Below are 249,406 nucleotides of genomic sequence, written 5' to 3'. Positions count from 1 at the left end.
AGGAAGGCAAAATGTTTGGGATGACCCTGCAGAAAGGCCATTTTCAACACACAAGTACAGATTTTTGTGAGCAGAAAAGCTGCCCCGTATTTTAATTTGCCAGTGGTAAATTACACAGTGCTTTGTGTTTGCACTATATCCCCCAAAATATCATGTTTCATCGTTCACATTGGTGTTTCAATCAATAAAAGTTTTTGTCCCTTACGACCACTTTCTGCTTTTAGTGATGACAAATTCAAATACCACTGACACCTGTGGTGGAAACATAGCTGTGAACTGTTTACGTGATACAGATCCCGGAATATAAATAAGGCCCAGCAGCAAATGTTCTCTTTGAGTCAGCTCTTCTGCTCTAAATGAAGGTCACCCACAAAGCGACTGCATTTGTTCTAAAACTGCTTTCTGTTTTTGCAAATATAGTCCATTTTTTTTATTGTACATTTCTTGGCACTGGACAGTGGGTTGCGTGAAACAGTGTGGAGATCTTTACAAAAACATCAATGTCTTTCATTAGACAATATTTGAGCGTTTATTGAACAATTTGGAAGATTTCCTTTTCGGTTTATTTCAGAAAAATAGACGAACGTATTTTTGCAGAGAGCCCTGACTTATCAAGTTACTGCAAACAAAAAGGTTAAGTGCGAGTGGGAATATGTTTTCTGAGCTATCTGCATCCGTGTGGTTTGTCTTGGTTTCAGCAGGAGATCCAATCTTGAGGTTGCTTCTGCCACTTGAGCTGAGAAAGATGATTTTATCCGCCATTTCTTTCTGGGTGACAAGCCACTGTACCTGGCCCATGTCAGCAACCTTCCTTTTCTGCCACAATCTAAAATGACATCTGCTTTGCAGTATTCGTGAAGAAAGTAAGCAAAAGACAGGACAGTTTTTAGAAAAGGAGTGCTTTCTTTCGGATATGTCAGAAGCACTCTAACCGGTGGATGCAGTTCTGTCTCGTTAATCAGAAATGGCATAATGGCACCTGTTGAAAGTAAAAACCAAAAACGTTAAAATCGTATTTAAAAAGTCATTAAAACCACTTTATCTTTGAAAGACATAAAATAAATTCATTTTAGCAAACTGTTTTATATCTCTACTTTAAAAACAACTACCAAACGAATGCTAAAATAATGTAAAAGACTTGTTGAATTACACCAGACCTCATAGTATATGTTTGAAGATTGTACATGAAAGGATGGCTGTGGGGTTCTAGTAACCAAAGTTATTTTATTCATTTGCATACATCAGGAAAGCACATGGGCAAGACTTGAAGGTGATAAGTTCTTCGATTATTTTAGGTTTTGTGGTTTTTAGGCATAATTTCAGTAACTGCTGTCCCCAATATGATGAAGTCAACAGAGTTTGGAAGTTGCAGGAACAAACCAGGGCAATCGCATGCCCTAAAATCAGGACATGGGTAGCTTACAAAAATTAGTATTTGTTGAAGCAACAATGATCATGCTGTAAGTGAAAACTCTTTACCACTGGTAAGTGACTATATAGTACAACAATACAAAATTACCCCAGTGATGTTGGTTTGACTAACTGGGTGCCATCAATCGTGCTATTATGGTTCCAAACATTTGTGGTTGTGAGAAGTTTTGAAAGATTTTATTTGACTTCTTGATATTAAAGAAACTTTAGTCCCTTTATACAGAGCCATGTCATTATATAGGCTCACTATTCAGCAGTACCACCAAATTTCCGTTTGTTCTTTTTAACAGAATGAGTTCATATCTTAACTAATAGCAAGGTGGAACAATTGCATGTAACCCTCTATACGTAGGGCCACTGGAACTATGCAGCTGGGGTTCCCTATATTATGCGGCTAAAAAGTCAAATTTTGCGGTACAATGCAGCATATTTTGTGATAGTAATACTTCACTATTTTCATATTCTTTCACTGTCTGGGAAAATGACTATCTAATTGCAGCAATTTTCAACTGAACTGTCACTAGTTAACCATTGCAAAGGAGCTGCCAATATATGGTAATGTGTGGCTGCGTTTTTCATAACTTGGTCTGTTGTGCAAGAACCTTTTTTAGTTAGAATTTGTAAAGTATGCAGTAGAGGATGGATTATGTGACAAGTAGGACTAATCCATAACTATGCAGGATACAGCAAGACCGCAGAATCCCATAATTCCAGGAGCCCTGCATATAGACAGAAGCTTTGCTGGATTGTTTGTCTTTTTCCTCTAGGAAGCAGCCGGCGGCAACCATGGGAAAGAGAAGGATTACCAAAACCAGTAATGGTGTTATTAGCATACATCATTCCAGTGGGACACCAGGCCATAATCACACTGCTCAGCAGCGGTGGGAGGCGTGTGTCCCACCCAGTTCTCCTCTCTTGGGGTGTGAATGGTATCCCACAACATCTTAGAAGGTGTTAGAGATAATATAATGGTGATCTAAAAAAAATAGCTAAAAATTAGTCCAGCAAGACATTGAGCTTCACTTTGTAGACTGTCAGTGGATGGGAAACTATGGTTGATGGCTGATTGCCATTGCAGCCCAAACTCAACAGAATATTAGGAAAAACAGTAATACAGGACTTGAGAGTGGTACATATTATGAACACTGTTGAAGAAAGATGGTCAATGAGGTATGACTGATGCTACCAGAAGAGAAAATACACATTTTTTTAAAAAAGAAGGCAAACGTTGCAAGAGGCAAGCACATTATTTATGTAAGAAGAGTAAAAGAAGACCAGGACAAGGATGGAAGATAACGGATGTTGGCAATGAGCTAATCAGCAACAACAGAGATGTAGAGGCAGAGTTACTAAATATCATGCAACGTAGTAAGGCAACTTGCTGCATTGCATGAAAAAGACAGCAGAAATGTGCCATAACTACTAAGACATGGCACACTTCTGCTCCCTCCTAACACTGGCGCACTGTGTGCCGCCTAGCACCAAGCCTGCACCCTTGCACCATGCTGCAAGGGAGCCTGTGATACAGGCAGGATTGTTTTTGGAAGGAAGGTGATACTTTCATGCACACAAACAAGCCCAATAAGCATATGTTCGATGGCATCTGTCGCTGTAGATACGCATGTTCTGCAATAGCTCGCCATCTGGTGTTGGGCCGGAGTGTTACAAGTTGTTTTTCTTCGAAGAAGTCTTTCGAGTCACGGGACCGAGTGACTCCTCCTTTTGTCTCCATTGCGCATGGGCGTCGACTCCATCCTCGATTGTTTTTTTTCCGCCATCGGGTTCGGACGTGTTCCTGTCGCTCCGAGTTTCGGAACGGAAAATTAGCTAATTTCGGAAGATTTTCGTCGGTATTGTTGCGTTCGGGATCGGCGTACTTAGATTCCACACCGCATCGAAGATCGAAGAGCTCCGGTGCCCTTCAGGGTAGTTTTTCGATCCCCCGTCGGGGCCTGGTCGGCCCGACCGCGTGCTGAAGAACGCCGATGGAACGGACCCCGTTCCGTTTCCGCCCCAAATGCCACAATAAATACCCCTTCACAGACCAACTCTTGGTCTGCAACCTGTGCCTGTCACCTGAGCACAGCGAAGACACCTGCGAGGCCTGTCGTGCGTTCCGGTCCCGAAAAACACTCCGAGACCGTCGAGCCAGAAGACTTCAGATGGCGTCCGCACCGACAGCCCAACAGGAGTTCGAGGAACAGGAAGAGGAAGGTACCTTCTCGATCCAAGACTCAGACTCCGAAGGATTCGACGATACACAAACCGTGAGTAAGACGTCGAAAACCACACAGAGACACATTTACAAGGCCCAGGGGACGCCACTGCCATCCGGCCATGGCTCCACCCATAAATTCGGTGACCGACCGTCGGCACCGAAAAAGGCCCAAACAGTGCCGAGGTCGTCCGACTCCGGTCGAGACACCGGCACGCAGCCTTCTCGGGACCGAGAAAGTGCTGGAGACAAGCCTCGACACCGAGATGCCGGTGTGGACACGGCTCGACGCCGAGACAGCGGCACCGAAGCAGATCGACGCCGAGAGGTTTCGGCCCCGAAAAAGAAAAAAGTCACCTCGGAGCCGAAAAAACACGCAGACAGGGTTTCGATGCCGAAACAAACTGCAAGCGACCCAGCTCCAGGCTCTTATACAGAAGAGCACTCGCTAACCTCCCAAATGCAAAAGCATAGGTTTGAGGAAGAGCTACAAGCAACTGATGTGGACCTTACGCAAAAGCATATCTTCATACAGCAGGGGACAGGAAAAATAAGCACCCTTCCCCCTATTAGGAGAAAGAGAAGGTTGGAGTTCCAGACTGAACAGACTCCACAACCAAAAGTGGTGAAAAGAGTTACCCCACCACCCTCTCCTCAGCCCGTGATTAACGTCTCACCAGCACAAACTCCATCACTCTCCCCAGCTCACACCACCATGAGCCAGGGTGACCAAGATCAGGACGCATGGGACCTATACGACGCCCCAGTGTCAGATAATAGTCCGGAGGCATACCCTACGAAGCCATCTCCACCAGAGGACAGTACCGCGTATTCTCAAGTGGTGGCTAGAGCAGCACAATTTCACAACGTAAGCCTCCACTCAGAACAGGTCGAGGATGATTTTTTATTCAACACACTCTCCTCCACCCACAGCTCGTACCAAAGCCTGCCTATGCTCCCTGGTATGCTCCGGCACGCAAAAGACATCTTTAAGGAGCCGGTCAAAAGTAGGGCAATCACACCAAGGGTGGAAAAAAAGTATAAGGCGCCTCCTACAGACCCGGTTTTCATCACTACACAGCTGCCACCAGACTCTGTCGTTGTAGGAGCAGCTAGGAAGAGGGCCAACTCTCACACATCTGGAGATGCACCACCCCCAGATAAAGAAAGCCGCAAGTTCGATGCAGCTGGTAAAAGAGTCGCAGCACAAGCTGCAAACCAGTGGCGCATCGCGAACTCCCAGGCACTACTTGCGCGCTATGACAGAGCCCACTGGGACGAGATGCAACATCTCATTGAACATCTGCCCAAGGACTTACAAAATAGGGCAAAACAAGTGGTTGAGGAGGGACAGGCCATTTCCAACAACCAGATCCGCTCCTCCATGGACGCTGCAGATACAGCTGCACGGACAATTAATACATCTGTAACTATCAGAAGGCATGCATGGCTCCGAACGTCTGGATTTAAACCAGAGATTCAACAAGCAGTTCTCAATATGCCTTTTAATGAAAAAGAACTGTTCGGTCCACAAGTGGACACAGCGATTGAGAAACTCAAAAAGATACGGACACTGCCAAAGCCATGGGCGCACTCTACTCCCCGCAGAGCAGAGGGAATTACAGCACATTCCGTAAAACGCCCTTTCGAGGAGGGTTTCGGGGTCAGAGCACACAAGCCAGCACCTCACAAGCAACACCGTCCAGTTACCAGGGACAGTATAGAGGAGGTTTTCGGGGACAATATAGAGGAGGGCAATTCCCTAGAAATAGAGGAAGATTTCAAAGCCCCAAAACCCCTACTACTAAACAGTGACTCACATGTCACTCACCCCCTCCACACAACACCAGTGGGGGGAAGAATAGGTCATTATTACAAAGCATGGGAGGAAATCACTACAGACACTTGGGTTCTAGCAATTATCCAGCATGGTTATTGCATAGAATTTCTACAATTCCCTCCAAACATACCACCAAAAGCACAAAATCTAACAACACACCATTCCAATCTCCTGGAGATAGAAGTGCAGGCACTATTGCAAAAGAATGCAATCGAATTAGTGCCAAACACACAAATAAACACAGGAGTTTACTCACTGTACTTTCTGATACCAAAGAAGGACAAAACGCTGAGACCAATCCTAGACCTCAGAGTAGTGAACACTTTCATCAAATCGGACCACTTCCACATGGTCACACTACAAGAAGTATTGCCATTGCTAAAACTACACGACTACATGGCAACTTTAGACCTCAAGGACGCTTATTTCCATATACCAATACACCCATCGCACAGGAAATACCTAAGGTTTGTATTCAAAGGAATACATTACCAATTCAAGGAACTGCCTTTCGGATTAACAACCGCACCAAGAGTCTTTACCAAATGCCTAGCGGTAGTCGCTGCACACATAAGAAGGCAGCAAATACATGTGTTCCCATATTTGGACGACTGGCTAATCAAGGCCCATTCGTTCATAGAGTGCTCAAATCACACAAATCAGATCATACAAACCCTCTTCAAACTCGGGTTCACCGTCAACTTTACAAAATCCAACATTCTGCCGCGCAAGGTACAACAATACCTAGGAGCCATAATAGACACATCAAAGGGAGTAGCCACTCCAAGTCCACAAAGAATTCTAAATTTCAACACCATCATACAACGCATGTATCCAACACAAAAGATACAAGCAAAGATGGTATTACAACTCCTAGGCATGATGTCTTCATGCATAGCCATTGTCCCAAACGCAAGACTGCACATGAGGCCCTTACAACAATGCCTAGCATCACAGTGGTCTCAAGCACAGGGTCACCTTCTAGATCTGGTGTTAATAGACCGCCAAACTTACCTCTCGCTTCTGTGGTGGAACAACATAAATTTAAACAAGGGGCGGCCTTTCCAAGACCCAGTGCCACAATACGTAATAACAACAGATGCTTCCATGACAGGGTGGGGAGCACACCTCGATCAACACAGCATACAAGGACAATGGAACGTACATCAATCAAAACTGCATATCAATCACCTAGAACTTCTAGCAGTTTTTCAAGCACTAAAAGCTTTCCATCCAATAATAGTTCACAAATACATTCTCGTCAAAACAGACAACATGACAACAATGTATTATCTAAACAAACAGGGGGGGACGCACTCCACGCAGTTAAGCCTGCTAGCACAAAAGATTTGGCGTTGGGCAATTCACAACCAAATTCGCCTAATAGCACAATTTATACCAGGGATCCAAAATCAACTCGCAGACAATCTCTCTCGAGATCACCAACAGGTCCACGAATGGGAGATTCACCCCCAAATTCTGAACACTTATTTCAAACTCTGGGGAACACCTCAGATAGACTTGTTTGCGACAAGGGAGAACGCAAAATGCCAAAACTTCGCATCCAGATACCCACACGAACAATCCCAAGGCAATGCCCTATGGATGAACTGGTCAGGGATATTTGCTTACGCTTTTCCTCCTCTCCCTCTCCTTCCTTACCTGGTAAACAAACTCAGTCAAAGCAAACTCAAACTCATTTTGATAGCACCAACTTGGGCAAGGCAACCCTGGTACACAACGCTGCTAGACCTATCAGTGGTACCCTGCATCAAATTGCCCAACAGGCCAGATCTGTTGACACAGCACAACCAAAAGATCAGACACCCAGATCCAGCATCGCTGAATCTAGCAATCTGGCTCCTGAAATCCTAGAATTCGGGCACTTACAACTTACCCAAGAATGTATGGAAGTCATGAAACAAGCTAGAAGGCCATCCACCAGGCACTGCTATGCAAGTAAATGGAAGAGGTTTGTTTGCTACTGCCATATTAATCAAATACAACCATTACACACAACTCCAGAACATGTAGTGGGTTACTTGCTTCACTTACAAAAATCTAACCTGGCTTTCTCTTCCATTAAAATACACCTTGCAGCAATATCTGCATACCTGCAGACTACCTATTCAACTTCCCTATATAAGATACCAGTCATTAAAGCATTCATGGAGGGCCTTAGGAGAATTATACCACCAAGAACACCACCTGTTCCTTCATGGAACCTAAATGTTGTCCTAACTAGACTTATGGGTCCACCTTTTGAACCCATGCACTCCTGCAACATACAGTTCCTAACCTGGAAGGTGGCATTTCTCATCGCCATTACTTCCCTAAGAAGAGTAAGCGAGATTCAGGCGTTTACAATACAGGAACCTTTTATACAACTACACAAGAATAAGGTCGTCCTAAGGACCAATCCTAAATTTTTGCCAAAGGTTATTTCACCGTTCCATCTAAATCAAACAGTGGAACTTCCAGTGTTCTTTCCACAACCAGATACCGTAGCTGAAAGGGAACTACATACATTAGACGTCAAAAGAGCATTGATGTATTACATTGACAGAACAAAAAACATCAGAAAGACTAAACAACTATTTATTGCATTTCAAAAACCTCATGCAGGAAACCCAATATCAAAACAAGGTATAGCCAGATGGATAGTTAAATGCATCCAAATCTGCTACCTTAAAGCTAAACGACAGCTGCCCATTACACCAAGGGCACACTCAACCAGAAAGAAAGGTGCTACCATGGCCTTTCTAGGAAACATCCCAATGCAACAAATATGTAAGGCAGCCACATGGTCTACGCCTCACACATTCACCAAGCACTACTGTGTAAACGTGTTATCCGCACAACAAGCCACAGTAGGTCAAGCCGTATTAAGAACATTATTTCACACTACTTCCACTCCTACAGGCTGATCCACCGCTTTTGGGGAAATAACTGCTTACTAGTCTATGCAGAACATGCGTATCTACAGCGACAGATGCCATCGAACTGAAAATGTCACTTACCCAGTGTACATCTGTTCGTGGCATCAGTCGCAGTAGATTCGCATGTGCCCACCCGCCTCCCCGGGAGCCTGTAGCAGTTTGGAAGTTACCTTCAATTATTTATATATGTATCATCTCAACCTTAAATAGGTGCATACTTAGTCACTCCATTGCATGGGCACTATTACTACAATTCAACTCCTACCTCACCCTCTGCGGGGAAAAACAATCGAGGATGGAGTCGACGCCCATGCGCAATGGAGACAAAAGGAGGAGTCAATCGGTCCCGTGACTCGAAAGACTTCTTCGAAGAAAAACAACTTGTAACACTCCGGCCCAACACCAGATGGCGAGCTATTGCAGAACATGCGAATCTACTGCGACTGATGCCACGAACAGATGTACACTGGGTAAGTGACATTTTCATTCTCTTTCTATGTGTGCTACAGAATGCAGTCACACATGGAAAGAGGAAGTAACAAGGAGAAACAACAAGCATTGGCAAAGCCAATAGGTCTCGCCTATGTAGGGTTAGATTGGAGTGGGTTAGATTGGAATGGGGAGTTGGATAGATTAGCATGGTAGATTGGAGTGAGGTAGATTGAATTGGGGTAGATTAGGGTGGCAGATTGGGGTGGAGTGGGGGAATTGGAGTGGAGTAGATAGAAGAAGGGTAGTTTGGGGTAGAATGGAGTGGGAAATATTGCAGTATATTGGAGTGGAGAGGGGTAAATTGAGGAAGAGTGGCATCGGATGGATTGGGGTAGATGGTGTGGAGTGGGGTAGACTGGAGTGGAGTCAGGTAGATTGGAGTCGGGTGGAGTAGATTGGAGTGGAGTACATTGGGTGGATTATAGTAGGGTAGAATTGAATGGGGTAGATTGGGGTGGTTTGGAGTGAGGTAGGATGGGGTAGATTAGTGAGAATGGGATAGATTAGAATGGTGTAGGGCAGATTAGGATGGGGTGGGGTAGAATAAAGTGGAGTAGATTGGAGGGGAGTTGATTAGAGTGGAGTAAATCATGCTAGATTGAAGTGGGGGTGGAGTAGATTGAATTGGGGCAGATTGGGCTGAAGTGGAGTGGGGTAGATTGGAGTGGGATATATTGGGTAGATTGGTGTTGAGGGGGGTAAATTGGGGAATAGTTGCGTGCAGTGAACTGAGGGAGGACTGGAGTGGAGGCAGATAGATTGGAGTGGGGTAGATTTGCGTAGCATGGGGTAGAGTGGAGTGGGGTAGATTGGGTGTATTATGGTAGGGTAGATTGAAGTGAAGTGGAGTAACGTGGGGTAGATTGGAGTGAGTTAGACTGGAGTGGGGTAGACAGGAGTAGAGTGGGGTAGATTGGAGTGGAGTTGGATAGAGTGGTGTGGGGTAGATTGGGATGGAGTAGACTGAGGTAGAATGGAATAGGATAGTTTTGGGGGAGTGGGATAGGGTATATTGCAGTGGGGTGGGTTGGAGTGAAGTGGGTTAGATTGGCCTGGAGGGGGTAGATTTGGGTGGCATGTGGTAGATTGGTGTGAAGTGGAGTAAGGTAGATTGGGTAGAGTGGAACAGAATGTATGGCAAATTGGAGTAGATTGGCATGGGGTAGATTGGTGTAGAGTGGACTGGAGTAGAGTTGGATAGATTGGAGTTGAGATTGGGGTGAAGTGCGACTGGCTGGGGAAGAGTGGCATGGGGAAGATTTGGTGGATTAGAGTAGGGTAGATTGCAATGGGTGGGTTAGGCTGGGTGGATTAGAGAAGGGTAGATTGGAATCGAGTGGGGTCAATCATTTGTAAAGCGCGCTACTCACCCGCTAGGGTTTCAAGGCGGCGGGGGGGGGGGGGCTGGAAGAAGAATTGCTACTGCTTGAACAGCAAGGTCTTGAGGTGTTTTCCTAAAGGTCAGCAGGTCCTGGGTCTGTCGTAGGTGGATGGGGAGGGAGTTCCAGGTCTTGGCGCCGAGGTAGGAGAAAGATCTGCCGCGAGTTGTAGTTTGGTGGATGCGAGGGACGGTGGCGAGGTTGGCAGAGCGGAGTTGTCGGTTGGGAGTGTGGAAGATGAGTCGCTCGTTGAGGTAGGCAGGGCCAGCGTTGTGGAGTGCTTTGTGAGCATGGATGAGGAGTTTAAAGGGTATCCTCTTGTTGATGGGGAGCCAGTGTAGGTCTCTTAGGTGGGATGAGATGTGGTTGCGTCGTGGGATGTCGAGGATGAGGCGTGGGGAGGTGTTCTGTATACGCTGCAGTTTTTTCTGGAGCTTGGTCGTGGTTCCTGCGTAGAGTGTGTTGGCGTAGTCCAGTCTGCTGCTGACGAGGGCGTGGGTGATCGTCCTTCTTGTTTCGGTGGGGATCCATCTGAAAATCTTGCGGAGCATGCAGAGGGTGTTAAAGCGGGAGGATGAGACGGCGTTGACTTGCTGGGTCATGGTGAGCGCTGAGTCTAGGATGAAACCTAAGTTCTGTGCGTTGTTGGTGGGCACTGGTTCAGTTCCAAGGGCGGCTGGCCACCAGGAGTCGTCCCATGCGGAGCGGTTGGAGCCGAGGATGAGGATCTCCGTCTTGTCTGAGTTCAGTTTTTGTCGGCTCCACTCCATCCAGTTGGCGACAGCCTTTATTCCGTCGTGGAGGTTGGTTATGGCGGTGGCTGGGTCCTTGGTGAGTGAGAGTTGGCGTAGGAGATGATGTTGAGGTTGTGGGATCGGACGATGTTGGCGAGCAGTGCCATGTAGATGTTAAAAAGGGTAGGGGTGAGCGAGGATCCATGGGGAATGCCGCAGATGGTCTTGGTTGCTTCAGAGAGGAAGGGAGGGAGGCGGAGACTCTGGGTTCTGCTGGAGAGGAAGGGTGTGATCCAGTCCAGGGCTTTGTGGCGGATTCCTGTGTCGTGGAGGCGTGTACGGAGGGTGTGGTGACAGATGGTGTCGAAAGCGGGGTAGGGTAGAGTGCAATGGAGTAAGGTAGATTGGGATAGAGTCGGGTAGATTGGAGTGGGATAAATTAAAATGTAATGAATTGATGAGGGGTAAATTGTAGTGGGGTAATTGGGGTGATGTAGATTTGAGTGAAGTAGTTTGGAGAGGAGTAGATTGGAGTGGGGTGGGGTAGATTGGAGTGGGGCGGATTGGGGTGATGTCGGTTAGAGTGGATTGGGGTAGATTTGTGTGGAGTGTGGTAGATTGGAGTGGGGTAGACTGACTGAAGTAGAGTGGGGTGGAGTGGGATAGATTTGGTGGATTCGGGTGTGGTAGATTGAACTAGAGTGGGATCGAATGTGATGGAGTGGGACAGATTAGAGAGGAGATGGATGGATTGCAGTGGAAATTGGAGTGGAGTGGGGATAAATAAGAATGAAGTGGGGTAAACTGGATCTGAATGGAGTGGGATTGTTTGGAGTGGAGTGGGTTGGATTAGATAAAAGTGGGGTCAATTGGAGTGGAATAGGGTAGACTGGGTAGATTGGGGCAATTCAAGATTTGTCTAGAGTACGGTAGATTGGGGTGGAATGGGGCAGATTGGAGTGGGGTGGGGTTGATTGAGTTAGAATGAGTTGAGTGGGGTAGATTGAAATGGAGTAGATTGGAGTGGATTGGGGTTGATTAGAGAAGAGTGAGGTGGATTGGAATCGGCTAGATTGGAGTGGAGTGAGTTACATTAGATCGTACCAGAGTGGATTGGGGTAGGTTAGGTTAGAGTGATGTAAATTGAAGTGGGGTAGATTGGAATGGATTTGGGTACATTGGGATGGGAATGAGTGGGCAGTAAATTAGGGGTAGGGTAGATTGGAGTGGGGTGGATTGGAATAGATTGTATTGAAGTAGAATGGGGTGGGGTAGAATGGCATACATTGGAGTAGAGTGGAGTGGGGTAGATTGGAGTGGGGTAGATTGGAGTGGGGTAGATTGGAGTGGAATAGATTGGAGTGGAATAGATTGGGGTAGATTGTCTTGAAGTAGAATGGGGTGGGGTAGAATGGCATATATTGGAGTGGAGTGGGATAGATTGTAGTGGGGTAGATTGGAGTCAGGTAGAGTGGAGTGTGTTGTGTTGTGTTGTGGAATGAATGGTAAAGATTGGAGCGGCGTGGAGTTGAGTGGTGTGTTGTAGGGTGTCTGAGATTGGAGGGGCGTAAAGTGGAGTGGCATGTCATAGAGTGGAGAGTCATAAAAAGGGGTGGCGTGGCATAGAGTGAGTGAGGTTGCATAGTGTGGAGTATGTATGGTGTGCTAGTGCACTGCCATTACAGACAACACATTTTCAATTGAAATGACCAGTACATCTGTACCGAAATATGTTTTTATTGCACACAAACATTGACTGTAAATGTCACCTAGTATATTGATGGGTTTCCATTGTATTCAAATTGTATACACCACACTTCAGAATTACACAAAAATGTGCTTCATTTGTACTAATTCTGATATATTCTGAAAGATCAGCACAGTTAGGCCCATATTTATACTTTTTTAGCACCGCATTTGCGTCATTTTTTTACGCAAAAGCGGCGCAAACTGCCAGAATACAATTGTATTTTGCAAGTTTACGTAGTTTTTGCGTCAAAAAGCGGCGCAAAAAAAGTATAAATATGGGCCTTAATGTTTTTGGTTTTGTGTGCTAGAAAAAAACATTCTACATCCTCACACATGGATACTCAGCAGATTTTTTACATAAATGCTCTCACTTTGAAGTCGGAGAAAGAAAAGTAAACATCAAGCTTCCTTGGAAGAGAGAACTTGACATTTGATCTGTCTTTGAATGCACAGCAAATATGAAAAGATAAGAACACTGTTTATAAGCCTGCTTACAGAAAGCTTGCACGCGGAAGAATACAATCAAGATTTGGATAGCAGGAGGGCCAAACTCAAGCTGGACAGCCTAAAGCAAATAAAGCCAGCGAATGGGAAGCCTGAAAATGTGAGTTTACAAACCACACAGCCAATGGGCGGAATGCATTCCTGGGTCAGCTTTTTGAATGTCCCCAAGATGTTTTTAGAAAACAAGACACCTGTGCTGTCTAGTAGGCCTCAACCTAAAAATATGTCTCCTGGTTATACTTCTGCTGGGTAGCCTCACCCATTTAGAGCAATCCCAGATTTCCAAGTGTTTGTAAATTCGAGATTGCATTAAAATACATGGGTAGTTGCACCTTAATGCCCATGCTCCACCCATGTAATGCCTACAGGATGCAAAGTAATGCTGCCATGTTTTACTCTGAATGTACTAAACCAATAGAAGCCACACAAATCAAAAGTGACAGAATAGCCAACAGAAACTCTTAGTAAATCTAGGCCTTAATCTGTATTGCATTGGGAGGAACAAGTCACAGGAGGGGTAAAAAAAATGACTCAGGTGCCCTTAAAGTGGAAGTATAGAAAGGCAAAGTTGAATGTTCAAGGTGGTTCTAATAATATAGAGCAACAGACTCCGAGAAGACAGGTGAAAGGTAAGATCTCAAGATCAGAAAAATGGGTTGAAAAAAATAGGGTAACTTCAACATTGAAGGGTATATTAGTTACGGCAGACATTGTTCAAAAGAAGATACATGAGGATGTTTTTACATAAAAAGATTTTAATGCAGAAAGTAATAAGGTGAGTTATTAGTGTAGTCTTCAAAACTGAATATGTATAGATAGAGAAGATACTCTGTTGTGAACACAAAGACAGAAGATGGAGTAGGAGAAATGACTGAACTCTAAGTGCAGAACAGTGAGGTATGGGGTGAAAGCAAGATATGCTGTTCAAAAGCCCGGAAAATGAAGATTTGATCACAAGGTAAAGGAAGATTGGAGAAAAAGGTGGAGAAAGAGAAGCATAAGGGAGGAAAAAAAGAAACCGGTTATGAGATCCACAGAATAGAACAAAGGTATGGCGGGGAGGACTACCTACTGGGGCAGGACTTGGGAAATAGTTTGTCTGAAATAAATCAAGTGACATTTAGGCCCATATTTATGGGAAAATGACAGAGTGTGACGCTGCGCCAAAATTGGCAGCGCCGTGCTCCATCATTTTCACAACACACAGATGTGCTGTTTTTAAGTGAATACAGCACACCTCTGTGTTGTCCCTTCACTGGCGCTAAATTTAGCTGCCAGCGCAAACGCAGGCATCTTTGCACCTACTTGAAAGGATGTTTGTGTTGAGGGGTGTGATTCTTTATGTGCGGGAAGGTGTCCCTTCCTGCTCAAGAGCAATCACTAATGGTGTTTTGGCACTTCTATGTGTGCTGCAGGATGCAGCACACACACAAGTGCCTTAGCGTAATTTTCAAATGATTGTTTATGTGCGGGAAGGGACACCTTGCAATGGGTGTTGCTGTGGCATGCCCACAACCACACCAATTGCACACCCCTCTGATGCAGATAACTGCGTCTGAGGGGCCCATATTTACAAGGAGGTGAAACACCACAAAAAGTTCAGTTACACCTCCTTTTAAATATGGAGCAGAGGTTAGCGCCACTGGAGCGTCATGTCAAGTGATGCTCCAGTGGTGCTAGGGGCTCATAAATATGCTCCTTAGTTTTGTGGATTGGAGGGTAAGCAGCACAGGTGGAAGAAGAGATCCAGGATAGACTGAAAACTTCTATTTCCAGAACAATCAACCTGCTATAGGTATATAATTTTTTAGTTTTGATATATTTTCCAAATGTGACTTTCTATAGATATGCACAGGTATTTTTGAATTGTTGGCAGTAATTACTAAAACAAGAATAGTCTTATATTTGTAGATAGATTGTTCATACCATATTTACAAATACAATACATGGCTACAAACAATTCACGAAGCAAAATGATGAGAAGTTTGGTCCTGGCATCTGGCTTTGGGGCTAAAGAGAACATAAAACTTTTGAATGCATTCTTCTTTTTCAAGTGGTTTGTTCAATCAATATACTAATATTGAAACATGTTTGAGACTGATATCAAATACAAATGCTTTGTGACTTTTGTGGAAGGGATTACACAACACACTTTAAATTGTGCCCACAAAAATGTACTGAAGAGAGGATACAGCAGGATTCTAATAAAAAAAAAACTGTTATACCCAAAACAGTGTCAGGGTGCATTGGAAACAGCTAAAAGAGAATCCGAACTACTCTTATATTCCATCATATATATATATATATTATATGTATTGGGTGAGCACTGAAGACATATAATGAAAATGAAATAATTATCACCATTGCCTATAATCTATATTGGTACAACCCAACCTTGACTGACTTCTTAGACACATTTATTCCCATATTGTGTTTAGCAAAGTAGTTCTCAAGATCCTAAAAGTTTGGTGCAGCATTTCAATTGTTATTCCTTTAAACCAGGTGTCTCCAACCAATCAATTGCGAGCTACCAGTAGCTCCCAGATCCTTTCAGAGTAGCTCACAGCCTGGAGTTCATTTTTAAATAACCACAGGGTCATATTTTTAGTTTTAAAGTTAAAGGAATGCTGTGTTTATTTTATATTATTATCATCAGGCTGCAGATAGCAGGGCCTGATAAGGAGCAATGCTGAAGTCAGATTTATGACCCAGGGCACAGAGGTGAAGAACTGAAGTATTTAAATGTTAACTAAAAGTCATTGTCAACTCAGTATTGGAGCATGAGAAAAAAATTGTTTCTCAATACTTTTAAATTGGAGAAAAATGAAATGAAACGTTACCGTAAATATTAAGTTGAATATTCACATTAATGTTTCTCAGTGTTTTTTTCAAAGTGTTGCATTTACAAACAGCAGGTCTATTGCTCCCAGTAGAACACTGTGCCATGTTTGTAACTGAAAAATAGTAATTTTTTTTATATAGGAGCAATTTAAAGCGCAGAAAAATGTTCCACATTATGAACATTTTTGCGCTTTAAATTTCCCCCATTTAAAAAAACAAAATGGTTGTATGTTTGTGTTATAGATGTAACAGTGCCACACATGACGAAAGGTATGTCCTGTGCCACAAGTACATACAACACAGGCTCTGTTACCCATACACATATAGCCCATTTATATGCACACATGTTTATACATCCCCAAAGACCACGCTCTCACTGACACACACACACACACAAACACAGACACACAGGGCAGCCCTGTCATAGTACCCCTAGTCAATGTATATTGTTCAAATCATAGTATCTAGCTTTATGAACATGGCTTAAAGTCAAGGAAGCTGGGCATGGGGTGTCTGGTAATTGGTAGTTCACAATGATATTCACTAATCAGAAGTATCTCTCTACAGAAAAGGTTGGAGACCCCTGCTTTAAACAATCTAAAGTATCAAATAGGACAGTCGACAATCTGCAAAGCCACCTACATTAACAGCCAAAGCCTTCACGCAATAAATGCCAAGATGCAATGCACATTGGTTTCAGTGGTTGGCACACTGTTTATATTGGAAACATGGTGAAGAAAATCTTCAAAAAAAGACTAAGTCCGAAGGTAAAACTTTGACCGAGGCCTCCTGCTAACTGTAGCCGAGCAGGGCTCGATTGCAGTCGGCCTCAAATATTGACTTTGCCATGGTCGAGTGCGACCAGATGTCCAGAAAACGCTTTTAGTCTCTGTGCCCTAAAAAACATTTATTATGAAAAATTCATTTCTCCAGTTCCCTTTTTTGGATTTTTTTCATTTTAGTGATAAAATATAATCTATTTTTATAAATTTGTGTATGATTTTTATTGTGTTTTGTGTTTTACTTATTTACTGTTTTGCGATTTTTTTTAATGCTTTTCACACTTGTCTCCTAATTTAAGCCTAACTGCTCGTTGCCAAGCCACCAAGGCTTGAGATGGGATTAATTTATTGAGACCCGACTGGACCTAGTGGGGGTTAGTGGCCTATTGCTAAGTGGAGCAATGCCTGCCCTTACCAATAATCCACTTTCCAACACTAATGACCCAGGCTTGGCTAATTCTCATATCTGTCCCTCATACAGATTCCTCTCAAAATCAAAACTGCCTTGTGGTTTACCTAGACCTTTCCTTCATAGAAAGGGACATTTTAAGATTACCATTCAGAGGGATGGCAGTGGACTTTACTGTGCAATGATGGAGGGAGCAAGAGGATCATCATCCCTCTGTGGCGATGAGCTCTGGGGTATCAATGACATGCCATTTTAGAGTAAATGAAAACTATTTTAAATTTAAATTTAAGTTAAGCCTGATTGCTTTTGTGCCTAGCTACCAGAGGGTTAAGCACAGGTTAATTTAGTGACTTTAGTGGTTCACCCTGACAAGGTTTGTGTCTGCTGCTTGAGAAGGGTGTCCACCCCACTCAACCAAAAACTCAATTTCTCACATTGGTAATCAGTGGTGGGGTCTAGTACTTGTGTTTGTGCAGTACCATACAATGTTTTCAGTAACACAAAATACTGTAAAAATAAAGTGTCACCAGAATTGACCTCTTTTTAGATTCTCCTCAGTTGCTGGTTGGCCATATGTTTTCTTTTTCTAAATTTGAGGGCTGAGATGCAGATGGTCTGCAAGGAAAGGGGGGTGAATACATGCAAGAGGGCCACAAAGCTGGACCTTCAGATCACGTGGAGGTTAAAAGGCTTCAGTCCAAACCAAAGGAGTTAGAGGATGATAACCCCGAAGAGGCAAATGTAGACTTCAATGAGCCACAGGAGGAGTACAACTCACTTCCACGGGAGGAGCCTAATAGGAGGGCACAAAGCACTGTGTCTGCTTGGGTCTATCCCCAAAGTCACTGGAGGACTGAAAAGCATAGAGGAGCTCAAACTATAGTTGGCCAAGATGAAACTGAAAGCAGAGGAAAGAAGAATTGAGGCACAGAGAGCCCTAGAGGAGAAAAAACCAGAGAAGGCCTTGGCTGAAAAGAAACTTTTGTTAGAGTATGAGAAGAGCACAAAGGAGCTGTAGCTCAAAGCCAGACAAACCTCAGAGTCCAGAGGCAATCTAGTGTCCCCTCAAAAGATGATGTTCTGCATGCTACAAGACCTGGTGCCCAGTTATGTGGTGGGAGTTGATATTGAAAAGTGGTTTTCTGCCTCTGAGGTGGCACTGATAATGTACAGGTTCCCAGAAAAGTATTGGGTGGGGGGGGGCTGTCTTACAGAAATACATGTCCACAGTGGCAAGGGGTACACTTGTTACACTTGAGGTACAACCCCATGGAGTCCATACTTGCCTCTAAATTTGGATTGACCCCCTGAGAAGTACAGCCAGAAGTTCAGGGACGGGCCCACGGCTCTAACCCATTTTTGGGTGGATTTCCTGGATAATGCCAGCAATGCAGTGAATGGCTGGGTGAGGGGCAGACAAGTTCATTATTATATTGGGCTGTCCAACTTGATCCTGAGGGAGCACATGGTCAATACTTGTTTTAGAGAGCTGCACAAGCGCCTAGTGGATAGTAAGCTCACTGACCCCAGGGGGGCATCTGGGTCAGTACAAGTGTGTCCAAAAAGGTATCTGGGGGCGTGGGACTCCTAAACGGTTGGCCAGGGTTCCCACCAGAAAAAAGATAAAAATAGGAACGGGGTTCTCTCAAGGCCCCCAAAATATTTCACAGGGGAAATGGACCTTACCCCAATCCTCCCAAAAGACAAATGGGTTTGTAGACACTCGTAAATTTGTCCCTAAATGTTGTAAGTGAGGTTAGTTTGGGCATACCAAGGGGTGCCACGTGCCCTAAGAGGAAACAGCCCCCCACTGGTGGGCATACTCATGAGTTGGCCAGTGTACTGAATGGGGAGGAGATGACCCCAGTTGATGAGAAGGAGGAAGCTAAGTTTACCCTAGTGTCCCTAGGTGACGGAGAGACAGTGCCCAAAGCCCACATGCCTTCTATTACTTCTAAATATAGGCATTGAGTCACCATTAATGGGGAGGGCAGAGGCTCTGCGCGACACAGAAGCCAGTGTGACTACTGTCACTTGCCATCTGGTATTCTTTGAGCAGATTTACCTGATATATTTTACCAGGTTGTAGTAGCGGACAACAGCGAGAGCCACTATCCCGTGACCCTGGTTTCCTTAGAATGGCGGTTCTCAGGGTCTCTTAGGGTAGCTGTGAGCCCTGCCATGCTTGTGGATTGTTTGCTTGTGTTCCAGTTCAGGGAAGATCTGACTTGGCATTTGGAGCTTGACTACTCCCACTGGAGCAGGATAAAGACTGATTTGCTTATAGCTGACTGGAAACAGGTGAGCAGGGCAATAGGTACGAAGCCAAACAAGGGCGTACACTCACGCCTCCTTAAATATTCAAATGTGCGCATGTGCCTTTTGGCAGTTGATTGCTTGTTAAGGAATTGAGCAATGATCCTGATTGTGGAAGATGTTCAATACAGATCACATTGTGAAGAGCACATGTTTTGGCAGTTACAGTTGGAGCAGGTGGAAATGCAGTTGGTTGCTTGTTAAGGAAATGAGCAATCATCCTCCTGATTGTGACACATGTTCAATACAGATCACATTGTGAAGAGTATGTGTTTTGTCAGTTGCAGATGGCTCAAGTTTAGCAGGTGGGATACAATGTGCATAATCAACATGCATTGCTTATAATAAATGAAACGTTTAACAAGCATTGGTTATTGCAAACTTGATATTCAAGGATGTAGTGAATATACCTAAATAAGTCTGAATGTTGCAAGCAACAGCACCTTTCTGTAATCAAGCTCTTGGATGTGCTAGTGTACTCTCAACACCGAAGGACCCAAGGAAAGGTCAGCATTCTCTACTCCAGCGGGCCACTGCCAATTTAAAGTGATATCCTTTAGACTTTAGAATGCCCCTACCACCTTCCAGCGGTTGATGAACCAAGTCTTGGCTGGCATGGAGGCCTTGAGTGCTGCTTACTTGGATGACATAGCTGGCTTCAGTAGCAGCTGGAAGGACCACCTGTTTCACCTGCAGGAAATTCTTCATACTCTGTGAAATGAAGGCCTGACTATCAAAGCCAGTAACTGGCAGATAGGACAGGAGTCTGTGGTGTACTTGGGACACATGGTCGGTGGGAGCACTGTGCTGCACCTCCGGACCAAGACTGTCATGCCCTGAGATCTCCCCAAAACTCAAACTGAGGTGAGGACCTTTCAGGGCCTATAGGACGTTTGTCAAGGGATATGGCAACACTGTTGCCCCCTTGACTGAGCTGACTTACAAGAAACATCTCAGACATATGATTTGGAGGCATGCCAGAAAGAATGACTCCTTAAAACAGGCCATGTACACAGCCTGCCCCTGTGCTCAAGGCCCCTGACTTTTCCAAGGAATTCATTCTCCAAACTGATGCATCATATCATGGCATTGGGGCAGTACTGTCACATCTAAATGATGAAGGCCTAGACCAACCTGTAGCTTCCATCTCTAGGAAGTTACTTCTCAGGAAACAGAGGGAGAGTGATATTGAAAGGGAAGCCTTTGTTGTGGTCTTGGCACTGAAACATTGAGGCCATACCTATTTGGGACTCAACTCCAGATTCAGACAGTCCCCAGGCCCCTCAGGTGGCTAATACAAATAAGGAATAAGAATCCAAAATTGTTCAGGTGATCTATCTCCCGATAGGGGTGAATTTTAGAGTGGAAAACATGTTAGACCTGACAGCCTTAGAGTGGTCTTCACCCAAACCTTTTGCCTGCTTGCCTCACATTTTTGCTGAATTCTTTTTGTTGGCCTCAGGACTCCGAGCACGCTACCTGAACCATGGTTTTATTGGTGTATACGTAAATGGCATATTTAATTTACTGATGCGTCCCTAGTAAAGTGTACTACATGGACCCAGGGACTGTAAATTAAATGCTACTAGTAGACCTGCAGCACTGCTTGTGTCACCCACTTAAGTAGCACATGTCCCAGGCCCACATTGCAGCCTGAATGCAGTGTTACACTGCCATGTTGACTAGGCATTTAACACCTTTTGCCAAGCTGTAAACTCCCCTTTTATTACATATAAGTCACTCCCTAAGGTGTGCCCTGCGTGGTCCAAAAGGCAGGGTGCTATGTAATTAAAAGGCACAACATGTACTTTTATGTTTTACATGTCCTAGTAGTGAAAGACCCCTCCCTTAGGATAACATTGGGGTTTCCTTATTACACTATAATTCCTGATTGGGACAGGGTAGACCTGTCATTTCTGATGGATACAACTACCTGTGGATTCCTCACCTGATGAATACTCCCATGGCGCCAGCATTTGACGGAAATCTTCTTACTAGTCTCTGCACGTCGACGAGGACGTCACTCTAGCCCACGCGACGCCGTCTGACGTCATACAGGCAATAAGAAGTCCTCGCCGACGTGCCGATGACAGTTCCCTTTTTTCCGTGCATTCGAAACGGTTATCTTCGAGGGAGTTACTGTTACCTTCGTGGTTACAGTGTATTGTCTGCTGCGTAGTCTTCTCTGCGGTAACAATGTCTCAGAGGAAGTCGGGTTTCAAGCCCTGTCGAGAGTGTGGGGGCAAGATGTCAGTTACAGATCCTCACTCCGACTGTCTATGGTGTTTGAGCTCCGACCACGACGTCTCGACTTGCGATTCATGTCAACACATGAATCCGAAGGCCCTCAAAGAGCGCGAGGCCAAGTTATTCATGGCAAAGTCAAAGAAGAAACATCATAAGAAGTCTTCTTCGCCAAGGTCTCACCGGCGTCATCGAGACTCCCGGCGCCGTAGAGACTCACGACGTCACTCCAGCAAGGAGTCTCATTCGAGGTCACCTTCGGCTCGGCGTCGGAGGACTTGGGAGGTCAGCCCCACGGTCACGCCGCATCCATCGACGCCGTTGCCCTCTCCGGCGTCACCGACTTCACCTGGTCAGGCGTCAGTGATTGAGGTGGTGCAGCCTCTTGTGTTTTCTCCGGCGTCGCAGACGTCGAGGCCGGCGTCGGGGTCGCCTTCGATCCAGGCACCCCAGTATCCGGCTTTTCCCACTCCTGGAGCCGATAGTACCGCGTTTCTTAATGCGATGTATACCATCTTTCAGCAGATGGCTCCAGGAGCTGCTCCGGCTGGTCCTTCGGGGCCCTTGGCCTTTTCGTTGGGTGATCCTGCGCCTCTTCGGCCGGCACCCTTTATGCCCTTTCTCCCTTTTGGGAATGTGGGCTCGGCGCCGGTGCCGGCGTCGGTGGCCGCTCCGGTGGCTTCGGATGTTTCGGCCCCGGAGGTTGCCCCTCCGTCGAAGTCAGGATTTTGCCCTGTGACTCCGGTTGGTCCATCGGCTCCAAGACCTCGTCCTCCGGCTCCTGCCTCGGCGCCGAAGCTGCCTGTGGCGCCGGACGCGGCGTCAGATGCTTCTGGAGATCGGCGCCGTTCTTCGACGTCGGCGGAGGCCATGTCGACTCCGCGTATCGAGGAGAGACTTCATTCGAGGAGGCGTGCTCTCCGTCTTTTAGAAGAGCAAGAGTACCAGCGAGTCCTAGAGGAGGGAGAGATTGAGGACTCTGGAGACGGACTGCATGGTCTGGATACAGCCAGTGGGCTGGACACTTCCCCTGAGTGGGACCTTTCATCTCCAGGGGAATATACGGAGGAGGCTGCTTCCTTTCATGCTGTGGTGAGGAAGGCAGCGAGCTTTTTGGACCTGCCTTTGCCGGTGGCAGAGGCAAAGCAGAATTTGCTGACAGAGGTATTGCATCCGGCCTCTGCTGCAGCTGAGCCTCTCTTGCCATTTAATGAGGCTTTGCTGGATCCGGTGTTGGAGGTGTGGAAGAAGCCGGTGTCTTCCTCGGCCGTTCATAGGGCTGTGGCCAGGAGGTATCGAGCTGCACCATCTGACCCTGGCTTTCTCTCTAGACACCCTACGCCGGAGAGCTTGGTGGTGCAAGCCTCCTGTTCCTCAAAGTCAGCGCCTGGTTCCTTCCCGACGGTGCCTGGAGACAGAGACTCCAAGAAACTGGATGCGCAGTCCAAGAAAATATTTTCGTCATGCAGTTTGGCGTTGAAGGCCACCAACGCCACGTGCATTCTGGGGAGGTACATCCATGCGCTGATGGATGATATTTCGTCTTCATTCACGGAGCTTCCCCAGGGTCTTTTGGATGTGGTCTCGGACGCCCAGGCTGCCGCGACCCAGATTATCCAGTCTGGGCTGGACACGACCGACTCGGTGGCCAGGGCGATGGGCACGGCTGTGGTGGCAAGAAGACAGGCCTGGCTCCGAGACTCAGGGTTCTCTGCGGATGTGCAGTCGACCCTGCTGGACCTCCCGTTTGATGGGGACAGACTGTTTGGAGCCAAGGCAGATTCGGCCTTGGAACGATTTAAGGAGAGCAGAGCCACAGCCAAATCGTTAGGACTGCAAGCTCCTTCTTCCTCTGCCTCTTCTAGAATTTTCAGGAGGTTTCGGGGATTTGGGCGTGGCTCTTATTCCTCTTCCTTTCGGGGGAGGTTCCAGCAACCCGCCTCTTCCCTCCCCTATAGGTCATTTAGAGGGAGGGGGAGGGGTGGGGTCCGTACCAGAGGAGCCTCTCAACAGCACTCTGCCTCTTCCTCTTCCTCTGGAGGGGTGCAGCAGGGGAAGCAGCCTTAGGCTTCCACCGTTTCCCACTCACTCCTCTCCTGTAGGGGGAAGATTACAGCGTTTTCTCCACAAGTGGAGGTCTATCACAACGGACACTTGGGTTCTCGGCATTGTGGGAAAAGGCTACGCCCTTCCCTTTCGGGAGTTCCCGCCCCTCATCCCGCCCCGCCCATCTTATTGTTCAGAAGAACACCTCCTGTTGCTAGAACAGGAGGTTCAAGTCCTCCTTTCAAAGGGCGCGGTAGAGTTGGTCCCAGAGCAGGAAAAGGGTCGAGGTTGTTACTCAAGATACTTCCTGATTCCCAAAAAGGATGGTCAGTTGAGACCAATCCTGGATCTGAGGATCTTGAATTGGTTCCTCAAACAGGAAAAGTTCAAGATGCTGACCCTAGCACAGGTGCTTTTGGCGTTGAACAAGGAAGATTGGATGGTGTCTGTCGACTTGCAGGATGCTTACTTTCATATCCCGATACTCAAGTCGCACAGGAAGTATCTCCGGTTTGTGGTAGGGTCGCAGCACTATCAGTTTGCGGTCCTCCCGTTTGGTCTTACTTCAGCACCTCGAGTCTTCACAAAGGTGATGTCAGTGGTTGCGGCGGAGCTCAGAAGGAAGGGGATAGCAGTATTCCCTTACTTGGACGACTGGTTGATCAAAGCCAAGTCCCCGGAGCTTGTGTCGCATCATCTGCAGTCAACAACCCAGTTGTTGTTCGACCTGGGCTTTTCGGTGAACGTGCCCAAATCTCACCTGGAGCCCTCTCAGCGCCTCCTGTTCATAGGGGCAGTACTGGATACAACATTGAGTCGAGCCTTTCCTCCGCCTCAGCGGATTCAAGATATTCAGGAATTGGTTCCAATGTTTCGAAATGGAGCGGTAGTTCCAGTCCTCAAGGTCCTTCGTCTGCTCGGTCTGTTCGCCTCCTGCATTCTGTTGGTCACGCATGCTCGCTGGCACATGAGGGCTCTTCAGTGGTGCCTCCGAAGGCAGTGGTCTCAACACAAGGGAGATTTAGAAGGTACTGTCAAGATCTCCAGAGATGCTGCTGTGGAATTGAAGTGGTGGATTGCGGGCAACAATCTTTCACAGGGGAAGCCGTTCGCGCAGTCGCCACCAGTGGCCACGGTAATAACGGATGCCTCCACCCTAGGATGGGGAGCTCATCTGGGGGATCTGGAGATCAAAGGGCTTTGGTCTCCAGAGGAACAGGTGTTTCATATCAATCTGTTGGAGTTACGGGCTGTACGTTTGGCTCTCAAGGCCTTCCTCCCATCCCTTCGTGGTCAGTCGGTACAGGTCCTGACGGACAATACTACCACGATGTGGTACATAAACAAACAGGGAGGAGTAGGGTCGTACCTTCTCTGCAGAGAAGCTCTTCGGCTATGGTCCTGGGCAAAGGACCATCAGATTTGCTTGGTGGCAAATCATCTGGCCGGGGTCTTGAATGTACGTGCGGACAGTCTCAGTCGCCAATTCTCGGCAGACCACGAGTGGCGTCTCCATCCAGATCAAGTCTGTTTAATCTTCCAGATGTGGGGGTTTCCTCGGATAGATCTGTTTGCCACTCGGGAGAACGCGCATTGCCCGTTATTCTGCAGCCTCCAGTATCCGATGCAGGGAGCGTTGGGGGACGCGTTTCAGATAACCTGGTGCGACCAGTTGCTTTACGCGTTTCCCCCCATACCCTTGATTCCTCGAGTGTTGAGGAAAATTCGCCAAGACTGGGCCCAAGTCATCTTAATAGCTCCGGATTGGCCAAGGAGGGTATGGTACTCCGACCTTCTCCAACTCTCACTGTGCCCTCCGCTCCGTCTCCCTCTCAGGGCAGACCTCCTCTCGCAGTCGCAGGGGCAGGTTTTACACCCCAACCTCCAGAGTCTGCACCTACATGCTTGGAGATTGAACGGGGCAACCTGAGTTCCTTCTCTCTCCCGCCTGATGTAGTGGATGTTATCTTAGCGGCCAGGCGACACTCCACTAAATCTATCTACGCTAATAGGTGGTCTAAATTTGTTATGTGGTGTGGAGAGAGACAGATTGATCCCTTACATGCTCATCTGTCACATGTTTTGTCTTTTGCACTGTCTCTAGCGCAGAAAGGTTGTGCAGTAGCTACCATTAAGGGTTATTTGTCGGCCTTGTCAGCCTTCATTTGTCTTCCAGACCAACCATCGTTATTTAAATCCCCTATTGTTCTCAGATTCTTGAAAGGTCTTCTGAATCAATATCCTCCAAAACCATTCGTTATGCCTCAATGGGATTTGTCCTTGGTCCTGACTTTCCTTATGGGGTCCCCTTTTGAGCCTATGCATTCTTGCCCCTTAAGGTATTTGGTTATTAAAACAGTATTCCTGGTAGCTATAACATCTGCAAGGAGAGTGAGTGAGTTGCAGGCCTTATCGGTTAAACCCCCTTATATAACGTTTTATGGGGATAAGGTGGTGTTGAGGACCAAGGCTGCTTTCCTTCCGAAGGTTGTTTCACCCTTCCATTTGGCTCAGACAATCACTTTGTCCACGTTTTATCCTCCGCCTCATCCTTCAAAGGAGGAAGAAAGACTACATCGCCTGGACCCAAAAAGGGCGTTGAGCTTCTATATCGACAGAATGAAGGATATCAGGCTGGAGGATCAGCTGTTTGTCGGATACGTGGGCAAGAGGAGAGGAAAGGCAGTCCACAAGAGAACACTCTCCAGGTGGGTTGTTCTTTGCATTAAAATCTGTTACTCTTTGGCAAAGAAGGATCCGCCTGAGGGCATTAGAGCTCACTCCACCAGAGCTAAGTCGGCCTCTTCGGCCTTGGCCAGGGGTGTTCCTGTGGTTGACATCTGCAAGGCCGCAACTTGGTCGTCCCTTCACACTTTTGTGAAACATTACTGTTTGGACTCTGAGGTCAGAAGGGACGGTCATTTTGCACGGTCAGTGCTGCAGGATTTCTTGGTTTGACCATTTAGGCACCCACCGCCGGGCGTGGTACTGCTTTGGGACTCTATTCATCAGGTGAGGAATCCACAGGTAGTTGTATCCATCAGAAGAACGAGTTACTTACCTTCGGTAACGACTTTTCTGGTGGATACATTAGCTACCTGTGGATTCCTCACGGTCCCACCCGCCTCCCCGTTGCCTTTTTGGTCTCTCCAAGCAATCCTTGAGTGTGCTCCTTTTGGTCTTCAAAGTTGCAATACATTTTGCATGTATGATATTTGTATATATGTGTATATGTATATATAAATCTATATATATATTGGGTATATACATGATTCGTATGTATAAATATATTTATTTGTTTAAAAAAAAAAAAAAAAAAAGGTTATATTAAATCTACAGCTATTTTATTGCAATGTTGTGTGATTTACAATATTAAGAGATGTTGCTTTGCTCTTTCATTGCATTGGGTTATTATTATTATTCTCATGCACGTAAAAAATGTTGGTACTGTCATCGGCACGTCGGCGAGGACTTCTTATTGCCTGTATGACGTCAGACGGCGTCGCGTGGGCTAGAGTGACGTCCTCGTCGACGTGCAGAGACTAGTAAGAAGATTTCCGTCAAATGCTGGCGCCATGGGAGTATTCATCAGGTGAGGAATCCACAGGTAGCTAATGTATCCACCAGAAAAGTCGTTACCGAAGGTAAGTAACTCGTTCGTTTAGTACTTATTGAATTGTAGTTAAAAATCCTCTTTAATTGTAAAGTTGGATTTATTGTTACAATTTTGAAAAGGCCACTTTTAGTAAGTTGGCATTTTGTTGCTCTTAGCCCTGTGTGCCTGTAGCTTGTCTAATCCACGTCTGAGATGGGGTAACAGCTGGGCTTGCGCATTCCCTCTAGACAGTCACACACAAACACAGCTTAACTGTGAATGATGGGCCATCAACATCCTTTTAGGCCATTCCGGGCAGGATGGGAGGGAGGAGTTGGCCACACCTTCACACATACACCTGAATAAGCTGTGTCCTGACCCCACACAAAGGACTGCATATCCTCCTGTAGTGAGTCTAGAGCCAGAAGAGGAAAGGAGGTCCTCTGTGCACTTCAAAGCCCTCCTTTGAAGTCTCTCCCACTTCGAGGGTGCCACTGGATATAAGAACTGGACTTCTGACCTTACCAACACAGTACATGTCTAGACCTGAAGATTCTCTGCTAGGAAGATGGACTGGTGTGCTGCTATAAGGACTGCTACACTGCTGGACTGCTGCTCTGGAAGGCCTGCTTTCTTGTTGTGCTGACTTGCTGCCCTTCTTGCCTGGGTGAGAAGGACTGAACACTTGAACCTAGGTCCAGAGTAACTCCTAGGGCTTCTGGTTTGCTTCCTGTTCTTCTGAAGTCTCAGGGACACAAAAGACTTCCAACCCATCACCTACAGCACCTGGACTCTGCCCTCTGAGTGTCTTGCTTTGCTAAGTGGTGTCAATCCAGTCCTGGGCCCTTAGAAGTGGGTTTAAGGAGCTGCTTCAGTCCAAAATGGATGCATCAACGTTTTTGCATAGCTCGGAACTGGTGCTTCTCCATCAATGCCAACGCATCGCCACTGCTGTGAAGATCCAGGACACCGCATTGCTGCTGGTGCATCACCAAAGCTGCGAGGATTGGGAACACCGCGTTGCAAAATTTGTGACTCATCACCTCCATTCCCGATGCAACCCTGACTTTGCGCGGCTCTGAGCCTACGCATCGCCTACATCTTCGGTATGAACGCCAATGCATAGCCTCCTCTGCTCCTCGCATCTTGTTCTTCATGTCGATGCAACTCCGAACCAAGGTACTATTTCAGTGTGCCAAGGCGCTCCATCACAGTCAGCCTGACCTTTCAAATTTGATCGAATCTAGTGCGAACAGATAGCCCTGGTTAGAGCTTTATGCTTTTAAACACTAAAACTAAGTTTATTCTTTAAAAATTTATATCTTGACTTCTACGTTTTGGATCTTTGTTGTGTTGGTCTTGTTTTGTTCATTAACTTAAATATCTATTTTTCGAACCAGGTGTGGTTTCTTTTTGTGTGGTGTTTTCGCTGTTTTACTATTAGAAGTGTTGCATTCAACACATTGCTTCTTAAGCTAAGCCTGACTGCTCTGTGCCAAGCTATGAGGGGGTGAGCACAGGTTACTTTATGGTGTGTTGGTGACTTACCCTGACTAGGATTGTGGTTCCTGCTTGGACAGGGCGCATACCTCTGCCAACCAGAAACCCAATTTCTAACATCTCTTCTTTCTATCTCTCTTTAATTTCACTCCATCTCTCACAGTCTCCTATTTGTCCTTCTCCCGTCACTCTCACTCACTCCTCTCTCTCTGTATCTAGGGCCCTGGTCCTCTCAAGTGCCCTCTCTCTTCATCTTTCTCTTCCATCTTCCATCCTTTCCAAGTACTCTCCTTCCATCTTTGTCGCTTTCGCTCTCTCTTTCTACAGACTTAAAGGTAAGTCACACCTATTGGCTTTGCCAGTGCTTGTCTCTGTAAGTAAGTGATTGGGCTATAACATCTCTTAGAAGCTGCTACTAGCTCCTCCCAAACTCCCCACATTCATCTTGAATTGGAGTGATACCTGTGAATAGCAAATTAGAAATATCTTAGACTTCCCAACTTATGACCAGTAGTAAGTGCTTGGTCTTTTACAGGGTTTGAGAAAAAGGACTAGTTTTTTCAACACTTTCTGCAATACAAAGCCAGCAAAGCGTTGCAAGCCAGTGCAAAGTGTTGAGTCATTTTCCATTGGAAATCTGTTTTGCACTGGAAAATAGCCTAAAAGTTACACAAAGTGGTGCTTTGCATTGCTATGCGTACTTTGCATCAAGGGGTGTCCCATGGGTGGTACCTGGGCGTTCTCATGCTACCACCTTTTGTTTTTTGTGCAAAGCCTTATCTAGTAACGAAGCTAGACAGTAATTTTCACTAACAAAATTACTCCTCCTCAAGGCTGGTGCAAAGTAGGATAAATATTTTGTTTTACTTTTCCAAAATTTTCAATCAATCAATCATAGTATTTATAGAGCGTGCTACGTACCCGTTAGGGTTTCAAGGCGCTGGGGGGGGCTGCTGCTACTGGTCGAAGAGCCAGGTCTTGAGGAGTCTCCTAAAGGTGAGAAGATCCTGGGTCTGTCGCAGGGTGGTCGGGAGGGCGTTCCAGGTCTTGGTGGCGAGATAGGAGAAGGATCTGCCGCCGGAGGTCTTGCGTTGGAAGCGGGGGACGAGGGCGAGGTTGGTGGAGTGGAGTTGGCGGGAGGGGACGTAGAAGTTGAGTCTGTTGTTCAGGTAGACAGGTCCTGCGTTGTGGAGCGCCCTGTGTGCGTGGGTGAGGAGTTTGAAGGTGATCCTCTTGTCCACGGGGAGCCAGTGGAGGTCTTTCAGGTGGTGGGAGATGTGGCATCGGTGGGATACGTTTAGGACCAGTCGGGCGGAGGCGTTTTGGATGCGTTGGAGGCGTTGGATGTCTTTTGCTGAGATGCCTGTGTAGAGTGCGTTGCTGTAGTCCAGTCTGCTGCTGATGAGGGCCTGGGTCACCGTTTTTCTGGTTTCCGTCGGGATCCATTTGTAGATTCTACGGAGTATGCGGAGGGTGTTGTAGCAGGAGGAGGAAACTGCATTGACCTGCTTGGACATGGTGAGGGCGGAGTCGAGGACGAAGCCCAGGTTGCGTGCGTGGTTGGTTGGAGTTGGAGGGGGTCCCAGCGCAGTGGGCCACCAGGAGTTGTCCCAGGCCGAGGGGGTGCGTCCAAGGATGAGGACCTCCGTTTTGTCGGAGTTCAGCTTCAGGCGGCTTTTCCTCATCCATTCGGCGATGGACTTCATTCCCTCGTGGAGGTTAGCTTTGGCGGTGTGTGGGTCTTTGGTGAGGGAGAGGATGAGCTCGGTGTCGTCGGCGTAGGAGAGAATGTTGAGGTTGTGCTGACGGGCCAGTTGTGCGAGGGGGTCCATGTAGACGTTGAACAGCGTCGGGCTGAGGGATGAGCCTTGGGGTACGCCGCAGATGATGTTGGTTGCTTCGGAGCGGAAGGGAGGGAGTTGGACTCTCTGGGTTCTGCCGGAGAGGAAAGAGGAGAACCAGTTAAGGGCTTTCTCTTGTATTCCGGCTTCGTGGAGGCGAGTTAGTAGGGTGTGGTGGCAGACCGTGTCGAAGGCTGCGGAGAGATCCAGGAGGATGAGGGCTGATGTTTCGCCGTTGTCCATTTGCTGTCTGATGTCGTCTGTGGCGGCGAGGAGAGCGGTCTCGGTGCTGTGGTTGCATCTGAAACCGGATTGGGAGGGGTCCAGGATGTAGTTGTCCTCGAGGTGGTGGGTGAGTTGAGCATTGACGATCTTCTCGATGACCTTCGCCGGGAAGGGGAGGAGGGAGATCGGGCGGAAGTTTTTGAGGTCGTTGGGGTCTAACTTGGGTTTCTTGAGGAGGGCGTGGATTTCAGCGTGCTTCCAGTTTTCTGGGAAGGTTGCGGTTTCGAATGATAAGTTGATGATCTTACGAAGTTGGGGGGTGATGGTGGAGTCGGCTTTGTTGTAGACCTGGTGGGGGCATGGTTCTGAAGGGGATCCTGAGAGGATGGAGTTCATGATCTTGCAAGTTTCCGAGTCATCTACGTGGGTCCAGGTGGTCAGGCGGTTGTTGTAGGTGGAGCAGTCGGAGGTGGGGTCTGGCGGAGGCGTGGTGTTGAGGCTGTCGTGGATGTCGGCGATCTTCTGGTAGAAGAAGGTGGACAGGGCGTTGCAGAGTTCTTGGGAGGGTGGGATGTCGTTGGGGTTGGATAGCTCTTTCACGATGCAGAAGAGTTCTTTGCTGTCGTGTGCGTTGTTGTTCAGGCGTTCTGTGAAGTGGGAACGTTTGGTGAGTCGTATTAGTTTGTGGTGCTTGTGGGTGGCTTTCTTGTGGGCTGCCAGGCTGTCTGGTGTGCGTTCGAGGAGCCATTTCTTCTTTAGTTTCTGGCAGGTGCGTTTGGAGGTGATGAGTTTGTCTGTGAACCAGGCGGCTTTTTTCTTTTGCTGGTTGTCGGTGGGCCTATTGAGTGGTGCGAGGGTGTTGGCGCAGTCGTTGATCCACCGTCGTAGGTTGATGGCGGCGGTGTCCGGGTCGGTGGGCTCGGTTGGTGGGTTCTGGGCAAGGGTGCTGGTCAGTTGGTCTTTGGTGACTTTGCTCCAGCGGCGGTGAGGAGGTAGTGGGGTGCGGTGGTGTTCGGTGTGTTTCTTGAATGTGAAGTGGACGCAGTGGTGGGCGGTGACGTGGTTGCTTGTGGAGAAGATTGGATCGAGCGTGTGGCCGGCGATGTGGGTGAGTGTGTTGACCAGGTTGTCGGTCAGTGATGTGGTGTTGGCGTCGTTGTTGTTCTCCAGGTGGAAATTGAGGTCTCCAAGGAGGATGTAGTCCGTAGAGGTGAGGGCGTGGGTGCTCGTGAGGTCGGCAATGGAGTCTCTGAAGGGGGCTCGTGATCCTGGGGGTCGGTAGATGAGCGTTCCCCTGAGGGTGGTGTTGGGGTCAGTGTGGATCCGGAAGTGCAGGTGTTCGGCTGTCTTGAGGGTGTCGTCCGTGTGGGTGTGGATTTTGAGGGTGGATTTGTGGGCGATGGCTATTCCTCCTCCGATTCCGTTGGGGCGATCTCTTCTGGTGATCTTGTAGCTGTCCGGGATGGCTATGGCGATGTCGGGTGCTGAGGAGTCGTTCCACCAGGTTTCGGTCAGGAAGGCTACGTCTGGGGCGGTGGTGTCGAGCAGGTCCCAGAGCTCGATGGCGTGCTTTCGTGCGGAGCGTGTGTTGAGGAGTATGCAGTGGATGTGGTTAGTGCTGGTTGTTGCAGGTTTCCTTGTTCTGTTGCAGGTGAAGTTGCAGGCGCGGCAGGAGAAGGGTCCTTTGGTGTGCTTCGGTGTGGCCTAGTAGCAAGCTGTGGAAGGGCCTGGTTTGAGGGCGATGAGTTCGCTAGCCGAGTAGCGACGTCTGGTGGTGCGGGGGCGTGCGGACCAGGGCGGGTGGCGCTGGGCGCGGTCCAGGTGCGGACGGGCGCAGACGGGCTTGCCTCTGGCGCGCCAGCCATTAAGAAGGGAGGAGGGAGGGAGGAGCAGCTGGGAGGCGGGATGGAGCGGCGAATGGGGGCGCGAGGGGGACGGGCCGCAGGGAGGCAGCGGCAGGGAAAAGCGGCAAGGGGGAGCGCCCAAGGGGCGAAAAAAGCAGAAAACAGCAAAAGGCACAAATTGGAAGAAAAAGCACAAAGGCACAAAAGGCAAATCACAGAATACGGAATACAGTCACAAATACGGTAAACGGCACAATGCACAAGCGGAAGACAGCAATCTAAGAAAGGCACAAATGGGGGCAAAAGCGCAAGGAAGCAAGGCGCAGAGAGGCAGAGTACAGTCACAAATACGGCGAAAGCGGCACAATGTAAAAGGATATTAAAGCAATCTGAAAAAGGCACAAATGGGGGCAAGAGCGCAGGGAGGCAAGGCGCAGAAAAACAAATTACAGTCACAAATACGGCAAAAACGGCGCAGTGCACACGGGTCTAGCGACGCTTACCAGAAGCCCACTAGACACCAGGGATGAAGCGCAGGAGGATGCCTGCGGGTGGAGGAGGACCTCGAACACACTAGCAGCAGCGTGGGCGGGGGTCAGGGACACGGAGACAGCAAGGTGGTGCTGCGGACTTGGGGGGGCGAGCTCTTGACCGAAAACAGGTCAGAGGTCGCTCACCCTCGACGCGCAGTGCCAGCCATTAAGAAGGGAGGGGGAAGGGAGGAGCAGCTGGGAGGCGGGAGGGAGCGGTGAATGGGGGCGCGAGGGGGGCGGGCCGCAGGGAGGCAGCGGCAGGGAAAAGCGGCAAGGGGGAGCGCCCAAGGGGCGATAAAAGCGGAAAACAGCAAAAGGCACAAATTGGAAGAAAAAGCACAAAGGCACAAAAGGCAAATTACGGAATACAGTCACAAGTACGGTAAACGGCACAATGCACAAGCGGAATACAGCAATCTAAGAAAGGCACAAATGGGGGCAAAAGCGCAAGGAAGCAAGGCGCAGAGAGGCAGAGTACAGTCACAAATTCGGCGAAAGCGGCACAATGTAAAAGCGTATTACAGCAATCTGAAAAAGAATCAAATGGGGGCAAGAGCGCAGGGACGCAAGGCGCAGAAAAACAAATTACAGTCACAAATACAGCGAAAACGGCACAGTGCACACGGGTCTAGCGACGCTTACCAGAAGCCCACTAGACACCAGGGATGAGGCGCAGGAGGATGCCTGCGGGTGGAGGAGGGCCTCGAACACGCTAGCAGCAGCGTGGGCGGGGGTCAGGGACACGGAGACAGCAAGGTGGTGCTGCGGACTTGGGGGGGCGAGCTCTTGACTGAAAACAGGTTTGCATGTATGCTGTGCACTGGAGCACACATGCAAAGTGGGAAACATTTTAAAACTAGTCTAAGCAAAGTGTTTTGTGCTGGAAGGATACCCTTACAGGACAAAACCTATACTAAACTCGTGTACACAACATTGCACTTTAGTGTGAAGGTGTGCTCATGGCACAGGGCAGCCTCATTGCAAAGCGCTTAGGAAGGTAGCAGCAGCACCATATCTTTGTTGAGAAGGCACTGTTCGTCTCTCTCCCTTCATGCAACACTCTACAGCAATTTGTGTTGGTCGACATGATGGTAAATTAGGTTCTTTGAATTGTGCACAGTGACTATACTGCACTTTTTTCTGGAGTGACTTAGGACAAAATGGAAAGTCAGTGAAAGAAATAACTGAGAAAAGTGTGTGTGCTTCCTTAAAAGGGAGGGTGAAGTGGTTCTACTGTTTTGTGGTGTAAATCCACATTGTTAAGGTATTTAAAAAAGTTTTTTTAACGTATGCGGCAAATACCCTTCAAGAGATTGGAAGAAGCAGGTCACCCGTTTTTTTGCTCAGGTTCTATAAACTCCGGTCTGCTTTTTATCTATGCAGACATAATAAGACATTAGGTGCACATTAGCTTTCAGGTTCTAATTAGGAGGATGGGGAAAAGCTAGGGTAGTTCAAGAGAATAAACATTGATTTTGGGAGCCATGAAAGTGTTTCCATACAGGTTTCATACTGAGATCAGTCATACGAATTTTGAGCTAGTAAATCAGACGTTTTTTGAAACTGGCAAGGATTATGGTTTTAAGCTGATATCAGACTGTCGTTTGTAAAACTATCAAAATAATTATATTTTTTTCATCTTGAATCTGACACTAGATTCTCACCATCGTTTTAGTTCAAGGCCCTCAATCCTAGGTGCGGGGTAGTTCTGATCTGTGCCCAAACTGGATTTTCCGCTTGAATCTGAAACTTTTCTGTGTAAATTATATTCAGCTGCCGCTGGCACCTATGGGCATATTTTACATTTTTGGCGCAGGACAAGCCCTCAAGCCTTCTTGCTGCGCTGTCCTGCGTCAAAAGAATAGAGCAGGAAAGCACCATATCTATAAAATAAGGCGCATTCCTGTCCTTTTCCTCTGTGCTGATGTACAGGGGGATGCCATGCGCCAACATAGGCCCCCTTGCACCATGGTACAAGGGTGTCTGCGTTGCAGTGATACTTTTTTGTGCAGAAGGGACACCTTCCAGCACAAGAACAATCACAAGAGGCATTTTCCTCTTTCTATGTGTGCTGCAGAATTCAGAGACAGACTTTGGCCCAGATTGATACTTTTTGCTGCAAAACCGCGCAAATGCAGTTTTGCTGTAAAAAGTATAGCGCTGGCTCCCGCCATTCCACAGCACCAGCCGGGCGCCATATTAATGGAATGGCTCAAGCCGCTGCTAATCTTGGGCTAGCGTCTTAAGGGTGGGGTGGCGGTAGGGAAGGAGGGGGTTGTGCACCAGAAAATGACGCTAGCCTGGTTAGAGGCAAAAAAAATGCCTCTAACCAAACTAGTGCCATTTCCTGGCGCACAACCATCAAAAACATGACTCCTGTCTTGGGAAAGACAGGAGTCATGCCCACCACCCCAATGGCCAGCACAGGGGACAAGTGCCCCCTGGGTATGGCGATTGCCCCTGTGCCATGCAGGGAGCCCGAGTTAGGGCCCCAGATGGCACTTTGAAAAAAAATAAACAATACATACCCTACTTACCTGGGATGGTGTCCCCCATCCTCTGATGTCCCTCTGGTGTGGGTGGGGGTGTTCTTGGGGCTTGGGGAGGGCACCTGTGGACCCATTCCAGGGTGTTTAACCATGGAAATGGGTCCATAGGTTCCCTAAAGCCTGGTCCGGGCCAGGCGTTAAATAATGGTGCAAAGCAAGCTTTGCACCATTATTTAGCCCCTCCTCCTACCCGTGTGTCATTTTAGCATGGGGGGGGATGAATATGGGGTATGCGAATAGCACAATTTTTTAGATGAGAGCGCCTACCTTGCATCTCATTGATGCAAGGTAGGTGCACGCATCCAAAAAATGAAAATTCCTATATTTTGACATTGGACGTGTTTAACGTCAAAATATAAATATGGAGTTAGGTTTGTGCCGAATTTGCATTTTAAAAAAATGGCGCAAATTCAGCGCAGAGTATAAACATGCCCCTCTGTTTACTCTGTGCAGGGCTGGCCTTTAGTGTGGGCAAGCTGGGACTAGGACCAGGGCGCCAATATTCTGAGGGGCTGATGGAGCTGTGTGCATTAAGATTCTGATAACTGAGGGCCGTTCTCATTTTGCTCCAACCTTGTCCCTGCCTGTTCGTTTCTGTTTGATTTACCAGTTTAAACTGGTTTCAGTCCTTCATTATCATGTTTTTAACACCCTTTTACCCCCTTCCTTGCTTCACCCTCTCACGCCTGCTGACACACATCAATAAAAACATCATCTGCATGAGGCAACTAAGCTATAGGTAATTTAGAAGAGCTGGGCAAGATCCAGGGGTGTTTATGTTCAGGGACCAGTTGCTGCTCATTCAGGTACTGACCAGTGAACACAAAAGGAACCCCCTTCTGCCTCATTTAATTCACTACCATCAGCAAGGGCACTACATTTCTTTCCCCCCACAACCAGGGCTCTATCTTAGCAAAGACCAGCTCTGACCCCATGCGCATTACTCAATAGCCTTCTTGTTTGTCTCAGTTGCCTGCTCCTGATTCAATGTTTTTTCCTCCCTATTCCTCAGTTTGTCCTGCCTGAGGAGCATTTCAGTCTTAACCTATTTTGATTGCATGAGTTGTATTCTGCTGATGTTGGAATTGTGCACTGTAGTGCACAAGGGACTGTTTTCTCTCTGTCAGTGTCTCTCTCCCTGCCCCCCCTGTCTCTTTGGGCTCCTGCAACTTTTAGGAATAGTTGCCCACCAACACATATTTTCCCCCTCCACCCTTGTTCTTTTACTACACCCCACCACTGAATCGGCAGGTGGCCATCTTTAAATTGACTTAAAATTGTTCCTAGATGGCCACTTGTGTGTGCATGTCCTGTGCCAATCTTTCAATGATTTTGATTAATAAAAAGAAAAGACACTCCAAGACAGTTGCTTTGAGTGCACAGTAGCCATTTTGAAATGCATTTTCTTTTTAGGAAAAATGTTTCAAAGATTGTGCATGCCCAGGTGCAGCGGCCGTCTTTCAATTGAACCTCGTGTGCGTGCCCAGGTGCAGCGGCTGTCTTTCAATTCATTTTCATAAAACAAAAAAACAAAAAGTAAGATGGCTGCTTACATGTGTGCGCACACAATGTAGCCATCTTGGAAAAGAGAACAAACTTTGGCAGAGCCAAGAAATGTCGCTGGTAAAGACATATTTGCTGTGCCAGAGCTTGTTTAAAGTGTTTCAGAAATCACTGAACTTTGTAATTGCTGTTAGTTTACTTGCAGTTTTGCACTTTTATTTGAAAAAGGGTTCAAATTATTTATTTTCTAACAGGCAGCAATTGACTGACAACTTGAATACCATTGAGTTTGGTTTTGCAACAGCTGTTGTTTTCATTAAGCAATTGAAAAAACAGTGTAAAACGCAGAAATAAATTTGTACTTAACAGAAGAAGCAAAGAACATCAGATTCCGAGAGATAATTGAAACAAACAGCAAAATGAGCAGTAGAATGATATAACAGAATCACGGCGAAGAGTATCAGCAAATACACCGACTTTCTATGCCTTGCGTGAACTGTAATAGCTGGTTCAGTTTTATTTTCTGCCTCTTTGCTTTATTACTTTTAGTGTATGTCTAACAAGTATCGCCATACTTTAGCTAATAAAACCAGACCAGTTTTTGGACAAAATCAGTCCGAATACTTTGTTTAAGCACTTGCAAATGGTACAAAATAAACATCATAAGGAGTGGTAAAATGTAAGATTCGTAGTTTTCAGACCCATCTTGATCCAGAATTTCAGGCTAATGCTTGCATTTGTAACTTACAGTGCTGCAACTCCTCAATACTATGGCAGTGAGTGGTATATTACAAAAAAAAGCATTGACAAGCTTTGCACCATTATTTAGCCCCTCTTCCCATCCGTGCATCATTTTAGCACAAGAGGATAAATATGGGGATAGCACAGTTTTTTAGATGGGAATGCCTACATTGCATCTCATTGACGCCGGGTAGGTTCACGCATCCAAAAATTGGTGCAAACTCCTATATTTTGACGTTAGACGTGTCTAACGTCAAAATATAAATATGGAGTTACGCTTGCGCCGAAATTGTATTTAAAAAAATTACGCAAGTTTGGGGCAAACAGAGCATAAATATGCCCCTTGGTGTTTAGAGGAGTTCTAGGAACTTTTGGGCTGCTGCACCACTCAAATCATGGCCCTAGTACCTACAAGATAATTGCAGTTGTGACTGTCTAGTAGTAAAATATAGCAATATTTGTTGTTTAGAGGAGTTATGACAACCTTTGGCCCTGGTGCCACTGCACTTGCTGCACCATTCAAATCGTGACCGTAGTGCCAGCAAGAGAACTGCACTTGTGACTGTCATTTTAGTTGTTAAATTTAACAATAATCAGTGTTTAGTGGAGTGCCTAGAGCTTTTGTTCCTGGTGCCACTGCACCTGCTGCACCATTGAGATCATGCTAGATCACTGCACTTATGACTGCCTGTTTAGAAGTGAAATGTAGCAATAATCTGAGTTTATTGGGGTTCCTAGAGCTTTTGAACCAGGTGCCACTGCACCTGCTGCACCATTGAAATCATTCCCCTTTTAGCTGCAAGGTAACTGCAATTGTCACTGCCTTTTTTGTAGTAAAATATAGCAATATCAAGGGGCTGATTTAAGAGCCCCTAGCGCCTCCTTGTGCCACATTGGCGTTTTTTTTTTTTTTTTTTTTACGCTAATGTGGCCCAACGAGGCCAAAATCGCTGTGCCATATTTACAAAGTGACGCAATGCACGCATTGTGCCACTTTGTAACCCTTTGCGTTACATTATGACTTTGCTAGGCATAATGTATGCAAAAAGGGTGCTCTCCCGTTGGGGGCGGGGGGAAATGGCGCAAAGAAATCTAAGGGATTTCTTTGCAACATTTTTATCAGCTTTTATAATGCCTGCTCAGAGTAGGTGTTAAAAGGAGGTACACCCTTGTTTACAACGGCCCACAAAGGGCTTTGCAGGATTAGCGTAAAAAAATCCTGCAAAGCTCTGAACTAGTATCAAAAGTTATGGCGCTAGTTTCCTAACTACCGCCATGGTGCGCTATATCTTAGATACGCACATGGTGGCGTGAGGGGGGCGCTAAAGAGCGCAAGAAAAGTGGCGCTGCACTGGGCGCAGTGCCACTGTTCTTAAATCTGGCCCTGTATGTTTAGAGGAGTTCTGACAACTTTTGGGCCCAGCGCCACTGAACTTGTTGAAACATTCAAATAATGTGCAAACTAATTGTACTTGTGGCTGTCTGTTTAGTAGTAAAATATAGAAATATTTGGTGTTTAGAGGGGTTCCTAAAGCTTTTGGCCTTGGTGTCCTGCACCTGCTGCACCACTAAAATCATGACCCTAGTGCCTGCAGGATAACTTTACTTGTCACTGCCTATCTAGTTATAAACTTTAGCAATAATCTGTGTTTAGCAAGGTTCTGACACCTCGTGGCCCCGGTGCCTCTGCACCTACTGCACAATAAAAATTGTGCCCTTAGTCCCTGTAAGATAACTGCACTTGTGACCTCTTGTGTATTAACAAAGTTTAGTAACATTTTGTGTTTAGAGGAGTTCTGACAACTTTTGGGCCCAGTGCCACTGCACCTACTGCACTATTCAAATCATGACCATATTGTCTTTCAAGGTAACCGCACTTGTGACTTGTCCATTTAGTAGAAAAATATAGCAATTTTCGGTGTTTAGAGGATTTATGACAACTTTTGGGCCTGGTGCCACTGCACCTGCTGCACCATTCAAATCATGACCCTAGTGCCTGCAAGGTATCTGCACTTGTGACTGCCTGTTTAGGAGTAATATATAGCACAATTTGACGTTTAAAGGGGTACATAGAGGATTTGGCTTCTGTGTCACTACACCTGCTGCACCACTAAAATCATGACCCTAGTGCCTGCATGATAACTGCACTTGTGATTGCCTATTTAGTAGTAAAAGTTAGCAATAACCGGTGTTTTGAGGGGTGGCTCCAGTGCCACTGCACCTCCTGCATTATTAAAATCAAAATTAAAAATTAATAATGAAACTGCTAAATATGTATGTCTAAAAATGATTAAACCCAAAGCAATTCCATATGCGTAGCAACAACTTGATTGAAAGGCTTAAGGGCATTAGGATGTAATGACATGTTAACAGCTACATGTAGGGCATTCGTGTTTTGTCTGAATCTGAGTGATTCTTTTAAACGTTATTGTTTTTACTTTCCTGGGCAAGATCACGCAAAGCCAGCATGTTAAACACATCCAAATGTTGCAAAAAATAATATTGGATAGGAAAAGGTTGAAATGCGAGTGAAATACAGCTGAAACAGGGTGACAGCCTGGGTGGCTGGCTCTTTGATCTGCATAGATCTCATCATGCGTCAGAACAGCTTCAGAAGAGTGAATTAGCTGTAAATACTTTAAATTAATGCAGAATACCGTATGCTAAAGTGACACATGCATTCCAAAAGGTGCTTTCCGATTTTGTTATTTGCTATTTAATAAATATTCACTCATGCTGCGTCCAGGAAAAAAAAAGAAAAAAAAGTTCAATTACTAGTTCTGCCGCTTCCCAACACACAAGTAGTAGACAAACGAGCTGCATGAGAAAGAACAAAGATGAGTTACCGGAGGAAGGACACTAACAAGCAACCAATCACCAAAAACTGGAAGGTGTATTTCGCCCACATTCCATGCAATGTAAAAAGCAGAACAGAAAAGCAGAAGAGCAGGAAGTGACCTGCTAGCCAATAGAAAGCAAGTATATTCAAGCGACGTTGGAGAGACATTGGAATGAACAAATGGGAATTTCAGGTAAGTAAGTGGTGAAGTAGGGGAGGGTTTTAATCCCTTTAAATAATTATATTAGCAAGCATAGTGCAAGTGCTGTGCAGGTGAAACCTAAAAAGGACAAAAAGAAAAAGCACAATTGTACAGTTGCTGCATGGTTCCTTCTTTATACAAGCATGTGTAATGAGGGACAAGTGGACATGCGTTATTACCTATGTGCATGCCTATGGAGTGAAGTGGGTGCCATTTTTTAAATATACCAATCCTACATTACGAACTCAACTTGGATCTGTAAAGATTGCACAAAAGTGCTTATAATAACGGGAAACACCCTGGTCTCAAATTACAGTTTCAGGGCACTCTGAAAAAATATAAAATGAAAAAAGATCCCCAGGGCATGTGAGAAGCATGCGGGCAGGAAAGCAACATCAAGTTAGTGGCGGTGGGCGATGGAGTACTGGAGATCTGCAAAAACATGTTTGTAGTGCAGAGTGGCCAAGCAGCAGTAAACTAAAAGGAAGCAAAACACAGCAGGCTCAGAGACCGTGCACCAATCCCTATGTATCTCCAACTGTATGGTCAACTGGGCGTTGAAGTGTCCTTAGTGTGCAACTCCACCAATGCACCTGCTGCGAAGGTGCTAACCTTTTTTATGAAAAAAGGTTAAAAAACAAGGATACAAAACACAAAGGTGGTGCACCACTCATCAGGTAATTAGCTCAAAAAGTCCAGTCCTCTTGTCATAAAGATGTGATAATTTTTATTTTTATTTTCTTATTCTTCCATTTATTCTTGACAGTACATCATGTTGGTGGTAAGAACAGCCCAACAGCCTTCCATTTATTCTTAACAATACATCATGTTAGTGGTAAAAGCAGCCAACGCATTTCGTCCTGTAACATAGGACTTCTTCAGGGCTGTAACATAACATATGAAAAAAATTATGATGGAACAAACAACACACACACAACCGAAGATGGTACATTGTTTGCATGAAGAATAAAAATGAGATAAAGAGTAAGAAGTAAATATGAAAATAGAGGTGTCTACATATATATAAGCATAAGACATTAAACAGATGTCAGTAACTCCAAGGTGGTGTGAAGAAAGGAACTGACAAGGGAATGTAATAGTAAATGTAAAATATTAGAAATGCCGAGAGTGCATCTAATTATGAGGAGATACCCTGTGTAAACAACTATTCAGAAAAAATATAAAAATAGCTGAAATATAGGTCCCGAGAGTAGTCATCACACATGCATGATCCTGTAATAACCCGTGAGTTTACAACGTGAACGTACCTAGTCCATTTGTAGCTGACCCGTAACTATTTATGTCCTCCCGTGCGTATTCAGAGTACATCTAATAGAGGAAAAAAGACCTGTATACGACAGGTCAAAGAGACATATCATGCCTATATGTCAAACAAAGGTCCTTCACGATTGAATATCAGGTCTACGCTTAGGTCGTACTGTATTATGTCTTTATTGAAAAATATATATATATGTGTTGTCTATCTGTAAATATCAAAGTAAGAGAGCATTATGCCATCAACGACCCCATGATGGGTGTTAGATCTTATTAGTTAATGTTGTCAGTCTTATAAATAATGTCGCAGACCGGCCGGAGAAGTTGAAACGCATACTGATAAAACACACAGACAAAAGGGTCAGTAAACTTCAGGTAGACATAGACAAATTGGAAAAGGAAATCGATAGTGTTCCCCAAAAAGACCTGATAAAAAAGAACTACGAGATCCTGGATAGAATAGTGGAGGACTATCAAATCTACTTACGAGACAAAAAACTACGTAAGGTTAAACTAGATGACCTGGACTATATATTAGGCAGAGTCTGTAACTTTGCTCGTAAATATGATATCGTGAAGGTGCAGGACACAGGGAAAAGAGCAGGTGGGGACCGAAGCGACACTGACCTATCCGATGGAGGCTCTGCAACTTCACTAGACAGTATGACATTGAGTGTTAGTGGTCCACCTAAGCCTATCCCACACGGTGCCTCAAATTTTTTAGTCAAGATGGAGAGATTATGACTAGGTACGAAACTGAATCTAAAAGAACAAAAACCAGAAGGTGTGGGAAACAATGGAGACAGAGGATCCGGAAAACAGGGAGTGCGAACTCAGTCCAAGAAAGATTAGTCCCCACACGATCACATACAGCAACTAACAATGGGGGCGAGTTGGTAATAGTCAACCTATCCAACCGTCCTCTCAATGAGGCTGAATCCAATGTACTTAGCAAAGGTTTGGGATTCTGCCCCACACAAACCAATGACCTTTTAGATATCTTTGTAGATTTGTTCAAATTTACGTGTCAGCTAAAACTGAAGGATTACTTCAACTCATCACAAGGAGGGCTTGCATCTAGGGAAGTGTCACCACAGCACCAGGACCACACACACCTATTGATGACACACAAACATCCACACAACTAGTTTCAGATCTATATGATCTTCAACTCATGATGTCCTTTCAAGATGACAATGAAACAGACATTGAGGATCTTAGGACCCACCTAGGCATCAAAGAAGATCTAGAAATGAATAGTGGACTCAAATTACGTTCAAAATTAATATCGGCCAAAACTCACAATAACATTGACATCTTTTTCAATAAGGTCACACATGACCTATATAGCTGTCTTGATACGAAAACTAAAAAGTGGCAAAAGAATGGTAATTTATCGCAACTAGAAAGAAAGGCCCTGGCCTGCCTAAGAGATGACCAATCAATAGTGATCCGTGAGGCAGACAAAGGAGGAAATGTGGTCATAATGAACAAGTGTGACTACATGGGGGAAATAGACAGGCAGTTGTCTGATTCTACATGTTATAAGATGATCAAGGATAATCCTACAGATAGACTGACCGAATTTATCAACTTAAAATTTACAAACTGGTATGAATCCGGTCTTATCACAAATGACGAATATAAATGTCTTACTGCAAAAAATCCTAGGTACCCCTGTATCTATATCCTCCCAAAAATACATGAAGGAGGGGACTTCCCGCCAGGCAGGCCTATCATATCAGGTATCACCTCTCCCACCGAGAGACTATCTGAATTTGTCGACTCTCACAAAAATTTGTATGCAACTTGCCCTCGTTCATTCAAGACAGTAAGGATATTCTTAATAAATGTGAAGACTTTACTTGGTCAGATGACCTTATATTTGTCACTTTGGATGTGAATGGCCTATACACTTGCATTCAAAAACAATTTGGAATCCAAGCGATCACTTCCTTTTTGAATACTAGAACAGCTGACCACTATGAACACAACCTCATGATCTTAGATATGATTGACATTATCTTGTCGAATAATTATTTTCTACACAACACTAGATGGTTCCAACAGGTACAAGGGACCGCGATGGGTTCAAAATTCGCTCCATCGTACACATGCCTTTTTATGGGCTGGTACGAGAAACAACATGCATGGGGCAAACATGCCTCTCCTTGGACAGAATTCATTGAGTTCTGGGGAAGATATATAGATGACATTATTCTATTATGGAATGGGATGGTTGAGCAGTTAAATATGTACCATGCTTTTCTTAATAACAATCCATACAATGTTAGATTAAGCATGCATTACAGCAAGGACACAACTGACTTTTTGGACATTAGATTATATGTGTCACACAATCACATACACAGTTCACTGTATAGAAAACCAACTGCCTGCAATAGCATCTTACATGCGACAAGCGCCTACCCCAAATCAGTCATCCACAATATCCCCTTTGGTGAGATGGTACATGTGAGACGTAACTGTAGCACTGATAACATCTTTCTCACACAAATTGAGAACATGAAACAGAGTTTCACCAAGAGAGGATATGATAACGAGATCTTGTCCAATGCAGAAAAACAGATCATAAGAAAACCGAGGAAGGAGACTTTGAACGTGAAATCTCAAAAAGACAAAAAGCAATGTTCAGATAAAGTGTCCTTTGTGACCCAAATATCAGCTCGTAGCTAGGATGTTTTTAAGGCCTTAAAATGCCATTGGCACCTACTCATAGACATACCGGGGCTAAAAGGGAACATAGCCAAAAATCCAAAGGTCATTTATCGTAGAGGCAGGACACTAAGGGATCAACTATGCCCCAGTTACATTACTACACCTGGCAATACCACATGGCTCTCCACCAAACCAACGGGGTTTTATGTATGTCATGAATGCAATATGTGGATCTTTGGCTTGGACAAGTCCAAGGACTTTTGTTATAACACTACTAGCAAGCATACCATCAAGCATTTTATTAAATGCAGGACGAAATATGTGATCTATATTTTGGGCTGTGCCTGCAACAAAATTTATGTCGGGAGTACTGTAAGGCCTCTCAAGTTAAGGATAAAGGAACATATACATGCGATTAAAAACAAGGATACCAGGTATCCACTAGCATCCCACATGATGATAACCCACCCAGATAATGCATGTGTCTGGTTTCAAGGGATTGATCACATACCACTCCACCCAAGAGGATGAAACAGAGAGCTTACCTTGCGCCAAAAGGAGGCATCATGGATATGCCGCCTGCGAGCGGTGGAGTTGGGTCACAATACTGATAATGAATTCCATTACCTATTGTAACTATGTTGCCTCCTATCAGATTTTGTGGGATGGGTGAATGTGCTGCAAGTATTTTGCATATTAACCTGTCACAAGACAATTTCTGCTAGACATACCAGCTATCCAAGAATGGGTGCATTTTGTCAAGGTTCAGGGGAAGGGTCAATGTGTTACCAGTGTTTGTGTACGAACTCGTCAATTGACAATATTCGTTCGATATATCAACCACCTGTAAATGTGTGAATCAGATAACAGTGTCTTCCTCTTTTACTGCATTAAATAATACATCAATAGTACGAATAGTGAAATGTGCTCGGTTCCCTCATTACACTTTAGAATGACTAATATTCGATATGTTTATAACTTGTACACAATTCTTATGCACATCTTACAGAGCCACAAATAAAAAACTATTCTCTGACAAAGCATGCATTATGCATGATAACACCTTTTCCTGCTTTTATGGTGATTTGTAAATGGATCATAGTCCGGTTCATATCCTAATAAGGTATTTGGCTTGACCATATTCCACGTATTCATGGTAGATTAGCCCACTATCATATGGCCGTCACACTCTGCGCTATGTCCGTTCGACATACACCACGACAATCTTCAATCCTACCCATAGCCTGCACTAAGATGGCTGCCACTTTTTTGACAGTAGTCCGTTTTCTGTGCTTACTCATGGGTCCCCTCTTCCAGAGTAAGGGGAATAAAATGAGCCATACTTTAGGCACTTATTACTTAGGATGCCGACTGTGGCGGAAGGTCTACAACTGTGCCGACCGCTGCAGACTAATGTCGCGGGGAGGACGGGCCGCACTACTAGCGCCGTCAACTCGGGACTCCCACTTTGGCTGCAAATTTGAAAAGCGCACTGTTTACTGCGGATTATAAAACTTTTGCCGTTCCACATGACATGGGCCTTGGAAGCACTTAGCCGCTGCCACGACCGATACTTCTTCAACAACACGGGTAAGACACTTTTCTAGCTGTGGTCTTATATACGTACGCGGCTGCTCCGTTTCAACTTCTCCGGCCGGTCCGCAAAGTTATTTATAAGACTGATGACATTAACTAATAAGATCTAACACCCATCATGGGATCGTTGATGCCATAATGCTCTCTTATTTTGATATTTACAGATAGACAACACATATATATATTTTTTTCAATAAAGACATAATACAATATGACCTAGGCGTAGACCTGATATTCAGTCGTGAAGGAACTTTATTTGACATATAGGCATGATATTCCTCTTTGACCTGTCGTATACGGGTCTATTTTCCTCTACTAGATGTACTATGAATACGCACGGGAGGACATAAATAGTTACGGGTCAGCTACAAATGGACTAGGTACGTTCACGTTGTAAACTCACAGGTTATTACAGGATCATGCATGTGTGATGACTATTCTCCGGACCTATATTTCAGCTATTTTTATATTTTTTCTGAATAGTTGTTTACACGGGGTATCTCCTCATAATTATATGCACTCTCGGCATTTCTAATATTTTACATTTACTATTACATTCCCTTGTCAGTTCCTTTCTTCACACCACCTTGGAGTTACTGACATCTGCTTAATGTCTTATGTTTATATATATGTAGACACCTCTATTCTCATATTTACTTCTTACTCTTTATCTCATTTTTATTCTTCATGCAAACAATGTACCATCTTTGGTTGTGTGTGTGTTGTTTGTTCCATCATAATTTTTTTCACATGTTATATTACAGCCCTGAAGAAGTCCTATGTTACAGGACGAAATGTGTTGGCTGTTGGCTGCTTTTACCACTAACATGATGTATTGTTAAGAATAAATGGAAGGCTGTTGGCTGTTCTTACCACCAACGTGATGTACTGTCAAGAATAAATGAAAGAATAAGAAAATAAAAAGAAAAATTATCACATCTCTATGACAAGAGGACTGGACTTTTTGAACTAATTACCTGATGAGTGGTGCACCACCTTTCTGTTTTGTGGCCCAGCAGCAGTGGCAGTTGCTGGGCCCTTTGATTAAAAATTAAAATGGAAGGGCTGCAAGGGGGTAATAGAGCAACATAGGAGTGAATTGCAGGACAGTTGAAGAGGATGCGGAGCAGCACAAGAGAGAGCACTCTTATGGCGTGTGTAATGAAAATGAAAAAAAAGTGGGCCTATTTACAAGCAACTTGCATCACCAGAGCATCACTTTCAGCAACACTCCAGTGGCGCAAAGCCCTGCGCCAAATTTACAAGGCAGTGTTACGCCACTTCTTGTGACTAATGCTGCTTTGTAAATATGCCCCTGATGAAGTTTTATGCTGCAGAGGGGTGTGCAATGTGTGTTGCTGTGGGCATGCCACCCGAAACACCCATTGCATTTTGATGCTGCCCCAGATTTACATGTATTTGTAAACCTGAGGCAGTGCCAAAAACTAATGCCACCCCAGGGGTCGCGTTAGCATGACTCAACGAGGAGAAATACTTTTATTTCTCCTCATTTTTGTTTTTTCTATGTATGCTGCATTCTGTAGCACACATAGAAAGAGCAAAACGTTGTGAATGATTGCTTATGTGAAGGAAAGTGTTCCTTCCTGCACATGAACAATCATTAAATAATGACGATTTGCTACTTCATTGTGTACGAATACATGTATTAATGACAACAAGGAAAAGCAGAGCATTCTGGGGCTATGTCAACACCCTGCTATATACATCTACCAGCAAGGACAGTGGTTTCTGCTTGCGACTGGGAAAGTCATGTGAAAAAACTCTGAGGCAGATTTAAGAAAAGTGGCACTGCACCTAGTGCAGTGTCACTTTCCTTGTGCCCCTTAACGTAAAATACGGCGCACCATGGTGCAGGGTAGGGGGCAATAGCATCATTTCTTTTTATGCTATTGATGTACTCTGCAGGAGTAGTGCCAAACATGTTGGCACTACTCCTGCAGAGTATATAGGGTCCCATTATAAATAAAGGAACCCGCCTTCAACGCCTATTCTAAGCAGGCTTCAAAAGTGCCAAACAAAATAGCGCAAGGATATATCTTAGATTTCCTTGTGCCATTTTTTCAGCACCCCTAATGGGGGAATGACCCCCTTGCATACATTATGCCTGGTGCAGGCATAATGTGGTGCAGGGGTTTACAAAGTGGCCCATGGCATGCATTGCACCACTTTGTAAATATGGCACAAGGAAAATGCCACTTTAGCGCTGCCTTAGCTTAAGAAACATTAAGCTATGGCAGCATAAGATGGAGCTAGGGGCTCTTAAATCTGCCCCTGTTTGTGGATCCAGACTACGAAGACGGTGAAAGCACCATAGGGTTGCAACATGTTTTAGATGGCCTTGACAACAGGTTGCTAAATGTTTGCCAAGTCAGTGCTAGCCACCCTTAGCACTATTTGGTGTGATGCAGCTCCAGGACCAAATGGCCTTCCAGGGAGCATCTCCAGGGACGACTACGACATTTGGGTTGAGCCTATGACTATTTTATTCAATGACTGTCTATATTTTTCTGTGGTCCCGGAAGCCTGGAAAGGGTCAATACTGCATCCAATCCATAGAAAAAGGGATATTACTCGACCCAAAAATTATAGATTGATAGCACTATTGGATATGGACGGTAAGGCCTTTGCAAAGGTGCTCTTACAAGAGCTCAAAAACTGGATCACGGAAAACAATATTATACCCATGTATCAGACGGTGTTCAGAGCCAGTTCTTTCACTGTAGATAATGTACTTGCTCTTTCATATATGGGTGCCGAGGCACAGAAGACCCCATCCCATACGCTCTTTGCTTCCTTCATTGAATATAGTGTGGCTTTTGATGGTGTTGAACGCCACATTCTGTGGAAGAAACTAGCTGCTTGGGGGATACCCATAAATGTTGCTGACATCTAGAACTGCGCTATATTCTGACACATGGGTGCAAATTAAGATATCTCAAATGCATCCAACAAAGAAAACCTATACTAATAGAGGCTTAAACCAAGGCTGTTATCGTCCCCACTCTTTTCAGTCTTTACACGGCCGACCTGGGTGCAGTGTTGCTTAAAGGGAACACGTTCCCCTCCGAAACTGGGTCAGACTTTGCTCCCTATAATCCAGTATACTGACGACCTAGATTCGGAAAGGACTGAAAAGGGGCCTGAATATGTTGCATTGCTACAACCTAAAAAATGCTTTATGGGCAAATGCAGCCAAAACTAAAGTTCAGGTTTTTCGCCTCCAAACCAAAAAACATCAGATAGAATGGAATTGTGGCCCGCTAAAAATAGATGCGGAAACTAAGCATCACTATCTTGGATTTTGGATATCAGGATTTGGTAAAATCTCACATCAGGCAGCATTGTTGGCAGCAAAAGCAGAGAGAACTACCTATGCCCTATCTAAACTTTACTATCGGCTCGGATCTTCGACTGCAGAGGCAATTAAGAAAGTCAGGCCAATTTATTATCAACAATCACCTATGGCCATCTTGCATATCCTGGTAGGCTCACCGCATTGCTTGAGAACTGCTACGTAAAAGCCTACAAGAAAATATTTCAGATTCCTAGATTCACTAGGCACGCAGGGATACATCTGGAATTTGACCTGGTAAGGATGGATTTAGAATGCAAAAAGGATGCAATCAAGTTCTATCACCGAGTTTGCAGGGCTAACACTGATATCTTGTGCAGGTCCTTGAAAGCAATCTTTACAGATAATTCCAGCAACTGGGCCAAGTACCTAAGGAGCGCTGAGGAATTCTTCGATCTGGCTACTTCCTATGCACAAGATCCTCTTATAACTAACGATGGCCCTGCTACAAAGGACTCTGAAAGAGCATGCGGTGTAAGCCTCAACAGAAAGTGATTTTGGTTGTATTAGGGATATCAGTGGCGCTGATGGTCTGGTGGAGCCTTATGTGGACATAGGTGGCCAACCATACTTATAAACAGCATTGGGTGCTTGTGCTTTCCAGTGTTTTGAAGATGCAACTCCTAACTCTTCCTTCCTGGGAGTACAAAATCCATTGGAAGTTTTCACATGGTTTCCAGCAACAATGTACCTTGTGTAAATATCATACTGAATCAGTACTCCATCTTGTATGCTGCTGCCCGGGACTGGCCTCAGAAAGACGCTTATTATTAAAGCCTCTATTTTTTAAATATGGGTTGAGAACATGTAAAGAGGCCCTAAAGTATATGTTTACAGCAGTGGTCCCAATGGAGCTTGCCTGCTTTGTGAAATGTTTTGCTGAAGCCGGCAGAGCCCTTCGGGAAGTGCGGGATCAGCAAAAGATAGTGTCTGGAGGGTCAGACCTGCCTGAAAAGTAACCTCATCATTAAAATGCCTGTTCTTTCCACGCTAATGCCTATTTTACCTAGGACTGCACTGAACACTTTAACCTTCTTGTTGTGATTTTATGGCATATAAGTAAAATATATGAGCATTGGTTAAGTAGATGACCTGTATAGAGGACATGTGTGGGGGTTTTGTGTCTTCAACATTATCTCCCCTACCACCGCTTGTAAGACTACATCAAGACCCTCTTGTATCTCTTTATCCTAAGAGGATGATTTTAAAAGATGGGATGCACTATTTATGCACTTTAACATTCTCATCTATCTCCGGCTCCTTTGTTAATATTGCAATAAGATAGTGCCTGATATAGTGCACTTTTATATTATCTCACTGCTGTGGGTGATTTGTAATGTGGTACACATTTCAAAGTAGGCAGCTGTTTCACTATGATGAAATGTAGCATTTCTCACTTACATTGTAGTGCGTTAACTCTTGATAGTAGCACACTTCTTAATATTTCTCCATCTATTGTTAGTAGGTGAGTTGTACTGAGAGTGGGAATCCTATAATATTTTATATATAGGTAGATGACGATTTGTGATGTAAGAATGCACTTTTGGTTGCATATTTTACTTCTACAACTTTCTGATTTTTATTGTTTTATCTATGCAATGATTTTAAGTAATCATGCAATAAAGTTATTCATTCATTCATACTTCTATGTGTGCTGCATTCTGCAGCACACATAGAAGCAAAAAATCACCCTTATTTATTGTTTATGTGCAGGACAGGACACCTTCCTCACATAAACAATCATTCCCTGCAATGCAGGCACCCTTGCCAGGGTGTCTGCTTTGGTGCTAGGCAGCTAAATTTGGCACCAGCGCTAGGTGAAACCCAGTAGTGTGCCGTATTTTTGTAAATACAGTGCATTCCAGCTTTTCTGAAGGGAAGCAGCGCGGCGCTGTCAATTTTAGCATAGCGCTGTACCACTTTCTTGTAAATCTGGCCTGTAGTTTCGTATTTGTGAGAAGTGGAAGGTTATAGGTTAGCAAATCAAAATGGTGGTAAAAAGGATATGCTCCTGAGAAGAAATGAAACGCAAGAAGTTGAAGGGAAGCCATCAAATAATAAGTAAACAAATTATAATGACAATGAACCCATCCAATGAAAAGCAATGAGCGGCTCTAAGCAGAACATAACTTTATACTGTTGTCCACTAGAGGGTTTTTGCCTGGAGACAGCTGAAAGCTATCTCATAGATTAGACCTACAAAAGTTAGTAATTATACCTGCTGTATTCTTCCCTAAAGTCATTTGAAGAAACAGAGAAAAAAGTCATAATGCGGAGAGTAGCACTAATTTAAAGTCTTCCTTTATTTAGCTTTATTGTCAAGGCTTTGCAAGTGTTAGCCCCAGCAGTGATTGTGTAGTTTACATGCAAAGAGCGTTGCACAAATGTAATTTAAGAAACAAATGTCACTGAAAAAAAATACGATACATTAGAGATGACTGCTTTCCCTCCACCACTGTTACCCCTGAGTTTTCCCCATCACTATTTAGCCAAGCACATCTCTAGAAAGTCCTAAGCAAATAAAACAAACTTCATTAATGCAGAGTATGGAATTCAGAAGCTGTCTGGGAAATTGACATTTGGTATATTCTGCATTTTCTTTCATTTGGTTTTCGGGCCCTTTCTGTGTTATTGCCGGTATCACAGGTACAGATTTGTGTGAGCAATAAAAGCTGCACCCGTAATTAAATTTGTCAGTGGTAAATTACACAGTGCTTTGTGTTAACACCATACCCTTAAATATCACATTGGTTTTTCAATCAATAACATTTTTATCCGATATGAAAATACCACTTTCTGCCTTTAGTGGTGACAAATTCAAATACCACTGACACCTGTGGTGCAACCATTATCGCAGATAGCTGCTTAGGTGATAGAGACCCCAGAGTTTAAATAAAGCCGCTCAGCAAATGTTCTCTTTGAGTCAGCTCTTCTCCTCTAAATGAAGGACACCCATGTAGCCACTGCTTATGTTCTAAAATTGCTTTCTGAAGTTTTTGCAGATATATTCCATTTTTCTTATTGTTAGGTGCAAGCGTCTTGGAAATGGGCAATGGGTTGTGTGAAATAGTGCGGAGATCTTTACAAAAAACATCAATGTCTTTCATTAGACAATACTTTGAGCACGTTTGTAGAACACTTGGAAGATTTCCTTTTGGGTTTATTTCAGAAAAATAGACGACCATATATTTTTGCAAACTGCTCTGACTTATCAGGTCGCTGCAAAAAAGGTTAAGTGCGAGTGGGAACATGTTTTCTGAAGTATCCGCATCCGTGTGGTTTCTCTTGGTTTCAGCAGGAGATCCAATCTTGAGGTTGCTTCTGCCACTTGAGCTGAGAAAGATGATTTTATCCGCCATTTCTTTCTGGGTGACAAGCCACTGTACCTGGCCCACGTCAGCAACCTTCCTTTTCTGCCACAAATCTAAAAAGACATCTGCTTTGCAGTATTCGTGAAGAAAGTCAGCAAAAGACAGGACAGTTTTTAGAAAAGGAGCGCTTTCTTTCGGGTATGTCAGAAGCACTCTAACCGGTGGATGCAGTCCTGTCTCATTAACAAGAAATGGCATAATACCACCTGTTGAAAATAAAAACCAAAAACGGTTCAAGTCGTACTTATGTTTGCAGTCAGTAATACGTTCTTTCTTTAAAGAAACATTAAAATAATTTTATGTTTGAAAGACATCAAATAAATTCAATTTAGCAAGCTGTTTTTTATCTCTATTTTTAAAACAATTACTAAACCAATACTAAAAGAAAATGTAGAAGACGTCTTAAATTACACATGACATCAAGGAATATTTTGAAGATTATACATGATAAGATGACTGTGGCGTTCTAGAAGGCAAAATTATGTAATTTCTTTGCATATATCCGGAAACCACGTTGGCAAGACTTGAATGTGAAAAGCTCCTTGATTGTTTTTTATCAGGCATAATTACAGTAACTGCTGTCGCAAATATGATGAAGTCAACAGTTTACATGGAAGTTGTAGGAACAAACAAGGGTAATCGCTCGGCCTAAAGTCAGGACATGGGTAGCTTACGAACATTTGTATTTGTTGAGGCAACAGTGGTCATGCGGTAAGTGAAAACTCATTACCACTGGAAAGTGACTACATAGTACAACAATAAAAACGTACCCACTGATGTTGGTTTTCACTAAATGGGTGCCATCAACCGTGTTATTATGGCTCCAAACATTCGTGGTTGTGAGGAGAACTGAAAGATTGTTTTTTAGACTTCTTGATATTAAAAAAACTTTAGTCCATTTATATAGTGCCCTATCATTATATGGGATCAGTCGCTCACTGTTCAACAGTACCAACAAATGTCCCTTTGAAATTAGGAACATGATGATTTCATATCTTAACTATCAGCATGGTGGAAGGGCTGCATGTAACCTTCAATACTTAAGGCCACTTAGATTATGCAGCAGGGTTCCATCAACTATGCAACAAAAAAGGCAAGTTTTACACTGTCAGCTAAAAGGTTTTGTCTAATTATAATCAGTTTACTATCTAAATGCGGCACTCCTCAACTGATCTATGACTAGCTGGCCATTGCAAAGGCGCTACCACTGCAAAGTAATATGTGTGGCTGCGTTTTAAGTAACTTTGATCTGTTTGTGCAAGAACCAATGTTTTAGTTAGATTCTGCAAATTATGCAGTAGATGGTGGATTATGTGGAAAATACGACAAATCCATGATCCTGTGGAATACAGCATGGCTGCAGAATCCCATAATTCCAGGGGGCCCTGCATGTAGACAGCAGTTTGACTGGACACTTGTATTTTTCCTCTGACATGCAGCATGTGTCAACCATGGGAAAGAGAGAGATTACCAAAACCAGTAATGGTGTGATTAGCACACAGCATTCCAGTGGGACACAGGGTCATGATCACACTGCTCAGCAGCAGTGGGAGGCTTGTGTGACCCTCCTAGTTCTCCTCTCTGAGTATGAATAGTATTCCACAAAATCCTGGAATGTGTTAATATAAAGCTTATCTAAAAATAGCTTAAAATGAGTCCAGTAAGACACTGGTCTTCACTTTGTAGATTTTCAGTGGACGGGAAAATATGGTTGATGTCCCCAATAGAATGTTAAGAAAAACAGTAGTACATGACACAAGACTGGTACAGATGGGGTAGATTGGAGCAGGGGAGTTAGGTGGATTAGCATGGTAGATTAGAGATGGGTATATTGAATTAGGGGAGATTGGGGTGGAGTGGGGTAGAGAGAAGTAGATAAAAGTAGGGTAGATTGAGTAGAATGGAGTGGGGCATATTGGGATAGATTAGAGTGGCGTGGGGTGGGTTGGGGAAGCCTGGAGTGAGTGGTCTGGGGTAGATTGAGTGGGGAGACTAGAGTGGATTTGGGTAGATTGGAGTGGGGTTGAGTGGCTGGATTACAATAAGGTAGATTGGAATGAAGTGGAGTAGATTGGGTAGTTTGGAGTAAGGTAGATTGCGGAAGTGTGGAGTAGATTGGCGTGATTGGGGTAGATTGGTTACAGTGCGATAGATTGGAGTGGAGTGGGGTAGATTGGGATGTGTGGGATAGATTGGAATGGGGTAGATTGGGGAAGAGTAGGGTAGATTGAAGTAGAGTTGATTTAGAGTGGAGAAGATTATGGTAGTTTGGAGTATGGTAGATTGGAGTGGGGTAGATTGAACTGGGGTAGATTGGGGTGAAGTGGAGTAGATTGGGGTGAAGTGGAGTAGATTGGGGTGGAGTGGTGTAGGCTGGACTGGGGTAGATTGAAGTGGGGTAGAGGGGGTAGAGTGGAGTGGAATATATTGGGGTAGATTGGAGTGAAGTGGGGTAGACTGAAGGGGGGTAGATTGAAGTGGATTATAGTAGGGTAGATGGAGTGAAGTGGGTGGAGTGGGATAGACTGGAGTTCAATAGATATGAGTGGGGTAGATTGGAGTGGATTTAGAGTGGTGTGGGGTAGATTGGAGTAGGGTAGATTGGTCTAGGGTGGGATAGATTGGAGGGGAGTGGATTGGAATGGAGTAGTTTGGGGTAGATTGGAGTGGGGTAAATTGGACGGGGTACATTTGAGTAGAGTAGTTTGGGGCGGAGTGGGATAGGGTATATTACAGTGGGGTGAGTTAGGATGGAGTGGGTTAGATTAGAATGGAGTGGGGTAGATTTGGGGGGCATGTGGTACAGTGGAGTGGGGTAGATTGGGTAGAGTGGGATGGTGTGTGGTAGAGTGAGGTAGAGTGGAGTGGGGTAGATTGGGTGGATTGTAGTGGGCTCGATTGTGGTACAGTAGAGTGAGGTAGATTGGAGATGGATAGATTTGAGTTGAGTCCAGATTCGAGTGGAGTGAGATAGATTGGGTGGGTTGGAGTGGGACAGATTAGGATTGAGTGGTGTGGGGTAGATCAAGTGGATTAGAGTGGGGTAGATTGGAATGGGGTAGGGTACACTGGGTGGATTAGTGTATGGTAGGTTGGAATAGAGTGGGAGTAGATTGGCATGGGGTGGGGTGGGGTAGAGTAGATTGGAGTATACTGCAGTAGATTGCAGCTGGGTAGATTGGAGAGGAGTAGACAGAAGAAGGGTAGACTGGAGTAGAATGGAATGGGATATATTCAGGTAGATTGGAGTGGGGTAGATTGGGGAAGAGTTGAGGGGGTTGGATTGGGGTAGATGGAGTGGAGTTGGGTAGACTGGAGTGCAGTGGGGTAGATTAGGTGGATTATAGTAGGGTAGAATGGAATGGAGTGGCAGTAGACTTGGATAGTTTGGTGGGTGTGGGGTAGATTGGTGGAAAGGGGTAAATTGGAGTGGTATGAGATAGATTAGGATGGGGTGGGGTAGATTGTAGTGGGGTAGATTGGGGTAAAGTGAGGTGGATTGGAGTGAAGTTGATTGGGGTGGAGTAGATCACGGTAGATTGGAGTGAAGTAGACTGGAGTGGGGAAGTAGGATAGATTGAATTGGGTGAATTGCAGTAGATTGAGGGTGAAGTGGAGTAGTTTGGGGGTGGAATGAGGTAAAATGGTGTGGAGTGGGGTAGGTGACTGGAGTGGGGAAGACTGGAGTAGGGTAGATTGGAGTGAGGTAGATCAGGAAGAAGGAGTGGGATACATTGGGGTAGATTGGAATATGGTAGAGTGGGGTGGGGTAGACTGAAGTGGAGTGGGTGGATTGGAGGGAGCAGATAGGAGTGGAGAGGAATAGACTGGAGTAGAGTAGATTGGTGGGGAGTAGACTGGAGTGGAGTTGACTGGATTGGAGTTGGATAGAGTGGTGTGGGGTAGATTGGGAAGGGGTGTGGTAACTTGGAGTGGGGTAGATTGAGTTAGGAAGGGGTAAATTGGAGTGGAGTAGATTGGCATGGGGGAGATTGGAGTAGGATATAATTTGAGGTACAGTGGGGTAGGGTAGATTGCGGTGGGTTGGGGTGGAGTTGGTTAGACTGGACTGGAGTGGGGTAGATTTGGATGGCACGTAGTAGATTGCAGTGAAGTGGAGTGGGGTAGGTTGGGTAGAGTGGAGTGTAGTGGGGTAGATTGGGGTAGAGTGGAGTGGGGTAGATTGGGTAGATTGGATTGGGGTAGATTGGAGTAGAGTGTACTTGGTTAGACTGGAGAGGAGTCGATATCGGGGTAGAATGAAATAGATTGGGGAAGAGTGGAGCTGTGAAGTGGAGTGGGGTAGATTGGGTGGATTAGTGGTTTAAAGTGGAGTAGATTGGTTTATTGGAATGGGGTGGGGTAGATTGGGTGGACTTGAGTAGGGTAGATTGGAATGAGTAGGATAGATTGGAGTGGAGTGGGGTAGGATAGATTGCAGTGAAGTGAGGTAGACTGGGGTACAGTGGAGTGGGGTAGATTAGAGTGAATTGGGGTAGATTGGAGTAGAGTGGGGTAGGTTGGAGTGGGGTTGATTGGGTTAGAATGAGTTGAATGGAGTAGACTGGAATGGAAACGATTGAGGTGTAGTGGAGTGGGGTAAATTGGGGGAGAGATGAGTGGGGTAGATTGGATCACAGTCAAGTGGAGTGGGGTAGATTGGGTTAGAGTAGTGTAGATTGAAATGGTGAATTGAATTGAGGTGGGATAAACTGCAGTGGGGTGGGTTGGAGTGGGGTAGGGTTGATTGGGTTAGATTAGAATATAGTGTGGTGGAGTGAGGTAAAATGGGATAGAGAGGTGTGGGTTAGATTGGATCATAGTGGAGTGGACTGGGGTAGATTGGGTTAGAGTGGTGTAGGTTGAAGTGAGGTAGATTGGAGAGGGTGGGGTAGATTGGGCTGGAATTAAGTGGGGTAGGGTAAATTGGGGTAGGTTAGAGTGGAGTGAGGTATGTTGGAGTGGGGCAGATTGGAATGGAGAAGATTAGGGTAGACTGTTGCGAGGTAGAGTAGGATGGAGTAGATTGACCCACATTGGAGTGAAATAGATTGGAGTTGAGAGGGGTAGATTGGAGTTGGGTAGATTGAAGTGGGGTAACTGGTATGTAGTGGAGGAGTGTAGACTGGAGTGGTGTGTTGTGTCATGAAATGAGTGGCACAGATTGGAGAGGCATGGAGTCGAGTGTTGTGTCATAGTATCTTAGAGTGGAGGGGGGTAAAGTGGAGTGGCATGTCATAGAAGGAAGTGGCGTAGAAAGGAGTGGTGTTGCATAATGTGGAGTGGGGTAGTGAGGAGTATGCATGGTGTTTTAGCACACTGTCATTATAGACAACATATTTTCAATTGAAATGACCAGTACATGTGCACCAAAACACAGTTTTACTGCAAACAAACAATGAGTGCAAATGTCTTCACCGAGTGTAAATGTGTTTTGATTGTATTCAAATATCTGTTTCCACCATTCTTCCGAATTAAACAAAAATGTGCTTCATTTGTACTAATTCTGAAACATCAGTAGTTTTTTTTGTTTTTGTGTGCTAGAAAAAAATAACATGCACTCTCTCCTTTTACATGGATACTCAGCAGGATTGTCACATAAATGCTTTTGCTTTGAAGTCAGAGAAAGAAAAGTAAGCACCAAGCTCCCTCGGAAGAGAGAGCTTGATATTTGACCTCTGTCCCTTAATACATGGCAAATGTGACAAGAATTAAAGGCCTGTTTACAGAAATCTTGTTTGTGGAAGAATACAGTAAACAAGGTTCAGTCAGCAGGAGTGATAAACTTAAGCTGGACATCCTAAAGCAAATAAAGCCAGCAAATGGAAAGCCAGACAATGTGAGTTACAAACCACACAGCCAATGGTAAGCAATGGGCAGAATGCATTCCTAGGTCAGCTTTCTGAATGTCCCCAAGATATCTTCAGCCAACCACAAAGCTACTCTTTTTTTTAGACTTCAACCTAAAAATATTTCTCCTGGTTACATCTCTGCCAGGTAGCCTACCATTTTGGCGCAAACCCAGATTTAGAAGTGTTTGTAAATCCGAGTTTGCATTAAAACATATGGGTAGAAGCATGGGATTGCTCATGGTCCACCGATGTAAAGTCTACACAATGCAAAGTAACGCTGCCCTGTGTTACTCTGTATGTACTAAAACACGCAAAGCACACAAATCGAAAAGTGATGAAACGGCCAACACAAGATCTTAGTAAATCTAGCCTTAATCTGTATTGCACTAGGATGAATAATTCACAGGAGGAGTAAGAAGTTGACTCAGGTGCCCGTAAACTGGAAGGCTAGAAACACAAGGTTGACATTTTAAAGTGTTTCTCATAATGTAGAACAGCAGACTCTGAGAATATAGGTGAGAGGTAAGATGTCAAGATTGCAAAAATGGGTTGAAAAAAGTAGGGTATCCTCAACGTTGATTAGTAAATTAGTAAGAGCAGACATTGGGCAAATGAAGGTATATGCATATGTTTGTACATATAATTATTTCAATGCGAAAGGAATAAGGTGAGTTATTAGTGTAGTCTTCATAACTGAATATGTAAGATAGAGAAGAAGATAATTTGATGGGAACACAAAGGCAGAAGACAGAATAAGAGAAGAGCCCGGACTCCAGGTCCAGAACACTGAGGTATCTAGTTTAAGCAAGATATGCTGTTCAAAAGGCCAGAAAGTGAAGATTTAATCATAAGTAAAGGAAGACTGAAGACTGATGAAAAAAGGTGGAGGAACAGATGGGAGGAAAAAATTGAAATGACAGGTTATGAGATGCACAGAATAGCAGCAAAGGTATGACGAGAAGGACTAGATAATAGTGCAGGAGCTGGTAAATAGTTGTCAGAAATAAAGTAGGTGAAATTTATTTTTGTAGATTGTACGGTAAACAGAACAGGTGGAAGAAGAGATCTAGGATAGACTGAAAACTTCTGTTTCCAGAGACTTTATATTTACAGAACAATCAACTTGCTAACGGTTACAAGAATATAATTATTTATTTTTTATATATTTTCCAAATGTGACTTTCTATAGATATGCACATGTATTTTTAATTCATTGGCAATATTTACTAAAACAAGAACAGTCTTAAATATGTAAAAATTTTGTTCTTACCATACTTACTAATGCAATACAAGGCTACAGCAATTCCGCAGACCACAAATAATGCACTAAGCAAAATGATGGGAAGATTGGTCCTGGGGGCTGGCTCTGGGGCTAAAGAGAACAGAAATTGTTAAGGTATGTTTCTTATTCAAGTGGTTTGTTCAATAAATATAGAACATTGGAAAATGTATGAGACTGATATCAAATGAGTTATGATTTTTGTGGAAGGGATTACACAACACACTTTAAATTGTGACCACAACAATTTACTGAAGAGGGGATAGAGCAGGATTATAATACAAAATCTGCCATAACCAAAATAGTGTCAGGGCGCATTGGAAACAGCAAAAGGGTATCTGAACTGCTCTTATATTCCATCATATATATTGTTTTATGGTGAGCACTGAAGGTGTATAATGAAAACAAAATAAATATCACCATTGCCTATAATTGATATTGGTGCAACCCAACAGTGGCCGTCCTCAAAGACACATTTATTCCCATATTGTGTTTAGCAAAATAGTTTTCAAGATCCTAAAAGTTTGGTACAGAATTACAATTGTTAATCCTTTAAACAATCTAAAGTATCACATAAGCAGTCAACACTCTGCAAAGCCACCCATATACATTAACAGCCAAAACATTCACACAATAAATACTAAGATGCTATGCATATTGGTTTCAGTTGTTGGCACACTGATAATAGTTGTCTAAAAAACAAAACAATGAAGAGGAGCAAATGCAATAAGTGACTTTAGTTCTAAAATGAGATAAACATAATTCTATTAAGACAATACTACAACTGTGGCTTTAAGGGAAAATGCCAGTTTCATCACAACAGTAAAACATAAAATCATAAAATGAGTAACTCAATCCTGACCCAGAACCCCATTAGACTTTGTTTGATGGTAATGCAGCCTGTTCTAACCTAAGGGAAACTATTTTGGTATCTTTATCCAGATGAAATAATCAGAAGAGTATATTACATGGTGCAATCTCAACTAGGCAATGCCTTCATGGTACCAGAGGTTACACTAATGAACCTAGCTCGGCTCTTCCTCATATCTGTCCCTCACACAGATTTCTTTCAAAATCAAGAGCTCCGAAAGATGTATAGTGGTGTACCTAAAAATCGTCTTCAAAGAAAGTAACATTTTAAGATTAAGGTCACAATTGAGAGGCATTGCAGTGGACTTTACTTAACAATGATGTAGGGAGCAAGAGGATCATCCTCTCTCTGTGGCGATGAGCTTTGAGGCATTAGCGATATGTCATTTTAGAGAAAAGGAAAATCATTTTTAAATTGAATTAAAATTTAAGTTAAGCCTGATTGCTTTTCTGCCAAGCACAGGTAATTTTGTGACTTTAGTGGTTCACTTTGACAGGGATTGTGTCTGTTGCTTGAGAAAGGTTCCTACCCCACTCAACCAACAACCCAATTTTTCACACTGGTGATCAGTGATGGGGTCTAGTACTTGTGTTTGTGCAGTACTATACAGTGATTTTTGTAACACAAAAATCCCACATAAATAAATTGGCACCAGAGTTAACCTCCTTTTTAACTCTCCTCAGTTGCTGATTGACCAATTTAGTTCCTACTTCTGTTTTTCTACTATGACTATGGAGCTACTCAGTGTTGCAAACCTCAACAGGGCTGAGCTGCTGGGGCTCTGCAAAGAAAGGGGGCTCAATACAGGCAAGAGGGCCACAAAGCTGCACTTTCAGATCACGTGCCTACGAGGACGTTAGGAGGATTCATTCCAACCCAAAGGAATTAGAAGATGATAATCCTGAAGAGGCAGAAGTAGGCTTGGAAGAGAAGAAAGAGGGCCCAGACATGGGTCCTGAGCTGTAGGAAGAGCACAACTCACTCCCAGGAGAGGACTGGATGCAGTGCATCTGCTGGCGACTGTTCCCAGAGGATCTGGAGGACTAAAAGGCAGAAGGAGAGCACATACTACCATTGGCCAAGATGGAACTGGAAGCAAAGAAAAGAAAGCCTGAGGCAGAGAAAGTCGTAGAGGGGAAAAGGCCTGAGAGGACCTTGGCTGAAAATAAACTTCTGCTAGAGCATGAAAAGAGCACAAGGTAGCTGACGCTCAAAGCCAGGGAAACTTCAGAGTCCAGCAGCAACCTAGTGTCCCCTCGAGAGATGATGGTCCACATGCCACAAGCCCTGGTGACCAGTTATGTGGTGGGAGATGATATATCTCATTTTTATTCTTCATGCAAACAATGTACCATCTTTGGTTGTGTGTGTGTTGTTTGTTCCATCATAATTTTTTTCACATGTTATATTACAGCCCTGAAGAAGTCCTGTGTTACAGGACGAAATGTGTTGGCTGTTGGCTGCTTTTACCACTAACATGATGTATTGTTAAGAATAAATGGAAGGCTGTTGGCTGTTCTTACCACCAACATGATGTACTGTCAAGAATAAATGAAAGAATAAGAAAATAAAAAGAAAAATTATCACATCCCTATGACAAGAGGACTGGACATTTTGAACTAATTACCTGATGAGTGGTGCACCACCTTTCTGTTTTGTGGCCCAGCAGCAGTGGCAGTTGCTGGGCCCTTTGATTAAAAATTAAAATGGAAGGGCTGCAAGGGGGTAATAGAGCAACATAGGAGTGAATTGCAGGACAGTTGAAGAGGATGCGGAGCAGCACAAGAGAGAGCACTCTTATGGCGTGTGTAATGAAAATGAAAAAAAAGTGGGCCTATTTACAAGCAACTTGCATCACCAGAGCATCACTTTCAGCAACACTCCAGTGGCGCAAAGCCCTGCGCCAAATTTACAAGGCAGTGTTACGCCACTTCTTGTGACTAATGCTGCTTTGTAAATATGCCCCTGATGAAGTTTTATGCTGCACAGGGGTGTGCAATGTGTGTTGCTGTGGGCATGCCACCCGAAACACCCATTGCATTTTGATGCTGCCCCAGATTTACATGTATTTGTAAACCTGAGGCAGTGCCAAAAACTAATGCCACCCCAGGGGTCGCTTTAGCATGACTCAACGAGGAGAAATACTTTTATTTCTCCTCATTTTAGTTTTTTCTATGTATGCTGCATTCTGTAGCACACATAGAAAGAGCAAAACGTTGTGAATGATTGCTTATGTGAAGGAAAGTGTTCCTTCCTGCACATGAACAATCATTAAATAATGACGATTTGCTACTTCATTGTGTACGAATACATGTATTAACGACAACAAGGAAAAGCAGAGCATTCTGGGGCTATGTCAACACCCTGCTATATACATCTACCAGCAAGGACAGTGTGGTTTCTGCTTGCGACTGGGAAAGTCATGTGAAAAAACTCTGAGGCAGATTTAAGAAAAGTGGCACTGCACCTAGTGCAGTGTCACTTTCCTTGTGCCCCTTAACGTAAAATACGGCGCACTATGGTGCAGGGTAGGGGGCAATAGCATCATTTCTTTTTATGCTATTGATGTACTCTGCAGGAGTAGTGTCAAACATGTTGGCACTACTCCTGCAGAGTATATAGGGTCCCATTATAAATAAAGGAACCCGCCTTCAACGCCTATTCTAAGCAGGCTTCAAAAGTGCCAAACAAAATAGCGCAAGGATATATCTTCGATTTCCTTGTGCCATTTTTTCAGCACCCCTAATGGGGGAACGACCCCCTTGCATACATTATGCCTGGTGCAGGCATAATGTGGTGCAGGGGTTTACAAAGTGGCCCATGGCATGCATTGCACCACTTTGTAAATATGGCACAAGGAAAATGCCACTTTAGCGCTGCCTTAGCTTAAGAAACATTAAGCTATGGCAGCATAAGATGGAGCTAGGGGCTCTTAAATCTGCCCCTGTTTGTGGATCCAGACTACAAAGACGGTGAAAGCACCATAGGGTTGCAACATGTTTTAGATGGCCTTGACAACAGGTTGCTAAATGTTTGCCAAGTCAGTGCTAGCCACCCTTAGCACTATTTGGTGTGATGCAGCTCCAGGACCAAATGGCCTTCCAGGGAGCATCTCCAGGGATGACTACGACATTTGGGTTGAGCCTATGACTATTTTATTCAATGACTGTCTATATTTTTCTGTGGTCCCGGAAGCCTGGAAAGGGTCAATACTGCATCCAATCCATAGAAAAAGGGATATTACTCGACCCAAAAATTATAGATTGATAGCACTATTGGATATGGACGGTAAGGCCTTTGCAAAGGTGCTCTTACAAGAGCTCAAAAACTGGATCACGGAAAACAATATTATACCCATGTATCAGACGGTGTTCAGAGCCAGTTCTTTCACTGTAGATAATGTACTTGCTCTTTCATATATGGGTGCCGAGGCACAGAAGACCCCATCCCATACGCTCTTTGCTTCCTTCATTGAATATAGTGTGGCTTTTGATGGTGTTGAACGCCACATTCTGTGGAAGAAACTAGCTGCTTGGGGGATACCCATAAATGTTGCTGACATCTAGAACTGCGCTATATTCTGACACATGGGTGCAAATTAAGATATCTCAAATGCATGCAACAAAGAAAACCTATACTAATAGAGGCTTAAACCAAGGCTGTTATCGTCCCCACTCTTTTCAGTCTTTACACGGCCGACCTGGGTGCAGTGTTGCTTAAAGGGAACACGTTCCCCCCCGAAACTGGGTCAGACTTTGCTCCCTATAATCCAGTATACTGACGACCTAGATTCGGAAAGGACTGAAAAGGGGCCTGAATATGTTGCATTGCTACAACCTAAAAAATGCTTTATGGGCAAATGCAGCCAAAACTAAAGTTCAGGTTTTTCGCCTCCAAACCAAAAAACATCAGATAGAATGGAATTGTGGCCCGCTAAAAATAGAGGCGGAAACTAAGCATCACTATCTTGGATTTTGGATATCAGGATTTGGTAAAATCTCACATCAGGCAGCATTGTTGGCAGCAAAAGCAGAGAGAACTACCTATGCCCTATCTAAACTTTACTATCGGCTCGGATCTTCGACTGCAGAGGCAATTAAGAAAGTCATCAAGGCCAATTTATTATCAACAATCACCTATGGCCATCTTGCATATCCTGGTAGGCTCACCGCATTGCTTGAGAACTGCTACGTAAAAGCCTACAAGAAAATATTTCAGATTCCTAGATTCACTAGGCACGCAGGGATACATCTGGAATTTGACCTGGTAAGGATGGATTTAGAATGCAAAAAGGATGCAATCAAGTTCTATCACCGAGTTTGCAGGGCTAACACTGATATCTTGTGCAGGTCCTTGAAAGCAATCTTTACAGATAATTCCAGCAACTGGGCCAAGTACCTAAGGAGCGCTGAGGAATTCTTCGATCTGGCTCCTTCCTATGCACAAGATCCTCTTATAACTAACGATGGCCCTGCTAAAAAGGACTCTGAAAGAGCATGCGGTGTAAGCCTCAACAGAAAGTGATTTTGGTTGTATTAGGGATATCAGTGGCGCTGATGGTCTGGTGGAGCCTTATGTGGACATAGGTGGCCAACCATACTTATAAGCAGCATTGGGTGCTTGTGCTTTCCAGTGTTTTGAAGATGCAACTCCTAACTCTTCCTTCCTGGGAGTACAAAATCCATTGGAAGTTTTCACATGGTTTCCAGCAACAATGTACCTTGTGTAAATATCATACTGAATCAGTACTCCATCTTGTATGCTGCTGCCCGGGACTGGCCTCAGAAAGACGCTTATTATTAAAGCCTCTATTTTTTAAATATGGGTTGAGAACATGTAAAGAGGCCCTAAAGTATATGTTTACAGCAGTGGTCCCAATGGAGCTTGCCTGCTTTGTGAAATGTTTTGCTGAAGCCGGCAGAGCCCTTCGGGAAGTGCGGGATCAGCAAAAGATAGTGTCTGGAGGGTCAGACCTGCCTGAAAAGTAACCTCATCATTAAAATGCCTGTTCTTTCCACGCTAATGCCTATTTTACCTAGGACTGCACTGAACACTTTAACCTTCTTGTTGTGATTTTATGGCATATAAGTAAAATATATGAGCATTGGTTAAGTAGATGACCTGTATAGAGGACATGTGTGGGGGTTTTGTGTCTTCAACATTATCTCCCCTACCACCGCTTGTAAGACTACATCAAGACCCTCTTGTATCTCTTTATCCTAAGAGGATGATTTTAAAAGATGGGATGCACTATTTATGCACTTTAACATTCTCATCTATCTCCGGCTCCTTTGTTAATATTGCAATAAGATAGTGCCTGATATAGTGCACTTTTATATTATCTCACTGCTGTGGGTGATTTGTAATGTGGTACACATTTCAAAGTAGGCAGCTGTTTCACTATGATGAAATGTAGCATTTCTCACTTACATTGTAGTGCGTTAACTCTTGATAGTAGCACACTTCTTAATATTTCTCCATCTATTGTTAGTAGGTGAGTTGTACTGAGAGTGGGAATCCTATATTATTTTATATATAGGTAGATGACGATTTGTGATGTAAGAATGCACTTTTGGTTGCATATTTTACTTCTACAACTTTCAGATTTTTATTGTTTTATCTATGCAATGATTTTAAGTAATCATGCAATAAAGTTATTCATTCATTCATACTTCTATGTGTGCTGCATTCTGCAGCACACATAGAAGCAAAAAATCACCCTTATTTATTGTTTATGTGCAGGACAGGACACCTTCCTCACATAAACAATCATTCCCTGCAATGCAGGCACCCTTGCCAGGGTGTCTGCTTTGGTGCTAGGCAGCTAAATTTGGCACCAGCGCTAGGTGAAACCCAGGAGTGTGCCGTATTTTTGTAAATACAGTGCATTCCTGCTTTTCTGAAGGGAAGCAGCGCGGCGCTGTCAATTTTAGCATAGCGCTGTACCACTTTCTTGTAAATCTGGCCTGTAGTTTCGTATTTGTGAGAAGTGGAAGGTTATAGGTTAGCAAATCAAAATGGTGGTAAAAAGGATATGCTCCTGAGAAGAAATGAAACGCAAGAAGTTGAAGGGAAGCCATCAAATAATAAGTAAACAAATTATAATGACAATGAACCCATCCAATGAAAAGCAATGAGCGGCTCTAAGCAGAATATAACTTTATACTGTTGTCCACTAGAGGGTTTTTGCCTGGAGACAGCTGAAAGCTATCTCATAGATTAGACCTACAAAAGTTAGTAATTATACCTGCTGTATTCTTCCCTAAAGTCATTTGAAGAAACAGAGAAAAAAGTCATAATGCGGAGAGTAGCACTAATTTAAAGTCTTCCTTTATTTAGCTTTATTGTCAAGGCTTTGCAAGTGTTAGCCCCAGCAGTGATTGTGTAGTTTACATGCAAAGAGCGTTGCACAAATGTAATTTAAGAAACAAATGTCACTGAAAAAAAATACGATACATTAGAGATGACTGCTTTCCCTCCACCACTGTTACCCCTGAGTTTTCCCCATCACTATTTAGCCAAGCACATCTCTAGAAAGTCCTAAGCAAATAAAACAAACTTCATTAATGCAGAGTATGGAATTCAGAAGCTGTCTGGGAAATTGACATTTGGTATATTCTGCATTTTCTTTCATTTGGTTTTCGGGCCCTTTCTGTGTTATTGCCGGTATCACAGGTACAGATTTGTGTGAGCAATAAAAGCTGCACCCGTAATTAAATTTGTCAGTGGTAAATTACACAGTGCTTTGTGTTAACACCATACCCTTAAATATCACATTGGTTTTTCAATCAATAACATTTTTATCCGATATGAAAATACCACTTTCTGCCTTTAGTGGTGACAAATTCAAATACCACTGACACCTGTGGTGCAACCATTATCGCAGATAGCTGCTTAGGTGATAGAGACCCCAGAGTTTAAATAAAGCCGCTCAGCAAATGTTCTCTTTGAGTCAGCTCTTCTCCTCTAAATGAAGGACACCCATGTAGCCACTGCTTATGTTCTAAAATTGCTTTCTGAAGTTTTTGCAGATATATTCCATTTTTCTTATTGTTAGGTGCAAGCGTCTTGGAAATGGGCAATGGGTTGTGTGAAATAGTGCGGAGATCTTTACAAAAAACATCAATGTCTTTCATTAGACAATACTTTGAGCACGTTTGTAGAACACTTGGAAGATTTCCTTTTGGGTTTATTTCAGAAAAATAGACGACCATATATTTTTGCAAACTGCTCTGACTTATCAGGTCGCTGCAAAAAAGGTTAAGTGCGAGTGGGAACATGTTTTCTGAAGTATCCGCATCCGTGTGGTTTCTCTTGGTTTCAGCAGGAGATCCAATCTTGAGGTTGCTTCTGCCACTTGAGCTGAGAAAGATGATTTTATCCGCCATTTCTTTCTGGGTGACAAGCCACTGTACCTGGCCCACGTCAGCAACCTTCCTTTTCTGCCACAAATCTAAAAAGACATCTGCTTTGCAGTATTCGTGAAGAAAGTCAGCAAAAGACAGGACAGTTTTTAGAAAAGGAGCGCTTTCTTTCGGGTATGTCAGAAGCACTCTAACCGGTGGATGCAGTCCTGTCTCATTAACAAGAAATGGCATAATACCACCTGTTGAAAATAAAAACCAAAAACGGTTCAAGTCGTACTTATGTTTGCAGTCAGTAATACGTTCTTTCTTTAAAGAAACATTAAAATAATTTTATGTTTGAAAGACATCAAATAAATTCAATTTAGCAAGCTGTTTTTTATCTCTATTTTTAAAACAATTACTAAACCAATACTAAAAGAAAATGTAGAAGACGTCTTAAATTACACATGACATCATAGAATATTTTGAAGATTATACATGATAAGATGACTGTGGCGTTCTAGAAGGCAAAATTATGTAATTTCTTTGCATATATCCGGAAACCACGTTGGCAAGACTTGAATGTGAAAAGCTCCTTGATTGTTTTTTATCAGGCATAATTACAGTAACTGCTGTCGCAAATATGATGAAGTCAACAGTTTACATGGAAGTTGTAGGAACAAACAAGGGTAATCGCTCGGCCTAAAGTCAGGACATGGGTAGCTTACGAACATTTGTATTTGTTGAGGCAACAGTGGTCATGCGGTAAGTGAAAACTCATTACCACTGGAAAGTGACTACATAGTACAACAATAAAAACGTACCCACTGATGTTGGTTTTCACTAAATGGGTGCCATCAACCGTGTTATTATGGCTCCAAACATTCGTGGTTGTGAGGAGAATTGAAAGATTGTTTTTTAGACTTCTTGATATTAAAAAAACTTTAGTCCATTTATATAGTGCCCTATCATTATATGGGATCAGTCGCTCACTGTTCAACAGTACCAACAAATGTCCCTTTGAAATTAGGAACATGATGATTTCATATCTTAACTATCAGCATGGTGGAAGGGCTGCATGTAACCTTCAATACTTAAGGCCACTTAGATTATGCAGCAGGGTTCCATCAACTATGCAACAAAAAAGGCAAGTTTTACACTGTCAGCTAAAAGGTTTTGTCTAATTATCATCAGTTTACTATCTAAATGCGGCACTCCTCAACTGATCTATGACTAGCTGGCCATTGCAAAGGCGCTACCACTGCAAAGTAATATGTGTGGCTGCGTTTTAAGTAACTTTGATCTGTTTGTGCAAGAACCAATGTTTTAGTTAGATTCTGCAAATTATGCAGTAGATGGTGGATTATGTGGAAAATACGACAAATCCATGATCCTGTGGAATACAGCATGGCTGCAGAATCCCATAATTCCAGGGGGCCCTGCATGTAGACAGCAGTTTGACTGGACACTTGTATTTTTCCTCTAACATGCAGCCTGTGTCAACCATGGGAAAGAGAGAGATTACCAAAACCAGTAATGGTGTGATTAGCACACAGCATTCCAGTGGGACACAGGGTCATGATCACACTGCTCAGCAGCAGTGGGAGGCTTGTGTGACCCTCCTAGTTCTCCTCTCTGAGTATGAATAGTATTCCACAAAATCCTGGAATGTGTTAATATAAAGCTTATCTAAAAATAGCTTAAAATGAGTCCAGTAAGACACTGGTCTTCACTTTGTAGATTTTCAGTGGACGGGAAAATATGGTTGATGTCCCCAATAGAATGTTAAGAAAAACAGTAGTACATGACACAAGACTGGTACAGATGGGGTAGATTGGAGCAGGGGAGTTAGGTGGATTAGCATGGTAGATTAGAGATGGGTATATTGAATTAGGGGAGATTGGGGTGGAGTGGGGTAGAGTGAAGTAGATAAAAGTAGGGTAGATTGAGTAGAATGGAGTGGGGCATATTGGGATAGATTAGAGTGGCGTGGGGTGGGTTGGGGAAGCCTGGAGTGAGTGGTCTGGGGTAGATTGAGTGGGGAGACTAGAGTGGATTTTGGTAGATTGGAGTGGGGTTGAGTGGCTGGATTACAATAAAGTAGATTGGAATGAAGTGGAGTAGATTGGGTAGTTTGGAGTAAGGTAGATTGCGGAAGTGTGGAGTAGATTGGCGTGATTGGGGTAGATTGGTTACAGTGCGGTAGATTGGAGTGGAGTGGGGTAGATTGGGATGTGTGGGATAGATTGGAATGGGGTAGATTGGGGAAGAGTAGGGTAGATTGAAGTAGAGTTGATTTAGAGTGGAGAAGATTATGGTAGTTTGGAGTATGGTAGATTGGAGTGGGGTAGATTGAACTGGGGTAGATTGGGGTGAAGTGGAGTAGATTGGGGTGGAGTGGTGTAGGCTGGACTGGGGTAGATTGAAATGGGGTAGAGGGGGTAGAGTGGAGTGGAATATATTGGGGTAGATTGGAGTGAAGTGGGGTAGACTGAAGGGGGGTAGATTGAAGTGGATTATAGTAGGGTAGATGGAGTGAAGTGGGTGGAGTGGGATAGACTGGAGTTCAATAGATATGAGTGGGGTAGATTGGAGTGGATTTAGAGTGGTGTGGGGTAGATTGGAGTAGGGTAGATTGGTCTAGGGTGGGATAGATTGGAGGGGAGTGGATTGGAATGGAGTAGTTTGGGGTAGATTGGAGTGGGGTAAATTGGACGGGGTACATTTGAGTAGAGTAGTTTGGGGCGGAGTGGGATAGGGTATATTACAGTGGGGTGAGTTAGGATGGAGTGGGTTAGATTAGAATGGAGTGGGGTAGATTTGGGGGGCATGTGGTACAGTGGAGTGGGGTAGATTGGGTAGAGTGGGATGGTGTGTGGTAGAGTGAGGTAGAGTGGAGTGGGGTAGATTGGGTGGATTGTAGTGGGCTCGATTGTGGTACAGTAGAGTGAGGTAGATTGGAGATGGATAGATTTGAGTTGAGTCCAGATTCGAGTGGAGTGAGATAGATTGGGTGGGTTGGAGTGGGACAGATTAGGATTGAGTGGTGTGGGGTAGATCAAGTGGATTAGAGTGGGGTAGATTGGAATGGGGTAGGGTACACTGGGTGGATTAGTGTATGGTAGGTTGGAATAGAGTGGGAGTAGATTGGCATGGGGTGGGGTGGGGTGGGGTAGAGTAGATTGGAGTATACTGCAGTAGATTGCAGCTGGGTAGATTGGAGAGGAGTAGACAGAAGAAGGGTAGACTGGAGTAGAATGGAATGGGATATATTCAGGTAGATTGGAGTGGGGTAGATTGGGGAAGAGTTGAGGGGGTTGGATTGGGGTAGATGGAGTGGAGTCGGGTAGACTGGAGTGCAGTGGGGTAGATTAGGTGGATTATAGTAGGGTAGAATGGAATGGAGTGGCAGTAGACTTGGATAGTTTGGTGGGTGTGGGGTAGATTGGTGGAAAGGGGTAAATTGGAGTGGTATGAGATAGATTAGGATGGGGTGGGGTAGATTGTAGTGGGGTAGATTGGGGTAAAGTGAGGTGGATTGGAGTGAAGTTGATTGGGGTGGAGTAGATCACGGTAGATTGGAGTGAAGTAGACTGGAGTGGGGAAGTAGGATAGATTGAATTGGGTGAATTGCAGTAGATTGAGGGTGAAGTGGAGTAGTTTGGGGGTGGAATGAGGTAAAATGGTGTGGAGTGGGGTAGGTGACTGGAGTGGGGAAGACTGGAGTAGGGTAGATTGGAGTGAGGTAGATCAGGAAGAAGGAGTGGGATACATTGGGGTAGATTGGAATATGGTAGAGTGGGGTGGGGTAGACTGAAGTGGAGTGGGTGGATTGGAGGGAGCAGATAGGAGTGGAGAGGAATAGACTGGAGTAGAGTAGATTGGTGGGGAGTAGACTGGAGTGGAGTTGACTGGATTGGAGTTGGATAGAGTGGTGTGGGGTAGATTGGGAAGGGGTGTGGTAACTTGGAGTGGGGTAGATTGAGTTAGGAAGGGGTAAATTGGAGTGGAGTAGATTGGCATGGGGGAGATTGGAGTAGGATATAATTTGAGGTACAGTGGGGTAGGGTAGATTGCGGTGGGGTGGGTTGGGGTGGAGTTGGTTAGACTGGACTGGAGTGGGGTAGATTTGGATGGCACGTAGTAGATTGCAGTGAAGTGGAGTGGGGTAGGTTGGGTAGAGTGGAGTGTAGTGGGGTAGATTGGGGTAGAGTGGAGTGGGGTAGATTGGGTAGATTGGATTGGGGTAGATTGGAGTAGAGTGTACTTGGTTAGACTGGAGAGGAGTCGATATCGGGGTAGAATGAAATAGATTGGGGAAGAGTGGAGCTGTGAATTGGAGTGGAGTGGGGTAGATTGGGTGGATTAGTGGTTTAAAGTGGAGTAGATTGGTTTATTGGAATGGGGTGGGGTAGATTGGGTGGACTTGAGTAGGGTAGATTGGAATGAGTAGGATAGATTGGAGTGGAGTGGGGTAGGATAGATTGCAGTGAAGTGAGGTAGACTGGGGTACAGTGGAGTGGGGTAGATTAGAGTGAATTGGGGTAGATTGGAGTAGAGTGGGGTAGGTTGGAGTGGGGTTGATTGGGTTAGAATGAGTTGAATGGAGTAGACTGGAATGGAAACGATTGAGGTGTAGTGGAGTGGGGTAAATTGGGGGAGAGATGAGTGGGGTAGATTGGATCACAGTCAAGTGGAGTGGGGTAGATTGGGTTAGAGTAGTGTAGATTGAAATGGTGAATTGAATTGAGGTGGGATAAACTGCAGTGGGGTGGGTTGGAGTGGGGTAGGGTTGATTGGGTTAGATTAGAATATAGTGTGGTGGAGTGAGGTAAAATGGGATAGAGAGGTGTGGGTTAGATTGGATCATAGTGGAGTGGACTGGGGTAGATTGGGTTAGAGTGGTGTAGGTTGAAGTGAGGTAGATTGGAGAGGGTGGGGTAGATTGGGCTGGAATTAAGTGGGGTAGGGTAAATTGGGGTAGGTTAGAGTGGAGTGAGGTATGTTGGAGTGGGGCAGATTGGAATGGAGAAGATTAGGGTAGACTGTTGCGAGGTAGAGTAGGATGGAGTAGATTGACCCACATTGGAGTGAAATAGATTGGAGTTGAGAGGGGTAGATTGGAGTTGGGTAGATTGAAGTGGGGTAACTGGTATGTAGTGGAGGAGTGTAGACTGGAGTGGTGTGTTGTGTCATGAAATGAGTGGCACAGATTGGAGAGGCATGGAGTCGAGTGTTGTGTCATAGTATCTTAGAGTGGAGGGGGGTAAAGTGGAGTGGCATGTCATAGAAGGAAGTGGCGTAGAAAGGAGTGGTGTTGCATAATGTGGAGTGGGGTAGTGAGGAGTATGCATGGTGTTTTAGCACACTGTCATTATAGACAACATATTTTCAATTGAAATGACCAGTACATGTGCACCAAAACACAGTTTTACTGCAAACAAACAATGAGTGCAAATGTCTTCACCGAGTGTAAATGTGTTTTGATTGTATTCAAATATCTGTTTCCACCATTCTTCCGAATTAAACAAAAATGTGCTTCATTTGTACTAATTCTGAAACATCAGTAGTTTTTTTTGTTTTTGTGTGCTAGAAAAAAATAACATGCACTCTCTCCTTTTACATGGATACTCAGCAGGATTGTCACATAAATGCTTTTGCTTTGAAGTCAGAGAAAGAAAAGTAAGCACCAAGCTCCCTCGGAAGAGAGAGCTTGATATTTGACCTCTGTCCCTTAATACATGGCAAATGTGACAAGAATTAAAGGCCTGTTTACAGAAATCTTGTTTGTGGAAGAATACAGTAAACAAGGTTCAGTCAGCAGGAGTGATAAACTTAAGCTGGACATCCTAAAGCAAATAAAGCCAGCAAATGGAAAGCCAGACAATGTGAGTTACAAACCACACAGCCAATGGTAAGCAATGGGCAGAATGCATTCCTAGGTCAGCTTTCTGAATGTCCCCAAGATATCTTCAGCCAACCACAAAGCTACTCTTTTTTTTAGACTTCAACCTAAAAATATTTCTCCTGGTTACATCTCTGCCAGGTAGCCTACCATTTTGGCGCAAACCCAGATTTAGAAGTGTTTGTAAATCCGAGTTTGCATTAAAACATATGGGTAGAAGCATGGGATTGCTCATGGTCCACCGATGTAAAGTCTACACAATGCAAAGTAACGCTGCCCTGTGTTACTCTGTATGTACTAAAACACGCAAAGCACACAAATCGAAAAGTGATGAAACGGCCAACACAAGATCTTAGTAAATCTAGCCTTAATCTGTATTGCACTAGGATGAATAATTCACAGGAGGAGTAAGAAGTTGACTCAGGTGCCCGTAAACTGGAAGGCTAGAAACACAAGGTTGACATTTTAAAGTGTTTCTCATAATGTAGAACAGCAGACTCTGAGAATACAGGTGAGAGGTAAGATGTCAAGATTGCAAAAATGGGTTGAAAAAAGTAGGGTATCCTCAACGTTGATTAGTAAATTAGTAAGAGCAGACATTGGGCAAATGAAGGTATATGCATATGTTTGTACATATAATTATTTCAATGCGAAAGGAATAAGGTGAGTTATTAGTGTAGTCTTCATAACTGAATATGTAAGATAGAGAAGAAGATAATTTGATGGGAACACAAAGGCAGAAGACAGAATAAGAGAAGAGCCCGGACTCCAGGTCCAGAACACTGAGGTATCTAGTTTAAGCAAGATATGCTGTTCAAAAGGCCAGAAAGTGAAGATTTAATCATAAGTAAAGGAAGACTGAAGACTGATGAAAAAAGGTGGAGGAACAGATGGGAGGAAAAAATTGAAATGACAGGTTATGAGATGCACAGAATAGCAGCAAAGGTATGACGAGAAGGACTAGATAATAGTGCAGGAGCTGGTAAATAGTTGTCAGAAATAAAGTAGGTGAAATTTATTTTTGTAGATTGTACGGTAAACAGAACAGGTGGAAGAAGAGATCTAGGATAGACTGAAAACTTCTGTTTCCAGAGACTTTATATTTACAGAACAATCAACTTGCTAACGGTTACAAGAATATAATTATATATTTTTTATATATTTTCCAAATGTGACTTTCTATAGATATGCACATGTATTTTTAATTCATTGGCAATATTTACTAAAACAAGAACAGTCTTAAATATGTAAAAATTTTGTTCTTACCATACTTACTAATGCAATACAAGGCTACAGCAATTCCGCAGACCACAAATAATGCACTAAGCAAAATGATGGGAAGATTGGTCCTGGGGGCTGGCTCTGGGGCTAAAGAGAACAGAAATTGTTAAGGTATGTTTCTTATTCAAGTGGTTTGTTCAATAAATATAGAACATTGGAAAATGTATGAGACTGATATCAAATGAGTTATGATTTTTGTGGAAGGGATTACACAACACACTTTAAATTGTGACCACAACAATTTACTGAAGAGGGGATAGAGCAGGATTATAATACAAAATCTGCCATAACCAAAATAGTGTCAGGGCGCATTGGAAACAGCAAAAGGGTATCTGAACTGCTCTTATATTCCATCATATATATTGTTTTATGGTGAGCACTGAAGGTGTATAATGAAAACAAAATAAATATCACCATTGCCTATAATTGATATTGGTGCAACCCAACAGTGGCCGTCCTCAAAGACACATTTATTCCCATATTGTGTTTAGCAAAATAGTTTTCAAGATCCTAAAAGTTTGGTACAGAATTACAATTGTTAATCCTTTAAACAATCTAAAGTATCACATAAGCAGTCAACACTCTGCAAAGCCACCCATATACATTAACAGCCAAAACATTCACACAATAAATACTAAGATGCTATGCATATTGGTTTCAGTTGTTGGCACACTGATAATAGTTGTCTAAAAAACAAAACAATGAAGAGGAGCAAATGCAATAAGTGACTTTAGTTCTAAAATGAGATAAACATAATTCTATTAAGACAATACTACAACTGTGGCTTTAAGGGAAAATGCCAGTTTCATCACAACAGTAAAACATAAAATCATAAAATGAGTAACTCAATCCTGACCCAGAACCCCATTAGACTTTGTTTGATGGTAATGCAGCCTGTTCTAACCTAAGGGAAACTATTTTGGTATCTTTATCCAGATGAAATAATCAGAAGAGTATATTACATGGTGCAATCTCAACTAGGCAATGCCTTCATGGTACCAGAGGTTACACTAATGAACCTAGCTCGGCTCTTCCTCATATCTGTCCCTCACACAGATTTCTTTCAAAATCAAGAGCTCCGAAAGATGTATAGTGGTGTACCTAAAAATCGTCTTCAAAGAAAGTAACATTTTAAGATTAAGGTCACAATTGAGAGGCATTGCAGTGGACTTTACTTAACAATGATGTAGGGAGCAAGAGGATCATCCTCTCTCTGTGGCGATGAGCTTTGAGGCATTAGCGATATGTCATTTTAGAGAAAAGGAAAATCATTTTTAAATTGAATTAAAATTTAAGTTAAGCCTGATTGCTTTTCTGCCAAGCACAGGTAATTTTGTGACTTTAGTGGTTCACTTTGACAGGGATTGTGTCTGTTGCTTGAGAAAGGTTCCTACCCCACTCAACCAACAACCCAATTTTTCACACTGGTGATCAGTGATGGGGTCTAGTACTTGTGTTTGTGCAGTACTATACAGTGATTTTTGTAACACAAAAATCCCACATAAATAAATTGGCACCAGAGTTAACCTCCTTTTTAACTCTCCTCAGTTGCTGATTGACCAATTTAGTTCCTACTTCTGTTTTTCTACTATGACTATGGAGCTACTCAGTGTTGCAAACCTCAACAGGGCTGAGCTGCTGGGGCTCTGCAAAGAAAGGGGGCTCAATACAGGCAAGAGGGCCACAAAGCTGCACTTTCAGATCACGTGCCTACGAGGACGTTAAGAGGATTCATTCCAACCCAAAGGAATTAGAAGATGATAATCCTGAAGAGGCAGAAGTAGGCTTGGAAGAGAAGAAAGAGGGCCCAGACATGGGTCCTGAGCTGTAGGAAGAGCACAACTCACTCCCAGGAGAGGACTGGATGCAGTGCATCTGCTGGCGACTGTTCCCAGAGGATCTGGAGGACTAAAAGGCAGAAGGAGAGCACATACTACCATTGGCCAAGATGGAACTGGAAGCAAAGAAAAGAAAGCCTGAGGCAGAGAAAGTCGTAGAGGGGAAAAGGCCTGAGAGGACCTTGGCTGAAAATAAACTTCTGCTAGAGCATGAAAAGAGCACAAGGTAGCTGACGCTCAAAGCCAGGGAAACTTCAGAGTCCAGCAGCAACCTAGTGTCCCCTCGAGAGATGATGGTCCACATGCCACAAGCCCTGGTGACCAGTTATGTGGTGGGAGATGATATATCTCATTTTTATTCTTCATGCAAACAATGTACCATCTTTGGTTGTGTGTGTGTTGTTTGTTCCATCATAATTTTTTTCACATGTTATATTACAGCCCTGAAGAAGTCCTGTGTTACAGGACGAAATGTGTTGGCTGTTGGCTGCTTTTACCACTAACATGATGTATTGTTAAGAATAAATGGAAGGCTGTTGGCTGTTCTTACCACCAACATGATGTACTGTCAAGAATAAATGAAAGAATAAGAAAATAAAAAGAAAAATTATCACATCCCTATGACAAGAGGACTGGACATTTTGAACTAATTACCTGATGAGTGGTGCACCACCTTTCTGTTTTGTGGCCCAGCAGCAGTGGCAGTTGCTGGGCCCTTTGATTAAAAATTAAAATGGAAGGGCTGCAAGGGGGTAATAGAGCAACATAGGAGTGAATTGCAGGACAGTTGAAGAGGATGCGGAGCAGCACAAGAGAGAGCACTCTTATGGCGTGTGTAATGAAAATGAAAAAAAAGTGGGCCTATTTACAAGCAACTTGCATCACCAGAGCATCACTTTCAGCAACACTCCAGTGGCGCAAAGCCCTGCGCCAAATTTACAAGGCAGTGTTACGCCACTTCTTGTGACTAATGCTGCTTTGTAAATATGCCCCTGATGAAGTTTTATGCTGCACAGGGGTGTGCAATGTGTGTTGCTGTGGGCATGCCACCCGAAACACCCATTGCATTTTGATGCTGCCCCAGATTTACATGTATTTGTAAACCTGAGGCAGTGCCAAAAACTAATGCCACCCCAGGGGTCGCTTTAGCATGACTCAACGAGGAGAAATACTTTTATTTCTCCTCATTTTAGTTTTTTCTATGTATGCTGCATTCTGTAGCACACATAGAAAGAGCAAAACGTTGTGAATGATTGCTTATGTGAAGGAAAGTGTTCCTTCCTGCACATGAACAATCATTAAATAATGACGATTTGCTACTTCATTGTGTACGAATACATGTATTAACGACAACAAGGAAAAGCAGAGCATTCTGGGGCTATGTCAACACCCTGCTATATACATCTACCAGCAAGGACAGTGTGGTTTCTGCTTGCGACTGGGAAAGTCATGTGAAAAAACTCTGAGGCAGATTTAAGAAAAGTGGCACTGCACCTAGTGCAGTGTCACTTTCCTTGTGCCCCTTAACGTAAAATACGGCGCACTATGGTGCAGGGTAGGGGGCAATAGCATCATTTCTTTTTATGCTATTGATGTACTCTGCAGGAGTAGTGTCAAACATGTTGGCACTACTCCTGCAGAGTATATAGGGTCCCATTATAAATAAAGGAACCCGCCTTCAACGCCTATTCTAAGCAGGCTTCAAAAGTGCCAAACAAAATAGCGCAAGGATATATCTTCGATTTCCTTGTGCCATTTTTTCAGCACCCCTAATGGGGGAACGACCCCCTTGCATACATTATGCCTGGTGCAGGCATAATGTGGTGCAGGGGTTTACAAAGTGGCCCATGGCATGCATTGCACCACTTTGTAAATATGGCACAAGGAAAATGCCACTTTAGCGCTGCCTTAGCTTAAGAAACATTAAGCTATGGCAGCATAAGATGGAGCTAGGGGCTCTTAAATCTGCCCCTGTTTGTGGATCCAGACTACAAAGACGGTGAAAGCACCATAGGGTTGCAACATGTTTTAGATGGCCTTGACAACAGGTTGCTAAATGTTTGCCAAGTCAGTGCTAGCCACCCTTAGCACTATTTGGTGTGATGCAGCTCCAGGACCAAATGGCCTTCCAGGGAGCATCTCCAGGGATGACTACGACATTTGGGTTGAGCCTATGACTATTTTATTCAATGACTGTCTATATTTTTCTGTGGTCCCGGAAGCCTGGAAAGGGTCAATACTGCATCCAATCCATAGAAAAAGGGATATTACTCGACCCAAAAATTATAGATTGATAGCACTATTGGATATGGACGGTAAGGCCTTTGCAAAGGTGCTCTTACAAGAGCTCAAAAACTGGATCACGGAAAACAATATTATACCCATGTATCAGACGGTGTTCAGAGCCAGTTCTTTCACTGTAGATAATGTACTTGCTCTTTCATATATGGGTGCCGAGGCATAGAAGACCCCATCCCATACGCTCTTTGCTTCCTTCATTGAATATAGTGTGGCTTTTGATGGTGTTGAACGCCACATTCTGTGGAAGAAACTAGCTGCTTGGGGGATACCCATAAATGTTGCTGACATCTAGAACTGCGCTATATTCTGACACATGGGTGCAAATTAAGATATCTCAAATGCATGCAACAAAGAAAACCTATACTAATAGAGGCTTAAACCAAGGCTGTTATCGTCCCCACTCTTTTCAGTCTTTACACGGCCGACCTGGGTGCAGTGTTGCTTAAAGGGAACACGTTCCCCCCCGAAACTGGGTCAGACTTTGCTCCCTATAATCCAGTATACTGACGACCTAGATTCGGAAAGGACTGAAAAGGGGCCTGAATATGTTGCATTGCTACAACCTAAAAAATGCTTTATGGGCAAATGCAGCCAAAACTAAAGTTCAGGTTTTTCGCCTCCAAACCAAAAAACATCAGATAGAATGGAATTGTGGCCCGCTAAAAATAGAGGCGGAAACTAAGCATCACTATCTTGGATTTTGGATATCAGGATTTGGTAAAATCTCACATCAGGCAGCATTGTTGGCAGCAAAAGCAGAGAGAACTACCTATGCCCTATCTAAACTTTACTATCGGCTCGGATCTTCGACTGCAGAGGCAATTAAGAAAGTCATCAAGGCCAATTTATTATCAACAATCACCTATGGCCATCTTGCATATCCTGGTAGGCTCACCGCATTGCTTGAGAACTGCTACGTAAAAGCCTACAAGAAAATATTTCAGATTCCTAGATTCACTAGGCACGCAGGGATACATCTGGAATTTGACCTGGTAAGGATGGATTTAGAATGCAAAAAGGATGCAATCAAGTTCTATCACCGAGTTTGCAGGGCTAACACTGATATCTTGTGCAGGTCCTTGAAAGCAATCTTTACAGATAATTCCAGCAACTGGGCCAAGTACCTAAGGAGCGCTGAGGAATTCTTCGATCTGGCTCCTTCCTATGCACAAGATCCTCTTATAACTAACGATGGCCCTGCTAAAAAGGACTCTGAAAGAGCATGCGGTGTAAGCCTCAACAGAAAGTGATTTTGGTTGTATTAGGGATATCAGTGGCGCTGATGGTCTGGTGGAGCCTTATGTGGACATAGGTGGCCAACCATACTTATAAGCAGCATTGGGTGCTTGTGCTTTCCAGTGTTTTGAAGATGCAACTCCTAACTCTTCCTTCCTGGGAGTACAAAATCCATTGGAAGTTTTCACATGGTTTCCAGCAACAATGTACCTTGTGTAAATATCATACTGAATCAGTACTCCATCTTGTATGCTGCTGCCCGGGACTGGCCTCAGAAAGACGCTTATTATTAAAGCCTCTATTTTTTAAATATGGGTTGAGAACATGTAAAGAGGCCCTAAAGTATATGTTTACAGCAGTGGTCCCAATGGAGCTTGCCTGCTTTGTGAAATGTTTTGCTGAAGCCGGCAGAGCCCTTCGGGAAGTGCGGGATCAGCAAAAGATAGTGTCTGGAGGGTCAGACCTGCCTGAAAAGTAACCTCATCATTAAAATGCCTGTTCTTTCCACGCTAATGCCTATTTTACCTAGGACTGCACTGAACACTTTAACCTTCTTGTTGTGATTTTATGGCATATAAGTAAAATATATGAGCATTGGTTAAGTAGATGACCTGTATAGAGGACATGTGTGGGGGTTTTGTGTCTTCAACATTATCTCCCCTACCACCGCTTGTAAGACTACATCAAGACCCTCTTGTATCTCTTTATCCTAAGAGGATGATTTTAAAAGATGGGATGCACTATTTATGCACTTTAACATTCTCATCTATCTCCGGCTCCTTTGTTAATATTGCAATAAGATAGTGCCTGATATAGTGCACTTTTATATTATCTCACTGCTGTGGGTGATTTGTAATGTGGTACACATTTCAAAGTAGGCAGCTGTTTCACTATGATGAAATGTAGCATTTCTCACTTACATTGTAGTGCGTTAACTCTTGATAGTAGCACACTTCTTAATATTTCTCCATCTATTGTTAGTAGGTGAGTTGTACTGAGAGTGGGAATCCTATATTATTTTATATATAGGTAGATGACGATTTGTGATGTAAGAATGCACTTTTGGTTGCATATTTTACTTCTACAACTTTCTGATTTTTATTGTTTTATCTATGCAATGATTTTAAGTAATCATGCAATAAAGTTATTCATTCATTCATACTTCTATATGTGCTGCATTCTGCAGCACACATAGAAGCAAAAAATCACCCTTATTTATTGTTTATGTGCAGGACAGGACACCTTCCTCACATAAACAATCATTCCCTGCAATGCAGGCACCCTTGCCAGGGTGTCTGCTTTGGTGCTAGGCAGCTAAATTTGGCACCAGCGCTAGGTGAAACCCAGGAGTGTGCCGTATTTTTGTAAATACAGTGCATTCCTGCTTTTCTGAAGGGAAGCAGCGCGGCGCTGTCAATTTTAGCATAGCGCTGTACCACTTTCTTGTAAATCTGGCCTGTAGTTTCGTATTTGTGAGAAGTGGAAGGTTATAGGTTAGCAAATCAAAATGGTGGTAAAAAGGATATGCTCCTGAGAAGAAATGAAACGCAAGAAGTTGAAGGGAAGCCATCAAATAATAAGTAAACAAATTATAATGACAATGAACCCATCCAATGAAAAGCAATGAGCGGCTCTAAGCAGAATATAACTTTATACTGTTGTCCACTAGAGGGTTTTTGCCTGGAGACAGCTGAAAGCTATCTCATAGATTAGACCTACAAAAGTTAGTAATTATACCTGCTGTATTCTTCCCTAAAGTCATTTGAAGAAACAGAGAAAAAAGTCATAATGCGGAGAGTAGCACTAATTTAAAGTCTTCCTTTATTTAGCTTTATTGTCAAGGCTTTGCAAGTGTTAGCCCCAGCAGTGATTGTGTAGTTTACATGCAAAGAGCGTTGCACAAATGTAATTTAAGAAACAAATGTCACTGAAAAAAAATACGATACATTAGAGATGACTGCTTTCCCTCCACCACTGTTACCCCTGAGTTTTCCCCATCACTATTTAGCCAAGCACATCTCTAGAAAGTCCTAAGCAAATAAAACAAACTTCATTAATGCAGAGTATGGAATTCAGAAGCTGTCTGGGAAATTGACATTTGGTATATTCTGCATTTTCTTTCATTTGGTTTTCGGGCCCTTTCTGTGTTATTGCCGGTATCACAGGTACAGATTTGTGTGAGCAATAAAAGCTGCACCCGTAATTAAATTTGTCAGTGGTAAATTACACAGTGCTTTGTGTTAACACCATACCCTTAAATATCACATTGGTTTTTCAATCAATAACATTTTTATCCGATATGAAAATACCACTTTCTGCCTTTAGTGGTGACAAATTCAAATACCACTGACACCTGTGGTGCAACCATTATCGCAGATAGCTGCTTAGGTGATAGAGACCCCAGAGTTTAAATAAAGCCGCTCAGCAAATGTTCTCTTTGAGTCAGCTCTTCTCCTCTAAATGAAGGACACCCATGTAGCCACTGCTTATGTTCTAAAATTGCTTTCTGAAGTTTTTGCAGATATATTCCATTTTTCTTATTGTTAGGTGCAAGCGTCTTGGAAATGGGCAATGGGTTGTGTGAAATAGTGCGGAGATCTTTACAAAAAACATCAATGTCTTTCATTAGACAATACTTTGAGCACGTTTGTAGAACACTTGGAAGATTTCCTTTTGGGTTTATTTCAGAAAAATAGACGACCATATATTTTTGCAAACTGCTCTGACTTATCAGGTCGCTGCAAAAAAGGTTAAGTGCGAGTGGGAACATGTTTTCTGAAGTATCCGCATCCGTGTGGTTTCTCTTGGTTTCAGCAGGAGATCCAATCTTGAGGTTGCTTCTGCCACTTGAGCTGAGAAAGATGATTTTATCCGCCATTTCTTTCTGGGTGACAAGCCACTGTACCTGGCCCACGTCAGCAACCTTCCTTTTCTGCCACAAATCTAAAAAGACATCTGCTTTGCAGTATTCGTGAAGAAAGTCAGCAAAAGACAGGACAGTTTTTAGAAAAGGAGCGCTTTCTTTCGGGTATGTCAGAAGCACTCTAACCGGTGGATGCAGTCCTGTCTCATTAACAAGAAATGGCATAATACCACCTGTTGAAAATAAAAACCAAAAACGGTTCAAGTCGTACTTATGTTTGCAGTCAGTAATACGTTCTTTCTTTAAAGAAACATTAAAATAATTTTATGTTTGAAAGACATCAAATAAATTCAATTTAGCAAGCTGTTTTTTATCTCTATTTTTAAAACAATTACTAAACCAATACTAAAAGAAAATGTAGAAGACGTCTTAAATTACACATGACATCATAGAATATTTTGAAGATTATACATGATAAGATGACTGTGGCGTTCTAGAAGGCAAAATTATGTAATTTCTTTGCATATATCCGGAAACCACGTTGGCAAGACTTGAATGTGAAAAGCTCCTTGATTGTTTTTTATCAGGCATAATTACAGTAACTGCTGTCGCAAATATGATGAAGTCAACAGTTTACATGGAAGTTGTAGGAACAAACAAGGGTAATCGCTCGGCCTAAAGTCAGGACATGGGTAGCTTACGAACATTTGTATTTGTTGAGGCAACAGTGGTCATGCGGTAAGTGAAAACTCATTACCACTGGAAAGTGACTACATAGTACAACAATAAAAACGTACCCACTGATGTTGGTTTTCACTAAATGGGTGCCATCAACCGTGTTATTATGGCTCCAAACATTCGTGGTTGTGAGGAGAATTGAAAGATTGTTTTTTAGACTTCTTGATATTAAAAAAACTTTAGTCCATTTATATAGTGCCCTATCATTATATGGGATCAGTCGCTCACTGTTCAACAGTACCAACAAATGTCCCTTTGAAATTAGGAACATGATGATTTCATATCTTAACTATCAGCATGGTGGAAGGGCTGCATGTAACCTTCAATACTTAAGGCCACTTAGATTATGCAGCAGGGTTCCATCAACTATGCAACAAAAAAGGCAAGTTTTACACTGTCAGCTAAAAGGTTTTGTCTAATTATCATCAGTTTACTATCTAAATGCGGCACTCCTCAACTGATCTATGACTAGCTGGCCATTGCAAAGGCGCTACCACTGCAAAGTAATATGTGTGGCTGCGTTTTAAGTAACTTTGATCTGTTTGTGCAAGAACCAATGTTTTAGTTAGATTCTGCAAATTATGCAGTAGATGGTGGATTATGTGGAAAATACGACAAATCCATGATCCTGTGGAATACAGCATGGCTGCAGAATCCCATAATTCCAGGGGGCCCTGCATGTAGACAGCAGTTTGACTGGACACTTGTATTTTTCCTCTAACATGCAGCCTGTGTCAACCATGGGAAAGAGAGAGATTACCAAAACCAGTAATGGTGTGATTAGCACACAGCATTCCAGTGGGACACAGGGTCATGATCACACTGCTCAGCAGCAGTGGGAGGCTTGTGTGACCCTCCTAGTTCTCCTCTCTGAGTATGAATAGTATTCCACAAAATCCTGGAATGTGTTAATATAAAGCTTATCTAAAAATAGCTTAAAATGAGTCCAGTAAGACACTGGTCTTCACTTTGTAGATTTTCAGTGGACGGGAAAATATGGTTGATGTCCCCAATAGAATGTTAAGAAAAACAGTAGTACATGACACAAGACTGGTACAGATGGGGTAGATTGGAGCAGGGGAGTTAGGTGGATTAGCATGGTAGATTAGAGATGGGTATATTGAATTAGGGGAGATTGGGGTGGAGTGGGGTAGAGTGAAGTAGATAAAAGTAGGGTAGATTGAGTAGAATGGAGTGGGGCATATTGGGATAGATTAGAGTGGCGTGGGGTGGGTTGGGGAAGCCTGGAGTGAGTGGTCTGGGGTAGATTGAGTGGGGAGACTAGAGTGGATTTTGGTAGATTGGAGTGGGGTTGAGTGGCTGGATTACAATAAAGTAGATTGGAATGAAGTGGAGTAGATTGGGTAGTTTGGAGTAAGGTAGATTGCGGAAGTGTGGAGTAGATTGGCGTGATTGGGGTAGATTGGTTACAGTGCGGTAGATTGGAGTGGAGTGGGGTAGATTGGGATGTGTGGGATAGATTGGAATGGGGTAGATTGGGGAAGAGTAGGGTAGATTGAAGTAGAGTTGATTTAGAGTGGAGAAGATTATGGTAGTTTGGAGTATGGTAGATTGGAGTGGGGTAGATTGAACTGGGGTAGATTGGGGTGAAGTGGAGTAGATTGGGGTGGAGTGGTGTAGGCTGGACTGGGGTAGATTGAAATGGGGTAGAGGGGGTAGAGTGGAGTGGAATATATTGGGGTAGATTGGAGTGAAGTGGGGTAGACTGAAGGGGGGTAGATTGAAGTGGATTATAGTAGGGTAGATGGAGTGAAGTGGGTGGAGTGGGATAGACTGGAGTTCAATAGATATGAGTGGGGTAGATTGGAGTGGATTTAGAGTGGTGTGGGGTAGATTGGAGTAGGGTAGATTGGTCTAGGGTGGGATAGATTGGAGGGGAGTGGATTGGAATGGAGTAGTTTGGGGTAGATTGGAGTGGGGTAAATTGGACGGGGTACATTTGAGTAGAGTAGTTTGGGGCGGAGTGGGATAGGGTATATTACAGTGGGGTGAGTTAGGATGGAGTGGGTTAGATTAGAATGGAGTGGGGTAGATTTGGGGGGCATGTGGTACAGTGGAGTGGGGTAGATTGGGTAGAGTGGGATGGTGTGTGGTAGAGTGAGGTAGAGTGGAGTGGGGTAGATTGGGTGGATTGTAGTGGGCTCGATTGTGGTACAGTAGAGTGAGGTAGATTGGAGATGGATAGATTTGAGTTGAGTCCAGATTCGAGTGGAGTGAGATAGATTGGGTGGGTTGGAGTGGGACAGATTAGGATTGAGTGGTGTGGGGTAGATCAAGTGGATTAGAGTGGGGTAGATTGGAATGGGGTAGGGTACACTGGGTGGATTAGTGTATGGTAGGTTGGAATAGAGTGGGAGTAGATTGGCATGGGGTGGGGTGGGGTAGAGTAGATTGGAGTATACTGCAGTAGATTGCAGCTGGGTAGATTGGAGAGGAGTAGACAGAAGAAGGGTAGACTGGAGTAGAATGGAATGGGATATATTCAGGTAGATTGGAGTGGGGTAGATTGGGGAAGAGTTGAGGGGGTTGGATTGGGGTAGATGGAGTGGAGTTGGGTAGACTGGAGTGCAGTGGGGTAGATTAGGTGGATTATAGTAGGGTAGAATGGAATGGAGTGGCAGTAGACTTGGATAGTTTGGTGGGTGTGGGGTAGATTGGTGGAAAGGGGTAAATTGGAGTGGTATGAGATAGATTAGGATGGGGTGGGGTAGATTGTAGTGGGGTAGATTGGGGTAAAGTGAGGTGGATTGGAGTGAAGTTGATTGGGGTGGAGTAGATCACGGTAGATTGGAGTGAAGTAGACTGGAGTGGGGAAGTAGGATAGATTGAATTGGGTGAATTGCAGTAGATTGAGGGTGAAGTGGAGTAGTTTGGGGGTGGAATGAGGTAAAATGGTGTGGAGTGGGGTAGGTGACTGGAGTGGGGAAGACTGGAGTAGGGTAGATTGGAGTGAGGTAGATCAGGAAGAAGGAGTGGGATACATTGGGGTAGATTGGAATATGGTAGAGTGGGGTGGGGTAGACTGAAGTGGAGTGGGTGGATTGGAGGGAGCAGATAGGAGTGGAGAGGAATAGACTGGAGTAGAGTAGATTGGTGGGGAGTAGACTGGAGTGGAGTTGACTGGATTGGAGTTGGATAGAGTGGTGTGGGGTAGATTGGGAAGGGGTGTGGTAACTTGGAGTGGGGTAGATTGAGTTAGGAAGGGGTAAATTGGAGTGGAGTAGATTGGCATGGGGGAGATTGGAGTAGGATATAATTTGAGGTACAGTGGGGTAGGGTAGATTGCGGTGGGGTGGGTTGGGGTGGAGTTGGTTAGACTGGACTGGAGTGGGGTAGATTTGGATGGCACGTAGTAGATTGCAGTGAAGTGGAGTGGGGTAGGTTGGGTAGAGTGGAGTGTAGTGGGGTAGATTGGGGTAGAGTGGAGTGGGGTAGATTGGGTAGATTGGATTGGGGTAGATTGGAGTAGAGTGTACTTGGTTAGACTGGAGAGGAGTCGATATCGGGGTAGAATGAAATAGATTGGGGAAGAGTGGAGCTGTGAATTGGAGTGGAGTGGGGTAGATTGGGTGGATTAGTGGTTTAAAGTGGAGTAGATTGGTTTATTGGAATGGGGTGGGGTAGATTGGGTGGACTTGAGTAGGGTAGATTGGAATGAGTAGGATAGATTGGAGTGGAGTGGGGTAGGATAGATTGCAGTGAAGTGAGGTAGACTGGGGTACAGTGGAGTGGGGTAGATTAGAGTGAATTGGGGTAGATTGGAGTAGAGTGGGGTAGGTTGGAGTGGGGTTGATTGGGTTAGAATGAGTTGAATGGAGTAGACTGGAATGGAAACGATTGAGGTGTAGTGGAGTGGGGTAAATTGGGGGAGAGATGAGTGGGGTAGATTGGATCACAGTCAAGTGGAGTGGGGTAGATTGGGTTAGAGTAGTGTAGATTGAAATGGTGAATTGAATTGAGGTGGGATAAACTGCAGTGGGGTGGGTTGGAGTGGGGTAGGGTTGATTGGGTTAGATTAGAATATAGTGTGGTGGAGTGAGGTAAAATGGGATAGAGAGGTGTGGGTTAGATTGGATCATAGTGGAGTGGACTGGGGTAGATTGGGTTAGAGTGGTGTAGGTTGAAGTGAGGTAGATTGGAGAGGGTGGGGTAGATTGGGCTGGAATTAAGTGGGGTAGGGTAAATTGGGGTAGGTTAGAGTGGAGTGAGGTATGTTGGAGTGGGGCAGATTGGAATGGAGAAGATTAGGGTAGACTGTTGCGAGGTAGAGTAGGATGGAGTAGATTGACCCACATTGGAGTGAAATAGATTGGAGTTGAGAGGGGTAGATTGGAGTTGGGTAGATTGAAGTGGGGTAACTGGTATGTAGTGGAGGAGTGTAGACTGGAGTGGTGTGTTGTGTCATGAAATGAGTGGCACAGATTGGAGAGGCATGGAGTCGAGTGTTGTGTCATAGTATCTTAGAGTGGAGGGGGGTAAAGTGGAGTGGCATGTCATAGAAGGAAGTGGCGTAGAAAGGAGTGGTGTTGCATAATGTGGAGTGGGGTAGTGAGGAGTATGCATGGTGTTTTAGCACACTGTCATTATAGACAACATATTTTCAATTGAAATGACCAGTACATGTGCACCAAAACACAGTTTTACTGCAAACAAACAATGAGTGCAAATGTCTTCACCGAGTGTAAATGTGTTTTGATTGTATTCAAATATCTGTTTCCACCATTCTTCCGAATTAAACAAAAATGTGCTTCATTTGTACTAATTCTGAAACATCAGTAGTTTTTTTTGTTTTTGTGTGCTAGAAAAAAATAACATGCACTCTCTCCTTTTACATGGATACTCAGCAGGATTGTCACATAAATGCTTTTGCTTTGAAGTCAGAGAAAGAAAAGTAAGCACCAAGCTCCCTCGGAAGAGAGAGCTTGATATTTGACCTCTGTCCCTTAATACATGGCAAATGTGACAAGAATTAAAGGCCTGTTTACAGAAATCTTGTTTGTGGAAGAATACAGTAAACAAGGTTCAGTCAGCAGGAGTGATAAACTTAAGCTGGACATCCTAAAGCAAATAAAGCCAGCAAATGGAAAGCCAGACAATGTGAGTTACAAACCACACAGCCAATGGTAAGCAATGGGCAGAATGCATTCCTAGGTCAGCTTTCTGAATGTCCCCAAGATATCTTCAGCCAACCACAAAGCTACTCTTTTTTTTAGACTTCAACCTAAAAATATTTCTCCTGGTTACATCTCTGCCAGGTAGCCTACCATTTTGGCGCAAACCCAGATTTAGAAGTGTTTGTAAATCCGAGTTTGCATTAAAACATATGGGTAGAAGCATGGGATTGCTCATGGTCCACCGATGTAAAGTCTACACAATGCAAAGTAACGCTGCCCTGTGTTACTCTGTATGTACTAAAACACGCAAAGCACACAAATCGAAAAGTGATGAAACGGCCAACACAAGATCTTAGTAAATCTAGCCTTAATCTGTATTGCACTAGGATGAATAATTCACAGGAGGAGTAAGAAGTTGACTCAGGTGCCCGTAAACTGGAAGGCTAGAAACACAAGGTTGACATTTTAAAGTGTTTCTCATAATGTAGAACAGCAGACTCTGAGAATACAGGTGAGAGGTAAGATGTCAAGATTGCAAAAATGGGTTGAAAAAAGTAGGGTATCCTCAACGTTGATTAGTAAATTAGTAAGAGCAGACATTGGGCAAATGAAGGTATATGCATATGTTTGTACATATAATTATTTCAATGCGAAAGGAATAAGGTGAGTTATTAGTGTAGTCTTCATAACTGAATATGTAAGATAGAGAAGAAGATAATTTGATGGGAACACAAAGGCAGAAGACAGAATAAGAGAAGAGCCCGGACTCCAGGTCCAGAACACTGAGGTATCTAGTTTAAGCAAGATATGCTGTTCAAAAGGCCAGAAAGTGAAGATTTAATCATAAGTAAAGGAAGACTGAAGACTGATGAAAAAAGGTGGAGGAACAGATGGGAGGAAAAAATTGAAATGACAGGTTATGAGATGCACAGAATAGCAGCAAAGGTATGACGAGAAGGACTAGATAATAGTGCAGGAGCTGGTAAATAGTTGTCAGAAATAAAGTAGGTGAAATTTATTTTTGTAGATTGTACGGTAAACAGAACAGGTGGAAGAAGAGATCTAGGATAGACTGAAAACTTCTGTTTCCAGAGACTTTATATTTACAGAACAATCAACTTGCTAACGGTTACAAGAATATAATTATATATTTTTTATATATTTTCCAAATGTGACTTTCTATAGATATGCACATGTATTTTTAATTCATTGGCAATATTTACTAAAACAAGAACAGTCTTAAATATGTAAAAATTTTGTTCTTACCATACTTACTAATGCAATACAAGGCTACAGCAATTCCGCAGACCACAAATAATGCACTAAGCAAAATGATGGGAAGATTGGTCCTGGGGGCTGGCTCTGGGGCTAAAGAGAACAGAAATTGTTAAGGTATGTTTCTTATTCAAGTGGTTTGTTCAATAAATATAGAACATTGGAAAATGTATGAGACTGATATCAAATGAGTTATGATTTTTGTGGAAGGGATTACACAACACACTTTAAATTGTGACCACAACAATTTACTGAAGAGGGGATAGAGCAGGATTATAATACAAAATCTGCCATAACCAAAATAGTGTCAGGGCGCATTGGAAACAGCAAAAGGGTATCTGAACTGCTCTTATATTCCATCATATATATTGTTTTATGGTGAGCACTGAAGGTGTATAATGAAAACAAAATAAATATCACCATTGCCTATAATTGATATTGGTGCAACCCAACAGTGGCCGTCCTCAAAGACACATTTATTCCCATATTGTGTTTAGCAAAATAGTTTTCAAGATCCTAAAAGTTTGGTACAGAATTACAATTGTTAATCCTTTAAACAATCTAAAGTATCACATAAGCAGTCAACACTCTGCAAAGCCACCCATATACATTAACAGCCAAAACATTCACACAATAAATACTAAGATGCTATGCATATTGGTTTCAGTTGTTGGCACACTGATAATAATTGTCTAAAAAACAAAACAATGAAGAGGAGCAAATGCAATAAGTGACTTTAGTTCTAAAATGAGATAAACATAATTCTATTAAGACAATACTACAACTGTGGCTTTAAGGGAAAATGCCAGTTTCATCACAACAGTAAAACGTAAAATCATAAAATGAGTAACTCAATCCTGACCCAGAACCCCATTAGACTTTGTTTGATGGTAATGCAGCCTGTTCTAACCTAAGGGAAACTATTTTGGTATCTTTATCCAGATGAAATAATCAGAAGAGTATATTACATGGTGCAATCTCAACTAGGCAATGCCTTCATAGTACCAGAGGTTACACTAATGAACCTAGCTCGGCTCTTCCTCATATCTGTCCCTCACACAGATTTCTTTCAAAATCAAGAGCTCCGAAAGATGTATAGTGGTGTACCTAAAAATCGTCTTCAAAGAAAGTAACATTTTAAGATTAAGGTCACAATTGAGAGGCATTGCAGTGGACTTTACTTAACAAAGATGTAGGGAGCAAGAGGATCATCCTCTCTCTGTGGCGATGAGCTTTGAGGCATTAGCGATATGTCATTTTAGAGAAAAGGAAAATCATTTTTAAATTGAATTAAAATTTAAGTTAAGCCTGATTGCTTTTCTGCCAAGCACAGGTAATTTTGTGACTTTAGTGGTTCACTTTGACAGGGATTGTGTCTGTTGCTTGAGAAAGGTTCCTACCCCACTCAACCAACAACCCAATTTTTCACACTGGTGATCAGTGATGGGGTCTAGTACTTGTGTTTGTGCAGTACTATACAGTGATTTTTGTAACACAAAAATCCCACATAAATAAATTGGCACCAGAGTTAACCTCCTTTTTAACTCTCCTCAGTTGCTGATTGACCAATTTAGTTCCTACTTCTGTTTTTCTACTATGACTATGGAGCTACTCAGTGTTGAAAACCTCAACAGGGCTGAGCTGCTGGGGCTCTGCAAAGAAAGGGGGCTCAATACAGGCAAGAGGGCCACAAAGCTGCACTTTCAGATCACGTGCCTACGAGGACGTTAAGAGGATTCATTCCAACCCAAAGGAATTAGAAGATGATAATCCTGAAGAGGCAGAAGTAGGCTTGGAAGAGAAGAAAGAGGGCCCAGACATGGGTCCTGAGCTGTAGGAAGAGCACAACTCACTCCCAGGAGAGGACTGGATGCAGTGCATCTGCTGGCGACTGTTCCCAGAGGATCTGGAGGACTAAAAGGCAGAAGGAGAGCACATACTACCATTGGCCAAGATGGAACTGGAAGCAAAGAAAAGAAAGCCTGAGGCAGAGAAAGTCGTAGAGGGGAAAAGGCCTGAGAGGACCTTGGCTGAAAATAAACTTCTGCTAGAGCATGAAAAGAGCACAAGGTAGCTGACGCTCAAAGCCAGGGAAACTTCAGAGTCCAGCAGCAACCTAGTGTCCCCTCGAGAGATGATGGTGCACATGCCACAAGCCCTGGTGACCAGTTATGTGGTGGGAGATGATATAGACAAGTCGTTTTCTGTCTATGAGGTGGCACTGATAATGCACAGGGTCACAGAGGAGTATTGGGGAGGGGAGGCTAGCTTACGGAAAACATGTCCACAATGGGGATGGATACACTTGTTCCACTTGAGGTGGATGGCCACACCGAGTATATCCCCATGGAAGCCATACGTGTCTTCTAATTTGGGTTGACCCCTTAGAAGTACAGTCAGGCGTTCGGGGAAAGGCCCAGACTCCCAAATCAGTCTTGGGTGGATTTCCAGACTATTCCAACAATGCACATAATGCCTGGGAGTGGGGCTGAAAAGTTGATGATCATGTTGGGCTGTACAAGGTGATCTTAATGGAGCACATGCTCAACTCTTGTTTTACAGAGGTGCGGCAGCACCTAGTGGATAGTACGCGCACTGACCTCCGGGCAGTTGCTAAGGAGGGGGACCTCTGAGTCAGTACCAGGTCAAAAAGGTTTCTGGTGGAGGGGGACTCCCAAATGGGTGGCCTGTGTTCCCACCAGAAGAAAGATGGGAGTCATAAAAATAGGAGGGAGTTCTCTCAAGGCCCCAAAAGTAGTTTACAGGGGAAAGAAACCCTACTCCAATCTGACCAAAAGACATATGGGTTTGTAGACAAGAACACTGGTAAACTTGTCCATAAATGCTATTAGTGTTCTTAGTGTGGGCATACCAAGGAAGATGCTAAGTTCCCTAAGACGAAACAGCTCCCAACTGGTGGGCATACTTGTGAGTTGGCCAGTGTAGTGTTTAGAGAGGATATGGCCCCTTTTAGTGTGAAGGAGACAGCTGAGTTTACTCTGGTGTTCCTGTGTGAGAGAGACGGTGCCCAAAGCCCACATGCCTTCTATTACTTCAAAGTATAGGCAGATGATGGAGGCTCTGTGAGACACAGACGCCAGCATGATTACTGTCATGTGCCATCGGGTGTCCTCAGAGCAGGGTATACCCAATATATTTCATCAGGTTGTAGTAGCAAACAACAGTGAGAGCCACTGCCCATGGCTCTGGTTTCCTTTGAATGGGGGTGTTTAAGGTTCTATTAGGGTAGCTGTGAGCCCTGCCATGCTTGTGGAAAGCTTGCTAGAAAATGAGCTCAAGCACAATGCCTCAAAGTAATGGAGCTCAGGTCCTACGTATAGATGTTCGTATTGCCTGTGCGGGTCTGCATGACCATATGGTCCATGGTTGCCCAGTAGAGGAGTCAAGGAAGCATAGAAAAATGGCCAAGACAGCAGTGAAGAAAGGGATGGGCAGGGCATGAAAAACTAGCCCTTGAATCTCCCACAGCCCAGGTGGATGGGGTGCCAGATGAGCCCCCCCCCCCCCAGGAGCCTACCAGGGAGAACACTGCTACCCTAGGAGACCTGCCTGAACTTGCTGGATACTAAAGTATACAAAAAGTGATGAATGAGGTGTTTGTAGTACTCAGTACCGCATCCCAGTCCATCGTTATTTTGCATACCATGCCACCTCAGTTTAGACCAAGCTATATTCAAATTAGTCTTGAACCTGCTCCACTGGGAACAGTCCAGTCCAAACTGCAAATCCAGGTCCTCCCTGAACCAGGACAAAAGCAACCCAGGACCGGTATCACCCTTTTTATGGACTTGTAAGTCTGGGCATTCCCCTTAGGGCGACATACTAAAGCATACAAAAAGTGATGGATGGAATGCTTGAACTAATCTCAGCCACTGGTAACTACTCGGGCTGCATTCCAGTCCGTTGTTGTTTTCCATACCATGTGAAACTGGTACTGGGCTGCTTGTGTTCCTCTTCAGGGTGGACCTGACTTGGCAGTTGGAGCTGGACTGCTCTCACTGGAGCAGGGTCAAGATTGATTTGTATATAGCTGGGTCCTGAGGTGGCATGGTGTGCAAAAAAAATGATGGATTGGGCTGTGTTCCTGAGTAATTGCCAGTGGTTAAGATTAATTCAAGCATTCCATCTATCACTTTTTGTATACTTTAGCTAGCTGGATAGTAAGTAGAAGATGGGACCACCAGGAAGGAGTCCAAGAGTTCTGCAAGGTGCAGGAGTGCCCAACCCTAGGTGTGATGAGGCGGCAAGCTAAAGCAGAGGCAGCTGGTGACACATCTAGAGATAACTTCATTTATTGGGATAAGATCTCCTGTATAGTAAACCTACGGTACCTATGCATGGTGCAAACATGGTCCCTCAGTGATACAGGGGCTTCATATTAGTACTGGCTCAGGGGATACCCCTGGCAGTAGAGTTGGGGGCAAGACAAAACCTTTGCAGGGCTTGTTTACAACTTTTATTGTCCGTAGGGAAAGACATCCTCAGATACATTCTGCAGGACTTATCTCACCTGCCAGGTCAGTGGGAAAACAGGGCAAAATCTAAAGGCTCCCCTGAATCTCCCACCTGTCATTTGCTCCCCCTTTGAAAGGGTGGACATTGACATTGTTGGGCCCTTGGATCACAGATCTGCCCTGGCCAACAGGTTTATCTTGGTTTTGGTGGACCATGCCACGAGATACCCATAGACAATACCTCTGCGGTTGATGACTGCACCTGCAGTGGCTAGGGTCCTAAAGGAGATCTTCACCTGGGTGGGGTTCCCCAAGCAAGTGGTGTCTGACAGTGTAGTGTAGCCATTTTTAATGTAGCTTTATGCGCATTTGCTTAACGTATTAGGCCTCTGTGCACTTTGTCCTAGATGCATTTTATTTAGCCTTGCACTGTTATTTTACCATAACCAGTTTGACGGTCTTGTTTTTATTGTTTTTATTTCATTCTATCACACTGTTTAGCTTTACTTTAGCACTGTGTTCTCAAACAATACATTCTTGCTCGCTCTTTGCTTTAGTCAAGGATGCAGTCTGGTACATTACCGATAGACGTGGTAGAAGTTTAGTCTTTATGGTTCGTAGAAAGTACACATCCTTACGTAGGGACATTTCTTAGAACATTGGTGTGTTAGTTATAAAAACACTTTCTAATCCTGGTACACGTAAGAGGGAGATTCCGACCAGGAACCCACAATTAGATGCTGACTGCCCTGTTGCAGATGCTGATGCAGATTACAGGCCTTTGCTCTGGTATGAGGGTTGATGACCTCCCGGCGGAACATGAAAGGCAGGCTTAGAGCTTCACAGGCTGTGCTCAAAATATAACTTAGAGAGAACATAATTTAGTTGCACTATGATAGCCTTATTCTTGTGTTTCACTCTCCTCGTTACTATTTCAATCCTACTGTGTTGTATAGTTATGGTTATTGCAGCTCACGCTTTGTTATCTAAAATGCAGTCGTTTTATTAAACCAATCTTTAAAACTCAAACTGCCTTTGTCATTTATATATGAGACCGCACTGTGTACGAGAGAACTGGTTGTGACCTGAGTGACCACGACTTCCCTGGGAAGTACTAAGATGTCATGCGCTCGGCTGCCCAATTGTCTCTTCCCTTCGGGAGAGATGAGGCACTGCTAGTTAGCTGGAGCAAAAAACGGGTTTGGGGTGACAAGGGTCCTTTACCGTGGGGGTCAGACTTAGTCCCCCACACTGCAAACGATCTTGCCGCCCAAAAATCCAGTAGTCTCATTAGGATAATGAGAGCCTACGCGACAACAGGCGTACCAACTTCATGTCAACTTACATGAAGCCCATGTGGAAGACTGTAGAGTAGCATACAAGATTTCCACACACTTTCATCCTCAAGCCAATATATTAGTCGAAGGGTTCAATAAGACCTTAAAAGCTTAGTTTATGGGCATGCATGAGCCCATGAGGCAGAAGTTTGATGTCCTCTTACCACGCCTGTTCTTTGCCTACAGGGAGGTACTGCAAAAAGGAGTATGGTCCATTTGAACACCTCTGTGGTCACCCTGTTAGGGGACCTCTCAGTCTGGATACAGAGAGGTGGGAGTAAGCTTCCAAGAACCCCCTATAAGATGTGGTTAAGTAAATGCTAGCCACCAGAACCAGATGAAGAAACTCTGGAAACAGGTTTCTGAGAACTTGGAAACAAGCCAGGAGGTCATGAAGCTCTGATATGAACAGAGGCCAAAGGCCACTCTGGTAAAGTTTCAGCCTGGACAAAAGGTGTGGTTTATGAAGCCAAAAGAGCCCAGGACCCCCCAAGACCATTGGACAGGGCTCTACGAGGTGAAGGAGAAGAAGGGGGAGGCCACCTACCTGGTGGACCTCAAGACCCCCAGAAAGCCCTCTAATCAAAATTAGGGGTGGTGAGAGCTCAGCTGGCGGAGATAACAGAGTTTTTACCACTCAGTGCTCCGCTTGGAGCACAGAGTTCACCCAATAACTCTGCTAGCCATGCCAGCGGAGCTCGCTGCATGCGCTCTGCAACCCAGTTACGGGCCACACAGCGCCGGCGCTGTGTAGCCCACAACTGGGCTGCAGTGTGCACTCATCCGACATTGATGAAGCTGCTCGCCGGCAGCTCCAGAATGGATTCTGGGTGCAGGGGACAGAGGGAGGCAGACAGCCAGACCGCAGCACTGGCAAGGAGGACCCACTGGGAGAACCCAGGTAAGCCCTTTATTTTTCTTGAATGTGTACACTGGTGCAAGAGGCCTGAAACGGCCCTGGACTGAATTCAGGCCAGAGCCGTAGGCAGCAAAAGCTGCCATTTCAGGCCTTTTGTGCACCGGTCTGCCCCATGTGCAGTGTACACAGAGCAAGCAGGTGCACAAGAGGCCTAAAATGGCAGCTCCTCAGTGGAAGTCCATGGAGTTTTTTATCAACTCCGTGAACTGCGCCTAGGCCTAATCAAGATCATTTGCCTCAAACCCCACTATGCAAGGTCTGAGGTCACCATGCTGTTCATGAAAGATGATGGAATGGAGTAGGAGAGCAAACCTCTCCCTTATCTCGGTCATCCCAAGAGAAGGATCGGTAAGTGGAAGGTGTCAACCTTTCTCCTGCCCTGACCCCAGAACAGCAGAGGGACTGATACCAGTTGTTGGCACAGTTTACCTCACTGTTTCCCCTTACTTCTGAGCTTACACACTTGTGTACCCATGATATAGATACTTAGGACAGCCTGCCTGTCAAAAATAAAGTACAAAGTCTGCCAGAGAAGGTGAGGGTCAGCATTAAGGAGGAAGACTCCAAAATGTTGGAATTTTCAGTGATTGAGCTCTCAAGTGGTCCCAGATCCAGCTCATTGGTGCTGGTACCCAAAAGCTGCCCCACCGAGAGGAGCCCCAAACTCAGATTCTGAGTGGACTTCAGGGGGCTCAACTCATTCACCAAGACTGATGCACACCCCATCTCCAGAACTGATGAGCTCAAACATAGGTTAGTGGCTGCAAAGTTCCCGAGTACCTTTAACCTTACTTCAGGGTACTGGCAGATATTCCTAACTGAGGGAGAGGGACTCCCTCCCCAAGCCATTAGAGGCCCTGGAGAGCCAACTCCTAAGGGCTCAATCTTACAAAAAGAGGGGGCCAGGATTGAGTGCCCTCCCCTCTTTGAGTCTCTCTAGGCCATGAGGACCCCATCTCCCAGGTTCTTTTTTAATTGAAGGGGCGTTGGGTTGCGTAACCCCATCCCCTGATCCTTATTAGGCCTGGGGGCCCCAGGACCTTTGTGTTTTCTAAAGTGGGGGTGCGGGGTGCACGGCTCCCTCACCAAGCCTTTAAAAGGCCCAGGAGACACCAAGCTTCAGGGTCACTACTTGGCTTAAACTGGAGGGGGTGTGTATAGCCCAACTCTTCATGCAGTTTTCAGCCCCAGGGACCCCATTCCCTTGGCCTGCGTTATTTCATGGTGGATGCCCTGGTCCTCACCCAGGGCACCCACTATCAACAACAGCCGTGGGGGGAGCCACAGGGCCCCATTGCCCCAGCCAGCTCCGGCCATGCTGCAGGAGCCAGTATTGCTCTTGCCCACTATTTCTGATGCTCCCTTTGGGCAGGAGCAATCACTGGATCTGTTTCCCTGCCTGCATCAGTGCAGGAAGGTAAACAGATCAAACCTCTGCTCTCAGGTGCTGGGGGTATTTTCAAAGCTCCTGCCTGCTGGAAGCTGACCTTGTGTTTGCTCCCGTATTGCAGGAGACTAAAGCATTTTTCCTGCCAGGTGGGAGTAAATACAGGAGACTTCTATGTCCCTGGGGTGAGATCCTGGGGTGGAACTCTACAAGGCCTGTGATAGCTCGTGAGGGGGAGGGGGGGGCGCACGGGTCCCCCCCTCTTTTGAGAATATATAGGCACTGGGATGGGCACACCAGGGCATATAATGACTCAGGAGTGTGGTCCTACTGACACCCCCGTATATTTATAAAATGGCAGGCTGCATTTTTTTTTATTTTCTTACCTAGGATCACCGCAAGAATGGCTGATTTCTTTTCAAATTTGGTCCTAGGAAGGGTCCCTCTGGGTCCCCCTACAGGGCCTAGGGGTGCAGGGTATCCGTGCTCCCTTATATTATTTTTTTTTTTACTTCAGGACAGGAGACTATGTCCTTGAGACCTGGAATAGCTTCCAACAACATTTTTCTCATGTTGCTTAAAGCCAATCAGTTCACTTGCTCCAGTGGTAGTCTGACTCCCACAGAAATGAATTGGCTCAAGGTAAAAAGGTCTGTGGGGCATTCCTAACGCTATATTTTTTTTAACTGGGTTTGTGGGACTCTCATGAAAGTCCCTTGAACCCAACCGTCCAGGTATGCAAATATTTTAAACCCTAATTTCTCAAAAAACTACTGAATGGATTTACATCAAATCACAAAGGGCCAGATGTATCATACAACCGATTTGCGATTCTAAAATAACGATTTTTAAGAAATCGCTATTTCAGAAATGCAAAAAGGTATGTATGATTTTTGCGATTCGGTAATAGCGATTTCTTAAAAATCTCAAACGCTACTACCGAATCGCAAATAGAGAATCTGTCCCCATTCGCACCTATGAGCCTGTATGCCTATATTTGCGAATTTTTGGCATGTCGCAAATTGCGAATTCCAGTTAGGAATTCGCAATTTGGGAAATGCAAACCCCAGGGTGCTGGGGGCCTTAGGCCCCCTCTGCTGCACCCGAAAAAAATATTAAGGACATGTAAGGCACACACATGCCAAAGGGGCATGTGTGCGTTACATGTCATTTTAAAAAATGCATTTTTAATGCATTTTTTAAAATTGCACAAATTGCATTTCCTAAATGCCCAATTCGCATTTAGGAAATGCTTGTTACATTGGCATAAGAGATTGCTAATAAGGAATCCTTATTTGCGATTTCCTAATTAGAGAATCGCAATTTGCGATTCTCTAAATGAAGTCGCAATCTTAAGGAATCGCTATTTTGGCGATTCCTTAAAATTGCACTGCAAATGCCTTTCTTACATTCACAAAGGCGATTTTGCATTCGCAAATGGCCGAATTTTGCAATTCGCACCGTTTGCGAATGCAAAATTCTTTGATACATCTGGCCCAAAAAGCACAATCTATGAACAAAGATCTAGATACCTGCCAAATGTGGTGTAATTCCAATCAGCAGTTTTTGCTAAAACACTTCTGGCAAAAGTTTATTAAAAAATGCTTGGGGATTTTGCATATAGGGCTCCCTCTTTTATCTTAACCCTCGCTTGATGAATCACGCCCAAATTTTCCATGCCCATCTCGGCATATTAGAGCATAGTTTTGGGAAGTTTTGCAAACATTTGTCATATGATGTCAAAGTTATAGGCAAAACGAAAAAAATAAAATTCTGTGGGGGGGCTCTCTCCTGCGCCTCATCCTTGGTGGCCTACTGGCCATCTGTATGTAAGTATCTTGCTGCCACTTTTTACTTTTGCTTATTTTTCTGTCATCTTTATTTTTTCTTTTCTTCCTTGTCTCTTCCTCTCTTCTTCTGCCTTTCACTCTCCCAGTGTTTCCTGTGTTCCATTTCCCACCGCTCCTGCCCCTGCCGCCCTGACCCCCTCCCTCCATGCGAAGCGCTTTCCCGCCTCCCACCTCCCTCTGCTTCTTAATGGCGCCCGCTGCGCGCTGAGAGGGTGACTCCTCTAACCTCCTGGTCAACATCTGCTCACTCTCCTCTGCTACGTTCAAATTGAAAGCCTGCCTGATTCTCAGTTCGAGGCCCACTCCACCCGCAGGCTCCCTCCTGCGGCTTATCCCTTGTGACCTAGTGGCCATCTGTATGTACGTATCTTGCTGTGACTTTTTACTTTTGCTGATTTTTCTGTCATCTTTATTTTTTTTTCTTTCTTGCTTCTTTCTCTCTTCTTCAGCTTTTCACTCTGCCTGCATTTCCCGCATTCCATTCCCCACCGCTGTTGCCCCTGCGGCCCTGCCCCCTCCCTCCCTGCGAACTGCTTTCCTGCCCTCTCGCCTCCCACCTGACCGAACCCCCTGTCTCCCTCCCCTTTTTTATTGCAGCTGCACCGCCGACATGATGATGGCATGCCAAAGGCAAGCCCATCAGTGCCCATCTGCGCCCAGGCGGCACCCAGCGCCACGAACCCTGGTCCTCTGACCTTCCATCGCTACAACGCAGAGACCCTCAAAGCGTTAAACTGAGGACACCCTGCTGCCTGCCATCTCGCAACACCCTGAGACACCCATGGACCTTTCTCCTGCCTTTACTGTCACTGCACCCTCACCATACACCAAGCACCGGACCCTCCCGCCACAGAGCCATTGAACACCAATCCAGAGCACCTCAGCTGCATCCTCCTCAGCATCCTCTCTCGCTCCACAAAAATGCTGTAGAACTCTGGTCATCGTATACAAATCTACCCTCTTCCTGACAACCAACACGGAAGAACACTCTTCCCCCATGGAGCACCTCCATTTCCAGATACACGCCACCCCCAAGTCAACCTTCCGCAGCAACCTCATATACAGACCACCTGGCCCTGACCAGCCTTCAGCAACTCCATTGCCACCATCATTTCTCTGCACTCTCTTTCCTCCTTGAACTACTTCATCCTCAGTGACCTCGACTACCACACTGACAACAGCAGCGACACCAACACCGCCTCCCTGCTCAATAACCTCGCCACAATAGGACTAAAGCAATTGGTCACCTCACCAAAACGTATTGATGGACACACCCTGAACGTCATCTTATCCACCAGCAACAACATTACCATCGACAACACCTCCAAGCTTCACTGGATTGACCACCACTGCATCCATTTCACCATCACTTCATCGACCCTCCACCTCCGCACATTCCGAGCACTAAGCAGAAAATGGAACCAGATCACCGAGGAGCAGCTCATCAACACCCTCAGCAAGTCCCCACTACCCCTCACCTCAGATGCTAACATCTCAGCACAGAACTTCCACCAATGGATCTCCGAATGTGCCAACACCCTAGCACCTCTCCGTAAGACCTCAGCTAAACACCACCTCAAGAAGGCCAGCTGGTTCTCCCATGCACTCCAGGACTCCAGGCACACCTGCACACGGCTAGAGAAAAGACAGAGAAATAGCAAGTGCCTGGAAAACTTTGAGGCCTTCAAAGCTGCCACCAAATTCCAACCCCACCTCATCAGAGTCACCAGGAAAGAGGACTGTATCAGGGCTACCGCTCACAAAACCAAAGAGCTCTTCACCATGGTCAAAGAGCTAGCCAAACCCCTTGGAAACTGCAAGCATACCTCCATCTCAAGACCTCTGCGAAGGACTAGCCAACTTCTTCGGCCAGAAAATCAAAGACATACACAACAGCTTCGGCTCCCAAGACCCCCCAAACCCTCCAACAACCCCCGAGCTCTGGCCCACCGAACCGTCACAGATCCTGCACCGCTGGACCACTCTCACCACGGTCAAGACCAGCACCATCATGAGCACCATCCACTCCAAAGCCCCTAAAGACCCCTGTCGTCACCACACTTTCAACAAAGCTAACACATTCATCGCACCCGAGCACAGCCACAACCTCAACTGTTCCATAGAGACAGCCACCTTCCCATAGGACTGGAAGCACACCAGGATCAGCCAGCTCTTGAAGAAACCCACGGCTGACCCCCTGGACCTAAAGAATAACCACCCCATCTCTCTGCTACCTTTCCCAGCCAAGGTCATCGAAAAGGCTATCAATGCACAGCTTAGTAAGCACATCGAGGACAACAACATCCTGGACTTCTCCCAATCAGGTTTCAGGAGCAACCACAGCACAGAGACTGCCTTCCGCGCAGCCACAAATGACATCCGCTCACTCCTTGCCCGCAGCCATACAGCTGCTCTCATCCTACTGGACCTATCTGCTGATTCGATACGGTCTTGCACCTCACCCTCTGCTCCAGACTAAACACAGCTGGAATCTGCGAAAAGGCCATACAATGGATACGCTCCTTCCTGTCTGGTAGAACACAGAGAGTCAGACTCTCGCCTTGCCTGTCAGAGTCTAAGGAGATCAGCTGCAGAGTTCTACTGGGCTCCTCCCCGAGCCCCACACTCTTCAACATCTACATGGCTCCTCTCACATCCATCATCAGGAACCACAGGCTGAACATCGTCTCCTACACCGAGAATACCCAGCTGATCATCTCACTGACAGAAAAGCCCACAAATGCTTAGAAGAATTTCCACAACGGGATGGAAACCGTTGCTGTCTGGATAAAGGACAACTGCCTCAAGCTCTACTCTCACAAGACCGAGATCGTCCTTCTGGGACCATTCATATCAGCCTGGGATGACTACTGGTGGCCATCCACCCTCAGCACTCCCCTCCCCCCCTAACAACCTATACGCGCAACCTCTGCTTCATCCTGGACTAATCGCTCACTATGACCCGCCAAGTCAACTTAGTCGCTTCCTTCTGTATTCCGACTTCTCCGGAAGATCTAAAAATGTATCCCAAAGAACTGCAGCAGAACTGTAACCTATGCCCTGGTTATCAGCAGACTCGACTATGGCAACACCCTCTATGCCGGCACCACCCAGATAAACCTGAAGAAACGACAGCACATCCAAAACACCTCCGCCAGACTCATCCTGGACATTTCCTGCTGAAAACACATCTCCAATCACCTAAGAGTCCTCCGCTGGCTTCCTATCGAGAAAATAATTAACTTCAAACTCCTCGTCCACGCATACAAGGCCCTCCACAATCTAGGACCCACCTACCTCAACCACTGCATCACCTTCTACTCCCCCTCCAGACCTCTCCGCTCTGCTCAGCAAGCACTAGCCACAGTACCCTGCATACGGAAGACCTCGGCCAGTGGAAGATGCTTCACCTGCCTCGGAGCAAAGAGGTGGAATACCCTGCACCTAAGGCAGTCACAATCGCTACCTCAATTCAGGAAGGACCTTAAAACCTGGCTGTTCAACTGAAGCTCAGAGGACAAACCCCCTCAACATTTTGAGACCCTTATGGGTGAGTAGGTGCACTCTATAAATCCTGATTTTATTTGATTTTGATGGAAATGCTGATCAAACTGAAACGGCCACCACTGGGTAAAATATATATAGACACACATATACATATCTATGTAGATTACATATATATGTATATGTATGTATGTATATATTCTGCACCATTTAGAGTTTCTTCCTGATGCAAAAATCCAGCACAAAATATTAGTAAATCTGCCTCTCAGTTTTTAAAACTGCTAAAACAAATTAGATGGGTAATGCCTTTACTGTAGAAATCAGTGTGGAATGTGTGTGAATCCTTGTAAAATCGATTAGGTTAATGTTAATATTCCTGTTCCAGAGTATTGTAGGTCACTCATACGTTACGTATTCTCAAAGGGTTCATGTGTTTATTACAGAATTCCTTGTGCTAGAAGTATATCACAAGTTCCAAACCTGGTAAAATAGTATCATGTCCATTTTAACGTCTTTATTTAACGTACATGGAAAATCTTTAAACCCATAGCAGTGATGACTCATTTATTTCATGCTTAAGGCTCCCTTCTTTCATTAAAAATAATTTACATTAATTTAGAGCAATGTAATCAAATAAAAAACATTTAATTAGGCAAAACATACATATTTTGAAAAGAAAGCGTTGGAGTTAAGGTTAAGGAGGAAAAACTATTAATTTTGAGATATATTTTAAAAAAATAACATTACATTAGTAACCTGTGAATGTTTTGTTCTTTTAATTCAACGTATACCGTGTAAGTACACCAGTACGTTCTTGGCACTAAAAATACCAGTCATGTCTGACTGAAAGTTAAATGGAAGAAGAGAGAGTTTGGAATGCTTGGGACAATAGCCAGATTAGCAGTTTATAGATCTCAGGTTAGCCGGCGAAGAGGTCCATAATCGGACTGAATGGGCACAGAAAATACATCCCCCAGTTCTGTTTTTGATAAATTCATGAATTACCAGCACACAGGTAGTGGAGGTCCACAGAGCTCTAGAAGACTGACCGACCTTGATGTGCTTCTGTATGAATCAGGGCGAGTATCCATTCATTGCCTTCTGCACTGTGCATAACATCTTGAGGTGAATGAAAACCCAAATAGAGTGTAGTGACCGAAGGAGCGGTCAGGCCTGGCTAAAACTGAGGACTCCAAGTACCAGACATGAAACGTCATTCTGATTCACCTGCATTCCCTGAAGTACATATTCCCATAAGCCCAAACATATCAAGTTGGCATAAATGATTCTGGAGGCAATATTCGCCGAAACGGTCGACCTTGTTCCATCTATTATAAGGAAAGGCTTAATGTTTCTTAGCTATTTCAGATAGTACAATCATGAGATTGAAGGGCTATAGGTTCGATGCGATCTTTACTTCGACGCACTTGCCTATCTCTACTGGGCTGGGCCAGAACTCATTTTTGCTGGCCAATGAACTCAAACCAAAGATTTTTTTCCTATTTACCATCATCATGTCAGTTTGTTACGCATTAAACTGAGTTTAAGCCGGTTACTACCCAACCATTCCCACATGCATCTCATACATAGTTAAAATTGAGTGCCAGATGTTATATTACTGCCCAGTCTGACAAGTAGCTGGCTGCCATCGACGTACATGTAGAGAAGTTAATACCATTCGAGTGGAGGAGTTTGGCTAACATGCCATTTGCTATAAGTAATATAAAAGTTATTTAGTTAATAAAAAAGATTTAGGCTTGCATAAGAAAAAAATAGGCACAATGAGGGCGATTCCTTGAGGTAATTGGTAAATTAAGATTAACGTACTTTATTAAGAAACTATCAGGACATGGTAGGAGAGAAAAGGGCATGCCAAGAAGTACAATTTATCCCTGGCCCCCAGTTCTGAATGCAGGATCATTGGTCTTATTTTGTGATTCGGTGGTGCTAATGGCCAAGCTGCAGACTTAATGGCCAAGCTGCAGAGCCAGCGTAAAGTGATGTTTTTATTTGTCCGTTACTCAATGGCTTAAGAGTAGAGGGATTGAGCAGTGTGAATCCAATTTACAACTGTAAATTATGAGGTGGGAAGTCCTCATCAGGCTACCATATCGACAGTGTGAGTTGTGACCTGAACGTCTGCAGCTAAGGGTGGGTACAATGTTGGGATCAAATACAAGGACCTCCGCTGTAGGTTCATTTAGACCTATCTAGTGCATCCAACATTGGCTATCCCACAGTCATGTCCCATTTTAGGGATACCTATGGAAGTAGCTGCTAGCTTCACATGATTACCTTCAAAGTGGACCTCTTCTTCTAACATCTGTATATTCAAGGATGGTAGTTTTTTTTTAGAAATATTGATATGGGGTTCTTGATTTGAATAAAACATGATGTTTGTTCACATCATGTATCTATCATGCTCTACTTCAGTGGTTCCCAACCTGTGGTCCGGGGACCCCTGGGGGTCTGCAAAGCCTCCTCAGGTGGTCCGGGACTGCTTAATAAATTAAATAATATTAACAGGTTAGATCCCCAGTTTTCAGCAATGACTCAGTGGGGGGGGTCACCGGATTCCAGTAATGCTAAAGTGGGGGTCCACAGAAATCAAAAGGTTGGGAAAGACTGCTCTACTTAACATGACCCACTTCTGTCAATTGGCAACTTTCATTACTGAAGCGCTGTTACCATTAACATACTGATTCTGATGTAAATTGCCGACATCCGCTTTAAGCCAATAACCTCTGCTGAGAACATCAACCTTTTATACATTTGAACATTGCAGTTTAAGCTGTGTGTTGTGGGCTCATTTAATGCAGAATGACCCCATCCCCCCAAAAACATAAAAAAGTAACTTTTTGTGTGCTGCTTCATTGTTATATGTGTTCTATCTTTAAAGATGTACTAAAACTATTACAATTTAATTGACTAAAGAACAAGCAGCGCTTTACTAACTGGGGTCTTCACTTGGCTTTTCAGCTCCCTTGATTCAGGCCTCTCACACAAATTAGAACATTGGAATGCTGGGGGCTCCATTGAAAACAATGGAGTGCTGCGGGCTTTTACTGGCCGGTAAAAGCCCGCAGCGCCAACATTCCAATGTTTGCTTTGTTCACAGCAACAGCTGTGAACAAAGCCTCACGGAGCCCGAGGGGATTTTAATCCCCTCGGGCTCCGTGAACATTTTTTTTTTTAATAGAACATTCTGCCCTGTGTGGCAGAATGTTCTAATAGCCTTAGAACCCGCCGTAGCGGGCTCTACCGGCTATTAAAGTCCCTCTCCCTTGTTAAATGCCCTCAATTTAACGCGGGGAGCGGGCCTTTAATAGCCGGTAGAGCCCGCTACGGCGGGTTCTAAGGCTATATTACGTAATGCTCATGAGTTATGGTTAGCAATATATTTGCATATTAATGATTACCTGTGATATGAATGCAGTCAACCATTTTTTGATGCCTTTTGCAGTCATTCTGACATGTGGGAAGCAAAGGATATACCTGTAAAACAATTATGTTTTAGTGTCTGAAAGGATGATAATTCATTTGTAACTCGAAAACAGAATAAAGGATTGGTTGAGGCCACAGAAAGCTTTGCTCCGTAACATCATTGTAACAGTGAGAACCACTTGACACAAGATTTGGGAATTGGGTTTTACCAGGTAAAATAATCATTAGCACATTTCCTTTCTCTTTTTATCCAGTTCAGTAACTTGGTTTAAATAAATCATCATTGTGCTTCCTCAGACATATTTCATAACAATTCACAGTATCAGTATCCCTCAGATTCTTAAGCCCTTTTTATGTTTATAACTATTTCTTTGACTGTGATGCTCTATCATTTCCCTGAATACATGAAAGTTCACAAAAGATGGGTAGTTTCCTCTGCCTTGACTCTTTGATTCGTCAGTTGTGCTTTGTACACATCTGTCGTGTGATGGCTGTGTAATAACAGACACTGTCAAAACTTTTAGATCTCTGCAGTGAAACCCATTGGCTTTTCGAATGCTTATATTGGGTTACATTAATGCCAACAATGCACAAGCATCCATTTGAGCCATTTTTTAACATAGTACCAGAACACTAAGGCCCATATTTATACTCTGTTTGTGCCAGGTTTGTTTAATTTTTTACGCAAACCTGGCACAAACTTAACTCCATATTTATATTTTGGTGCTAGACACGGCTAGTGCCAAAATAATGGAGTTAAAATAATTTTTGGCCTGCGGAAAACTACCTTGCGTCAATGAGATGCAAGGTAGGCGTTCCCAGGCAAAAAATGGCTCAAAGGCCCTAGCGCCTTATTCATCCTCCCATGCAAAAATCACGCACGGGAGAAGGAGGGCCTTAAATAATGGCGCTAAGCCTGCTTAGCACCCTTATTTAACATCTGGGTCAGGGCAGGCATTAGGGGACCTGTGGGCTCATTTACATGATCAGAGACCATGGAACCAGCCCACAGGTGCCCTTCCCTGTCCCCAGGGGCACCCCCACCCACTGGCACCCACACCTGGAGGACACCTAAGTATGGGGGGGGGGACCCATCCCCGGTAAGTCCAGGAAAGTATTTTTATATTTTTTTGCAAAGTGCCATGGGGGGGGCCTAACTTGGGGTCCACCCTACATGGCACTGTGCCCAATGGCCATGCCCAGGGGACTTAGGTCCCCTGGGCATGGCCATTGGGCTGGGGGGCATGACTTCTGGCTTTACTTAGACAGGGGTCATGTCCATGGGGATTGTGCGTGGAAATAAGGACGCTAATAATGTTGTAGTCATTTTTTTGACTCTAACCTGACTAGCGCCATTCTTTCAAGCACAACAATCTCCAGTTTCCCCTACACCTCCCCCACTCGGTTAGCATCAATAATTTTGATGCTAACTGGGCCTTAGCACCGGCTAGCGTCTAGCCTAAATATGAAGCCCAGATGGCGGTGAGATATGTCGTTAGCTGGCAGTATAGTTTTTGACGCAAACCTGCGCTAACACAGGTTTGCGTCAAAAAGTATATATCAGGGCCTGAGATCGAAATGGTCCTGGGAAACACAAATGTAGGGAGAAAAGCCATCAAAATAAGACGCAGGTAAGTGAAATACACAACAAAGCCACCCATTCATATGCAAATGACAGACTCAAAGCCCACTATAATTATATGTACTACCAGAGCTACCTTTGCTCGAATATTGCATTGAGTGGAAACAAATTTTGTTCCCTCACGGCTCATGGTGAATAAATGAAGCAGCCTAGAGCCCATTTTGTGTTGACAGGTAAGTCCCTAGCTGAGTAGTGACTGGTCTCTAAAGATGAACAACTGTCCCACCTCCAACTCACCTGAATCACCTACAGCTTAACTGTGAAACTGGTGCCAACTTGTTTCTGGGGGTAGGGTGTTGTTAATGCAGTGCTGAATTTGTGCTTGTTGTTTCGGGTGCTGAGCACCGGCACTTACATTTGAGGGCCGGTGCTTATTCTTCTGCCTCATGTATTTACTGCGAGCAAAAGACACATATGGGAAAGACAGAGGAAGAGAAAAATGAAAAGGCGTTACAATGGGAGAAAGCAGAAAGCTGCCAGAGTGAGCTGATGGGGCAGGGAGCGGCTGTAAATGGATTGAAGAGGCCCGAGATGGCTTCAGAACTACGCTGCCTCAGTATTCCGTCCTTGCACATTTAATTGCAACAACCGCTAGTTTAAAAGGAGAGCTTTGGGCACAGGCACCTTTTTATTTTCAAATTAAGCACTGTGTTAGTGCATGGCGATAAGGGTTAAAAGGGAGTCTGGAGGGGGAGGAAGATGTTTCATGGGATATCCAAAACAGAACCTTCAGCATATAAAAATGGTTAAAAGCAGTTTAAATTGAATCACTGGAGCCAAGTGTCCCCTCTGGTGTTTGCCTGACCTTAAAGTAGACAGCTCTGTGTGTCTATTGGAAGGGTGATGTCCTGGACATGGAACCAGCTTGCCCATGCTAAAGGTCAGTCCTCTGTAAGAGGACAGGTCTTATCAACATAAAGCTGACTGTATCTGAGACCTAATAATGGACCTGGCATGCAGAGAGACAAATTGATGTTGAACATGACCACACAAAAATAAGGAAGCTGGCATTCAAATCAGTTCTCCTAGTGAATCATCAACTTAGTCCTTTAACCAAATTACCACCTTCTCCCTGCATTCCTCACATTATTTTAACTGGTGAAGTGAAGAAGTTAGCCAGCGTCTGAATGGTAATGTAGACGTGTCCAGGAGGGTGAACATAAACCTCCAAAGCATAACACTTTCCTTGGTGTTGCTTAGACTGAAGTGGCAGTAGTAAATCTAACCCCTTCAAAGGCCAAACTGTTCTCTTTTGGTAGTTAGAGGGAATAGTACATCTTACTCCTCCGAACTCCAACACTTTGGGTAGAGATGGCACTCAACTTTAGATCCATTTTTTCACTGGGACGGGGTCCATTGTCTATGTTATTTATTACATATGTATATACACCAGTTAGAACTTATTTAATATTTTGAAATATTAGTTATTTATTAAAAAGATTATATTCTTAATTTTTGGGAGATATATTGTTCCCCTATATTGTTGATAAAATATTTCTGTAATTGATATTCTGTTATACAAACTTGCAGGACACTAGTGGCAAGTTACCTTAACCACCATATGTGGGGCCGAGTAACCCCTTTCTTTCCTGTAGTCCCCTAAGCTGGGTCCAGCTTAGGTGTGCCATGTCCTGTTTTGTCTCTTGTTGTGTGTCATGAAAATAAATGCACTTTTTTGTAAGGGTAACAAAGTGCTGTTCCTATGTCCCTGCCTCCTGGTCTCTGTGTGCATAAATCCTCTACCTCAAGAGGGGCATTTGTGTTGCACCTGTTTAAATTACTGTACCTGCTGAATCACGTCATATATTTGTCAGGAGACTATGACTGGAAGCTACTGGGAAGGCACATTTATTCCGCTGTGTAAGCATGATGTATCCCCAGGCATCAATTTTTTTTATCCCAAATTCTTGGGCTGGAACTAAAGGCATGTAGAGGACAGATATAATTGCCCCCCTCCCTACGGGCAGATGTTTGTACACAGTTTAAGAATTGCTCGTGGGGCCCCAGAAGAAGATCACTGCTCATTGTACTGTGTATCTGCCTCTTCACAACATAGAGAGGTGGAGTTGGTGTCCATTAAGGGGAGCTCCTTGATGCGACTTCGCAAAGGAGGAGTGGGAGAAGTGCTCTATTAAAAAGCAAGTAGGGTGGGGTATGAGGGAGAATGAATGACTATCTGATGGGGAAACTGGGGCTTTACTTAATTAGTGACATTTGGGGGGGTGTTAATCTCCAACTCAAAAAGCAGTGGGCTGCAGAGTGCGGGGGGGAGTTGGGATGACAAAAGTTTGGGAGGGACTGTTTCCATGAGGAACAGGGTCAGTACTGATTTGAATTATTTGGGCCTCTACCTAGGGTGGCACAATGGGCAACAAATGATGGGTTACAATTTTACCCCAAAGGATTGCCACTGGTTAGACTAATCAATCAATCAAGGATTTGTAAAGCGCAGCTAATCACCCATAGGGTCTCACGGCGCTGAATAAAGGCATGCTGCTCGGTCGAAGAGCCAGGTCTTGAGGTCTTTCCTGAACTGCTTCAGTGATGCGGTCTGCCTGAGCTTGAGGGGAAGTGTGTTCCATGTCTGGGCTGCTAGGTAGGAGAAGGATCCTGCTGTACTTTTCTGGATCTTGGGGACAGCTGCAAGGGCAAGCTGGGAAGAATGGAGACTTGTGTTGGGTACGTAGAAGGTTAGGCGGTGGTTGAGATATGCTGGTCCTATGTTGTGCAGTGCTCTGAAGGTGTGGATCAGCAGTTTAGTGCAGGTGGGAGGAGATTCAGCTGTGTCGGGGGATTTGCAGGATGAGTCTGGTTGCTGCATATTGGACTTGTATTCGTGATTGAAGTTTCTTTGTAATGCCAGCATATAGAGCGTTGCCATAGTCCAGTTTGCTGATGATGAGTGCGTGGGTGACTGTCTTCCTCGTGTCAGGGGGAATCGACTTGAAGATCTTCCGAACGAGACGGAGGGTGTGGAAGCTTGATGAGGAGACGGCGTTATCTTGGAGGGTCATCGATAGAGTGGAGTCCAGGATGATATCCAGGTTGGGGGCATGGTCCGTGGGGGCGGGGGCATTACCCAGTGCAGTGGGCCACCAGGAGTAATTCCAGGCAGCAGGGGTGGAGCCGATCACGAGGATCCCTGGTTTGTCCGAGATGAGCTTGAGGCAGCTGGCCTCCATCCAAGCAGCGACTGCTCTCATTCGATTGTGGAAATTCCTCTTGGCTTGCGCAAAGTCCTCCGACAGGGAGAGGATCAGATGGGTGTCGTCAGCATAGGAGACTATGTTTAGCTTGTGTTGTTTGGTGATCTTGGCGAGTGGGGTCATGCAGATGTTGAAAAGCGTTGGGCTGAGTGAGGATCCTTGAAGCACTCTGCAGCAAGTGTCTTTAGGTTCTGATGTGAATGGTGTTAGTCTGACCTTCTGTGTTCTTCCGGTGAGGAAGGATCTGATCCAGTTCAGGGCTTTGTCTCGGATGCCGACATCATGCAGTCTGTTGCCAAGGGTGGAGTGGGAGACAGTGCCAAATACAGCAGAGAGTTCGAGGAGGATGAGTGTGGCAGTGTCTCTGTAGTCCAGTATGCTGAGAGTGTGGTTTTGGTGCTGTGGTTGCTTCTGAAACTGGACTGAGAAGGGTCCAGGATATTGTGTGTCTTGAGGAACTCAGTGAGTTGCTGGTTGACGGCCTTCTCCATTACTTTGGCTTGGAGAGGGAGCAAGGAGATGGGCCTGTAGTTCTTCAGCTCTAGGAACGGTGGTGGGTTTTTTGAGTAGTGGGCTGACTTCGGCGTGTTTCCAGTCTGAGGGGAATGTGGCGGTCCTAAAGGATAGGTTGATGGTTCGGCAGAGCTCCGGTGCTATGTAGGCGCTGGCCAGGCTGAGGATGTGACAAGGGCATGGGTCTGAGGGTGCTCCCGAGTTGGTGGAGTTCATCATTCTTTGGGTGTCCTCTATGGTGATGGGGGTGCAGGGGTTCAGTATCTGGTCGGGTGCATGGTCTGTGGGGGTGAGCAGTGCTGGTGGGCTTTGGTTCCTGAAGCCTTCGTAGATGCCCTGGATCTTGCTGTGAAAGAAGGTGGCGAGGTCGTCGCAGAGGTCTTGGGAGGGAGGGATTGATGGATGAGGTGTCTGCCCCAGGGTTCGTGAGCTCTTTGACGATGGTGAAGAGCTCTCTGCTGTTCTGAGTGCTGGTGTTGAGGCGTGCGTGAAAGGCGTTTTTTTCAGTGGTTCTAATGGCATGTGATAACTGCTATTTTGTAGGCTGTGCAGTCTTCGGTGGATTTGCTGAGCCTCCATTTACATTCTAGTCATCTGCAGGCACGCTTGGATTCCTGTAGGTCTGGCGTAAACCACTTGGGTGTTTTTCTCTGTGGTTCCCCTGTTGGTTTCCTTAGGGGGGCTACGAGGTCAGGGCAGTTTGAGAGCCATCGGTGTAGGTTGCTTGCGGTTTTGTTAACGTCCGTTGCATCTGGTGGGAGGGAGTGGTTGAGTGCGTTGGTGAGCTGTGCTACTGTGACTTTGGCCCAGTGTCTGCTGGGAAAACGGGGGATGTGGTGGCATGCAGTGTTCTTTGTGTAGGAAAAGTGGATGCACTTGTGGTCGGTCCAATGGTGTTTGGAGGTGTGGGAGATGGTGATGATCTCCTCTGCTGAGAAGACAGGGTTGAGAATGTGTCCAGGTATGTGGGTGGGGACATTGACATGTTGTTTGAGGCCGAGAGTTGTGCGGTTGTCCAGGAGGTTTCAGGTGTTGGAGTCATCGAGAGTATCAAGGTGGAAATTGAGATCACTGAGTGGGATGTAGTAGGAGGACGTGAGTGCTTGGGGAGCGACGAGGTCGGCGAAGTCTCCGCAGAACTGGGATAGGGGTCTGGATGGCCTGTAGATAAGGATGCCATGTAGGAAGGTGTTTGGGTTGGTCTGGATCTGGAAGTGTAGGTGCTTGTGCGTTGACTGAGACTATGACTCAGTGCTGCTAGTCAGGCGGAGGTTGTTCTTGTAGATTATGGCAATGCCTCCTCCAGACCTGTTGTCTCTGTCTTTGTGGATGATTTGCCGTGGTGATGTCTAGGGCAGCAGTGGGGTGATCCAGGCCTCCCTGAAGAAGGCGACGTCCAGGGCTGTTGAGTCGAGGAGGTACCAGACTTCTACCTCATGTTTGACAAAGGAGCATGTTTTGAGGAGTATGCACTTGAGGTGGCTGTCCATGCTTCATGCGGGAACATGTGGTAGTCCTTGGAGGGTGTTGGAGGAGGCGCGGCTAGAAAATGGTCCATTGGTGTTCCTGGGGTCGGCTTGGTGACAGGCTGAGGATCTTCCCTGGTTGAGGGTGCGTAGAGTTCTGGCGTATAACTGGTGGATGGGGCGCAAACCAGGGTCCCTGGTGCTGGGCGCGGTCCAGGAGTGGATGGGCTTGCCTTTGGTGCGCCTTCGGCACGCTGGCAGCACACCCGCTGCGGATGGTCGTCATTAAGAAGGGGATGGAGGCAGGAGGTCCGGTCAGCTGGAAGGTGGGAGGGGAGGGGGCCGCAGGGGCAGCGCAGGTTTGAGAGGGTAACAGAAGAGACGGAAAAATAAGAGAAGAGACAGAAAAAGAAAAATGACCTAAAATCAGAGGTAAAAGGCAGAAGTAAAAAAGCAGGAGTAAGGAGAGACAAAGAGACATAGGGGGTTATTCTAACTTTGGAGGAGGTGTTAATCCGTCCCAAAAGTGACGGAAAAGTGACGGATTTACCACCAGCCGTATTACGAGTCCATTATATCCTATGGAACTCGTAATACGGCTGGTGGTATATCCGTCACTTTACCGTCACTTTTGGGACGGATTAACACTCCTCCAAAGTTAGAATAACCCCCATAGACAATACTTACTTGGAGATGGCCACTATGCCACCAGGGATGAGGCGCAGGCAGGAGCCTGCGGGTGGAGAAGGGCCTCAAACTGAGAGTCAGACAGGCTCTCAGTTCGTTCCCAAGGCAGAGGTAGCAGCAGCAGCAGGAGGAGATGGGAAGGGTAACAGACGCCGAACAGGATGTCAGTGGACACTATTTGCAAGCATTCATTCCATCAGCTTTTGAGTGTTTGATTGCCAGTAGCATGCCTGTAAACCTGAGACTGATGCAGCTTTCCAATGCTACTACTGCCAATGTTTGTGGATTCCAAAAAGTATTACATTTTCACCCATTCAACAAGACCTCTTTGGGTGCTGATCTACTATTTTAATTGGTAAACTGTTCACTCTATGGGGCATATTTACGAGCCTCGTGCGCCTCCAGAGCTTCACTTTTTTCGATGCTCTGTGGGCGCAGACTGCAGAACCATATCTATGAGGCCAGGCAAAGCCACTTTGCTTGGCATTTCATGGCCTCGTAGATATGGAATAAGACAAGGCAACATATGGAAGCGTTTCACTTTAGTGCATCAGATTAAAAGTGATAGTTTTTAAAAACAATCATTACTCTCCCCCAACTGCAATGCTAATAGTGTACTAAGAGGCAAATTAGTTGTCGTGTAAACCCTAAACATGACCTAGATTCTTAAAGAAGGGGGAGCAACATTATAGTCTATTAAATCAAGTGTGAGAGATGTCTGTACAGTACTCATCTTGAACTCTAGCATTTAAGTTTGCTAGTATGTGGTAAGAAAGACAAATCAGGCTCTGTAAAGTAACTTATTTGCCTAGAATCACACAATTCGGTAAAGCATGGAAGTAGGAATCATTCCTGGTTATCTAGTGTCACATTTTGAAATTAAGCTACCAGATAGATACCGCACACTCCCCCCCCCCCCCACCCCACCACCGCTTATTTGAAATGTCACTGTTTTTTATTCCATTCTTCTTCCATGACAAGAAAAACCAACAAAGAGATAACAGACCTGAATCAGAGCCCCCAGACACAACTAGCAGGCCAGGAACCTATTTATCTGGGGGATGCCACACCTCAAACAACAGGTGTGCTTACAGACAGCTAAAGCTGCTTGTTGCTGAGTCCTAAAAAGGAATCAGTCTAATCCCAAGAACACGTGCCATCTATAGTTAGGGCTCTAGAGGATCAGGATGACCTACATGAGAGACCTCACAGAATGAAAGAGTGTTGTGCCTCTACGTTGTTAATTTAGTTACAAATCACCATCCTAATTTCCATACGCAAAAGTAGTTAGAAGCCAGGTTTTCGCCAATGATGTTAGGAGAAATACTGACAGTGGTGTACCAGTGTAGGAAACTGGCTCTTTATGTGGTATATCAATATCTAGGTACACAGTGTAAGGATTCCAGGGGTTCCCCAGTGAGAGGACAGGGCTTGCTATGCAATCCTAAAGTGCTCTATTTGGAGGTAGTGTGGTCGAGCAGCTTTAGGCTTAACACAGAGGAGTGCAAGACATCCACAAATACACACAATGGTCAGTATATGAGACACACGACTAAAAAAGGAGATTCACACCAATTTATAAAAATAGCAAGTATCTTTATATATGTTTAGGCATCAGTTTAGGCATCAGAGAAAAATCGTTCAGGTAAGCACGTTTTTAAATAGGAGTTATTTTCAATTTAAAAAGTGGACACAGTGCAGTTTCTGAGTTTTGCAATGTTATCCTATGGGAGGAAAAACAAGTTCTACAAACAGGAAGAGTACAGCATCTTACAAGACCAATCTCCAGGAGTTAAGGTGAGTGGTTAGCAAGGTCCAATGCAGCTCCAGCAGTACACTACCAGCAGCACGGGGTGGCTGGGTGCAGGGTGCAAAACAGTGGCAGTGCCAAATGTGTTTCAAAAAAGATCGTCACTGCAAAAAGAGACTGTATGTTTTGGCCAGGAAGCCATTCAGGCTGAACCAACAGCACAGCTCAGGCCTCACGGTGCTCAGGCACAGGTATGCACCTTTGGTCAATGGCTCAGAAGCGACGGGTGCAGAGGGGTCTTCAGTTGTCAGGGTTCCTTTACCGGAGGGAGGCTGCATGCAGATGCTGCAGGGGTCGTAGGTGAGTCCAGAAGGGTTGAAACCACAATGATCTTGGACTCCGGAAGACTTTGGAAACTTGTTGGCACTGGTGGTCCACTTCAACTTGGGTCAGAGATGGTGGCGGCAGTGATGACTTCAAGTGTCAGGTTGTGGCGGTTCCGGTGGCTTTGGAGTCCCTACTTTTGGAATTTGCTGGAGAACAGGTCCGCTGTTCACTGGAAGTCTTGAGTCATTTTCGGAGGCAGGCAGTCCTCCCGGGTTTCTGGAGACAGAGCTGCATGACGAGCAGACTTTGGTGCAGATTTCAACAAGAGATGCACATGTCTGGCAGGGTTGGTACCAGGCCAGCTGCTTCTTTTCTCCTGTTCTGCTTTCATGGCTCTTCAGGGTTCTTGGTCAATCAATCAATCAGGTGGTATTTGTGTAGTGCGGCTTGTCACCGGTGTGGGTATCCAGGCACTTGCTGCAGGCGTTGATTCGAAAAGCCATGTTTTCAGTCCTTTTCTGAAGTGGGTCAGTGAGGGGTCTGTGAGGAGGTGAAGGGGGAGGGTGTTCCAGAGTTTGGCAGTGAGATGGGAGAAGGATCGTCCTTCGTCGCAGCTTATGCGTTGTAGCTTTGCAAGGGCAATGTGGGCTGACTGGGGGTTCCTGGTCGGTTAGTGGAGCTGAAGGAGGTGACTCAGGTCGGTGGGTCCTTGGTTATGGAGGGCTTTGTAGGCATGGGTCAGGAGCTTAAAGTGACATCTCTTCTGGATCGGGAGCCAATGGAGACCCTTCTGGTGCTGGGTTATGTGGGTTTTCTTGGGCAGGTTGAGGATTAGTCTAGCAGCTTCTTTCTAGATCATATGAACTCTATACCTTGCTTGGGTTGTGGTGCCTGCATAGAGTGTGCTGACGTAGTCCATCGGGCTGGTGATGAGGGCCTGCATCACTATGTTCCTTATGCCAATGAAGAGCCACTTAAGGTTTTTGCAGAGCATGCAGAAGCAGGCTGAGGAAATGTCGCTGACCTGGTGTTTCATGGAGAGTTTGCTGTTGAGAATGATGCAGAGGTTTGCTGTGCATTATCTTTCTGTGTTGGGGTGGGTCTGAGCTCTGCTGGCCACCAGGAGTCGTTCCAGACCGTTGAGTGTCTGCCAATGATCAGAACCTCCTTTTTGTCTGTGTTGAGCTTCAGACAGTTGTCCTTCATCCAGGCGGATATGTTCTTCATAAAGTTGTGGAAGTTAGTCTTGTCTTGGTGGGGCCTGTTGAGAGCAAGAGGACAAGCTGTGTGCCATCAGAGTAGGTTGATGTGCGAACTCACAGTGCCTGTGAGTGGTGTCATGTTTTGTTGAAGAGTCCGGGCTTAGGAAGGAGCTTTGGGGATGCAGCAGATGGTGTGCTTGACCTGTGAGGTGAAGGGGGGAACTTCTTAAGTCGTCAGGATCTGCTTCTCTGGTGCCAGGGGCTCCCCTAAATACTACATTCAGGGGTGTTTCAGGGAGTGCAGGGTAGTAGCCAATGGGCTATTTACCCTTGGGGTCACTACACCCCCTTTATGACCACTTCCTGTGAGAAATGGGCATAGCCCTGTCCCAGAGTTCCTAGATCTGCCAACACCAAGATGGCAGATTCTGAAATGTAGTGTCCACATCAGACAGCTCACCTTAGGGTTGAGACTGACCTGAGGGGTGGACACACCTCTCTGAATATGAAATTTCCCACCTGTCCAGGTGCCAAATGGGCCCTGGGACATGGTGGGTCGGGATACCCTTTGTGACGGAAGCCAGATCTGCATTCCAAGAGCAGTCGGCTTCTTTGAAGCTCCACACCTTGGAATGTAGATTTGCAGGTCATCCTGTTGGGTGAGGGGTGTAACAACCCTCCCAGTGCAGGCTTTGTGTTTGACCACCCGAGAGCAAAGGCTCTCACCTTAGGTGGTCAAACTTGTGTCTGGTGGTGGCAGGCTGACTCAAACTAGTCAGTGAACACACCAGAGGCTGGTAGGTTTTCAGGGGGCATCTCTAAGGTGCATGTATTGATAAATCCATTACTGGACCCAGTGTGGGCTTACCAATACGAGATGTTTGATACCGAACATCCGTATCTTCATTAAAAACCATCATGTAGCTGGGGAACCCGTATTGACCAGTGTACAGCACATGCATTTAAAATGGCTTCCCTGTCCCCTTACTATGTTTAAGAATCGACAAAGGCATAGCACGGGTATATCTGCTCTTGCAAATATGTCCTCACATGTAATATAATGCACCCTGCCTTAGGGCTGTCAGGCCTGGTGTAGGGGTGACTTACATGTATTGCATGCAGTGTTAGGGGAAATGGCAAACAGGCTGTGTCCCATGTTGTGTTTTTACCTTTGTCTGCACTAAGACATGCTTCCTGCAATGGAAGCCTGTCATGTGCTTGGTGAGTGGTCTTCTAGGGTGGAACAATTGATGATCCATCACTTAGGGGCCCTCTTAAGTACTTCGGGCCCTATTACTAGGGACTTACAGATGATTCTATAGATGGTGCCAATTGATAGAAACAACTGTACAATTTAGGATAAGGGATCTGGCACTGGGACCTGGTTAGCAGGAACCCAATGCACTTTCAGTCAAAATCACATCAGATACCAGACAAAAAGCGGGGGGTTAACCATGTCAAAAACAGGCACATTCCTACAACCAGCAAAATAGAAATATATATGTGGAATGAAAGGTGATGGGAGTGCCCGTCAGTGAGGAATAATGGAGAGGTACACAGCACAGACTGCCATACAGACCTAGAAGCACACCATATGGCATCTACCAATAACACGCCCCCCTATGAATTGCTACTTACAGAGCATCCCTACCTAGATGTAACAATAAGTGGTTAGCATATTAGAACCAGCAATATGACCATATTAATACTACACTAAACATTCAGGCCCATATTTATTGAGGTTTAGTGTCACTCTTGCGCCATGCAAGGACGATGCAAAACATATGTGAAATGTATCATGCCATGCAAGGCCACCTTCCATGGCCCTGCATAGTTTGATAAATCTAGAATAATGCAAGGCACCACAAATCGCTGCAGTATGTTACTCTGCACAAGGGAGATGTTCCGTGGGTGGAGCGTTGGTGTTGTTCATGCACCCACCCATGGATTTTAGTGCATTCCCAGATTTACCATTAGTTTTAGACCTGGAAATGCATCAAAATGCTACACCTCCCTAAGTGAGATGTACGAGGAGAATTATCTTTATTCCTCCTCGTTTTTTGACTTTCTACGTGTGCTGCAGAAAGCATACATGGAAAGAAGAAAATGCTTCAAAGGATTGTTTTCATGCAAAAAGGTGTTCTTTCATGCACAAAAACAATCCTTCCTACAACACAGGGACCCTTGGAACATGACACAAGGATGCCTGTGTTGGCGCTAGGCAGCCAAAAGTGTGCCAATGCTAGGAAAGGACAGGAATGCGCCTTTTAATGGTAAGTAGGGTGTGTTCCTGTCCTTTCCCTTTCTTGCAAAGCAGCAAAGTGGCTTGCTGCATAGCGCTGCACGGAAGAATGATAAATCTGCCCCCCAATCCACACCTTGCTAGTCGGAGAGTGCTCTGTGTCCTGTCTGCCCTTTTGGAAGTGCATACTTTTGTCACTAGACTGATGGTGCCCATGCAGCACTGTTGCACGTGGAGAATGTGGGTACATGAGCTCAGTGACAGTTTGTAATTGGACACCAATGAAAAATAATTCATTTTGCTAAATGACTCAGGCTTACTGAAAGAACTTTTTCGTTCCTGGTGAGGGAATTCTAGCCAGCAGTGGTTGGAGGGGGGACCGAAAAACCATTTGCGGAAACACAGACCAAATGATGATGGCTTGCCAAAGAAGATGGCGAGAAGACTCATCCTTACACAGCCATAGAGGATTTCTAGGTAGGAGTTGGTGTGATTCACTGGGAACCACTTCAAAGTTATAAAAAGTGTTATGGGACACACTGGCAGTCCTTTAGCTGATTAACCTGCGCTCCATTCCCTTATGGGAAGGGCCTCATGTGAACTCTCCCACAAAGCCTCCTGCCAATCAAACTCAGGCTAGCAGGCAACTTCCAGAGCTTCCCACTATATTACCAGTGAGCTCCCCCTTGTCAGAGCCGAGAATCAATCCATTCCAATGAAGATCCTACAACTTGTATTGCTTCTTCAGTACAGACCTGAAGCAGTGTATATCTGCCCTCAAGTGGGGTCACACATAAAGTAGGGGGGGGGGGTCATTAACATGGGATTTCCAAACGATTAGGAACATATAAAGATATATTTTACAAATTAAATGATATTCCTGCATGTATATCTCTAGACTGAGTATTGATTACGTATTACTTGCATCAATGTGCTTGTATCTGGTTCTTTACAAATTGTTTGCGCACAACGGGCCTCATTTACAAGGCCTGTGGTGCAGGGAGGCACAGCAAGTGCCTTCCTGCACCACCTGGAAAGGACAGAAATGCTTGGTATCTACAAGATACAGTGCCTTTCTGTCCTCTCCCCCTGTTCTGGCGTACACATTGCCTCCATGCACCAATGAGGGCACCTTTGTACCATGGTGCAAGGTTGCCTGCATTGTGGGGATAATTGTTTTTGTGCAGGAGTGAACATCTTCCTGCACAAAAAATAACCACTAGAGGTGTTTTGCTCTTTCTGTTTGTGCTGCAGAATGCAGCACACATAGAAAGAGGGAAAATGGGTAGAAATAAAAATATTTCTCTTCTTGGCATCACTCTTACCTCTATGCCTGTGGTGGCATAGGAATCTGACGCATTACCAGACTTGTAAATCTGTGAATGCATCAGATTCCAATGAACTCCAAGGGTGCTGCATGAGAACACCCACAGTAACACCCATGGAGTGTCCCTTTCACGTTTTATGCGTGAAAGGGGTCCATATTTACAAAGTCAAGAAAAGCCATACAAGGTGGCTTTTCATGGCCTCGTAAACATGGGCCGGCACAATGCGCCACTGGAGCGTAAAAAAATGAAGGACTGGTGGCACAGTGTGCCACTAGGGCCTCATAAATGAGGCCCAAAGCTTTTTCAAATGGAGACACACAGAGACATGCACCCAAGCGTTGACTTGCTAATCTTAGGTTATTTTAAAAGAGGTACATATATATGTAAACTTACCACGACAACAGCATATGCAAGTTCAGTAGTGCCGTTTATCAATAGGGATATTCTTGATTTGCTATTCTGAAGTACAATACAAATTATAAAGTATATTAAAATCAATTAGATAAACTCGGTCAAACCATAAAACACACATAAACAGACACATACATTTATTAAAGTCGCCAAAGCGATACTGTAGTTGTAAACTGATCAGTTAATAGCAAAGGTATTTTCTTGATTACTAATAACTCTACAAACGTGCACCAAGCCTTCCAAAAATATCTCTAGCAATTAATCCTTCACAATTTAGGTTTACAATTACTAAGGATTGCATAGGAGCTCGCCCCGCACTGCATGAGCCTTTGTAATGGTAAATAATACAATGCAATCCAACTGCATTGCTTCCCCCAAAGCAGGCGCTCGCATAAAATGCTATAAAACAACCCCTCATTGCTGATTTAACAAGAGGATGAGAAGTTGTAATGTGTATTTTGAAAGTGAAACAGCAGAACAGTTCCATACCTGCTAAGGTCGTGCACGTTTTTCCTCACTCCCGGTACTGATGTACATCTGGGGGCTCTGCACCAATACACACGCACCTTTGCATGCGCTCTGTTAGTAGTTTTTGTATTGGAAGGATAGTACGAAAACTATCCTTGACACGTTTCCCAATTTGTATGTGTGCTTTATGAAAACATTTCTCCGTGTTGCACCTTCCCGGGGGAAAGGTAGAATTTTTGCACAAATCCCTGTCTATGAATATTTGTAAATAGGGCTTTGCATCGAAACCTATAGATGGTTGCATATGAATGTCCATGCACCACGCATGTTTTGCAACTGTAATCAATTTGTAACATTTTTACAAATTTACCAGTAACAGAGTTGAGCTGTTAATCCATTTACAAAAGGGAATGGGTTCCAATGGAACCCCTTTCCTTTTGTGAATTAAACAAAAATGATGTTGGGGAAAGGCAGTGGTTCAGGGTACCACTGCCAACTTTCACACATTGTTTTAAGTCTTTTTTTTTATTTTAAATACAGCTATGTTCCATTAAGGGAAACTGGGTGCATTTAAAAAAAAAACATTTTTTATTTAAATGCGACCATGGATATGGTAGTCTACTAATCCTGAAGGCAACCATCCCTTGCATGGCTTCCTATTACAGTAAGTTACAAGTTGTGACTTACATCATTAATCTTCATGAGGTAGTTCAGAATACCATTTACTTCACATTTTGTGGATCAATCTATAAGTACATATTTTGCAAACTGGCTCTGCTGGTTCAAAACATGAGGGGCTGACAAGTTGTTCCATTTGTTAGCCAGCAGCTGTTAAAAGGTTCACCAATCAACTTATCCAGTTCATGAACTTCGTTCATAAAAATATTTATGGGGACATAGGTGGGCAAGGTGCACCCATTAGATCTCTACGTGAATTGATGATACACCCTGGGGGTGGATTCATCTTTCCGCACATTACTCAGCTTTGATTTTTCCCTAGGCAACAGACTCGATCCAGATTATTTTACACTAATAGCACTAATGGTAGGTGATGCTATTGAGCACCATCTGAGAACGCTCATAAGTCAACCCACAGAGATCAGTAGATTGCTTGTTTTCAGACGTAATGACTTTAGCATTGCAGGTACTGCACTGTCTTGGTTTAACGCCTTTCTGCAGAATCAGTTTCCAAATATAGAAAAACTTCTGTCTTATCTGCTACACTCAGCTAACCTATTAAGACTGATCATCTTTGTGTCTCCTACTTCTTCAAAATCTTGGTTGGTCCCCCAGGATGAACTCTTCCAATCTCGTGGGTTTGGTTTCTATATGACACCTTACTGCTCCTGCGAATAAGGATCTGTAGTTCATTGGCACAAATGTTCCAACTTGAAATCATCTGAATGAATTAAGGGCGAGTGGCTCAAGCTAAAAACGGATCAAAATGAAGGTTTTGGTGATGGGTGGTGCAGGCGATCTCGGGTGTGATTCCTACTCGATCCTTATCATTTATGTATATGAAATAATGGAAAAACAAAAACTGAGAAACAACATTGGAGGAAACCAAATCATGGAAAAACTATTTTAAGGAAAGACAATTTTAAGGAAATGCAAATAAATAAAAAATTAATGGAAATATTTGTTATGAAAGATAATTTAAAGGAAAAATCAAAAATTAAATTAAACATGAGTACAGTTTAGGGGCAGTGGGGAGTTTTTGGGTTCAGAGACAGGTAATGTTCAGGAATGAGGATTTTTATTTTTAGAGGTAAAGGATGGGTGGAGTTTAGGGATAAAAAGATGTTCCTTGGGTTCACGCATGGATGGATTTTAGGGCTGTGGTGGTTTTTAAGGTTCACTGATTCGTAGAGTTTAATGGTAGGAAAGGCTTTTTAGGGCTGATGAATTAGTGGAGTTTAGGGGTGGTTAGGTGTGGTCAGGTGTTTTAGGGGCCAGAAATGGGTGGAATTTATGGGCAGGGTGAAGGGTTTTTAGGGTTTGGGGAAGGGTGGAGTTTAGATTTAGAAAGGGGTTTTTGATGGTTCATGTATGAGTAGAGTTTAGGGTTATTGAGTGCTTTTAGGGGTCAGGGATGAGTCGGGTTCTGAGGGCGCTTTTGGCGTTCAGGGAAGGGTGAAGTTAGGGGTCAGGCATAGGTGTGATTTAGGAGTGGGGAGTTATTAGGGATCAGGGATGGCTGGAAATTGTGGATATTAGGGGTAGTGAGCAGTTTTAAGGTTCAGGGATGGGTGGAGTTAAGGGTAAAAAGGGCTTTTAGGGTTCAGGGATAGGTGGAATGTTAGACCTGGCATCCTTGGCGTGGTCTCCCGTCTTTTTTTCATCTGCTTCCCATGTTTTGACTCTGTGCTGGACTATGCTTTTGCTGTTTTTGGCACTCTGGGCACTTTACCACTGCTGACCAGTGCTAAAGTGCAAGTGCTCCCTGTGTAAAATGTATGTGTAATTGGCTTATCCCTGATTGGCATATTTGATTTACTAGTAAGTCTCTAGTAACGTGCACTAGAGGTGCCCAGGGCCTGTAAATCAAATGCTACTAGTGGGCCTGCAGCACTGATTGTGCCACCCACATAAGTAGCCCTGTAAACATGGTTCAGACCTGCCACTGTGGTGTCTATGTGTGCAGTTTTAAACTGGCAATTCGACCTAGCAAGTGTACCTACTTGCCAGGCCTAAACCGTCCCTTTTTATACATATAAGACACCCCTAAGGTAGGCCCTAGATAGCTCAAGGACAGGCTGCAGTGTATGTTAAAGGTGGGACATGTACTAATGTGTTTCACATGTCCTTACAGTAAAATACTGCCAAATTCGTTATTCAATGTTGCAAGGCCTTTCTCTCTCATATGTTAACATGTGGGCTGCCTTCAATATTTTTAAAGTGCAAATTCCCTTTGAGAGCAGATAGAAATCAATCAATCAATCAATCATTGCATTTGTAGAGCACGCTACTCACCCGTGAGGGTCTCTATGCACTTGAGGGGGGACGAGCTGATATTGCTCGAACAGCTAGGTCTTGAGGAGTCACCTGAAGGTCAGTAGGTCCTTTGTCTGACATAGGTGGATGGGGAGGGTGTTCCAGGTCTTGGCAGCGAGGTAGGAGAAAGATCTGCCACCAGTTGTTGTCATGTGATGTGTGGGACGGTGGCGATGGCGAGGTCAGCGAAGAGGAGCTGACGGTTCGGGGTGTAGAAGGTGAGACGATCATTGAGGTATGCTGGTCCAGCATTGTGGAGTGCTTTGTGGGCGTGGGTTAGGAGTTTGAATGTGACCCTTTTGTTGATGGGGAGCCAGTGTAGGTCTCTCAGGTGGGCTGTGATGTGGCTGGGGATGTTGAGGATGAGGCGTGCAGAGGCCTTCTGTATCCGTTGCAGTCTTTTCTGGAGAGCTGCTGAGGTTCCCGCGTAGAGATCATTGCCGTAGTCCAGTCTGCTGCAGATGAGGGCCTGGGTAACCATCCTTCTGGTTTCGGTAGGGATCCACCTGTAGGTTTTGCAGAGCATGCGGAGGGTGTTGAAGCAGGAGGATGAGGCGGCGTTGACTTGTTGGGTCATGGAGAGCGATGAGTCAAGGATGAAACCCAGGTTTCGGGCGTGGTTGGTGGGCGCTGGTGCGGCTCCCAGCGTGGGCTGTTACCAGGAGGCGTCCCAAGCGGAGGGGGTGGGGCTGAGGATGAGGACCTCTGTCTTATCTGAGTTTAGTTTTAGTCGACTGTTCTTCATCCAATTGGTGACGGCCTTCATACCTTCGTGGAGGTTGGTTTTGGCGGTGGCGGGGTCCTTGGTGAGGGAGAGGATCAGCTGGGTGTCGTCGGCGTAAGAGACGATGTTGAGGTTGTGAAATTGGACTATTTTCGCGAGCGGTGCCATGTAGATGTTGAAGAGTGTCGGGCAGAGGAGCCCAGTGGTACGCTGCAGTTGGTCTTGATGGCTTCAGATAGGAAAGGAGGGAGGTGGACTCTCTGTGTTCTGTCGGAGAGGAAGGAGGTGATCCAGTCCAGGGCCTTGTCTTGGATCCCTGCGTCGTGGAGGCATTTGCGCAGAGTGTGGTGGCAGACGGTGTCAAAGGCAGTCGAGACGTCAAGGAGGATGAGGGCTGCAGTTTCGCCTTTGTCCAGGAGGGACCGGATGTCGTCGGTGGCAGCGATGAGGGCGGTCTCGGTGCTGTGATTGCTGCGATAGCTGGATTTGGATGGGTCCAGAGTGTTGTTTTCCTCCAGGTGGTGGGTGGAAAATATGGAGTTTGGTGACTCTGAACTAACAATTTAAAAATACATATTTTAGTAAAGTTGGTTTTTAGATTGTTAGTTTGAAAATGACACTTTTAGAAAGTAGGCATTTTCTTGCTTTAACCATTCTGTGACTCTGCCTGTTTGTGAATTCCCTGTCTGGATCAGACTGACAGTTGGGCTGTTTGTGAATCTCCTCTAGAAAGTTATACAAAGGGAGCTGGGGTGTAGGCTGCATATCCTGATGAGCCACCTAAGCTAGAGTGGAGGGAGGAGTGGTCACTTACATCTGAATGGGATGTGCCTACCCTCACACAATGCAGCATCCAACCCCCTGGTGTGTGTCTGGGGCCTGGCCAGGGCAAGACAGGATCTTGTGAGCAACAGAGACTTTCCTTTGAAGTTTGCCTACTTCAAAGGCAGAAAGGGGCATAAGTAGTGGACTTTTGGATTCAAGAGGAACCTCTGCCCAGAAGAAGAGCTGGAGGAGGAGTGTTGCCCCTTTGCCTCTGATTGTGCTTTGCTGGGTTGGCCTGCAGTTGCTGCTTCTGCCTGAAAGAAGACAAAGACTGGACTTTGTGGTATATTTTTGCTTGTGAAGAATCTCCAAGGGCTTGGGTTGATCTTGCCTCCTGTTTTTGAAGTGTCAGGGCCATCAAAGACTTCCTCTGCCAGCACCTGGACTCTCTGCTGAGACCCCTTCCTGACAAATGGTGCCCTATCCAGTCCCTGGGCCCTTGAAAGGTGAAGTTGGCAGAACAAGAGCTGAAATCCACGCACAGAACGGCGTGCTGGCAAATTTTCAACACACCATCTGCAATGCTACTCATAAACAATGCACCACCCGGTTTGCAGCTGAAATCGACACTCCACCTGCATCACGGCTGGAAGGTGGATGCATTGCGGTTGGAGAAATTATGCAATACCCGCTTGCGGCTGCTGATAACAACGCAAACCCCATGCAGTTTTCTAACACAGTTTGACTGGATTTCTCACATATTGTCCTTGGGCGTCAAAGTCATCGTGAACCTGTGTGGATCCGAAGTGCCCTGTCTGGAAATCGACGCAGTGCTCTCTTGAGAGGGAGGAAAATGACGCACTACCCGACCAGAAAAGAAACGATGCATGGCCTCACTTGCGAGTCAGGAATCAACGCATCGCTAACTTTTCCAAAGCACACTCGCCCGTGCAGCTTTATTTTTGACACACACCAGGTACTTTGTGGAAAATCAACGTTTCCATTGTTTTCTATGGAGTAAGACTCTTATTCTTTTGAAAATTCATATCTTGACTTGTGTATGTTGGATTTTTGTCGTTTTGGTCTTGTTTGATTTAGATAAATATTGCCTATTCTTCTAAACTGGTGTGGTGTCAATTTTGCAGTGTTTTCACTGTATTACTGTGTGTGTTGGTACAAAGACTTTACACACTGCATCTGAGATAAGCCTGACTGCTTGTTCCAAGCTACCAAGTGGGTAAGCAAGGCGTATCTAAGTGTGTTTCTCCATTGCCCTGACTAGAGTGAGGGTCCCTGCTTGGGCAGAGTGCAAACTGACAGCTAACCAGAGACCCCATTTCTAACATGGAGTTTGAAGGTCAAAGCTGGGTGTAATTTAGGTATGGTGAGTTGACTTTAGGGATTAGTTATGGATAATGTTTATTGGTTGTGAGGAGGTCAGGGATGGAATGGTGAGAACATCAGGGATGGAATGGTGTCTAGGGATGGAGCGGGGTCAGCAAATCAAAAGCATCCAAAGTAAGGGGCAGATTTGTGAAAAGTGGCCCTGCACCTAGAGCAGGACCACTTTTCTTGTGCCCCTTAGCGCCCCCTTAAAGCTACCATGTGTGTGCCGTATTTAAAATACTGTGCACCAACGCAGAAGTCAGGGGTAGTAGTGTCATCATTTTTTATGCTAGTCCGGTGCTTTGCAGGATTAATGTAAAAAAAAATTACGCTAATCCTGCAAAGCACCCAGAGGCCCACTGAAACCAATGGAAGCCTCCGTTTGATGCCTGCTCTGAGCAGGCATTAAAAGTGTCAAAACATGGCGCAAGGAAATCCTTAGATTTCCTTGCGCCATTTTCTTTGGCCATCCCTAATGGGGGGATGCCCCCTTTGCCTACATTATGGCTGGTGCAGTTCTAACGTGGCGCAGGGTTACAAAGTGGCACAATGCATGCGCCACTTTGTACATATGGCGCAGCGTTTCTGGCCTTCTAACACCACATTAGCATAAAAATAATTACGCTAATGTGATGTTAGCATGGTGCAATGCTCTCTTAAATCTGGGCCTAATTGTTTGAAAATGAAAAATATATAATTCCAAAATAATGTCCTAAAAAATGTTTCTAAAATTAAGAGCTACTACCATTGCATTTACACCTTAAATAATAAGCATGCTAAAACCAATTTTGAAAAAATATATATATATTGCTTTCTTTGAAATGGTAAATGCTATTAAACAAATTTTCTTTAAACAGGTTAGGTGAAATAATTTCTCAGTTACGGTATTCCTGTAAATTCTTTTCTAATAAATCACATACAATCCCCTACCATAGGAACCCCTCCTCTTCCACTGAAAACTGTTGAAAGTCTTGGGTTCAGGTTTACCGTAGAAGCTTTCTTGATTCTCTAAAACTCATTGGTCACCTCATCTTGCCACCTCAGTTTTACTAAAATGGCAGTATAGCCTTGATAAATCGGCTCTGGTTGATACAGGACAGGGTGGGGTATGAGCCTTTGTCATGTTGGACTTATCGACAACATCTGATATGCTATCTCACTCTATATTATTCTCATGATTATGCAAAATTGGAGTAAAAGATCTGGCCACCTCCCCTCTGAATGGACGCAGTAAGGTACCTCTGGGTTGGATTGGACCTTATGACCGCCACAGACAACACCCAAATAACAAATGTAAGAAGTGCCACGCCACCAGGAAAAAAACATTTCTATAACTGTATGGAAGAAATAGCTTCTTCATTGAGAAATAACTGTCCTAAATTGAATACAGACACGAAAGAGTTATTTTTCATGTGCGATTCTTCTAGATGGTCTCAGTGTTGATGGCCTATATCAATAGTAGAATGTTCAGTCCCTGTAAATTCACTAAGAAATCTTGGTTTTATGTTAGTAAATTGGACTGCATGGGGGAGATTGCAAAACTGTTTGCACCTGGCTTTTTTACCTCCATGAGGTTTGAGAAAAATTCTGCCTACATTACATGAAGAGCAGAAATTTGCAAAGGCCTGTGCAATGGTGCATTCCTGCCTTGACTACTATAATGCTCTTCGGGGCATATTTATTAGGCCCTTGCATCATCATTTAGTCACTTTTTGTAACGCAATGGCTGCACAAACCTCCAAATTTTATCTATAAGGCCACGCAAAGCCATTTTTGTCGCTTTGACTGTCCTCATCTATATAGAGTAAGCAATGCAGTGCAAATCGCTGAGTTGCTTTACTCTGCGTTAGGGATGCATTCTGTGGGTGTTTCTGTGGGTGTTCCCACGCAGCACCCATGGATTTTGACACATCCCCTGATTTACAAGAATTTGTAAGGCTGGGGAAGCGTTAAAACCTTACACCTCCCCAGGAGAGGCACAATGAGTTGAAATATCTTCTTAATTTCACCTATCTTTTTAATCTTTCCATGTGTGCTGCATTGGCTACTGCTTCAATAAGAATCTACTGTAATGCCCTTTGTACTACACATATTTCATCTCTTTTTTACACCATTGTCTTTAGATGTAAAAACCTCTTAAGATTGTACAATTCTTTAATTCTTTAACTACCTTGGTAACATTTGGGGGACAGAGTTTATTTGTGTTGTCCTCTCTCTGTAGAACTTACTTCCTTGTTCCACACAGAATATTTTTTATTTCTACAGGTTTCTGAAAACTTGACAATTTGCTGCTTATTTTTAATCTGTCCATGCTGGTTCCCAAGTCAAGCACAAAATGATATTAACATATGTTTCTTTATTATGTGTGCCTCAGACATGAGCATTCTGTTTGCCCTCCTTACATTAAGGTTTTTTTCATTGGATCATTTGGGGGCTCCTTAACCTGTTGATCTATCTTCTCAATTTCAGAACATGCCTCTGCCTTAATATTTGGGGTGCACATCGACATGTGGGATGCAGATGTCACTGTTGAACACAACTTCACTTTTGGGGATAAATCTGGTCTAATGCATGCAAAAAACTAATTATCAAAGGATCCACATTCTTTTGGCCCAGCACTTTAGATATTAGGAGTCAAAATCCAGACCACCCACCCCTCAAAAAAGGAAACTGGTCTCTCCTCAGATATGAGAGACATGCAGAGAAAGATCCTGTTCTTAACCCAAAGGAAAACACACAGAATACATAAGAAGGAAAGGTCTTTCTCTATATCACATAAAAGTATGTGTTCTGAAACAGATAATGTCTTGATTATGCCATTGTCATATCAGAACTTCTTTATTGAAAACAACTTGACAGTTCTTTCTTCTTTTGGGACTAGGCTACATGGTCTACATGAAGAAGGTGTTCATCATGCCATCCAAAGAGTTATCATTCCTGAGCTTTCTGCTCAAGATAGTCTCCTCGCAACTGGTGAAGATCAATAAGATACTGACCTCTGCACTCAAGGCCACAAATCTGTCCTACTTGGCTGAAAGATTGCCATTGTTCATTCCCAGTGGCTGCTAGCACCATGAGGACTAAGTGTAGGGTTTATCAAAAGGCTACATCATGTGTTAGAGCCATTTGATAACTGAAAACAGGATTGCATCTTTACAACTTCATGACACTGATGATGTCATTGGTGATGAGATATGTTATTACCAGCGTTGTCGCTGATCATGTCATTTGAAATGTCATCTATGGCATTATTTGTGAGTTCATGAACAGTACATGGAAGAGGAGGTATATATATATGCATTTTCATTACCTCAGTAACTTTATAGAGATCAATCAATGTACAGCTGGGGCTTGGCAACTCTGACGGTGATAAGCAATTGTGCAGCTGGATAATATGTTCTGTTCCAGGACTGTGTGCTGTAAAATTCACTTCCACATTCTTCTCTAGGATACAGGCAGTAATATTTGGATTCCAAGGTATTCCTGTGCGAAATATTGGAAACAAACAAAACATGGGTTTACACATGCCCTCAGCTTAAAGTTAAATTCTTAATTTGCACACAAAAAAATGATCACAAAACCATGATATAGCACAACAGGTTGTGCACATCATTTATTATGCTTATCTGATTTTGATTACATAAAGATGTGTAAGAATTAAGAATTTATAGGCACCATAGATCATTGTGCAGTTACTGGCCTGGGACCTTTGAATGAGCCAATGAGATGGGTGGTGCAGTTCAGTTCCAGTATTCAAAATTGTCCAAATTAACACACCTGTAAATGGGCTCTTGTGAATGTGTGGTCTCCGAGAGCCCATGTACAGCAAATCTATCTTTGGCATAGTTTCCATTATTTTATAAACCTGAATAGCTGGCATTTCCAACCTCTGGGCAGCAAGGGATTATCAATCATTGCTCCCTGCATGTGCCTTTCCACCGTCATGGTTGCTGGCTATATAAATCAGCACATTTTACTTATTTGTTAGTTAGCCACACGTGCTCCCAAGCCAAGGCAGTGCAAAAGCCAAATGCCATTTTTGCACAGCAACAGCTTTTATCACTTGGGACTGAACCTGATGACGAGAGCTGGAAGACAGCTGTATGATACTCCTAATTAAGTGTGGAAGCATGAAAGCAAAAATGAAAGAGATTTTGAAACTAAAGTGCTTAGCTTGGCACTAAGGCCCATATTTATAGGAAAATGACAGAGCACGATGCTGTGCAAAAATTGGCAGCGCCGCGCTCTGTCATTTTCACAATGCAGAGATGCGCTGTATTTAATTGAATACGGGGCACCCCTGTGTTGTCCCCTGTGCTAGTGCTAAATTTAGCTGTCAGCCCCAACGCAGGCACCCTGGCACCATTGTGCAAGGATGTCTGCGTTGAGGGGTGTGATTGTTTATGTGCGGGAAGGTGCACCTTCCTGCACATAAACAATAATTTCTGGCTCTTTCTATTGCTGCTGCAGAATGCAGCACACATAGAAAAAGCTAAAATTGAGGAGGAATTAAAGTATTCTTCCTCGTTGCGCCTTGCTAACGCCACCCCTGGGGTTGCGTTACATTCTGGCGCTGCCTCAGGTTTATGAAATCTCGTAAATCTAGGCAGCTTCAAAATACATTAATCAGACCTACCATGGCATCAGCTCATCCAATAGAGGACGCTTGCATCCAGAACTACAACAAAGACTGATAACAAACAGCTTGCATTTTGCATATTTCATTTTTGAGCACTGTGCTGCTGGGTCTCAGTTTTACAAGGCAAACGACATCTGACTTAGGGGCAGATCTAAGAGCCCCTAGCGCCCCTGGAGAATCACTTTACGTGACGCTACAGTGACGCTAACCTCTGCTCCATATTTACAAGGAGGCATAAAGCTGCTTTTTGTGATGTTATGCCTCCTTGCAAATATGGGCTCCTATGACGCAATATTCTGCATCAGAGGGGCATGCAATGGGTGTTGCTTTGAGCCTGTATCTATATCTAATTATTCTTTGGAAAATTGCACTGAAAAAATACGTTATGAGTTCCTCCTTTTTCTCTGCCTCTGCTTGACGGATCACCCCAAAACTTTCCAGGAAGAAGCAATGATGTCACTTTTATTTCAAAATGTTTGTGAAGATTTGTCAAACAGTGGCAAAGTTATTAGCAAGCCAAAAATTAAATTTCCTATGGAAAATTTGTTCTACCTATAACTACCAACTGGCGACGGCTACTGGGTAATATGTATATATGTTTTTTACATCAACAATATATTTGACACAATATTTGTCTCCCAAAATATTTTTGATTTGATGTAATGGAGGACGACTGACAAGGTATCAAAGGATTCTGCTCTTACATGAACAAATTCAGAAGTCAGCTGTACCAAATTTCTGCAGCTTCACATACTGCTCCTCCCATGAGGACTTTTTGCTACCTCCAAATCAGATCAGATGTCTATGGTCTATTTTTAAAAGTACAGTTGGACAAGTTACTTACCTTCAGAAACACTTTCTGGTAAATACTCCTTCGAACTGCAAATTCCTCACCTTTGACTATTCCCCAGGCATCAGACTGGATCTGTAAACTTTTAAACCAGTACCTCTGCAAGCAGACAGGTGGCATTGTGCGATTTTGATGTTATAATGTAAACTGCTCTAAAGGCAATCACTCAAGGCAATATATAAAATAAATAGAATGAAACATTTCACTCCTAAAAAATGTAACAAAGAAACAATGAAGATCAAAAAACACAAACCACAAAGGAAATTCAAAAATTACTGATTGGATTAATCATATTGAAGACTCCTCATGTGCCAATTCCCACATATATGAAGGTGCTACAAGTGACGGCACAGTGCAAAAGTGATCAAGTGAGCTGGTATGATTGTATACAGTGCACAACACACAAAAAATAAAAGTATACGATGAAATCCGCCAACAGGATGTAAACTGTGTATTCGAGAATACGGAATCACGCAATTACACAACACTGAACGTCCTTTCAAGAACATGTGTTGATATAAAGACATGCCATCCATTTTGACCCTTTATATAGAGATTTAGAAAGAGTCTTCTTGAGTACCAATGTGCTACCTGAAAGAGAGAAGAAATGTCTGGAGGCTATAGATTACAAGTGAGTTTGATAGAAAACAAGCAAAGGCATTCCAAAAGCACACCTGGTCTAGCAAGAGGCAGTATCCCTCAGCAGAGCGGATATGAGCAGGAAAAAGGGCAGTTGGTATAAACAAGACAACAAGGAAAATTAAACTTAAACTGAGAAAAAAGGTGATACACAGGACCAGAGCAAAAGGCCTGTTGTCAAATTACAAAACATGCAAGTGGTAATCAACCGATGAGAAAGGGTCTGAACATGCCAGGAGCATGTGGCTAATGTTTCCAAATCTCAAATCCGTGGCAAACTAGCAATCCCCCATGCACACATCTACTTTAAAACGGAGAGCTGAAACCCCTATCTCAGAATTAAGGTGAATAGGTGAAATGTACGACTCCTGCCTTACAAAGATCCCCATACTCAGAGGTAACAGAAGCACAAGACGATTCATTTTATACAGGAATCAGACATGCCAATAAAACAACAACATGTAAAATAATATATCGTGATTGTGGTACAGATAATGACACCAAAGCTAACATGTCCATGCATGCCAGGATGTGAATGCCAAGCAAGTAGGACAATAACAAGCAATGTAGGGCTGGCAAAAATATCTAATGTGATCAGTGGTGAATCTGAATGAAGGAAAGCTGATCCTGAATGAAACAAGGAGCCGACCTGGGCAGGAAAAGCCACTAGTCTGTAAAAAAAAAAAAGCGGTGTTTATTAACATCAAGAGCTCAAGACTCCTTGTGGAAGTCCGATCCACTCAAGAAATGAAACATACCTCAGGTTTGCTGAAGCAGATACGCTAATTAAAATTATTAATGAGTATTATGCATTATTAAGCAATAAAGAGTAAAGCTGTGGTTATTAACATCAAGAGCTCAAGACTCCTCGTGGAAGTCCGATCCACTCAAGGAATGAAACATACCTCAGGTTTTGCTGAATCAGATACGCTATCTAAAATTATTGAGTATTATGCATTATTAAGAAATAAAGAGAAAAACTAAAATGTATAGTCTAGAGAAATTAATGTGCACGTTTGAAAATGTGACCACGACGAGTTCACGACTTGTACTAAAAATGATTAAAAAAATGAAAAATAATGAACATTTATAATAAAAAAAGTAGTAATGTGTCATAATGAGATGTATTGCATTATATGGTAGAGCTAACTTAGCCAAAGTTGTGGCCTAGTTTTGCCAGGCCTCAAGCCGAAGCAGAATAAAAGCACACTGTACTGAAGCTGAGATGTGAACTAACCTTGAACCACGGATATTAAAGTTTGCCTATCTAGAATTTTCTGCAACGTACCGACGGACAGGAGATGATGGAATCGAGTTGATACAATTATGTGTAGAGTAGACTGGATGTACTTTCTCAGGACTGGAACAATAGGGACACTGACTAGAGAAGAAGATGCAACATTTTCGATACCTGATGAGCCGGATGATGACATTGTACAGAGAACCAATCAACGAACTGTGAACTGTGAAATGTTGGAATTCATAGATATGCAAAGTTAATATTATTGGGTAGAGTCATAACTGGTGATCAATGAACCAATTAGGAATTTGGGGATGGACTGAAAAACTCTAATAAAAAGTCATGACGAAGGGGCTAAAACTTCAGATGTGAGGGAGAATTGCTGCAGGTGTTAGATGTCAGAAGATGCGATTCAACACATTGTCATTGGGCTCAAACTTCTGAGAGTCTGATGTGTTGCTGATCGATTGATGACCTGAAGCGAAGACTGACTTTGTTGCTGATCCATCCTGTGGATAGGTAGCTATGATAATGTGACTGATTAACTTTTGTGCCTTTTCTTCTAGGTACCAACTGTGCTGTTTTATAGTTTTTCTCTTAGCTAGATGTTTTTCCAAATTCATGTTCTAAATTATTTAGTGACAAATGAATTGACGAACTGATTGCGGAACTCTGATATTAATGTTGACATTCATCTTTGTTAGCTTATGTTGAAGCTCTAGAGCAAATGTTTTCTCAAGTTCTGTTCTGATTAGATTATGTTATTGGTGGTCACTAATGAACTAAGATTGAGCTGAATAAATAAAGTTTAAATGAACATTATGCCTTAGAATTGTAACCAATAGGGAAATAAAACTGTTAAAAACGTATATTGAGTTGTGGTCATTCATTGCATATCAATTTAACATTTGATAAATGTTTTGATTAGTGGTTATTGATTTGTATATTGATTATTGATTATACTGGTCACTGCATGGCTAGGATACTCCATGCGATACAAAAGGTTCATCAGCCTATACGCGTCCCCTTATAAGTTCACTTACTAAGGACCGGGGCGCTAACAGGTTCAACGTGCACCTCCAAAAAACTGTAACAGTTGTATGTGTTGCTTCACCAAAGGCAGTCCAGTGTGTGTATTTAATAGAAAAAAAGAAACAGAAAATGGACTAAAATGAAGCCTCTAATTGGAAAGCGGACACCATCTTATGCGGTGAGTCATGTCTACCGAGTACCCCGGCACATAGAAACAGAGGAAGGGAGGGCGAGGGACGAAAAAGAGAGGGAGTGAGACACTGAGAGCATGAAGCACGGGTGCCATATTGGACTGTGTTCATGAGAGACAGAAGAAATAGGCAGAGAGAGAATAAGGGCTGCTTAATAAAATATGCAAACCATGTCACTCAAGAAATAAATGCTGACAACAGATTGTTCAACAGTTAGGACAGTTATAAAATCACTATGCAATGAAATACACTGTTCCAAAAAGAAAAGAGAGACAGGGAAAACACTAGGGAGTCCTAATTATTAGGATCAAGAGTCCTCACACACCCTATTGGGTGTCATGCTTCATCATCGGACGTGCTCCTCGTCAGACCGGCGCTGCAATGTCTGACGGGCACCCCCGTAGGGGGATCTTTGCCGGAGATCTTTTCTCGATGGTGCCACAAACCCCAAGAGTGAGTAAGGAGAAAAAGAGGAGAGATAAACAGAAAAACTAAAATTGGCTCAAGACCCTAACTGAGTACTAAGTTTATTTGTCTATATTGGGTGATGGCCAAGATTAAAAATGTAACAGGAGAGTGAAATAGAGGTAATGCTCAACCACTCTATACCAACTTTTTAAGGAAGAGAGGAGGCCAGGAACTACCAGACCATCCTCAGAATGAGGTCGACATGTTTCACGTCTCTATGGTCCAAAAGGATCCTATGACGCTTCTTCAGGACCTAATGTACATTAAACTTCTCCTTCAATAATTTAAATTGACTCCTGCAATCTGAAACTGTCAGTAAAAATGTTACCAGTCACTTACATGAGTCCCATCTGACCCGAACTTGCTGTTCCTATTAGTCACCCCTCCCAAGTCAGGACCGGGCTTCATGGGATCACACAGGCCATTAGCCAGGCTTGCAAAAACTTTCTATAGTCCTGGTGGCGTGTAGGTAACCTACCCCTGGCCGCGCTCCCGAATGATCGTTGATAGTTATAAAATCAAACAGCCAACAATATTGGCTTTCCAAAAGAAAGGGGAAGCCCTTCCAAGAAATGCACCAACAGAAAATCAAGCATTTGGAGGAAAGGAACTACTGAAACAATGTTACTATGTGAAGAATAGTATTACTGAAATCACACAGTTGGAAAACAAACATAAAAGAATCAATGGAAAAATCAATGGTCATATAAAGTTCAGTGAAAACAGTTCAGAAAAAAACGGGACTACCAAGACTCGGAAATGTAAGGTAGTAAGTTGACACCATTCCTCAAAAGTGTTAACTCTTGATCAATAGACTTCAGTCTCTCAATCCATTTATGTTACTGAAGAAATAGTTTGGCCTGTTGGTTCCCTTCCCATGGGATGCGTATAAAGACCTGGATCACTTGCCACTTTATGTTGTTTAAGAGTGTCCACGTTCTTGGTAACGGTCCACCAGAGGAGCTCCTACCGTACTGCAGTGTATCTGACTGCGATGTTGAAGTATCCTTGTCTTGACCTTTTGGGAAGTTTATTCACTAAGTTGCATGGGCACCAAATAGCGTATATAAAGCCACTGATATTTCAGTTGGAAAAACAGTTTAAAGCAACACTCAAATCCTCATGTACAAAGTTTTTCAATTCAATATAGAAGCTGCAAGCCTAACACTGGCCACATATATGTCAGGTAAGGGGTGTAAGTCCCCACTGAGAATGTAAGTTGTGGGTTATGGGTTATGGGTTTAGAGGAAGGGAGGGCTGCTCTAACTAATTTATCACTGATGTTTGGACCTCACTTGCAAGAGCACTTAGGGGGTTCTGTGTTGTTCAATTTGTCTTTGACTAGATGCAAATGCTTGAGTATTATCTTCCCAATATCATTGCTGGCAGTATTGAATGTGCTGAAAAAAATCAGGCATTCTTGGCTTATGGATCTGGTTTTGGGAACTAGTAGAGCATCAGGTCTCTAGAAGGGTAACCTCTGTGTAGAAGGCTTGAAATAAAAAGAAAATGGATTCTTGGAAGAAGTCCTACTTGCTGGTCCAATGTCTACAAAGTCTTAAAAATTGCCCATTACGTGAATTATCCCTGAGGACTCTCAGGTGAGAGCAAGAATGCATCAGTAGTGTGTTTTTCTCTGTGGGTTCCCTGTACAGAGTGATATAGAGAGAGTTATCCTCAACCTGGATATTAAAGTCCAAAAAGCTGTACTGGAAATATCACTTTGCATGGTGAACTGAATGTCAAATGACTTAAGATTGAACCATGTCAAAAACTGGTTGAACGAAGTCTAATCACCTTCTCAGATCATAAATATGTTGTTAATATAGCAACGCCACATGAGTGTCCTTTGGATGGCGGGATTAGAATCATTATAGAAATATGTATGCTTGTAGTTGTCCATAAATAAATTTGTTAGATCAGGAGCGAATCCAGCCCCCATGATTACACCTTTTCTTTTAAAATAAAAACTCTTTAGGAATTGAAAAAGGTTATTGGATAGGGCGATCCTTCTGAGCTCAACTATGACATAGACGGGCACTGCATGTGGGTGTCCTCTGATATCAAGAATGTTAAATATAACCTGCAGTGCCTCCTGTTTTAAAGAGCCTGAATGAGTAAACATGAGTGAGTGTGTGTCACTGAATGGTAAGCCTTCAATCTGCTGTATGAGATGAATACTGTCTCATGTATATGAACGGGTCGGTGGAATAAACAGTTTCAAGAAGATGTATATTGATTGACATAGTGATCTCAAAAGTGAAATACATCAAAAGATGATCGGTCATCCTGGGGGATGGGTCAAACTTTGTGTATCTTAGGTAACATGTAGATTACCAGAGTCCTGGGATGTTCGGTATTAAGAAAGGCATGCTCTTTTTTGTTTAGGAGCACTTTTGAGCCAACATTGTTTTACTCCTAAAGTGAGGTGCAGAACCGCATTTAAGTGCCATTCACATGCACTGATTTCAGTTGCTTTCCAGGCTGTCCAAGACCCCAGACACAGAGGCCATTAGCATATTGGCTGATTTCTAGCCTTGGAATCTTTATAAATGGAGAAAAGAGTAAACTTCACAAAACAGGGAGAATGTGTGGGGTAGATGTGGAATCTGCGGTTAGATAGAGTATTTATCAGTAAAACCATTACCAAAGCTAAGTACCTTTTTTCTGATAGTTTTTTCTGCAGATTCCTCACCTTTTGAATAGGTAGCAAAGCAGTACCTCCTAGGAGGTGTATCTGTGAATTGGTTCAAACCAAGACATCCCGGAAGACCGAGTGGGTAAAATGCCCATCTTGATGGACATGGCTGTCTAAACAGTAACGGTATGTGGACAGATAGAGTGACGCTCATGTGGCAGCCTATTGAAAATCCAGGACAGGAAATCCTCATGTCTGCACAGTGGTAGGAGCCTTTAATCTAGTGGAATAAGCCTACAAACCATGCAGGGGATTCTTCTTGGCCAATGTGTTACAAATTTTAATGCAGAGCACAATCCACAAAGAGATGGAGATGGCTCTCTTCTACACTGCATTGCCCTTCTTCTCTTCAGCAAATTCCGCAAAAAACTGATTGTCCACTCAATGTTCTCTGAAACAATCAATATAAAAACTGAGAGCCCTTTGAGGATCCAGGGTTCTTGCAGAGTGAGGTGGAGCAAAGAACTTAGGTAGTCGTCACTTTTGGAAGAAAGGAAGCCCAGGTTCTCCTTACCAGCTTCTCTGGGAAGAAAGTAGTGTATTCAGGTTGGCAGAGAGTGCTTAAAGCTCACTCAACCACCACTCTGATGTTACGATGATGAGGAACACTGCCCTGAGGGTGAAAAACCATAGTGGACATCTGTGCAGCAGGTCAAAAGGAATACAGATCAGGAAGGTAAGGGCCATGTTAAGGTTTCACTGAGGCATGATAAAGGAGAGGAGTAAATCTTTCTTGGGCTAGGGACAATGCAAAAAGTAAAATTTCCAATACCTGGGCTTGAAGTGGGACAATCTGTTGAGTGCTGCACCAAACCACAACCATGTCCCACTGGAAGGCGTATACTGATTTTGTCTAGAGATGCCTGGCTCCAAGATAACATTTACAACCTAATGTGGGAGATCAAAGTCAGTCATCTCTGGCCACTCAGTCTCCAAGCATGGATGTGAAGATTCCACAGGCCCGGGTGCAGGACCCTGCCCTGCTGCTGGGATAGAAGAGCCTCCTGAAGCTGTAGCCTAATTCAAGGACAGATGCTCATGCCTAGAAGTTCTGGATGCCACACTATCCTTTTCCAATACAGTGCTTGGGCCATGTTTTCCAGGTAATTTCTTTTAGAACTCAGAGCATGGAAATTCCACTCTAGGCAGATCACGCCCCTGAGGGAGAGACACCTTGCAAATTCCAGTGCTCAAAAATTCTGACACTCCATGTTCTCAGCTGTAGCGAACTGATAAAGCTGAAGTTCTACCCGATTGTGGAAGACACCTTCACCTACATCTGGATGTGACTGCCATTGTTAATATGCTAGACATCAGTGGCTGAATTTGTCTGCCCTGGTGTTTAAAGATCCCACCAAATGGTATACTTCTAGGTACACCACATGGGCAAATTCCCTGGTGCTTCAGTCACTTCCATGGGCTTCCTGACTCAGGTCTTCTGACACAGAGTCTACAACCCCATCCACCCTGTTTCTTGTAATATCACATGGCAGCAGTATTGTACATGAGAACCTGTTTCAGCATCCCTTTATTGGATGGTAGGAAGGCCTTCAAAGTCTCCACCTAAGACCAGATGCCTCGTATTTCCACTTCTTCCACGTGGCCTCCCCAATCCGGAAGTAACAGATCGGTCACCACTGTTAACTCTGGGTGTGGTAGGGACAGGGGCCTGCCGCTGATACAATCACGGTCCAACAACCACAACGGCAAGTGTTTTGCAGTCTCCTCTAAAATCTGGATGTGATCAGAAAGGTACCTCTGATGCTGTGCCCAGTGAGACCTCAGGTCCAAATGCAGACCCTGCATATACCACTTGGCATGCTTGACCTACAGGATGCAGGAGGCCATCAGTGCCAGCAGCTCAAAGTCATCTTCACTGAGATCCAGGACAGAGGCTAAAGAATCAGGATTATAGCCTGAATGTCCTGGAATCTCCGTTCCTAGGGGAGGTTCCCAGGTATTGTGTCCAGAATGGTTCCAATGAAGTTGAGCATTTGCGAAGGAGTCAGGTGTGACTTTAGCATGCTGATAGTGAACCCCAATAAAGATAGGAGGTGCGCTGTTGTCAATATCCCTCTAACCACCCAACCCCACGCTGCACATGGCCTTTGCCTGTGCGCAGTGGGAGTTGGCCGCGGTCTGTCTCTCTGGGTGTGAGAATAGGTCTGAGTGGGTCTGTGAGTGGCTAAGTGAGTGTCTGAGTGGGTGTTTGAGGAGGTGTGTGATGATCTGAGGCTGGCTGTGAGTGGGTACGCGAGGGTCTGAGTCGGTCTGTGAGTGGGTGCATAAGGGTCTGAGTGGGTGTGTGAGTGGGAGAAAGAGTTTGAAAGAGAGAAAGAGAGTGGGAGGGAGAGATAGAGATAGAGATTTTTTAGGCTTTGATGAGTGATATACTTAGAATGAGATATTTCTGGACAAATTTTTAAGAAAAATGTATTTGTCAATAAAAAAAGCATGAGATCACCTTTCAGTATGAACCTTAAACTTTTGAAGTTTAAAAGAAATTAAAGAAGGAAAGTGACCACGGGCACACCTGGCGTAGAACCCTCAACTTTCAGTGTGAGGGTCTGTGCCCCTAACCTTTGGGCCATAGGTGACTCCTTACTGTGATGCTTCTATACATACCTATGACAGTCAACCCACGCATGTGATTGGAAAGAAACGTGAATGTTTCATCTCTAGGAAGGTTTAACCAACAAAACACTAGTAAAGATACACACTGAAAAGCGATACTAGGATTTGAAAATTCAGCCTACTAAGTGACAGCACAAGACCTTGACCATTAGGCCAGACTATGTTCTGTTCTGCATCCAAAAGTTACTATAACATTCACATCAAACATATTGCTAGTCTGACTCTATGGAGTCATTGCATGGAGAGACCACTGCAATGACAATTTCTCTCTCTCCCTCTTCCATCCCATCTCTATCTTTCCTACCCCCTATTTACTCCTTTTTTCTTTGCTAAACTTTCATTTTTGAAACAGGTCCCCCCGTGAACATCATAAACTCTTGCTTCAAATAAGGTATGGGCCTTTATTAGCCTGACGCTCAATGTTACATTCAAGCAAGGGAACTAGTGTCCGTGGGATACCCATTACATCACTGGTTGGTTAACTGTTCATGGCCCATTATGTCGACACCCTTGGAAGGAAGTTAGGTTACACTTGGTGCACTAAAATATATTTGTTTTTTGTTCGGCCTAGTACTCATTACATTATCGTTTGTTAAATTGCTTGTGGACCAATTTGTTGGGCCCCTTCTGTTCCTTGAAATGAAGGTGGCACATACTCCGTGTTAAAAATATACTATTTGATGCGCCAAATACCCTGGGGTATCACATAAATCACAGCTGTGTAATTGACCCACGGTCTAATCAGTGAACCATTCAGGCCCTTTTTAAGTTAACTATGTCTCACTTGGTGGTTTTTACTGATTTCAGTCAAGTCTCGCCGCTGAAACAAGCATACCGCCACGAGCAGCACAACTCTTTCTGGACACCATGTTTCTGCCCTGGTTACAACGGGGTTTGGTGTAGTGGTTGTATTGTATGCTCAAGCACGCATAGCATAGCCTAACACTTTTACTTATCATTAATTTTTAATTAAATAAAGTCAGGGTGACCGTGACGTAACTGAAATGGGATTGATTCCCATGGCTGTCGCATTGGATTAAAGGCCACGGTTTCCTGTTCAGTTGCTGTAAAGGTGATTACGTTGCACCACGGCCACTTTCTGCTCAATTACACATGTTAGTGGCATTACTGGTGGGGGGGGGCATAGAAAGTGGTGTTTAATCTTCCTTTTAAATTTTTATTTTAAAACTATTTGTAAAACTATTTATGTGTATCCCCAGATATTCCTTTGACCGTTTACTGGAGATGAAGGGGCTATCCCTTATATGTGGTTGTCTAGCATCACTGATTCATTTCCTGAGTTCACACGCATAATGGACGTTTTTCCAAGTGAGTGGTTTTACACTCATGAAATATTTAGAGATTTTTATATCAGAGTTAAGTGGGTTGCGGCTAACATTAGCCCTTATTCTCTATTCTTTTCCTAGGTGCTCTGGATTTGTCACAGGTACCTTTTCAGTGTGTCCCTTGCCTTATCTAATATAGTTCTAATTGAGTTAGGTATTAGGGTTAAACGTTCATTTGAATTTTTCTTTTTAGGCTACTTCTTTCATTTGTGTGCCACTCCTGTCTTGATGAGGACATGTAGTCATGCAGGTCAAAAGGAGGTCAACATGGACAAGACAAATTTGGATCTTTAATTTATGACATGATGCTGCATTATTGTTATCATATTCAAAATATTCAGGCATAATATTTTAGTGAATTATTTCCAATACGCTGTGTCGCTCTCTTTTCACGTGTTTCACTTGCACCGTTTAATGTTTTTCACACACACAATGTGTTCACCTTGCACTTAGGACACGCTTTAAGAACATGGTTAATGTTGCTTTTTAACCCACAAAGCATATTGTTATGCCTCTGTTGATTATATAGCTGCAGTTAATCAAGAAACTGGGGCTATGTATGTTTTGTTCTTTGTCTTATCAGTTTATCTTGTGAATTGCGTATTTTAATAATACCCATTGATACACTGTTGCATGATATTTTTACAAAGTTTGCATTTCCTTAACCATTCTATGCCTCTACCTGTCTCTGAATACACATCTATGGTGGGTGACAGCTGGGATTTGTGCATTCCCTCTAGACAGTCACACACAAAGAGAGCTGGGGAGTGATATTTGCATCCTGTTGGCTCAAAACCGGGCTGATGGGCCTTCCTGGACTAGATGGGAGGGAGGAGCTGAAACTTACACCTGAACAGTGCTGTGCCTTCCTCCTCACAAAGAGCTGCATAACACCCTGTAGAGTGTCTAGAGCCAGAGATGATAGGGCAGGTATCTTGTGCACTCCAAAGGCTCTCTTTCAAGTCCCCCCCACTTCAAAGGCTCAACTCAGTACAGACGTTCTGGACCCCAAACTCCACCAAATCAGAACTCTACTGGGCCTAAGGACATTCTGCCAGGAGGAAGAGCTGATGCTCTGTCAGGAGGGACTGCCACATTGCTCACTGCATTGCTGTGTTGGTCTGCTGCCTGCTGATTCCTGTGCCCTAAGAGGGACCACCACTTTGCTACCTACTTTTCTGTGTTGACCTGCTGCTTCTTGCCTGGGAGTGAGAAGGACTGGACTTGCTCTCTACATAATTGAATGCAAGTTCTCCAAGGGCTTGTTGGCTTGTCTCCTGTTCTTGAAGTCTCCCAGCCATCAAAATGTTCCCTCCATTTTGCTTCAGCTGAGGGACTCTGTCATCAGTGAGTACTCCCTGCTTGAGGTGCCAATCCAGTCCTGGGCCTCACTGTGTTGCTGTAATTTATGTGTTACACAAATACTTTACACATTTCCTCCTAAGTTCAGCCTGACTGCTCTGTGCGAAACTACCAGAGGGTGAGCACAGGTAATGCAGGTTGTGTATCTGACTTCCTCTGACTAGGAGTGAGGTCACTGCTTGGACAGGGTGCATACCTCTGCCAACTAGAGACTCAATCGGAAATAGCAGAAAAAAACGTAGAAATTCACAGAAAAAGACATGTTACATGGACATAATAGTTAGGAAATAGAATTTAAAAAAAGCCTTAGAAATTCACTGGAAAAAAAAAAAGGTTGCAGGGACGTTATAGTTAGGTTCAGGTTTTACACACACAAAACCACAATCAATCAATCAAGGATTTATAGAGCGCACTAATCACCCGTTAAGGTCTCAAGGCGCTGGGGGGGGGGGAGCTACTGGTCGTAAAGCCATGTCTTGAGGCGTTTCCTGAATGTCAAGAGGTCTTGGGTCTGGCGAAGGTGGAGCGGTAGGGAGTTCCAGGTCTTGGCGGCTAGGTGGAAGAAGGATCTTCCTTCGGCAGTGGTGCGGCAGATGCGGGGGATGGAGGTGAGGGCGAGGCTGGCGGAGCGAAGATTCCGGGTGGGGGTGTGGAAGGAGAGTCTGTTGTTTAGGTAGACTGGGCCTGTGTCGTGGAGGGCCTTGTGTGCGTGGATGAGGAGTTTGAAGGTGATCCTCTTTGATACTGGTAGCCAGTGAAGGTCTCTGAGGTGGGGGGAAATGTGGTAGCAGCGTGGGATGTCCAGAATGAGGCGGGCGGATGCGTTCTGGATTCTTTGCAGCTTTGTTAAGAGTTTGGTTGTTATTCCTGCATATAGGGCGTTTCCGTAGTCCAATCGCCTGCTGACCAGGGCGTGGGTGACAATTTTCCTGGTTTCGACAGGAATCCACTTGAAGATTTTGCAGAGCATGCGGAGAGTGTTGTAGCAGGAAGAGGATATGGCACTGACCTGCTGAGTCATGCTGAGTGGGGAGTCCAAGATGAAGCCTAGGTTGCATGCGTGGGTGGTGGGTGAGGGCGCGGTTCCTAGGGAGGTGGGCCACCAGGAGTCATTCCAAGTTGAGGGGTTGGTGCCAAAGATGAGGATTTCTGTCTTGTCTGTGTTTAACTTGAGGTGATTTGATTCCATCCAGCTGGCGATGGCGTGAAGTCCGTTGTGGAGGTTGTTCTTCGCAGTTGTAGGGTCTTTTGTGAGGGAGAGGATGAACTGAGTGTTGTCTGCGTAGGAAACTATGTTGATGTGGTGGGTTCGTGCAATGTTGGCGAGGGGGGGCAATGCAAACGTTGAAGAGCGTGGGGCTGAGCGAAGATCCTTGGGGAACGCCACAGATGATTCTGGAGGCTTCTGACAGGAACAGTGGGAGGCGGACTATCTGAGTTCTGTCTGAGAGAAATGACGAGATCCAGTCGAGAGGCTTGTCGTGGATTCCAGCGTTGTGGAGGCCTGTGCGGAGAATGTGATGACATACCGAGTCGAAGGCTGCAGAGAGGTCCAGGAGGATGAGTGCTGCTATTTCTCCTTCGTCGAGCATGGTCCTAATGTCGTCTGTGGCAGCAATGAGTGCAGTCTCTGTGCTGTGGTTTCTGCGGAATCCGGATTGGGAGGTGTTGAGTATCTTGCTGTCTTCCAGGAACCAGAATAGTTGGCGGTTTCCGATTTTTTCGATGACCTTGGCTGGGAAGGGGAGGAAGGAGATCGGCCGGTAGTTCACCAGTTACAGTTATTTCAAGTAACTATAACTTGCCCCAAGGTAACTATATTCCACATCCTTTTCGTGCGCTGCTAATTACCTCACATATTACATTACTCATGACATCTTCTATCACATCATTGATAATATCACTGCAACATTTACAGTGATATTATTGATGAAAAAACTGTGCATGGCTGAAGCACGAGTTATAGTTACCCTAGGGCACGAGTTGTAATTACCTGAGATAACTACAACTGGTGAATTTATGTGGTTTTTGTGTGAGTAAAATTGGAACCTAACTATAACGTCCCTGTAACCTTTGTTTTTTCTGTGATTTTTTTTTTTTTCATTAAATACAAAGGTTACTGGGACGTTATAGTTAGGTTCAGAATTTAGATGCACAAAACCATAGAAATTCAGCTGTTATAGTTATAGTTACATTTACTTCAAGTAACTCTAACTTGTGCCCTAAGGTAACTATAACTTAGTTGTAGTTACAGCAGCGCAACCCCATTGAGCAGGTCTCAGGTCCAGCTTTCCCTGTACTGCTGCACTGCTCTTGTTCCTGTCTTTTCCTTGATATTTCCTGTGTTTTTTTTAGTGCCTTCTTATTGCCTGTCCCTCATTATCACTGCTTTTGCCTTGTTTTTCCCACATTTTTTGCGTGCCTTCTCCCTGTTTTTCCCTCATTTTCACCCCTTTATCCTTACTTTTCCCACATTTTTTTGTGCCTTCTCCTTGCTTTTTCGCTCATTTTCACAACTTTCTTCTTGCTTTTTACCTCATTGCCACTTCTGCTTGCCACCTGTTATTACTCACTCCTGCCTATCCCCACCTACCACCTCTCAGCATCCCTCCCTCATTGTAGGTCCTACTTAATGGAGGCCATAGCGCGACCCCATTGAGCAAGTCCCAGGGCCAGCTCTCCCCGTGCTGCTGCATCACACTCGCTCCTGTCCTTTAGCCTTTTTTTTGTGTCTTCTCTTTGCTTTTCGCTCATTCTCACTGCTTTCTCCTGGCTTTTCCCATGTTTGTGTCCCTTGTCCTTGCTTTTCCCTCATTTCCACTGATTCTCCTTGCTTTTCTCCCTGTTTTTGTGTGTCTTCCCCTTGCTTTTCCCTTGTTTTCACTGCTTTCTTCTTGCGTTTTCCCATTTTTTTGTGTGCCTTCTCCTTTCTTTTCCCTTATTTTCACTGGTTTCTTCTTGCTTTTTTATCCATTTTTGTGTGCTTTCTCCTTGCTTTTCCCTTGTTTTCACAGCATTCTCCCTGCTTTTACCCCTGTCTTTTTTTGGGCAGCAGTGCCTTGAGACCCTCACGGGTGAACTGCAGTGCTTTCTAAATCCTTGATTGATTGATTGATAGCTTTATCAGCACCTGTGCCTCTCTATAACTTGTGCTTGCAGCGAGCCCCAGCATAAACACACGTTGGGTTGGTGAGTGTGTGACTGGATGTATTTTTTTTTTATTGGGCACGGATCCAAGGGTTCATCATGAATTTACAATGGATGGCCACGTTGAGACCTGTGCTGGATCCACCGATCGGCCCAAAAAAAAAAAAAAAAAAGATTTAAGGGAAATTTTTGTCCAGGGGTGGTCCCTCAGGGACCCCTTCATTTGTCTTATAGGGTCAGGATACCTCTATTCTGACTCATTATGTAATTTTTCATTTTCATTTTTTACTTCCCCACCGAGCTGATAAACAAAACAGTGCCCGCAACTTTTCTCTCAGGCTGCGGCTAGCCAATCAAGGCCTTGATTTGGCACGCAGATCAGCGGATCCACCATGGATGAATCTGCAGAGGATCCGTGTCCATAGATATACAAATTTTCTTTTTCTTTTATTAACTCCAAAACTACTGAAAGGATTTACACCAAATCACAAAAAGGACTCTTTCTGCACCAAGAGCTAGCTTTCTGCCCAATTTGGTGTAATTCCACCCAGAAGTTTGGGCTGTAGTCGTGGGAAATTGCATGGGGAACTGAAATTAGTGGCAAATCAATTTTGAACATGTTGTGAAGATTCGATAGATAAATAGATAGATAGATAGATAGATACGCTCTAGCTAGAGACATAGGGCCTCATTCTGAGGCTGGCGGGCGGCGGTAGCCGCCCGCCTGGCGGGGACCGCCATATGGCCGCTCCGCGGTCGAAAGACCGCGGAGGCCATTCTGGCTTTCCCGCTGGGCTGGCGGGCGACCGCTAGAAGGCCGCCCGCCAGCCCAGCGGGAAACCCCCTTCCCACGCAGAAGCCGGCTCCGAATGGAGCCGGCGGAGTGGGAAGGTGCGACGGGTGCAGTTGCACCCGTCGCGAATTTCAGTGTCTGCTAAGCAGACACTGAAATTCTTTGTGGGGCCCTCTTACGGGGGCCCCTGCAGTGCCCATGCCATTGGCATGGGCACTGCAGGGGCCCCACAACACCCCATACCGCCATCCTGTTCCTGGCGGGCGAACCGCCAGGAACAGGATGGCGGTATGGGGTGTCAGAATCCCCATGGCGGCGCAGCCATGGGGCAGCGGAAAACCGGCGGGAGACCGCCGGTTTTCCCTTTCTGACCGCGGCCAAACCGCCGCGGTCAGAATGCCCTTGAGAGCACCGCCAGCCTGTTGGCGGTGCTCTCGTGATCGTTGGCCCTGGCGGTCAATGACCACCAGGGTCAGAATGACCCCCATAGTTTGACTTGACAATAAAGTTTATAGACTATTTTCAACAATGCTCGATATAGTATAGGTTATTACTAGTTATATTAGACAAACATTACTTAATTCAAGCAGGACCTTTTAAGAGAAAGCAATCTTGTGATTCCAAAAGAATGGAAATGGTCTACAGCAGTGGTACTCAAAATCCTGCCTAGCCCAGCAGACCTCTCTTTTAGCCCCACAGAAATTCTTCTGGGAAAGAGCAGCAGAGAAATAAAAGCTGCCCGAGTTCCGTTTTTTCTGTCATAATACTAACCAAGCAATTTTGTTTTCTGGTTCTGTTTTTTTTCTATAGACCCGGTTTGGGCGAGAGGCTCCAGATTTTTGAAGTAAAAAATGGCTTTATTTTCGGTCTGTCCCCCCTAAACTTACCTCTGTTTCAATATAAATCGATAGGGATTTTTTTCCTATGTCTCCCATTTTCCAGTTTTAAAAAGGTATTGTTTTCTAACTGACCCCATAATCCCTCATCCCTCCTTGTCTCCCTGGAGATGGCTGTGCATCAATGCGACCCTCAAACACATCCCAGACTGTACTTTGTGGCCTCTGATAAAATATTTATGAGTACCCATGGTGTACAGTATCTTGCACAACACCGTAATTGCATGTGTTTCGTCAATCACAAAAATGAGGTAAGTGCACCCAAAAAACAAATTAACTAGTTTAGATCAAACAGAACTTGACAAATTGCAGTCATTGGATTACCGTACATTCATTGCATTTTATCAATGTAGAGAGAGGCAGTATCACGCTACTTCAAATTTCCACCATGCTCTGTCTGGTGTTAATTCAAATGTGAAAAAAACTCCCTTAAATTGTATGTTTTTCCACAGATTAGGTGCTAAGTAATATTCCTTCAGTCCTAGTAGTGCATTTCTATATCAACAGAGCTACCCCGGGTTTAGCAGGTCTGGATAAATAATGTTCAAAGAAGTGTGAAAACTGAAATGTTTGATAACATCTCTCTGAAAACCTCTGCTTACCTGTTGGCACACAGCTTTCTGAATACATCATTATGGGGTCTGTACACCCTGAAAATGTAAAACAATAAACATTAAGGTTAATAGCCTAGGGGTGTGCAGAGCATGATTCTATAATTGCAGTAAGATTTTATCTTAAAGCATCGACGAGACACAAAAACAAATTGTAAATGGAAATATTTCATGTAAGCAATTCAGATATTTATTTTCTTTCACTTTGATGATTTAGAGATGAATGCATGTATCTTAGCACATCTAATCACTCAAAACATGTTTTAATGAATATTTATTTCTATAGCACTCACTATACACCTGAATTGCTTCTATGTGCTAGAGAGAATGTAGCAGTTATAAGCATGGGTTAACAGGTATTAACCCTCAACTTAATAAATTACATTACTTGGCTGAGAAAACAAAAAAATACATATCCTACAACTGGTCCCAGGATGCTTGTTTCTGGTCCAGGAAGGACCTGGCACGGCAGTTCAGGCTGAACTGTTCTCTTGGGGAGCAGGGTCAAGGCTGATTTGCACATGGCTGGCTCAAAACCGGAATGGCATGGCCAGCAACCCAGATTTATGACTAATGGTGAATGTTTGATAATCTGTGTTTCGTCAATCGTGTTCTTTTTGTATCTGTTGCCCTAAGTGGGAAGGGTTTGCCCAGAAGTGGGCCCCGGGCTCGCTATTCCACCAGATTCAAGCTAACCTGGCTGATGAGATGATGCCCCAAAACTGGTCCCAGGATGCTCGTTTCTGGTCCTGGAAGGACCTGTCCTGGCAGTTCGGGCTTGACTGTTCCTATAAGGAACGGGGTCAAGACTGATTTGCATATGGCTGGGTCCAAACTGGAATGGCACAGTGAGCAAAAGAAATGATGGATTAAACCCAGATCTGTGACTGGGGGTGAATATTTGATTTGGTCTACATTCCTCCCATCAACTGTTCTTTTTGCATTTTTTGCTCCCAAGTGGGAAGGGTATGCACAGACATGGGTCCTGTGCTCACTATGCCACCAGATTCAAGCTAGCCTGGCTGAAGAGAGGCGATACCCCGAAACCGGTCCCAGGATGCTTGTTTCTGGTCCAGGGAGGACCTGGCCTGGCAGTTCGGGCTCGACTGTTCCCATGGGGAACAGGGTCAAGACTGATTTGCATATAGCTGGGTCCAAACTGGAATGGCGAGCAAAAAAACTGATGGCTTAAACCCAGATCTGTGACTGGGGGTGAATGTTTGATTTGGTCTACATTCCGTCCATCAACTGTTCTTTTTGCTAATATTTATTTCCAGCAGTTGCCCGAATCTCTGAGCATTAGGATATCTCTAGGCCATCCTGGTTTCAGTGTTTCAATTTCCATTTTTCTAGGTATTCAGTGTTGTGTTCTCAGTGTTTTTCAAATCTTTCAAAATCAGTGCTTAGTGGTGTTTATCCACTGCCTACCTGCCAAAAAAGACAAAAAAGGTGTTTTTCCAGTTTTTACAAAACATACTGTTTTGCAGTGGTTATAGATATTTAATTTAGATAAATAATCCAGGGTTCTCATTGGCTGTGCATCCAATGGATTTTTTAGATGTTAGACTGAATTAAGCATAGAATTCTGTGTGTTGCACTCTCACTCACATCTCATTGTCCATTCTCACATCTCATTACCTCTCACACTCACTGTGTCAGGACTCTGTCAGGGTTATAGGACTATTAGTGCATTATAAAAGTAAGAGTGATATATTCAAATGTTGTAATAAACAAACTCCTAGACACAAGATGGGGGTCTTTCATTGCCTCCTCACAGATTATTATGACATTGTGCGGGTGGTCAACCGTGCCAACAGCATAGTACCTCATGAAACCTTTAAAATTTTCAATTACACCTTATTGATTTGTAGCCCAGCATTCGAAGGCACCTGAAATTTGACACTTTAGGCATGCTCAACACTGCTTTTCTACACTCTTTATTCTACAACACTGAGGTAGTACTGCTGTTGTGTGCATGTTCGTAGCTGCTAGTGTCCCCATTGCAAGTCTCTCACTTTGTCAGTCCTGACCTTTTAACAGACATCACATTGTATTCTAAGACTTGAAAGGTTGCTGACAAAATTATAACTATAGGCTTAAAACCCCAGCAGTAAAGGGCAGTTGAGGAAAAGCAAAGAATAACTGAAAGTATCACATATAAAAATGGGACACCTTGCAGCTATGAATTTTCTAGGTATGTGAATAGTCTTCTATCATATTTTCACTGCTATCCTGTGTTCAGGGTGACAGCATTCTTTTCAAAGGTACCTGGCACAACACCCTGAACTGAATTTTAAAATCTGTGGTGTTTAGATGTTTACTTGCTATCAAAACAACTTGTAAGTAAAGGGGGCTGATGTATCAACAGTTTTTGCCTATTCTGTGTCTGTGGGTAAATGTAAGCCAGCCTTTTCACTAGTGAAAGAATTAAACACTGCCAAATGATCAAGTGTGATTTTAATATATAAAGATTCTCTACAGTGTGTAAAATAATTAGAGCAGACATAAAACATGTGTCATACCTCGCACCTTTAATTCAAGCAAACAAAACTGGAGAAAACATATGGAAGAAGAAACAATATTTTAGTGACATCCCTAAAACAAATGTAAACTGAAAGAGAATAATATTAGTCTAGTTTAAGGGTCTCCAACTTTATGTTTAATAACAGCAACTCATGGGGAATTAAAATCATGTTGAGCTACCAATGTTATTATTGTTGGATAAGGATCACACCAGACAAGATTACATTAGTGGCCACCCCATGCAAGATTGCCAGCAGTGATCACCTCAGTGCATCAGACAGGGGTGCGAGAAGTAACACAGAGAAGGCTTTATCAATTTGGAACGCTTCTACATAGGTAATATATCCCAGCCACAGCTGCAGTTCCCGTGACATGAAAGTGATATTATTAGTGATGTCTCCCCAAATGATAAATAACTCAAAATCAGCTTTAAATATATTTTGAAACATGTAGACATTTTTGTATCACCAAACATCAGCTTATGTGTTCTCAAAATTCACATATATATTCATTCAACCAAGCAAAGGGTAGGCTGGGATACACACAGGAGAGCTGCTTACAGGCAGATGGAGAGTTACCAGTAGCTCATAAGCTACTCCTTAGAGAAGCATGGCTTAGTCATTCTTGCTATTACCCTACATAAGAAAGTCATATTGTGTTGTTCCCTTAAGGAAGAAATAAAAATTACTCATTCTCTATTACTTTCCTTTCTTTGAAAAACATTATAGTTTGTGGGTGTGCAACTGTTTATCATTTATTATATATTTACCCTCACAAGGGCTGTTTCCCTTTTGGTGCTTTTTTTTTAGTTATTACAGATTTAAACCCAAGGCAGGATAGCCGAATCATACCTCTCAATTTTGCTGTTTCCAGGATGACATCAGTGTGCACCATGACACTTGGGAAAGTTTTTGCTTGTTTTGAAGCACTGAGGTGGGGATAGTGGCAGCCACTGAAGACCTCCACCTGGCTGCTAACTTGAGCAGTATCAGCACCCTGCTTTTACTAGATCTATCTTCAACATTTGACACAGTCAACCACTACCTCTTGCTACACGCATATATATACTGTAGCCTTTGCAGTAGCATTAGCTGCCAGCATTGTGTTAATGCATATGATTTGGGATCTTGGATTTTTAGAGGATATGTGTGCAAAGCCACCTTTTGTGTGGTGGTATACCGATTCCTCATTTAGGTTTGATTTTGTGGGCAAACTTTATGCAGTATTGCCACAATGGAACTAATATTGCAAATGGATAGTACCATGTATGAAACATCACTATCAAAGTTCAAATATTGGAATGCAGTAATTTCCACTGTGAATCCTGATGTTTCAGTATTTTGCAATGACCAGTGTACGCTAAATAAACATTTAATATTCCCCTTTGCTGGAGTAAATCTCCTTTTCTTTTTCTGTATTTGGTCATTTGAGAATACTACTAGTGCCTTTTCGATGGGAACCTTTTTATTCCCCTTTGCTGGAGTAAATCTCCTTTTCTTTTTCTGTATTTTCTGTATTTGGTCATTTGAGGACACTACTAGTGCCTTTTCGATGGGAACCAGGCATCCAAACATGCCTTTTCTAGACCATTCAGTTTACGACTGCAAAGGTTACTCACAGACAGTGCAAGCTTTTGTGTTTTCATCATAAATTATTTTATACATTATTAAAATTATTTTGTGGATTGCCTGCATGTTGCATATGCACAATCTGTGCATTTTTGCTTCGTCATATTCCTTTGAAAACGTTTATATCGACCTATCAGTTTTCATGGAAAATATGCAGAACATGAATACGGATTGTATCCCTGTTCGGAAGTTCAGCTATAGAATGTTTATATAAAACAATGTATTTAAAAATAAATAAAAACATAATTAACAATACAAGTTATAACAAAGTTATCATTACCTGATGCTGAGATAACGTCTCCGAATAAATAAAGGCTTATGGATGAGTCACAAACTTACTTGTAAGCAGTCATTTGATGAAAAACAAAATCACAGATAACATAATTCCAATTTAATGTTGATGTTTGTATAAAGCAGTACCTGGTGATTTGTAATGGAAACTCTTTGATGGTTGATCATCAGTTATCTTTGCTACTGGTATATTGAAGGCTCTGATTGAATATTCAGTATTCGGTTTTAGAGGAAATGTATCATGGCAAAATCTCCACTAGAATACAACATCAAATGACAATTATTTCCATCTTTAAGGTAGTTGCCAGCAAAGTTTGTTTTATATTGCTCGTTTGTAAAATATGTAATCCCAAAAACTGAATAAATTAGCAGATGTCAGAAACTTGTGATCTGCAAGCCAGAACCAGGGGCCAGATGTATCATTTATCTGACTACCAATTACCTAATTGCGATTTTCTGCGAATTGCAATTAGGTAATTGCTATTTGAATGTATCAAACTACAGGAGTTTCATTTATTGGTTCTCAATGGCTCGCAAATTGACCTACTACATTAATATTCATGAGGTAGGTCACAATTTGCGACCCATTTGGAAATGCTAAAATCACAGGGATGGCAGCCTGCTGGGCTTAGCAGATCACCATTTCTGTGATTGTTTTTCAATAAAGCAATTCTTTTTTTAAATACAACCCTTCTTCCTTAAAGGAAAACGTGATGTTTTGTGACCACATTTCGGTCACAAAACATTCCTACATTACGCTGCAATTCGGTATTAGGAAGGGATGCCCTTGACACGCCCCTTCCTAATACCGAATAGGTATGTAGTCACAATTCCAAATTGTGATTCTGTAGCAAGTTACCAAATCCCAAATTCGAATTCATACATATCAAAATGAATTTTTGCGGTTGCAAACAGCCCAATCGGGCAGTCTGAGACCGCAAAAACGCATGATACATCTGGCCCCAAATCTTTAATGTTATTACCCAAAACAATCATGTAAACTTTCTTATCATTACACATTCAAAGACCACACACATACAATTTTGATTATGCATTGGCAAATGCTTTTACAATACTTTGAGGCTGTCCCTGATGGCTTTGCCAGTACCAGTTTTTTTTGTAATGTTCCTGCATTGGCAAAGACAACCAGCAACCAGCCACGTTAAAGCATAGAAAATGTTCTTTTCTATATTTACAAGAATGACACCAAATTGCGTTATGTAACATGATGATGCAAAGTCATGGGTGTCTGGAATATTTAGAAATTTTGTTTTTTCTATATCTTTTAAACTCGCAAAGTGGCTACCAAGTTGTGTCATGCAATGTGATGGTGCATTAAACAAGCATCTTGCCTTGGCAAAGCTAACTGAGGCAGGAGGGAGGCAGGCAGCTCTGGAAGGAGTGAAGACAATGGATAGGGGATGTAAAGCGGGATGAAGCATGTGAGAAACAGAAGGGTGTGGGAGAGCCAATAAAAATGAAAAGCAGAGTGTGACTTGGTTGTTTTTATTCCTGAGACATGAACGACATTGTATCGGGCAAAAATATTAAAAGGGTTGTTTGCCAATGCTGAGATATAAACATTATGGAGAATTTCTCCCAATCAATGGAGGGATCATGTCTTGTATATGTAAATATTCAATGAACTATAGCGCTGTGTATAGTATTTGCAACCTAAAGAAGGGGATTTCAGAAGGACTGTTTGATTAGAGCTCAACAGAATATTTTCTTCTTGATATGAGTACTTAAGTTTGCTAAATGTTTTGCAGGATGTCTGTAGTGGTTAAGAAGGTAGCTGGGATTGAGAATGTGAATTTGGAGAAATCAGGAACTGAGAACATGGAAGATCAAAAGAGATCCCAAACGAATGTCTGGAGAAAAGAAATGGGGTAATCATAGATCATAGATTGCAGTTGGGTATCCATTTTAGCTAGTGTTGGAGTATAACCCTTAATCCCTAAATGTGATCATTTTGTCTCAAGAAAATCAGCCTGAGCTATGTATTGGCGGTTATCTTCCACAAGAACATCTATAACTGTTATCATTTGCATTTCAAATAGGGTATTGTTTTAAGCCCCTGACTCCATTATTTTCTATTGGAGTGCATGTCAGGACCTGTGATTGGTTATGTGTGGTGCGTGACTTACTCCAAGGCTGGGATGGATGATATTTACTGCTGTTTTTTCACCTTTAGGACTGTAGAAACTAAAGAAGTGAAGTTTGTAAAAAGCAAGAGGCTTACTCTTACTCTTTCCTGATTGTGTGTTTGCAGTAGCATATCCCTTCCTAAACCCCTCCTTACATTTCCCTAAGCCTCTCTTATTTTTGTAGTTATTACATCCCATTTTCCACCCTCCCCGCCTCTTGTCCCTCCCACATGCACACCTAAAGAACAGGCTTATTAATGCAGAGATCACAGCTGCATTGGCAGAGATCTCCACATAGAAACAACAGCAGAAGCAGAAGTCTCAACGTGTAGGTTAATGATTAGCATTTTGTAGTTAATAAGTAGCACTATTACAGTGTTAGGGGAGGGTATTCCATATCGGGCAGCTACATCTGAAAAGGCTTTGCCTCCCATTTGTACACGTTGGCAATCTAGGAACCAGCAAAAGGACGGCATCTGATGATTACAAGGTGCAATCTAGGGCATAATATGAGAACACGTTTTTCAAATAAGTCTGAGCCCATGCGATAATAAGCTCGATGGACATGCCTTAATAGTGAACCTCTTTTCCCTGGGAGCCAATGAGGAGAGTCCAGTGCCACTGATGATGCCAGGGGCAGGCCAAGGCAAGCTTAGTTGCCTCACTACCACCTAGATCTGGAATAAGACTATGACAAATGACAAATTGTGCAACTGTGTTCCTGCAAATTAAAAAAAAAGTCAGGAAAAGCTATGCAAGATTATATGTAAAAACAATTCAGTATGGGAAATCTCAAGTAAAAGTTGTACAAGGGCATATCTTGTGAGATACTAGCAGTGGAAATAGTTCACATATAAAATGATTCTTGTGACATATTCTGTACTTGAACCTGTCTTCCTCAAGACCGTTTCTGCTTCAACTAGTCCACTGCAGAAAACAAAGGAGCAAAATGTTGCAGTGGTTTAATTTTGTACATGTTGCATAATTCACATATCGGGACACTGCGTAAATTACGAAAGCATAACGGAAGAATGTGTCTTTGTAGGATCTCGAAATGCATGCCTTGTGCTTGTAGTCATGCTCTTTTCTTAAGCAAATATAATCAAGATGAAGTGTAGCACCAGTGGCTTCTATGAAGCACTCGTATAGCATAACCTAACTGTCAGCCATTGGATGGGGAGATAGTAGTACCCTGATCCTCGCATTCCAGCTCCATCAAGCTTTTTAGTGATGGAACTCCAATGGAAAACAAAACAAAACAAAATTCATTTTTGCTTTTAGAACAGATTGTATCATTCGGAGAGATTTTGCACCTAGTAGAAAATGTAAATGTCACATGAATTATGATTTTTGGAGAAACTGATTCATTGAGATTTGCGGTGGTCTTACGATTTAGGGAATTCTTCTTTCAGAAGAGTTGATAAACATTCTTGGCAGTGACTACACACTAGTTGATGAAGGCAGCTGGACCTGCTCTGCATTATGCTGAAATCATGGAAGTAACACTTAGAAATCAAATGATCAATTCTGCGCATTGACGTGTTTCCATAGTCTTACCAGTTCACCATTCGGACTTTTTGATTTTTTGAATAGTTCTCTGTAATTGCACCGAACACCGAAGACCTCTTCCGTCATGTCCTCCTCCAAGATATACAGTTGTATGAAAGTGGCCTTCAGGTATGTGATACTTCCTGCAATTAAACATTAATGATGAAAAGATACAGTTTTCAATGGATCACCACGAAGCATCATCCATGTATTTATACCACTTTTTAATCATTACTACCAGGAAGGACAAGTGAATGAGGTTTGAGTGACAAGTAATCAGATGTGTGTGTGCTGAACTTTGTTTTTATTCGTTTTCTGAAATACAACAGTCTTTCATTGTCGTAATGTTTTTTTTTTTTTTTTTTTACGGTTGGTTCTACCCCAGTGTTCATTCCAATTTGTCCAGTATTTATTCTAGAACTTAGTGTGCCTTTGTATTCAATAAAATATGTGGTGGTAATCAGACAGTGTTTAGAAATCTAATTTGTGGAAAAATGAAGCAGCACTTCTAGATAAATTTGATTCATGTCCTGGGGTCGACCCACCATTTTTTGCTAGACTTGAAAGAACGTGCATCTTAATACTAAAATGGATAATATAATTTGTCTTGTGACCTTTATTATCATTTATGTGGTCATAAGCAGTGCATTTAAGGACAATTATGTTTGAGTAGCTCACCGTTGCTGGCAACTGACATTGGTCCTTATGCTTTTGGATTGGAATCATAATCTCTTCAAATAGATCCATAACTTTCCTTAAACGTTTTGGTTATTATTTTGTTTTGGGGGGGGGGCAATGGGGGTGGCTGGTTATTATGAAATGTCTGAAACAGTGCTTAGGATTGCCTTCACCTGTGACCTCAGCACTTCTTGGACATGTCCTCCAGTGATCCCTGGGCCGAGTCCCCGATGTCTTCAGAGTACATTGACCGAGCCATGAACACATGGTATAGCCTTCGACCATGACCAGTACCCAATCCTATCAACACCGTCCCAGAGTCCACAGGACACACTGTTCAGCCACACCATATATCTGGGTCTTCATACTCCTTGTGGGCTCAGGGCAATGGGTGTGCTTGGCTAGGACATAAACCACACCCAGTTCCTATGTCCATTGGCCCCCCAGGCACTACCTTTGTTCAGCGCAAAGGGTTCTGGAAAGAGGGCCTGGCATTTGACAACACATTAAAAACACTTCTGCCCAGAAACTGTAGGAAAGTTAATTTAATCTTTTCTAGGAAGCTCTGGGTGCCGAGAATGGCCTTTGCCCAAAGTAAGAGCCCTCTGCCTTGCTGTTATAGCCCGCTAAGCACAACCTTCATACAATGTACAGACAGACCCTGGCTTAAATATGTAGACTTCAGTCCCATCATGTCACATTGGTCAGATGGTACTGGCCACTGACCATATCTTCTATTTTGTGCCCAGTGAGCGAGGTTGAAGGCCTTGTTCATGAAGTTCTTGAGGCATATGAGTGAACACAGTGTGAGAAAACAGGGCTGATTGCAGAGGCCCCATAACTTTTTGCCCCCATTTTCCTCTTTTTGCGGGTGTTTTCCTGACTTTGATGGTGCCCTGGGTACTGCTAACCAGTCCCAGGGCCTGTGCTCTGTGTAAAATGGATATGCAAATTAGGCTAATTATAATTGGCTAAGTTAACCTACCTATAAGTCCCTAGTATATGGTAGGGCATGTAGGTTTAGGGACCGCAGCATAGGTGGTGCACACCTAGGTGCATTGCTGAGGTGCCCAGTGTCATTTTAAAAGCAAGCCTGCCTTGCTGGCTTCTTTTAAATTAAAGTTATATGCAAATTCGACTTTGGAATTAAAGGTACTTCCAAAGTCTTAAACTACCTTATTTTTACATATAAGTCACCCCTAAGGTGTGCCCTATGTGCCCCTAGGGCTGGGTGCCATGTAACTATAAGCAGGGACTTTATAAAAATAGATTTATAAGCCCTGGTGAGGTAAAAACAGCCAAATTCGTTTTTCCCTCATTGAAGTAAATGGCCTTCATAGGCTAGAATGGGCAGACTTTATTTTAAATTTTAAAGTCTCCTTAAATGTTGCATACCAAGAATTTGGTATCAAATTAATTGTTGTAATAAATCCTACAACTTCCAGTTGTTGGATTTAATATAACTAGTTCAGGTAAAAAGTTTAGACTTTACCTAAAAAGTTGCCAATTTCAGCTCTGCATTGTTTTTGCTGCTGTGCTCTGATTGGCCAGCCTGCAGCAGCTTCTGCCAGGCTGCCTTGATGAGGTGTGAAGTGGCCAGACTTCACACAAAGGAATGTGCTTGGGGGAGAGAATCTCCCCTCAGCAGATGGTGAGGCAGGAAGGGGGAGGGCTGCCAAACTGGTCTTCAAAGGCAGAGAAGGACATTTGCAGCACCCAGCAACACCCCCACATCCTGCAACCCCAGACAGCTAGGTGCCCCCTTGATTAGATTAGGAGAGGGCAGGAGAGGGGTGTGTTTATGATTTTTAGCCACACCAGTGGGTGGGCTCAGCTAGATGTAACCTCCAAAAATCAGATTCATCCATGTTGGATTTTTAGAGACTGTTGCCTTCTGGGATGGATTTTTGCCACACTTCCCAGGAAGTGGTCATCACAGGGGGACGACCCTGTCCCTGATTGGAGAACCAGGGCCCCCCTGCTTTTCACCCAGGAGCAAGGATAAAACTGGCAGACCTGCACCCACACCTCAGATCCCCTCCAGAATTCAACAAGAAAGGAACTAAAGAAGAAGAAGGACTGCCCTGCTGGACCCCTGGCCTGCACCTGGAACCTGCACTCAGAAGGACTGCACCAGCTGCACACTTGGGCTTTACCACAAGAAGGACTTTGCCTGGCTTCAACTGGTTCAAGGAGGGACTCCCTGTTTGCTACAGGTGAAAAATTGCTAACCAGAGTCCCCTGCACCAACTCCTGAAGAAAGCGACCAGCTGACCACTGTCCAGTGGCCAAAAAGGAGTTTGCGCCAGGTGCATTCTGGGAGTTGAAGTCCGCACCCCCCAAGGACCATCACAGAACTTCTGGACCCTTGGGGTGAGCTGTGGACCCCAAAAGAACCTTAAAAGAACATCTGGGTGAAGCCCCAGAAGTTTGGAAAAGATTTGAGAATTTTTGGAAAAAAGCTCCAGAGAGGGACCGACCCGCCGCGGAAATTCTAGCCGGCTTGCCTCAACCGCGACCCGGCCTGACTTCGTGGTTCATCCCGGTAAAGAAAAACATCCAAAAAAGAGACTAAGTCCGAACTTAAAAAGTTGACCGGGACCTCCCAGCCATCGTATCCGAGAAGGGCTCCATGGACGTCGGATCAAGATCCAGGTTTACCCCGGTCGAAGGATTTTCATCTCGAAAAAACGACTAAGTCCAAAGGTAAAAGTCTCCACAGAGGAAACCCACATCGCGTATCCGGACAAGGGCTCCAGGAGGTCGGATTCAACTGGCAGGTTTGTCCCGGTGAAGAAAAACTTCAAAATAAAGACTAAGTCAGAAGGTAACTTTTTAACCGAGGCCTCCCGCGACCTGTAGCCGAGCAGGGCTCCATCGCGGTCGGCCTGAAAGTTTGACTTTGCCCCGGTCGAGGTGCAACCAGATGACCCGATTGGCGCTTTTTGTTTCTAAGCGCTAGAAAAGTAATAATTCTTTAAAAATTCATATCTCCGGTTCCCCTGAACCGATTTTAATCGTTTTTGTGTCATTTTAAAGATAAAAATATAAACTATTTTTATAAATTGGTTTTGGATTTTTAAACTGTTTCCTGTGTTTTATTTAATTACTGTTTTGTGATATTTGAATGCTTTACACTTTGTCTCCTAAGTTAAGCCTTGACGCTCGTTGCCAAGCTACCAAGGGTTGAGCTGGGATTAATTTACTGAGACCTAACTGTACCTATGTGGAGGTTAGTGGCTTGTTGCTAGGTGTAGGTACCTACCTGCCCTACCAATAACCCATTTTCCAACACACAGGTTGTGGAAAGGTTGTGCTCTATGCCCAGTGTCCTCTGGGAACTGTTGAAGGGCATTCCCTCTGGGTGCAAGTGGAAGGGTGAGTAGACATGTAACATGGCACAAGACAATGGCCTGCATCCAGGCCTAAAAGTGTGGCAAACAGTGTCTCCCAGCTGTAGATGCAAGTACCTCTAGTAGGAGACAGCGGTGTAACAGTGTAATTTGTGTGTTTCTTGTTTGGGCGTCTCGTGACATAGCACAAGATGCAAAGAGCTAGTTAGTTTGTTTAATTTTAATGTTGGGCCGGCGTTTCAGGTTCAGGTCCATTGCGAGTGATGGTCGGTTACTTCTGACTGGCCGCTACTCTGGGGGGATGTGAACTTGGTCACGGGCTCCTGTTATCCAGAGCTTAATGAACTACTGTTCAACTTCTACTCTGGTTCCGTATCATCCTTCCTCCACAGACAGCTTTCCAAATACAATAAATATTTATGAGGTATTAGTGGTGAGTGGTAGTGTGCTACTTTTTATTCTCTATACTCACAAATGACATGAGAAATTACATCACCGATGAGATCATTGCTAACTTCATGTACCATATGACCACTGACATCATTGATGAAATCACTGTAGCCAGAAATGATTGTTATTTTCCCTGGCGTGCTCCGTTACAGTGGAAATGTAGTCACTAAAATGTCACCACTGTGGGTACAATTGTGTGTTGACAGCGGTGCTCAGATATTTGATTTCATCAATGATGTTATTTGTGACGTCAGTGTGGATCCATGAGCAGTGCACTCTGGGAGTAATGCTGGCATATATTACCAAAAAGGGGTATTTAATTGTTTTTTAGGTTTTTGATCACACTATAAAGTCCTTTCAACATATTTTTTGAAAAAGGATTTTTATGGGTTATCTATAATGTTCGCTAATTGCTGATGTTCGTTGAGAACCATGAAAAACCGACATTAGAGAATATTTTAGTTAGACCCTAACATCAATATAATAAAACATACAAAAGTCCAAGAAAACAATTCAGGTGAATGGATGTGTTGATGTCAAAAATGTGTGTTGTCTAAAACTGTCTGTTTTAAAGTGCAGATGTTAAAAATGCAACAAAAAGTAAAACAATCATATATGTTCACTTTTCATAGACATATGTTCACTCCCTCCATAAGCACGAGAGTCATATCTTTGACCTACTTCGCAGTGGTAGGCTGGATGTGATTTTCATGATGGAGATATAGCTGAATGAGTCCTCTTCACAGGATATTGCTTTGGCTATCCCTGAGGGGTACTCGTTGGTCCACTGTGACAGATGTCACAAAGAGGGTGGGAGTGTAGAGATAGCCTTCAAACGTCATAAGACATGCTCTACTTTTGAGCTTGCTGATCTCAAGGGAGCTTAGAGCCTAGGCTTTCACCTCTGCTATCAGCCCAAACTTCATTTTTGGGGGCACTCATTTACCACCCTCCAGGCCCAGCAGGGGGGTTTATTGGATCCTTATAGGAAGCCCTGGTTCCTTGCTTATTGTAATAGTCCAACTTTAGTGTGTTAGTGGACTTTATTCTTCACATTGACGACCCACAGGGGATTCACGCTTATTGAGCATGTGTCTTCATTAAATCTGCCACAACTAGTTATGGCACCTTCTCACTCAGCAGGCCACACTCCATTGATTTGATTTTTTATAATTGTCTGTTGTTGACTTGTCCTCCCAAGCCCGCCCTCGGGTCCAACCACAATCTGATTTATTTTATTTGGAAAATAGACAAATCTTGCCAGCAGAATGGCGGCCCGTACTGTTTTTAGGGCTTGGAAAAAGGTGAAGACCCCTGACTGGGTGGATCTTCTCATTAATACCCATCTCTTTTTGACAAACAATATCAACCAAAATGAGGGGGCTGTCAATTCATAGTTAGCGGGGGCAGCAAACGTGCTGGTTCCCATACATGATACAAGAGCTGAAGAAGAGAAAGGGCAGACTTCTGGCCCCTTGGTTTTCTACTTTTCTGGTTGTGGAATGTAAAACTGCCAAAAAGCATGAAAGAATCTAGTGCAAGAACTACTCGCCTGACAGTAAATCCAACCACAAATCTGCTCTCAGAGTCTTTCATGTCTCTCATAAACAGGCTCAAAGCTTGTACTTTGCCGACAAAGTTAATTTGGCTGAGCATAACTCCCGATCCATTTTTTGGTTCGTGAAATCCTTCCTCTCCCTTGATTCCTGCCAAAGGGAACTTGTTCCCTCTCAAGAGCTGTGTAATGGGCTAGCAACATTTTTTGATATTAAAGTCACCGATATTCAGAGATCACTGCCTGCTCTGCAAGAGAGTCTCTCTCCTGTCTGCCATAGTAACAGGCTTACCAGGTTCAGGCCTGTGTCACTGGAGCAATCAAAGGAAGCCATTCTGAAATGCAAATTGGGCACCCCTCTGGATGCCTGTCCCACTGTATTATTAGCTGCGGCAGTAGATGTCAGTCCAGTGATTAACCCCATCTTCAACCAGTCTTTTTCCTCTGGGTTATTTGCCTCCCGGAAATTGGCTAAAGTGGTTCCTCTTCTCAAGGGAGCCAGCATTGGACCCTAATATCTTTTGCAACTACAGGCCTATTTCTCTACTTCATGCCTTTACTAAACTTCTGCAATAAACTGGTCAATGCCCAGCTTTCCAATTACCTTGAGCAAGGCAAGCTGTTAAATCATAGTCAGTTGGGCTTTCTCCCCCACCACAGTAAAGAATCAGCAGTATTGGAGATTTCTGACCATATTAAGTGGTTGCTGGACTTGGTGGTAAAAATGCGGCCTTGATTCTTCTTGATCTGTCTGCCGCTTTTGACACTGCCCCACACTTTGTCCTCCTGCCCTGGCTGTCTGCTGTGGGTATGTGGGTATTGTGTAGGACTGGTGAAAGTCCTTTCTGGATTCTAGAGGCCAATTGGTTTGGCTCACCCCTTTTTCATCCAAGGTCATTGCAGTTACCCACGACGTTCTGCAGGGCTCCTCATTAGGCTCTAAATTCTTAAATGTTTTTATCTCCCCATTGGCCCCGGTAGTCAAGCCTTTTGGGTGTAAAATCATTTCTTATGCTGATGATATTCAGCTGCTCTTTCCCTCTGATGGTTCCCATGCCTCAGTTGCAGCATCTTTTACAGACCGTATGCACGTCGTTTTCGAATGGATGCAGGGTAACCAACTCAAATGTGAAAAAGAAGAAATTATTATATTTGGCTCACATGTGTCAAACTTGTGGGAAGATTTCTGGATCCCTGTTCTGCAGGCAAGCCTCCTCTATCGTTGGTAGTTAAAACCCTTGGAGTGGAGGTGGACACCGCCTTATCCATGCAGCAGCAGATTTCTGCGGTGGTGGGTCAATGCTTCGCTATGCTCTGCATATTGAAGACATTTCTTCACTTTCTTCCTCTGGAGTCTAGGAGAGTTGTGATCCATGCCTGATCACTTTGCACTTGGTTTAGGAGAAAACTCTACTTAGGAGCGGTCGAGACTCTGGTGAAGCGTCTGCAGGTGGTCTAAAATGCAGCTGCTGGCTTATTCTGCGTTTGTCTAGGTGCTCTTCTAGTAGTGGCTGGTGTCAGGGATAAGTAGTGGGGCAGCAAAGGGGTCAATAATAAAACACAAAAACAAACAACACAAAAAAAAACTTGCCTGCCGCTCTTCTGCTGTGCACAGGCTGAGGCTCCCCTATGGCTATTCCAGATGCTGCACTTGTGCTGGTAATACACATGAGAGCAGCGTCAGGATTGGGCCAAGCGGGCTGGTTTTGCGCTCCATCGCGATTGGGAGCCTCTGCCTGCTGTAGTGCTCCACCCGGCAATTCAGCTGGGTTGGAGAGCTGTCAGTGTTCATGACAGTTTGGCCGTCCTAAGACGGCCGGCCAAACCAACATGAACACCACTCCTCCACCATTCTTCATTTGGCCTGATCCCTAAGCCTCGGCTCATGACGAAAATTAAAATTATAATAAAACTGTTATTATCATTTTATTTTTTGTTTGCCTCTGCTGGCAGGAGGGAGACCATACTCCGCCATAATGGAGGAGGAGCTGCTGTTCTCTTCTATTTCATTGGTCTTGAAAGCCCTCCATTGGCTTCTGTTTAGGAAACATAATGTATTCAAAGCCTTGGTTCTGGTCCACAGGTCAGTGTGTCTGTCCAGTCCTAGTTATTTTGCTAAGAGGTTTGTCCAGTACATCTCCTTAAGGATGATGCGCTCTGCCTCTGCTTTACTTCTGTCGATTACCTGCTTTTGAGCATTTCCAAAGGGGTGGTAAATCCTTTTCTTTTTGTGCTGCCAAAGCCTGGAATGAGCGTCATGCAAATTTCATTTGATGCCCCGTGAGACCACACTTCACAGTAAAGTAAAAACTTGGCTCTTCTCTGAGGGGTAGTAAGGTCTTGATTACTGGGTCATATGTGAACATGGATAGTGCATGTGCACCATGACATAGGCCTGTGTCACAGATTGCTGTCTTGTTGGACCAGGTGTAGTTCCCTAAGAGCTACTCCGATAGTTGTGAAAGATTAACACCTTCAGCAGGAGTTAATAAGCACAAGCTCAGTGGTGGCAGCATACAATGTTGTGAACAATAGTAGTGAACAGTGGCATTTTACCCTGTAGAACTGTAGTGAGGCCTACAGTCTCACTAACCTTTTTAAAGTTTCTGCTGCTGTATGCTTAACTCACCCTTGGCCTACATCAGGTAGATGTGGAGTGCTTTGTAGCACAGGTGTAGTGACTCCAAGTTGTTTGTATGTGTGTCTGGGAAGTGACAGTACAAGGAAGGTGCAGTACTGTGCAGTACACGTGTGGTTAGTGCATGTGTGAGAGGTGTAGAAATGCCTGAGAGGAGTACATTACATGAGAGATGTAGTGCTGTTCAGTGGATGTGTAGGGATTGCATGTGTGGGGTGCATGTGCGCTTGCATGAAGTACAATACATGAAGGTTTAAGCGTGTGCAACGCGCACATAGTGAATATGTGAGCTGGCAGTGAATGTGATTTCAAATAACACCCTAAACATAGAACAGCTTCAGTGCTGAACAGTGCACAAAGACTGAGAGTGTGTGCTGTTGCATGTGTGCATGTAAGGGTACCATGCATGGAGATTTTAGTGCTGAACAGAAAGTGTGCTATGAATGTACACTGAGTATACTGGGAGGGGCTGCCAGTACCAACGTTTCCCAAGGGTTCGGGCCGCCACCTGAATTAGAGACTGAGATTACGACTCATGGGTTCGACCTGTGCTGCAAGTGAACTGCCTCCTACTCACGATAGATGACTGCCAGAAAGGTTGTGGTCGCATCCTCACTGACTCCAGTCCAAAACTACAGAAGGGATTCCACAATCTTGTTGAACCAATGAGCCAGCAGGTGGTACAGCGAAGGCCACAAGCAATTTTCCTTCTCTGAGTTAGCAGGACTTTCGGGTGCACATTGAGGGTGAGTTCTGCATCACTGAACTCTTCTGTACTGTGAGAGCAGGTAAGGCGAGTACTGGGCCTGTAGGACCATGGAGCACTTCCTGCTAACAGTGCTGTTGAACCAGAGACACTTTTGATTGAAAGCCTGAACAGTCAAAAGGGAACTCTTGAGTACTGCCTAACAGTTTGCTTTCCCTGATGCAGTCAGCAATGAATGGGGATTAAACTCTGACCATGTTACAAGAAAGAGGGTGAGATAGGGATTTGCCTCACAAGTACTAGAACCCCAACCTCAAGGGGAATTGTGGTGTTTCTTCTGAATGTAGTATTCCTCTTCATGTGGTGTAGAGCTAGAAATAAAATACTACTTTTTCTTATAAAAGCATGTATTTGGCTGGACCTTGATTTATTGTAAGAACTCTCTGCACTTTGAGTTGTGCGTCAAGTTCACTGACCTGTATCTAACTCTGCCACCTGAGGGAGCCTTGACTGCTCGACCACAGCTGCCACTGAGAGTCAAGTGCAGAAGTGGTACTTGGCCCACTTGCTCATGATCCATAGTAGGTTGCTCTCCAGGGCATCAGCAGTAAAAGGCCTGAATCACCATGGTTGGGCCCAGTAGCGCCTGGTTGTCCTGTGTTCCTCTGAAAAGGGTTCTGACAATCAATTAACCTGGATGCTGCAACACAATGGAAATATATCAGTGCCCATACACAGGCAAGACACACCACAGAGCGATCATCGAAGGATAGGTCACAGATGTTGCACTGCTGCTGGGCAATCCTACAATGGTGCAAGGCAATTTCATTTTGAATTGCAAATTGTTTCCCATGACTAAGCAGGTCATACTCATGGAAATTCATAAGTGACACCTAAATCAGGATATTTGAGAACTATTCAGAGGAAGTGATTTGGGAATCACCACTGGAAATTCAAGTGTAATTTTTAAGTAAGGCAGTAGTAGGACACAACTACTGAAATGAAGGTTTTGCAAATTGGACCATGAGTATCCTGTTGTCCTAACTAAGGTGAAGGGATATTGTTGTGGTTGAAAACAGCTCAGTAGCGGAATAAACACTGCAAAATTCAGTAAATGCTCCTGTATTTGCAAGGGTATAATCTATGCCGGTAGGGTGGGTGAGTGTTTTTCTGTAGAAACAGTAGCTAGTGCTTCTTGGAGTCCTTATAACCTTTTTCCTGTTGTAAGCATTAATTTTTTCTCCACTGTAAAAATGAAAAGCACAAACGTTTTTAAGGACCAGTGTGATGTCAGCTTTAGGAGCTGTGCATTTGGACAACTAGAGCAGGCAATCGCTAATGGAAGCACATTCCAAATGTGCACAAGATTGAGTAGCTAAAGCACTGTGGTCTAATGGTGAACCTACCTATTTCATGTACTAATTAAGATACACCGGGGGTCTGATTCACAAAGATAAACTTGGGCCTGAAGTCTAAGTTCAGACCTGAAGTCTAAAGGGCTCGAATGAAAAAAGTAAACTTAGACTTGAAGTCTAGACTGAAGTCTAAGGGCCCGATTCACAAAGAAAAACTTAGACGTCCGGTTTAAGATTACCTTTGTGAATCAGGCCCTTAGACTTCAGGTCTAAAGTTAGACTTCACGTCAGGCCCTGAGTGTTCCCTAGATCAGTAAATATACAGGTCCACTTTACGGGTGGGTTCAATATTGGACCACATCTGAGATTGCTGGATTTGGGTATTCTTAAAAACTTTACTTTTCAGGTTAAAGCATATAATGTTTCTTCCTAGAAACAGTTATTTCAAGGTTTTCCATAAGCTCTCTGGTTTACTACAGTTCGTATTGCAGCAAGATCTCCTTCATTATCATTATCCACATACAATCTTCAGACCATTGCAGCCTACAATGCAGTTACAGCATTAACAAGATAAATTAGCATCCTTTATGAAGTTTTTTGAGATGATGGTGCCCCATGGTGCAAGCACAGAACACTTAGACTAAGAAGCTTGAGCAATTTTTTCTTCCACTAACATTTCCTGACTGCTTCACTAAACTTTGCCTTTTGTTTACTTAAATATATCCTTACTTGACCCCTTCTGCAGGGTCATCCTCAGGCTATTTTTCTTCCACCTCAATTATTTTCTTATTTTATTTTTGTTGGCCTTAAGGCATTGCACACTTTACCACTGCTAACTAGTGCTAAAGTCCTTGTGCCTCCCTCCTTAAAACATGGTAGAATTGACTTACACCCACTTGACTTATTTAATTTACATGTAAGTCCTTAGTATAGTGGCACCACCTGTGCTCGGGCCTGTAAATTAAATGCTACTAGTGGACCTGAAGCATTGATTGTTCCATCCACTTAAGTAGCCCTTTAAACATGTCTGAGGCCTGCCACTGCAGCCTGTATGTGTAGTTTAAAACTTTCATTTCGACCTGGAAAAAATAAGCCTTTGGTCAGGCTCAAACCTTCCTTTTTAATACATATGTCATCCTTAGAGTAGGCCCTGGACAGGGTGCAGTGTATTTAAAAAGCTGGACATGTACTTTTAAGTTTTAAATGTCCTGCTAGAGAAAAACTCTTGAATTCATTTTTGCACTACCGCAAGGCCTACCTCTCCCGCCGGATAACAATGGGTTACCTTACTACATTTATAAGCTGTAATTTCAAAATGAGAACAGGTCACCAGCTCATGTTTGATGTATTTGGAATTATAATGAAAATTCCTGCTTTATGGTAAATTTGGATTTTTGGTTACAATTCTGAAAATGTCTCTTTTAGAAAGTTGCCTTCGCCATCAAGGGTCAGATTTATCAACGTTCTGTGTCACCCTTGTGCCACAAAAGGGGCAACGTAAAACCTAAGTGAGATTTCTCAAGCCATGGGAAATGCAAGGCAGCACAAATCGCTGCCTTGCGTTACATTGATGGGTGTCCCCTGCATCCATTCTTGGAGGTTGGCCTATTCCCAAATCTACCATTAGTTGCGGATTTGGAAAGGCATCAGAATGCTACACCTCTCCAGGTGAGGCATAACAAGGAGAAATATCTTTATTTTCCTTGTTATTTCCTAGTTCTGTGTGTGCTGCGTTATGCATCACAAGTAGAAAGAGGAAAATGTCTCTGAGGATTGTTTTTGTTCATTAAGGTGTCCACTCATGCACAAAAACAATCTTGCCTATAACGCAGGTCCCCTTGCACCATGACGTAGGGTGGCTGCATGGGTGCTAGGCAGCCAAAGGTGTAACAGTGTTACGAAAGGGCAGGGATGTACCATATAATGTTAAATATGGCGCATTCCTGCCCTTTCTCTTTCACAGTGCAGCACAGCAAGCCACCTTACGTTGTGTGAAAAAATGATAATTATGGACCCCATTGTCTGCAGCCTGTTTCTGGTCACTTGATTAGGTATAATTGGCAGTTGGACTCTGCATATTTCTCCTAGACAGCCACACACACTAGAGCACTTAGGTGTGCTTGGATAGGCCATCACTGGCAGAATCGGAGGGTGGAGCTGGCACAGCCCTACTTACACTTGACAAGGCCTGCATAATCTCTCTAGTTAGTCTGGAGCCAGAGCAGGGGTGACAGGATGCCTGTGTACTTCAATGGAAAACGTCTAGAAGAACAAACGGATCACCTCAGCAGCACAGTATCTCTCCTGCAGAACCGGTGCATCACCTCTGCTGTTAGAGGCACCACCCTCGAAGCAAAGCATTGTTACTGGTAGATGCAAAGACTTTGCATCACTGTCGCATCACTGTCGCAGCCCAGGTAAGCCAAGGCATCCCCACAAGGACTTCACCTCGCACAATGTGGCCTTTTAGAAATATTGCTGTGTGACACATCTCCACGCAAGGAGATCGCCTCATACCCCGCAGCTCTCCTGAAACACCATTGGGCAGTGCACCTTTTCACTCGGACCTCGCATTGCCTAAGCTGCGTGACGCATCATCGACCTAAGGCTCCGCAACTCTTCGCAACCAGGATTAAGGTACTGTGTTCTGAGGGCCTAAGTGGGTCCCTCTAGGTGGCCTGCACTCTCAGGATTGGCCGGAACTTGGAACTTTGTCCTGGTCTGGCATGACCAGATAACCACAGTTGACGCTTTGTGCTTTTTGGCGCTATTTTCACTGCGCCCTTCAAAATTGCATATTTCTGGTTCAACTGATTGGGTTTTTGTTATTTTGATCTTGTTTGATTTATTCAAAATTACTCTATTATTCTAATCTAAAGTGGGATCCTTTTTGTGTAGTATTTTTTGCACTGTATTACTGTTTGAAGTGCTGCGTAAATACTTTACACATTGCCTCTGAGTTAAGCTTGACTGCTCTGTGCCAAGCTACCAGGAGGATGAACACAGCTTAATTTGGGGTTTGCTTGTGCCTCAAGCTGACTAGGATCATGACTGCTACTTAAGTAGGGTTTCACCAGCAACCAGTAACCCAATTTCTTACCCTTATACCGCAGGAGGCAGAGGCATCCTAGTGTCAATAAAAATGTGAAGGCGCTGCAAGCAAGCACCGTTGTCATTGTCCACTTAAACTCCTTGCACAACTCTTAAAAATACTTCAAGAGATAATTCCATGCGATGCATAGGATTACTCCTCATACATAATAGTATGCATTAACACCTATTATCATTACGGCTTGAACTGAAATGTATGCAGTTCACTGCTGTGAGTTCCCAAATCATGCTGTGTATGCTGTGCTTAGATTATAAACATTTTACAGTACATTTACATGCAAGTAAACTTTAGCACAAATACCCTGACCCTTGTTCCAAAACATTTGTAAATCGAAAACCCAGTGCAAAACGTGGTTCTTACCCGCAAAGACTAATACAAAGGATAAAGTAAGCTTTATGTTCATAAACGAGGTCTATAAGGATACTTAGTGTGCATCTTTATGTCACTGGGGAAAATTACATGGATAAATGTGCCTGGTGTAGTATGATTTTACAGTAGTCTGTGGCTTAAAACGAGCTAAGCAACTGCTTAGTAAAAGTCTGAGAGACTGTTTAACTGCATACTTAAAAGAACAAGGCCTGATTCTTAAAGAATTTGCTTGACATGCTCCTGGCTGTGGATGCGTAAAAGTATTGCGGTGATTGCGTCAAGAACATACTATATAGGGATTATGATTTTGAAGCCATAGAACATAGATAAGAGTGTGATGAACTTACCCGATGCGCTTAGAGTCCAGCATATATTCAAATATGGTGTCGTGACCAGTTCTACTTTGAGGTCATAAAGATCTGCAGGGATGAAACTGTGGCCTTCCAGCCACTCTGGAGGGTAAAAATTATCTTGAACAGATCGAAATATACAAGATGCAAATTAGATCGGTGAAATGGGCAATGTGCAGTTTACAATAATGATGATATACATCTGACCTCAACATAATTTTGTGCCTTGCAAGATGCAACAAAAAAAGGACAACTCATTCGCTAATTATTCTTCTAACTAAGTAGAAAAAGTACTGTCACGACCAGCATATTTAGCTTTTGTTTAGTACATGCACAAAGAGAAATTCAATGCCACATGCACACATATGCACATAGCATACAAACAGACAGGGCAACACACCTACCAACAACTACTTTTTGACAAGTTTTCACCCAGGCACATATACCGACGAACCTACAGAACTCATGTGCACCGATCATCTGGCATGTGGTCACCTTGTACATAAACACCGACATCAACACATACCTGAGGCCCGATTTATATGTTGCTGGAGAGGGAACTCTTTCACAGCGATGACAAAGTTCCCGCCCACCAACAATTATCGGCTACCCTCTCTTCACCTGATTTAGAGTTGGGTGGGCCCTGGTTTGACGAAGGTGGACACTATTACGTCTCAGTCATGTTCAAACTGAGATGACTGAATATAAAGCCATTCTTCAATGCCAATCACTGCCTGGAAAAACCTGATGGTAAGGGGCATTGAAAAGTGCTCAGTTCCCTAGTCACCAAGGGAGAGAACTCCCATGGTGAGAAGGGGGGGTGGGAGGGGGCATTTTTTAATTTTTGAAAAATCACGTTTTAGGATTTTCTTTTAGAAAAAAAAAATGCTTTGTACCTTCTATGTACTGCTACGTCATGTTGACGGAGCTGTACGACAAACTTAAGGTGCATTGTCACGAACCTGTGACGGCAGTTCCTGCCTTTGCTGGAAAGGTTTGCTGGGCTAGCAGCCATTTCTAAATAAACACAAACATTTACCAACTTAAATTAGCACAAGGACAGGGGCAGATGAGCAAACAGAGAGAAGAGTAGACAAATGCATGGTAGGCAGATAGCAATCAACAGGCATAGGCACCATGTACAAAGACTAATAGACATAAGGGCACTCATACAAACATGACAAAATCAATATTTGCAGCTAGACACAGACGTACAAAAATGTAATCCAAAATATGCTCACGCACATTAAAAGTGCCCCGTGGGCGCAAGAGGCATTTTTGCCCAGTTTGCGTGCCCCTCGTGCAAGAGGCTGCAGATGCTCGTGTGGCCCCTTCTGTAATATAGATTGTGCTGGCACACATATAGCACCCGTGCTATCATCAGAGGGTGTTCCCTCCTTTGCATAGAGGCGTAGCCCCATGCAAATAGGGAATCCCTTTGCCTCTGTGCCTGCACCATATTATATACACAGACGCGGAGGCAAAGAAGCTGTCATTGCACCCCCTGATCGCTAACCTCTGGAAAGAGGGTCCTATGGACCCCTCCAAACATCTCTTTGCTGGTCGGGTGCCGTCATGTATGCACTCATCTGCAAGGGGATCTATAATCCTGCTTAAAAGTGCAGGCAGATTTAAACAGCTGCTCCGTTTTTCTCTTAAATGCACTGCCATAAGGGCAGTGCACGTTCGCGGGTGCCCTGGGGGCACTTCATTCATAATAATATGCCCATTCTTGTTTGCACAGGGCGCATCTTTTGAAAGGTGTGCACGACACAAAGAATACGCACCATCTGTGTGATACGGCCCCTGAAATACATACCCATCAAAAACAGATAAGCATATTCAAAAGTACCCTTACACATAAAGCAACATACATAAGAGCACATATTCACAGGCAGGAGCATTTGTATAAACGACCATTAAGATGCCAACATACATTACCGGTAAATAAGTCACTAATTTCCCAAGTATTTCCATGATTGCCTGCATCCTTAGCACTGTAAGGTGTGCTGGGTAGTGCATCAAAAGGATATTTGTAAGTTCCTCAGGTCCTGAGTGTTTGCCAGGTAGGGTCAGGGCCGTCCTACACACCCAAAGCAGCCCTGACACGTTTTGTCAAACCGGCCCCTGTAGGGTGCATAGCAAGTCAACCTGACAATTACAATGGGTCCCTGGATGTTCCCATTCTCAAGAAAATTTGGGAAAAAATGGCAAAATGGTGCATTCCACAACACATTTTTCATTATATATTCAATTGCGATTATTTTTAAAGCATAGTGCACTAGGGTACAGCAATCTTTATTGGGGTCATTCAATGATTCCTCTATCATCCCCCTCTAACTGTGCCTCCCATCTCTCCATAGCCCGCTCTCACATGTGTTTCATTTGTTTTATAGGGCCTTCCTTACCAGTGTAGGGTGTCAGAGCATGTCACATCAAACACACACATACAGAAACAAAGACTCGGGTGTGTAAATCAGTGTATATAAAAGATTGACAAAGGGGATGACAAGGTTTAGGATTCACATGTCATCCATACGGGTAGGCATTTTTTAAGAGTGCTTCATCTGAGGAAGCACATAGTTGCTTAAGGTTGACTTTATTAATAATGTTAGAAATGGGGTCTCTAGTTGGCAGTGGTTTCCACCCTGTCCAAGTAGGTACCCTCACTCTAGGTAGGGTAAGGAAGCCACACAGCTGAGATAACCCCTGCTCACTCCTTGGTAGCTTGGCACAAGCAGTCAGGCTTATCTCAGAGGCAATGTGTAAAGTATTTGTACACACACACATAGTAACACAGTGAAAAAACTACTAAAGTACTCCACACCAGTTTAGAAAAACAGCCAATATTTAGCTGAATAAAACAAGACCAAAACTATATCGCTTTTTAAAGGTTTCAGGGAGTCTTAATCCACAGGAGTCAATTGTTGCATCTTTTTAAAACAAAGTACCTGGGGTGAGTCAAAAACAAAGACGATGTAGGTTGCATGGGAGGTGCTGAAAAGCAAAGTGATGCGTCCGTACTTTATGAATTCCAGACATGCAACCTCGGTTCCTTACTGTGGTGCGGGCTCGATGAAAAATGTATGCCCCAGGGATGATGCATGAAAAATCTAGATGCACTGCGTTGATGGAGCCACTAGGAAACAGATGCTGTGTAAATTCTGCAGTTACAAGACAGGTGCTGCGTCGATTCTCCAGCCGCAGGACAGGCGCTGCGGCGATTTTTCTGTCGCAGTGCTTTGGTGCGTGGATTTTCTCCTTCAGGTCTCCAGCTTACACTTTCAAGGGCCCAGGGACTGGAGTTGGCACCACTTGGCAAGTCAGGACTCTCAGCAGCAGAGCCCAGCCACTGGCAGATGATGTCTTTGGTGTCCCTGAGACTTCTTAACAGGAGGCAAGCTTAGTTCAGGCTCTTGGACCACCTTGCAAAGCAGGCTGTAGAAGTGCACTCCTTTCACTCCCAAGACAAAAGCAGCCAGCAGCAGGCCAGCACAACAAAGCAACAGGCAGAGTGGCAGTCCTTCCTACAGCATCCAACTCTTCTTCCTGGCAGAATGTCCTCAGTCCTGGCACAAGTGTTCTAGCTTTGTGGGGTCAAAGGTCCAGTATGTATATCCATTTCTGTCTTTGAAGTAGGCAAACTTCAAAGAAAAGTCTTTGTATTGCACAAGACCCTGCCTATCCTGGCCTGGTCCCAGACACATTCCAGGAGGTTGGAGAGTGCTTTGTGTAAAGGCAGGCAAAGCCCCATACAGGTGCAAATGGCAGCTACTCCCAACCTGAGTTCCCTTGGTGTGTGTGTCCAGAGGGAATTCACAAACAGCCCAAATGACATCCTGACCCAGATGTGTATTCCACAGCCAGGAAGAGGCCCAGAATGGTTAAGCAAGAAAATGCACACTTTCTAAACGTAGCATTTTCAAACTTGCAATTTAGAAACCAACTCCACTAAAAGGTTCACTAACTTATGAGATCAGAGCCCCCAAGCTCCATATCTCTATCTGCTCCCAATAGGAAATTACACTTAAAAGATATTTAAAGGCAATTCCCAATTTACCCTATGGGAGAGATAGTCCTTGCAATAGAGAAAAGCAAATACAGCACTATTTCACTATCAGGACATGTAAAACACACCAGTGCATGCCCTACCTTTTAAATACACTGCAACCTGCCTATGAGACTGCCTTCGGCTTTCTTAGGGGTGACTTACATGCATTAAAAGGGAAGATTTGGGCCTGGCAATTTTACGCAATTGCCAGGTCAAAATGGATTTTAAAACTGCACACAGACACTGCAATGGCAGGCCTGAGACATGTTTGCAGGGCTACTCATGTGGGTGGCACAATCAGTGCTGCAGGCCCACTACTAGCATTTTTAATTCCTAGGCTCTGGGCACACCTAGTACACTATACGAGGGACTTACAGGTAAATCAAATATGCCAATCCCCAATACCATTTAGACAGAGAGCACTTGCACGTTAACACTGGTCAGAGGTGGTAAAGTGCCCAGAGTCCAAAAGCCTGCAGAAATTAACTCAGCACAGGATCAAAGAGAGGGGGTCAGAAGCAAAAAGTTTGGGGGTAACCCTGCAAAAGAAAAAGGGCTAACAAATATAAAGTTATTTCTAGCCCAACTAACCCTTATTGGCAAAATTATGATAATCAAAGATTGGGAAAGAACATAACTTTCTAATCTTACAATAAGGTTTGCATGCAGCTTTTTGACAGCAGTTCATTGCTAACTGTGCTAGATTATTATTGTAATTTATAAACTGCACAGTAACAAAAGGATCTCTGTAACAAAAGCAGTATCTCACTGAGTTATGCACATAAGATACTGTTCAGTAATCTGCATGGTACATGTTCTTTGCAGCAGACATATTAACCCTTTATGCTACCGAAGAGTCTCAACTGCTACTAGACAAAACCCCATCTCTCTCCAGCAGGAACATTAATCACCGGAGTTATCTTGTCAATTTTATTGTTGCCTGAAAACTGTTGGATATGCCATGAAATCTGCAGTGTTTTTAAAACTACTGCACTGCTACAAAACCAGCCCCTGCCCCCACCCCTCCAGGGAAATGCCTGATGCCTGGTACGGCCAGTCAGACCTTGGGTAGGGTTATGCCAGATATTCATGCAAGACTACAAGGCACCGGGACATAGGGATGGCAATAAGTGAAGCACTGTATTATGGGCCGGAAAACATTATGCAGTCCCTGCTAAGTGACCCATATAATTGATTGGTATGAGATCTTATAGCTATTGAAAGACAAGTGTGGGGGTGAGGACAAGGTTCGGGCCTGAATCGATGCCATGCCACCATATAAGTCTAAAAGTCACCTAACAGGCTTTCCAATTGCTATTTTGTAACAATGTAAACAAAAAGAACTTTCAAATTGTAAAGTTGTGTGTTTATAGTGTGAATGTTTTCTTTATTTTAATTAACTGTTTTTCCTTCCCGAGTTTAAAATTAGGGCAAAAAATGTTTTTAATGTGACAGGAGTGAGATTAGAGACCTGCACAGTAACTTTGAAACTGACAACTAGCTACATTCAAACATCTGTGTCACAGTTGTATGGGCCCATCTTGGTACACCAAATAAGTGGCTCTGAAATGCTTTCTATCAAGACAATGTTTTTGTTTGTTTAACAGTTCCACCAATTAAACAAGCATTGGCAATGCCAATAGGCCTGGCTTTAAAGGAATGTATGGTAATATGAAGCATTACAAGTAAATAGAATAGGAATAGATGTGTACTAGCGTGAAAGGAAAGAAGTGTAGAATAATATTGGTGTAGGATAAAAGGTCATATGACAGTTACAGGCCTATAAATCCATGCAGATTAATGAAGGCCCTCCTCCCATCCATTTTGCTGCCAGAGAACAACATAAATTATCTACGTGTCTAAGAGACTTCAATAGCATTCCACTGTCATGTGTAATGTAATCCTGAAGTGTTTAGTTTAGGGAGCTGGATAAATTAAAAAATGATCACAGCTACATGGGGGTAAGCACTTTTTTGTGGAAGCGCACTACTTCTGCCTAGTCAAACAATGTACCTCTGGCTCCCAACATGTGGCCGGAGCCAAAGCCCCTCTCTAGTGATGCTTACAAAACTTTTGGACGACAGCTGTGCTGTCAAGCCAGACTATAAAAAGCAGATGTCACTTTAACACAGTGAAACAGCTGAATGCTTCTTAGTATATTATGCTTACATACATTTCAGATACACCCATTACAAGGCTAACCATTACAATTCACTTCTTCTTGGATCTCCAAATCAACAGCATGTAAGTTCCCTTGCTGTCCTGCCCCGCACCACAGGGAAAGGGCAGGAATGCAATGTATTTATGGAATACGGTGCAATACGGTCAATTCCCCCTACGCTGATGCCGTTTTGGCAGACTAGCACCAACGCATCCACCCTTGCAACATGGTGCAGGGGTGTCTGCATTTCATACAGGATTGAAGGTGACCCTTCCTGCACAGAAGAATCCATGGATGCGTTTTCATCTTTCTATATGTGCTGCAGAATGCAGCACACGTACAAAAAGGGAAAAATTGAGAAATAAAGATATTTGTCCTTGTTACAAAATGTTCACGCATTCCCAGGTTTACAAGTCCTTGTAAATCTGGGACTGCATCAAAACCCATTGCAGCTGCATGGGGAAACCTACCATAATTCCCATGGAATGTCCCCCTGGAACAGAGTAAGGCACCGCAGCAACTTGCACTGCCTTGCCTTACTCCATATCTATGAGGCCATGAAAAGCCATGCAAAGTGGCTTTGCATGGCCTCATAGATATGCTTCTACAGTCTGTGTCACAGGAGTGTAAAAGAAAAGTGACGCTCCAGCGGGGCACAAGGCTTATAGATATGCCCCTTAGGGACATATTTACTGGAATGGTGGCGCAGGGCAGTGCAGCAAGTTACCTTGGTGTGCCACAAGGAAAGGGCAGGAATGCACGTATTAATGAAATACAGTGCATTCTTACCCTTTCCTCCTGCACCGGAGCCATTTTGGCAGCCTAGCACCAACACAGGCACTCTTGCACCATGGTGCAAGAGTGTCTGTATTGTATGCAGGGTTGTTTTTGTGCAGGAAGGGGAACCGTCCAACACAGAAACAATCCATGAATGCATTTTCCTCTTTATCTGTGCGCTGCAGAAAGAGGAAAAAACAAGGAGAAATAAAGATATTTCTTGTTACGCCTCCCCTGGGGAGCTGTAAGATTTTGATGCATTCCCAGGTTTACAACTCCTTGGAAATCTGGGAATGCCTTGAATGCGAACACCCACCACAACACTCATAAAACATTGCCATAGCGCAGAATAAAGCAACGCAATGACTTGCGCTGCCTTGCTTTACTTCATATATATGAAGCCATGAAAAGACACACGAAGTGGCTTTGCGCGTCCTCATAGACATAGTTCTGCAGTCTGCACCGGTGCTCGTAAATTGGACCTTAGTATCCAAAAGAGACAAAGCACATTAGGTACTGTTCTAATTCAACTGATAGTCATTACTCAGCCACAATTGTCTGGGGACCATTCGTAATGATTTTTAATTTGGTTATTGAGTGAAATCACATACCTTTATCTTGGGAGACTGTAGCAGTCATTACAGTTATCAAAAAGGGAGATAAAGCTATTAAGAGGGATTATGTCTCTAGTACCTCATCCTCCTTTACATAATTGTACAAATTCAAAAGATAAACCCAACAAAAGAAGACGAAATGTTCAAAACGTATTCAAGTAAATATCAGGTATCATAAGGAACTAAACATATTATTCACAAACCCTTGCCTAGTATGGAGCTATTTTTCTCTCATAACAGGGTATCACTGACATTTTTCAGTGCAAAAATGAGGACTATTTTTCTTTCAAGTTATGATCCCCTGGGGATATTGACCTCACTGTCATGAACTGGTAAAATGGATTTTATTTGGAGTTTGGATCAAGTTGAAGTGGTACTGACATTTTGAAATATAAGCTTCATTTAAAGCACCGCTAAGAGAACTGACACTTCCTACATAAAAAGGGCAATCACCCAGAAAGATGTTTCTAGGAGTAAAACTAGCACTGACTGCACCAAGTGATGTTGAACACTTTCTTACTGGTGAGGTACTGGAATTATCATGAACTGCATTTACCACAACATCAGCAGTGTGTTCCGCCCTTCCTGGCCTCACTTAGATATCTGACAAAAAATACATCTCCATGTAGAGATATTGTGCCGTGGCTGGGCTGCAGTTTAAAAGCACCACTAAGACCCATGTCAGGGAGGAGGTCCATGTGGATTTTAGTTGAGACACCTCTATGGTGTGTATTATACATTCATAGAATGGAGTGCTGAATATATACAAATAACGCTTGGGGAATGGTGTGCCCTCTGTCAGAAACCCTTTCAAAGAGCCATGGGTCAAAGAGGAGTTACTGAGCCTAACTGTAGGAGCTGACACCTTTTACTCTTGATGTGCTAGGTCCGACTCACTAGGGATACTGAGTAACTGGGTCAAGTACCCATTCTGCACTTGACTCTCAATGTTTGCATGGTCTGAGCAGTACAAGGCTCCCTCAGGGGAGAGTTGTGGATACAGTATAGTAAACACAAGCTCATAACTGAAAATATGTGTAGAAGCAGCAATACATCTTTGTCCACCCGAATACTCCCTTTTATGAAACAAGAGAAGTATTTTATTTCTACCGCCTACCACACAAAGGAACAATACAAAATTAAAATTACACAACCCCACCTGAGTTCAGGTGAGTTTGCTGCATGTTGCCCAGGCAGCTGCACTTGGGAGGTGCAGAGTCCTCACTCACAGTCATGCTTGCAAAGCAACCAGAGGTCCTCTGTGGCTCCTCCCGCGGGGTAAGTGGCCAGTTCATCTCCCGGTGAGGATCTGTTGCGTTGACCCTGTTGCTGGCCACTCACCTGGATGATGGTGCAGGTTCTCCTGCAGCATCCTCCCTTCTCTGGCAGGAATTACAATTCAGGTTGCAGTTCCTGATGCTCCCAGTGATCCCCTCAGGCATATTGGGTCATCACATCCCACAGTGTGTGGGCTTTCACCTGAACAGCTCGGCGAATTCTTCAGTGTCTCCTGTGTGGAGCGGCAATGAGCTGTGGCAAGTTATGTTAGAAACATAGCCAATCACTATACAGCTTTAAAAAAAAACAAGCTTCACTTGATTGGTCATATTTTAGTTATTCACCCCCCCCCCTCCACCATCCAAACGCTATTAGTCACGGACCTTGGGGGCTTGGATCTGTCATACAACCCGCTTGTGCCAATCACAAGGCTGTTTTCATGCTCTGTATTTCAACACAAAGCGTGAAAGCAGCATTAGGATTGGCTGGGTGGGCCAACCCAGCGCTGCCTCAAAATACAGAGAGACTGGGTTTCTTTCCCAGTAGCAATACTGCACGCACAGTAGTGAGGCCTATCCTGCTCCACACTAAACTCATTATGGGTCATATAATACCTACAGTGTGTGACAGCTCACATTGAGGGAGGGACACCATCCTCATGCTCCTTAAGAGGAACCGCCCCTGGGTTTACTTTACGGGAGATCTTCCCTGGCATACAGGTGTCACTGACTTTGTACTGCACATGGGCAATGACCCGATTGGTGCAGCAGCCATTTCCTCACACCTTGCAGAGGGAGCCCATCCGACAGGGCTCCTCACTAGACCTCATTCCCTCCAATGTTCCCCTCTCCCTCTCAGGGCACACTGGTCTTGACAAATAGGCAGCCAGTGGTTCTCCAGGCTCTAGGGCAGGTGGTTTTGGATTCCCTGGGTGATGCCCCATCTGGCTGCTTGGCAGTTTTTTGTTTCTCAAACTCCCCTTTTTATAGTCCATTTCCGTACACCAAATGTGATTTAGAGTCTGGGTCTTTGAAGTTTTTTGTTGAGGGTCTGCTTCTTTTGAAGTGTCCAGTCCTTCACTCTCGCTTCCTCTTGAAAAGTAGTCTGTCACAGCAGGAATGACTCCAAAGCTCGTAGACCCACAACAGTGACTCCAAAGATGACAGCCCCACGACACAGGCCATGGGTGGGATTAGAATGCACACCAGGATTTCAGCTACAGTGATTCGGGCATCAAAAGATTAACTTAGGGCTCCCATCCCTACTCTTTATGATTCTCTTATCATCCTCATTGCCTTGCTAAGGTGTGCCCAGGTCCCTTCCTCATGACCTTTCACTGAATCAAAGGCACTTCTCACTAGTGTGTGTACCACTAATGCAGCAATAAATAAATCAGCTTGGGGGGGATCTCTCTACCTCCTTTCCATGTTTCACCAGGCAGGCCTAGGTCTCCAAAACTGGAACCCAAGACCATCCATGTACTGTACCACTCACAGGCACATACAGCCAGTGCACGTAGAGAACCTACAAGCTGCACAGCACTGTATCGTTTATGTACTGTACCACTCACAGGCACATATACACCCAGCACACATATTTAGCATTCACACACTGCACAGCACTACAGCCTCCATGCATTGTGCCACTCATATGCACACATACACCCAGCACATGCACTCCCCATGTGTGCACTAGTCAGTACTGTATAAGCTCTCTATTGTACCCTTCCCAGACAGACATACCTCCAGCACAAATATACCACTCCTGCTCTTTGTAGCACTTCACAAACAAACCGACGTAGGCCAAGGGTGAGTTAATTACAGAGCAACTGAACTTTAAAAATGAGTGAGCCTGTAGGGCTCACTCTAGTGACACACATTAAAAAGGAACTGGTCACTCCCACTGATTTCTACACAGTATGCTGCCACCGCCACACTTGTTCTGCTTAAATCTTGGTGAAGGTAGTAACTTTAAGTATTCTTTACTTATTAAAAACAATCTAATTCAAAGCTGAAACAAGATTTTTGATAGCTGTATTGGGAAAATACTTTATAGGAGTGTACTTTGTGCTACCAGTTTAGAACTGGTTTGCCACCCAGCCCTGCTCCAGAGGCCAAATACACATCCAATGCTGGCTACTACTGGCCCTGCTCCTGAAGGACAATGGCTTGTCCTCTGGGCCCCAGAAGCGGTGGTGTGTATTGTCAATAAGTGGTCACTTAGCAGTGATTAGCCACCTGGGAGGGAGACAGGAAAAGCGGTCATAAAAGAGTGTAGGTTTTAAAATTCTGTCTTAGTATTGGAGATGCAGAATGGGCTAACTGGAACTGTTACCTACTATTCCCAGGGCCATCTAAGACGTTCTAGCTCCAACTCCAGAAGAAGGAAAAAAGTAATGGCCATAATCTTCATAGGTGAGTAGCTTGGGGAAGAACTAGGGGTCCTTCTTGCTTTCTTCTCATCTTTCTTTATGGATGCTTTGCAGTAAGCCAAAGGAGGAAGGCTAAAAAAAGAGGTGGGGGAGTCTGTGGCAAAGTAAACAGGACTGGATTTAGGGAAATCTTAACTCTCTGACTACTGCACAGGTTAAGGGTGGCACTTCACCATCACCGCCTAAGAACATCTCTGGGCCAGGGAAGAAAATGCCTTAAAGAAAGAAGATTCCTGGAAGAAGACCTACGAACTCCTGACTTTTGCTGAAACCTGTAGATCTGATTTCATGCCTGTATTTCGCACTAAGATTGTTAGATGAAGTGTCTGAGATCACGCTATGTCATGTTATTGAGACTTTGTGTATAAATCCTGTTGGAGAGCAACAGGGAGAGTGCAAAAGAACTGAGTGCCAGAAGCTGTTTGTGTCACACATGATCTTTCACAATTTCTTTAGCACAAAATGCATCCTTGCACCAAAAGCGGATGCAAGGACCGATTTCTCACTAAAATATTGTGCAAAATGGCAAAGCCATCATTTCGTTTAATAACATATGATTTTCACACAATTATATCTGCATTTTGTGTAATTTCCTGACAGGAAATCACATGGATTTCACTCTGGCCTAATATCAATGACGTCAAAAGAGCCATCAACAAAGTGGTAACTCTGATGGCATTGCATGTTTCCTGAGTAACTGTCATCTTTCATACAGCCACTCAGCAAATCTTTTTGTCTTACAAAAACACATTATCAAAGTAGGAGATGTTTCTCTAAAACAAAAAACTAATAACCCTGACAGTCTGGGAGTTATCAACAGTCTTCTTTTTTTCCTCTTCAGGATTGACAGGCTTTTCCTGATAGTTCTGAAGAGAAGAAAATGTACCCCAGACCATTTTCTCTAAATAAGGGGGACAGTCATATATATTAAGACAGACAGTGGTAAGTCCCCTTCAGGCCATTAGTGGTAGGTCTCTCCTGGCGTAGCCAGTGGGGGCTTCACCGAAAGAAACATGTTGCTCTGCCCAACTCTGAATAGAGCAAGCAGAAGGTCAGTTTAGGGAGACAGGGCACTCAGCAACATTTGTCTCAGAGTACTCTGTCTGCCCAACTCTATATTAGGACCTAAGTCCCAAGGTACGTTTTTTACTTCTGTGACCCACTTACTGAACCTTTGTTCTATCGTGGACAGACTCAAATTGTATCTAGTTTCTTTCAACTATGAACTTCCATTCATCTAGGGCTCCCATTACCCAATTCTGAATATTTTGGTGTATTTTGCTCATTACATTTTTGTCAACTTTTCTAAATTGGTTTGCAACTTTTATTAAGTTTTTGCCTTTATCTTAAATTGTTGGTGCTGTTTCAAGTTTAAAAAAAAAAGAATTCTGGGGATTTGCTTGCTGTTTGGGATGCAGCAACAAGGGTTTGCCAGAGTTTCTCTCAGAACTTTGTTGAGACCTGTAAGAGATTGGAGTATTAGTTGAGGGCGGTGAGAAACCACATTAAATAATAATCACAGTCCTTGTCAGGATGAACACCAAAAGTTATTAAATAAACCTGTACTTAACCCTCTGGTAGCTTGGCTCAAAGAGGTCAGGCTTAACTTAGAAGAAACTTGTAAAGTATGTATGCAGTATTCTAACAGTAATAAAGTAAAAAACAACAAAAAATAAATCCCAAACCAGTTTAGACAAATAAGGTCAAGTTTCTTTAAGAACATAACACCAACTCAAAAACAAAATCCAAAAATTAGAACCAAAGTTATGAATTTTAAAATTTTAAGGTTCAAAATACCGCAAAAAGCACTAAGGGTGTGGAAGATGGCCCTTTCTGCAGGGTTATCCCCAACTGTTTTTGAATTCTCCTCTTCTTTTATTGACCCTCTTTATGTTGGCTTTCAGACACTGGACACTTTACAAGTGCTAAAGTGCATGCGTCAGGTCTCCTAAAACTTGGCATAAGTGGCTTAGACCTGTTTGACTTAATTAATTTACTTATAGGTCCCTTGTAAAGTGGTATACCATACGCCCAGGGCCTGTAAATTAAATGCTACTAGTGGGCCTGCAGTGCAGATTGCACCATCCACAGAAGTAAACTTGTCTCAGGCCTGCCACTGCAGTGTTTGTGTGCGCAGTTTACTGCAACAATGACTTGGCAAGTCAAACTACTTGCCAATCCCTAGACTCCCTTTTTACTACACCTAAGTCACCTCTAAGGTAGGCCCTAGATAGCTCTATGGGCAGGGTGCTGTGTATGTAAAAGTTAGGACATACAGGCCCTCATAATGACTTTGGCGGTCTCTGACCGAAACCGCCAAAGCCACAGGCGCCAGAGGACCGCCAGTTCCACCTGCCATATAATGGGTACTGCCTGACTTCCACCACACTTTGGGCAGATATCTGGCAGTAGCCATGCTGGGGGACAGCGGCGCACTGGTGTGGCTACCACCTGCACCGCCCCTCCAGAAGGATGCTGTCAGCTGTATTAAGACCATTAATACGACCTGGTGGTGTCCTGCTGGTGGGGTTCTGCCGGCAGTAGCAACAACCCTTCCCATTCCCTGCTGGACGACCTCCTTGCCGGACAAGGTAAGTCAGGCGTCCAACAGGGGAGGTGGGTGGGAGGTGTTGTGTGTGCATGTCTGAGTGTGTGATGTCTGTGTGTGTGTATGCATGTGTGTGTGCATGTGTGAATGCGACTGTGTGTGTTGTGGTATATGCGTAGTTGTATGTGTGAGAGAATGCATGTATAAATGTTGAAGTGAGTGCGCGTCTGCATGTCAGTGTGTATGCTTGTGAGGATGCTTGTTTGGATGAGTGTGAGTATGCGTGTCTGAATGTGTGTGAGTATGTGTGAGTGAATGCGTGTATGGATGAGTGTGAGTTAATGAGTGTATGGAAGTGTAAGTGAATGGGTGTATGCATAGTGTGTGTGGGTGTATGTGTGCATGTATGCAAGGAGAGGGGTGGGGGGTGCTATGTGTGTAGAGGGTGGGAGAGGTGTGACTGTAGAAGGGGTGGGGGCGCTATGTGTGTAGGGGCGGAGGGGGGTCTAGTGCTTGCTGGGGGGGGGGGGTGGGGGAGCTATCTACCGGTGACAGGGAAGGAGTTCCCTGTCACCGGTAGCCCTACCGCCATGGTTTTCCTGGTGGTGCTACCGCCCTGGAAACCATGGCAGTAGGCCAGCTCATAATGCCACCGGGGGTCTTCTGTGGACCACCGGGTCGAAGATGAACTCCTCCAGCCCGGCAGTTCATACCGCCATGAGTGAAGATGTGATGGGATTGTGGCGGCCAACCCGTCACACTCATAATGTGGCGGTATACACCACCAGCCTGTTGGCGGCGATACCGCCACATTACCCCTGGCGGTCAAAAGACCATATTCTTATGTGTTACTGTCCTAGTAGAGACAAACAGCCTTTTTTGTTTTTCACTAAAATGAGTGCTGCTCCTCCTATAGGTTTGCATTGGGAATTCCCTTATATATGTCTAAGTGGTAATTTCTGATCTGTGAGGAGTAGAATGGCATTGTTTGGTATGTTTGGAATAGTAGTGAGAATTCCTACTTACTGGTGTAGGTGGATTTTACATTAATATTTTAGAAATGCCTCTTTTAGAAAGTGGGCATTTCTCTGTGTGCATAAGTCTGGCCCTTTGCAGCCTGACTCCAATCCACATCTAGGGCAGAGTGACAGCTCCACTTTGTGCATACTCTCCAGACAGCCATCCATCAGGGAGGGTTAGGTGTGACAGGGTTACATCTGCATTCATCTACATACTGGTGGTCTTTCTGGGCTGGGAGAGAGGGAGGCGGGGCACACTTTACACTGGAATAGGCTGAGACCTGCACTCACACAAAGGGCTTGTTTACCCCCTACTGATATCTGGAAGGGGAGAAGGGGAACTCTTCGAACTGGTCAGATCTGGCTGGAACCTTCTCCCACCTTCCAGAAGGACTGCTGAGCTGCACAAAGACTCACCTGGACTGCTCTTCTTTTGTGGCCGTGTTATCAGCTGGGTGGCATAAAGGACTCACTGGAGGGTTTTTCTGTTGTTGCCCTGCTGCCAGCTGCTCCCTGACTTTGGTCCCACTGGGCGCTGCTGGAGTACGAGGAAGAAGTGCCATTCTCTGCCTGTATGTGCTAGCCTGCCTGCCCCTTGTGCCCCCAAAGTGTTTTCCTGGGCCTGGACTGCCCCAAATTGGCCATAGGACCCTGAGTCTGGCCAAACTAGCCATTCTTCCCTCAATAGTTCAACAGTGTGCAACAAGCGCCGTTTGTTGCCCTTGGCAACCGCTGCAACCTGCATGAGTAGAACACTTCAACCTTTCACTGCCCCTCAGACAGCGTGAGTGCGTGGTGCACCTGTGGGGAGTGCTCTCCCTAGGAAGCAGTAGAGTGGGTGGTTTTCCCCAGGCTAACATCCCAAGGGGCCCCCCTGTAAGGTCCTGTACTGCCCGAGCCACCACAGAACAAGGGCAGGTTGACGGCTCTCTCCCCAGTGGCGGCCCGCTTGGGATCAAGCTGAAGGAGTCCCAGTGCGGGTGCTTGTGCCCACAATACCATCCTCAGAGAAACCCTGTAACAGGGCCATACCGTCTGGCCATCCTGGACCCCTGACTTTGCTGGCACCGCAGAGGGCAGAAGGATAGACCAAGGCGTGATCGGACCCAACCAGGAGAGGGACAGACCTGACCAGCAGGCGGAAAGCATTAGAGGAGGAATGCGAGTGGTGTCCCTAACCCCTGCTTTTAGAGAATTCGGGGTGTTGGAGTACCAGGCCCCCCACTACTCTCAGATGTGTGCTAGGGCATTGGGGAAGTCACAGGGCCTGGCCCAGGGGCATTCTAGGCCGGAAGTAGTAGACTGCTGAGGGCATTAGCTGCTCTGCCCAGTCGCAGCAACTGCCCCATTGTGGATCTAAAGCAGGAGAGACTGACTCCCCACAAGAGTGGGTAACTGTGCCCTCCTCACATGGGTACATAACTTGTGGGGGCGCCTGGCTGCCATGTTAGTTGCTGAATGGGGCGAAACCCTCAATGGAGGTCCCGATCCTGTTACCTCAACAGATTACCATATGACAGCTAGTAGGAGTGCAGGGGTGCACACACTATTGCTCGTTCATAACCATTTCGTAGTTGTCATGTTACACAGCAGTACTCATGCTACGTCGCATATGCCATACTTTTACTAGGGAATTACTGCACTGTAGAACTGCACCTCTACTATGTCAATGTTGTGGTTAAATATGGCTGGTCATGTGTCTAATTCTTGCTTGGTCAAATCTCATGCTCTGAATAATCCTTCATGCTATGATGATAACTAAAGTGCATATGTGGTAAATGTCACATCCATTTGGCGCATGCATGCAAAGAAATCTTTAGGTAATATTGACACTCCACAACCAGGATTATATTATCTGCACAGCGGTGGTGATTCATGTACCTTTCTGTTCCTAATTCATTATACTTACAAGCACAGTAGTTGTGATCCATATTGCTCTGATATTTCATAACTGAGGATTTAGGTATGCATATAATATTGCCTGTTCTGTTCTGTTGCTATATCTGACTGTATTTAGAAGGATATCGGGAACTGTTCAATAATTGCACAAACTGCACTGTAGACCTACGAGGTTTGGGACCTAATAATCAATATATGGCAAGTATTTTTTACATAATCCTGTGAGGAGTGTCTTTTGTGGTGTATTCCTTGTGTCACTGGTGCAAGTGTGTTACGCAAACGCTTTACGCATGACCTCCGGGGATAAGCCTGGCTGCTCTGTGACAAGCTACCAAGGGTGAGCAAAGGTTATCATTGGAGTGTAACTGACTAGAGTGGTGGTTTCTGCCTGGCTTAGCTGCATACCCTAGCCAACCAGAAACCCCATTTCAAACACACGGTCATTTGGTTGCAGTTCACCAGAACAAAGTCAAAAGTTAAGGTGGATCGGAATATAGAGCATATCAGATACAGGGACAAGGTTTGTCTCGGTGAAAAGTTTTACCTTCAGAATTATGGGCATATTTACGAACCCCTTGCACTGCTGTTGCATTACTTTTTGTGACACAATGGTGGAACAAACCTTTCAATCATATTTATGAGGCTACGCAAAGCTACTTTGCAATTGCTTTGAATGGGCTCATCAATAAAGAGTAAGGCCTTGTTTTTAACTCTTTCTTTGTGTGCTCCACTCTACAGAGTGCTGTGAGTTGCCCATCCTCACGGTGTGTCACCCGAAAGGCATTTGCATTTGACTAGATCTTAACCAATATGTTTTATGCTCTCTGGTTCCTTTAAAGGAGATTTCACTAAAACCTATCAATGTATTACATTATCTACTCCACCAAAATGCTTAGTTATTCCACAGTATACCTTCTTTTGGGATTGCAGCTTGTTTCAGTGCTCTCTGGCCTCTGCTGAAGCTGCTGTAGCAAAGGATGACTGTGAAGACTCTGGATTGTACTTTCTGTTCTCCTATGTGCTTTTCTGCATGCCCACAGGGGTGTTGTGAGGGCAATAGTACCCAACACAGAACTTTACTAAACAGAGATTTTCATTTATCAATAATTTGTAGTGAAACTGCACAGGAAGTATTTTTTGTGATTGACAAAAGTGGCTAATCTGTGACATATGCAAAGAGGCATCAAGATATACTAAAATACCTAAGAATCTACAGGATCTGGATTAAGAAGCACATGAGAAAGGGATATGTGACTATTTGAGAAAGGAAAAATACTTAGTTTAGCTTGATTACATACAATGCTAAATTTGCTATACTGAAAGTAAAAGAGTAATAAAATCAGTTACAATTGTGAAAAACTGAGATGTTCAGTTACGAAATGTAAAATGACAGAATATTTATTTCCACAACATTTGACAATGGACCTGTTGGGATGGAAATAAGGGAATATGTTATGGGAGTAGGAAATACCATGAATGTTTTTATACACTTTTAATCATCAAACAAGACAGTTTTGAGGCAATTTAATATGTCCCACTCTAAAACATGGTAGCAAAGAATTTCAAAATAATACAACTATTTTTAATAAAGGTCTAAATCTCACATTTGACTCCCAACCAAGCAATTCAAAACTTTCTGATGGTCTGATTCTCCAATTCTAGAAACAGTATAAAAATAAGATAAGCTGATAGTTGGTTACACTAAAAAATTAAATATTTACAGAAATGTATGATCGATATCAATGTGTTCTTCATATTCCATCTTGTTGCTTTAACACAACTCAGGACTAAAAATGTGCCAATAGACTTAGCAGGGTTACTATGAAATACGTTAACTAACATCAATCATGATTTTTAAAAGGGAAGATAGATTCAGACAATAGTAAAATAGTAAGAGATGTAAGGGACTTTGCGAATAACAAATCGAGTCGTCATCATTTCCTAAGTACTAAAGTTTAATAGTTATTCCCACTGTACAATGGTGATATTTAACAGCTAGAAAAAAATGAATTTCATAGATATATATATATATTTTTTGCCACAGCAACATTCTATGAGGGCTTTGCAGTAAGATTCAGTGTAAATGGGGCAATGTCAAAGAACGATGGAAATAAATAGGTCAAACATCCTCAACATGTGAAAGCTAAATTATTGTTCTGTACTTTAATCACAGGGGAGGTTTTCTGTAGGAAAGAAAAAACTGATCAATCAGCCATGCAATATTTCACACTTATAGCAAGTTCTCATCACTGGCCTGGTTACTGTAATGTAATGTTATATCATCAAATGGGTAGTGGCAGAGACGTATATGAGCAATATTTAATGAAATGTTATTGTGTAATGTACAGGAGAGCAGATTAAGTAAGAATTTAAATTTGCCACTGTAGGAAACTGTGTTGGATTTCCAGGTAAGTACAACACTTACAGCTTCAATCTCCGGATTTTAGGGAGTCCACGGGTGGGGGTTCAAATTAACCCCAAACACCCTCCACAAGCAACACAGGGTCAGCCAGGTGCATAGGTCAAAGATGAGCAATTTTAACGTGGGCTCCTATGGAGACAGGGAGTACTCTGAATCAGGTCTGCCTGCAGGTAAGTACCTGCAGCTCGGAGGGCAGACCGGGGGATTAGAGGAGCACTGGAGGGGCCACAAGTAGGCAGCAAACACACACCCTCAGCAGCACAGGGGCGGCCGGGCGCAGGGTGCAAACAGGACATTGGGTGTCCAATGCTGGTCTATGAAGGGGAACCCGGTGGTCACTCAGAGGCTGCAGGCGAGGTACACGGGTTGTCTCGGGCACATCACCGGGTGGACAGGGTGGAGGGCCACAATCTGAATGTTGCTGCACCAGAGGTCGGGTTCTCCAAGGCCTGGGAGCAGCGGGTGCAGTGTGTCTTTAGTGGTCGGAAATCTTCATCCAGAGCTTCGTGGTCAGGGGGGTCCTCGGAATTCCCTCTGCAGGCGTCGTCATGGAGCGGTCAACCCAGTGTGGGCACTTGCTTGCAGTTGCCTGGGGACCCTCTCTAGCTGGGTGGACCACCTGGACACGGGCTGTGGGTGTCGGTTGCAGAGTGGTCAGGACTCACGCATCCGGAATGAAATGGAATGTCCTTAGTTGTTGGTTTTTCTTGGATAAGACCACTGTCCTCTGCAGTTCTTGGTCCTTTTGGGTGCAGGGCATTCCTCTGAAGCTGAGCAGAGGTCGCTGGGCCCCGCTGCAAGTGTCGCTGTTCTTTTGCAGGTTCTTTGAAGCAGGAGACAGGCTGGTAGGGCTACGGCTAAAGCATTTGTCGTCTTCCTTCTTCTCTGCTGGGGGTTTCAGCTAAGCAGTCCTTCTTCTTCTCGTAGGTCACCAGGAATCTGGTGAGCTGGGTTCAGGGAAGCCCTTAAATTCAAGATTTAGGGGAGTTACAGGGATCAGAGGGCAGTAGCTAATGGCTACTGTCGCTGAGGGTGGCTACACCCTCCTTGTGTCCACTCCCCCTTGGGAGGGGGGCACAATCCTATCCCCATTGGTGCCTGTCCTCCAAACCAAGATGGAGGATTCTGCAGGGAGGGGGTCACTTCAGCTCTGTACACCTTAGGGGTGGCCCCAGCTGAGGTGGTCACTCCTTGTTTTTCTTAAGTTTCCCGTCGAACTGGCCGACAAAAGTGGGACTTTGTCCGGAGGGCGGGCATCTCCACTAACTGGAGTGCCATGGGGCACTGTAACATGAAGCCTGAGCCTTTGAGGATCACTACCAGGTGTTACAGTTCCTGCAGGGAGGAGGTGTGAAGCACCTACACTCAGAGTAGGGTTTGTTTCTGGCCTCAGAGAGCACAAGGGCCCTCACCCCATTGGGTCCGAAACTTGTCTTCTAGTGGCAGGCGGGCACAGACCAGTCAGTCCTACACTAGAGGATAGGGTAAAATACAGGGGGCATCTCTTAGATGGCCTCTGTGTGCATTTTGTAGTAAATCACACACTGGCATCAGTGGGGGTTTATTGTGCTGAGGAGTTTGATACCAAACTTCTCAGTATTCAATGAAGCCATTATGGAACTGTGGAGTTTCTAGGGACAAATTCCCAGACCATATACTTAATATGGCCACACTGCACTTACAATGTCTAAGAATGAACTTAGACACTATAGGGGTATATTGCTCATAAAGCTATGCCCTTCCCTGTGGTAGAGTGTCCCCTGCCTTAAGGCAGAGGGGTGACTTACCTATGCCACAGACAGTGTTTTGTGGGCATGGCACCCTGAAGGGGATGCCAGGTCAACTTTGCCTTTTTCTCCCCACCAACACACACAATCTGCAATGGCAGTGTGCATGTGTTTGGTGAGGGGTCCTTTAGGGTGGCACAACACCCTGAGGGACTCCTTCGATTTCAAATAAAGTACTGTTGATACATGTGTGAAATACAAATCTATTGAAGTACTTAGCTGCAACTTGAATCTTGTGGCTCTAAAAATAAACTAAGAAAATATATTTTTGGTACATAAAAAAACATTGGTCTGGAGTTAAGTCATTGAGTGTGTGCTTCTTCTGTTTTCTGTGTGTACAACAAATGATTTGCACTACCCTCTCATAAGCCTAACTGCTTGACCACACTACTACAAAAGGGAGCATTAATATTATCTGCTTTAGCCTCTGTTACCCTCTGGGGAACCCCTGGATTCTGTGCACACTATATCTCATTTTGATATAGTTTATACAGAGCCAGCTTCCTACAGCCACACATTGATTTGTTTTGCTACATTACTTATACAGGATAATGTGCACCACGTATAACTTTGTGGCACTGAAAATGACTCAGACTTGAAAAACACACTATTAAGAACTGGTAAATGGCAGATATACCTCAACTACTAGGAAAGATAATTAACAAAATAAGAAAGTGTTTAATGTCTTCTGGGGCCAAAGTGACCTAGAATGCAGGATAGTTGGATCCGGGTAGTTAGACTTGAAAACCAGGATGTCTGATAGCGCAAACTCCACAACATATGTTTGATTAGAGGGATTTGCATTAGGAAAGGAGTCTGTGAGTGTAAAGGTCTCAGGGGCACCTTTACTATTATTTCATGCAACAAAATGCAGTAACCAAAGAGTTCGGGACATATTGAGATAAGGTGCTGCTGTTCCCTCCCCAAAAGAACATGGCAATGTATGGAATGCTTGAATTAATCTCAGCCACTAGCAATCGCTTGGGCCACACACCAATCCATTGTTTTCTTGCACACCATGCCACTTTAGTTTGGAACCAGCCAATGCAAATCAGTCTTCACCCTGCTCCTCCTGGGAAAAGTCCAGCCTCAACTGCCAGGCCGGGGCCTCCCTGAATTGGAACACAAGCAAGCTATGACTCGTTTCTTCCTAGTTAGGGCTTTTCAGCAAGGTATAGCTTGGTTTCAGTGGTACAGTGATTTGAGACAGCATTTGGGCATACCAGGCACAATTAGGACGGCAAATGCAAAAGAGCAAGGTGATGCATGGAGTGCTTGAATTATTCTCAGCCGCTGGTAATTGCTCGGGCTGCATCCCAATCCATCACGTGGTAGTTTGGGCTGGACTGTTCTGACTGGATCAGGGTCAAGACTGATTTGCATGTAGCTCAGTCCAAAATGAGGTGGCATGGTGTGGAAAATAACATCGGATTGGGGAGAGCAGGCACATGCTTCCAATGTCTGTAGGAGCACTGTGCCAGCCTGCTCCAACCAATCCTAGTGCTTCTCCCGTGCTGGTTAATATATCCAGCTGCATGAGAGCAGCATCTGAATTGGTTAATGAGTTGTCTCTGGGAACCTATGCTACCTTGGAGCCAAAGACTGCGAGAGCAGAGAGAAACACAAGGTGGTGGATAAGTACCTTTATTCTGTTAAATTAAACTGCTTTTTTACCCACTTACAGGCAGTGTAAGAAACCCACACTTGGTTGGCTTCTGCCTCAACTCCAGAGTTCTCAATCGTGGCCCATTATAAACACTAACAGACCATGACTGAGAGCATTGTTGGTTTCTCACAGTGCCTTTAAGTGAGTCAAATTATTTATCCCACCACTTTCAAATGGAAGCAGCCATCACTGCCATATAGCATCCGTGTGATGCCTGCTTCATGGTAAATAACCAAAAGCATCTCAAAGTGCTACATTGCATTACTTTTTGGTAACTTTGCAGCACAAAATATGAATTAAACTGGAAATAGAAATTAAATAAAAACTTTGCACCGCTTTGCCTCACTTTTAGTGACCTTGTATCGGTTTATAAACTAAGAGTGTTATGTTCGCCAAACTGTGCCAGTCAGACCTGAACAGGGACCACTTTATCAAGGGCATAGTTTAAAGGTTTAAGAAAATGCTACTCAATATCATGCTACTCACTGGAAACAAATGTAAGAATTTTCTTGAATAGATGCGGAGTGTAAAATCACGCTGTGGGTTCTCCATTAATTTGAGCGATGAAAGAAAGCACTTCATCCAAAAACCTCAAAGATTTAACTTTATGAGCAGAGGAATGACTCTTGATAGTCTGTCATTCCACCATAGTTTATTTTTGGCACTCATTAGAAGCCCGTTTTGTTTGAATTCAGTTTTCAAAAAAATCGTGGGTCATCTGCTGTTGAATGGTTATCAGGTGCCTGCTCAGCCTAGATACAGAACTTGTGGGTCTACTGATCCACTCAAGTGACTTTGTGTCATCTACATACAATAAGGCAGAGCAGCTAAAAATCTTAATCAGACAAAGGCTACAAATCCTTATGAACTTCATGGGTGTTAGGGAAGAACTGAAGTGCCCTATATAAAGCAGGGAAGCTTTTCAAATGAAACAGAAGGAAGAGGGTGTTGAGACTGTCCTTCCAGAAAATAAGTGAACCAATCTAATACTGTACAAGTAATTCCAGCCTCATCTCCTCTTCTCAATCAGGAATTCATGATCCTTAGTGTTACATGCAGTGTTAGAATCCACCAGGATCACACCCAGTGCACCAAGTCTTTGTGTAATATCCTCAATTCACCAGAAATTAAAGCCAAGACAGCTTCTATCTGCCTGCCCTAACAGAAGCCAGGCTGTCAAGAGGCCAGAATCTCAACTCCTTCTAGATATGCAAATAGCTGTTTAGCTTTCAATCTTACAGCAATTTCACCGTAATGCAACTAATGAGATGGGGATTCATTGCTAAAGTTGCTTACATCAAGTTTATTTTATTGATCAGAAAATAGACTTCAAATGCTTTGTTAGAAACTTTCCCTATACCAAAACGCAATTTAATGTCAACTGTGGAAAAAAGGTTTAGGGCTACTGCTAGACAAGACATTCACAGTTCACTCAAGTATACTCATTAATTGTCAGCAAAAATCTTCTCAACCATGAGCACACCAGAATTAAAGGACCTTGTGAATGACATGGCATCCTCTGCAAAGCCAGCTGATGGGATGCAAACGTCCTTAAAGTCTGGGGTGAAGTAAGTGAACTCGGGGAAGAGCCCATCACATACTAGCTTCACTCATGATTTAAGAGGAGCCACTTGGTGAGATTTAACTTCGGAAAAATATCACTGTTCGTGGCATGTTCCCAAAACAACATGGTTGTAAACTTCTACTCACCATATAAGAGCTGTCAAGTTGTATAATCTCACAGAATCATATAGTTATATCAGGAAGCCCACCCCAACAGAATTATTGAGGACACTTTCGAGGCTACTTCAAAATGGCCTCTCCACTGGGACGAGGACCTGTCCAAAATGTCATTTAAATGCTATTGATTGGAAGCATAAACCCTAAAATGAAGGGGAGCAAAGATGAGTTCTAAAACGACACTGAACATTACCGGTTGGTTCAGAAGTGATCAGGACAAGCAGGGCATCCACACGTGCACAGCTTGAAACAAAATAGGTATGTCACCAGACACTTTTGCTGTTACATCATTTGATGCGTGGGGACTATTTGCACATTTCCGATTTAATTAGTGTATTTTTAGTACACTCTTTCTACTTATATCTGTACTTGCTTTTATTTTCTATATTTTGTAGCAGTAAAGTACCCAGAAGCAACAACTGGAGCAGTACCTCATTCCTGCCAAACACTGGCAAAGTCATTTGGGGCAAAGGTATGTGATGATCGTTAGTTTTTAGTAAATATAAAATGTCTTCTTTTCGTGGACATGATATTCAATTAAAGAAATGTTTTTTTTTTACTCTGTTGTTCCGAGACAATAAAAGACCCCTGGCGTGTAGCTTAATTATGATCACACTAATATACAGCCCTAATTTTGGATAACGCAACTTTCATAAATGCAGAACATTCACGCTTTCTTAAGTTGCATTTTGTGATACTAAATGTTCTCGTTTCAATGCTGAAACAAATACAAGTGCTCATATGCACAATGTTTGTTGTTGTACTAGCAGGAAAATTATTGTTCAATATAAAAGATAATTGGTTACATTCTTGCGTACAACCTAGCAGTACAGATGATGGAGACATGAGACATATTTAAAACAGGTGAATGTAACTCTTTACATGCTTCCTTTATCCATCGCGTTATGTAATGACTTTTTAGGCAGCAGACGGAGACATGTTTTACCCTTCGACTCATTACAGTAACATACATGCCAATAGACCCGTTTCAGGTGGGAGAATCCCGATTTTTTAAGGAAAAAATTGCTTTATTTTAGGTGTCCCCCACTTAGAATTGCAATTACCTCAATATATGCCTATGGGAAAAATACTAGCTCCCGATTTTCTTTTTTTTTTTTACAAATCTCCCACTTTCCAGGTTGAAACTGTTGGCATGAGTGCAGTAAACCAGGAGTACAAGCTCTATAATCAGTCTTCCCCAAAAATGTAACATCGGCTTTTAAAACACACACTTGTGGGAAATGCTGCTACTTTTTCCGACTTTTTCTATTATTGTTACTTGAAAATGTTGTGTGCTCCCAGTGTGTTATTTCGCTATAAATTTAGGATCGGCTATCACAGTCTAGCTCATATACCGATTGTCCACAGTGTAAATAGTGCCTAGATGAGCATACCTCAGATCTTGTGCTAATTAACCACTTAATCAGATGTAAAACTACCCTATGAAGGAGGTTGAGTATCTGAAGTGCTAAGATGGGCTTATAATGAAAACTCGAAATTCAAAGAATGTGTGTAAATACCGAATACGAAGGGGCTCATTTACAAGCCCCCTGCACAGCCGTAGTGTCATTTTTTTATGCTACGCCAGCGCAAACAGTCCCCCACGCAGAGCCGCATTTACAAACTGGCGCAATGAGACCATTGTGCCAGTTTGTAAACCCTTGTGCCACATTATACTTGTGCCAGGTATAATGAATGCAAGGGAGGAGTTCCCACTAGGAGGCCCGCAGGAATGGTGCAAGAAGATTTTACTGCATCATTCAAGCATCATTTTTTAACGCCAGGCTGTTTTAAATGGGCCTCCCCCAGCATTGATGGACTAGCGTCAAAGCTTTTGAAGCTAGTCCAGCAAAGTGCCACAACTGCTGTGCTAATGAGTGCCATGGTGCACTGTACTGTAAGCACAGAGCTACTATGGTGTCGCTAGGGGGTGCACAGGGGGGCGCAAGCAAACTGGTGCCACGTGATCAATGCGCCAGTTTGTTGTCAATGAGGCACTAAATATTATGTATCAAGCATTTCCTAAATTCAAATTGGGCATTTAGGAAATGCAATTACCAAGAAATCACATGTCCGCAAATATTTTTTCGGGGTGCACCAGAGGGGGCTCTGGGGTTCACATTACCTAATTTTGAAATTTCTAACTGGAATTCGCAAATTGGGAAAAGCAAAACCATTTGCACCTATGGGCCTACAGGCCCATAGGGATGAATCGAGTCGCATTCTCTAATTGCGATTCAGTAATAGCGATTGCGAATTTTAATAAATCGCTATTACCGAATCGCAAATTTCATACATCCCACTTTGCATTTCTTAAATAGCCATTTCTTAAAATTCACTGTTTAAGAAATGCAAAACGGATCTTCGATACATCTGGCCCTTTGTCTCCCCCTTCTCCCCTCATCCCCCACCTTTACTATACCCCCATTCCCAGACCCATTATACTTTGAGGACTGGCTGAATCACTATAAGAGGTGGAGGGGGAACCATAAAATGTTTTTAAACCATTTAAGGACGGCTGCCTATGAGTGCGCAAATCGTTCATGTGATACTGTTAACAGCACATCGATTCACATATATCTGCTATAACTTGCATAATGCAATTATTTAAAAGTTAAACATTCATCAGTTCTATTTTCCATTTGGCTCAAAAGCCCTCAACCAGCACAGTGATTGAAATACAGAAGATTGCACATAAAAACGAGAGGAACATTCTCTAACAAAATACACAAAAAGATGGGCGCCTTGGATGTGTGTGTATTCACAGCTACACTCAATGAATGTGTTTTATAAATCATTGTACACAGCTGTGATAGGTTGGTAACAACAACTGGTTAATACATGCCACGACGTACAGTTATTACATGCCATGACGAACAGGTCATTTTTTCACAGGTATCTGGATTAACATGTATAATGCAATGTTCTTTGCATGTTAAACATTTGTACATTCTGTGCCTTTTTACACAGAAGTTAATTACAAAGCACATGGAGTGAAATGCAGACGTCAGTACACAAAATTAAAGGAAAATCTTTTTCTCCAAGGGAATATAAAAAAAACAAACACATCAATAAAACAATGGGAACAACAAAACAAGAGACTTGCTTTCTTCTGCCTGTGTCAGACGTAATGTAACTCGCAGTAATCATTCAGCAGTAAGGTCCCAATACTTAGGGGTTGTGTAAAGGAAAAGGCTGCCTCTGACAGATACATCAAGAGATATTGTACAGAATGAGCCACTGAGTGCATTTAATAAATTTCCCATCATCAGCCTGACGTCCTACTTTCACTATACTGTATGCCTCAATCGTGCATGCGGGTACCTTGTCCGGGAGCCGTGGCTTTGCTCCTGAAGGGTGCATTTTCCCATTCTGGGAGCTTGCACTGCAGCACAATATGGGAAGCCGTTCATGTCAAAATTACAGCTCTCTATATAGTACACCTCCTGGAAGGCATAGTGTGTTGCAAAATTAATATGACATGCACCAGAATTAATGTACTGTGTGTCAAAATAAATATGATACCTGGCAGAGTGAATCTGACTTGAACCAAAACAAATATGAAACCAGGCAAAGTGAATATGATACTTAATGATTATTATGAATAACTCACACTCAGAATTGAAGAAGAGATATACTGAAATATATATTAATCATACTGAAATAAATATGGCCCTCATTGTAAATAATAAAGCAATCCCTGAAACACATACAATAGTTGTCAAAAGAATGAGACATTTCTTGAAATGACTGACATATGCCAAGAGGAATATGACACACATTGGAATGAATATGACAGCTTGAAATTAATATAAGGTACTGAAATGAAAATGCATTATTCTGAAAGGAATATAATGTGCAATGGACATTACATTTATACAAAAAAATGAATATGGTTTGCATTGAAAGTAATATGATACACATTGACATGATTATGATAGGTGTTGCAATTGGTATGAGTCATGTTAAAATCAATATCATGCATTAATATGAATGAGACATCTATTGAAAGGAATATGGCACATGCTAAGATGAATATGACATGCATTGAAATGAATATGAGCCCTTTTGAAATTACTTCAACATGACTTAAACTGAATATGACCAATGCTGAAATTAAAATGAAACTTTGTCAAAATTAATGTTATGCTTTGAAATCAATATGATACACAGCAACATGAATATTGCATATATTGAAATGAATATGACCTATGTTGAAATGTATATGACTCATATTAAAGTTCTAATGTCAGGTGTTAAGATGAATATGACATTCACTGACACAAATATGCCATTCATTTAAAGCAATATGACACATGTTAATATTTATAGGAACCATTTTCAAATGAATATGACATCTGATGAAGTTGATATGACCCATATCAAAATTAATATGGCATTCATTAAAATTAATATGACACTTATTGAAATGGATATGAAACTATGTGAGATAAATATAGCATTCTTTCAAATGAATAAAGCACATATCGAAATGAATACACGCCATGTGTAAATTATAATGCTCACTGTTTAACTAAATATGGCTTGCCTTGAATCGATGTTGATTTGCTTTAAAATTAACATTACATATTGAAATTAATATTACATATTCTGAAAGGATATGATATGAACACAAATTAATTAACTAAAATAAATATATGTTTTCAACTATGTGCTACATTTAGTTTTTGCTGGCTTTCGGACCCTGAGCACTTTACCACTGATGACCAGTGCTAAAGTGCAAGTGCTCTCTGTCTAAATTGACCTGATCGTTGGTTTATCCATGATAGGCATATTTGTTTTACCAATAAGTCCCTAGTGTAGTGCAACATGTGTGCCCAGGACCTGTAGATCAAATGCTACTATTGGGCCTGCAGCACTGATTGTGCCACCCACATGATTATCCTTGTAAACATGTTTCATACCTGCTACTGCAGTGTCTGCATGCAGTTTTAAACTGCCATTTCAACCTGGCAACTGCACCCACTTGCCAGGCCTAAACCTTACCTTTTACTACATGTAAGACACCCCTAGGGTAGGCCCAAGGCAACCCCATGGGAAGGGTGCAGTGTATTTAAAAGGTAGGACATATACTGGGGTATTTTAAATGTCCTGATAATGAAATACTGCTGTAGGAAAGTATCATCTACCTTGGAATTGTACCCTCATTTTTACCTGTGTGTCAGTATGTTTTTTCCTGTTTCACTGGGATCCTGCTGGTCAGGACCCCAGTGCTCATAGTTAACGGCCTAATGTGTGTGTCTGTGTAGTGCTTGACTGTGTCACTGAGGCTCTGCTAATCAGAACCTCAGTGCTTATGCTCTCTCTGCTTTTAAATTTGTCACTGTAGGCTAGTGACTTAATTTACCAAATTCAATTGGCACACTGGACCCCCCATTATAAGTCCCTAGTATATGGTACCTAGGTACCCAGGGCATTGGGGTTCCAGGAGATCCATAAGGGCTGCAGCATTTCTTTTGCCAGCCATAGGGAGCTCGACAAACTCTTGCACAGGCCTGCCATTGCAGCCTGCGTGAAATAATGCACACATTAATTCACAGCCATTTCACTGCACTTAATTAACTTATAAGTCACCTATATGTCTAACCTCCACTTACTGAAGGTTAGGTGCAAAGTTACTAAGTGTGAGGGCACCCTTGCACTAGCAAAGGTGCCCCCACATAGTTCAGGGCCATTTCCCCGGACTTTGTGAGTGCGGGGATGCCATTACACGCGTACACTACATTTAGGTCAATACCTATATGTAGCTTCACAATTGTAACTCCGAATATGGCCATGTAACATGTCTAAGATCATGGAATTGTCCCCCCATTCCAAATATGGTATTGGGGAGCCACCATGGACCCCCAGTGCTGCCAAACCAGCTCTCTGAAGCTTGTACTGCAGCTATAGCTGCTGCCACCTCACAGACAGGTTTCTGCCCTCCTGGGTTCTGGGCAGACCAGTCCCAGGAAGGCAGACAAAGCATTTCCTCTGAGAGCAGGGTGTTAGACCTTCTCCCTTTGGAAATAGGGGGTAGCCTCCCCCAGCCTCTGGAAATGCTTTGAAGCAGATTGTGCCCCCCTTGCATAAGCCAGTCTACACTGGTAAAGGGACCCCATTCCCCTGCTCTGGCGCAAAACTGGGCAAAAGAAAGGGGAGTGACCACTCCCTTGTCCATCACCACCCCAGGGGTGGTGCCCAGAGCTCCTCCAGTGTGTCCCAGACTTCAGCCATCTTGCTTTGCAAGGTGTGGGGCCACTCTGGAGGCCTCTGAGTGGCCAGTGCCTGCAGGTGACATCAGAGACCCCTCCTGATAGGTCCTTAGCTGATAAGGTAGCCAATCCCCCTCTCAGGGCTATTTAGGGTCTCTCCTGTGGGTTCTCTTCAGATTCTGCATGCACGTTTCCTTCAGGAATCCTCTGCAACAACTTCAGACTGTTCTGACATCGGATCAACTGCAGCCTGCTCCAAGAAACGCTGTAACTGCAACAAAGTGTCTACAAGAGATACTTTTGTCCAGCACCCTCAGCTCCCAGTCAGCAACTGCAACAGTTTCCACGGTGTGCACGCTTTGGGGGCTCCCTGTCTTCACCCTGCACCAGAAGGACTGAAGAAATATCCCGTGGAGTGATGGAGTCACTCCCCTGCTCCAAGCAGGCACCTTCCAAGACGACGACTGGTACCCTGGGACTCCTCTCACAGTGACGAGCGTGCTCCTAAGGACACAGAGGGTGGACATAATCGACACAGACTGTCCTGGAGGTCCTGCTGACACAATTTGGGGGAGGTAAGAACTTGCTTTCCCTGAGAGCGACGGTACCCCTGTGTACTGCATCTTCTTCGTCTCCTGAGGCCTCTGTGCACTCTTTGCAAAATTCACAGCCTGGCCCAGGTCCCCAGCACTCCATTCTGGGATGCTCAACTCGCTGAGTTGTTCTCCGGCGGCGTGGGACCTTCTTTTGTTGTGCTGCATCAACTGTGTTTTGCACCTCTTTTGAACCCAGATCCTGTGACTCCTGGGGGTGCTGGCTGGCATTCTGAGGGCTCTCTGAAGTGCTGAGAGCCCCCTCATCCTCCTCACACAATTCTGAGGCCCACAGGTCCCTCCTGGGTTCATCCAGCACCATTTCTTTGCAGAACGCATTTTTGACGTGGCCAAGGCTTGTTGGCGACTTCCAACACGAAATCTCATCTGCAGCAATTTTCACACCGTGGGACATCTTTTGCATCATGCAGGAACCCGCTGGCATCCTAGGGTGCATTCCTGCAGTCTTCGACCAACCAAGGACTCTTCTTTTGCACCCTCTTCTGGGTTGGCAGGGGCTCCTGTCCTTCCTGGAACTTCTTTCGACTTCTGGACTTGGTCCTCTTCCTTTACAGGTCTTCAGGTCCAATAATCCAGCAGTTGTTCTTTGCAGACTTGGTTGGCTGCTGCAAAATCCCAATCACGAGGTGTAGTGTATCCAAAGGAGACTTGCAGTACTTTACTCCTGCTTTTCTGGGCTCTGGGGTAGGGTAATTTACTTACCTTTACTGTATTCTTACTCTCCCAAATATTCTGCACACACTACACTTGTCTAGGGGGGAATTTGTGATTCTCATTTCACTTTCTTAGTATATGGTTTGTGTTGCCCCTAGACCTATTTTCTCCCATTGCATTCTATAGGATTTCCTAATATTTGCATTGTTCTATGACTATTTACTTGTCTTATTTTGGTGTCTAGTGTATATTTTGTTTATATTACTTACCTCTAGAGGGAGTATTGTCTCTAAGATATTTTTGGTACTGTGTCACCCAAATAAATAGCTTTATTTTTGGTAACACTGAGTATTGTATTTACTTGTGTATAAGTACTGTGTAACTATAAGTGGTATTGCATGATCTTTGCATGTCTCCTAGTTCAGCCTAAGCTGCTCTGCTATAGCTACCTCTATCAGCCCAAGCTGCTAGAACACTACTACTTCACTAATAAGGGATAACTGGACCTGGTATAAGATGGAATTACCCAAGTTACCCACTACAAACCAGGCCAGCCTCCTACAATGTGCTTCCCACTTGTGGTGAGTTGACAAATTGCCCATTTTATGCTTGGTGTTTCTGATGTGTGTGACACAACCATTTGAGCAAACCCTTGTGTTTGTAATCGCTTGATTTGTCTCTTGCATCCAAAAAGGTCAAAACCCATCAAAAGAAGGAGATTTGAGAGCCATCACCCAGGAGGTGCAGACCCTGGGGGTCCATTGCCGGCAAAGTGCCCACTGTTGCAAGAGGTGGAATGACCTGAGGTGCTGGGCCAGAAGATCTCAGAGATTCAGATAGGGCTGTCCTCCCAAAGTGGGTGGGCACACCTCGAATCATGACTCCTCTAGGAGCCCGCATTCTGGCAGTAGCATACCCAGACCTTGATGGGCATTTGCAGGGAGCACAGCAGCCACAATGAGTACAGGACATATTACTGCCTGTCACATAGCCAAATTAATGTGTTAGGTTCTGACATCTCCTCCTGATTACTGGGATGGACCATGTGTGACACACAAGATGAGTAACTGTTTGTGTAGATATGTAATTTGGTGCATATTGATGTGCCTTGCCTAGTAGCCACGGACCTAGGACACAACTGAGAACAATCCACAAAACAATTGCTCTCCAGGGACAACACATTGCTTTGTACAGTGATCAATCAAGGAAGGTTTGTTTGTAGAGGGTCTAAATTCTACGCAACAGACCACTACTCCTCTGTGTTACAGTCCAAAGAAAAAGAAGTGATGGATCACTGCCCTCAGCCATGTGTCTGGTCAAGTGAGTAAATTGACATCTGCTACCCAGATGCCACTTGTTTTCAGTGTGTGATGAGTGCCGGTGCCTCACTACTGTCTGACATGTGAAGGTGGCATCACACATGTGACAGAGCATACATTGTTCTTTGGGTGCAGCTACAGATCAAAACTTTCCCTTGGTTAGTGGGGAATGTCCATTGACATGAGTTATGGCCCATCACTGTTGCCAACATTCCTTGAGCTGACATGATAGCATGTGTCCCAGTCTCTTTTAACAAAATGTGTACACTGCTGTTTCATGCTTCGTCTACCTGTGTTCACAGGAAGATTTATGTATTCCCTCACATATAGTTGCATGCCAACCTGTCTTTGGAATTGGACATATGCAATGGGGCTACATTTTATGTGGTGCCACATACAGGAGTGTGTCACCATTGATTGTTGGCTCACACATACTCTCACCCGTCATTGCATGTCATTTGGGATATACAACTTCAGTAGCAATGAGAGATATGACATGTAGGACTAGAGTTTTTACACACTGTCCATTTCCATGCCATTAATGTGGCATCAAGTGGCAAAGTGCACTGCACATGTGAAATGGGAAAGATTTGTTACCTGATTGTTGGCACACACCATGGAGTGACTTGCAGTTATATTGAAATCACATGTGGTTGGGTAGAACCATTCATCCACGGACATCTGGGTTTGCAGGACCAAAATGGAGACAGTGATGTAGCTTCCCATTGGGCAACATGTCCAGGGCCTTCAACAAGTGCTTGTAAATCCCTGGACCTCTCCATTATACAAAGAACTAATGGCTTCTACTGATGCAATCAGAGTTTGTCATTGTAAGGGGTGCCATACAATAGTGGTGATTTTCCTGGGGCTAGCTGTTTCTTTGTGTTATGTATTTTAGCAACATATCTCCCTGTCAATTTGCACATTTTGACTACAGTGTACATTTCCATGCCAAATATGTAGTATATCTGAGCAACATTAGTACTACCTTCATGACTCAATTAGGACAATGTACAAATGGTGAAGTGTGCATTGTTGACATGTTTCCAGTGTGACATGAGTATTTCCATGTCACTTTCTTCAGGATACTGTATTCTGTCAGCAACATGGCAGGATTTGGAGCATCATTTCTTATTGTTGTGTTATTGCGTATGTGACAAATAGAGGTCTGCATGACCTTGTGTGGGATATGTTGGAATGAACGAGGCATTGGCCTACTATTGTATGTCACCAGGTAACAGGTGTGCTTCATGAGGCAAAGCACTGAAGGTGACGTGGTCTTCTACTTGTTCAGTGGTTATTATGATTGCACAACTTTACGCATGCAAGTGGAGATCTGAGGCCTGATTTTCCTGTGGGCAACTGTTGACAGTTCATGTGACATGCATGCATATGGTATGGTTCATGTTGGAGCCACCTTGAAGTAGTTTGTTGCTGGGGCCTACCTGACATCATGGTACTGTTTGTAAATCACAGCTTTTTTTCAGGTGTGATCAGGAACACGTGCAAACCCTTTTCCCTTTTGTATTTGGAGCATCATCCCAGGCAAGTGAAGGAGACAGGGTGAAACCAAGTGGGGAAGTATCTGGCCACGGTACCTCCAGTCATGACACCACCGACACGGAGGGACCCAGTGGCCCGGAAGTTGAGGGGAGTGCCACCGAGGACACAGGATCAACCTTGTCATGTTTAGATTCTACCTCCAGTGGCCACTCCCTAGTGGTGGGAGACCCATTGGGACCTGTTCCTGTACCATCCTTGTCCGCCACCCCCAGTACTAGCACCACCCTTCCTGTTGCTGCCCACCCAGTTGGCCATGCCCTCTCACCTAAGAGGGTGAGCGTCACCTTTGTCCTAGGTACCTCAGTGCCAGCCTCTGTTACTCCTGCTGCCCTGAGTGAGAAGGCTCCTCCTGAGGAGTATCAGGAGGTCAATAGCCTTCTGTGGGGCAGACTGCCATTGTGAATGCCATCCAGGGGTTGGTATGCCAACTTGAGACAAATGCTTTCCTGGAAGACATTCATAGTGACATGTTAATCAATCAGTCAAGAATGTGTAAAGCGCACTACTCACCCGTGAGGGTCTCAAGGAGCTGAGGAGAGGGGGGAGAGGGAAGTGTTCCTACTGCTCAAACAGCCAGGTCTTGAGAAGTTTCCTGAAGGTAAGGAGGTCTTTGGTCTGGCGCAGGTGGATGGGAAGAGTGTTCCACGTTTTGATGGCGAGGTGTGAGAATGATCTACCGCTGGTTATAGTTCTGTGGACACGTGGGATGGTTGCGAGGTCGGTGGAGTGGAGATGCTGGGTCGGGCTGTAGAAAGAGAGCCATCTGTTGAGGTATTCTGGTGTTGTGCAGTGCTTTGTGAGCGTGGGTGAGGAGTTTGAAGGCGATTCTTTTGTTGAAGGGGAGCCAGTGCAGGTTTCTCAGCTGGTCTGTGATGTGGCAGTGACGGGGGATGTCCAAGGTGAGGCATGCGGAGGCGTTCTAGGTGCGTTGCAGCCTATTCTGGAGTTTGGCCGTGGTTCCTGCGTAGAGGGCATTGCCGTAGTCCAGTTTGCTGCTTACGAGGGCTTGGGTGACTGTTCTTCTGGTTTCGGTGGGTATCCATTTGTAGATCTTTCAGAGCATGAGGAGGGTGTTGAAGCAGGAGGAGAAGATGACGTTGACTTCCTGGGTCATGTATAATGGGGAGTCCAAGGTGAATCCTAGGTTGCGTGCGTCGTCTGTAGGAGTTGGAGCGGCTCCGAGAGTGGCAGGCCACCAGGAGTCATCCCATGCGGAGGGGGTGGAGCTGAAGATGAGGACTTCTGTCTTGTCGGAATTGAGTTTGAGGCAGTTGCTTTTCATCCATTCGGCGATGGCCTTCATTCCTTCGTGGAGGTTGCTCTTGGCGGAGTCCTTGGTGAGGGATAGGATCAGCTGGGTGTCGTCGGTGTATGAGATGATGTTGAGGTTGTGAGATAGGGTGATGTTTGCAAGCGGGGCCATGTAGACGTTGAAGAGGGTTGGGCTGAGGGATGAACACTGGGGTACGCCGCAGATGATTTTGGTGGCCTCTGAGCGGAATGGGGGAGGCGGACTGTCTGGGTTCTGCCGATGAGAAAGGAGGTGGCCCAGTCCAGGGCTCTGTCACAGATTCCTGCATTGCTGAGGAGTGTGGTGGCAGACGGTGTCGAACACGGCTGAGAGGTCCAGGAGGATGAGGGCTGCGGTTTCACCGTTGTCCAGTATGGCTCTGATGTCATTGGTGGCGGCGATGAGGGCGATTTCGGTACCGTGGTTGAAGTGGAATCCAGGTTGGCGAGGGTCCAGGGTGCAGTTCTCCTCGAGGAAACAGGATAGTTGTCTGTTGACAGCCTTCTCAATGACTTTTGCTGGGAAGGGAAGCAGGGAGATAGGCCAGAAGCTCTTTAGGTCCTTTCGGTACGCCTCAGATTTTTTGAGGAGGGTGTTGATCTTGGCGTGATTCCAGCTCCCCAGGAAGGTGGCAGACTCCAAGGAGCTGTTGATGATCTTCCGTAGTTGGGGTGCGATAACAGAGCTTGCTTTGTTGAGGAGATGGTGAGTGCAGGCATCATAAGGAGAGCCGGAGTGGATGGTGTTTATGATTTCGACGGTGTCGGGCCTACAGAGATCTTTTCAGGCTCTGGCCTCCTCAATGATGACAGCAATCCATCCCCAATACTCCCTCCCACCACTTCTCTCTTCCCTATACAAATTCCCTATTCCCTTACTTGTCCTAAGCACACAGACACATCCGCATGCACCAACCTCAACACTTACAAGTAGCACACAGCGACACAAACTCTACCAGGCATACCGGCATGCAGGCACTCAACATTGACCCACAGACATCACACCATTTCAAAAGACACCCCCACCAACCCACACACCACATCCACCGTTCCCACAGACACCACCACAACACCCAGTGAGCATCCATCACACCCAGACAACAGCTGTGAGAAAGTAGCCTCTTTCTAGCATGGTTACCCCCACTTCTGGCTTGTTTGTGAGTGTGTGTCAGTGTGTTTTTACTGTCTCACTGGGATCCTGCTAGCCAGGACCCCAGTGCTCATAGTGAAAACCCTATTTGTCAGTGTGTTTTGTATGTCTCACTGGGATCCTGTTAGCCAAGACCCCAGTGCCCATAGTTTGTGGCCTAATGTGTGTGTTGTCAATAGTGCTTAACTGTGTCACTGAAGTTCTGCTAACCAGAACTTCAGTGCTTATGCTCTCTCTGCTTCCAAGTTAGTCACTATAGTTTAGTGACTTCATATTCCAATTCCAATTGGCACACTGGACCCCCCCCTTATAAGTCCCTGGAATATGGTACCTAGGTACCCGGGGCATTGGGGTTCCAGGAGATCCTTATGGGCAGCAGCATTTCTTCGGCCACCCATAAGGAGCTCAGACAAACCCTTTCACAGGACTGCCATTGTAGCCTGAGTGAAATAGTGCACACACTATTGCACAGCCATTTTCACTACACCTAAGTAACTTATAAGTCACCTATATGTCTAACCTTCATTTACTGAAGGCTAGGTGCAAAGTTACTAAGTGTGAGGGCACCCTTGCACTAGCAAAGGTGCCCCCATGCAGTCCAGGGCCAAATCCCCAGACTTTGTATAGGATCATGGAATAGTCCCCCATTCCAAATCTGGTATTGGAGGGCGCAATCCCATGCATCCTTTGGGCTCCACTATGGATCCCCAGTACCGCCAAACCAGCTCTCGGAGGCTTGCACTGCAGCTACACCGGCTGCCACCTCACAGACAGGGTTCTGCCCTCCTGGGACCTGAGCAGCCCAGTCCCAGGAAGGCAGAAGAAAGCATTTCCTTTGGGAGGAGGGTGTTACACCCTCTCCCTTTTAAATAGGTGTTACAGTCTTTGGAGGGGTAGCCTCCCAGACCCTCTGGAAATGCTTTACAGCTCCTTGCATAAGCCAGTCAACACCGGTTCAGGGACCCCCAGCCCCTGCTCTGGCGTGAAACTGGACAAAGGGAAGGGGAGTGACCACTCCCCTGTCCATCACCACTCTAGTGATGGTGCCCAGGGCTCCCCCAGTGTGTCCCTGGCATTAGCCATCTTGTTTTCCAAGGTGTGGGGACACTCTGGAGATCTCTGAGTGGCCCGTGCCAACAGGTGACGTCAGAGACCCCTCCTGATAGGTCCTTAGCTGATAAGGTAGCCAATCCCCCTCTCAGGGCTATTTAGATTCTCTCCTGTGGGTTCTTCTTCAGATTTGGCTTGCAAGTTTCCACCAGGAATCCTCTGCAACTCCTGCTTCATCCTCTGACCTCGGATCAACCGCAGACTGCTCCAAGAATCGCTGTAACTGCAACAAAGTATCCAGAAAGGCTACTGCAACTCTGCAACTTCAACTCCAGCCAGCAACTGCAACAGTTTCCACAGTGTGCACACTTTGGGGACTCCCTGTCTTCACCCTGCACCAAAAGGACCGAAGAAATATCCAGTGGAGTGACAGAGTCACTTCCCTGCTCCAGCAGGCACCTTCTAAGATGACGACTGGTTCTCTGGGACGCCTCTCCTGATGACAAGCTTGTTCCTTGGAACACAGGGCCGACACAGACTGTCCTAAGGTCCAGCTGTCCAAATTTGGAGGAGGTAAGAGCTTGCCTTCCCCGTTTGCGACAGTACCCCTATGCACTGCGTCATCTTGACCTCCGGAGGCCTCTGTGCACTATTTGCAAGAATCCTTCATGCACAGCCTGGCCCACGTCCCTGGCAATCTATCCTGTGAAGCTCAACTCACTGAGTTGTTCTCCGGCGGCATGGTACCTTCTTTTGTAGTGCTGCAGCAACTGGAATTTGCACCTTCTTTGTCCCCATGTCCAAGGACCTCTGTGGGTGCTGCCTGGTCATTTGTGGGTTCCCTCCAGTGTTGGGAGCCCCCCTGCCTCCTCAGTCTGAGTTGAGGCCCCTGGTCCCTCCTGGGTCCAGGCAGCGCCATTTTGACGCAATCCGTGACATTGCTTGAACCAAGGCTGTTGGACTAATCCAGCGCTACAACTCGCCTGCATCCAACATCTCCACTTGGGACATCCTTTGCATCATGCAGGAATCCGCAGACATCTTCTTTGGTGCCTTTCTGAAGACTTCTTCCAACCGGAGAATCTTCTTTTGCACCATCTTCTAGGTTGGCAGGGGCTTCTGTCCTTCCTGGAATCTCCTGTGACTTCTGGACTTGGTCTCCTCTCTTTACAGGTCTTCAGGTCCAGGAATCCACCATTTGTTGCTTGCAGTATTGCTTGGTTCTTGCAATAACTCTATTCACAACTTTAAGTGTGTCCTGAGTAAATTTGCAGTATATTACTCCTTCTTTCCTGGGCTCTGGGGTGGGGTATTTTACTAACCTTTGTGGTTTTCTTACACTCCCAACACTCCTCTACACACTACACTTGCCTAGGGGGGAATTTGTGATTCGCATTCCACTTTCTTAGTATATGGTTTGTGTTGACCCAAGGCCTATTTCTTCCTAATGCATTCTATGGTATTTTCTAGTGTTTGCGCTATCCTATGACTATTTACTTACCTGATTTTGGTGTCTAGTGTATATATTGTGTATACTATTTATCTCCAGAAGGAGTATTGCCTCTAAGATATTTTTGGCCTTGTGTCACTAAAATAAAGTACCTTTATTTTTGGTAACACTGAGATTGTCTTTTATTGTGTATAAGTACTGTGTAACTATAAGTGGTATTGCAGGAGCTTTACATGTCTCCTAGTTCAGCCTAAGCTGCTCTGCCACAGCTACCTCTATCAGCCTAAGCTGCTAGAACACTACTACATTTCACTAATAAAGGATAACTGGACCTGGTATAAGGTGTAAGTACCTAAGGTACCCACTACAAGCCAGGCCAGCCTGCTACAACAGCTCACAACCCACAGCCCAACACACCTCAGTCACCATACCCACAGACACCACCACAACACCCACAGACACATTCACCACATTTGCTGTTGTTTTTCAATATCTGACTTTGTGGGAAGTGTTGGTCATCCAAGACAAGGGTAGATGTTCACTGTATGGATATGTGGGTGTTGATCCAATTGAGATGTCACTGCATTGTGTTATGCTTGCTAGGGAAAGTATTTAATCTTGTGTTGGCCAATGTCACCATGTATGGTGTAGATTTGTCTCCTGATATGGATTATACTTTCGCCTCATGTGCGGGAGCTAGAGTTTTGTTTGTCCACACATGGAGAGTGTTCAATTGTGGTAGCTTCCTTCAGATTTGACTGACCATGTCTCCATTTTGATGTGTGTACCTTACAGCTACATCATCTAGATGTCTGGACCATGCTGTTGCCGTTGAATCTGCTTTCTTGACTTGCTCTTACACATTTGGCAGTTAGGCATATCACTTGGCTTAAATATTGTTTTTCCTGAGATACATGAAGGGTCACTTCCTATGCAAATGCTGCTTTAGGGGCATGTGCAAAGTGAAATGTGTCCATGAATGCTCCTGATGACGCCATCACTATTATGTTATGTTATGTTATCAGTACTTATATAGCGCTTAAAACTGCCCGGAGGCCTCGTAGCGCTTTAGCTGCAAACAGGTGGTGTCACCATCTAAATACTGTATGGAGATTAAGCTTTAAATAGCCAGGTTTTCAAGGCCTTCCTGAACAGAGTCTCTTGTGATGTCGATCTGATATTAACAGGAAGACCATTCCAAAGGATGGCCCCTTGATAGGATAAGGATCTTCCTCCCCATCTCGCTTTTTTTACTGTTGGAACTGTGGCCAGCATAGCAGAGGAGGATCTCAGAGGTCTGGCCGGGCTGTAGATAGATGCCAGGGTTTTTAGCATTTCCGGGCCCTGGTTGAATATGGATCTATGAAAGTGACATAGAGCCTTGAACTGGATTCTTTTTACCACTGGAAGCCAGTGTAGGGATGAGATTGCGGCCCGTATAGAGTGATGTTTAGGAGTGTTTAAAAGTAGACGAGCGGCTGCATTTTGTACCCTCTGCAGCCTCTGGATCACATATCTTGGGGCTCCCACAAACAATGCATTGCCATAATCCAGACAGGAGCCAATCAATGCCTGGATAACCAGTCTCCTGGCAAGTAATGGAAGTATTATTAGAACCTTCCTAAAGGTTCTAAGTAGAGCAAAGGAGGTTCCAGCTATTCTGTTGGCATGTTGTAACATTGAAAGTGGAGGATCTAACCACACCCCAAGACTTTTAATGGGACATTTAGGGGGCGGGAGAGTGAGTGCACCAATTGAAGTGCTTGGATTGGTGGCGGATGCTTTTGGTAGCCCAAAGAACATGACTTCTGTCTTATCATCATTAAGTTTTAATTTACTTCCTGACATCCATGTAGCAACTGCTTTCAGACAGTCTGGATGATCATTAGAAAGGGAGACAATCAGTTGAGTGTCATCTGCGTAAGACACCAACTTCAGTCCAAATGATTCGATGATTTCTGCTAGAGGACGCATTTAGACATTAAAAAGTAGTGGACTCAAAGCAGACCCCTGTGGAACTCCACAGTTGCTAAGGATACGTCTGGAAGTACAAGATCTATCTAGGACCTGGAAGGATCTTCCATGAATGAACGAAAGAATCCACTCCAGTGCGACTCCCGAGATGCCACATCCTTGTAATCTGTCTTTAAGAATATTCAGATCAACAGTGTCAAACGCTGCACTCAGATCTAATAAGATGATGGCGGTTTCCATTCCTTTGTCCATCCTCTTTTTCGCTTCTTCTGTGATCGCAACCAAAGCGGTTTCCGTCCCATGCCGTGGTCTAAAACCCATCTGGGTGGGATGTAGAAGCTTTTTTTCTTCCAGAAAAGTAGATAACTGCGTGTGTATGAACTTTTCTGTTATTTTGGCCATTATAGGTAGCAAGGAAATCGGTCTATAATTAGACAATATTTTAGAGTCCAGATTAGTTTTTTTCAGGAGAGGCTTAACAATAGCCACTTTCCAAGAGTCGGGTACAGTGCCCGAAACTAGCGAAGTATTAATAAGATTTGTGATTACTGGACCCAATACTGGAATTCCCAGACAGAGAGTCTGTGGGGGAGCAGGATCGAGTGGAGAGCCCGATTTGGTTAGGCTCAGTAGTCTAGTCACTGTGTCCAGATCAATCGGGCGAAATTTGTAAAACCGATTTCCTTCCTGACCTCCAGATTGGCCACCACCTGATCTACCATCTGGGTGTCAGGAAAAGAGACATAGATGTCCTGAATTTTATTTAGAAAAAAAGCTTGCGAGATCCTCCACATGTTGCTGCGGGGACTCTATGTTTCCTGGCTCCTCCTTAGGATGAATAAGGTCTTTTAAGGCATTAAAGATTTCCTTAGGAGAGTTAGCTGCAGCTTCAATTTTGCTGGAGTAGTAGGTTGCCTGAACCTTTTTAATTTCTAAATGATATGCTCGGATCATATTCTTATATTCTTTTTTCAATGAGTCATCTAGAGTATATCTCCATTTTCTTTCTTGCTTCCTGCATTCTTTTTTCATCTCAAGTAAGTTTGTAGTAAACCAAGGAGCTGATTTCTTTCGAGGCAATTTTTTTGTGGTCGAGAGAGGTATAATTTCCTCCAAACTATCCTCTATCCACTTGTTTAGGGAGCGAGTGAGAACAGTTATATTATTTGAATCTAGGTTTCCTGGTTTCTTCTTCTCCAGTGAATTTATGAACTCTGTGGACTTCAGTTTATGCCATTTCCTTCTATAAGGTGGGTGATTGATAAGAGGATTTGTATCGAGAGATGGTTAGTTCTAGCTCTACCAAAAAGTGATCTGACCAGGCTAGCGGACGTGCTGAAATGAATTCTAGATCTCACATATTGGTGAATACCAAGTCAAGAGTGTGGCCTCTGTTATGCGTAGGGCCCTTCACTAATTGCACTAGATCACAAGCCTTCATGTCTGCTATTATCATCTTGGTCGAGACTTTATCTTCCAATTCTGCATGTAAGTTAAGATCTCCCAACAGTAAAAAGTTGGATTTAGTGCAAACCAGTTGTGAGGTGATTTCTGCCAGTGATGTCATAAAGTCTCCTATGGGACCCAGTGGTTGATAGACCAGGACACCAGAGATTGTATAATGGGGATTTACACTGATAGAAAATGACATACTCTCACCTCCTTTAATTAGTGTGGGGGCTGTAGTTATTCTACATGTATCTCTATAAACAACTGCAATACCACCGCCTCGGGTCGGTCTGTCAATTCTGCTAAGTTTATATCTAGTAGGAAGAGTCATAACAATGTCTGGGCCAGAACTATCATCCAGCCAAGTTTCGGTAAGAAACAAAGCCAGGGGTTTTTCTTGTTCCACCAAAAGGTGGATATCCATTATATGGGCCCCCAGCAATCGACAATTAACTAGCAAAATCGAAGAATTGTCAAATTCCCTATCTTTTTGGAGATCCGTTCCTAGTTGGGGGGACCAGGCACAAGCAGGGCATCTATACCTTTTAGCACAAGGATCTAGCTTTTGCGTGCAACTATTATAAGATTTATTGTTCAGCGAGAAAAGTATGTCCTTAGTGTAGGTAGTCAGTACTTTCTCAGTAGAAATTGAGTCATAGTCTCTTGGCTCTTGGCACGGTCTGGCGCGGACGGGCGCAGACGGGCTTGCCTTTGGTGCACCCGCTGCGCACGTCCGCTGCGCGCCGTGGTCATGTGGGCTAAAAATAGCCCAACACCAAAAAAAGCTAGAGCTCTTACTCCCCAAAATGGCGCTCACAAAGGAGAGCCCTGACCTAAAATGGCGGCGCTGAGAACTAATAACTTATCTATGAAGAGCACTAATCGTTTCAGTTCTCAGTAATACAATTTTATTTATAGACCAGCAAGGGTGCAATAAAGTGCCTCCGTGCGTTAAAACATCAGATTCAATACATTGACTGGACTTCAACATTAAAAGAATTCATAAATCGATAAAAAGAAGGTGAACTTGCCGCTTGCAGCGAGCGTGGGCAGTCAAAAACACCTATGACTACCTTCCGCTGTGCGCCGCGGTCATGTGGGCTAAAAATAGCCCAACACCAAAAAAAGCTAGAACGCTTACTCCCCAAGATGGTGCTCACAAAGGAGAGCCCTGACCTAAAATGGCGGCGCTGAGAACTAATAACTTATCTATGAAGAGCACTAATCGTTTCAGTTCTCAGTAATACAATTTTACTTATAGACCAGCAAGTGTGCAATAAAGTGCCTCCGTGTGTTAAAACATCAGATTCAATACATTGACTGGACTTCAACATTAAAAGAATTCATAAATCGATAAAAAGAAGGTGAACTTGCCGCTTGCAGCGAGCGTGGGCAGTCAAAAACACCTATGACTACCTTCCGCCTATGAATACCTTATGCAGGTATTGTTTGCATTGTGAGCTTGGGATATTTGTTTCACAACCTATTGTGCATCCCATTGACCTTCCATTGTGTTGCAATGTGGGCGCTGTGTGGGTCCATCAATGAGCAGGACCTGCGGCAGGATGTGTGTGCCATGGGTCCATGGCGGCACAGGTCATGTAACACTGCCTGCAGGTGAGTTGCTTCCTTTATGCTTTCCGTTTCCACCTGCGGTGATGTGGTGGTTGGACTGACATGGTCATGCTGGCAGTAGGCAACATCATAATGTTTTCATCCAAAACACTGGCTCCGTCGGCCTTTTTAGTCTGCCTCGCCCTCGTGGTCTGCACTGCCTGGTGGTGCTGGCGGGACTGCGGCATTCTTTCTCTATGGGATTGCCAGCATCATAATTCTGTGGTCTGACTGCCAAGCAGCTGGCGGTCATACCGCTGCCATGGTGGTGCACAAACCGCCAAACTCGTATTGCGACCGTTTGGGAATATGTAACATTAATATCAATATATAATATTAATTTTAAAGCAAATCAACATAAGTTCAGAGCAAGCTATATTCATTTAAACATCAGTCATATTCATTTAAGCATTGCTTGTGTTCATTTCAATATTTGCCTAATTCATTTCAAAGCATGTTAGATTTATCTTACAGTTTCATTTTCATTTCAAAAAGTGTCATATTCATGTTACAGAATGTCATATTACTTTTGATGTGGGCCATAGTAATTTCACCAGGTGTCACATACATTTCAAAGTGGCTCATATTCATCTTAACATGCGTCATATTCCTTTCTATGAATGTCATTTATTTCAATGGATGTCATATTCACCTTAACACCTGTCATATTAATTTTAGCACGGGTCATATCCATTTCAACATAGGTCATACTAATTTCATTATATGCAGTATTTATTTTGCTGTGCATCATATCAATTTCAAAGCATAACATATTCATTTTGACAAGTTTCATTTCAATTTCAGCATTGGTTATATTCCGTTTAAGACATGTTGAATTCATTTCGGTGGTGCTCATATTTGTTTCAATGCATGTCGTATTCATCTTAGCATGTGTCATATTTCTTTTAATGGAGGCTTCATTCATATTAACACATCTTAATTTTAACATGAATCATATCCATTGCAACATATATCATAATCATGTCAATGTATATCATATCAATTTCAATGCAAGCCATATTCATTGTGATAAATGTCATGATAATTTTTACGTTACTCGTATTAATTTTAAAACATGTCAAATTCATTTCAATAAAGGTCAAATTCATTTCAACTCATGTCATATTCATTTTAACATGTGTGATATTCTTTTCAATCAATGTTAAGTTTATTTCCATGGATGTGATATTCATATTAGCACTTGTCATATTAATTTTAAGATGCAACTTATCCATTTTAACATATATCATATTAATTTGAATATGTATCATATTAATTTGAATGTGTCATATTAATTTCAATGCGTGCCATATTCATTTTAACAAATCTCATGTGAATTTCAGCAGTGGTCATACTCATTTGAAGATATGTCAAGTTCAAATCAATGGGATTGCATTAATTTCAACACAAGCCATATTCATTTTCAATCATCTCCTATTCATTTCTGTGTGTCTCATATTCATTGCCATCTCGGAAATATTCATTTCAACACAATTGAAATTCATTGCAACATGTTTAATGTTCATTTAAATTTACATCGTATTAGTTTCAATGTGCATTGTTTTCTTTTCAGAATATAACATATTCATTTCAGTACTTTATATTATTTTCAATCTGCCATATTAATTTCAATGTATGTCATATTTTTCTTGGCATAAGTCAATCATTTCAAGAAATACCCCATTATTTTTGGTAAATATTGTATTTGTTTCAGTGATTGCTTTATTGTTTACAGTGAGGGCCAATTTCAGTATGATTTATATATATTTCAGTATATTTCTTATTCAAGTTGGTGTGTGTGTTATTCATATTAATCAATAAGTAGCATATTAATTCTGTCAGGTTTCATATTTGTTTTGGTTCAATTTTGACACAAAGTACATTCATTCTGGTGTGTGTCATATTCATTTTGCAGCACGCTATGCATTTCAGGAGGTGTCCAATATGGGGAGCTGTAATTTTGACATGAACAGCTTCCCATAGCACAAGATACTAAAAAACAAAGTTATAGCCGAACACAGGACAGGTGGAAATGCTAAATTAGGGATTATTAATCGCTTTGATCTGGTTAATACTTTTGGCCAGATCCACACTGTCGGCACCACAGGCAGTGCTTTATTTGTAAAATCTTAAGTACTGGTGCCAACAGCGCTGCTCAGACATTCAAGGCTGGCACTTTAAAATGTCAGAGCTGGAATAGCAAGCGTGTGCCGGCCCCAACCCACCTCAGGCCTCTTTAAATCACTGTCAGAAACTCCCTGCCCTATTATCGGACTCTTACAGGTGTCTCTCTTCTCCCTTGGTGACGGATTTTCTGTATTTTTCTTCCCCTGTCTTTTTGTTCTGTTGTTTCTGTTGGCATTGAGAAATGTCGGATGTGGAGAAATAAGTGGGGGTCCCCAAAAATAAGGGCACCTCGTGGCAACCACAGGCTTAAATTAAGTGCTGATTCCAGGGAGGTGCCATTCAAGCTTCCTTGGATCTCTTTTATAAATATGTGTTCTCTTGTTGCCTTCCGAATCCTTTGCATTTAAATTCATCCTAGAGTGAGATCGTCGTGGCTTCCCAATTGGGTGCCTAAGTTAGGTTTAACATACAGAACACCATAAAAAACAAGCACTGGCAAAGCCAACTGTTTCACAGCCAAGACCTATAGGCTTTGCAAATGCTTGTTACTTCAACTAGAAAGAAAGTCATGTAAGGCCCGCCCCGCTTTTTTATTATGTTCATATATTTTTAGAAATTATGACTATGTATACTAGATGTAAATTTGTGCATGTGATGTGTGTGATTCTTATTTGAGCGCAATACATATTTGAAAGTATATTATGGGTCTAAATTCTAACTCCTTATGTATGTGTTTTTTTTTACAAAGGCCATTCATGCTTGAAGGTAAGAGTGGCTGAGTATATCAAATGTCCTTGTCACCAACAATTTAGTAGATAGAAGATATTTATATTGTTCACTTAAGCATTAGCCCATATTCTTTATATTTATCAGGTTGCCTTGAAATAATCTTTCTCAAATGGTATCTTCTTGACCGTTTTCTTGACTTCTCTGTTGTTACTAGAATTACTTTATATTTTGGAACTCCGGGACTATAGCACAACCATTTTTTGATGAACAAAGAAAACAGATAATTCAAATAAAATGTTGTGGATTAATATAAACATACCTTTCTTCACAGTGCAGTTAACAGCCTGCAAGAAAGAAAATACATTTTATTACCGGTATCAGTTCCTATGTATAGTATTTTTTTCCACAGTAGATACTATCAAACACAACCCTAGTTAATCACAAGAAATAATCTATTTTGCTGTGTGTAAGAAATTGGGTGTTTGATTGGTGGGGTGAAGGCCCTTCTCGAGCAACAACCCCAATCCTTGTCAGGGTGAACCACAAAATTCACTCATTACCATGTGCTGGTAGTTTGGCTCAAAAGCAGTCAGGCTTAACTGGAGGCACTGTATTAAGTATTTATGCAGCACACAAAGATTATTAAAGTAAAAACACAAGACAATCCTGCACCAATTTAGAAAAATACAGCAAATGTAATAAATAATTAGACAGAAAAACAAATTAAATCCAAAGAGTAGAAACAAAGTTATGAAGTTTTAAAGTTTTTAATGAACAATATTGCCTAAAAAGATAGAGGGCCAATCAGTGCAAAGATGAAAATTATTGTCAACCGCGATGGAGCACGGTTTATATACATGAGGCGATTGAGCCTGGTCTCAGCTTACTTAGAAGAAATTCCAAGAAAAGGGCTCTGTGAAGGTACAGTTCAGCAGAGCAAGGCAGCTGGATGGTGTCTAAGGAGGAGGTGTTGTTGTTAGGAAGCCACTGGATGAACTTGTGGTGAAGATTTCTACCTTCTGAATTGATCACATTTTTGAAAGTCAAAAATCTTCAGCGGGACAAAGCTGTATGCTGTAGCTGATGAGGGCACCACGAGAGGCCGGTCACCCTTCCTGAAAGGCCCAGCTGAACAGGATTTGCTGCTGTGGAAAAGAAAATAGCAGGAGCTACCATGAAGTTAGATCGACCGACTATGCACCTTGGCCTGCCCAGAAAGCAAGCAGCTCCAGTGTCCTGTCGGTTCTCAGGCCACCTTTTAGTGGAATGTTTTCTATGTCCCATGTTTAAGGTTTTGACAGTTTGGGTACTTTTAGCACCACTTCCAATGGTCCAAAACTGGTTGGGCACCACTTGAAGAGCATGACTTACTTCAGGCAGGATCCTGGTGTGGGGTGCAATGCTATCAGAGATTGGTGTGTCCCAGTAGCTCAGAACAGGAAGCCAGACAACTAGCCCTGGGTTCAAGTAGCAAGGCAGGTTTTAAGCAGCAGGGCAGTCCTCTGTAGCAGCAAGCAGTCTTCTGAGGTACAAAGCACACTTCAAGCAGCAGGACAGTCCTTTGGAATACAAGGCAGTCCTTCTGAGTGTCCTCTGCAGGTCTATAAGTGTACTGAAAGTTGGTCTGAGAGTCCAATAGTTATACCTGGAGTCAGCCTTTGAAGTGGGAGAAATTTCTAGTCCACCGTAACATCAATCAATCAAACATTTGTAAAGCGCGCTACTCACCCGCTAGGGGCTCAAGGTGCTGAGAGAGGGGGGAGGAAAGGACTGCTACTGCTCAAATAAGGTCTTGAGGTGTTTCCTGAAGGCCAGGTGGTCCTGGGTCTGTCGAAGGTGGGTGGGGAGGGTGTTCCAGGTCTTGGCGGCGAGGTGGGAGAAGGATCTGCCGCTGGCTGTAGTTCGATGGATGCGAGGGACGGCGTTGAGGGCAAGGTTGGCGGAGCGGAGCTGGCGGGTGGGAGTGCGGAAGGTCAGTCGCTCGTTGAGGTAGGCGGGGCCTGTGTTGTGAAGATCTTTGTAAGCGTGGATGAGGAGTTTGAAGGTGATCCTCTTGGTGACAGGAAGCCAGTGCAGGTCTCTGAGGTGGGCTGAGATGTGGTCGCGGCAAGGGATGTTAAGAATGAGGCGTGCAGAGGCGTTCTGTATATGTTGTAGTTTCTTCTGGAGCTTGGCTGTGGTTCCTCTGTAGAGTGCATTGCCGTAGTCCAGACTGCTGCTGACGAGTGGGTGGGTGACCGTTCTTCTTGTTTCGGTGGGGATCCCTCTGAAGATCTTGCGAAGCATGCGGAGGGTGTTGAAGCAGGAAGAGGAGACGGCGTTGACTTGCTGGGTCATGGTGAGTGATGAGTCTAGGATGAAGCCTAGGTTGCGTGCATGGGTGGCGGTGTTGGTGCGGTTCCTAGGGTGGCTGGCCACCAGGAGTCTTTCCACACGGAGCGGATGGAGCCAAGGATGAAGATCTCTGTCTTGTCCGAGTTGAGTTTGAGGCGGCTCTTCTCCATCCAGATGGTGATGGCCTGTAGTCCATCGTGGAGGTAGGTTTTGGCGGTGGCGGGGTCTTTGGTGAGTGAGAGGATCAGCTGTGTATCGTTGGTGTAGGAGACGATGTTGAGGTTTTGGGATCAGATGATGTTTGCGAGCGGTGCCATGTAGATGTTAAAAGGAGTTGTGCTGAGAGAAGATCCTTGGGAACGCCGCAGATGGTTTTGATGGCCCCCGACACGAAGAGAGGAAGACAGCTCCAGTCCAGAGCTTTGTGGCGGGTCCCTGCGTCGTAGAGGCGAGTGCAGAGGGTGTGGTGGCAGACGGTGTCAAAAGCAGCCAAGTGGTCCAGGAGGATGAGGGCCGCGGATCCGCCTGTCGAGCATGGTACTGATGTCGTCGGTTGCGGCAATGAGGGCGGTCTCGGTGCTGTGGTTCCTAATGAATCCTGATTGGGAGGTGTCCAGGGTGTTGTTGTCTTCTAGGAAGCGGGTCAGTTGGCCGTTGACGATCTTCTCGATGACCTTTGCCGGGAAGGGGAGGAGGGAGATGGGTTGGTAATTCTTGAGGTCTTCGGGGTCCGCTTTGGGTTTCTTCAGTAGGGCATTGACTTCGGCGTGCTTCCAGCTCTCTGGGAAGGTGGCAGTCTTGAAGGAGCTATTAATGATCATACAGAGTTGGAGCCGAGGATTGGGTTCGCTTTGTTGAAGACATGGTGGGGCAGGGGTCGGAGGGAGAGCCGGAGTGGATGGTGCTTATGGTTTTAATGGTGTCCTCGTCGCTGATGTGGGTCCAGGAGAGCAAGAGGTTGGTGTGGCTGGGTGCGTCAGGGTTGGTGGTGGCCGTGGTGGTAATGGGGGGTGAGGAGTTGAAGCTGTAGTGGATTTCTGTGATCTTGCGATGGAAAAAGGTGGCGAGGGAGTCGCAGAGGCCTTGTGATGGAGGGGGGGGGTCGATGGAGCATGACTTGGGGTTGGTAAGTTCTTTGACGATGCTGAAGAGCTCTTTGCTGCTGTGGGCGTTGTTGTCGATGTGGTCTTTGTAGAAGGATCTTTTGGTGGTCCGGATGAGCTGGTGGTGCTTGCGGATGGCTGTCTTGAGGGCGGCGTGGCTGCTCTCTGCTGGTTCGTGGTGCCACTTCTTCTCGATTTTCCATCATTCTCGCTTGGAGGCCTGATGGTTGGCAGTGAACCAGATGGCCTCGGCGCTGGTGCAGTTGTTTGGGGATTTTCTGAGCAGAGCCAGGGTGTTGGCGCAGTCGTCTAGCCAGTGTCTGAGGTTGAGGGGCGGCTGTGCTGGGGTCGGTGGTGCTAGGTGGCAGGGTCCAGGCGAGGGTGGAGATCAGATGGCCTTCCGAGATCTTGTTCCAGCTGCCGTGGGGGATCTGTTGTGGGCGGTGGTGAGGGGTGGGTTTCTGGAAGGTGAAATGGACGCAGGGGTGGTCGGTCCAGTGGAGTTCGGTGGTATGGCTGAAGGTGACGTGGCTGCTGGCGGAGAAGACGGGGTCTAGCGTGTGGCTGGCGGAGTGGGTGGGCGTCGTAACCAGTTGTTTGAGACCGAGGTTAGCGAGGTTGTGGATCAGGGCGGTGGAGTTGCTGTTGTTGCCGTTCTCAAAGTGAAAATTCAAGTCGCCGAGGAGAATGTAGTCTGTGGAGGTAAGGGCCTGGGTGCTGATTATGTCGGCGATGGAGTCACTGAACTGTGGGCGGAGGCCAGGTGTCCTGTAGACGAGGGTTCCTCTGAGTGTGTTGTTGGCGTTGATGTGAATCTGGAAGTGTAGTTGTTCGCCGGTGTCGAGGGTGTCATTGGTGTTAGTTGAGATTCTGATGGTGTTCTTGTGGACTATGGCAATCCCTCCTCCTGGTCTGTTGGTGCGGTCTCTGCAGGTGATCTTATAACCTTCGGGGATGGCTATGGCAATGTCTGGATCCGAGGAGGGGTTCATCCAGGTTTCGGTGAGGAAGGCGACGTCCGGAGACGATGAGGTGAGTAGGTCCCAGAGTTTGACGGCGTGCTTGGGGACAGAGTGGGTGTTGAGGAGGATGCAGCTGAGGTGGTTGTGTGTGGTTCTGGCATGATGCTTGACAACTTGGGGGCAGGTGAAGTTGCAGGACCAACAGGAGAAGGGTCCGTGGGTGTGCCTCGGGGTGGCTTGGATGCAGACGATGGAGCGGCCTGGGTTGAGGGCATGGAGTTTGTTGGCACTGTAGCAGCGACGGGTGGCGTGGGGAGTGTGAGGGCCAGGGGGTCTGGTGCTGGGAGTGATCCAGGCGTGGACGGGCGCAGACAGGCTTGCGTCTGGCGCACCCGCGCCGCGGCCGCCATTAAGAAGGGACGCAGCAGTGGGAAGGAGCGGCTAAAAAAGCCAAATACGGGCGGGAAATGCGCAAGAAAAAGCGTGATTAAAGGCACACAAAAATGGCACAGAAGCACAGAAACACAGAAATGGCACAAATCAAAAAGCAAGTGGCACAAAACAGAGACAGATACAGCAACAAACACACAATACTTACAGAAACCTACTAGACACCAGGGATGAGGCGCAGGCGGGTGCCTGCGGGTGGTGGAGGGCCTCGAACTCACGCCAGTAGCGTGGGCAGGGTGAAGGGCACGGGCACAGTCAGGTGGAGCTGTGCGGCATGTGGAGCGAGCTCCTGACCTTAAAAGCAGGTCAGGGGTAACTCAGAGCACCGCGCAGCAGCGCCATTAAGAAGGGGAGGTGGGAGGGAGGAGCAGCTGGGAGGCGGGAGCGGGGAGCGAATGGGAGTGAATGGGGGCCCGAGGGGGAGGGCTGCAGGTAGGCATCGGCAGGAAGGAGCTGCTGAAAAAAGCCAAAAACGGGCAGGAAACACGCAAGAAAAAGCAGCTATTAAAAGGCACACAAAAATGGCACAGAAGCACAAAAACACAGAAATGGCACAAACCAAAGAACAAATGGCACAAAACAGAGACAGATACAGCAAAAAACACACAATACTTACGGAAACCCACTAGACACCAGGGATGATGTGCAGGCGGGTGCCTGCGGTGGTGGAGGGCCTCGAGCTCGCAGCAGTAGCGAAGGCGGGGTGAAGGGCATGGGCACAGTCAGGTGGAGCTGCGCGGCGTGTGGAGGGAGCTCCTGACCTTAAAAGAAACATCTGTTTCTGAAAATATCCTTCCTTCCCATGACCAGGCTTCAAGTGGTCTAGAGTGACAAAAGCCTGGTGTCCCTTTGTGAGTGTGCTAGAGGCAGCTGTTTCAAATGTAAGTGAGGCTGGGAACAGCTCCGCCCTTCCTGTCCTGCCAACACTTAGTCCCCCTTTGTCTCAATGTCTAGGAGGAATACATAAACGCCAACTAATCATAGTTGTGTGATCCAGTGCACAGGCTGTAGTCACCAAATGGTTAGGACAAGAAAATGCCAACTTTCTATAAGTGGTATTTTCACAATTGTGATGTAAAATTCGACTTCACCTTTAAGTAGGATTCTAAGTTAAATTCTTTTGAGACCAAATATGACATTTTCACCAGTTCCCAGACAAAGGTTAGCTATAATAAATGTAATAAGGTAACCCAGTGTTACCCTATGGGAGAGGTAGATATTGCAGTAGTGAAAATTTGTTTTTCACTACCAGGACGTATAAAACTTAAAAGTGCATGTCCAACTTTTTAAATACAGTGCGCCCTAACCTATTGGGTGTTTAAGGATATATATGGATTAAAAAAGGAGGTCTAGGCCTGGCAAAAGGTTTAATTTGACAGGTCAAATTAGCATTTTAAAACCACACCCATGCTTCAGTGGAAGGCCTGATGCATATATTACAGGGCTACTTAATTAGATGGCCAAATAAGTGCTGCAGGCCCATTAGTAGCATATCATTTAAGGGGCCCTGAGTATATGTAATACCACTTTACAAGGGACTTATAAGTACATTAAATGTGACAATCAGGTGTAAGCCACTTCTACCATATTGTAAGGACTTTACTGTGAACCAGAGTGTACGAGACTAATACGGAAAGACAAAGTGGGTTGGAGGATATCTTTACAATGTTCTATAGCATTGGGCTCTGATCAATCTAACAACTGTAGGACAGCTGCCAGCAAAACAATGTTTATTATACTTTTATTTTTCTAGGGGGCAGAGCCATGGGGGATGACAGGCAGGGAGGAAGAGTGGTGGCACTCCTTTTAGTGCGTATGTGGGTTTGTCTGGCCGTCTTAGGGCGATCAAACCCATGTGCACAGTAAGCTTTCTCCAACCCAAGCTGTGCTGCCGGGTTGGAGACAGCAGACACAGGTTCCCAGTCTGTCTGGGAGCACAAAGTGAGGGCACCCAGGACAATCCTGACGCTGCTCTCATGCTGCTAAGAGCATGAGAGCAGCATTAGGTTTGGATGCAGGGCAGTCTGGGAGCCTGTGCCTGGTGGAGCTAGAACAGGAGCGATGTGGATGCGCGGGGATTCAGGTAAGTCTACTTATTTATTTTTTGTTTGTTTTGTTTACCCTCCCCGCCCCTTTACTCTGCTGCATGCCATAACTGCTGTTGGACAATATTAAGAAACTTCGTTCTGATCAACAACAAAAATTAATTGGATGAGAAGAGGAAAATAAGATAAATTGCATTGTATGTATAACAGAGAAGTAAAGCCCATGCTACAGAGAGAAAGTATGCGACAACAGACCTTTGTGCAGTAGACGATGTGGAAAGATGGGGCTTATTGTGTGTAAAATTGTATAGTCAGAAAAACAGGAACTATGCCATTTTGTGGCCAGTGTGTGTTCCATGTATTTTTTGATTTACTACATTTGCCTCATACTCTATCTGCAGCATGATTTACAGACTTTAGCAAAACAATTGTTTGTGGCTCAAATGGCTCAATAAGTTACTAAAGGAAACACAGAATGTGTAGAGCAAGAAAGTGGCAAATTCTGCAAGAGTTAACTGGCCACCTTTCAGTATTGGATTGCAGTATACTGGTGTTAAACTGGTGTGTACGAAGTGAAACTGTTGCCTACACATTATTAATCTTCCCAGATGAAGTACTAAGCAAGGGCTTTTAACTGCATCATAAATTTAGTCCTCAAGTATTTAAAAGTTATTTAAGCAGGGTGGTGTTAAAGCGTTTTTATAGTTAAGAAATGAATTCAATAATGTGCAGAATTAACAGGTAGGTCTTAGAAGAAAAGTGTGCGCTTTTGAAATGCAAAGAAATGCACTAGGCAGCTGTAAATCATTTCTTCTCTCCCACCAGAGAGCGATGCGTCGATTCCCAGACGGGCACCTCATGTCCAGGCAGGCTTTGCGTTGATTTTTTATGCCCAGTCATGTTGCGTTTGAAATCTGGTCGCAAGGTGTCAGGAAACCGTGCTGCGTGGGTCTTGCGTTGCTATCAGCAACCGCTAGCAGGTAATGTGCATTGTTTCTCCAGCCGCCATGCGTCGATCTCCCAGTGGCGATGCAGGTGGAGCATTGATTTTAACTGCAAGGCCGGCGGCGCGTCGTTTATCAGCTGCGTTGCAGATAGTGCATCAAAGCTTTCCCCACACAGCATTCTTCGCGTCGATTTCTGTCTTTTTCCACCAGCTTCACCTTTCAAGGGACCAGACACGGGTTAGGGCACGACTTGGCAGGGCAGGAGTCTCAGCAAGGAGAGTCCAGGTGCTGGCAGAGAGAAGTCTTTGATGTCCCTGAGACTTCAGCAACAGGAGGCAAGCTCAGTTCAAGCCCTTGGAGATTCTTCACCAGTGGAAAGTCACACAAAAGTCAGTCTTTGTCCTCTCTCAGGCAGAGGCAGCTACTGCAGGCCAACCCAGCAAAGCACAGTCACAGTACTCCTCCTCCAGCTCTTCTCCTTGGCAGAGGTTCCTTTTGGTCCCAGATATAATCTTGAAGAAATCTAAATTCTGGGGGTTTGGGTCCACTATTTATACCCCTTTCTGCCTTTGAAGCAGGCAAACTTCAAAGGAAAGTCTCAGTTGTTCACAAGATCCTGCCTTGCGCAGGACAGGCCCTAGACACACACCAGGGGGTTGGAGACTGAATTGTGAGAAGGTAGGCACAGCCCATTCAGGAGTAAGTGACCACTCCTCCATCCACTCTAGCATAGATAGCTCATCAGGATGTGCAGACTACACCCCAGCTCCCTTTGTGTCACTGTCTAGAGGAGAGATGCAAACAGCCCAACTGTAAAACTGACCCAGACAGGGAATCCACAAACAGGCAGAGTCACAGAATGGTTTAAACAAGAAAATGCCTACTTTCTAAAGGGAATCTTCACTTTAATAATATTCAAAGGCAGCCCCATGTTAACCTATGAGAGAGTAGGCCTTGCTCAGTGAAAACCACATTTGGCAGTATTTCACTGTTAGGACATATAAAACACAATAGTATCCATCCTACCTTAAACCTACACTGCACCCTGGCCATGGGGCTACCTAGGGCCTACCTTACGGCTGCCTTACATGCAGGAAAAGGGAAGGTTAATGTCTGGCAAGTGGGTACACTTGCCAAGTCGAATTGGCAGTTTAAAACTGCACAAACACACACTGTAATGGCAGGTCTGACCCATGTTTAGAGGGCTACCTATGTGGGTGGCACAACCAGTGCTGCAGGCCCACTAGTAGCATTTGATGTAAGGCCCTGGGCACCTCTAGTGCACTTTATGAGGGACTTGCTAGAAAATCAAATATGCCAATCAGGAATAAACCAATCAACAATACAATTTACACTGAGAGCATGTGCACTTTAGCACTGGTTAGCAGTGGTAAAGTGCCCAGAGTCCTAAAGCCAACAAAAACAGATCAGAAAAAATAGGAGGAAGAAGGCAAAAAGATTGGAGATGACCCTGCAAAAAGGGCCAAGTCCAACAAATGTTCTTGATAAAAATCTTTCATTGGACATTGCTGTCTGTGGTCTATTGTATTTGTGGAGAAGACAAAGGAGTGATCCTGTTCCCAGAAGAGCATCGAAAGCTGATTGGCTGAAGAATAAAGAAGCAACATATTGCAAAGGCTTATATTAAACGGTCTTTAAAAATGTGCGTTCCTAGAGTAGGTTATCTCATTGGCATCATTGACCTTGCCACTTTCCCCCGCCCAAATCTACGCTGCTCATGCTTAGACTCTACTGAGTCTCTTGAACCCCTCTTAATGGGAAGTTCTGCTTTGATTGATATCATACCACCTTTTTTTATTGTAGGGGGCACCATGGACAACTGGCTGAAGGTGGGGTGGCAACACCGACAACAGGGGAGGGCAGGGGTGCAATATGGACACATGGTGGGAAAAAGCACTAATATTCAGCCAGCTGTTCCTGCTTCATAACACTTTTTTCTGTTGTTATGATGGGTTGGGGACAACACGGACAATGGGTAAGGAAACACAGGCAATGGCAGGGGGGCAGGTCAATGGGGCGATACAGACAAGGGAGGGAGCATCAGGCAGGAACATTAACCATGTGGCATCATGGACAAAGGAGGGAGGGAGGTTTGAAAGAGCAACAAGGAAAACTGATGGGAAGGGCAGTACAGACAATGAAGGGAGGATTGTGGGCAACGTGGACAATAGATGAGGCAACACAGACAATGGAACACAGATGGGGAGAAGTACACAAGGGATACAGCTAAAAACACTCACTGTGGTAGAGTGCTTAAACACAAAGACAAAAGTAGTGTGTAAAACAATGAACAGTAGAAGGACATAGGTAATGCATCCATGTTCCAGGGGAGGGACAGACACAAGAAGAGAAGGACACTTACAGCAACTGGCCAATAAAAAGCAACCAAATGAGAATGACAATTAAGCCAACCAATGGTAAGCAATAGGGGTCCCCTAAACCCATTGTTAGAAAACAATATGTCTGGCAAGAAGCAGCGCATGCACTGTTTTAGGTGAGTCTTAAAAATAAGACACTACCAAATAAGATGCTATCTTCATTATACCAATATAACCTGCATCTCTATTCTGAAATTTAATTTCACTTCGAAAGGAGTCAGCTTCTCCACTGCAGCACCAGTGCTGCAGACCTCCTTCCTAATGGCTTGAAAACATTGTTCCATAGTTCAGGATAGCACTGCCTCCCTGGCTTTTATCTTTCTTCTACACTACTCAATTGCTGTAGGAATATTAACACTAAGAGGTACTCTACAAATCTTAGAAAAAAATGTATAGTATTTAACAGCAGGTACATAGCAGAATGTGAAAACTATTGGCGCTGTCAATTACATCTTACGACAAGCACCTTACACTGCAGACAATTATTTAAGCAAGTGTCTTCTAAACTTGTGCGCTATCCAGAGATCTTAGGCCACAGCACACCTCTCACTAACAACTACACCTTCTTAGCAAAAAGTGCCAAAATCGCACAACTTCAAAAACTCCGCAAAACACTTCACCACATCACACTTTACTGTAGTCTTAGCCAAACCAATGCAGGCACAAAGCCTACTAATACTCACACATCCGCTGCAGAGGAACAACGCTGGAGCTTCATCAATCTTCGGAACGAACCATGGGACAAACATTTTTGCAGTGGGCAATTCGCATGACATAAATTAGGGACCTCTAACTCTGCATCTAACCATTTCTCCCCCGTCGCCGGAGAAACCAGACCTCTGTTACCAAGATTTGATATAGCATTTCTCAGTTATGATTTAAATGTGGTCAATACATCTTTTCACCTAGCATGAATGGCTAAAAAAACACATGCAATCAAAACTTCAGAAGGCACAATATTAAATGACAGTATAATCCATGTGGCCGCACAAAGACAGCTCAAGTCTGAAATAAAATTAAGTGTTTTATTACAGATTCAGACTCAAATTTATGTACATGATTCTGAAAATAAAGTTATAAAAATCCAGAATCACCATGGGTTAAGCAGGGCGATGGAAACATGTAAACAACTAATATAAAAAAAAACTAAACATTCAACAACAGCAATACAAAACATCAAAAGGATAATCTTATGGGTAAAAAACAAGCGCTCATTAAAAACCATCTAAATTAGCAAGGCCAAAGGAAACCCCTACAGATTAGCAAGTCATAAGTTAACATGTGCTGGGCTAAAACACATGAGGACATAAAGTAAAAAGAGAAGGGACAAAATTAATTTGGAAAAATTATATTGGGGAAAAAAATGCCTAAGCAAAGTTGGCAAATATAGGTAATAAAAATGGAAAGCATCAACATATCAGAAGCGTGGTCAAAAGTCTTCTTCTCGGATCAGGGAAAAAAAATCTACGTCTCAGGTAAGCATTGGGAACGGAAGGGATAAGGGTAGAGAGGTCTGTACCTCTCAGAGTCCATGGGGATCCAGAAAGGAGAGTGAAATGAAGCAGACTGCCTAAAGTCCAACTGGGGAATGATATATTAAAGTCTAAAGTGCAAGATGATTCACTCATCCATCACTCCACATGACTCGGAAGGTGTAACTGTCCAATCAAAGTCCATCATGCAACATGAGACTGGAGCATCAGGAAAGATTCCCATTACCAACTTGGGAAAGGTATCCATCTTAGCTCATCGGTTGGGTTGAAACAAATGTATATAGTCCATTATCACAGTCCAACTATGTACTGAACTCAAGGTTACTTTCTCAGGCTCACTATGCATAAAACAGTAGGAAATCTATTTCCAAGCTAGCATTTCATGGAAAGGAGTCTGGAAGGAAAAGTCAGGTTAGCAAGAATGACAAAACATTTTGCTACACAGTCAGAGAATAGGGCCTTACTGGCCTCACTCAGGCTAACTAAAGTGAATTAAAATGGCACATTAATTTATATCAAACAAGGCACATATATAATTTAAAGTATGAATCCATCATTAATGAGCTCTGTCAGTGTTCATGTTACAGCGGATTTTAAACTAAATAACTCTAACACATTCCATCAACTTTAGTGCAGATCTGCATCTTCAACGTTTGCATGTAACATTTAAAACATTACTTTTCAGAAAATCATTATTATTTTAGTGTAAACTATTAATTAACATGTTAAAGAAACATATGAAATTGAATGACTTGGTTAAACATGACATTTTAGGGCTATACCACAACAGTCAAAATCAATACTCTATAATTAATGCACATTCACATAGGCTTCTAGTACACCACTTTAAAATGTATCTATTAGTGTTTAAAATAACAAAATGCAGATTGTCACATATGGATGATTACTGTGATGTCAAAGGTAGCAATAACATTTCTGCTACATCAACCTCAAGATCATAATCAAGTATTAAGTACATAAACCTACTTTTATCCATAGTAAATAGACCAGTACAATAAGCAGCATGCATGTGAACATTTTGTAGAGCAGCATGAAATATCCTTTACACAAAAAAGAAACTGCAGGTTGAAGTCAATTAATATTATTATAGGGCTAAGCTGAAGGCAGAAGTCTGAGAGACTACACTTTGCCACTCATTAGGAGAGGTTACAGACATGGAGTCATTTAGGGGTCTCAAGGGGTCACAGCTCCGACCCCCAGCTTACCCTTTGCGACCCCTGACACTGACTTTGCGACCCCTGGCTTCAGAGGTGGCAAATTCAGTGCCAGGTACATTGTGACTCACACCAGCTGAGACTCCCTCTCTTTGTTCTCTATCAATTGTTATTACACAAATAGTGAATAATAACATATTATTCACCATTAGTGTAATACAAGTGGGGTACAGTTAGCTGTGACTGTGCCCTCACATGGCAGCTGAGGTAAGTAAAAATGCTTTTAAATGTATGTTGTGCGCCTGCTTAGGGGTGACAGCGTCTTTATGTGAGAGTGTATGAAAGTGTGAATTTGTGTGTACGTGTAAGTATGTGTGTATAAGTGAACATGGAGGTCCAAGTGCGTGTGATGTCACTTCCGCTACCCCTGGTATTTTGGTGAATTAACGTGCATGGTGACAGAGCAAAATCCTGATATGTAGCTAAAGAAGACACCTAACTTCGTTTTCATACAAAAGTGGGTCATTTGTATTCATTTGCTGCAAATGTGACATGCCTATCAGTTACAGTGTCACTTAAAAGACATGCACCATTCATCATGGTCGTTTTCATTCCACACCCTCTCCTCACACTCCCCTGCTGAGTCCGCCCCTGGACACAGCCTCTCACAAGCCCACTGTTTTCAGGTGTCACTTTCGTTCGTTTGAAAAATAGATATTTTTAAATCTGTTGCTTATCACCAAACTTCATTTTTGTTCTACGGGAACTCAGAAGAAAGAAAGACGTATTTGACCATCTCCTCCTTTAATGCCCCCCATACCCGCAAGTACCCAATGCTCAATCTCTCCAACTTCACCGTGGGCGCCTCTTCATCGATCCCTCCCTCCTCCCTGGTACCGTTGCATCACACCTCTGTTCCGCGCTTCCTTTCCTTCCAAGCCGCACCGTGTTGTACCTCACCTGCTCTCCATCTACGCCTCTGCTTTTCAAGCTCCTGCCTGCACAGACCAGCAGCACGGTGCCCAAGAGTCTGCGCACGTCCATGTCTAAGGCTAGGGGGCGCAAGTCACCAGGGTAGGCTCTCTGAGAACGTCTCCGACTCCGGAGTCTGGCTCATTTGATCCAAGGAGGGACAGCGTTCAAAAGTGATGAGCGTAGCCCCTCCCCTGCCCCCGATCACGCCTCCCGAATTTCCTCCGCCCCTGGACGTCGGACGTTATTATTTCAGTGTCGGAACACTTGTTTTATTGGGGGTACAAAGCCTTCAGTTTATTATTTGTTGCCGCATAGGTTAAGAGTTGCAAACGCTTCCGAAAGTTAATGGACAGCATTTAATTCTGACAAGTTTGCAGGTAAATTATGTGAATTGTATGTTTACGTGCAGGACCGGCTTGAGCGCAGGTGGGCACAGTGGCCAGTGCGCCAATGATTGTGGGCGCTAGACCGCCCTCCACCCCTCCCCCCCCCCCCCACCAATGACCACCTCCGCCATGGATTCCCTCACTACCACTCATTCACACAGCCGCTCAAGTCTCCATAATCAGTCTCTTGCAGATGCATTTAATTCGCTTCATAGCGTCACCCATACTAGTGTAGAGTGTCGGTGCACGGAGACAATCCTACCTATATAAATCACATTAGAGGAAATGTTATTTAAAACAGAGGACTACAATGTATAGGAGTCACAGGCCACCCACGCTGCTAGGCAGTATACTTTAAGAGTGCTTGTTCTGGAGAAGCACAAACTCAGAATTTAAAATGTAACACCATGGTTGGGGGTTCTGTTTAATAATAAGAATTGACTTCTACCCAAATAAACCCCTTTTGCAGCACTAGGATAATGAAAGACTGGGGGACAAATCATCACACTCTAATCTATGTCTTGCAGTTTGCATGCAGCTCTTAGATGACAGTTAATTGCTCAATGTTCTAGATTAGGATTTTAATTTATAAACTGCAAGTAGCTGTGAGAAAGTTTTTCTTTTGACATGGTTAGCCCACAACTTTTTGCCTGGTATTTGTTGTGGTTTTAAAGTTGTTAGTGCCCAGGGACCTTGCTAACCAGGTTCCCTGGGCCAGATCTCTTTCCCAAAACTGTTGTGATGCATAGCTGCCACTATAAGTCCATAGTAAACGGTACTTAGATACCCAGGACATGGGATACTAAGGGTATGTCTCTGACACTGCCATTGCAGGCTGAGTGTCCTGGTGAAATCCCAAAATGCAAAACTGACTTGGCACACAGCCTGTGTGACCTGTCCACTACTTACTGCATGCAATATAGGTAAGGCACCCCTCTGCACGGCCTTCCAGCCCTAAGGCAGGGTGCACTATAATGCATGTGTGGGCATAGATGCATGAGCAATATGCCCCTACTGTGTCCTTGCCAAACCTGGGACATAGTAAGTGAACAGAGCATCCGTGTTACATGCATATGCAGGGCACTGGTCAGTACGAGTTTCATAGCTACATAATGGCCATGCTAAACCCAGGGTTATTTGGTATCAACCAATTCAGAACACTACATCCAAACTGGTACCAGTATTGGATTTATTGCAAAATATACCCAGGGGCCACCTTAGAGGTGCCCCTTGCAAATGCTATCTAACCCTGGCATGGTTTCTGGCCGGTCACAACCAGCCTACCACCAACAGACAAGACCCTGGAACCCTGGGGTGAGAGCCTGTGCTCTCCGAGTTCAGAAAAAAAGCCCTTCTTGGGCAGAGGTGTTACACCTCCTCGCACAGGAATGTGCTCTGCTCTGCTAGTGAGCTTCAAATGGCTTCCTGCCCTTGAAACTCGGCCCCCAGCCCTGCTGCTAGCCCCAGATGGCCAACCCCATTGCAAACCCCCACTTTTGGTGATAGCAATGGCAGGGAAATGCGCAAAGTACAGGAGGAGTGGCCACCCTCAGCCTACACTACCCCTAAGATGTTTCATGTGAGGTAACCCCTCCATTTCATTTTCCTCCATCTTGCATGGTAGGAAAATAGCCAATCAGGGATAGGGAAGTGACCGCTGCCCACAGGAAATCTCCATATAGTGGGTGTAGCCACCCTAAGGTAGATGACCCATTGGTCACTACTGGGGACTCCCTTAAATGCACACTAAATGCAATATTTAGTGGGCACCCCCAGACCTGCAAATCAGATTCCTAAGACACAAGAAGGCCTGCAACAAAGAAGACCCATGGCTCAAGAACTGCATTCCTTCTGCACAAAGAAAAAGGCGCCAAACCCTGCCTGTTGCACCCAGGGCTGGACAATCACTGCTGAGGGGTTGCATGCACATTGGGCGGACTCTACAAAACCCCAGAGGACCTCCTCTTTTCTTAAAATCACCAAAGATCTCCCTCCGGAGTGAAGGCATCACTCCCTGCAGCAAAGAAACAAAAGACCAGTGAAGTCGACTTCACTGACCGACCACTGACCAAGGAACCGGACACAGCAGCCAGACCAAATTCCATCCGAATCACTAGGAGGACAAATACTGCAAGTGTGCATTGGTGACACTGCGACCGCCAGTGGCTGAACTGTGCAATAGCCACGGGTACTGGACACCCAACGTCGGACACCAAGAAGAAAAGTCCACTCCGGACTCTCAAAGGACCAGGAGCAAGACCAGTCGAGGGACTTCAGGACACATAAGACCCACCCCCCAGCGTGGCCCTGCCGACCTGCAATCCACTCTCAAAGTGACCTACCTCTTTCTTCCAAGGGCACCTTTGTGCAAAGCTTCTGCCTCCCTGGGCCCTGCACCAGAGAGCCAGCTCTACTCTAAGGGTGCCCCACCCCTTGCAACCTCTGCAATCCCAAGGGACCCACCGGACTCACCCTGAGGTCCGCCTGTGCATTGCTTTTCCAAGTGGTCCCTGCTGTGTCCCTGCACCAGCTCCAAGGACTTTTCAACTGCTGCTCCCGCCAAAACTGGGAGCCGCCGGAACTTCCCCAGCTGGCCCACAGGAAATCTCGATGACCTGGACCTATAAACATAAGGAAACATTGGTAAACACACTGCCTGATTTTATATGCATTTTAAAAGTTTTCTCCCATTGATTCCTATGGCGTGTGATTACGCACAGAAACAATACATTTTCTAAACTTTGAAAACTCATAACTTAAAAAGTACTTACCAGATTTTGATGACTTGGTCTGAAAATGTTTATAAAAGTCTGAAGTATTTTTGTAAATTGGTCTTGACTTATTCCCTTGAGTGTGTGCTTGCTTTATTGATAATGTGAGTACAACAAATGCTTTGCACTTCTCCAAGATTTGCCTATCTGCTCAACCAAGTTACCATAAAAATTAGAGCATCAGGTGTTCTAGTTTTTACCTCAGTAAACCAACATGTGCTTCCCTGGACACTCTGCATGGTATGCCTGGTTTTGCACACTACATAGAGAGCCAGCCTCCTGGAAATTGTTGGAAGCTTACTCCTCATCTAGAATTGTAGGGGTAACTGGTCACTCCAGGGTTTTCCAGGGATGTTTGGAAAGGGCTTTCTTCACAGGAAAAAAAAGATATTTCACCTTGTTGCAGATTTTGTAAATCTGAGAATGTGTCAAATCCCATGATGGTTCAGTGGGAACACCCATCGCAATGCCCATGGTACACCTCCCTGATGCAGTGTAAGACAACGCAGCGACTTGCGCTGCGTTGCCTTACAACATATCTATGAGACCATGAAAAACCACGCAAAGTGGCTTGTGCATGGCCTTGTAGAGATGTGTCTGCACTATGCGCTGCCTGTGCTGCACAAAAAGTGACACACCGGCGGTGCAAGGGGCTTGTATATATGCCCCTGATTGTCCAGCTAGTTGCAGGGTATGATACTGGTAAAAAAGCTCAATTTGTAAATGCACTTTCTGTAGAGATCTGTCTGTAATTTGTTGGTCATAGGTTTGAATCATGACAAAGCAGAGAAGGCTAAGGTATGTGCTGCAGAGAACTGTGTGTAACTTACAGGTCATACTTTCTTATCCTGGTAAGAATACTCGGCGGGTTTACGCAGTTGTAGTAGAAATCCTCATATTACCCAACCCCATACTTCAAGACATGGCACAGGTTTCTACCCTCTAAAAGTATCTCAAGTGCTTTGTGCACCCACTACAGACAGCTGTATGCAACACAAGGCCTAAGTTTTGAACACTGAGAATGTAACTCTTTTGTTTGTTCTTCCAGGTTAATAAAATGAGTTGCACTGAGTTGGAAAAAAATTAAAATAATTTACTAAATAGTAAAAATAACTTGGTTGTTATTGTGTGCTGTGTAAATATTCATTTTAGTGTAATTATGTTACGTCTTACATGCCATACACACATTGAGGTCACACTCTATCCTCTATATCCTACATCTATACAAAGCTTTAAAATGTAGAACACATTTATATCTTGATTCATCAATTGATTAAGGCCCTGATTTAGAGTTTGGCATAGGGGGTTCCTCCATTACAAACGTGACAGATATCCCATCTGTCATATTACAATCCCATTACAGCCCATGGAGATCGTAATACAGCAGTTGGAATATCCTTCACATTTGTGACGGAGCAATCCATCCACAAACTCTAAATCAGGCCCTAACGTTTGATGTAACACACAGAGTATACATTTAATTATTCTTCAAGTGTTCTCCTGCGCTCATTGTAACATTTTTCACCTGCTTCTAGCAAAGGCAGAACTCAAAGAAAAGGAATCCTTAAAGGGAGGCATTTGGCATGCTGCCAAGGTAGCAATGCATGTCACATAGTCCTCACCACACCCAGTAGGTGTTCCAAGGCCCCTAGGTGTACAGCCATACAACAACTTACCATCTGGAGCCAGGAAACCATACAGGTTGTGTCCAATAAATCTTTACCAATATTACCTGGCAGTAATCCATGTTAGGAATAAACAATACCTGCCAGAGACACAAATGTTTTGTGGGTTCTCCTCTCCCTTTCACCAAAGTAAGAACACCCAAGAAATCTGGACTAGCATTTTATTGATGCCAGGCAACCACTCAGTATGAGCTAAATTGTATTAGTAAATATCATAAGAATTGTGGTGAGGAAAAATAAGCAGAAATACATATGAAAATAGACAAAGTGTTATTCTATATTAAGTCTTTGCAAATAAAAAGACTATCACTGAAAAGTCTGCCTCTGAGAGAGGTGCAGTATATCACTGCGTATGTGATTGGCATAGGTAGACTGCATGATGCTGTTGGAGCACACACAGAGGTACTCCTACCGACTCAGATTCAGAAACTGCATGCGATCTGTTGATGTGCCACAACTCGTTCCACCTACACTAGTGGTCGATTGGATCTTTGGACTCAGTGAAAAGTGGGTCATCAAATTTATTCAACAAAAATCAATAACATGAGAAATGTAAACAATTTAAATACCATGACCAATTTGACCACAGAAACAAGACTAATGTATAAAGTGCGCAAAACAAAGTTATAAACAAACGTGAAATCCATGGGCTGACCATAACATCTAAAGAGATTGAGCCAACTAAACATCAGTACTATTAAACACTCCAAGAGAATAACACTAATGAACAGAACTATAATATGCACATCTAAAATTTATTTTAAAGCAGATAATGGCAACATCAGTCAATCATCAAAATTCAAATAATAATAATCAATAATTGGGGCTGGGCCATCCCTACCCCGATCATGAATTTGGATCTCCATATGTGGGGACAGACTAATCACATGCGCACAAAACAAAAGAAGAGACAAAAATAATTTGGAAATTCATCTAACTAGGGCAACTCACTATAAAAATACACTGGTGTAATCATCTAAGCTGAAAAGGAAACAAGAAAATACACATTGCAGATTATATAACTCTCCTCATGGGACAGCAGACAGGAAAGATTTGTCGTTCCAGATCACTCACAACTTCTCACTATCAGTAGGCAGCAGCATCAGGGGAAGTGCAGAAAAAGCTGCACATAGGGCAGTAGAGAAGTTCAGAATTTGTTGGGCATGTTAGTACTGAAAAGCATAAGTAAATGAGGCAAATAGAAAATATGACTTGGCTTCTTCAGAAGAGATCTAAGGATGATAGGGATTCAGGAGATGAGACAGTAGCATTACAGCATGCAGTCATAAGCAAGACTAACTAAAGGTTTCAAAAGTCTCTCCCTAACTAGAAATGTCCATAGAGTTTTGATTGGTCCTCAGAGTGGACTCATCTTGCATAAATAGATCAACATCCAATGAAAATTATTGACGCCAATCAGGTTTGAAACTATTCCGGATTTTCTCAGGGAAGGTACAAAGCCATCTTGATGCATTCATACAGTTCCGCCAAAATATAACTTTTTAGAGAGTTTTGAAACATTGGGCTCCTTTCCCAAGCTTTTACAAGATGATTCAAACAGTTCTCATGTGAATTCAATAATGTTTCCTGTTTTGTTCGACAGCAAGAACAAATACTGTTACAATTGTTACTAGTTAAAATATGGTTTCTGTCTTCAATACAATAGGACAATCTCTAACACATCAGCAAACTGGAAATTATTCAGGTAAAAGGGAACAGAAATGAATTAGCACTCTTCACTACTGCTGCAAAAATGAGTTTTCAGGCCTAGTCTAGCTAAGAAAGCCTAAATGCATAACTTAATGAACTCTAATACATATAAACTCTATTGCTCACCTTACAATTTAATCAAATATGCAAAGCAAATTATTTAACTGCAATCATTATCTATGCATGACATTAGGAACAGTTTAAACGTGCATTTATTTTTCTGAACACCTATAACTCATGTTAATAAATCCATTTAAATCAATATATGTACGATTAATTCATGTTTGTTTAATACTCATAATATATTGTTCATGTTATAAAATATTATTTCTATTAACAAATGTCATCATTAGTCTGTTAAATATAAAAACACACAACATCTATAATGGCAAAACATGATGTTCCAATAAGTGGAAGGCACAATGTCCGCCATTATTTAAATGTGCACATTTTTACATTTCATGTTAATTTCTTTGTTAGGCTTTGAAATTAAACTTGCAAGTCACCATATGCTAACTTCTATGCCACAAATGTATTAGTAAAATGTGATCGCTGTCAAGGTCCACAAGTCCAGGCTCTGTGTGTGTTAATCCAAGTTGTTGTCAGCCAGTGTTCTTGGCGTGCAGAAATGAGCTCCCTTGGTGCTTAAAAATGCAGTTCTGAATGAGAGATTTGAAAACTTTGTATTTGAACTGTTTGACAGGCCATTGTGAAAAGGTAAACTTGTGATTTATGATATAGCGTGTAAAGAAAATCCTGGGAACTTCTACTAATAATTATCTTCATAGAAAACCATTAAGCCTGAGCTAAAACAATATACAGTATAGGAATATATAAAGTAACACCAAACAGAGGCAGAGACGGACGCCATAATTTGAGGACGCAGACAACTTGTGCTCCTCACCGTCCATGAACCCCTGCCTGCTCCAGACTGCCACACCTGCATCCACATCGACGGTGAATCTGGTGCTTGGGGGAGCCCCTGATTGCTGCTGGGGGCCCAGTTAAGCCGCAGATGCTTCTTTTGTGCCGGGGAGTAATGTCCACCATTTCTAGCGTTAAATATTGGCACAATTTGTGGCATGGTGCGGCCTCTGTGGAATTGGCCCACCTGTTTTGCTACACTACATTGTTGGGCACCGAGTTTGGAATGAACTGAAGCTTCGTGGCGCCCTCAGACTTCCCTTCAAAATGGCAGTCCTCTCTGAATGCTGCGACAGAGGGCATGAATGACAGCAGTGCCGTCGTACCACTCAGCCTCCATATAGCTACTGCCACCTGCTTTGGGACACCTGCTGTTTGAGCCCCTACTATATTGCACTGTATTGTGTAGCAGGGGGATTCCATGGTGTTGCAATGCTGTCGCACCTAAGATGATGGCCGGTTCTAACTGTCCCCGACAGGCCATCATTATTACTGCCCTTCCCTTACACAATTGGAAAGAGGAGCTGCTTGGTGGGTGAGGCCCATTCCTATGTACTTCAGTTCTTGCTGTTGCCTGATGTAGGAGACCCCTGGAAGCTCAGGGCCACCCCTGACTCTACTGTGACTCTTGGCCTCCCCCTTAATATGTCACACTGCCAGACTCATGTCAAACACAGGCCTCCCATCTTCAACTGGCCCATTTTCATACAGGACATGCAAGCTGACCTCTCCCATTTGTGGATAGGAGCTCAGGGGCCCTCAGCATAGTTGTGTATGTGGGCACTGCTGGTCATTTCATGGACTGACCAACTGCATTGTAAGTGGTCCCGTTGTTCTGAATGGACGGCCCACATAGGCTGGTAAGGCTTTTGATTCTATTGCAGTGATGGCATATTAGTGTGGGTAAAATCATTTGCTGCCAAAACTGACTTGGGGAATCCTTCCTGTCTGGGGCACTGGTGTTGAATGTTATCTACACCCCACTTTCTGCCCATGTTCCCCTATCCAGTTCATTCTCCATCATCCAAACCGCCTTGGGGCTCACATTCTCCCCCTGCATTCCACCTTGCAGTACTGCCCCCTTTCTCGACTCTATTCAATATGGGGCATACACAGCAGACCAAGGATGATGAGTGTAGCAAAGTGGGTTCCTTTGCAGATGCCCCCACGTTTTGCCCCCATTAGAGCTGTCAGATACTGTTGTTTTTGACCTGTGAGTGTTCTGAGGCCTGCTAACCAGGCCCCAGTACCATTGCTCTTTCCCTTAAAATGGCATGTCGAATTGCATAGCGCAGTCGGCAAGCACCACCCCTGAAAGTCCCCAGTAAATGGTACCAGCATCCCTGTTACTGCCCATGGACAGGTCAGTCACCCCTAAGGCAAGCCCCCTTTAGCCCAGGGGGCAGGGTGCACTGTTCCATGAGTGAGGGCATATGTGCAAGAGCACATATGCCTCATGCTATTTGGATATTACCAGGACTGAGCTAGGATATACTGCGAGTGAATCTGAAGACCACTACTTGGTATTGTGTTGGTATTCCATGATGACTACCTAGTCATACCATATAATACCTTCACCTTGCTAAAATGTGGCTACCAGCACCCCCCATGAGGGGATCAAGCAGGGTGCTGCCTCTAGTGACCAGGAATATGTGGACAGTAAATTTGAGGCACTTTTAGCTGCTATTGACTCTTCTCGAGAGCGAATGAAAGGTTAAATAGTCTCTCTCTCTGTTGAACTAGCTCTCATCCATGAAGACTCCCAGAAACTCCCAGAGAGGGTTCGTACCCTTGAGGGCACTGTGCAGACCATGGTTCCTCCCCTTCAGACTACTGAACACTGTCTCACGGCTCTTGAGGCACAGACTAAGCATCTGGTAGCCCAGCTAGATGACCAGGATGGTCGGACATGAAGGAATAACATCCGTTTTAGTGGTCTTCCCGAAAGGGTTGAAGGGTATTCCCTGATCACTTATTTGGAGGACTGTCTGCAGGAGGTTGCGGCTCCAGAGTGTCTCTCCACATTCTTCGCACTGGAGCGAGTGTATAGGAGGCTGTCCCAGCCTCCGTATACTGGTCCCTCACCTCGTTCCGTGGTAGCGCACCTGTTGCAATTTCGCAATAGGGACTACCTCTTGCAACAGGCCCTGGCCCATGGCCCTTTTGTTGTGGGTAATGTAAAGATTTAGCTCTTTCCAGATTTTATACTTAAGGTTCAGACCCAGAGGCAATCATTTTTGGCTGTAAAAAAGAAGCTGTGTGACCTGGGTTTGATTTATTCACTGCTTTTTACTGCCCACTTCAGGGTCCAGACTGAGGACAAGGTGCTTTTCTTTACTGAACCGTCTAGTGCCTGAGATTGGATAGAGGTGTATGATTCAACCACAGTACGTACCGAGGTCCCGGAGTCACATTGCCCTCCAAGCCCAGGGAGCCACCTATCAAGATGCTGGAGAAAATCACAGCCCACTGCTTCCCAAATAGCACTGGAACAGTCGAGGGTGGTGGAGGTCGAGGGTGGTGGAGACTACTGCATCACTAGGGGCTTGTGAAAGCCCCCCTGCTCCTACTCACCAGACCGCCCTAGTTCTGCCTCAGGGTCCGATGATTCTGCACTCTCTGGACTCAAGAACACTCTGTCGGGAGTCATCCGAAGTGAACTGGACAACATTGTTTAACGCTTCTTTCAGCAATGTTTCCCCTGGTAGTTTTGACATCCATTATTATTTCTGTTTCTTATCTTGCAGCTGAATTATGTGGTTGTGTGGCTTTTTTCTCTGATTGTTTATTGTGCTATGAGCATGGTTGAAGGGAGCTGGGAAGCGGGGACCTGTCTGATGTACTATCCCCAGTTTCTGGCCAAATTCCCAGGGTATTGTTACCTTTTCCTTGGCTGTCTGGCTCTCCTTTCTGGATGTCATTTTCTGTGATGTATTTTGTTCCCTGTTGGCTTTCTGCTGGCTCTCTCTTGAGCCTTTTGTATCTGGGTGTTTGGACTGAATAGTTGGGTGTCTCAGTCCTGGGAGGGTGTGGGGGATTGTTGGCTGTTTCCTATTTTTGTGTTTTCTTTCTTTCCTTTTTTCTTCTGTTCATGTTTTTCAGGCAGGCAGTGTGAGACGATGTATATTATCAACTTGGTACAGTGTGGGATGAATGATGTCTGTGCTGTAAGGATGGCATGGAGTCTGTTAGCTCTAAATTTGTAGGACTCTCAATTTCAACCACACAGTTAAGGGCTGTTACATGGAATGTCTGGGGTTCGTCCTCCCCCACTAAACGCTATAATGTACTTGCATATCTGAAGTGGCGTGGGGCACACATTGCATTTTTACAGGACACTCATCTAGTTGAGTCTGAGTGCCAAGCTCTTGGGGGTGCTGGCGAGGCCAGCTATACGCAACCTATTTGTGTTTTTCACGTGGTGCCCTTATATGGATCAGGCCTGGTGTCCCTTTTAAGTTTCATAGGGCAATCATAGATCCAGAAGGTTGGTATGTTTTGGTGCTCGGCCGAACATAGACCAGTTGGTGTTCTTATCTGGATAGGCCCCTCTTTTTGTGCTTAGGGTGCCTTACTGGAGGATCATTGGGGGGGACTTTAACTTAGTGGTGGATGTCGACTCGGCTAGATAGCATCTTCCCCTGCACTTGGCACCAGTGGCCAAGCTTGCAGAGGCAGCTTATATGTGGGTGGACTTAGTGGACGCTGGCAAGCTCGCAATCCTGCTTCGTGTGTGTACTCTTACCGCTGGGGTCTTCATGACCTTGCTGTCCAGCTTGATTGGATCTACAGTTGTCAGGCACTTCATGGCAGGGTGACTGGTGCTGAGTACCTGGCAAAGACTTACTCTAATCATTACCCCTTCCTATATACTTTTCAGTGGTCTGCTGCCCAACTCGCTCTCTCTGCTTGGTGCTTAGATCCAGCTGTGCTGGAAGACCTGGCCTTCCGGGTTTTTCTAGGTGACCAGATCCCAAGTTATTGGCTTGATAATGTACGTTTGGCCTCCTCGTGGGTGTTGAATCAGTGGCTATGTGAGTGGTGATTGGGGAATATTGCATTTCTACTAAAGCGGGAGTGCAGTCACAGTTGAGCTCAAATATATGTCTGCAGGAGACTGTGTTTGATGGTCTCTCACAGGAGCTAGAAGGAACTCTGTCTAGGAGGTGCAGGGTTTTGGGAGAGCAGTAGAAATTACTTACATTGATCGAACGATTGAAGCATTTTAACAATAAAGCTTATGAGGCTAGAGCTTACACAGAAAGGGATAAGTCTGGGAGGATGCTGGCTTGGCTCCGTCGGGCTCAAGACAGGGGACACACTATCCTTCAGGTATGTGATTCTCTGGGTCAGTAGTTGTTCACAGAGGCTGAAATCAATGAGGCATTTTTTCACCATTACAGAGATCTATATTCGCCAGAATCCGGGCACGAGGATGCAGCAACACTGGACTATGTTGCGGACTCTTCTCCTGTTTCGCTTAGCGATGATATTGCTGAACAGTTGGGGGTGATTATCACTGAACACGAAGTTCAGGGAGTAATCAAGGATATGGCTAGGGGTAAAGTACTTGGCTTAGATGGGCTTCCTTTAGCATTTTGTGTCAAATATGCCCCAGTTCTCATGCCTCGGCTCATTTCCCTCTTCAGTGATTCTCGCCGGTGCAGCCTTCTTCCTGCCTCCCTCCATGAGGTTGCTGTTGTGTCGCTCCCCAAGAAATACAAAGATCCTCTTCTCCTTGATTCATACAGTCTGCTTTCAATGTTGAATGTTCATGAGTAAGATATTGGCCACTCACCTACTCCCTCATATATGCACTTTGGTCCATGTTGACTGGTCAGGTTTTATCCCTACTCGCAGTACTATGCTGAATGTTCAACAGCTCCTCCTTGCTTTAGATCAGTGTGAGAATTTACCAGGCCAGGTGTTCATCATCTCTGTAGATATTAGGAAAGATTTTGACTCACTCAATTTCACGTTCTTACTTGCTACCATGTTTGGCATGGGCCTTCCCTTTGTTTGCTGGATGAAACTCCTGTAAAGTCAACCACTGGCTAAAACCCGTACAGGCTCCTTAATCGCAGAATTGTTCACAGTGGAACGGGGCACCCGACAAGGCTGTTTTTTGTACTGCGTACTTTGTGCCCTCGCCATTGAATCGTTTGCTAGGACAGAGTCTGGACAATCATTACACTGGTTTATACATTGGCAATGAATGTACGTACCGTTTGTTGTATGCTGATGATACGTTACTATACTTAAGGCGAGAGGACAGAGATATACAAGGAGCGGTGACAGTCCTGTCAGAATTTGGTCACCCTTCAGGATTAGAAGTAAACTGGAGTAAATCCTATATATATCTGCTCTGGGAGGATGCACCAGAATACCCGTCTCCGTCTTAGGCTCTGGGTCTGTGATGGGACTATCACACTCTCCCTTTTTTGGAGGTCTCTGTATATCAGTCTCCTGCCCTGTTGTTTATTGGTAAATATGGTTGCATACTTTCTGGCCTTCATTGGTCAGTGGTGTTCTGGACCACCTTGCCACTCTCCTTAAGTGGCCAGATAACGATTCACAAGACAGTTGTCCCTCCCCGTCTCCTTTATTTTTTCACAGCCCTCCCACTTGAACTACCTCAAAAATGATTTCATGAAATGGATGGTCTCTTATTGT

General features: G+C 44.2%; 1 protein-coding gene and 2 long non-coding RNA genes across 4 annotated transcripts; all 3 read right to left on the bottom strand.

The window, feature by feature from the left end:
• Positions 1 to 52,501: 52,501 nt before the first annotated feature.
• On the bottom strand, positions 52,502 to 60,813 carry LOC138258594 (uncharacterized). Its single transcript, XR_011198439.1, has 2 exons — positions 60,710 to 60,813; positions 52,502 to 53,793 (listed from the first exon to the last, which is right to left on the bottom strand). It is a non-coding gene; the product is annotated as an uncharacterized lncRNA (long non-coding RNA).
• A 7,090-nt stretch (positions 60,814 to 67,903) lies between these two features.
• Positions 67,904 to 76,210, bottom strand: LOC138258593 (uncharacterized). The gene is made up of 2 exons (XR_011198438.1): positions 76,107 to 76,210; positions 67,904 to 69,195 (listed from the first exon to the last, which is right to left on the bottom strand). It is a non-coding gene; the product is annotated as an uncharacterized lncRNA (long non-coding RNA).
• A 7,090-nt stretch (positions 76,211 to 83,300) lies between these two features.
• Positions 83,301 to 236,398, bottom strand: IL17RB (interleukin 17 receptor B). Of its 2 annotated transcripts, none has more exons than XM_069206441.1 (11): positions 236,243 to 236,398; positions 222,694 to 222,718; positions 174,781 to 174,903; positions 160,227 to 160,360; positions 156,652 to 156,778; positions 152,072 to 152,119; positions 132,845 to 133,017; positions 123,180 to 123,245; positions 108,399 to 108,474; positions 91,499 to 91,600; positions 83,301 to 84,592 (listed from the first exon to the last, which is right to left on the bottom strand). In XM_069206441.1, the coding sequence occupies exons 1-11, from the start codon at positions 236,324 to 236,326 to the stop codon at positions 83,904 to 83,906; spliced, it is 1,647 nt and encodes a 548-aa protein (XP_069062542.1). In that variant the 5' UTR covers positions 236,327 to 236,398; the 3' UTR covers positions 83,301 to 83,903. The 2 variants fall into 2 exon arrangements, with proteins under 2 accessions (XP_069062542.1, XP_069062543.1); XM_069206442.1 differs by having other exon boundaries at positions 83,777 to 84,592; positions 91,508 to 91,600.
• Between the last annotated feature and the right edge of the window lie 13,008 nt (positions 236,399 to 249,406).

This window comes from Pleurodeles waltl, chromosome 9 (genome assembly GCF_031143425.1).
Source record: "Pleurodeles waltl isolate 20211129_DDA chromosome 9, aPleWal1.hap1.20221129, whole genome shotgun sequence".
Classification (NCBI taxonomy): Eukaryota; Metazoa; Chordata; class Amphibia; order Caudata; family Salamandridae; genus Pleurodeles; species Pleurodeles waltl.
The sequence above is the reverse complement of the archived record's forward strand: the minus strand, read 5'-3'. Positions and strand labels throughout refer to the sequence as shown.

Coding starts and splice junctions, on each gene's coding strand:
- IL17RB (XM_069206441.1), bottom strand. CDS start 236,326: ATGGACGTGCGCAGACTCTTGGGCACCGTGCTGCTGGTCTGTGCAGGC. Junction 160,361..174,780: donor CTGGACTCTAAGCGCATCGG/GTAAGTTCATCA, acceptor GTTTAATTGCAG/GAAGTATCACATACCTGAAG. Junction 84,593..91,498: donor GTATTGCATTAGTAAGTATG/GTAAGAACAAAA, acceptor TATTTTCAACAG/GTGGTATTATGCCATTTCTT.